General features: G+C 50.2%; 1 protein-coding gene across 4 annotated transcripts; it reads right to left on the reverse strand.

Annotated features, from left to right (window-relative positions):
- Positions 1-18,805: 18,805 nt before the first annotated feature.
- LOC143841984 (protein hinderin-like) lies at positions 18,806-243,565 on the reverse strand. Of its 4 annotated transcripts, XR_013232958.1 has the most exons (12): positions 243,484-243,565; positions 238,724-238,759; positions 234,083-234,222; positions 228,579-228,673; positions 217,278-217,393; positions 131,708-131,835; positions 90,022-90,671; positions 86,456-86,560; positions 58,167-58,330; positions 49,655-49,763; positions 42,662-43,061; positions 22,235-22,360 (listed from the first exon to the last, which is right to left on the reverse strand). XR_013232958.1 is itself a non-coding variant. In XM_077346539.1 (11 exons), exons 1-11 carry the CDS (start codon positions 243,539-243,541, stop codon positions 22,153-22,155), a joined length of 1,809 nt encoding a protein of 602 aa, XP_077202654.1. In that variant the 5' UTR covers positions 243,542-243,565; the 3' UTR covers positions 18,806-22,152. The 4 variants fall into 4 exon arrangements, 3 of the variants coding, with proteins under 3 accessions (XP_077202654.1, XP_077202656.1, XP_077202655.1); XM_077346539.1 differs by lacking the exon at positions 42,662-43,061 and having other exon boundaries at positions 18,806-22,360; XM_077346541.1 differs by lacking the exons at positions 42,662-43,061; positions 238,724-238,759 and adding an exon at positions 242,801-242,872 and having other exon boundaries at positions 18,806-22,360; positions 243,484-243,509.
- Positions 243,566-265,076: the final 21,511 nt, after the last annotated feature.

The following is a 265,076-nucleotide window of genomic DNA, read 5'->3' on the forward strand; positions in this document are numbered from 1 at the left end:
AACCCAGCCAGCCTTGGGGCCACTCCTCCATACACCCTAAAAAGTTGGGAGGGGGCACAGGAGAATCTTTCTTTCTTTCTTTCTTTCTTTCTTTCTTTCTTTCTTTCTTTCTTTCTTTCTTTCTTTCTTTTTGTCTCCCTCTCCATGTCATCCCCTTCCTTCCTTCCTTCCTCCCTCCCTCCCTCCCTGTCCCCCTTCCTTCCTTCCTTCCTTCCTTCCTTCCTTCCTTCCTTCCTTCCTTCCTCCCTCCCTCCCTCCCTCCCTCTTTCCCTTCCTTCCTTCCTTCCTTCCTTCCTTCCTCTCTCCCTGAGAGGTAGAAAAAGTTTTCTTTGTCTATGCTCTCCACCCCACACATTACCTTCTACCATGCTCCCTCTCCCCACCTGGCCCTCTCTTTTCTGAACTAAAATGTCCCAGCCTCTTCTGCTTTTCCTCGTGGGGAAGTTGCTCCAGCCCCATATCTCAGTCCTGCAGCCCACGCATACGGACCTCTTCCTGTCAGCCCTGAGTTTACTGCCCATCCATTTCCTCGTACTTCCCTGCAACATTTCAATTAATGGGAAAGAACGGTCCGGGTTTGGGATTCTCATTTCCACTCTGGATAAAAGACACCTGTCTTTTCGCTTTCACCCCCATTGACCCTGGCCAATTCCTTGGTGGGGGGGGGGAGTTCTCGTTACGAAAGCTTTTCAGAGTTGGGGTCTGTTTACACGTCCTCCTCCATCGCCTCATTTGAATATGCTGTAAACTTGATTAATGTTGACTCTTAATCTCTTTTTTCTCTAGAAAGAACACCTGGAGCCACTTTAATCTGCTTCAGAATTGGGGAAAAAAATTAAATTAAAAAAAAAACACCGCAATATTTCGGGGTTTCCTTGCCTCAGGCCCTCCAGCACGACCCCCGTCTCTTCCAGGCCCCTGCTTAAGTGCTCCGTGGCGTGGGCAAATGGGATGAGCAAGCTCTTCTCTGTGCCCCCGAAGGCCCCGCTGCCCGTTCGGACCAGTTGCGGAGATTTATGGGCCTGTTTGGTTGGCACCGTTTGGAAGAACACCTGTCCAGGATCCTGCGCTCTGCCTCACCGATAGCGCTGCCAACATGCATTACTGACTTGATTGCCATCCTGTGGTTCCACTTTCCATCCATTTCCTCCCCTCCTTTGCCACGCGTCGAGCCCATTTCCTCGCTCGCCGAGGGAGCTGGCGGGAGATAAATCACAGCCACGGCCGGCTTCCTTGGAACGGCTTCCCACGAAGCATCAATCATCTTTGTTGAACCAGAAGACTTTCCTCATTGTAATTACACTAATGCCTCTGTAATTTCATCCTCGTTAGCGGCAGCCGCGTTCGGGACTCCGCCGATGCCAGGAACGGGTCTTTCCGGAACGCGCATTCCCCTCTTGGATGGGGGGGCTTCGTCCGAGCACAGCCAGGAAGTTGGCATAATGTTGACGTGGGTTTTCAGCATGGCCTTTGGCGGGGGTCGTCAACTCTGAGTTCGGAAATTCCCGATTCGGGGGGCGGAGCCTGTGGAGGGCGGGTTTAGGGAGGGGAGGGGCCTAGGCAGGATGCCATCGCATAGAGCCCTCCCTCCGAGGCAGCCATTTTCTCCCGGGGAACTGAACAGCTAAAACTTTGGTGGTAAACACAGTTTCAGAGGGTAGAAGAAGAGGAGCTGTTTCTTGGACTAGGCAAGTATAATTCAAAAGTATATGAAGGCTTTCCTACAGGGAGCATCCGAGGAGATGTGTATTTGTGGGAGTTGGACCTGCAATAATCCATTAGGTGTTTAGTGTATTGTTGATGGCTTTCACGGTCAGAATCAACTGGCTTTTGTCATTTTGTTGGGTTTTGGGGCCTTCCGGGGGTGGCCAAACTGTGGCTCTCCAGATGTCTATGGACTACAATTCCCATGAGCCCTTGCCAGCTGGCAAGGACTCATGGGAATTGTAGTCCATGGACATTTGGAGAACCACAGTTTGGCCACCCCTCCTCCTAACGTTTTGCCTGCATCTGCGGCTGGCATCTTCAGAGGTCTGTCCCACCAAGATTGCTGGGACAGACCTCTGAATATGCCAGGCACAGATGCAGGAGAAACATTAGGAGCAAAAAACAGCCAAAACAGAGCCCTGCAACATGAGAAAACTACAAATGCCATTTGATGGTTCGTTTCCCTTCTTTGCTGGGCACCAACGACTTCAATCTAAGATCCAGAAAACAGCTGAAACTTTCCCAATTTCCCCGAAGCTGTGACGGAGGGCTGCACCTCATGGAGTTGAGGATCTGTTAGAGGAGCCCCTTGTGGCGCAGAGTGCTAAGGCAGCAGACATGCAGTCTGAAAGCTCTGCCCATGAGGCTGGGAGTTTGATCCTAGCAGCCGGCTCAAGGTTGACTCAGCCTTCCATCCTTCCGAGGTCGGTAAAATGAGTACCCAGCTTGCTGGGGGGTGAACGGTAATGACTGGGGAAGGCACTGGCAAACCTCCCCGTATTGAGTCTGCCATGAAAACGCTGGAGGGCGTCACCCCAAGGGTCAGACATGACCTGGTGCTTGTACAGGGGATACCTTTACCTTTACGTTTAACTTTTTTAAAACAACGGCAAAATAAATAAATAAATGTGGGACCTAGCGATTTCCCTCAAAAACGACTCAGCCATGCGCACCTAACCAGACGCGAAAAGTTTGAACGAACAGGAATCTAAATATAAATTCTGCTAGCCGCCGGTTATGACAACGGGTCTGCGTGAAACGACAACAAAAAATCCATTGGCGACCAGTTCCTAAAACAGAATAGACAGGCAGCTTGAAAATGGCCACACTCTCACCTCCCTCCTGCCACGGCCCTCGCAAGTTGGCCAATCCACGCCCGCTGCTTCGCGTTCCCCACCCTTCCTGCTGCCCTCCCCACGGAGCCATTGCCGAGGGTAAGGTTGTGCTCAGTTGGCAGCGGGGGGAGAGCTTCCCACGATTTACGCCCGGGACCCCCAAGACAATTTCCCCACCCCACGTAAAGACATCACTGCTGCATCCCTGAGCCGTGTGTCATTGTGAGCCAGCCTGTGGTGCCACAGGAGGGTTAAGATGCCTCCCCCACATACACACTCCATGGCTGACACTTCCTAAATAATGCTCTTAACTACAGCCGCGTGGCCGTAAAATATAATGAAGTCCCGTGGAAGGATGCCAGCTTGAGGGAGAAAGAGAGCGCCTCTTGGAAGTCTGCCTCACAGGTCTATAATTCTTCACTCCCTTCTTTAATTGTCAGGAGGAAAAGGGTGTGGGGGGGAAGGAGAATGGGCAGGAGAACTCTGGGGGATTTCACTTGGTATACCTGGGGGCAGGGATGCTCTGTCTTCTTGGTGCTTGGGGGACGTCACTGGGAGGGCTTTTGGAGTCATAGCCGTGATGGTGGGCCTCCTGAGGGTCCCTGGGTTGTGGCCGCTGTGTGACACAGAGTGTTGGATGGGATTGGCCATTGGCCTGATCCAACATGGATTCCGTTATGCTCTGAAGGGCAATTATCTCTTTAAGTATTTGAAAGGTTGTCACTTGGAGGAGGGCAGGATGCTGTTTCTGTTGGCTGCAGAGGAGAGGACACACAGTAATGGGTTTAAACTTCAAGTACAACGATATAGGCTAGATATCAGGAAAAAATGTTTCACAGTCAGAGTAGTTCAGCAGTGAAATAGGCTGCCTAAGGAGGTGGGGAGCTCCCCCTCACTGGCAGTCTTCAAGCAAAGGTTGGATACACACTTTTCTTGGATGCTTTAGGATGCTTAGGGCTGATCCTGCGTTGAGCAGGGGGTTGGACTAGATGGCCTGTATGGCCCCTTCCAACTCTATGATTCTATGATTCTATCTGTGAGTGGCGATTAGCCAAAAGGGATAGATGTCCGAGGCACTGATTCTCTGGGTCATTCCGCACCCGATTTAAAAAGTGAAAATCTTACCATTTGCAAACGCCGTATTTTTGACGTTTCGCATGACGCCGTGAACATCCTGCATTACCGCAGCAAACCGGCAGCTACATCCTCCATTTTAAAGCGCTTGGCAGGGGAATCCACAAAGCTGGATTCATCCACAATGGATTCATTGTGCGGAAAACCCCACGTGGCAGAGCAGCGAAGGGGGCAAAGGATTCAAGAGATAATGGATGCAGGATTTGAAAGCACGGAGGCCTCAAAGACATCGACAGCGGCTTTTCAGGGTCCTTAACCTTGATGAATAAATGAATAAATCCTCCCCCCCCCCTTTATAAAGGGCACTGTTACTTTTCAAACTCTTTTCAGCATATTAATGATCAAAAGGATATGGAAAGCAATGCTTCTCTGAGGCACCGGCTCTAACCTTGCTGCCTAGAGAGCAAAACCAATGAGGAGCACGCCGAGGGGAGAGCAGATGTGGTCCATTCATTGTCACCAGAAGTGACCCATCTTCCAGCCCTTTCAGCATTGCCCATTGTACTGCCTCTCACTTAGGGAGAGGCAATCTCAACCTCTTCCCCAGCAAAATTATGCCCAATACTCAGAAGAGGCATAGGGTAGTCTAGGAATGTCCAGAAACTCCATGGTATTTCCGCTGATTCCTGGAGCGACTGTCAGTCACTTCCAATTTTCACTGGAAGGGACATTATAGGATATGCAGCAATGTGGGGTTGGTAAAATCAAGCAAAGGGACCTAGGGGCATAGAATCATAGAATCCTAGAGTTGGAAGGGACCTCCTGGGTCATCTAGTCCAACCCCCTGCATTATGCAGGACACTCACAACCCTCTCGCTCATCCACTGTCACCTGACACCCCCTTGAGCCTTCACAGAATCAGCCTCTCTGTCAGATGGCTATCCAGACTCTGGTCTCCAAGGATGGAGAACACACCACCTCCCGAGGAAGCCTGTTCCACTGAGAAACTGCACTAACTGTCAGGAACTTCTTCTGGAGGTTTAGATGGAATTTAGAAGATAAAGACTGACATTCTGTCCTAGGGCAAGATATTGATTTCCTTCTTAGGAAGCATCCACATATCAACTCTTGTGTACAAGACAACAGCATGGGTGTCCATAAGTTCTGGCATAAGGTGAAGTAGCGACTTTCTTCTTTCCCCGATGCAGACACGTCGCTAGGAAGCCACCGTCCCTCCCTTGAATTTTGTAGGGTCCCCCCTCCCACAGTGACAGAAGATTGAGAACTGTCCCCTCCCTGCTTAATTAGGTGAACAGCACTCAGGATAGGTGGAGCAAGGACCAAAAGAGAAAGTGGCCCTGAAGAGGTGAGAGAACCAAACAATAGGGGAAAGATCAGAAACTGCCTGGCAGAACATTGATCTTAAGTGCTCCTTAAGCAGCGGAACATCAGAAGAGCCCTGCTCTTCACTGAATTTCTGTAACAAGCACAACATCTAGGACTCTCCAAATGACACATGCCATGGTTCCTAGCAGGGACACTGTCATTAAAAATGCATGCCATAACAACCTAAGAGAAGCCATATTGGATCAGGCCAATGGCCCAGCCAGTCCAGCACTTGGTTGTCACACAGTGGCCAAACCCCAGGGGCCATCAGGAGGTCCACCAGTGGAGCCAGAACTCCAGAAGCCCTCCCACCATGGCCCCCCAGGCAGCAAGAATACAGAGCGTCACCTCCCCTTGTAGCTAAGAGCCACTGATGGACCTCTGCTCCATTGTTATTGTTAGGTGCGAAGTCGTGTCCGACCCATCGCGACCCCAAGGACAATGATCCTCCAGGCCTTCCTGTCCTCTATCATTCCCCGGAGTCCATTTAAATTTGTACCTACTGCTTCAGTGACTCCATCCATCCACCTCATTCTCTGTCGCCCCCTTCTTCTTTTGCCCTCGATCGCTCCCAGCATTAGGCTCTTCTCCAGGGAATCCTTCCTTCTCATGAAGTGGCCAAAGTATTTGAGTTTCATCTTCAGGATCTGGCCTTCTAAGGAGCAGTCAGGGCTGATCTCCTCTAGGACTGACCGGCTTGTTCGCCTTGCAGTCCAAGGGACTCGCAAGAGTCTTCTCCAGCACCAGAGTTCAAAAGCCTCAATTCTTTGACGCTCGGCCTTCCTTATGGTCCAACTTTCGCAGCCATACATTGCAACTGGGAAGACCATAGCCTTGACTAAACGCACTTTTGTTGGCAGGGTGATGTCTCTGCTTTTTAGGATGCTGTCTAGATTTGCCATAGCTTTCCTCCCCAGGAGCAAGCGTCTTTTAATTTCATTGCTGCAGTCCCCATCTGCAGTGATCTTGGAGCCCAGGAAAATAAAATCTGTCACTATCTCCATTTCTTCCCCATCTGCTCCATACATTTATCCAATCCCCTCTTGAAGCTGTCTATGCTACCACCACTTCCTGCAGCAGAGAATTCCACAGGTTAACAAGATTTGTGGATTAGCCCTCCTGGCGGAGGAGAACGTTCTCACCAAAGGTGAGAAATGGACTCCTTGCCTTCTTTTTTCCACTTCATCCCCCCCCCCCCCCCGTTGCAGCCTGCCACTGTTCCTCCCCTCCCTCTTTCTTTCCAGATCTTAAAATAATCCCAGCAACAGTCAATATTTATTTTCCAATCTCCGTCTCCTCCATCATCTGTCTCGGAACCCAACGCCTTCGAAAGGTGAATGATTGACGACCGAGTTTTAAAAAGTATAAATAATTCTGTGATTTGCCGGCTGTATTAAACAGGGCATATGAAGGGGGAAAAAAGCCCCAAAGACCCAGGTTGCCTTTTATTATTAACAAGGAGAAAAAAAATTAAATTTAAATAAATGTAATATTTATTAAAATTTCTTTTCACGCCGTTACCTGAGGTTCATAAAACTTTTTGAGCTGTGTCAGCGTTCAGCTCCCTGGTACATCGAACTCCAGGGAAAACTATAAGCAAAATGCTTCAGATCAATGCAAACTACATTGCCATTACTCAAAAAAAAGTGAATTTTAACTATTTTTGAAGGCCCCAGGACTCCAATAATCCCGATATAAAGACTCCTTTCACCTTCAGACTTCATGATTCCGGCTCCCCTTTCACCTCCTCTCCCTTCCCCGTCCGCCCCCACGTAAATGTGGACCTCCACTCTGGGGAATGCGAAAAAAGGGGAGAAATGAATATACATCATGCTTAAACATCCATCCACTCACCTTCTTTGCATTTTTCCGTAATTTCCCCAGCTGGCTTCTCTCTGTTAATTACACCACAATCCCATTCTCTTCCCCTCTTGCCTTGCCACATTTTCTTCCCGCTTGGCAAGGGAAACGAATTAAGAAGCCGTGGGGAGTTGCCTCAACCCCCTCACCCCCAAATGGTTGGGTGAGTGCCAGGGGACCTCTCCAAGGGCCTCTCCGCTCCATCATGACTGGCAGGGGAGGGAGAAGAGGCTTCGGCACTGGGAGTATACCTGGGAGGCCCAAATGCATGCGCAAACACACTGGCACGCATGCACCTCTCGGGAGGGATGAAACCAGATCCGGGCCAGGCAAACTGTCCGAGCTGCCGTCGCTTGGTTTTGTGTTGTTTTGAAGGACGGCCTGCGACACATTGTCCTAGAACAGGGGTAGTCAAACTGCGGCCCTCCAGATGTCCATGGACTACAATTCCCAGGAGCCCCTGCCAGCGAATGCTGGCAGGGGGCTCCTGGGAATTGTAGTCCATGGACATCTGGAGGGCCGCAGTTTGACTACCCCTGTCCTAGAAGCTAAAATGGTTGAACTGAGGCCGTTGTACTTTGGTCACCTCGTGAGGAGACGAGACTCCCTGGAAAGGCCAAGCAAATTCTTGATGGAGTTCATCCCTCTTGGGTTGGACCTTCTTCTTTTCCTAGCATGATTGGCTTGAAAAGTGTCACCCCAGCATCCTTGATGGGATGATGTCACTTCCGGGTCATGCGGGCAGCGACGTAGACAGGTTGGATGAATTTCCCTTTTACAAGAGGGAAAGGCAGGGGTTGTATTTTTTTTAAGTTTAAAACAAAAATTATATCCACCGGCTCCTGATGACCCTTATAAGTTCACATGCTTTCCTCAAGCTACTGTCCAGTCCCTCACATTTTATTACAAAGTTCCTTCGATGGAAATTCCTTGGCGGTCATTTGGAAAGGTGGGAAGCGGAGGAGGTGGGTTTCTTTTTCATCCCAACATTAAGTACCCCTAGGAAATACTCGGTCAAAGGTACAGTGGAGATCACCACTCTCCTGTGTGGATCTCCCCCAGTTTTTGATAAAAACAGATTAAACAAAATGATACTTTCCTTCCACTGTCAAGGACAACTAAGCTAGAGCATTGGTTGTGGACACATTTCCAATTCTGCCATGATGTGGTGGGCATAGCCACAACATGGCTGCTGAAGGAGGAGGAGCCAGCTGCTGAAGGAGGAGGAGCCAGCCACAACATGGCTGCTGAAGGAGGAGGAGCCAGCTGCTGAAGGAGGAGGAGCCAGCCACAACATGGCTGCTGAAGGAGGAGGAGCCAGCCACAACACGGGTGCTGCAGAAGGAGGAGTCTGCCACAACATGGCTGCTGCAGGAGGAGATTCCAGCCACAACATGGCTGCTGAAGGAGGAGGAGCCAGCCACAACATGGCTGCTGCAGAAGGAGGAGTCAGCCACAACATGGCTGCTGCAGGAGGAGGTTCCAGCCACAACACGGCTGCTGCAGAAGGAGGAGTCAGCCACAACATGGCTGCTGCAGGAGGAGATTCCAGCCACAACATGGCTGCTGAAGGAGGAGAAGCCAGCCACAACACGGCTGCTGCAGAAGGAGGAGTCAGCCACAACATGGCTGCTGCAGGAGGAGATTCCAGCCACAACATAGCTGCTGAAGGAGGAGGAGCCAGCCACAACATGGCTGCTGCAGAAGGAGGAGTCAGCCACAACATGGCTGCTGCAGGAGGAGATTCCAGCCACAACATGGCTGCTGAAGGAGGAGGAGCCAGCCACAACATGGCTGCTGCAGAAGGAGGAGTCAGCCACAACATGGCTGCTGCAGGAGGAGGTTCCAGCCACAACATGGCTTCTGAAGGAGGAGGAGCCAGCCACAACATGGCTGCTGCAGAAGGAGGAGTCAGCCACAACATGGCTGCTGCAGGAGGAGGTTCCAGCCACAACACGGCTGCTGCAGAAGGAGGAGTCAGCCACAACATGGCTGCTGCAGGAGGAGATTCCAGCCACAACATGGCTGCTGAAGGAGGAGGAGCCAGCCACAACATGGCTGCTGCAGAAGGAGGAGTCAGCCACAACATGGCTGCTGCAGGAGGAGGTTCCAGCCACAACATGGCTTCTGAAGGAGGAGGAGCCAGCCACAACATGGCTGCTGCAGAAGGAGGAGTCAGCCACAACATGGCTGCTGCAGGAGGAGGTTCCAGCCACAACACGGCTGCTGCAGAAGGAGGAGTCAGCCACAACATGGCTGCTGCAGGAGGAGATTCCAGCCACAACATGGCTGCTGAAGGAGGAGGAGTCAGCCACAAAATGTATTTATCTCTTGCCATGAATTTCCATGAGAGGCAGACCACGAGCCAGTTTCAACTTGAAGGATGTAATTATTTATCTCTGACTAGGATGGCCCCGATGAGCCCCATCTTGTCAGACCTCAGAAGATAAAGAGGGTCAGTCCTGGTTAGTGTTTAGATGGGAGACCTCCAAGGAATCCCAGGGTTGCTATGCGGATGCTGGCCACGGCCAACCATCTCTGCTCGTCTCTTGCCCCTAAGGCCCAATGGGGTCGCCAGCAGTCAGCTGAGCCTTGACAGCATTTTCCGCCACTACATATCCAAGGTCTTCTCTCTGACCAGGACCAATGGGATGAAATCAATGCAAAATAAATTCCATCTAAACCTCCGGAAGAAGTTCCTGACAGTCAGAGCGGTTTCTCAGTGGAACAGGCTTCCTCAGGAGATGGTGGGTTCCCCATCTTTGGAGATTTTTAAGCAGAGGCTGGAGAGCCATCTGACGGAGAGGCTGATTCTGGGAAGGCTCAAGGGGGTGGCAGGTGACAGTGGAGGAGCAAGAGGGTTGTGAGTGTCCTGCATAATGCAGGGGGTTGGTCTAGATGGCCCATTAGGTCCCTTCCAACTCCATGATGCTATGATTCTACTATTCTATGATTCTAGGATCCTGCCAGATCTCAAAAGCGAAGAAGGGTCTGCTCTGGTTTGTCCTTGGATGGGAGACAGCCACCTACGACCAGGGTGGCCACGCGGAGGCAGGCAGAAGCTGGATGGCCCAGTTTTCTCAGATCTTGGAAGCTAAGCAAAGTCCTAGAATCCTAGAGTTGGAAGGGACCTCCAGGGTCATCTAGTCCAACCCCTTACAGAACGCAGGAAACTCACAACAACCTGCCCACCCACAGTGACGCCCATTCCAGACCCAGATGATGCCCCTGGTTAGGACTTGGAGGAGAGACCACCAAGGAAGTCCCATATTGCTACGCAGAGACCCGCAATGGCAAACTGAAGCCGTTTGTCCCTGGTCTCAAACTCCCAGCACGGTTGGCGTTAAGTCAGTTGTGACCTCAGGGCCCTTCCCAGCATGCTTCAGGCTGCGCCGTCTGGAGGCAGAGCAGCCAGTTCACTTGTGCCTCTCCTTCTCCTCCTCCTCCTCCTCCTCCTCCGCTCTAGGCCAACGTGATGCAGCAGGGCGTTCTTGATTGCACCATAAAGTGCCGTTCTCATGCGGCACCGTTTGAGTTTTATTGTCGCGGCGTTTGCCAAACTCCCTTCCGCGCCTCATTCTAACCGGGGAGTTAAAGCATCAGTGCTGTTATACTGATGAAAAATGTACACCCGCCTTCCATTCCGGAGGCCGCTCTGGCGAAGTTCAGACCATTTCGTTTAATATTCTCCCAACCCCCCCTTTTTTTTTCTTTCTTTTTTTTTGCCTCTTGCAGTTTTATATTATTCAAAGTGGATTTGGCAGGCTTTGAAGCGATGCTCAGAGATTCTCTCTCTTTCTTTTAAAGCCTCCACATTTCTCCTCTCTCTTTTTCCTTCTGAGACCCAACAAGGTCTGATTGGATCGCTCAAAGTATTTGCAAAAGATTAAAAAGCTAAACCTGCCCTCCCCTACTAGGTGACTCTGACCCAAATTGACTACCCGGGAGCTGTTTGTTATCCTTAGAAATTGCTACAGGAGGGGTGATTTTCAACAGTGTGTTTAGATCCGGAACTTCCTGGATTTTTTTTCATATTATCTCCTCTGGGATCCTGATTGGCTCCATTGGAGACTTCCTGCTCCTTTGAGCACACTTCCTGCTCCTTTGTCTGCAGATGAAGAAGAGCAGTTAGGCTGTTAGGCTGCCAGGACTCTCTCTCTCTCTTTGCAAAGTTGTTTCAATTCTCAATAAAGCTATTTACTCTTTAACCAGCCGGTGTTGTACAATTGCATATTTGTACTCTCTGCCAGCAATATCAACCAAGTATCCAAAGATGGAGCCTGGGGAGGGAGGGGTTTGATGATGGGGCGGAGCCTCCATGGGATATGTCGCCTTCCAAGCCGCCATTTTCTCCAGTGGCAGGGATCTTTGACATCTGGAGTTCTGGGTCCCCCTTGGAGGCTGGCAAACCTGTCTCTCTGTTTCCTCAGGCACCTCTGCGTCAGAGCCCACAGCCAGTTCAGCGGGTGGCCATGAGACGCAGCCCAAAGGAAGAGAAGGGAAGGGGGCGAAGAGTCAGAAAAAGGCGTTACCTTGGGAAACAGACCCGCCACACACGTCTGACCACCGATGTGGCTTAAGATGAGCATGGGCAACCCTTCACGTCGCCATTTGACTTTCCACTGCCACACCGGTCCAGGATCTTTTCCCGTGTCACTCAGGGAGCTTGCGGCCGAGCAGAGGCTGTGGCCTCTGAGAGCTTAGAGTTCACGTTGTTTAGCCCCAATCCCATCTGCTCAGCACAGCCGACACCGGCCGGCCTGCCCTGACGGCCCGGGGGAGTCTGCCAACAGCACAGCCGTTGCTAAGGGGATCCAGCGACGGGAAGGGTCTTGGGCTGGCTGATAGGCGACCGGCCAGGCCCGTCTTCAGGCAGGAATTGCGCCAGGCCCCCAGGGCGTTTGTGTGAATCTCTTTGCTGGCAGCGTCCCCCGCCCGATTAATACCTCTCTTTAAATCCTACACAACCCGCGTATTCCAATTTTCCAGCTCAGTAACCCACTCTGGCCAAAGCTTGGACGATTCCCCGAAACTTTCTGCCAATGGGCGACGGGACAAACTTCAGCGGACACTGCTCGGGAACGGTGTCTCCGTAAGAAACAGCATCCTTGGCAGGCAGAGTTGGGGAGAAGCACAGGGGGCAGAGCAGAGAGGGGCTCCCTTTCCAAGTCTCCGGGACGTAGAACCCGAATGCAGCCTTGCGTGTTGCCCATTCAGCCAAGGGGGCATCTTACTCTGGAGCCTCAAAAGGGAATTGTGCTCCGCTTTCCGAAGAAGCCGTGATCGATACTGGGCTACGTTGGCAGAGTTTAAAAATGCAAGAGAGGAGAGCACCAGGGGGCTTAAAAAACCATAGAAGAAAGAAGAAAGAAGAAGAAAGAAGAAGAAAGAAGAAGAAGAAAGGAGGTGGAGGAGGACGGAGGAGGAGGAGAGGAGGAGAGGATGAGGAGAGGAGAAGGAGAAGGAGAAGAAAAAAGAAGAAAGAAGAAGAAAGAAGATGGAGGAGGAGAGGAGAGGGGGAGGGGAAGGGGAAGGGGAAGGGGAAGGGGAAGGAGAAGGAGAAGGAGAAGGAGAAGGAGAAGGAGAAGGAGAAGGAGAAGAGGAGGAGGAGGAGGAGGAGGAGGAGGAGGAAGAGGAGAGGTGAGTAGAAGAGAAGAGAAGAAGAAGGAGGAGGAGGAGGAGAATATGCTTTGGACTAGCAAGTTTGGAGTAAGGTCTTGGCTTTCATCAAAGATGGCTCAGCTTTCCTCCTGTTTTGCACAAACCTAAACTTTCTTTCTTACTGAAGTCTGTGAAATTTATTTGGCCTAACACTGAGCATGTGCTGTAGAAGGTTTTCAGAGCCCTGCCCTAAAACAGTCCTCCAAGCAATGGGAGAGCAAGGCTCCCTGTTTCTGGTAGTGAAAGGTTAATTCCCATAAAACCTGACAAGTTTTCACAGTATGTTGCACAGGAGATAGGCCTCGTATATAATAAATCTTCCGGGACTATTTAGCGATGCAGCATTATTTATTTAGGACATTTCGATGCTTCCTCTTCAAAGAGGTGGCTTTCGATCAAAATTAATATACCAAGTGGGGCTAGTTTGGCCTTCCTCTCTCCGCCTTTTCCAGTAAGCAGAAGAGCCAGGCCATTGCGGGCTGGATTTTTGTACTTAAATTTTTAAACGTATTGAATTTAGTAATTTTATATTTTTACCTGTAGTTTATCCTAGATGTGATTTTATTGGGATGGAACCAGCCCTGAGTGTCAGGAGATAGGGCGGGAAAGAAATATAATGATAAATAAATGTATAAATAAAACCGCATTGCAATTCTGAAGACAACTCAATAAAATCCAGCCATTGGGCACAAAAAGAATTTTTTAAATGAAAAAATCCCTCTCCATAGCCTGGAAAGAAGGCGATTAAGAGGTGATATGATCTCCATCTTCAAATACAGGGTTGGACCAGAACCAATGGGCTGAAATTAATTCAAAAGGATTTCCGACTAACCCAGGGGCCAAGCCCAGGGGCCATCAGGATGTCCAGCAGTAGGACCAGAACTCTAGAAACCCGACCCGTGCCCCCACAAGCACCACGAACAGGGGTAGTCAAACTGCGGCCCTCCAGATGTCCATGGACTACAATTCCCAGGAGCCCCTGCCAGCATTCGCCAGCGAATGCTGGCAAGGGCTCCTGGGAATTGTAGTCCATGGACATCTGGAGGGCCGCAGTTTGACTACCCCTGACCCAGAAGACGAGCATCACTGCCCAAGCCATATGAACATAAGAGAGGCCATGTTGAATCAGGCCAGTCGTCCATCCAATCCAAGACTCTGTGTCACACATTGGCCCAAACCCAGGGGCCATCAGGAGGGCTACCAGTAGGGCCAGATCTCCAGAATCACGCTTAGTATTGCCTCCTAAGTACCAAGAAGACAGAGCATCACTGGCCCATAAGAAAAGCTATGTTGGATCAGGCCAATGGCCAATCTAGTACTCTTGTGTCACACAGTGGCCAAAACCCACATGCCAACAGGAGGTCCACCAGTGGGGCCAGAACTCCAGAAGCCCTCCCACTGTCCCCCTCCCCCCAAGCACATAGAGCATCACCGCCCCAGATACGGTGTCCGCTATATACCTTGTGGCTAACTGAACTTACATTTGCTCTCAAAGATTGGTTCCCCCCGGGGGAAAGGGCTGCTTTGAAAGATGGGAAATACGGCATTATGCCCCACTGAGGTCCCTCTCCAAATGTTCCCCCAGATCTCCAGGTATTTCCAGACCCAGAGCTGGCAACCTTACGATGGAGACGAGCCAGAACTTAGGAGGAAACGGTTGTCAGACCTCTGGGCAGGCGATCAGAGACCGCGGAATCGGCAGGTGTTTGGGATGGACCTCCAGAAACAGACTTAGGGCTACCATCTTTGGGTTGAGAAATACCTGGAGATTTGGGGAGGGGAGTATAAGGACGCTGGAATTTGGAGAGGGGAGGATCTTCAATGGGCTGTCTTGCCAAAGTGGCTATTTTCGCCAGGGGCACTGATGAGTTGTAATCCCTGGAGACCTCCAGCCCTCACCTGGAAGTTGTTGACCTTAGCCAGATGGCTGCCAAGGCCTTCACCAGCCTGGAGAGGAGGAGGAGGAGGAGGAGGAGTTGTTGGTGGCTTGCAATCACCTTCTCTTCCTTTCCGCTCAACAGGCACCCTGGGAGGTAGGTGGGCTGAGAGAGTCCGGATATTACTGCTCTGTGAGAAAAGCACTATCGGGGCTGCGATGAGCCCCAGATCTCCCAGCTGGCTGCATGTGGAGGAACGGGGAATCGAACCCCGCTTGCACAATCAGAAGACCCTGCTCTTAGCCGCGAAGCCATGGACAAGAACGCCCAGTGTTAACCTGTTCCCCAAGGCCTGCGACAGCGAGGGATTCCTTTGCGGTTTTGCCAGAGACCCCTTTGTGCGCCTTCATTGGCTCCAGCCTTCTCCTGTCATCCCACAGATAAATATATTCCGTTTAAGCATGAGAGGTTTATGACTTAAAGGTCAAGCAACTGTTTCCAGCTGTCAGATTGTCATCATGGCAGTTTAGCGGATGGCAGGTGAATCGTGGCTCCGAGGAGGGGGGGGATCACTGTCTGCCTGTCAAGGAGGGGGGGGAATCTATTTGAGATCCGGACATGCCCGACGTGTTCTGAGTTAACGGAAAGCCTCACAAATGTGTGCGGAGGGTGCGTGTGCGAGCGTGCGTGCTCACGCTACCTTTGGGAGGGAGGGACACATTTGCACAGGTCCTGGGGTCCTTGCAGGCAGCGGACACTCAGCTATGTGCAGAAGTAAAATTCAGATCTGCCTGGATTCTCTCTGAGGGATATTTATTTAGAAGAAGAGTTGGTTTTTATACCCCGTTTTCCTCTATGCAAAGGAGTCTCAAAGAGGCTTATAACGGCCTTCCCTTCCTCTCCATTTAACAGAGGCCCTGTGAGGTGGGGGTGGTGGCGGCAGGGCGAACTCCTGACATTACTGCTGGGTTTTGGCCACTGTGAAACACAGGGTGGCCCATTGGCCTGATCTGACTTGGCGTCTCTTATGTTCTTGTGTTAGATTTTAAAAGACTAGGGTTAAGTGAAAATCAGTGGTCAAGGAAGGTTTGGGAGGGAGGAGATGATGCCCTAAAGGTGCCTTAGACCAGGGGCCAGTTGGCAAGGGCTTCTGGGAATTGTAGTCCATGGACATCTGGAGAGCCACAGTTTGGCCACCCCTGAAGGCCCCTGGAGAGGAATTTGAGTAAGCAGGCGAGCACCCAAGGGGCGCTATCTCCATGGGTGGCTGTGTCCTATGCCAGGAGTAGTCAACCTGTGGTCCTCCAGATGCCCATGGACTACAATTCCCATGAGCCCATGGGAATTGTAGTCCATGGACATCTGGAGGACCACAGGTTGACTGCCCCTGCCTTAGACCCTTCCAGGTGGCCAAATGGGAGGAGCGTTGGACAGGATCTGGCAGGAGACGTAAAACCCATCCTACATCTGCTCCAACCGGATCAGAGTTCGAATGCCGAGCGCACGAGCCCTCAGCAAGTCCCGCCGAGCCCCCGATCCAGCCGCCCCCCCTTTTACTCCGTCTTTGGAGTTGGTGAGCACATCACACTCGTGAGCAAAAGTTATTTTTAAGTACTGTAAATCTCCCGCTATTATTCTCCGGCTTGATGTAGTGAGCGGTGTCATTTTGAAAGGAAATACATAACAGTATATTAAAGAAATCATGGATCTTCTCATTCATGTTTAAAACAAATTTATTACAATGCAAGAAAGCCTGAATAGCGCAAATTTATTACGATGATTTAGGGCTCCGAGCACTCGAGCTAAAAATGCCTCCCAATAAATAATTTCCCCTTGGAAAAAAAACACACACACACACACCCCAAATTAATATAGTTTACCATTTCCAAAGTTATATATAAAAGTGAAGAGCCTTAAATCAACGACGACGCAAGGGTTGCTGGTTGCATCTCCAATCTGAAGCACAGGCACAGGATGGTGACCGAGGGGCTGGGAGGGGGAATCAGGGGAATCCCTGTTCTCTCTCTCTCTCTCTCTCTCTCTCCTTCCCTCCCCACACACCCTCGCTGGTCTAGTCTGCCCGTGGGGGACTCTTGCTGCAAGAAAAATCAGAACCACGTGGAAGAGGCAAGCAGCAGGATTGTGCCTGCAGTCCTTTTGCCAGCTGTCCTGTCCCCTCAGACGGAATTCATGCGGAAGGACTGTGACTCAGTGACAAATCACGTCCTCAGCATGTAGGAGGTGGTCTCTGGCTCAATCCAGTTGAAAGGACCAGGCAGGAGGGGATGGGAAAGACCTTGATCTGGGACCCTGGCTCAGGGGCAGAGCATCTCCTTGGAACGCAGAAGGTCCCAGGTTCAATCTCTGGCATCTCCAGTTTAAAGAGATCTGGCAGTAGGTGATTTGAGGAACATCACCCTGAGATTCACAAGAGCCTCTTGTGGCGCAGAGTGGTAAGGCAGCGACATGCTGTCTGAAGCTGTCTGCCCATGAGGTTGGGAGTTCGATCCCAGCAGCCGGCTCAAGGTTGACTCAGCCTTCCCTCCTTCTGAGGTCGGTAAATGAGTACCCAGCTTGCTGCTGGGGGGTAAATGGTAATGACTGGGGAAGGCATTGGCAAACCACCCCGTATTGAGTCTGCCATGAAAACGCTAAAGGACGTCACCCCAAGGGTCAGATATGACTTGGTGCTTGCACAGGTGATACCTTTACCTTTACCCTGAGATTCTGGAGAGCCGCTTGCAGTCTGAGTAGACGATACCAACCCTGATGAACCAAAGGTCCAGTTCAGAAGAAGGCAGCTTCATGTTTGTACATTGCAGAGGGATTGTGGCTCGGTGGTAGAACTTCTGCTGGGCATGCAGAAGGACCCAGGTTCAATCCCTGGCATCTCCAGCCAAAAGGACTAAGCAGGAGGGGATGGGGAAGACCTCTGCCTGAGACCCTGGAGAGATGCTGTCAGTCTGATCCAACGTCAGCCAAGGCACAGAACTCTGGATTATACTGGAGGTTATTTTTTAAAATCTGCAGCTGAAGAAGGGCTCTGCATAATTCAAATGTTTGCTTCCATTCTTCGGTCCAGTCAGCGAGGTGAGGTGGATGAGAGCATCTGGAGAACCGGGTTTGATTCCCCAAGTCCTCCTCCCCACGAAGCCTGCTGGGTGACCCTGGGCCAGTCTGTTCCCTCAGAGCTCTCTCAGCCCTACCTGCCTCGCAGGGTGTCTGTTGTGGGGAGAGGAAGGGAAGGCATGATAAGCCACTTTGAGACTCCTTCATCTAGAGAAGAGTGGGGTATAAAAGCCAGCCCTTCTTCTTCATCAGTGTTATGGGCTTTGGGTGGGTGGGGCTACGGGTTATGGCAGGGTAAGCTAAGACTGCAGGCTTTGAACGGTCTTACCAGGTTTTCCGCCATGCATTGGCAAGTTCCGCAGGGCCAGCAAAATGGAGCTCTTCCGCCAGGTCTATGGTTGAGGACAGGGCGGGAGGAAGATCTGATCAGGGCCCCCCTGGGGTTAAGCAGCGTTGGGCCATGTTCCATCGATGGCCACCCCTCCCTACTCCTTTATTTAGGTATACGTCTGGGGGATCGGAGAATCTGGATACTACAGCCATGTTTTTTGCTTTGATTTGGTTTATTGTATTTTATGTCCCGTATGGTTTTAATGGGGCTTTAGTGGGGACAATTTGTAACCCATCACGAGCCATTCTTGGGATTGGTGGGAAATAAAATTAAACAAATTATTATTATTATTGTTATTATTAACAACAACAACAACAATAATAATGTTAAGAGTGACAGCTTCTAATCTGGCAAGCCGGGTTTGATTCCCCGCTCCTCCTCCACATGCAGCCAGCTGGATGACCTTGGCCTTGTCACAGTCCTGATAGTGCTGTTCTGACTGAGCCGTCCTGTCAGGGCTCTCTCAGCCTCGCCCACCTCACAGGGTGCCTGTTGTGGAAAGGGAAGGCGAGCGGAAGCCGCTTTGAGACTCCTTCGGGCAGTGAAAAGCGGGGTATAAAAATCAACTCTTCTAATTCTTCATAAAAACCTGAACGCTCCTCGGTGAAGCATTAGCTGCCAAGAAGAACACACATATAATGAAATAAAGGCCAGTGAGAAGAGGAAAGAGAAAAAAATCCACCTTGATAATTTATTAAATTAAGACATCACACATGTTCGTAGACGAAGATCCGGCTGAGCTGAAGGTAGTAATGACCCAGCGGAACCCAGGAAGCTGGTGGGGTGGGGGCCGAGTGGGGCGGTTCCACAGACTCGCCCCCCCCCCACACCTCCCACCCTGCCCAATTTTCAAAGTGCACTTTCATGGGAGGGGTAGGCTGCAGGAGCACGGAGGGCCCCCGACAGCCACGTGGCGGACATGGGGGTGGGGAGCAAGAGATGCACAATGCCGGGGGTCTCCCGTCACAACCTGGGATGTACGCTGGATCGATATGAGGATAGAGGCGGGCCCCCCCCTCCACTCCCTAATCGGAGCGGTCAGTAGTGGTTACAGCACTTGTCACATTTTTAGTCTCTTCTGCGTTTTCAGCAGATGGGAAACAACACACTTCTCATCTCTACCCCAGTTTTGCCCTCGTTTCCTTTGGAATGCCGTTGATATACTGTGCCCCCCCCCCACACACACACACTCCAAATCCACACATTTCTTTCAATATCTTCAACTTTATAATGCTTCCTAACCATTCCCCCCCCCCCCTTTTCATTGGTCAGGAAGCCCTGATAACACCACTCCAGCGAGATGCGCAATGGGAAGGGGTACAAAGGAGGGGTTACTGATTTAGTTTCTGGAGGATATACCTGCTGGGCATGTGTGTATGTGTGTGTGTGTGTGAAAATAAGAGCAGCATGGAGAATGCATGCTCCACGTACTGCATGGAGCGTGTGCACGCATCGTAAGAGTGTACGTGGGGGATTTGGCGCATTACCCGGCTGATGGGCAGTCTCCGAACGAGGCAGGGAACGCACTACTTCGCACACTGCACAGACCCCGTGCGCCTTCTCCGCTTGCACTCCCTGCACGTCCGCTCCGAGCTAAAATGTGAAATGAATCTTGGGAGTTTTTTTGATTGCCCGAACAAAATCTCAGATTCCCGGCTGGCGGCCTCCAAATGCACACCGTCCCTGTCCGACTCCCGTTAGCAGCATCTCAAAACGACAACCAGCTTCCCCTGCCTGTGACCTTTGCGCTATTAAACGGACAAGTTGTGCCTTGGCCTTCTGCAGTGCCATCTTTTGGGGTAAAGTGGCTCTTGGGCAGATCTTTCCTGTGCAGGAATCCCACCGCTGCGGAGAGTGTTTTGCGTAAAGCTCCTGACAATGACCGTTTGCCGAAGACATTGACGACCGAGGTACGATTTGACACCAAAATCGACAGCGCTAAGCCGTCCTCGAAAATCCGAGGCTCAATATTAATGGAGGTCAAGTATCGGCACCTGGTAAGGACTGGGGGGTGGGGAAAAAACCACGCTCTGGGAGGGGGCTCTGGGATGCAAAAGCCAAAGGCACCTTTGGGGGAAGAGGGATCAGGTCTTCAGAAGGCCAAGAAGTGGCCAATGAAGAGGAGATGCTGGGACTCGTTCCCCAACAGGGACCCTCTCCTGGGAAAGGAACCTCCTTGCCTGCTTTGCTTTTTCTCCCTCGCTATCGTCTGCTTCCTATTTCCGGAGGAATTCCTATGCTCGAATGGAAGAAAGAGAGTCATGCTGATTGGAAAGCAGAGGTCTGCAGCCCTTGAAAGCAGCACTAGCCCCCAAGATCTGGAGGACGCAGGAAGACAGAACATAAGAGATGGCGGCCGGAGGAAGACCAGGCCGGAGCCTCGATCCACCCCCTGCGGCAAAGCCCTGGCTGAGCATGAAGAATGGCGCCCGTCTGTTACATGGGGATCTAATCTATTCCAGAATGGCTGCTCCTGATTTGACTGGAGATTTAATCATATTACAGAGTGTGATAAACACCTTGTTGAACCTGGCGGCGGGGGGGGGGGGGGAAACAAACCCCAGTGTGTTTGTGTATGTGTCTAGAACCCCAAGAGAAATCACATGGAAACCCTGAAGAATACTCCTTGCTTTACGAAGCACTGAAAAAATCAGGACATCAGCTGGCCTTTCAAGCAGCTCTGTTTTTGGGAGGGGTTGGTGCATCCGGACGCAGAAAAAGGCTAAAATCAGAAATGCCCGGCCAAAGCAGAGAGCTGGCCCTGACCCCTGATGACCTGCAAAGAAGGGGTGATGGACAGCTGTCTCCTGGTACCGCCTTTCTGCTGCACAGTGACCGATGCGTCTGCTAAAATACAACCCCCTGCCTGGTGCAGGAAGCGGGGCTGATCCTGCGATCCGCGGTCATTTTTACCAATTCTGCAAGATTCTTGTAAACGGCAGGGACTGTGTGATGGTGGGAGGGGTGGGGGGACGGGAAGAACCTCTCCAACAAACTGAAATAGAAAAGGCATGAATAATTAAAGCCAGAGGTACGGACATGGGCTGCGAGAGGACCGGGGGACATAATTCCTGATTTGCCTCTCTTTGTAATATTGTAGTCGGCGGGGAGACGGTGGCATCAGAAGAGCACAAATTGGGAACAAAATCTTTGGAAAGCCCGTGAACTGCAAGGCCTCTTTGAGCGATGGGGTGGGGGGGGGGAAGAGGAATGCAATTCGGATTTGATTAGCGGGCGAGCACTGGAGGGGTGCTATCTCCATGGGTTGCTGTGTCCTATGCCAGGGGTCGTCAACCGGCGGTCCTCCAGATGTCCATGGACTACAATTCCCCTGAGCCCCTGCCAGCAAATGCTGGCAGGGGCTCAAGGGAATTGTAGTCCATGGACATCTGGAGGACAACAGGTTGACTACCCCTGTCCTATGTGATTTCTGTCTTTCTTTTTAAAAAAGAGGCCTTGTTTGGAACAGGGTCGCAAACCAAGAAAATCCACCTTCAAGGGGGAAGGGGGTTTAAGAGACCCTCCTCTCTGCATTAAGTATGTGCAGGACGTTTAGCAGGGATCTTCTTGGGAGGTGGTCCCTACAAAGGGGTGAATGACGTGGGACATTCTCTGCCTCTGATCCTGCGGATCAAGAGGGGAGGGCTCAAATCAGTGGCGCATTGCTTTGCCACTTGCGAGTGGAAAAACAAGGCATACTTGAGCATTTCCTTTTCCTTTAAATGCTTACAGCTCGTTAAGGGTTGCTCAGAAACATTTCCCTAGCCCCCTGATCAAACTTTAAAAAATAGCAACAAACCGACCCCCCCCCAAAATGCTTTTATGTCATGATTTGGAAGCTGGACAGGAAGGGGGGTATGAATTTGCTAAGGGGGAGTTAGGAGACCATTACCTGTCAATCGGATAATTTAAAACCAATATTCTGCCATGTAAACACACCCATATTAGAAAAGAGGGGGAGGGGAAAGGTCCTCTGATCCATCCGGAAAGGCTGCCTGGGCTGGGCGGCCCGTCAGATGAAAAAGATCTCCTCCAGAATGCGGCTCTCCTCCAGCTCTGCAGCTCCGTTTCTGGCCCCGGAAGGGCTCTGATGCCAGCCGGGGTTCCTCCGGGTCCCGCTTCGTGGCGTGAGCCCCCCGTGGAGGGTGCAGCGTTCAGTGCAGCGATGCTGGACCTCGGGACTCATGGCTTCCACCAGGTCAAAGAGGGAGGCCTCGTATCTGAAAAGAGAAAGAAACCCCGTCTCAAAACGCTGCCTCAGACGTGTCGAAGACAATGACTAGCGAGACTGGAAAGAAACTCCGTCATAAACTTTTCCAGAGAGGCATCCCTGAGATTCATCAGCGCTAGCAGTCTTGAAAACGGGTGCTGCCGGTCCCTTCCCCCGCCATTTAAAACAAAAAATTGTCACTCAAAGGCGGAGCAAAAGAGTACGTCAAACCTGGCGTGCGGCATAATTTGCTACAAGAGGCCTAGTGTAAAATCCCAACTCCGGGGAAGTGCGCTTGGCTTGTTTTATACTCTTCCTATCAGGGGTCCCCAACCTGTTCGAACCTGTGGGCTCCTTTAGAATTCTGACACAGCATGTGGGTGTGGAGACAAAATGGCTTCCCTAGGAGGTGGAGCCAGCCACGAAATGGCTGCCGCAGGAGGTGGAGCCAGCCGCAGAATGGCGATCACAGCTTTCCTTCAGTCACTCACTGAACGTCTTTCTTCTGTGGGAGCAGCTGGAGCCAAGTCAATCTGCACAGCCAATTGATTCTCCAAAGGCCAATGGCCCTAGAAACACTTGGCCGGCCTGTGGAGAAGTGTCAGTGGGAGCCATGGTGCCCATGGGCATGACGTCGGGGAACCCTGCTTTACACTGTAGAGGGGAGGAATCATAGAATCCTAGAGTGGGAGGGGGCCATGCAGGCCATCTAGTCCAACCCCCTGCTCAACGCAGGATCAGGCCAAAGCATCCTAAAGCAGGTGGTGCCTGTCTTCCAAATGCACCTGGCCAATTCTGAATCCATTCAGCCACTCCTCCTGCGTACCTGGATTTTAAAAAATGCTGCCCTTTCACAGAAGATGCCAAAGCTCCAAAAGAAATATTTATTCTGCCCGTCCTGCAGGGCCAGCGTTAGCCAATCCTGCAGTGGGACAGCTGCCAGGGCCTACCGCTGTTAACTCCCCCCTCGCTTTGAGGGAAGGGGGGCTGTGGCAATCTCTGCCCATAGCGGGAACCAGGCCCTGCTGGACAGCCACAATGAGGGCTAGAATCTTGCTGCTTAAACCACAACATAAATATTCCAGGATAGCCAACCTCATATGGCGGCAACGTAATCGTTACTGCCCACTCTAATAAGGCTGCCGGACCCCCAGGTGGTGTAGACAGAAGAAAGTAGTTTTCGAGCTGGCGTTGGCAAAAAACTTTATTCCAACAATATGAGCAAATCTAAGCAGAACGAGTTCCTCGGTACAACAGCCTCGTTTTCGTTTTAACTTCATCAGTGAACTTTTTCAATATAATGTGGCATTTCTTTAGTGGATTTCTACAAGGATACTAACAAGATTAACCTTCAGCAAGCAACCTTATAGTATAAGACATGGGTCTACTAATATCAGTGGTCCAACAAGATAACCTTCCTCTAGGAGAAATATAAGATTGTACCTAGGAACTCGTTCTGCTGTGAAATATTAAATTGAATATAAAATTATATGTCTTATAGTATAACGTTGCTTGCTGAAGACTAATTTTGTTAGTATCCTTGTAGAAATCCAATTCCCCTGGAGAAAATGTCCTCTTGGGAGGGCGGGCCCTATGGCATTAAACTCTGTTGAAGCCCCTCCCCAAACCACGCCCTTTTGGGCTCCACCCCCCCCCAACTCTCCAGGTATTTCGATTCCAGAACTGGAGATTCTATGCTCCAACTTCCCCAGGTAAACAAGCGTCCTGCTCCACAAGAGCTGAAGGTTAGACTAACAAGAAACAACATTCCCGTTTATACTGTCAGGCCTGCGTTATTCCGATATCTTGTCTCTGTCCATGTTAGACCAAGATTTGGGCAGCTATGGGGTGCTGCTCTTTGCCGGCCTCTCCACGTTTGACATTCCCTTCCGATTTGGTTGCCCTAAATACCTCCCTGCCTTGTCCAATCTTGCCTAAATTTGTTTTGGAATAGACTAGCCCGTCTGACTCGGTGGGGAAATCCTTCCTGGTCCAGAGGAACACACTTTTCTTGGATGCTTTAGGATCCTTAGGGCTGATCCTGCGTAGAGCAGGGGGTTGGACTAGATGGCCTGTATGGCCCCTTCCAACTCTATGGTTCTATGATTCTATGATTCTATGATTCTATGAATAGGCTGCCTAAGGAGGTGGTGAGCTCCCCCTCACTGGCAGTCTTCAAGCAAAGGTTGGATACACACTTTTCTTGGATGCTTTAGGATGCTTTGGGCTGATCCTGCGTTGAGTAGGGGGTTGGACTAGATGGCCTATATGGACCCTTCCAAATCTATGATTCTATGATTCTATGATTCTATGATTCTATGAATAGGCTGCCTAAGGAGGTGGTGAGCTCCCCCTCACTGGCAGTCTTCAAGCAAAGGTTGGATACACACTTTTCTTGGATGCTTTAGGATGCTTTGGGCTGATCCTGCATTGAGCAGGGGGTTGGACTAGATGGCCTGTATGGCCCCTTCCAACTCTATGATTCTATGATTCTATGAATAGGCTGCCTAAGGAGGTGGTGAGCTCCCCCTCACTGGCAGTCTTCAAGCAAAGGTTGGATACACACTTTTCTTGGATGCTTTAGGATGCTTAGGGCTGATCCTGCGTTGAGCAGGGGGTTGGACTAGACGGCCTGTATGGCCCCTTCAAACTCTAGGATTCTATGATTCTATGATTCTATGAATAGGCTGCCTAAGGAGGTGGTGAGCTCCCCCTCACTGGCAGTCTTCAAGCAAAGGATGGATACACACTTTTCTTGGATGCTTTAGGATGCTTAGGGCTGATCCTGCGTAGAGCAGGGGGTTGGACTAGATGGCCTGTATGGCCCCTTCCAACTCTATGATTCTATGATTCTATGAATAGGCTGCCTAAGGAGGTGGTGAGCTCCCCCTCACTGGCAGTCTTCAAGCAAAGGTTGGATACACACTTTTCTTGGATGCTTTAGGATGCTTAGGGCTGATCCTGCGTAGAGCAGGGGGTTGGACTAGATGGCCTGTATGGCCCCTTCCAACTCTATGATTCTATGATTCTATGATTCTATGAATAGGCTGCCTAAGGAGGTGGTGAGCTCCCCCTCACTGGCAGTCTTCAAGCAAAGGTTGGATACACACTTTTCTTGGATGCTTTAGGATGCTTAGGGCTGATCCTGCGTAGAGCAGGGGGTTGGACTAGATGGCCTTCATGGCCCCTTCCAACTCTATGATTCTATGATGCTATGAATAGGCTGCCTAAGGAGGTGGTGAGCTCCCCCTCACTGGCAGTCTTCAAGCAAAGGTTGGATACACACTTTTCTTGGATGCTTTAGGATGCTTTGGGCTGATCCTGCGTTGAGCAGGGGGTTGGACTAGATGGCCCGTATGGCCCCTTCCCACTCTAGGATTCTATGATTCTATGATTCTAGAGCACAGCAACAGTTTTGCGGAGAACTGGCAGCCAGAAAGGCCAACAAAAGTTCAGGGACGTACAATTTACGACGGCATCAAACCAATCCCCTCGATACTCACCAAGGCAGCCTTCTGTTCTGCTTTAGACAAAGGAGAAAAAATAAACTCAGAGAGAGAGAGAGAGAGAGAGAGAGCATAGGGGAGTGTGGGGGGAACGTGACACAGGATACAGGTTTATAAAATTAAGCACGGGCGGAACGAGGTGACGACGAGAACTTTTGCTTGCTCTCTACAAAAGCTAGACCTCGAGGGCATCCGGCCAAGCTGATGGGCAGCAGATTCTGGACGGACAAAGGGAAATACTTCTTTGCACAGAGGGTGACTGAATTGTAGAATTCACTACCAGAGGATGTAGCGATGGCCACAGGAATGCACGGCTTTAAAAAAGGATGAGATCAATTCATGGAGGATCGGAGGGACTAAGCCTCTGAATCCCAAAGCCAGGAGGCAACATCAGGGAAGGCGTCGGCCTCTCTGCCCTGTGGCTGGCCCTGCAGAGGAACTGGCTGGCCCCTGGGTGAGAGGGGAGGCTGGGGTAGATGGACCTTAACTGGCCTGATCCAGCAGGGCTCTTCTGAGGGTCTTATGAAGGCCTCGGCCTCTCTGCCCTGTGGCTGGCCCTGCAGAGGAACTGGCTGGCCCCTGGGTGAGAGGGGAGGCTGGGGTAGATGGACCTTAACTGGCCTGATCCAGCAGGGCTCTTCTGAGGGTCTTATGAAGGCCTCGGCCTCTCTGCCCTGTGGCTGGCCCTGCAGAGGAACTGGCTGGCCCCTGGGTGAGAGGGGAGGCTGGGGTAGATGGACCTTAACTGGCCTGATCCAGCAGGGCTCTTCTGAGGGTCTTATGAAGGCCTCGGCCTCTCTGCCCTGTGGCTGGCCCTGCAGAGGAACTGGCTGGCCCCTGGGTGAGAGGGGAGGCTGGGGTAGATGGACCTTAACTGGCCTGATCCAGCAGGGCTCTTCTGAGGGTCTTATGAAGGCCTCGGCCTCTCTGCCCTGTGGCTGGCCCTGCAGAGGAACTGGCCGGCCACCATGTTAAGGAAAGCTCTCTTCTGTCAAGAGCTGAGTCTACATTTCCCAGGCACCCCCCGAGTTTGGAGAGAAAACAGGCACCTACTGCTGTCAAGGAGGCGGAGCTCTAGCCGGAAGTATATAAGGCCCTGTCTAGGGAGGGAGGCCTTCTCTCCACGGAAGCACCAATGCGGAAGCTACTTTTGGAGTGAGCGAAACCTGCACAGGCTCAATGCCACACTGTATGTGAAGGGCAAGAGTGGCCGAACTGTGGCTCTCTGGATGTCCGTGGACTACAATTCCCATGAGCCCCTGCCAGCTCGCGCTGGCAGGGGCTCATGGGAATTGTAGTCCACGGACATCCGGAGAGACCTAATTTGGCCACCCCTGGCTAAGCCATTCTCCTAGCCTTTATCGGCATTACAAAAACAATACAGTCAGCAGGATCGCCTAGGCATTGTCTTTCAGTCACTTCTGAAGCGTCGACTGTTCTCCCTCTCAAACCTGGCAGCTTGGGTTTTTATTTCGCACCCCCAACCCCCCCCCTGGTAACTTCCAAAATACTGACGTCCCAATTGCACCGGCGCACTCACAAGCAAAAGGGAGTGATCCCCGAAGTGGAACGGTAAAGAAACTGGGTTTTATTTCCTGTAAATGGGTGACAGATGGGTGACAACTGGTAAATCTGCAAATGGCTGACTTTTTTTAATGCTTCGATGGAGGAGGAGGAGGGAGGGAGGGAGGGAGAGCAGGGAAACAGCTCCACGACACCCACAACAAACAACATCCCGTCCTCGGGTCGGCTTCAAAAATCTAGGGGCCGGACTGTACCACCTCCTCGTGCTGCTTAAAAGCTGCCCAGGTGGATGTTCCTTCCAGCCAAGGAGGGGGAAGGACTCGAGGGGAGGGGAGGCCCAGGGGCCAGCAATGCCTCGGTTCTGGCAGCGAACCACCTTGGAGCTAATTTCTCCCGCAAGTTTATCTAAGTTTTACAGCATTTCCGCTATCGGGGAAAATTAAACGATTTGGGCAGATTACAAGAGCAGCAAATATAGCAAAGATTATTCAAAGAGACCAGGCATCGGAAATCAGTCTATTTGACGGCGGGGGTTGCACATGCCGGAAAGCAAAGGCGCTCTGCTCAGCCCGCCTTATCTGATGGCGAGAAGCCTCCTTTCGGCTGTTTAGTGGTTAATCCCCTGATAATACGCTTGTCCTGCCTTGTCTAGGCGCCGTCAGACAGCTTCTCGGCTGCAGGCGACCCAGCTCAGCTAGCAGGCCTTGAACTTCGCAAAGCCAATTTCCTCCGTGCCGGAGTTTGCTGAGGATATTTAAAGGGCCTGCTCGGCGCTGCCGTCTCCACCTGGAACCGTCTTCGTTCCAAAGATGGCCGGCCAGGTGGCCGGATGGAGGGCTCCTTCTGAGGCGGAACCGGAGCTTCCAAGGGGCTGAAGCCATGCGGAGTTCCATCTTAGGGGGTGGCCAAAAACACCCAGATGGTAATTCGTGGTGCCAACATGCAGCTCCATCCCGGAGGCCAGGGTGGCACACGGCCCTCACTTCCCTCTGTACGACGCGAACTAGCCAGCGGGGAGGGAGGAGGGGGAGAAAGAGGGGCAATCTATCCAGGAAGGAGATCGCTCCGCTTTCTGAGGCCAAGGGCGGAATTCCAGGGCGCTCAGATCCAATGAAAAGAAATTCAGAGTCTGAAAGAGGCCAGAATGCAGCACAAGTGGAGCGAGCCTTCCCGGAGGCCTCTAACCTCCAGAGTAGGCCCAGCGTCATCCGTCTCCTGGGCCCATCCTCATGCTGTGGGGGTGCAGAATGCTCAGGCCACCCAGGGAGGAGACCCCCACAGCTCCTCTGGGGTCTAACCACGATAGGTGAACAAAGAACTCACCGGACGCGGTTTTGCTGCGGCCGAGTTTCAAGCCAATCCGATATCGGGTGGAGTTGGTGAGGATCCTACCCCAATGCGAAAGTAATGAGATTTATTGGCGTTATAAACGCTCCGGCAGTAAGATATATGTACAATTCCTTAAACAAGCGGTGTCAGATATTATTTGATCATCATGTTCGGCGATATCTTTTCATTTACAGTCTCCGAAAATTTATTCTCCAGCCGTAAATGTCTCAAAAACACACAGCCCCGGTCCTTTGAAAAGGTGATGGCATTTTGACAAAGGCTTCGCGCAATATGGCATCGGAGATTAGTAACTGTGGAGGTTTGCTTTTATTTAAGCCCACGTTCTCGGCGAAATAAAAGGGTCCGTGTCAGGAGCTGGAGCCGAAAACATAAAAATAAAACCTCGGAGTGATTTATTAGCAGTACACAAATTGCCTTTGGATTCCGGCAAGCGTCTCTTGCTGATCCAGGGCTTCTTTTTACGTCGACCGCAACTTGAGTGCCGGCGCGCTTGAAGCTGCCTTCTACAGGAAGGGACCTTGGCTCCATCCAGACCAGTAGCGGCCTGGAAGCACCTTTCCAGGGTCTCAGACAGATCCTTTCACCTGGAGGTGGCAGGAACTAAACCTGGGACCCTTTGCGTACCAAGCCGATGCTCTGCCACCAAGCTATGCGGAAAAGGGAACCAACTATTTTTAAAAAGTAGCTTAACTCTCACTGGACAGGGGAATCTCCACCTTTGCACCTCTATGTACACCTCCCACTTTGGCACTTCTCTGCCGCATCTCTACCCTGCCTGTTCTTCGGCAGGGTGTCATGGTGATGGGATGCTCCACAGAAGGGGTGGCCACAAACTGTGGCTCTCAAGATGTCTGTGGACTACAGAGCTGGCAGGGGCTCATGGGAATTGTAATCCTGGAGAGCCCCTGTTTAGCCACCCCTGCTCTAGACAAACAAGTGTCCTCGGGCTCGCCACAGCACTGAGACAGCTGTTCTGACCAAGCAGGAATCTCGGGGCTCTCTCAGCCCCACCTCCCTCACAGGGGGTCTGTTGTGGGGACAGGAAAGGGAAGGCGATTGGAAGCCTCTTTGAGACTCCTTCGGGTAGAGAAAAGTGGCATAGAAGAACCAACTCTTCTTCTTCTTCACTAATATCAGGGCTCTCTCAGCCTTCCCTCCCTCACAGGGTGTCTGTTGTGGGGAGAGGAAAGGAAGGTGAATGGAAGCCTCTTTGAGACTCCTTCGGGTAGAGAAAAGTGGCATAGAAGAACCAACTCTTCTTCTTCTTCACTAATATCAGGGCTCTCTAAGCCTTCCCTCCCTCACAGGGTGTCTGTTGTGGGGAGAGGAATGGGAAGGCGAATGTAAGCCCCTTTGAGACTCCTTCGGGTAGAGAAAAGTGGCATATAAGAATTAACTCTTCTTCTTCTTCAGTAATATCAGGGCTCTCTCAGCCTCACCCACCTCACAGGGTGTCTGTTGTGGGGAGAGAAAGGGAAGGCAATTGGAAGCCGCTTTGAGCCTCCTTTGGGTAGAGAAAAGCGGCATCTAAGAACCAACTCTTCTTCTTCTTCAGTAATATCAGGGCTCTCTCAGCCTCACCCACCTCACAGGGTGTCTGTTGTGGGGAGAGGAAAGGGAAGGCGACTATAAGCCGCTTTGAGCCTCCTTCAGGTAGAGAAAAGCGGCATATAAAAGCCAACTCTTCTTCTTCCTCTTCCTCTTCTTCTTTCTTCTTCCCCGATGAACTGTGGCTCATGTTAAGCCTCACTTGTCCTCCCAGCCTCAATGGCTCTCCACTTTGGAAGGGGGTTACTGCGGCTTCCCTAGTCCCAGGTTGGCAAGCTACACATATTTCCAGCTTCTATACATCCCTGTTTTGTAGCTCAGCAACCTCTCCTTCGAACGGATTCCCGCAAGCCTTTAAGATCTACCCAGACACGAGTAGGGTGCTCCGCAGGGGTCCCGGAACCATCACAGCCGTGCATGCCCTCGCCAGCTGACTCTCCACCTTTCCAGGCCAAAGCAGTGGCAGCCTCTCTCATTGCTGGGCGGCACCGCAAAATTGGGCGGTTTTAAGCTGCGGCACCACTGGAGTGTAACAATCACAGCCCAGTGCAAAACCAACCTAGAACTCTGCTGGGCTCCAGAACCCTGGCCGGTGGGGTCACCAGTGATAAAACAGATTCTGGTAACAATACCATGGGAGACGGCAGTCATTCGTGGGCACAGGGGGGAAGAGGGGACTGTGATAATGATGTTGGGCTCTCACGAATCTGCCAAGCATGGCGCAGTTATGGGGCAACCCCTGCAGGGTGATAAATAGAGTGGATTTCAAGGCGGCCTCGGCTGGAATACCAGCTCGGTAGGAGTCAACCTAAGGCGGGGAAGGGAATTGCCGAAAGAGAGGAAGGGAGGCGGGACTAGACGGCCAAGCATCCTGCTGCTCCGGAAGTTACAGCTACCACATTTACTCAGCAAGGAACCTCCCCTGAATGTTAGATCCCCCCCGCTCCGAATTCCGAGGTACCAAAATTATATTACTGGACATAACTGTCATGTGGCTGCAAATGTACGATGATCCCGAGGGATTTGATTTCTTTCATTCATTCATTCATTCATTCATTCATTCATTCATTCATTCATTCATTCATTCATTCATTCATTCCATTTATATCCCACCTCTCCCCGGTGGCTCGTGGCGGTCACAAATACATAAAATTCCCCAATAAAATCACCCTTAAAACTAAGAACTAAAATCCCATTAACCACAACTTAAGACATATTGCGATGAAAAAATCATTAAAATCCCTATTATCCCCCCTCTAGGGGGTGGACATGGGGAAACAATTGTAAGCTGCCAACAGAATGGTCCAAAAGAAGGGGGGGTCAGGTCTACCTTAGTGCGCCGGCCTCAACCATAAACTTGGCGGAAGAGCTCCGTCTTACAGGCCCTGCGAAATGCCAGAAGGTCCCGCAGGGCCTGTAGGTCTTCTGGGAGCTTATTCCACCAGGCAGGGGCCGGGACTGAAAAGGCTCTGGCCCTGATCAAGGCCAAGTGCGCTTCCCTGGGGCCGGGTATGACCAATCAATTAGCACCCACCTTGAGGAACCATTGCAGCCTAAACCCGCTCCATGCTGGATGCAAATGTCAAACAGTGCAAACGCCGGACACCGATGCAGCCTTCAGATTCTGAAATTCTATGGGACATGAAGTTGCCCATGCTCTATGGGCTGGCTGGCCTGAAATGCAGACGGGATATGTGCATTCCCAATTATTCCTCAGCCCTACGGTTCTCCCAGCTTCTGTTTGCATCTTTTTTTGTCCCTGCTAGCAGGGGAAAAAAAGGCCAATCCAAAAGGACTGTGACCCAGCAACTGGCCCTTCTGTGCACCTTAGCAGAGAGCAGGGGGGACAGTGAAGCCTGTGGGGCATGAAATTAAAATTTTCACGGTTGCAGTGACGTAGCAATACAATGTCACGGCCTTGGCAAAGAGAATTTGTGTAACTTTATGTCCACGGCAGACAGCAAAAAAGAACGCTGATAACAAACGAAAGGAATTCCAAGTCCAGAAGCTCCTACAGGTGGGTCTATTGGGACCGCGTCCCTGGATAGGCCATTTGGCCCAGCCCTTCTGTGTGTGTGTGTGTGTGTGTGTGGGGGGGATTAGAAGGACCACTTAGGATATCAGCTTGAACAGAAGCCAGTGTCCTGTATCAGGCGATGCTAAGCCCTGGCCATCTGTCCTTGGTCCCAGTTGGCCACCAGGCTAGCCTTCCTCAACTTTTTTTTACTATTGAGAAACCCCTGAAATGTCCTTCAGGCTTCAAGAAACCCAAGAAGTGGTGCGATCATACAGAATATGGTTGGGAAGCTGAGCTGAGGACACGCCCACCTGAAGCCCCTCCCCTTCCCACCCCTCCAGGCCCAACATTGGCCCTTGGGGGGGGGGCAGGTTGACACGACCATATATGGTCATATCACTCGATAAATGTTTTAACAAATTTTAAAATAAATTTTAAAAATTAATTCACTCCTACCTATTTGGGAAACCCTTCCAGGGTTTCACAAAATCCTGGTTGAGAAAACCTGGGGAGACGGAGCCGGCAGAACTGTTCTGATTTTCTTATGGAGGCCTCTAGACTCTGCTGTTGGCCCACCACAGCAGCCTTTTCCAACATTTTTACTGTTGAGAACCCCCTGAAACATTATTCAGGCTTCAAGAAACCCAAGAAGAAGAAGAAGAAGAAGAAGAGTTGGTTCTTATATGCCACTTTTCCCTACCCGAAGGAGGCTCAAAGCGGCTTACAGTCGCCTTCCTATTCCTCTCCGCACAACAGACACCCTGTAGGGTGGGTGAGGCTGAGAGAGCCCTGATATCACTGCCCGGTCAGAACACTTTTATCAGTGCTGTGGTGAGCCCAAGGTCACCCAGCTGGTTGCATGTGGGGGAGCGCAGAATCGAACCCGGCATGCCAGATTAGAAGTCCACACTCCTAACCACTACACCAAACTGGCTCTTCACAAGAAGCTTCACAATTGTGCAGAATATGGTTGGGAAGCAGAGCTGGGACATGCCCACCTGGGTCCCCTTCCCTTCCTGCCCCCTCCAGGCCCGTCATTGGCCATTTTGGGAAGGGTTGGTGGGTTGAGACAACCAGATATGGTCGTATCACCTGATAAATGTTTGACAAACTTAAAAAATAGATTAAAAATTAATTAACCCCCTCCCATTCAGGAAACAGGGCCTTTAAGAAACCCTGTTCCTGGCACTATTGACGAAACATCCCTTGTCTCATCTTATTTATTTATTTATTTATTTATTTATTTATTTATTTATTTATTTATTTATTTATTTATTTATTTACTGCCCTTCCCGAAGGCTCAGGGCGGTTTACAGGAAACAGGAAAAAGATACAGATACAGATCTTCCTTGCCTTTCCCAAATATTTTTTCACTCTTTACCTATGGCTGTTGGCTTCTCTGCTACGAAAATGTATTTTTTTTTATGTAAAATATTTTGAGGCCACTTTTAACACCTGATCAGGATCCATGAGGCGGCAAACATAAATAAACTACATTGAACTGTTTCGACCATTAAAAAATACAGTTAAAAATAATAAATGAATGCAATTAAAACTCACAAACAAACAATACTAGGAGGGAGAATAACCAATACTCAGAGTACGCCGGATGAAATTAATTTAAAGTCTCCAACGGCCTGCAAAAGAGATCAGCAGAGAGAGTGAGAGACAGATTAATCTCTCTAGGGAGAGAGCTCCAAAGTATTGGTGCCACAAACAGAAAGGCCCTTCCTTAGATGACTGGCATAAACAGGGAGGTTCATATCAGGAGGTAGTCCTTACGTCCCAGGCCATACAGGGCTTAAAGGGTCACTGCCAGGATTTTGAATTAAGACCAGAAGTAAATTGCAAACTGGTGTAGATCGAACAAGACTGGAGTGAAAAGAGTCCCTACGTGTTTTCTGGCCCAAAGCTAAAGGTGGGTAGTCTCTTTGAAACAAACAAATTGAAAACAGAACTTGTGGGCAAGGAGAACGAGATGCTGGGTTTCTCCCAAACTTCGTTCTAAGGATTTTTCTCCGGGGCTACAATAAAAACTAGCAACATTAAGGGTACACAGAGAGCTATGGGGTGGAGGAGGTCAAGCACTCCCAGTCTGTGCATCCAGTTTTAGTAAATTAACGTTTCCTGTGCCTTCCTTCCAACGTGAATTGGCTCCCCTGACCCTTGGACTGTAAGATCTTGGGAAGCAGGCGAGGAGCTGTAGCTCATGAGAGGAGCCTCTGCTTGGCATGCAGATTCGCCCAGGTCCAATCCCTGGCCAGGAGTGGCCAAAAATGTGGGTCTCCGGATGCCCATGGACTACAATTCCCATTAGCCCTTGCCACCATCATTACCAGCAAGAGCTCTTGGGAATCGTAGTCCATGGACTGCCAGAGAGCCACAGTTTGGCCACCCCGGCTAAAGAATCAAGGAGCTGGTGATGTGATATGCCTCTGTTGGAGATTACGGAGAGCGTCTGCCATTCTGAGCTGGCAATACTGACCTTGCAGGGAAGGGAAGGGTGGTCGGCCTCCCCAACATCCTGGCAACATTTCCCCTGCACTCTTTGAGTCTTTCCGAGCACCGCAGGCGAAATCAGACATGCTGATGAAAGGGGGATCGGGGAACCAGCTGTGGGATGCACTAGCCACGAATTCGGTAACCTTCGGAGTCTTCTGTTTCCATGACTTCATGTCAGAACCGCTGACAGGCCCCGTCGTGCGGCAGGCAAGCCTTTATTTCCTCAAGTGAGAGAGTCCCCGGCCTAATAAATGGCAATGCCGCTCATAAGTTATAACGCTTGCCAAGACAAGATTGACAGACAGACACAAGCTCGCAAGCTGAAAAATGCATTTACCATTTGAAGCTGCTGGGGAACAAGATTAGAATGGAGGCCTGGCGCTTCACCCAGGCAGGGGCATGCAGACAGAAAGTTACACGCAGACACACACACACAAAGACACACACACACACACACACCAATGCAAACTCTGGGCAATGTGAGGTGTGTGCAGAACTCATCCTGCTGGAAAATCGCCCAAAAGAGAGTCTGTCTGACGGTGCAAAGGTCACTTCTGACAAGCCATGTTGTTCACACTCTATTGATCCAAGACAGCACAGAAGAGGGAAGAAAACATACCGCTTCCAAAGTGCCCGCGTTCGGTCTGCCACACACTTAATAAAATCCGCAGGGCTCCCAGCTTATTACATTCTTCAAACTTTTACTCATTTCATCCCAGTGATTTCATTAAGTGGGACGGCGACATCTTTATTAAAAAAACAATCAAAATTGAAATGTTTCAATAAACCCAATTTTGGTTTTAAGCAGCAAAAGATGATTCGATGCAGACGAAGCAAAAATGAAAGTTAAAAAGTACAATAGCATTAGAGGGTTTGAAAGCTTTGTTCTTTTTTTTCTTTAAAAAACCCACTTTTAAGAATGTCCCCACAGGAAATAAGAGGGGCTTTCTTGGGGAAGGTTGGAGTTTTTATTCATTAACCCCGCAGAAAAAGGAATTTTTAAAAGGGTACACACATCTTAAGGAGCTACTCTTCCTAACTATTTCAGGCATTTGTACATTAAAATCCGGTAGATTTACGAAGAGAAAGTAATTGAGACATGGAACATGGGCAGAAACGAACAATGGTTAGAGCCTAATCTGTGCAAAGAATCAAATTGCTCAATTCCAAATGTATTCAACTAACCGAAATTTCAATCTCTTTCCTTTCTGACTCTTGATTAAAAAAAAAAACCAGATTAACTGATCAAAACATTTTGTATCAAGTTGCAAAAATACCCCTCCATAAGTGGTGGGAACTTGGCTGAACACTACGCAAAAGTTTTGGCTGCCCGCACACAAGGCAGTGTAGATACAACTGGAAGTGCCCCATCTCCCGCTAAACCATCGGCCCCCAACCTGTTGGAGCCTGCGGGTGCCTTTGGAATTCTGACACCGTGCCATGGGTGCAAGCATGGCTACCTCAGAATGGCTGACACAGGAGGCGGAGCCTGACACACAGCAACACTTTTCAATCAAATCACTGAGGGCCAATCACAGGCCCCTCCCACTTGGTGGCACCAAGAAAGACCTCAGCGGCAGCTAGTTTGGGATGCCTGTGCTAAGCCAAGGTTTTTCCACGATAAAATCCAACACACTGCAAGACTGTTTCCTTTCTGCTTGTAATAAGAAACGTTCTGATGAGTACTGAGATATTAGCAACATAGCACCGATAAAAAAGCCATGTTACTCTTGTCATGTATTATAACACATCCAACTGCTAAAAGTAATGACAATTGGAAATCTCCAGAAATCATCAGAGATGTGCATCTTAACTTGTGCCTATACGGTTTGCTTTTCAAGCAACACGTGAAGCTTTTCACCAATGCAAGAAGAATGTGAGCCTGATAGGTGCTTTATCCAACCAGCAGAGGTAACACATGTTCCCACCAGACTGGATAGTACAACCCCAGACTGTGCACAGCATTCCCTCAGTCTTTCCACTGGTACGTATCCTAGAGCAGGGGTAGTCAACCTGTGGTCCTCCAGATGTTCATGGACTACAAGCCCCATGAACCCCTGCCAGCAAACACTGGCAGGGGCTCATGGGAATTGTAGTCCATGGACATCTGGAGGACCACAGGTTGACTACCCCTGTCCTAGAGGACACTGCTCAAGCGTAAGGAGCCTTCCTCCAGATTAAGTAGCTCTTCCCTAGGAGTAAGGCTGCTTTGACTGGAAGGCAGCGTCAAATTTTGTTCAGAGGAAGGTCATGGCAGAGTCTCAGCGGTGTAGAGAAGGCTGATGGATTCAGTACAAGTTTAAAGAGAGCCACCGTTTTTCTGCCATTAGGGTACTTCTCTCAGAGATCGTGTGTTTCCAGGTGCTCATCTCGTGGCCCACTGTGCTACCAGAAATTCTTTGCTGCTATATCGAGATGTAGAACGAGAGACGCTTTCCCGCCATTCCCTTCACTTTCCTGCAGAGTTTTGCAGACTGTCTCCCATCGGTGAGCTACTGTGGAGGCTCGCAGAGTGCAGAAATAGTGAGCTGTTCCATTACTCTATACGGTCCGTCGTGTCCGCTCTTCTGCCTCTCCCTTGCCTTGTCTAGAGTTGCGGAAGACTTCATAGAATCATAGAAGCATAGAGTTGGAAGGGGCCATACAGGCCACCTAGTCCAACCCCCTGCTCAACGCAGGATCAGCCCTAAGCATCCTAAAGCATCCAAGAATAGTCTGTATCCAACCTTTGCTTGAAGACTGCCAGTGAGGGGGAGCTCACCACCTCCTTAGGCAGCCTATTCCACTGCTGAACTATTCTGACTGTGAAAAACTTTTTCCTGATATCTAGCCTATATCGTTATACTTGAAGTTTAAACCCATTACTCCGTGTCCTTTCCTCTGCAGCCAGCAGAAACAGCATCCTGCCCTCCTCCAAGTGACAACCTTTCAAATACTTAAAGAGGACTATCATGTCCCCTCTCAACCTCCTTTTCTCCAGGCTGAACATTCCCAAGTCCCTCAACCTATCTTCATAGGGCTTGGTCCCTTGGCCCCAGATCATCCTCGTCGCTCTCCTCTGTACCCTTTCAATTTTATCGATGTCCTTCTTGAAGTGAGGCCTCCAGAACTGCACACAGTACTCCAGGTGTGGTCTGACCAGTGCCGTATACAGTGGGACTATGACATCTTGTGATTTTGATGTGATGCCTCTGTTGATACAGCCCAAAATGGCATTTGCCTTTTTTATCGCTGCATCACACTGCCTGCTCATGTGAATTCCAAAGGCACCCGCAGGCTCCAAAAGGTTGGGGACCGATGGTTTAGCGGGAGATGGGGCACTTCCAGGGTTGAACTAGATGGCCTGTATGGCCCCTTCCAACTCTATGATTCTATGATTCTGTTAACTTGCTGCAGCTTCAAGCCCAGGAAAAAGAGAGAGGAGGAGGAGGAGGAGGAGGAGGAGGAGGAGGAGGAGGAGAAGAAGAAGAAGAAGAAGAAGAAGAAGAAGAAGAAGAAGAAGAAGAAGAAGAAGAAGAAGAAGGAAGGTCCTATATGAGACAAAAGAAGAAGAAGAAGAAGAAGAAGAGTTGGTTCTTATATGCCGCTTTTCCCTACCCGAAGGAGGCTCAAAGCGGCTTATAGTCGCCTTCCCATTCCTCTCCCCACAACAGACACCCTGTGAGGTGGGTGAGGCTGAGAGAGCCCTGATATCACTGCTTGGTCAGAACAGTTTTATCAGTGCTGTGGCGAGCCCAAGTCACCCAGCTGGTTGCATGTGGGGGAGTGCAGAATCGAACCTGGCATGCCAGATTAGAAGTCCGCACTCCTAACCACTACACCAAACTGGCAAGCAACATCGAACCCATGAGAGGGTGAGGTCACCACCTGCGAAATGCACCTGAGCAGGAGAATTCTCTTAACCGTTTCCCTCCCAGCTCCTCCTGCGACACAGAGTTACAATACCCAACGAGAACATGGCTCTGTCAAAAAGCGGCAGCAAACGAGGGGTTAAGCCGCCTCCCTAATACGATTTGCACTTTATTTTTTTTCCTGGGCTTATTCTTCCTTTGCAAGCCGTAATCAACTTATTGTCACACTCCTGACTGACAGAAACCTTGCCAAACTACTTCAAAAACTGACAGGGTTTCAGCCGCACGCCAAAATCCCAGAAGACGCTTCCACTCATTTTAATATGAAATCCTATCAGAGTCGCGTCGCTAAATTAAAACACACGCGTGCGCACGCACACACACGCACACACAGCTTTAAAGGACAAGGAGCTAAGAAGGAGCCCCTCCACCCCCACCCCCAAATCCTCCCCCACCCGCACAATGATATCATCCAAGTTAGGAAAAAGAGATGATCAAAAAGACTCCGAGATCCAAAGCTCGATTAATGCAAAGCCTGCCTGAAAGCAAGTGCACTATTTGATTAAACTGGCATACATCAAGTACAATTAGAAAGGTTATTTATAACGAAGAAATACATAATTCTGTGTTTTAATGAGGGTGACAATTACAGCCGACAGTTGCTAATGAACACGAATCCATTTGCACCGGGAGTCGGGGGGCTCCTCCTGGAAGGGGTCCGTGTTCCCGGCAGTGGACACTGTCCAACCCGCTGGAGTCAAGGCAGTCATGGCGGCCCTTGAGCTGAGCCAACGGCTCCCGGGGAGGCAGGCGGAGGCCCCTTCCCTGCGCTCTCGACATCCTCGCCCTGCTCGCTCTTGGCCGTTAACTCATAGACGGGAAGCGGCTTCTCCTAGGAGCTGCCCACTCAAGGTTTTGTGGTTGCAGATCTGGCTGTTAGGCGGAAGAAGAAGAGTGGGTTTTTATACCCCGCTTTCCACTGCCCGAAGGACTCTCCCGGCGGATGACAATCCCACAACAGACACCCTGTGAGGGTGGTGGGGCAAAGAGAGCTCTGAGAGGACCGCTCGGTGAGAACAACTCCAAAAGGACAGTGACTAGCCCTAGATGGCTGCGTGTGGAGGAGCGGCAGGGTATCGAACCCGGCTCGCCAGATTAGAAGCCGCCGCTCTTAACCAGGACACCACGCTGGCTCTCTTTGGCTATTTTTTCCAAAGCTGAAAGCCCTGCTTGAAGACCGCCAGTGAGGAGGAGGTCCCCACCTCCTTAGGCAGCCCATCCCACTGCTGAACTAGACTCCTAGAATCCTAGGGTGGGAAGGGTCCAATAAGGCCATCTAGTCCCACCCCCTGCTCAGTGCAGGACCAGCCTCCAGCATCCAGGAGAAGGATCTGTCCAGCCGCTGCTTGAAGACGGCCAGTGAGGGGGAGCTCCCCACCTCCTTAGGCAGCCCCTTCCACTGCTGAACTAGACTCCTAGAATCCTAGAATGGGAAGGAGCCATGCAGGCCATCTAGTCCCACCCCTGCTCAGTGCAGGATCAGCCTCCAGCATCCAGGATGAGGATCTGTCCAGCCGCAGCTTGAAGACCCCCAGTGAGGGGGAGCTCCCCACCTCCTCAGGCAGCCCATTCCACTGCTGAACTAGACTCCTAGAATCCTAGAGTGGGAAGGGGCCATGCAGGCCATCCAGTCCCACCCCCTGCTCAGTGCAGAATCATCGTCTGTCTCTCAGTTAGATCTTACTGACCTGACTCCCTTTCTACCTGGAAGCCAGGGGGAGGGAGAGAGTGTCCCCCCTGCCAACTAGGCCTTGCATACCACCGCAGACCACATGCATTAAAAGCTTCCGCTGCTTCAAGTTGCGGTTGTTCCATTTTGACCACTGAGATGGACACACACCGGATCAGCGACCTTCGACTCCACACTTTGACCATTCTTTCAGCCTCAGGAGACGGAAAGAGAGAGGTTAACGATCCAAGTTATAACATGAATTTTTTTTGTAAAATAAATAACTTAGACATGCTTGATCTTGGCCCAAGGTGTTTATTGTTGGAACAAGAGTATCCAAACGGAAGGGCCCTCCATTCCGCCAGGGAGGCGGAAGCAGATGCAGTCCCGATAATCGGGCTTCTTTCTGGGCTGGGCACTCACGTCTGATGCATGGCCGCATCAGAAGGACCATGCATGACACCGCTCCGCTGTTCTTGCAGGTGGACTGGTCTAGTGTTAGCTTCCAGGGCCTGTTCTAAATTTCAATGGTTAGAGCTTCTCCCTTCTGCCTGGTCACTCTGTCCAGCACCAGGCACAGCAGAGACCGCACACGAGAATAAAGAACGCTCCAGTTGAGAGAGGCCTTTTCTTTGAGGGCAGCAAGATCAGCCTGCTCTTTGTTCTACCCAATTTTATTTTAAAATATATATATTTGCACCCGCTGCATCCGCATTTCGTATCGGGATTTTTGCGGTTTTACGTTTATTGGGTGTATTTATGTGGGACTGTTAATCGCTTTGAGGTATAGGACGAAACAGCACATAAATATGGTAAATAAATAATGTGACTCTTTTTTTTTTTTACACAGCTGTACGGAGATAATAAAAAATGGAGCCGGGGCAGGGGGAGGGGGGAAATTGTCAAAGGAAAAAAAGCAGTGGAAAAATCAAATATTTAAGATGATCTTGGAAAGGGGGGGGAGAGAAGAGAATATCAATCTTCACGCTAAAAACAGGACAGGCGGTGATGGTTTGGAGCAGCTGAGAGGGATTTCGGTTAAGCCTTCAAAGAGAAGGTTGGCACGGAAGGGAAGGAACTGTCAGAGGGGGCTGTCTGCGGAATCTCCTTCCTTGGAGAGCGGAGAGAAATGGTTCACGGTGGACATTTTCAAGAGGAGAACCTTTCAGCCTTACCTTGTCTGCTAAGGAACCTTCAGTGTTAGGAGAGGACCAGAGGGCACACTCTAGAGAAGGGGGTCCCCAACACAATGCCCACTGGCGCTACAGAAAATGGATGAGGCTAGTCAGGGCTTTTGCCCAAATAGGGTTTCTGGGTTGGCCGTTGGAGATTAGACTGGCTGTGAAGAGTTTGCTTTGGAATCAGCTGCTATGACTGCAGAAAGATCTCGGCTGTGTGACTGAAGGTGAGCTACAGCAGCCATTTTGTGGCTGGCTCCGCCTCGTGCGGCAGCCATTTTGCAGATGCACCACCCTTGTCAAAATTGGCTGGAGGGTTCTCAGCCTCCAGGTGGGGGCTTGTAGTTCTCCCAGAATTAAAACTGCTTTTCTGACTAGAGATAAGTTCTCTGGAAGAAAATGGCAGCTTTGAAGGATGGCTTCAATGCCACCATATCCCTTCTGAGCTTACATCCTTCCCCCAAACTCCATCCTCTCCAGTTCCCCCCCCCCCCATAGCTTTCTCTTGATGACCACCAATGTTCCCCAGAAGGGTATAGGTAAGAAGGCCACTCCCATGAACAAAAGAGCTGGCATGCAAAGAGGAACAAAAAGTGTGATCACGCTCTTGGATGACCCAAATGGGAGCTGGGGCCTTTTTTGTTGTTGCTGCAGTGAACACACACACACACACACAGAGAGAGAGAGAGAGAGAGAGAGAGAGGTAATGAGGAAGCATCGAGTTGGAAGGGACCATGAGGGTCATCCAGCCCAACCCCTGGGACAATGAAGGAAATAGAAGCCCCCAGTGATTCCCCTGTTCTATGCCCAGAAGAAGACAAAAAAACCCTCCCAGATCCCTGGGCCAATCTGGCCTGGAGGAAAATTCCTTTCTGACCCCAAAGTGGCGATTGGCATTACCCTGGGCAGATACGAAAGGGCCACGAGAGCCTGGCTCTTCCCCTTACCAACCTCCCTCTCACCACCTGCCTGAATTCACTGACTCTCTGCTGCCCAGTGGCCATCTAGCTTCTGCTTCAAAACGTCCAAAGGAGGAGAGAGAGCCCACCACTTCCTGAGGAAGCCTGTTCCACTAAGGAACTGCCCTGACTGTCAGGAAGTTCTACCTGACGTTCAGCAGGAAAATCCTTGAGTTTAATTCAAATCCGTCGTTTCCGGTCTGACCTCCGGGGAAACAGAGCTGAGAAACCCAAGTCTAAAAACTGTAAGCAAACAGGTATTAGTACGAGCCCTGCCTGTGATGCTTTACACTTTACATTTGCCAATGCTGGCAGGGGCTCATGGGAATTGTAGTCCATGGACATCTGGAGGGCCACAGTTTGACCACCCCTGCCCAAAAGCTTGGATTTCCTCACTAAAGGAACGCTGGTCGCAGGCACTGCAGGAAGTCACGGCAGAGAAGGAATCTGACATCTTTCCGGCTAGCACAAGTCCCGCCATGTCCCCTTTGCAAAGTGCCGTAAATTTTTCCACTTGTTCCGCAAGTGTGCGATGGACGGCTCAGCCCTGCCCGCAGAGGTTGTCGGCAAACAAACAAGAAAAAGAGAAAAAAATCTAGGATAAGCGGTATTAATGTCCAATGGTCAGTATTATTGAACCTCCAAAGCAATAAACTACGAGTCGATAAATATTACATTTGCAACATAGTTAACATTCTCTGACTGTCTCTGGCACTTATTACACATTGTAACCGCAAGTCTACAATACATTATTCATATTTGGGGTGTCACGGAGTGATGGATTGCTGTAAGAGAGGCTGTCCTTTAAATAAATCAACAAATAAAAATGCAAATGTTAACATTTTCAGCCACAACTTTTCCCCATCTTGAATGGGGGGAATGAAAATTTCACATTATATCGACAGCAAGCAGAGAGAACAATTAACAACCTACACAGTGAATAAGAGAGATTAATTTGCCAGTGTCTGCTTTTATCACTCGTGTGCGGAACTATATTGGACTTTCCACGATGCTGGTTCTCCTCGGGGGAAAGAAAAAAGGGGGGGGGACCACTGGCCCTTCCGTATTCGGTACCTTATTCCCTCATCTCCCCCCAACCGGCCCCCTGGAAATCTTTTCTTCTTAAAATGTTTAGAAATAAGATCATCTTTTTTTTTTCTTTTCAAGTTCCATCCAGCTGGTGTAAAGAAAGGGTTTCCTTCAGAAGTTTTCCCTGAACAGAAACCAGGGATATGTGTTTTTGAAAAGCAGGAGAATCCTGTTCGGTTATCTGAGATGCTGTAATCTTAAAAGCAGTTGCCGTTCTCCGCGGAGCTAATTCATATTTTTATTTACTACAAAGCATTTAGTTCAAAGGATCCAGCAGGATAATATGGCACCACGGACTCTTCAATACACAGCTCTGGGCATTGCATTTTACATCAAATATTAATTTGTTTAAAAGTCCCCAAATGCACATCTACCTGATCGGAGATGCGCTGGGCAAATCAGGCAATTTTTCTTAACAGCCCCAAAACACAAATTTGCACAATGTAATTTGTTTTTCTAAAAACTCCAAAGGATACTGCCGTCGTGGCTGTTTGCAATGATGGCGTGTCTGAGTTATGACTTAATATGTGCGCTACAGGAATGTGAAGCTGCTTTCGTTCCAATGCGCGCAAGTTAACCGCATAAAGGAAAACTTTCTGGCATGGAAAAAGGGAGAAGTGGCAGAATAACCATGCCGAACCCATCCCTCGTTCGGTCGGGTGTCCCGTTCATCTGGTGGGAGGGGAATGTAAAAGAGGGAGAAGGGTGTCTTGTCTCTTCTTCCCCCAAATCAGGGCGAACGGGAAACACCGCTGTACATTCCCGATTTAAAAAGCTCTGGAGACCGGGGCCCTGATTTCCTCTCTTTCTTCCTCCAATTTTATCTTCACAACAGCCCTGAGATGTAGGCTAGGACAGAGTTCACAGAACCACAGAATCATAGAGTTGAAAGGGGCCATACAGGCCATCTAGTCCAACCCCCTGCTCAACGCAGGATCAGCCTCAAGCATCCTAAAGCCATCCACAGGATCATAGAATCATAGAATCATAGAGTTGGAAGGGGCCATACAGGCCATCTAGTCCAACCCCCTGCTCAACGCAGGATCAGCCCAAAGCATCCTAAAGCATCCTAAAGTTTCCCAAACCACCTTTGGGTCTAAACCAGAGGTCGTCAAACTGCGGCCCTCCAGATGTCCATGGACTACAAATGCTGGCAGGGGCTCATGGGATGCTGAAACCCAAGTCTCCTTAGTCCGGCATTCAAACCACCCACCCCATTAGGATTAGGGTATGCCATTTTCAGTTTATTCCCATAGCCCTGCAACAGGGGTGGCCAAATGGTGGCTCTCCAGAGGTCCATGGCCTACCATTCCCATGGACTACAATGGGCCCCTGGCTGGCAGCGGCTCCTGGGAATTGTAGTCCTTTGACCTCTGAAGAGCCGCTGTTTGGCCACCCTGAACTAGAGCATATATCTCTGGGTCCCGTTCAACGTGCTGGGGTAAACCCATCTATCTCCCCCTCTCTTTCAATCAGGCATCTCCATTGTGGTCCCTGTAGGAGTCAAGGTGTCCACTGACCCCTTTCCTGGCGTCTACCAAGTGTTTTCAGAAAATGGGTGAGGTCTGGTGGGACTCTTAGTTTTACTCTTTCACTCATTTCTCCTTCCCGGTATGTAACTATGAATGACCCCTCTTCTTCCCTGCACGAGGGCTCTCTGTGTGTGTCTACTTCCTGGTTTATGGTTCCACTTCCTGTGGTAGCCATTTTGTGGGGGCTTTGCCTCTTTGCAGCAGCCATTTTGTGATCAACACCACTGCCCTGGTTCATCATCCCAAAAACTCAGCGCTGCGTGGTGGTTAAGAGCAGCAGCTTCCTATCCAGAGATCCAGGTTCGATTCTGTTCTCACCTTCCACATGAAGCCTGCTGGGTGACCTTGGGACAGTCCCAGTCCTCTCTGAATTCTCGCTGTTCCACCTGCCTCACAAGGTGTCTTGTTGTGGGGAGAGCCAGTGTGCTGCGGTGGTTAAGAGTGGCGAGCTCTAATCTGGAGAGCCGGGTTCAATTCCCCACTCCTCCTCTAAGTGAAGCCTGCTGGGTGAGTTTGGGCCGGTCACAGTTCTCTCAGACCTCTCTCAGCCCCACGTGCCCCTCAAGGAGAGCGGAAGGGAAGGCGATTGTCAGTCACTTTGGGTAGAGAGAAAAGTGGCTACTCAAAAAGAACTTCTTCTTCTTCTTCTTCTTTGTCCTCTTCCTCCTCCTCTTCTTCTTCCTCTTCCTCCTCCTCCTCCTCCTCCTCTTCTTCTTCTTCCTCCTCCTTCTCTTCTTCTTCTTCTCCTCCTCCTTCTTCTTCTTCCTCCTCCTCTTCTTTTTCTTCTTCTTCTTCCTCCTCCTCCTCCTCTTCTTCTTCTTCCTCCTCCTCCTCCTCCTCCTCTTCTTCTTCTTCTTCTTCTTCCTCTTCTTCGATGCCCACAATGCTGTTGGGAATGGCTCACAGGATCGGTTCCTCCTCTGAGCACTGCTGCAGGGAGGGCCCTGCCTTTTGGGGGGACCTCTAAATTGGGCCACTGGCTGCTCTGGCCCAGGGCTGGGTTGTTTAGAAGCTGCTGCCACCACCTGCCCAATTGTCAGTTGCTGAATTGCTGGGGTGTGTAACTGAGACTAGGTTTTTACCATGGGTCAAAGCCTCCTCTTGGCCATGTATATTTTCACTAATATGCTGGTGGGTTTTGAGAATGTGGACCGTCTTACACAAACTGCGGGGAGCTCCCTTGAGGCGCAAACTGGTATGGAAATCACGACATGGAATAAACCAGCCACACGTGGCACCACCACCACATCCCGGACTGTGAGGATGTCCCCGGTCAGCGCTTGGCTTGCTTAGTGCTAGACGCTGTCAAGAAACGGCCGTCTCTGTTGCCCTCCTCTGGACACGCTCCAGTTTGCCTACATCCCTCTTCAACTGGGGTGCCCAAAACTGAACACAGTACTCCAAGTGAGGCCGAACCAGAGCAGAGTAAAGCGGTACCATCACCTCCCGTGATTCTGTAGAAAGCACCTTCATATGTCTTTTTGGTCCTGGCCCCCACCTGGTGGAAGGAGCTCCCTGAGGAGATCAGAGCCCTGCCTGAACTTCCATAGTCCTGCAGAGCCTGCAAAAAGGAGCTCCTCCACCAGACATTTGCTTGAGGCCGACTGACTGAGAACATCTGCTGTCCCCCCCCCCAGATGCCCTTCCCCAGCGTTGCTGTTATTTATGTTGTGTTATAAATTGTTACTTGGCTGCTGTGATGTTGTATTGAAACTTGTATGTTATAGATTATTATCGTGTTCCATGTGAGATTACATAATGTTCCATGTAAACCGGCCAGAGCGGTAAAAAATGGGCGGTATAAAAATCCAAACAAACAAATAAACAAACAAATAAAATAAAATGTCCCTATTGCTGGACTGCACAGGGCCATTAACTTTGCTTTGCCCCTCCTGAAAAATACCCTCTCCCAGGACAAACATGGAGCCCCGCAAAATAATCTTTCCCACTATAGCCGCTTCCGCTAGCGAACGGAGCTCCCCTCGGCTCCGAGTTTAAATAGCCAGAAGTAATTACACATCCTGCAAACTCAATCGGTTTCTTCTCCCCCCCCCCCCGTCTTTTTTCTCTCTGTTAAGGCTCAGATTTTGTTCAGCAACTTTCCCTCCCAAGCCAAGCAAACCATTAGGGTTCAACCGTTAACGGTGGGTTATAACAAACATGCTGACGGATCTTTAACTTTAGTGGCACCACCAGCAGCTATAATTCTCCATATTGATTAATTTAGTTAGTTAAACCTGCAATCTAAGCTTATAACCCGTTCGGTGATAAATTGAGAGTGACCTGCTGCCCAAGCAGGTTTCCCTGATGAAGGATAGGGCTGGGTTTAGGGCTCCCACAGAAATACTTGTCCATTTACCATTTTCAATTAGAGAAGCCCATGAGTAAGGGAAAGCCAAGCGTGGCTGTTTAACCTGGTCAATTACCCTCACCCACTGCACCAAAGGGGGGGGGGAGGAGAGAAAAGGAAGGAAGGAAGGAAGGAAGGAAGGAAGGAAGGAGGAAAGAAAGAAAGAAAGAAAGAAGAAAGAAAGAAAGAAAGAAAGAAAGAAAGAAAGAAAGAAAGAAAGAAAGAAAGAAAGAAAGAGGGAGGAAAGGAAAGGAAAGGAAGGAAGGAAGGAAGGAAGGAAGGAAGGAAGGAAGGAAGAAAGAAAGAAAGAAAGAAAGAAAGAAAGAAAGAAAGAAAGAAAGAAAGAAAGAAAGAAAGAAAGAAAGGAAAGGAAAGGAAAGAAAGAAAGAAAGAAAGAAAGAAAGAAAGAAAGAAAGAAAAAAAAAGGAAGAAAGAAAGAAAGAAAGAAAGAAAGAAAGAAAGAAAGAAAGAAAGAAAGAAAGAAAGAAAGAAAGAAAGAAGGAAGGAAGGAAGGAAGGAAGGAAGGAAGGAAGGAGGTTTCATAGCAGTGTCTCCCCCTCTCCCTCCCTCTTTCCAAGGGGGACACAGTGCCTGTGTCAGCAGTGCTGTACTCCCTTGTGGGTGAGGCTGGGCAGAAGTTAACCCAAGCAAATCCAATGTGCACGAAATCACATGAAGCTGCCTTCTACTGAGTCCATCCAAATCAGCAAGTGGCCCTCCAGGGTCTCGGGCAGAAGATAACCCTTCACATCACCTACTCCTGGTCCTTTAACTGGAGTTGCCGGCGACTGAACCTGGGACCTTCTGCATGCTGAGCAGATGCTCTGCCGCTGTGTCATGGCCCCTCACATGAAGCTGCCTTCTACTGACTCTGGCCCTCAGTTCATCAGGGTCAATATTGTCTTCACAGACCGGCAGCCGCTCTGCAGGGTCTCGGGCGGGGGCCTTCCACACCCCCTGCTGCCCGGTCCTTTTAACTGGAGATGTCAGGGATTGAACCGCTGGCCTTCTGCATGCCAAGCAGATGCCCCGTGATTGAGCCACAGCCCCTCGGTCCCCAGGAAGGGACATTATACCGATGAAGAAAGACCCAGACTCCCCTCTTGTCTGTGTCCGTAAACTGGGCCTTGAAGCTGGTTTGCCACTGCAGCTGGTGCTTGTGCAGACTCAAGGGTGAGTTGTGATTCAGACCGGCCAGAAGAAAAAGGACGGAGCCCCAGAGCGGAGGAAGGAGGAGCGTATGCTCCTCGGACTGGCTATAGATGTGCAAAAACACACTTTACAAGGGAAGGGGGGCAGCATCTGTGTTGGAGCGAGGGGTCCGGGCCCCCGTTCTGGGCTTGAGACGCCCCCTCTCCTGCTCTCCGTGCCCCCCCCGCTTTAAGCCGCTCATTTGATGTGTAAAGCTACACTTTGTCTTCGAGCCAAGCGGGGATTTGTCTGTAATAAATTCTCAGCACCGAGAAGACCAAAGCAAAGGCACTGGCGGTTATTAACCTTATTAGCCCAGAAGAAAAACAACCTTGTTTTATTCTTCTCTGCCTCTTTACAAGAGTAATACCGCCGTTGTTTGAGGTTTCCGAAGGTGACATGTCAGAACTGCTGACTTAATGTGATTTTGAGTCTTCCCCCCCCCCTTTATTTTTTGCTATTAAACAGCAAAACAAACATTCATGGGGGGGGAGAAAGTTTTTGTTGTTTTTTAAAGGAGAACGGACTGGATGAAACGCGGCACGGTTAGCTCGGGAAGAGGATGGCGATACGGACAGGGTTTGAAAGCTTCAAGTGGATTTCGGAGGCCGGGAATGAAAAAGAAGAAAAAGGGGGGGAAGTAAGGAGGATGAACGCCGTCCCTTTAAATTATTTACAGAAGTATTAAATGTGTCAAGGCTTATAACTTAAAAATACTTCCCCCGCTCAGAATCTAAGTAAAAATTAGAGTGTTACAACTTGGCGTATTCCCACATTTCTTTGTCTAACAAGCAATTTAAGGCTTACTCTAAATGTCAGGAGATACGGCAGGTCTAAATTTATATTAGCCAGCCTGAGCACAGCATGAACTACCAGAGAAATTCAGTCGCTTCAGTCCCCCCCCTCCCCTCCCCGGTCTGGGCGCCTTTGACGGCTGCGTCTGTGGAATCTTCCACCGGAGACCGCCAGCCATCTTACCCTGAGGTGTCACGCCGGATTGGGGACGTGGCCGCGGTTACAAGCTCTTTTCTGCCGCCTGTCAGTCCAGGAGACGTCGCCGCGTCTTTCCGGGAGCCCGAAGTTGTCCCTGCGGAAAGAGAAGAAAAGCAATCGAGATGGGTAGGAGATGCTGGGAAAGTTTTGGACAGCCTCTCTCTCCTTTCCTGGCATTATTTCAGAATGCGAAGGCCCAAATGGCACGGCGCTCTTCGGGGAACCTTATATATGGTGAATCAGCAGCCGAAGGAGTCGTTCCCGTTGACAGCTACGGAGCGTAATATATTTTTGCGTGGCTGCCTGGAGTCATAATTGCATAATACACCACCCACAATAGGCCAGGCGTCGCTAGCCTGGTTTCGGGACTTGACAAGCTTCCGTTCCCCGGTGACCTCGTGGCCAATCCTCGCAAACGTTGCCCCCGAATTTCCAACGCTCTCGGGGAACCGACACAGAACCCCCCCGCACTACATCAAACATTTGAGGATTTGAAATTCTCAGAAGCGCATGCATGAACTGCCGACGTCTTGTTTCCGTCCTGCTGGAAACTCACTTCTTTTTGCGATGGGGCCGTTTCAGAGAAAGGGGGATTTCCGATATTGAAAGCGGGGGCTGGAACCGACCCGCTGGAAAACAACCGGGGGAGAGCAGGCTGGGGAATCCAATCCGCCTCTTGTGATGGCCGTAATCCATTCTAATCAAGGCTGGACTCTTCCTGGGAGCTTAATGATTAAGTGGAGGCTACTGTGGTCACCTTCTGAGACAACGGGGGGTCCCTGGAAAAGACTATCATGCTAGGGCAGTTGAAGGGGGAGACCCAACTTAACCAAGAGGGTGACCCAACTTGAGGTCATGGAAGCCACATCCCTCAGGTTGCAAGACCCGAGCAAGGCTGTTAAGAATAGGCCGCTTGGGAGGTCATTAATTCATAGAGTCATTATAAGTTGGAAGCATCTTGGTGGCACATAACCCGTAAACACATCGCTGTTGAATTATTGTATGGCGTGTGTCGTGTAGGCTGGAGACACCCAGAGGTGGTCTGCCATTCTCTGCTTCCACGTCATGATGACCCCTGGTGTTCCCTGGAAGAACTACAACCCAAATGCTTGGAGGTCTGCCATCCAAATACTAGCCGAGGTCAGCTGCTGAGATCTGACGGGATTGGGCTGGCCGGAGTCATCTCGGTTCGGGAACTCTCAGGAACTCTACGCAATATTGCATCCAATTGTAACTTGTAGCTGCAGATGTTTAAAGTGAGAAATTCAAGCGAGGGTTATTTATTTAGCGCATGGCGTGTCTAGTGCAGACAGGATGTCTCAGGATTGGCTGGCAGTCAGGCAAGGGATGGATGGGGTTGGCCATTGCCTGCCTCCGTGTCATGACCCCTGGTGTTCCTTGGAGGAGCTGCCACCCCAATCCCTGGAGGTCTCTCATCCGAATACTGGCCAGAGTTGGCCCTGCTTAATTTTCTGAGTTCTGTTGAGATCAGGTTTGCCTGGGTTATCCAGGTCAAGATGCCTACCTACACAACAAACACTTATCCAAGCTCTCTTTGCACAAAAGCTGAAGAAAACCCATGAAGTAGTGTGTGTCAGAAAAAGCTTTGTCACACACGTGGGCATGTACAATGTGGGTTGGTTCTTATATGCCGCTTTTCCCTACCCGAAGTAGGCTCAAAGGGGCTTACAGTCGCCTTCCCTTTCCTCTCTGAAGGAAGCTGAGGTTTATCTAAGCGGCTTCCAGGCGGAAAACGACAGCGCCTCTCATTTCCCTTCCGCTGATTATATTTTATAGATCACGAAAACAATCCCACCGCACACCGCAATGCTGGAAATGAGCACTCGCATGTGCCAGCGTATTGGACCGCAGCTTTGTCATTTGGAATTGATTGCCCATTAAGAGGGGGGAAGGAAAACATGGCATGACAGCGGGCTTTGGGTTGATTCGACCCAAATGGGCTCCCTTTCTGAATCAGCCCCTTTTCCTCACGTGCCCAGAGAGACTGGGATGTGTCCGGTTTTTATTTTAAAATAAAATAAAATTTTAAAATAAAATCCCACTCAGGATGCTGTGGGCAGTCGTGCTGAGAACCACCTGTGCTCGTGCCTTCTCAGGTGTGGCCCCCACCTTACAGAACGGCCTCCTGGAGGACCCCAGGAAGACTTCCTCTCCTGACTCTCTGCAAACAGTGCAAAACTAAAGTCATTCAAGAGGGTTTCTTGCAAAGGTAAATCAGGTTGCGCTGTAAGGGAGTGGTCAGACCTGGCTTTCTCAACTAGAGCTTTGTGAGACCCTGGGGTTTCCTGATGGCCCTGGAAGGGTTTCCCGAATGGGTGGGAATTAATATTTTATATATTTCTAAAATACTGTTACACATAACGAGTGATGTTAATTTAATAAAGATAAGTGTAAAGTTCTGCATCTGGGTCAGAAAAATGAAAAGCATGCCCACTGGATGGGGGATACGCTTCTAGGTAGCACTGTGTGTGAACGAGACCTTGGGGTACTTGTGGATTGTAAACTAAACATGAGCAGGCAGTGTGATGCGGCGGTAAAAAGGGCGAATGCCATTTTGGGCTGTATCAACAGGGGCATCACATCAAAATCACAAGATGTCATAGTCCCATTGTATACGGCACTGGTCAGACAACACCTGGAGTACTGTGTGCAGTTCTGGAGGCCTCACTTCAAGAAGGATGTAGATAAAATTGAAAGGGTACAGAGGAGAGCGACGAGGATGATCTGGGGCCAAGGGACCAAGCCCTATGAAGATAGGTTGAGGGACTTGGGAATGTTCAGCCTGGAGAAAAGGAGGTTGAGAGGGGACATGATAGCCCTCTTTAAGTATTTGAAAGGTTGTCATTTGGAGGAAGGCAGATGGGTGGGAAGGGTCCCAGGTGGACGTGTACACTGCTATGCTTCGCAATCATGTTCCGCACAACTGTGCCATTTTTGGGGTATCTCAAAGCATTAAGAACATTTCCGGGGTTTCTCAACGGTAAAAAGATTGAGAAAGGCTCGGTCAGACAGTGGCATTGCAAAAGGACAGGTACTGTGGATTATGCTACTGTATCGCTGCTTATCGCTAAAGGTATACCCCGTACTAGGCTGTTTCCATTGAGAGCCAGCTTGGTGTCGTGGTTAGGAGTGCAGACTTCTAATTTGGCAAGCCGGGTGTCATTCCGCACTCCTTCACTTGCAGCCAGCTGGGTGACCTTGGGCTCGCCATGGCACTGCTAAAGTTGTTCTGATCGAGCAGGAATATCAGGGGTCTCTCAGCCTCACCCACCTCACAGGGTATCTATTGTGGGGAGAGGAAGGGAAGGCGATTGGAAGCCGCTTTGAGACTCGGTAGAGAAAAGCGGCATATAAGAATCAACTACTACTACTACTACTACTACTACTACTACTACTACTACTACTACTTCTTCTCCTCCTCCTTCTCCTCCTTCTTCATCAGGGCTCTTCCCCTGCCACAAATTTTGTTAGTCTTAAAGGTGCTCCTGGACTCTGGCTCTTTTCTACTGAAGAAGGAAGCAGTGATTCACAAAAGCTTATCCCCTGCCATGAATCTTGTTAGTTTTGAAGGTGCTCCTGGACTTCGGCTCTTTCCTACTGTCAAAAACACCTGGCCAGCCACTGCAGACAACAGGATGCTTAACTAGCTGGGTCCCAAGGTCACTGTTGGCCTAGGGTGCAAAAACCAGTGGGTTCATGACAATCCGGGGACAAATCCCACAAACTGCAAAATGAATGGGGTTCGTGTAGCTGCCGTATCTTCCGGATCCCGGCCGGCATCTCTTAGTGGCCAGCCCCCTCCCCATGGAAGGAGGGAAGGCAGCCCACAAATTACTACAAATCACTTTTTCGGCTGCCAAGTCAGCGTTTATCAGCCCGTAATCTCCCCTCTCCCTAAACTGCTACGAAATGGATGAAGGGAAAGGAGGCGGGGAGATTCCCAGGACCAAGGGGAGGGTCGACCCTTTTCTTCCAGGGCATTTGATTCTTGGGGAATCCCACAGAGAAATCCTGAAAACAATTCACTGGGATAGGGAAGAAGAGGGATATCGATTGCATTATTTGGCATTTATAGAAAGGGAGGCCGAGGAATGGGGCGGGAGAGGAAATAAAGGTGTTTTTTTTTTATAAATAAAAAAAGAGGAGGGGGGAAAGAGAGGAGGAGGCGGGGGAAAGAAAACCATCAGTGAAAATTGCCCCTGAAAACTTCGCAGAATTGTAACGGCTTTCTCTCGCTTAAATTGATTGGGGTAGCGACGTTATGAGATGGCGATTAGAATTCAACGGGCGCCACCAAAAGAGCTGAAATGTCAGCAGACTCTACAGCAAAAAGTAATGGCTCCTGAACCCCTGTTAGTCAAAAATGATTTTGTTTCAAATTAGAAATTGATTTCTTTTGGACACGAGCCCTTTTGCCGGCTTCCAACTTTTGTAGCTGGGCCTTGGAAGAGATTAACCTCACCCTCCGCTCGGGTCTCCCCCCTCTGATGAGACCCTTTCAAAAGTTTCTGGGCCGCAGAACCTTTTTTTCTTTCCTTCTTTCTTTTTTTAATGTGGCCACGGTCTTAACCAATAAAGCAGGTTGTTTGTTCCTTGGAGAGCTTGCCTTTCTTTTTCTCTGGTTTTTTTTTTTTCTTTTCCTGCTGACACAAATCACAAAACTCGTTGACAAGTTTAAAAGGAAAGAAAAGGAAAGAGAACAGGGGCGGGGGGGGGGGCGGAGGTGGGAAGCACAGAACCACGCTGTGGCCTCTTCCGAGAAAGACCACGTTGCTCTGCTGGAGGGAGGGCAGAAAAGACGTCAGCGATCGAGGCGTTTTCGGGGCTGGAGAAAATGAAAATTTGGGGGGGGGGAGGAAAAAGGGGGGGGCTTGCATCAGAAAATCCCCACTTTTATGCTCCAGTCTCCTTTGGCTGGAATACTGGAATAACAGGTGGCAGTGAACCAATTAGCTTCATTCTGCCGAGTCAGGGAATCAGAGTCAATATTGTCTGCCTTTATAACTAGGGATGCCAGGACTTGAACCCAGGACTCTTTGCATGCTAAGCAGATGCTCTACCACTGAGCCACACATGGACATACATGAGCCTGCCTGATACTGAATAAGACCCTTGGTCCATCCAGGTCAGCTACTGAGCTACCATCAGTAGCTCTCCTGGGTCTCAGGGTCTTTCCCATCCCCTCCTGCCTGGTCCTTTTAACTGGAGATGTTGGGGATTGAACCTGGGACCTTCTGCCTGCCAAGCAGAAACTCTGCCACTGAGCCAGGGTCTCAGGCCAAGGTCTTTCCCATCCCCTCCTGCCTGGTCCTATTAACGGGAGATGTTGGGGATTCAACCTGGGACCTTCTGCATGTCAAGCAGAGGCGCATCCATGGAGCCATGCCACCTCTTCATGGGTCTCCAGGGTCCATCCTTTTAACTGGAGATGCCGAGGATTGAACCTGGGACCTTCTGCACTCCAAGCAGATGCTCTACATCTAAACCACAACTTTCCCCAATGGTCTCTGCCAAAGGTAGAGCAATATGGCTTCCCATTCCAAGCTACTGAACCATCCCTGTCAGGATTCCACATCCGGGCTCATTCCTAGGGTTCCCCTCCCCTCCCCTCTTCTCCCATTCCCCTACTTCCCTCCCCCTCAACTGCCTGCATAATCTTCCCCTTCTCACTGGTGAGCTCTCCTGCTGCTCACGTTCAACCCTCCTGGCAGCCCTTTTCTCAGGGTCACAGGGCTGAGTGTAGACGGGAGCACTGGGGATTCCTAGCAAATGGGGGTCAGGAGTTCACCAGCTGAGGGCCTCGGCAGCCTGGACCTGAGGGTATCTTGAAGGCAGCCCCCGGTCCCTACTTATTGGAGGAGATGGCATGAGAAATAAAAAGGCCGAGGATACCATGCAATCTGGTAGTAAAAGGATGGGGTACCTTCTTAAGATTATTCGTGGATGTGCGATGGAATCTGGCAAACGTTTTCAGAGAATGCAGGCCAGGTTGTGGAAGAAGAAAAGTATGCCGGCTGTTGGGTTTTCTGGGCTGTGTGGCTGTGGTCCGGTCATTTCAGTCCCTGACATTTTGCCAGTAACTGTGGCTGGCACCTTCAAAGGTGGGCCATGGCAAGATGGGAATCTCTTTGGGCTAAAGTGTGAACGCAGATGTGTGTGCCTGTGTTTTCCAGGGGATGGACTAGAACTAGGAAGTGCTTTTCCTGTGCCTCAGTGGAGTTCATTAGCAAGTCCATTAGGAAGTATTTCCCCTGTACCTGGGTGGTGTTCATTAGAAAATCCATTGATTTTCCAAGGTCTTGCCTGTCTTACCTTATGAACTAGGGTCAAATCCTGCTGCTTTCAGCCTTCAGGCGTCCCTGCTATTTGTTGACATGGCAACCCACAGGCTGTAAGCCTCCTCAGCAAGATTACAAGTCTCCCAGTTAGCATCCCAGTGATGCTTTGGGTGTCGGCATGAAACCTGGATCAGGATCATTGTAGCGGTGTGGGAAGGGAGGGTAGGGTTTAAGTGTTGTTGTTTTGCCCTTTGCCAGTTCTCCAACCTGAAATATCATTTATTATTCCTCCAAAATATTTATTAACTACCTTTCTACCTGGTGGAACTCAAGGCTGCTTCGAATTTAAATTAAACAATGATTATTTTTTAAAAGACCTCAAGTTAAAAAGTCCAATTAGGATGGCCTATAAATACACACTCAATCCATCAAAGACACTTAATGACACTGTCTCCAGTTGCCTCCTGAAAGCCAAGAGAGAGAGGGCAAGGTGCTCCTCCTTGCAAAAGGCTGTTCCATAATCATGGGGCTGCCATCAAAAAGGACCTGTGGAGCTGGTTTCTTTGCTCCAGTAGGTTGTCTTGGGGCTGCATTGGGTCAGCTCAACCTTTTGGCAAACTCTTTCTAATTATTCTATGCATGTTATCCAGCCCTTTCTGCAAGGAGATCAAGGCAGTATGCTTGTCTCTCCCCTCTTCTACGTCATCCTCACCCCAAATCTAAGAAGCAGTTAAGATGAGAGAGAATGAGTGCCCAAAGGCCGCCCAGTTAGTTTCAGGGCAAGGGCATGTCTGAACCGGGGTTTACCCCATCCTGGACTCAGAAAGCTCTCTAACCCAGGGATCTCCGACCTTTTTGGAGCTGGCAGGTACTTGTGGAATTCTGATGCAGGATGAGGGAGCACAAAGACTCAAACTGGCTAACTCGGGAGGAGGAGCTATCTGCAAAATGGCTGCCATGGCTTACCTTCAGTCACACAATGAAGATCCATGTTCAACAGAATCCTAGAATCATAGAGTTGGAAGGGACCCTATGGGTCATCTAGTCCAACCCCCTGCATTATGTAGGACACTCACAACAGGTGGCAGCTACTGCCAAAGCAACAGTTTAAAAGGTCTGAGCAGCCCATCAAATCTCCCGAGGCCAATCAGAAGCCTTGCTGGACTATGGCCACACCCACTTTTTCAAAACACCAAGAAAGAGGTCAGCAGGCACCATCAAGACTGTGCAGTCCAGGAGTGGCCCAACTGACCCTCTAGATGTCCACGGACTACCGTTCCCATGAGCCCCTATCAGCAGGTGCAGGCAGGGGATCATGGGAATTGTAGTCCATGGATATCTGAAGGGCCACGGTTGGCAACCTCTGCTATAAACGCTACATCGCCCGTGCTGCCTAAATGCACTCCCAATTCAAACGGCAGTCCCAAAGCATTACTCTTTGCAAGAACAGAAGAAAGGGCTCCCAGGAGCTCCTGGCACCCTGCGGCTCACAGAATTTGCTGGTGTCTCAGTCTAAGCAGAGACGACCTGTCAGCTGACGATGAATAAACAGAAAGAAATTTCCAAGTTTTATTCAGAACGAGTTCCTAGGTATAAAACCTCATTTTCGTATTTTACTTCCTCAATAAACTTATTTCTAAATTGTTTTTTTTTTCAGAGATACAAACAAAGTCTTCAACCCACTGCCTAATTCTTATATTTTATATACCTTACATTTTATATTTTAAGTCATATAATTTGGGTCTATTAGTATCAAAGGTCCGTAAAGGTAACTACCTTATAAATGACCCACTTCAATGCCTCTATTCAATCTCAAAATGTGAAGAATATATCCAGGCTTTTGGCTCTGTACTGTAGGGATGCTAGTTGGACTGAAGTACCAATTTTCTCACAAGTGAGAGGAACAACCACTGAGGAAAATCCCCTTTGAAAAGGGGAGATATCTGGAACCTGCTCTGGTTGGATGCTACAATAAACCAACGTAATAAGAAGAGACTTTTTACTTTTTCTTTATCCTGTATTAATTTTGTTAATATTGTTTGTAGCCTTGGGACAGGTGTCTCAGTCTCTATACCAAACTGTGCACTGGGAATTGGGGTTCTTGGGGGAACGTGATGCCACCAGCCCCAGCGAGCAACCAGGAGAGCCAGAGGGCTGGCAGACAAAATGGAGAGACGGGATGCGGCTCGCCTTCTTACCTCTTCTCGGTCTGCCCCCGTCCTTCTCGGCCTGCCCCCAAGGGGCTTCCCCATCCGTGCCGAAGCCGACCGTCTTCTTCCCAGAGCTGCTTGCTGGTGCCCCGGTCCTTCTCCGTGCGGCTGGGGTTCTAGAGAGGCAACCTTCGCAGTCGGACCTGGGGGGGCTGGAAGAGGCAACAGGGATTCAGGTGTTGCATTTTCCGCATCCCTCCCCCCCTTTCGGTATATCCCCATGGCTTCGGACACGCAAGAGACGAATGCAACTGAAAACCCCTTTACGGCAGCGTTGAAAGGGCTCTTTTTCCTGGGCGATGAAACCAGGACCTGGCAAGGAGATGCAGAAAACCCACTGGCCCTCTTGGGAGGGGAGCGTTTCTCCCCTTCGTACATGCCTAGGAGGTGGAGAACGAGAGCCATTCCAAACCACAAAAGCAGGTAGCTGGGATAACTGAGGGCTCTTCCTCCTTGACAGATGAAAGGCTAACTTTTAATCAGGGGACAACGCTTGATCCACAGACGGCGATCGCTCTGGAGAGTGGCCCTGTTGGTCCACCGTAGAACAGCTAGATTTGCGTTTTGGTGGAAAGTGTGGCCAAAGCAGGGCCAACCGATTGATTGATTCCTTCCCTTCTTCAATTTATTAACTGCTGCTCTCTGGCTAGCCGGCTCACGGCAGTTTAACACGGGCTAAAAACCATGCAACACAGTAAAATAGTAATACATCCCTGTTTCGCCTTAGTCTAACCCCCATAAAATTCCCGGCCTGACCCCAAGCCTCAGGGTAGATGTTTAGATCAGTGGTCCCCAACCTTTTTTTGGCTGGGGACCGGCAGGGCGACGGCCACGCCCGCGCAGCTCGCAGGTGTGGCCGCACCCGCGCAGCGCGCACGCACGCGCGGCCAGATTGCACATGCTTGCTGCGCAGCCGAAATTGCGCATGCGCGGCACTTTTGCGCATGTGCGGCACTTTTGCGCATGCACAATTTCGGCCGCGCAGCACGCTTGTGCACATGCGTGGCCGGGCCGCACATGCGCGATGCGCGGCACGGCCCTTATTCCCTCTCCCCCCTCCCGCAGTAAGAAGCTTCCCGGGCCGCAGGCTTGCGGCCTGGGAAGTTTTTTACTGCGGGGGGGGGGGGCGTGGGGAGAGGGAACCGCGGCCCGGCGCCCTGGCCTTTGTGGCCCGGCACTAGGCCGCGGACCGCAGGTTGGGGACCACTGGTTTAGATGGGTTGCAGTGGTTGGATGAGTGGAGGAGGGACCCAAAAGATCTCCCTTGCCCTGGCCTTGACCAAACGCCTGGTGGAAGAGCTTCGTCTTGCAGGTCCTGTGGAATTGTGATAGCTCTGACAGGGCCCTTAACTCTTCAGGGAGCTCATTCCACCAGGTAGGGGCCAGGACCGAAAAAGCCCAGGCCCTGGTCAAGACCAGGCATGCCTCACACAGGCCAGGGATCTCCAACCTATTCAAACTCGCGGAGTGGAAACCCTGCAGGGTTGTCGGGGCAAGAGATGTTCAAAGGTAGTCTGCCATTGCCTGCCTCTGCACAAGAACGCTGGACTTCCTCCGCGAATTCCCATCCGACCTGACTGGGACCGACCCAGCGTGGCTACTGAGGTCTGATGAGGTCGGGCTAGTTTAGGCCAACACAGTTTTGGGGAATCGATCCCAACTAAGCGGTTACAAATACGAACCGCGGGGTGGGAAGTCCATAGGATCACGGGAGAGTAAAGGACACGATGGCCTACAGCCATTTTGACGGTATGGATGATCGATGCCTTAGCGATTACTTCAAGTGATAAGGCTTAATCGGTATCACAACCCTGACCCCAGGGGGGATTTATCCAGCTCCCGTTTCCTGGGGGAAAGAGGACATTTCTACCTCCATGAAAATATTGGCGGTACTTTCTTTCACCGGGGAGTTTCAGCACAATTAGCCTCGTTTAAAAGATATTTAAGAAGCCGGTCGTTACTCTGACCACTTTCCAGGGGCCCCGGACTGAAGCTTTAATGAGAATTGATGGCCCTGTTATCCAAAGAGGGTGACCTTTGACTCGGAAAATTAGGGGGAGGAAGCAAACGTGGCTGGAACACTCCCATGGCTCCTCTCGAGGAGGCAAGGTTACCCCGAGGATGGAACGGCGGCTTTTCAGGGTTGAGAGCCAGAGAGAGAGGGGGAGAAGGGACAAAAAACCCCTAAATTGCTAATTTTAAAGGACAGGGTTGGAAACAGAATAAGGAAACGTACCGCATAGTCAGCTCTACTATCAAGGCCTTGGGGCCTGACCCTTCGGTTCTTGAGTGAACGAAAGCCCGAAAGGATGTGAAGGAGGTCCAGGGGAATGGATTCATATCGGGGAAGGATTTCAAGGGCACAAACAGGCATTTGCTTGAGGCTGGCCGACCTAGACCCAGCAAGAAGAAGAAGAAGAAGAAGAAGAAGAAGAAGAAGAAGAAGAAGAAGAAGAGGAAGAGGAAGAGGAAGAGGAAGAGGAAGAAGAAGAAGAAGAAGAAGAGGAAGAGGAAGAAGAAGAAGAAGAAGAAGAAGAAGAAGAAGAGGAGGAGGAGAGTTGGTTCTTCTATGCCGCTTTTCTCTCCCCGAAGGAGTCTCAAAGCGGCTTCCAGTCACCTTCCCTTTCCTCTCCCCACAACAGACACCCTGTGAGGGAGGGGAGGCTGAGAGAGCCCTGAGATTACTGAAGAAGAAGAAGAAGAAGAAGAGTTGGTTCTTATATGCCGCTTTTCCCTACCCGAAGGAGGCTCAAAGTGGCTTACAGTCGCCTTCCCTTTCCTCTCCCCACAACAGACACCCTGTGAGGTGGGTGAGGCTGAGAGAGCCCTGATATTCCTGCTCAATCAGAGCAGTTTTATCAGTGCCGTGACTAGCCCAAGGTCCCCCAGCTGGCTGCATGTGGAGGAGTGCAGAATCGAACCCGGCTCGCCAGATTAGAAGTCCGCACTCCTAACCACTACGCCAAGCTGGCATCCGCTGGTCCCCGTCCCTCCTCAAGACACCCCCTTCTATGACTGAAATAATCTGACCTACTTAAGGCTTCAGTCAAAGTTACCATTCCTGTTGAAATAGTATTCTAGTTGATATGTTATGTTTGTTAGATGGGTTATGATATATTCTATGGCATCATATGTAAACCAGCCAGAGCCATACAGAAGGGTGGTATAAAAATCTAAAAATATAAACGGGCAAGAAGGTTTTGCCGTTTCACACAGTCCAATCTAGTTGTAAAGTACAGTGGGATTTAAAGTGCATCACTCAGCATATGCGTGAAAGTGCATTATTCAGGGTATGTGGGAAAGTTTAAAAGTGAGTTATTCATGGTATGTGTGAAAGTGCCACTAGACAGCTGTCGGCTCGGATGGACTGAAGGCAGCACCTATTTTTCCTACGCTGGCAACATGGCCACCCTTCCACAGATCTCCCTGTGGTCAACATCATGAAAGATGACTGTCTCATCTATCAAAGAAACTCATCCGACAGGTCCACGAGGAAGGGCCTTTTCAGTGGCAGCCCCGCAATTATGAAACAAGCTCCCCAGGACGGTTCGCCTGGCTCCTTTTACGCATGAGTTTCAAGAGGCAGCGGAAGATGACTTAGAACCAAATTCTGTCTTTGTTTTTTTTAATGCATTTTATTCTATGTTTGCAAGCCACCTTAACTCCACCAGGAAGGAAAGGTGGCAAGTAAAATGTTTTAAGTAACCAAATAAATAAAATAAGTCGGTTGAGACTCCACAGCACCTCCGACTGCTAAATGACACGGCACCGCTGAGCATATCACAAAGATAAAAACGCATGACTGTCATTTGAGGGAAAGCCCGGGGGGGGGGGGGACTCAAGGGCCAGAGCCCTCCCTGGTTTATCTAAACTCCTCCCAGAAAACACAGATCACCCATTAGTTTGCTTTAGCTGGAAGAGCAAATCTTAAAAAAATGACATTCAGGATCCCATTCCACGCTGAAGAGGATTTGCATTCCTTAAGAAGTAGTTGGGGAAGGGGGGGGGAATGAGAAGGGAGGGTGGGGGGGGAGAGAAGCGTTAACCTTTTGTTTTATTGAATTAAAATGCCACGGAAATGCTGATGCAGTCTTCAGAGACTAAAATACTTTTGCCGAAAAGAATAGCTGTCATTTATTAGACGCAAAGAACAATGACTTGATCGGATGTCTTCTGACAAAAGGCAGATTGGTATTCTCATCATAGGAAAAGGCATGGCCGCGGGAGGGGGGGGAAGGAAAAGGAGGGGGGGGGAGGAAGAGAGAGAAAGAAAAACCCAGCAACAGACCTCTGAGACTTGAATAATTTAAAGCCGCATTTGGTGCAATTTGAATTTTTCTTTAGGGAGGCAAAGTTAAATACCTTTAATTTGTTCTAATTATTTCAAATTTGCAAGTTAATTATGGCTGATCATTAAATAACAAAAAGGACTATCATCTCCATAGAGTTTTACCTCCTACCCTCTGCATTACTTAAGCGCGATTTTAGTATGCATGAATTAACTTTCTAAATAATCGCCCGGTTTGACTAAATGGCTCAGCAAAATGAGCTCTGATCCTCGGAATAAGCATTAATGGACATTAGGCGGGCTACGGGGACCCATGATGCTTGCATTATAAGTATTTTTAATGGGGCCTTATTTACTAATCTTTATATACTGCTCAAGTTAGGGCAGGAACGGAGCTTCATTAGGCGCCTGGGCTCGAGAGGGGAGGACACGTTGCCCCGACAGAAACAGTAAAACCCAGGTCAGCTCGGAAGAAGAGCAAATCCTTTCGAAATCTACGTGAACACAGGACAACGGGGGCCTGGCTTGTCCATGCCGTGTGTGCCGATTAATCTAGCTAGGCATGAGGGTGGCTGGGATCCAAGCGAGGCGTTTTACGGGACTGGCGATGTACTAAGTCAACCAAGCGGAGAGAGGGAGAGAGAGACTCTTTCGTTCCTCCATGACGCAAAAGTAGCAATCGGCACAGAGCCTTCCCAGCTGCGGATTCTGAATCTGCAGGCTCCTCCGAGTGAGGTCCATGTTTTGCAGGCCAATCGGAGGTATCCAGAGAACGGGGAAGCCAACAGGCCGCTCAAGCCTTGCACTGCTGACCTCTGGCAGATGGCCTTTTCTGTCTTCCCCGCATCCCAGCAGACACCGCCAGGCTTGTGAATCGAGCCACAGAGGTGCTCCCCTCCCGGTCTTAATCGGCTATGCTGCTATTTCTGTGGCCGGCGCCCACCGACACCTTTCCTGGCGCCCACCAAGTATTGTAGGAAATGGGCAGGGCCGAGAGCCTTCTCGGTCCTGGCCCCCACCTGGTGGAACAAGCTCCCTAAAGGGAACAGGGCCCTATACGAACCCTCACAATTTCGCAGGGGCTGCAAAAGGGAGCTTGAGGCTTGGAGGGGTCCCCTACAGAATGTTTAAGGGTGCTCAGTGGCGGGGGAGGAATTGACCCGTAGGACAGATTTCGTCATACGATGCGCCAACGTTGCGGAACAAACCTGTTCAGTCACTTGTTGAAGGGGGCTGGCCCTTCCTGCCGACGGGCCGCTCCAACAATAAGAACGGCCTTGTGGCACCGGATTGAGTAAATGAAAGGAACTCCATGGCCTCGATGGCACATGCTGCTCGCTGAGAGCCAGTTTGGTGTAGTGGTTAGGAGTGCGGACTTCTAATCTGGCATGCCAGGTTCGATTCTGCGCTCCCCCACAGGCAGCCAGCTGGGTGACCTTGGGCTGGCCTCAGCACTAACCCTAACCGTAAGTGGTGAGACTTCCCAACATGGCTGAAACTCCTCCACCAAGAACCCCAGGAAGCCTCCCAGACAGCATCGACCAAGTTCATTTTTGAAACAGTCACATGTAAACACAACCTCCACTTATGGATTACCATGCTCGCGCCCCCCACCCGCTCCCATGCTTACACACCGAGCCAGTCCTGGGGATCTCTGTGCAGAAAGCATGTTGGTGGTTGTGTGGGCTGTGTGGCCGTGTCCTCGTAGTTTTAGGCCAGGGGTGGCCAGACTGTGGCTCTCCAGATGTCCGTGGACTGCAATTCCCATGAGCCCCTGCCAGCTGGTAGGGTAGCGATACATAGAATCATAGAATCCTAGAATTGGAAGGGGCCATAGAGGCCATCTAGTCCAACCCCCTGCTCAACGCAGGATCAGCCCAAAGTATCGGATACGGAGGACTCTTCTGAGGCAGCCGGCCAACCTGACCCAAAACCACAGCCAGCGACCAACACTGCAGGAGGAGCCAGACATAACTCCAAACCGGGGAGTGGGCAACAGAGAGCCCTCTGCCAGCCAGTCCCCCTCTGTTGTCACCAGAGGCTTGGGAGCAGCATAGGTGGAGGAAGGTAACGAGGGAACTGCAAGGCAGAAGCCACAGTGCTCGCCTGGCAGCACAACACGGGCTCTGCAACAAAGATGAGAAGGAGTGCAGGGTTGAGAGGACGGGTAGTGCTTAGCAGGAAAACAGGGAGTGACAGTGTGGAAGGAACTTGTCTGATAGCCACGGCCTTGCATCCGGCACTGTGGGCTAATTTCCATGCATCGGACCCGAGCCCGTATCTGGATTATCCTTAGGACTTGAAGCTGTGAGCTACGTCTAACTGGTAGCTGATCCTTGCAACTGCGTTCTGCTAAATTCTCACATTGAAAAATTGCCCCTGACTGTCTGCCGTGTGTCTGGAACCGGGATACCCACCCAGTTCAGGGCTGATATAGCAGCATACAATACTAAAGAAGAAAATTAAAGGCTTGAGAACAGAACTGTCCCTTCTGCTGCTTTCAGGACTTGCAAACACAACAAGTGCCTATGATTGCCAGCTCTGGCCAGAGGAAGGCTAGAAAACTCAGCATGGTCCCTGGACATAGAGCAGGGGTGGTCGAACTGTGGCTCTCCAGAAATCCCTGGACTACAATCCCCATGAGCCCCTGCCAGCAGCAAAGGAATTGTCGTCCATGCACATGGGGAAAGCCACAGTTTGGCCGCCGCTGTCATAGGGTCTGCCATCCAGAAAAGCCATTTTCTCCTGGGAAATTGATCTGAGGAGGATTAAAATGTGGAATTCACTGCCAGAGGAGGTAGCGATAAAAAGCTTTAAGAGCCACAGGAATAAACAGCTTTAAAAGGGCTGTGAAGAAATGCAATTTTCCTTTGGAGGTTTGAATTGAGCAAAACCTCCCCTCTGACTTTCAAAACTCCCCCCCCACCTCTGCGCAGAGAACATGGCAGACCGTCAGCTGCCCCCTGCCCTGTGAAAACCACCCCAGAAAGGAGTCTATTTCCAGGACACCTACACCTAGATACTCCCATATTGTTCAATTGTTGATAGTGTCTTCTTACTGGTTTTAATTTGCATGTTCCTTTTAATTTAAAAGTGAACTCGTTTTTAAATGTAATGTTTTTTTCAATTGCATTGCTGTATTTTATATGATGCACACACACCCCTGAGCCAACTTGCTGGTATAAAAATTAAAAAAACAAAACAAAATAGTGACAGTCTGACTCTCACCAGTATGTGGAATACATACTTGCTCCGGGGCTCCTTGCTCCCTCTCCCTCCTTCCGTCTATCAGACAGACAGACAGACAGACAGACAGACAGACAGACAGGGGCATCTGTTGCCAGTTGTCCCCCTGCCTCTTTTTATTATTTTTTATCATCATCATCATCATCATCATCATCGTCATCTAATTTATTACCCGTCACTTCCGATAGGCTTGTGGCGGGTTACAGAAGTCCAGCTAAAATCCCAATACAATGGACAGTCACAAACACGATAACAGCATAGCAGCAACAACACGGCGGAACCTCGAACCCCTCCCCTATCCAGCTTCAAGAGGGAGGAGGAAGGAGAGACGAGAATCACAGGTGGCATTTAACATCAGCAGGACCCCACTGATCTTCCCCCACTGCCCCAGCTCCAACCGTAGGCCTGGCAGGAGAGCTCCGTTTTGCAGGCCCTGCAGAATGCTGGAAGGTTCCGCAGGGCCCGAAGCTCACCCAGGAGTTCGTTCCACCAGGTCGGGGCCAGGACCGAAAAGGTCCTGGCCCCGATTGAGGCTAGGCGTGCTTTTTGGGGGGCATGCTTCTTTGGTGTGCTCCCTAGGGCGAGACTACAGACGTCATATCCGGAGTCACATCCGTTTCAGGGGGCACGCTGGAAGATGTGTTCCGCATCATCAATAAATAATAAATCATAATAAGCAGAGGGAAGTGTGTTCAGTTGTTTTCCAGACTTACCTCAGCACACCTTCACCTAAATTTAATAGGGCTAGACAATGGGATAGTCAATCTCTCCCCTGCTCCCCAAGAAGGGAACAGAGATTAGAAGGAAATTTCTAGAGACATCAGGAAAAGCTTCTCTGACCAGCCTAACCTAGACAGTGGGTGGGAAAATAGGTTTGATAAAAACTCCGGGCAGTCTTGAAAAGGGTTCTTTGATTCTGAGTCCATCAGAAATCTTAACTGGGGGAGGCAGACACTGGACGTGTGCTCACCTGAAGAGCTGGAGAAAACTCCAAGGTAATGGAGACTCTGTGGAGATCCATAATTTCCTACACTAAAGGACCCTCTCTTATTGTTTAACATCTGATAGGCCATGTATAGAGAGAGGAACAGAGGAACTGTGTTTTACCTATTTCTTTTGGATTCCCTGATGAATCTGGTGCTGTGCCAAAACTATGCTTTTGGACATTTTCTTTTTGTATTAATACTTTAGAATTTTGGACGCTGATAGTGGTTCTAAATACCACATAGACAACCCCCACCCCCCATCTCAGACACACTAAATTAATGAAGGATCTATTAAAGGCTACTAGCCACGGTGGCTGAGGGGAACCTCCCCAGAGGCACTGATCCGCTGAATCTCAGGGCCAGGAGAAGGCCTCAACCTCTATGCAATCCAAAAGAACAATTTTAGCCACTGTTTGAGACAAGATTCTGGACTAGATGGACTCTTGGTCTGATCCAGCAGGGCATTTCTGATGTTCATATGTCTGCAGATCAGTTCTAATTCCAGGAGATCTGCAGGACCTGCCTGGGAGCTTGCAACCCTCCCTCCTACTAAGCACAGACGAGTTAAATGGGTTTTTGGACTGGGGGATCGCGCGTTCCCCATCTTATTCTGCTGCAAAAGTCAACCACGTTCTGATCCCGTCCCTCTTGGCAGCCTGACGGGCTGTCCTCTGGACCGGCAACACGGTTAGAAGTTCTTCTCTCCCCTCCTCCCTGACCCTGCAGCAGAAACCACCCCCAGCCCCAAGTTCCGGAGAAATTCCTGTCGAAGGCAGACCTGGCGGCTTTGAGCGGGACAATATGCCAGGAATTCGCACGCGTGGCCTTTCTCGCCGCGCGGAGTAGGGCAGCTGTCGCTCCAACGAGCCGGCCTGACAGCCTTCACAAAAGAAAGCCGTGTAAATGTCAAGGCGCAGGTAGGAAAACAATCCTTCCAAAGCCGGGCCCACGTTATCGGGAAAGCCTGCCGGGCTTTTAGTAGCAAGAGCAAACTATGCGGCTTGAGGGGGCCGCCTCTTCCAAACCGAAGTTGCTGACCTAGATCCCAACTTTGGCAACAGTTCGAAGAGCCCGGAGCTCAGGCCACGGAGGAGGCGACAGGAGACAGACGTAGCTGGTGGGGAAAGGGGCGGCTTCCAGATATCCTGCTAGACACTCGTGGTTCCCGAGATACAACTGTAGGGTTGCACGCTTTGGACGTTTCGGTGAGCACTGAAGCCTGAGGCGGCCAGTGTCGCAGTGTGGAGGGACGGCGGTGGCATGCCAGTGGGTGCCTACACACAGGGGCTGCAGTGGTGCACCAGCCGGCACCCGCATGCAGGCGCAGAGATCTGTACTTGCATGCGGGTGCTGGCTTATGCGCCGGAGCCCCCCCTCGCCTCGGAGCTGGAGCACGCAACCCTATACAACTGTGCATGTCAAGAGTCTTTGGTGCCGCAAGACTAGTTTGCATATAAAGCCTTGCAATACCAGGATACCTGACCACCGAATCACAGAATGAGTTGGAATTTACGTCCTGCTTTTCACTACCGGAAGGAGTCACAACGCGGCTTCCGATTGCCTTCCCTTCCTCTCCCTGCGGCAGATGCCCTAAGAGGTAGATGAAGGTGAAAGAGCTCTGAGAGAACTGCTCTGTGAGAACAGATCTAGCAGGACTGTGAGTAACCCAAGGTCACCCAGCTGGTGGCATGTGACGGAGGAGCGGGGAATCAAAGCCGGCTCGCCAGATTAGCTGCCGCCGCTCTTAACCACGACACCAAACTGGCCCTCGGAAGGGTCCATAAAGGTCATCTACTCCAGCCCCCTCCTCCAGTCCAGGATCAGAATAAAGCCGGCCTGGCAAGTGTTTGATTAGCCAGTAAGCAGGAGGAAACCCCCTACTCAGGCAGCCAATTGCAGGGCTGAACTGGTCTTGAGAGCAAGTGTGGTATTGTGGTTAAGAGTTTCTACTCTGGAGAACCAGGTGTGATTCCCCACTCCTCCATGTGCAGCCAGCTGGGTGACCTTGGGCCGGACACAGTTCTCTCAGAGCTCTTCTCATACATTATTATTGTTGTTGTTGTTGAATTTATTACTTCACAGGCTATCTGTGGAGAGCTGAGGAAGGGAAAGGTCAGCTGCCTTGGGAGTCTTTTGGGTCATGAAAAGTGGGTATAAAACCCCCCAGCTCTTCTTCTTCTTTCTGTAAAATCCCCCTCCCCCTAATATTGCACCAGTCCCTTTCTGCCCGTAATTTAAACACGCTATTGAAAATAGCAAAAAGAGTTAGTGCGGACATCCCCAACGTGGTTCCCTTGGTAGTTCGCTGGGTGATTTTAGGAGGTGGGCGGGGCCAGCTGGAGCTTTCCCCCAATATGCCTTCTGAATGACCATTGGAGACTTTTTTTTTAATTCCCTTTGGCTACCGCCAGAGCAAATGGATTGTAACATTAACATTTATTGTGTCTATAGGCTGATCACTGGAATCACAAAGTATGCACAATACAGTAGTAACCTAATGCATTTCGCCTCCAAAATGGGTCTAAATCAGAGGTCTGATCCTGAACACACAAGTGGTACAGTAGACAGGGATAGTCAACCTGTGGTCCTCCAGATGTCCATGGACTACAATTCCCATGAGCCCCTGCCAGCATTTGCTGTCAGGGGCTCATGGGAATTGTAGTCCATGGACATCTGGAGGACCACAGGTTGACTACCCCGGCAGTAGAGAATGCAGCCAGAGAGATAGGGGGGGGGGAATCAATCTGTAAAATATGAAAAATAAATAAATAAGTGATATGCATAAATTAATTAAAACTGTTAAAATACATAGCCAAAAAGATGAGGAGTTATAAGACTGACTTATTCCCTATTCCCTGACTTATTCCCTGTGAATAATATTGGAAATGATAGAAGATGTCCATTTATCAAGTGTAAGTCCTCTATCTATTAAATAATGCAAAAACATAATGTTGGAAACTGTGAGAAATTATTCCTGGAATAGAAAATAAGAAAAGGGTTGGGGGGGAGAGAGAGAGAAGGGGGGGGGAAAGAAAATTTAAATATTTTCTTTTCTTTTCTTATTTTCTATTCCAGGAATAATTTCTCACAGTTTAGGTTTAGCACTGTAAGGTCCAGCATGGTATGGGGGCATAGTTTGTGATTTCAGTGATATAGGCTGTGTCTATGTATTTAACCATAAGGAAGGCCGAGCGTCAAAGTATTGAGGCTTTTGAACTCTGGTGCTGGAGAAGACTCTTGCGAGTCCCTTGGACTGCAAGGCGAACAAACCGGTCAGTCCTAGAGGAGATCAGCCCTGACTGCTCCTTAGAAGGCCAGATCCTGAAGATGAAACTCAAATACTTTGGCCACCTCTTGAGAAGAAAGGACTCCCCTAACCATTTTGGGTCTCTAATCCCCCCTTTGTCATAGAAATTGCCTCCATCAGAAAGATTTCCTTAATGGGTGGAGTTCATTAATTGTTTATATATATTTTTTAAAAAAATTGTTAAACATTTATTGGGTGATATATGGTCATGTCAACCCACCCACCTCTCCCAAAATGGCCATTGATGGGCCTGGAGGGGGTGGGAAGGGGAGGGGCACCAGGTGGGCGTGTCCACAACTCTGCTTCCCAACCATATTCTGCACAATTGCTCCAGTTTGGGGGTTTCTCAAAGCCTGAAGGATGTTTCGGGGTTTCTTAAGTTTGTCTGTCTGTAGCTTGCTCTCTCTCTCTCTCTCTCTCTCTCTCACCTTAACCTACCTTACAGGGTTGTTGTGATAAAATGGAGGAGGGAAATACTATGTAAACCACCCACCCTGAGCTTCTTGGAGTTTCTGCAAAGGCTCTCCGGCAAGCCTGCTTTCCCCGCAGCATTTTCTCACTGGCTGAGAAAGGTCCTGGAGTTTTCTCATCTTCTCCCTTCTCTCAAAGGATTTATTTCTGCTCCAATTTTCTCCCCCAACCCCTCCTTTTTCTTTTTACCCCTTGCCTTCAGAAGGGCCAGGCCGTAAATCACTGAGCCTACTCAAATCTTAAAAAATTCAGCTCTGCTAATTAACATGAAGAGGAGCCATATATCACCGGGTCTTTGTTTGCAATTGCTCGGAGGGCCTCCTCTTCTGCTTGAAGGGAGAGAGCGGGCAGGAGCTTCAAAAAGTTTCCTTGCAGCCTCTTGAACAATAATTAATGACCTAGATCAGGGGTAGCCAACCTGTGGTCCTCCAGATGTTCATGGACTACAATTCCCATGAGACCCTGCCAGCAACGCTCCTCTGCCTAGGGGTCGTTCAGTGCTCCGTGCGGTACGAAGCCCCCAACTGACTGTGGCAGCTAGTTTTTCTGACAAGAATCATAGAGTGGGAAGGGACGCACTCTTGGCAGATGACACCAAATTGGGAGGACTGGCAAATGCTCCGGAAGATAGAGACAGAGTTCAACGAGATCTGAACACAATGGAAAAATGGGCAAATGAGAACAAGATGCAATTTAATAAAGATAAGTGTAAAGTTCTGCATCTGGGTCAGAAAAATGAAAAGCATGCCTACTGGATGGGGGATACGCTTCTAGGTAGCACTGGGTGTGAACGAGACCTTGGGGTACTTGTGGATTGTAAACTAAACATGAGCAGGCAGTGTGATGCAGCGGTAAAGAAGGCGAATGCCATTTTGGGCTGTATCAACAGGGGCATCATATAAAAATCACAAGATGTCATAGTCCCATTGTATACGGCACTGGTCAGGAGCGGCAGACATCCCATCTCAGCTTCTGCAGTTAATCTCTGTAGACCCTTGCCACTGGGGCCCGGCAGCAGTCCAGGACATCCAATTCCAGGCCCCTGCACTTCTTGTGGCTGCAAGAACGGCACCATTGCCACGGATCTTCCTGAGCACTTTAGCAGCCCTCTACCCGATGGTCACTTGCTTCCTCCTTGGCCCCGGGGCAGCAGAGAGTAGCAGAGTGCCATCAGAGGGGAGATTGGAAAAGCCTTCTCTGCTGATGCTGGCAGCGGCTGTCATAAAAGCAAGCTGCTCTGGTCACCCGGAGGCTTCTCTGTTTTGTGGACATTCCTGCCGTTGTGAGCTTAAATACACAACAGAAACACGACCGAGCTACCTGGGAGAAGCCAAACAGAGCCAAGAGGAGTGAAATGTGCGGTGCAGGAGCGGCTGTTTCAGAAAGTTCCAGCTAACTTGCAGAAGGTGATGTGTGACAGAGAAGAGAAGCTGCAAAACCAATCTCTCTGGAGACGGGAGCGGATCCTGCAGGACAAAGGCCTGGGGGGCCCTTGCATTGACACGGAGGCAAGAAAAATACAGAGCTCCTTTTTTTTTTTTTAAGCAAGATTAAGGCTGAGCTGCCAGCGAGACGACAGGGATCATATTGCAGAGAGGCAGGTGTGAGAGGAAGAGGAGCCGTGGATTTAAAAGCCATCTGATGGCCGATTCGGGGGAGGTGAACGTGGCCACCCGGGGGGATAAAGAGGGAGAAGACCTTTGAGCAAATCAAGTTGGGCTGAAATCCCTTCCCTGAAAGGGATGAAATTGCCTCGGAAAGCCCCTTCCGGGAGCAGGAGATACCGTGCAAACACACACACACACACACACACGGACACACAAACGGACACGCAAGTCAGTCCCCTCTCTCTCCATAAAATCTAAAGATCAGCCGGCTTCTCAAATGAGGACGGCCGCTAAATGAGAGTTAACCCGAACAATAACTTTAGCTAGACTCCGGGTCGCGAGGAGTGAGCGTAATGAGATGAGGAATATGAAAAGGCCATTCATAAAGAAATCCATCACGACCGCAAATGCTGCGCTTAGCCGCCTTATAAAAACCGGGTCCGTGGAGCCGTTCGGGACGGTGGGCGGCAGCGAAAGCGCGGCTCTGGCCACAAATGCCACCCTCCAGGAAACTCCGGTGGCTCTCTTCCCTTGCTGAGCTTTGGGCGGTCCAGATCCGAAAGTCAAGTTTTGTTGTTGTTAGGTGCGAAGTCGTGTCCGACCCATCGTGACCCCATCAGACAAATCGGTATGTGTTAGAAGTGGCATGCTTGATAGATGAAGCCCTGAGCCAAATGAATCACAGAATCATAGAGTTGGAAGGGACCTCCAGGGTCATCTAGTCCAACCCCCTGCACAATATACAAACTCACAGTGCCTACCCACAGTGGCCCCAATTTCATGGCCCCGCCAGAAATCTCCAGAATCCAGCTCGGCCTGGAGGAAATACCAGCTTATTTAGTACAGATTTCTAATCTGCTGAGCCAGGTTCGATTCCGTGCTCCCATACGTGCAGCCAGCTGGGTGACCTTAGGCTAGTTACAGCCCTGATAAAGCTCTTCTGAACAAGCAGGAAACTCAGGGCTCTCTCAGCACCACCCATCTCACAGGGTGTCTGTTGTGGGGAGAGGAAAGGGAAGGCGAATGTAAGCCACTCTGAGACTCCTTCGGGTAGAGAAAAGCGGCATCTAAGAACCAACCTTCTTCTAACATCTGACCTCTGATCAAGATGGGTGGCTGGGTTTGTCTGTCTGTAGCAGCAGTAAAGAGTCCAGGAGCACCAAAACCTGCTTAGGATCCCCGGTCCAAAGGAAGTGAGATTGGCCCCAAACAAGGCCCTGCCTGGTGGAAGACTATGCCAAGAGGGATCAGGGCCCCATGGGGCCTTAACCCACAGAGCCTGCAAAACAGGGCTGTCCTGCCAGGCCTATGATCGAAATGCTGGCCTCACTGCCAGAAATTGAGGGAAAAGCTGCCCTCTAAGGACCTGAAACACAAATGAACTTTTATGTATGTTTTTTGTACATTATTGATTGTCATTTTATGTTGTTACCCACTGTGAGCATCCAGGAAAGGTGGAGTATGATTTTTCTTTTTAAAAGATTTAGTTATTTAATTTAATTAAACAAATAAACACTCTGGGCGGCCGCTGCCACTGAAACAATGTCATTTCAAGCCCTACAAATTCAGTGATCAACTAGGAACCCTCCTGAATAAGAGCCCCCCCCCCCCCATTTCCAAATATACTTCTTGGGCACCAAGAAAGGTGCCAGTGGGCACCATCTTGGAGAGCCCTGCACAACAGCTTACGAAATCTCCACCCTAATTCCAAGACCCTCAGTGATGACTGAAATCGTCTGAAGAGCCCTCTCCTCTTTACATTCCTGCTCCCAGCTGATCGCTCCTGAGACAAGGGAAATTTTGTTGCTGCGTCAAAAAGGAACCAGCTCCTTCACAAAGCCGGAGCGCTCAGCTTCAAGGTTAAAGGATTAAGGCCCAAAGCGTTGCGTTCCGAAGGAAAGCAAGCCAAACATCAAAAGAAACACAAAAATCAATCCTCTTCACTGCAGGAGCAACACGGAGAACAAATCAGCCAAGCCGAATCTAATATTTTCTCTGTGTGGCTCTGCGGCAAGAAAGGAAAAAAACACACACACACACATTGGCTCTGTAGAAACCATAATGGACGGTTTGGGAAAGGCCAGCCCCGGTGGAAAACGCCCCAGAAACATTCTGGCAGGAGTAAGGCACGCCAAAAAATAGGGTATACTCTTGAGCAAATTCAATCTTTGTGTGTGTCGAGCTTAAAGTTGTGTAATTCTTCTGTTGTCGTTACTTTTGTCTTCTTGATTCTCTGGCTGCTAAGAAACAGAAGTGGACAGTGGAAGTCTCTGCCAGCCACAAGGTACAGACGGAACACTCCCACTGCGGAAGTGATGCTCTGTATTCCTGGGGCTTGTGGGGCTTCTGGGGTTCTGGCCTCACTGGTGGACCTCCTGGGTTTTGTCCACAGCGGGACACAAAGTGCTGGACCGGATGGGCCATTAACCTGATCCAACATGGCTTCTCTTGCGTTCTTTTGTCTGGGGTAGTGATGTAGTGCTGTCCTGCATTCTTGGTGACTGGGGGGAGCCACAATGGGAGGGCTTCTGGAGTTCTGGCCTCACTGATGGGCCTGCTGCTGCCCCCCCCCCCCCAGTGTGACACAGCGTGTTGGACTGGATGGGCCACTGGCCTGATCCAACACGGCTACTATTGTCTTCTTATGTGTGGTGCAGTGATGCTCTGTACTCGCAGTGATTGATGGGGGCACAGTGGGAGGGCTTCTGGAGTTCTGGCCCCACTGGTAGAGCTCCTGTTGGCCCCTGGGTTTTGGCCACTGTATGACAGAGCTTTGGAGGGGACAGGCCATTGACCTGAACCAACATGGCTTCCCTTGCATCTTATGTCTGGGGCAGTGATGCTCTGTATTCTAGGTGCTTGGTGGAGCCACAGTGGGAGGGCTCCTGGGCTTCTGGCCCCACGGATGGACCTCTTTGCTGGCCGATGGGTTTTGGTTACAGTGGAACACAGAGAGTTGTTCCAGATGGGCCACTGCCCTGATCCAACATAGCTTCTCATATGTTCTTGTGATACTTAAAGGTAAAGGTAAAGGTAAAGGTATCCCCTGTGCAAGCACCGAGTCATGTCTGACCCTTGGGGTGACGCCCTCTAGCGTTTTCATGGCAGACTCAATACGGGGTGGTTTGCCAGTGCCTTCCCCAGTCATGACCGTTTACCCCCCAGCAAGCTGGGTACTCATTTTACCGACCTCGGAAGGATGGAAGGCTGAGTCAACCTTGAGCCGGCTGCTGGGATTGAACTCCCAGCCTTATGGGCAAAGCTTTCAGACGGCTGCCTTACCACTCTGCGCCACAAGAGGCTCTTCTTGTGATACTTAGGGATGTGAAATATTCCGCCTCTGCAGTTAAGCACTATCAGAAGACAGCAAAACAGCTTCCACCAAAGGCTCTGAAGAGCTCCACACCAACGGCGGCCAGTTATTGAGCCTCATTGTGGTGGTAATGAGATCATTCACAAGACAGCCGTCTGTTATGCAAGAATGGGTGACGGCATCCGTCTGCAGCAGGACGACGCTGTGCTTATTGACAAGCCAGATTTGCATCTACCAATAAAGTCAGCATTTCCACTGTTGTGCGGATCCGTTGAGGGGCATTTCATTGACCTAACAAGCAGAGCTCGCTCTGTCTTTCGCCTCTCAAAGAGACACACATTTCAACATGCGTCCTTATGGGGCTGGCAGACGAGGCCAGTGGGGAGAGCAAAATGTTTAGTTAGAGGGAAGGAGGGAGGGAGGGAGGGAGGGAGGGAAGGAAGGAAGGAAGGAAGGAAGGAAGGAAGGAAGGAAGGAAGGAAGGAAGGAAGGAAGGAAGGAAGGAAGGAAGGAAGGAAGGAAGGAAGGGAAAGAGAGAAGGAAGGGAGGGAGGGAGGGAGGGAGGGAGAAGAAGAAGTTGGTTCTTATATGCCGCTTTTCCCTACCCGAAGGAGGCTCAAAGCGGCTTACAGTCGCCTTCCCATTCCTCTCCCCACAACAGACACCCTGTGTGGTGGGTGAGGCTGAGAGAGCCCTGATTCCTGCTCGGTCAGAACAGTTTTATCAGTGCCGTGGCGAGCCCAAGGTCACCCAGCTGGTTGCATGTGGGGGAGCGCAGAATCGAACCCGGCATGCCAGATTAGAAGTCCGCACTCCTAACCACTACACCAAACTGGAGGAAGGAAGAGAGGGAGGGAGGGAGGGAGGGAGGGAGGGAGGGAGGAAGGAAGGAAGGAAGGAAGGAAGGAAGGGGAGAGAGAGAGAGAAAGGAAGGAAGGAAAGAGGGAGGGAGGGAGGGAGGGAGGGAGAGGGAAAGAGGGTGGCAAATTGGAAAGCCGAACTTCCCGGTGGATTGTCAAAATGTTGAGAACCAAGGAAGGGAAAGGAGACTGGGAATGCAAGCAACGTTTAAGTGAATTCATGAAGCCAGTGAGGTGGTGGAAGGTGTGATTAGATGCACCTCCAGAGACCGGGGAGGAGCTCACAAGGCAGCCAAAGTCTGGCGGCCCGAGCTGAGCGCTGGCACAACTGGCAGCCGCTCCTCAAGAGACCTGGTGCTGAAATAGCTGGGCCTGATGTGTGTCACGACTGAAAAGAATTGACAGACGGCCCCAAGGGTGGAAGGGCAGAGCTGTGGGGCGGCTGCTATGAAAAGAAGGAAGGAAGGTGAGAAGCATGGGCCACACCGTACTGCTTTCATTACGTTAAGATGCAAAAAGAAGAATAACAACACCCTGAGCTGTGTGCACACATAGAGCAATTCTTTTTCTTTTTAAGGGAGAAATTCTGCCAATAATGTGTTTCTAACAAGCAACAGAAATAATTCCCTTTTCTCCTCCCAGCTTTCTTCCCATGCTAAGGATTCGGAACAGTTGTGCTAGAGAACTAAATCTTCTGAAGATCCAACAGCACCCGGATCTTGGAACGATCACCATAACAACGCACGTTCAAAGGGCGGGAAAGCGCTCTGGAATTCTGCGCTGACATTTCCAGCTCACTCCAACTATGGAGAGGGGAATCGCCGGAGCTAAATGGAACTTGAATGCAGGGGAATAAAGAGGATGGCTCCAGCTACAGGGGGTGGGTGTGCAAACTGCAGGGAGAGGGAGCCAAGCCCCCAGCCGCCCCCCCCCCCACGCAACAGGAACCGTGTGGTCTAATGCCAAACCAGTGCAACAAAATCAGAGTCCAGTCAGGCACCTTTAAGACCAACAAAGATTTATTCAAGGGGTGAGCTTTTGAGTGCAAGCACTCTTCCTCAAACTATGCACTGACCATCATGACAGCCAAACCAGTGGCAACCCAATAAGGGCCTTAAGAACACAATAAGAACGTAAGAGAAGCCATGTTGGATCAGGTCAATGGCCCACCTACTCCAGCACTCTGTGTCACACAGTGGCCGAAACCCAGGGGCCAACGGGAGGTCCAGCAGCAGGGACAGGACTCCAAAAGCCCTCCTGACTCTCTATCAGTGGGGCCTTCTTGACTGGGGCACCAAAACTTTGAGACTCACTCCTTCATGGAGAATTGTCTGTCTCCTGCTTTGACTACCAGGTGAAGTCTGTTTTGCTTCATCTAGCATACCTACAAAAACCGTTACAGGCCTTCCTTTTTTGTGTTGTTCACACGTATTTAATTGAATCGTTCTATAACTTGAACTGCAGTTTTTAATTGCAGAAATGTGTTCATGTTTCTTTCCCTTTTTTCCAAGGCTGGCTGCCTTATGGAAGACAGCATAGAGCCTGGCACAACACAGTGCAGGAAAACCAGGTTGTATCGAGACTCACTGACCACGGCAGAGGACAATTCTGTTATGGAGGTCTCTTCCTAGGGCTGTTTGTTCTACTGTGGCTCTAACTCCAGTCTTAGAATGCCCTCTTTGACTCTGACAGCTTTGCATGTCCAGGACAATGGAAGAAGCAGGGAAGGACTTGACTTTCGGAACAGACTGAGAGCCGGGCAGCAAAGGGAACCCAACCATGGCAAGAACTACTAGGTTTTGAGGGGCTTGGAGCAGTGAAAGCACCAGCAAGCGTAGGAGTTTTCCTCTGCGGTCCGCGTCTTTCTCAAAAACCCCGCAGTTTGTTTTCATTTCAGCAAGGGGATTTCTTATGGCCATTCTTCCCAGAGTTCAGAGGTGCTGGGGAGATCAGGCAAGGTCTACTGAGCTTCATGTTCTCTACAGTTATTGGAGCATGAGAGCAAGAGTCCTGTGCATTTCTCGGACTCGGTAAGAACGGCGCAGCAGAATTGGCACATGGATTTCCTCTTCGCTGTCTTCTTGTAGCCAGGCACGAGAGACAGAAACGGAGCAATACGGAGGTGAGGCGGTTGAAGGGTGAGACGTAATTATATGCTGCAATTATCAGCAGAGCATCTTGCCTGAAAGGCACTTAAGTCTTAAGACAATTCTCCTCTGCTTTCAGCCACCCCCACCGCCCGCCAGGCCTGTGAAAGGCATTCCTAGTCGACAATCACGCTGAAATACAAGAGTGGATCTTTTTTTGAAAAACCCACCTCTCCCAGATGTCAGGAGCGTGCACAAAAGCAGGTGCAGGGCGCGATGATCTCACCGAACACTCGCCAAGTGGGTCCTTGAGCACGCCGCAGCCCATCTGCATCGGAGAGACGGGTTCCTTTCTCCCTGAAAGACGTCCAACTGGAGGGGGGGGATGCTTTGAGAAGGAGCTGGAGTGTCTTTTGCGCCAGGGCGAGGTCTCAAAGCAGGGAATGCGGGAAAGAAAATGGCCGCGGACCGTTCGTCTCGCTGCTCGTGGGGGAACGGCCCCGGAAAGCCGCACTGGCATCAGCGAGGCTGTTGTGAATTCCATGCGCCACGCAAGAGCGGTACCAGTGGGAGACCTGCAACGTGAAGCCCCACGCTTCCCATGAAGGAGGTCTTAGATGACGGTGCTTGGGGTGTTGCGATGGCCCCAGAGTATCGTAGTCCAGGATGAGCAAGATCTTTGGTTTGAACGTTGCTTTTATGGGTCGTGTGTGTGTGTGTGTGTTTGTGTGAGGTCTTGTTACAAGACTTAAAACCAGTTGGGGATCTCCCCCCCCCCACGACTCCTGCAGAGAGCCCTTTGCTTCAGGCAGAATTTTACGCAGAAGTCACCGAGTTCAGTCGCTGCATCTCCATTGGAAAAAGATGCTGAGTTTCTGCCAATAGGAGCACCCCCAGGTGGGCTACTGTCATGGACCAGTGTGCAGATCCCTCTCTGGATGAGCAGGCTGAAGACTCCCCGAGGAGGAGGGAGCTGGGCACCTGTCCCCACCCAAGAGGGAGGCCACAGGGACAGGCAGATGGACTCACAATTTCGCTGTCGCTGAAGACGTGAAAAGCAACTCACAAAAGCTCCTCCCCTTCCGCAAAGGCTGTTCGATTGGACTATTGCTCTTTTCTGAAGCCTGAACCAGCCTCGATTTATGTGCCCAGGCCAGATTTCTCCTTCACCTGGCTGGAGGCCCGTGCTGCCGATCTGCTCCTTAAAATCAAGCGGCAAATTCACATATCTTCCTTGCTATTCGCGTGCCGCTCCTGCCTCCGTGATCCCCTTGTCCCTCACTGCAAGGCTTTCTTCATGGTAACTCTTTATTGGTCATCCCCAGCCCCAGGGAAGCGTGCCTGGCCTCAAAGACCTGGTAGAATGAGCTGTGGGCCTTGCAGGAGCTTTTGGCGTTCTGCAGGGCCTGCAAAATGGAGCTCTTCCAGCAGGTCTGTGGTTGAGGCTGGCACTCCGAGAAAGATCTGTTTTCCCCACTCCAGGATAGTGTGTGTATGGCGGCTTGGTTTCATCTGCCCCCTTTTCCCACCTCCCGTTTGAGTTACTGGGAGAAGGGATAAGTTTTTTTTTTTTTTAATGTCCACTGTTCTTCTCTTTTACATTGTTCATTTGGATTGTGATGTTTTTACGTCTGGGATTTTATTGGGGTTTTTAATGAGGTTTTAATGTAACCCGCCATGAGCCGCTGGGAATGGCGGGCAATAAATCTAAGTATGACAACAACAACAACAATAATAATGTGGCAGCAAAACCAAAACCTTTACGCTTGAAGCTATGAGAACTTCTTGCCGATGAGGGGAAGGTTTGCAGTTCAAAACAAACCTTGGTTCCCCAACTGTGTGGGCCTCCCCCCCCCCACTCCGCAGTTGGTAGAAAACTCTTCTCATGCCCATCTTTCTTCCCACCCGAGAATCACCAAGGCGGACAGCAAATTATAACGTACACAGGAAAATTTACATTTCAAACCCAGCATTCCCCCGCCCAGATATAAACAGAACGCAGATGCCATCCCAGAGATGTACACCTCCTTTTGAGACGCAAAACTCATGGTTGCCGACACTCCCCTGCCGGCCGCCGAACGCTGCCACGCACCCCGCGCCGCCTCTGCCCGCCCCCTTCCGTGGCCCGTCTGCAGCCAGGACCTTTCCTCCTGCCCTTGGGCAGGGCAGCCAGGAGCGCACGTTCCCTCGCCTGCTATTCTTCCCCAACAGATAATCGAGAATAAATTGAAATTACATTTGGTAATTGCGGATAATTAACTCAAAATGAGGAGTTAATTATAAAAAATATGTTTTCTGGGTGGTGATTGTATCATTTATTTTCGCTCAAAAAATCTAATGTCTCGCCTGAGCAAGTTCAATACTTGTAAATACTTTTTAACTTTGAGGAGGAGAGAGGGAGGGGGGGGGGACCTGAATATCAGGGCTGCATGAAAAAAGGTATCACATTGTAATCGCAAGATGCCATCGTCCCGCTGTCTACCGCATGGGTCAGACCCCACCTGGAGCCCTGCGTGCAGTTCTGGAAGCCTCACTTCCGAAAAGCTGTGGACAAAAGAGAGGGGGCAGAGGATGCGACGAGGATGACCCGGGGTCTGGGAAACAAGCCCTGTGAGGAAAGGCTGAGGGACGCGGGGATGTCCAGCCTGGAGAAGAGGAGGCTGAGAGAGGACAGGAAGGCTCTCTTGAAGTATCTGAAAGGTTGTCTTTTGGAGGAGGGCAGGGAGACATTCATGCAGACAGCAGAGAGGAACAGACCAATACAGAATGGACCAAACACATTCCGACCCCGAGGGGTCTTCCGCAGTGGTCAAATTATTGAAAGGAATATACACATGTATAAAATCAAAGGGCTGCCTGGATGGCAGGTGCTGCTGCTCCAACTAGTCTTTCCAATGTAAACATATCTGATTTGAAGCCCAGCCCCTAAAATATGCCACCTCTCTCTGCTTTGGCCCAGCCCTCAATCACCAGGGCATTCCCACGTGGGTCAGATAAAGCCTTGGCAGTAATGGCTTTCAACTATATGTAGAACGGTACCAGCTAGATATCAAGGAAAAAAATGTTAGTCAGAGTAGTTCAGCCGTGGAAGGGGCTGCCTAAGGAGGTGGGGAGCTCCCCCTCACTGGCCGTCTTCAAGCAGCGGCTGGACAGATCCTTCTCCTGGATGCTGGAGGCTGATCCTGCATTGAGCAGGGGGTGGGACTAGATGGCCTGCATGGCCCCTTCCCTCTCTAGGATTCTAGGAGTCTAGTTCAGCAGTGGAAGGGGCTGCCTAAGGAGGTGGGGAGCTCCCCCTCACTGGCCGTCTTCAAGCAGCGGCTGGACAGATCCTTCTCCTGGGTGCTTGAGGCTGATCCTGCATTGGGAAGGGGGTGGGACTAGATGGCCTCCATGGCCCCTTCCCACTCTAGGATTCTAGGAGTCTAGTTCAGCCGTGGAAGGGGCTGCCTAAGGAGGTGGGGAGCTCCCCCTCACTGGCCGTCTTCAAGCAGCGGCTGGACAGATCCTTCTCCTGGGTGCTTGAGGCTGATCCTGCATTGGGAAGGGGGTGGGACTAGATGGCCTGCATGGCCCCTTCCCACTCTAGGATTCTAGGAGTCTAGTTCAGCCGTGGAAGGGGCTGCCTAAGGAGGTGGGGAGCTCCCCCTCACTGGCCGTCTTCAAGCAGCGGCTGGACAGATCCTTCTCCTGGGTGCTTGAGGCTGATCCTGCATTGGGAAGGGGGTGGGACTAGATGGCCTGCATGGCCCCTTCCCACTCTAGGATTCTAGGAGTCTAGTTCAGCCGTGGAAGGGGCTGCCTAAGGAGGTGGGGAGCTCCCCCTCACTGGCCGTCTTCAAGCAGCGGCTGGACAGATCCTTCTCCTGGGTGCTTGAGGCTGATCCTGCATTGGGAAGGGGGTGGGACTAGATGGCCTGCATGGCCCCTTCCCACTCTGGGATTCTATGAGTCTAGTTCAGCAGTGGAATGGGCTGCCTAAGGAGGTGGGGAGCTCCCCCTCACTGGCCGTCTTCAAGCAGCAGCTGGACAGATCCTTCTCCTGGGTGCTTGAGGCTGATCCTGCATTGGGAAGGGGGTGGGACTAGATGGCCTGCATGGCCCCTTCCCACTCTAGGATTCTAGGAGTCTAGTTCAGCCGTGGAAGGGGCTGCCTAAGGAGGTGGGGAGCTCCCCCTCACTGGCCGTCTTCAAGCAGCGGCTGGACAGGTCCTTCTCCTGGGTGCTGGAGGCTGATCCTGCACTGAGCAGGGGGTGGGACTAGATGGCCTGTGTGGCCCCTTCCCACTCTAGGATTCTAGGAGTCTAGTTCAGCCGTGGAAGGGGCTGCCTAAGGAGGTGGGGAGCTCCCCCTCACTGGTGGTCTTCAAGCAGCGGCTGGACAGATCCTTCTCCTAGATGCTTGAGGCTCATCCTGCACCGCGCAGGGGGTGGGACTAGATGGCCTCCATGGCCCCTTCCCACTCTAGGATTCTAGGAGTCCAGTTCAGCAGTGGAATGGGCTGCCTAAGGAGGTGGGGATCTCCCTCTCACTGGCCGTCTTCAAGCAGCGACTGGACAGATCCTTATCCAGGGTACTTTAGGCTATTCCTCAATTGAGCAGGGGGCTGGACCAGATGGCCTTCATCGAGCCTTCCAACTCTATGGTTCTACGATTCCAAGGTTGTTTGTATGTGTGTGTTTCAATGGAGTTTTGCTTAGCTGGGGATTAAAATTAAGATCTTACTCCCAGAGAAGTTAATGTCAACCAAGAGGCAGAGAGAGCCTCTTTCCTTGATCATTTAATTTTTTTAAAAAAAAGAAACCGAAAAGTCCCTAGCATGTTAATGACACAGTCAAACAGCTCGGCCCCGTTCTCCAGACCCTGTAACGACACGCACCCTTTTCAGCGTCCGGAGCCGACTCCACTTCCATATTCAAATGCATAAAAGAGAGAGAAATGGGCTTGTCGTCTTCGCCTCCTCTGGCTTTACATTAGATTAAATTATTTAAGGAGCATTCATCGGATAACCTTTGCAGAACTGATGAATGAATACGTGGGACAAACTTTCCGACGTCTCACTGCCAGACCCCGCAACCAGCTGGCATCGAGACCGGGGAGCTCAAAAGCGCATTTTAACGTTGAAAAATGACTACAGGCTCCATCAGGGGAGCCAAGAAATGGACAAGCTCATGGAATCTGCAATTCTCATTTCACAGATGCCGCATTATTTGCCGGCCTCTGCCACACTCCAGGCAGGCCGTGAGGGCCCGATCCACCTTTTATCAAAGGGCAGGCTGGAGGGGAGACTTCTTAAATGGAATCAAATCTCCATTTTCAATGGTTCTTCCCACCCACAGTGGTTAAGCAGTGAAAAAGGCAATAAAAATGAGTCATAGAATCATAGAGTTGGAAGGGGCCAAACAGGCCATCTAGTCCAACCCCCTGCTCAACGCAGGATCAGCCCTAAGCATCCTAAAGCATTCAAGAAAAGTGTGCATCCAACCTTTGCTTGAAGACTGCCAGTGAGGGGGAGCTCACCACCTCCTTAGGCAGCCTATTCCACTGCTGAACTAGACTCCCAGAATCCTAGAGTGGGAAGGGGCCAAACAGGCCATCTAGTCCAACCCCCTGCTCAACGCAGGATCAGCCCTAAGCATCCTAAAGCATTCAAGAAAAGTGTGTCTTCAAGCTTTGCTTGAAGACTGCCAGTGAGTCAGTTTACTGCACCTTGATAAAGTCTTCCTTACACCAAGAAGATGCTGGGGGGGGGGGGGAGGGCGCACACAACACATCCAGATTCGAAAGATCAGGTCAAGGTAACTCGCAGCTTTGCTATCTCTAGTTGTTTACATCCAGCATATTTATCTGCAGATTATAATGCTGGGTGGACGTAAGCTGGTGCAATATTGATTCGAACGCAAGAGGGTGAAGACATGTGAAGAATAGGAAACTACGCCCCCAAGAAACGGGAACTTAAAAATTATTCAAACAAGGATGGAAAACAGCACTCTGCAGATGAATTCCAGGAACTCTGGAGCTATTATATCTAGGTAGTTAGTTAAAGAATGTTAGGTAAAGACGGGGAAGGAGCTAACTATCTAGGTAGTTAGTTAAGGAATGTATGAGAAGGTGGCAAAGCATAATGGAATATATTCTATGTATTTTTTCTTATTCTCTCCTTTCCCTGTTCTATGTAAGCGTCAATAAAAGCTGGTTTTACCAGCACCGTATAAAAATGGAGAAAAGACCTTAGTCATGGAACTGCTCTGCGACCTCGAAGGAAACCACGAAATCTGACATGCGGATTGATACCGCCTGCGGCCAGGGTGCCCAAACTCCAGAGGAAGAGGCCTTGTGCTGCAATAGCTGGGCAAAGATACTGTGGCATCCTGGAAGCCTGTCCTCTGCCTCCCATGCCTTTTCATTACAAAGACATGGATGGTGCACAAATCCTTACAGGCATGGGTAGTCAACCTGTGGCCCTCCAGATGTCCATGGACTACAATTCCCAGGAGCCCCTGCCAGCATTTGCTGGCAGGGGCTCCTGGGAATTGTAGTCCATGGACATCTGGAGGACCACAGGTTGACTACCCCTGCTTACAGGGGCACTGACTCCAGAATCAGAGTCAAGGTCTTGGTTATGACCTTTGAGGCCCTAAATAGCCTGGGACCGTCGTACCTCCAGGACCAGCCGCCTCTCCTTGTATGTCCCCCGAAGGCCAGTAAGATCGAGCCAGCAACATCTGCTTCGGGCTTCTGGCCCCAAGGAGATGGATCCCTGATCCAAATTCTTGCTGCCACTCCCTTGCACCTGCTCCTGTTGCGGCTCAAGCCCTGCCTACCACTCGAGGAGACCTGACTGCTACTGCTGGCAGAACGCAGGACATGTGCAGGCTGGGGGGGAGGGCGGTCTGCCTCTGGGTTTTTTCTGCTGACAGGAGTATACTTGTATTAGGAGACGTTCCGGCAAGAGTTAAAAGTGAGCGGACGGTAGGAGCTGTTAGGGTGACCCGGGGAAACAGCATCTCCCATTCCCGTCAGTTCTTCATTTGTTTTGCGAACAGGGCCCTGTGCGGGTGCGTGAGCATCTCAAGGATTTATTATTATTGTTATTATTTCTATTAGTATTTTAATGCACGGAGCTGGAGTAGCTTTCACCGGCGGCTCGCCGCTTTCCCGGCCTCCTGCCGTTCTGTTTCAAAGGTTTGATCGCTTTTATTGCAAAGTGCCTTGAATACATTTGTAAAAAGGCAGAAGCATCAACTAGCAGGGTGAGAACACCCAGTGCTGGTGGAAAAGGCTGTCAGGTCGCAGCCGGCCGATGGCAACCCCCAGCGATCTCAAGGCAAGAGACCTTGGGTAGGAACCTCAGCAGAGTCCCTGCTGGGTCAGACCAGGGAGGGTTGCTCTAGTCCAGCCTCCTGCCTCACATCAGAAGAGAACCTGCTGGATCTGGCCAGGGGTCCGTCTAGTCCAGCCTCCCATTTCACCCAGGGGCCAGCCACTTCCTCTGCAGGGCCAGCCACAGGGTACAGAGAGGCCGAGGCCTTCATAAGGACATCAGGAGAGCCCTGCTGGGTCATACCAGGGAGGGTCCCCCACTGACCTCCCAAATTCCTCACTCCCCCCCCCCCCCCCCAGATTCTTCCACCACTTTCGGAATCCCTGCTCTAAAGCCTCTTGCGTTGGCATGTAAAGTGCCAACAAGCCGACTTACAGGGACCCCGCAGGGCTTCCAATGGAAGAGACACTTAAGAGGTGATTTTGCCCCGGCCTGGAGACCTTCGGTGGTCTCCCACCCAAATAGTCACCCTGGCCGACTTGGCTTGGCTCCTGAGACCAAATGAGATTGGCCTAGCCTGGGTTAGGCACATTGGGCCTGGATAGACCCGGCTAGTCCAATTTCATCCGATCTTGGAAGCTAAACCAGGTGGGCTTGGTTAGTCCTTGGACGGGTGACCACCGAGGAAGACCAGGGTCTCTATGAGGGGCAGGCAAAGGCCGAAGCACTCCTGAGAGCCTTTCGCCCTGAACGCTCCCAGGGGTTGACTGGGCGACAAAAGCCCTTTAGACTAACCATAAAAGATCCCGAGACGTGAAACTCTCGGGGGGGAAGGCAAAGGAATTACCTGAGGATCCCACCAGGGCCGTTCGTCGCAGGGGCCAGCCCTCCCTGTCTCGTCAGCATGGCGTCAAGGAGACGGTCTTCTGAGCCAAGAGGATGCCCTTTACACCTGCAGGAAAGAAGGATGCAGCAAGGCAAACATGAATAGCCCTGACCCAGCAGGCGGGCTTTCACTCCACCCTTCTGCTGCCCTTCTTTGCTTAGTTGGTATCCACTGATTACTTGGCCTCCAAATCTAGCTGTAAAATTACATCTGCCCCCCCCCCCCCCCAATTCATACTCTGGTTGCGTGTGTGCCATGGTTGTCTAGTTCTGTCTTTAGACACGTGTGTGTGTGTGTGTGTGTGTGTGTGTAAAGTTCATCCTTTGTAGATCACAGCTTTAAAACGGTGCTCAAGGGATGGAAAACAGGGTGCAAAGACAGTTCTGCTGTGAGCACGGATCTACCCAGGGCCTCACCCTGTTTCTGCCATGGGCGGTTTATCCTAGTAGCACACGGGGCACAAGCTACGAGCCCTGCATTGCCAGGGCCCCTCAGTGCTGCGGAGTCGGGGGACATCACACTGTGATGGAAGGGGCCATACAGGCCATCTAGTCCAACCCCCTGCTCAACGCAGGATCAGCCCTAAGCATCCTAAAGCATCCAAGAAAAGTGTGTATCCAACCTTTGCTTGAAGACTGCCAGTGAGGGGGAGCTCACCACCTCCTTAGGCAGCCTATTCCATTGCTGAAGTACTCTGAATGGGAAAAAATGTTTTCTGATATCTAGCCTATATCATTGTAGTCTAAACCCATTACTGCGTGTCCTCTCCTCTGCAGCCAGCAGAAACAGCATCCTGCCCTCCTCCAAGTGACAACCTTTCAAATACTTAAAGAGGGCTATCATGTCCCCTCTCAACCTCCTTTTCTCCAGGCTGAACATTCCCAAGTCCCTCAACCTATCTTCATAGGGCTTGGTCCCTTGGCCCCAGATCATCTTCGTCGCTCTCCTCTGTACCCTTTCAATTTTATCGACGTCCTTGTGGACAGCAAGAACGAAAAAGAGCAGCTGTCACTTGTTTCCAAAGTTCCAGCTATCCCTGGTAAGGATGCCCCACCGTTAGCAGCCCAAGTGGGAGTGCCGGCTTTGCTCTGCTAAAGCCCCACACATCCTTAAACTGGGTCTGATGCTGCGGGCCCTGCGACCCCTTAAACTGAGCCCGGCTTTCTGTCGGCTGGGTGGTTCGAGGAAGCTCCGAGACCAGGGCCTGAAGCGCAAATTCCCCCCTCCCCCTGTTGGATGCCCCTTCCAGGATCATCTGGTATTCCGAGGTAGACTGCCCACTGGCGTGGATGTTCTACTTCCCTGTCCCAGAAGGTCTCGCTCCTGTGAACCGAATGCATTGATTCGGGGGCAGAAACCGAGCAGAGGTGGTAAAGGAGGTTTACTGCTGATGCTTTCCTGCAAAGGAATGCTCCACAGCAGGGACAGTCAACCTGTGGTCCTCCAGATGTCCATGGACTACAATTCCCATGAGCCCCTGCCAGCAATGCTGGCAGGGGCTCATGGGAATTGTATTCCATGGACATCTGGAGGACCACAGGTTGTCTACCCCTGCTCCACAGTACATGCCACCTTCCCCTCAGGATCCTGGGGGTAAGGGAGGTGAGGAGGCACCATGCAGACGGTGTTTGATTCCAGGGTCCCTTGGACGGGCAGCTGACGCCTCTCTGAGTGCTCCAAGAGGGCTTTCCGTACCGTGAGGCTGCCTCATCCTCGCCTCGCCTGCAGCCTCTCGCCTGTTCTCCTCCCCCATTAGCTGAAACATATGCAGGGATTTAACATCCTGGATCATTAAAAATCCATCTGCTCCTACTTAGTGCCTCACCTTTGTTTGTGACCCCAGCAGTCTTCTAAAGTACACAGCTCTGATTGCCGCTGAGCAAACAGGCATTTGGAAAAGAAAAGCAACACCGTGTGCTGCAGAAGCAGGATCCCTGCAGGCGGCCGGGGCGGAGGGGCAGAGCTCTGAGAAGCCGGGGACTTTGGGGGACTACGTATCCCCCCCCCCCCCATTACCTGCAGGCTTGACACGGCAGTTAGGGAATCAATGACAAATCACCACTGCTAGGACGTGACAATGGCTGGAACCTTCCCTATGGCTGTCCTCCCACTTTGTAAGCACGGGAAAGGGGTAGGGGGCCAAAGTGGATTCACCCCAAAATGACCTAAGGGCAGAGGCTGGGGCTCACTGCAGGAGGTCGTCTTTTGAATCCCCAGCATCACCAGCTACAAGATCAGGTTGGTGTCGTGCTTAAGAGCGGCGGCCTCTAATCTGGAGAACCCGGTTGATTCCCCGCTCCTCCACACGCAGCCGGCCGGGTGACCTTGGGCTAGTCGAGTCCTGATAGAGCTGTTGTCATGGAGCAGTTCTGTCAGAGCTCTCTCACGCCCACCCACCTCAAAGGGTGTCTGTCGTGAGGAGAGGAAGGGAAAGCGATTGCAAGCTGCCTGGAAACTGCTTCAGGTAGTGAAAACCAACTCTTCTTCTTCTTCTTCCTGGAGATGTGACAATGCAGCTCCCAAGGGTCAGCACCTGCACCCCATAGGTGGGTGCCGTGGTCACCAGTCCTGGATCATGCCTGGGTTGGCCCATGTGGGCAAGAGCAGCTACACCAGGATGAGTCCCAGGACACCGGGAGGCCAAGCATGGGAAGAGACAAAACCAGGCAGAAGCTGTTCCCTTCTCTTCTGGGTTTTTCCTTAAAGGGCCCGACTCCCTGTTGGGACTAAGCAGTGGCTCAGGTGATGTTGTAGGGGGAAGATGATGGAAGGGGGAGGAGCCTGGAAAGGGAGGGAGGATAAATAGGGGAGGTTGGGGGGGGGGGAGGCTGAGGAGGAAAAGAGGCTGATCTCCCTGCGGCTTGCAAGCAGGTAGACAGCGGGGGAAAGCCCGGGTGTTGAAGCCTGAGCCCCCTCCTTGACCCATTCTGCGACCTCTTGGCAGCCAGCAGACGGTAGGAGGCCCCAGGGGAACAGGGGAGACACTTGCAGGGGTGGCTGCGGGTGGGAGGTCCTACGCCAGTCATGACCAAACTGTGGCTCTCCGGATGCCTGTGGAGTATAAATACCACGGGCATCTGGAGAGCCACAGTTTGGCCACCCTTGCCCTAGAGCAGGGGTAGTCAAACTGCGGCCCTCCAGATGTCCATGGACTACAATCCCCATGAGCCCCTGCCAGCAAACGCTGGCAGGGGCTCATGGGAACTGTAGTCCATGGACATCTGGAGGGCCGCAGTTTGACTACCCGTGTTCTAGAGCATCAGAAGTTCATAGTTGAAAACCGTTTTCAGTCCAGGCCGAAAACACATCTGCAAGCCCCAAATCTCCCTCCCTGCCTAAAGGGCGATCCTGTCCCAGCCCTCTCAGCAGGGAGGCCTTGCAGGGATTCCTGAAGGTCCCCAAGACCAACTGCAGGTCCCAGAAGACAGGAGTTCACAATGAAAGGCCCCTTTCTTTCAGTCCCACAACACCCCAGCCCCTGGAAACCCCAGCCGCCCCCCTTCCCACGGCCCTCCCAGGACACCCACCTGCTGTAGGCCAGCCTGGACTGGTGGAGCTGCTGCTGCTGGAGCAAGAGCCTGGCCTCCTTCTCGGCCAGGAGGTTCTGCAGGCGTTCCTTCTCGATCTCCAGCTCCATCTTCTGCAGCAAGAGCTGCTTCCGCCTCCCTTCGGACAACCTCTTCACCCGCCCCTTCTTTTTCGACCCGGAGCCCGTGCTGCCAGTCAGTCCCGAGGACCGCGAGGGGCCGGAGTGGTCAGGAGACGATCCGCAGCGCGGTCCGGAGGGCCTCCCCGGAGTGTGGTGGCCCTCCTGGCAACAGCTGTGATCCGGCCCACAAGCCTTCCGGTGGAAGGTGCAAGTCGGAAGAGGGCACGCGTTGTTCCGCTGGCCGGCGTCAGGAGCTCCTTTCATACGGGGAAGCCCTTCTGACTTGCCCGGGGACATCAGGTTGTTGCATTTCCCATGTAGCCTGTGTTCCAGTGGGCCCTGGCTCCAGTCTTCTGGCGTGCTGTCAGGGATCGGGGCCACGGGAACATGGCTGTTCAGGCACTGATGAGCTGCGGGCGCAAAAGGACCGCTCCTGTTGTTCTTGTATAGAGTCTGCGGTCGGGCTATATTGAGATACGAGCCATCCAGCTCAAAATGAGGCTGACCAAGGCTTCTCTGCTGGGACATCTGTAAGGAAGGAGAAAGGGAACTCGAGTTTACCTTCTTGAACTCTTCTTCTTCTAGGAGAATCACAGAGGCCGACAAGGTTTTAAGGGTATGACGCTTCCAGAGTCAAAGCTCCCTTCATCCCATGACGCACAATGTTTCTTTACACAAAGAGGGATTAAAATGTGGAATTCATTGACAATGTAGCGATGGCCACAGGAATAGACAGCTTTAAAAGAGGGTTAGATGGATTCATGGAGGAGAGGTCTATCTGGGGCAAATAACCGTGGTGACTCAAGGGAACCTCCACATTCAGAGGTAGCCAACCTCTGAATACCAACAGCAGGAGGCAACATCAGGGATAGGCCTCGGCCTCTGTGCCCTGTTGTGGGCCCTCCAGAGGAACTGGCTGGGTACTAGGTGAGTTTGGACTAGATAGACCACTGATCTGACCCAACAGCCCTCTTCTGATGTTCTTATGAAGGCCTCTAGAGCAGGGATAGTCAACCTGTGGTCCTCCAGATGTCCATGGACATCTGCTGGCAGGAGTTCGTGGGAATTGTAGTCCATGAACATCTGGAGGACCACAGGCTGACTACCCCTGCTCTAGAGAAACTGCTTGGCCACTCTATGAGGCAGGGTGCTGGACTAGATGGGCCACTTGCCTGATCTAGCCACTTCTCAGGGAAAGGCCTCAGCCTCTGTGCCCTGTGGCTGGCCTTCCAGAAGAACTGGCTGGCCCCTGTGTGAGACGGGAGGCTGGACTGGATGGGCCCTTCCTGGCCTGACCCAGCAGGGCTCTTCTGAGGGTCTTCTCAGGGGAAGGCCTCAGCCTCTCTGCCCTGTGGCTGGCCCTGCAGAGGAACTGGCTGGCCCCTGGGTGAGACGGGAGGCTGGACTGGAGGGACCCTCCCTGGCCTGACCCAGCAGGGCTCTTCTGAGGGTCTTCTCAGGGGAAGGCCTCGGCCTCTCTGCCCTGTGGCTGTCCCTGCAGAGGAACGGGCTGGCCCCTGGGTGAGACAGGAGGCTGGACTGGAGGGACCCTCCCTGGCCTGACTCAGCAGGGCTCTTCTGAGGGTCTTCTCAGGGGAAGGCCTCAGCCTCTCTGCCCTGTGGCTGGCCCTGCAGAGGAACTGGCTGGCCCCTGGGTGAGACGGGAGGCTGGACTGAAGGGACCCTCCCTGGCCTGACTCAGCAGGGCTCTTCTGAGGGTCTTCTCAGGGGAAGGCCTCGGCCTCTCTGCCCTGTGGCTGGCCCTGCAGAGGAACTGGCTGGCCCCTGGGTGAGACGGGAGGCTGGACTGGATGGGCCCTTCCTGGCCTGACCCAGCAGGGCTCTTCTGAGGGACTTCTCAGGGGAAGGCCTCGGCCTCTCTGCCCTGTGGCTGGCCCTGCAGAGGAACTGGCTGGTCCCTATTTGAGTTGGAAGGCTGGACTGGAGGGACCCTCCTTGGCCTGACCCAGCAGGGCTCTTCTGAGATCCTTATCAGCGGAAGGCCTCGGCCTCTCTGCCCTGTGGCTGGCCCTGCAGAGGAACTGGCTGCCCCCTGGGTGAGTCAGGATGCTCGACTAGAAGGACCCTCCCTGGCCTGATCCAGCAGGTCTCTTCTGATGTTCTGACGAAAGTTCATACTCCGAAAATCTTGTCAGTTTGACATGTTCAGTGGACTCAAGCCCAGCTGTTCCTTTTCTAGTTTTCATCCCTGGCTCAAAGAACAAAACAACTTCTGCGGGAACCGTTCAGCTCGGAGCCGTGTGCCGATCAACACCTCCCGCAACTCACCGGAAAAATGGCTTTTGAATGGAAGGGAGGAACGCGCTATCAGATCTGCAATTTAATTCTGCCTGCACAGGTACGATAAATATAAAACCACAGCCTGCGGGATCGAGGGCATAAACAAGGCACTCCAGCCTATCAAGGAGCTGCGAGTTTCTAGGGTTACATAAAATCAACTTGAAGTGTGGCAGAAAAGGGGGGGGGGGAAGCATTAAATGTTAATGTCTGAAAATGTTTAATTTTGAATACGAAGCCAAGAAATCCATTCAGCCACTATAAATACCGTCTGATTGGCCATTACGCAGCGGGGGATTTGATGTAAAACATTTCACCTTGCGCTGAATGGGATATTACTTACTGTTGGAAATTTGATGAGAGTTTTTGAAATATCCTTACAGAAACACTGATAAAGAACTAGACCACTTCCTGTCAAATGCGCTCCGGCATCAAAAGCTGCCATTCAACTACAAAACGTGCTTAAATCCCGCCGTAAAAGTGATATTTTTTTTCCCAATTAAGTTGGGCTGGAGATGAGACTCTGATAAAAAAAACTCCAAAGACACTGAAAGACACTGCAATTTGCATTTCCCCGCTTAATCCGAAAGATTCCAGGACGGGGGAGGCGCATGCTGGAGTTGAACCAAACGAACAGTTTGCGGATCTCGTGTTTGACAGGTGTTCAGAGAGTACAGTGCGCACCGTGGCCTACTTCTGCCCTCGGGTTAATCATGCCTCAACAAATTCTTTCTCTAGCTCATCCCAGCATTTTCACGGAAGTACGCTTTCTACACTGTGTGCCTTCGCTTTGGTGACTCTGTTTCCGTTCTCGGAGGAGCCCCACATTGGGTGAGCAAGGCGAAGGCAGCGGCAACTTCTGATTATATTTTGAGGCAGAGAAGTTCCGTTCATGAAACTGAGCCCAGATGTTCTCGTAGAAAAATCCAGTCAGAACACTTCTGACCAATGATAGGGGAGAAATTGCATATTTGATAGGGCTTTACCATCCATCCATCCATCCACCCACCCACCCACCCACCCACCCATCCATCCATCCATCCATCCATCCATCCATCCATCCATCCATCCATCCATCCATCCATCCATCCAACCAACAACAGCTATCTAGCATCTATCAGTCATCTGTCCACCCACCCACCTGTCCGTCTGTCCGTCCGTCCATCCATCCATCTACCCACCCACCTGGGTTCTCCATCATCTATCAGGCCAAAAATAGGGAGAAGGGGTGGCTATCCCCTCAGGGCTCTCCCAGCCCCGATGATCCCGGGGGGTGGACTGTGTCAGCCAGGCGTGAGGAACGGTCATGCTATTCGATCTGTTGGCAGTGCCTGATGTGGTTGACCATGAGTTGTTAGCCCACTCCCTCTCCGGTACGGGGATACGAGGGATAGCCTTGCAGTGGCTGGTCTCTTTTCTCCGGAACCGGACACAGGAGGTTGCCATGGGGAAGGAACAGTCACACAGCTATCAACTTCCCCCTGCCGCTTTCGGCTGTGAAGAAGCACATGCTCAAGGGCTGGTTGTGAAAAGTATGTTTGAGATGAGGCCGTCAAGCTAACTTTACATGCAGCTGCAGCATAACGTGGAATTGGACACAACCCCCCACTAGAATCCCATATTTCATATCTGGAAGAAGCTACTGCTAATTTCCAAATGTTGGTGGAGCAGCCACAAACCTGGCCCACCTGTCCCTCCTCGAGATACAGCTTCATTGCCCTACAGCAGGGGTAGTCAAACTGCGGCCCTCCAGCGAATGCTGGCAGGGGCTTCTGGGAATTGTAGTCCATGGACATCTGGAGGGCCGCAGTTTGACTACCCCTGCCCTACAGCAAGGGGTCCAGTTTTAACTCTCGGCTGTTGCCATTACACCCTCTCGTCCCTTGGCTCTTCCACCAGAGTCAATTCTTCACTATAAGAAATGTGCAAAATTAAAACTGCAAGTAAAAGATATCCGACGCTTGGGCTCATTCCTTTTATAGCCCAATCTTTTACTCAAATCTCTGCTTCCTCCAAAAGAAGGAGAAGAAGAAGAAGTCTAAGATGAATCATTACAAAGCACCTAAGATGGGACTGCGATTGTCTATATTAATACTCCGAGATAAATAAGGTTGATAAGGATGTAAAAAAGGTTAGTTGCCTATTTTCTTAGCGGGAGATAAAGTGCCACGGCGGCTCATGAATGATGTATGACAGTGATGATGGCCGTAACTCAAGTACGCCAACCCCCCCTCGCCCCCCCAAACCCACACACAATGGGGGAGGGAATGGCGACCAAGTTTCCATTGTTCTCTTCCCGTGCAGCGCCGTCGAGGGGAACAAAAGGATGTGACTTCCAAAGAGACGGCCCAATAGAATCATAGAATCATAGAGCTGGAAGGGGCCATACAGGCCATCTAGTCCAACCCCCAGCTCAACGCAGGATTAGCCCTAAGCATCCTAAAGCACTAGAATGTGGTGGATGATGGGGTCGTGCTCCATGGACCGGAGGTTCCTGCTTTCTTGGTTCGCTGAGCTGATTTCCATGCCGCCTTTTGATGCTTCCAATTTGAAAATAAACATTCCAGCGATCTGCTGATCCCTGGCCCCAAAGCACTTTGCCAGGCATCGACGAGAGCCGGAGCTTTGTCGTCCGTGGCCCCAACTTGGTGAAACCAACTCCCTAGTGAAATCAAGGCTCTCCTGGAACGAACAATTCTATAAGTCCTGCAAAAGGGAGCTCTTCCGCCGTGGTTTTAGGTGAAAGCCAGCAACGAGGACCTGCCTACAACCTAGTTCCTTCCCAGGCAACTCCTGACATCCAACAGTGTCCCTAACAGAAATGGTTTGTTCCTTAACTGTTGTTTGTAACCAATCGTTACTACTGTTATAACTGTTATGTCATTTGCAGTTCCAATGTACTTTTGTACAATGTACTTTTCTGCTCCCTGTTGGTTCTATGTACACAAACCCAACACATCACAGTATGGGGGGTGGTACATAAATCGAATGAATGAATGAATGAATGAATGAATGAATGAATGAATGAATGAATGAATGAATGAATGAATGAATGAATGAATGAATGAATAGGTGTGATCAAACAGTAAAATACCTTCAGTCGTTACTTCCACTACCTTGTGGACGAATATTATTTAACAGAGACCTGAAGTGCCCTACCCCGATTTCTAAAATGGCAAAAAGCTAGCTCCAAATTGTGCACCAAAGCAACTCAAAGTACGTCTCACAAGAGATGTGGCATTGCACTGATGTTGCATAATCGAAGGTTTGCATGGCTCCCTGATTGCCCAGTGGGCTTTCTAGCCTACTGTACCCAACTCACAAGCATGTTTTCAATTGTTGGTTGACCTCAGCAGGCGGCATGCTCAATGGCCCCCTAGAGCCAGCAACCTAGCAAGGGAAGAGTGCTTGCTTGATGTGGATTCTCACATGGTTCCCCGCCCCCATGGCAAAAAGTCTGAAAATGGTTGGTCCTACGTACTACTCAGACCAGTGATCCTCATCAAAGAGCCCAGCAGCCCAGAGGAGGTACTGATGGTCACATACTAGGGATGCCAGCCTCCAGGTGGGAACTGGGGATCCCTTGGAATGGCAGCTGCTCTCCAGACTAGAGAGTTCAGTTCCCCTGGATAATGTGGAGGAGGGGGGCTCTATGTACCCCACACCCTCCTGAGGCTCCATTCCCAACGTGGAGCTGGCAACGCTACCACCCTTCCCTGCTGGGCAGGATGGGACACGGCGAGCCTATCACAGATGTAGACAGCTTTCAAAGGGGATCAGACAGATTCATGAAGAAGAGGTCCATCAATGGGTACTAGCCATGGTGACTAAAGGAAGCCGTCATATTTGAATCCCAGAGCCAGGAGGCAACAACAGGGGAAGGTCTCAACTTCAGTGCCTTGTTGTTGCACCTCCAGATGAGCCAGTTGGTCAGTTTGTGGGACAGGATGCTGGAATAAGATGAGCATTAGTCTGATCCAGGTTATTCTTAATGTTCTTCTGAATGCCTCAGCCTGTATGCCCTGTTGGTGGCTCTCCAGAGGAACTGGTTGGCCACTGTGTGAGAGAGGACACTGGACTAGATGGAGCGTAAGTCTGATCCAACAGGGTTCTTCTGCTCTTCTTATGAAGTCCTTGGCCTTTAGGCCCCATTGTTGGCCCTCCAGAGGAAGTGGTTGGCCACTGTGTGGGACAGGAGGCTGGACTAGGTGGACCCCTGGTCTGATCCAGCAGGGATCTTCTGAGGTTGTTAGGAAGGCCTTGGCCTCTCTGCCCTGTTGTTGGTCCTCCACTGAGAGGAACTTGCTGGCCTCTGGTTGAGATGGGAGGCTGGACTGGATGAACTCTCAGTGGTCTGATCCAACAGGGCTCTTCTGAGGGTCTTATGAAGGCCTCAGCCTCTAGGCCTTGTTGTTGGCCCTCCAGAAGAACTGCTTAGACCACTGTGTGAGAGAGGATACTGGACTAGATGGAGCAGAAGTCTGAACCAGCTGGGCTATTCTGATGTTTTTATGAAGTCCTTGGCCTCTAGGCCCCGTTGTTGGCCCTCCAGAGGAACTGAGTGACTGTTGTATGTGACAGGCTACACCAACTACTACTCTAATCCAGCAGAGCTTATCAAGGGAAGGCCTCGGCCTCTCTGCCCTGTTCTTGGCCCTTCATTGCAACTGGCTGGCCACTGTATGAGACAGGAGGCTGGGCTAGATGGACCACTGCTCTGGTCCAGCAGGGCTCTTCTGATGTTCTTACATTGTATTTCTGCCCACTGCTTTTCTCTCCAGACAGGCATAAGGTAAAGCCAGCCTCCCCTGTTTGGAACTGACCACTACCTGAAACACAGCATCTTCATTTAGGAGAGATGCAATAGGTTTAGCACTCCCCAAGGCTAAAGAGATGCAACACAGGTGTGCCACAGGTGGCACAGCAATGGCAGGCCAGAATGCCAACATTCTGCCAACTTGAGTGTGGGACAGACCCTTTTCCCCACAACAGGAAACATCCACCTCCTGGCGCACGGTCAAGAAATTTGCATTCAGCGCATTGCCGATATTATCAACATAACGAAGCAAAACAGAAAGCTCTCTGGCTTCAGGGTAGCGGAGATGGTGGATTTGTATTAATTTCTACTTCCACCGCCCGCCCCCGCATTTTATTTGACCGCGGGCTCAGCGGCACAAGACCTAAATAAATATTTCAGAAACGAGACCATTTGCGAGCAGATCAGGTTGCTGCCATCTCCCGGCGCATTTGGAGCTCCCGGGGAAGGAGGGCGGGCGGGCGGGCGGCCTGCCTCGCTACGTCGGGGGCTGATCGGGAATGCGTGCAGCAACAGCTGCATGGTAATCTCTGCCAAAGCCCCGTCCCGGATAAATGGAGCGCGTTCTCCCAAGTGCAATTAACTCGCACGCTCTGGCAGGCTCCTTTTCTTTCCTTCCCACCCCCCTCTTTTTTCCTTCTCGCGCCGAGATCATCAAGGCAGATTACCTTGCAGCGCATGAACTAAATACTTACAGGTGTTACATCATCCGTTATTACTTACAAACTTCTGCATTTAACGAGACATACCCGGCAAATGAATGATATCGTCCTATGAATTATTTATCGGGGCCCGCGCGGCAGGCTCCCCTTTTCCAGGTCACGTGGCACCAATTAGAGCTGAATTTTAAATCATTCAATAACGCGAACTCTCTTGTCATTTAACATATAGATATCAACGCCGTAAACAAGTTAAGGCTAATGGACCCCGGGGGGGTTCTATTCCACCCCCCACCCAACCCCCCCGAAGACCCTTCTCACCCGTCAGCCGCCGGGGCTGCGCTCCATGTCCGGAATAAGAATAAAATATCGCACATCCACAAACCCGCAGGCAAGGTTTCAATGTGTGTTACTTTGGCCCGCCTTAGGGATTTCGAATCATCTCTTACAACGGCTGAATTTAAAGCATATTAAAAGTAATCACTTGCAAGGGTGCCCCCCCTCCCATTTTTTAAAAATTAGTTCATAGCAAAAAGGAATGTTTAGAAAAAATGGGGGGGGGGTGCATCTAGGATAAACCACATAGAAAGGTTTCACATGAAGTAAGCCAGAGGTAGGAAGTCTTCAAGCACAGATTGGATACACACTTTTCTTGGATGCTTTAGGATGCTTAGGGCTGATCCTGTGTTGAGCAGGGGGTTGGACTAGATGGCCTGTATGGCCCCTTCCAATTCTATGATTCTAGGAATCACAGAGAGCATCTTAAATGCGGCTAGATTTGAGTCTGGTGGTACCTTATAGACCAGAGGTGGCTACACTGTGGCTTTCCAGAGGTCCCCAGACTACAATTCCCATGAGCCGCTGCCAGTGGGGAATTGTAGTCCGTAGGCATCTGGAGAGCCAAAGTTTGGCCACTCCTATTATAGATCAACTAGGTTTAAGGCCCGCTGTAGCCCGAATACAGCGGGCGCTAGCGGGCAGGCGGCTGGGCGCGGGAGGATTCGCGGCTCCTGATTGGCCCCTGCGAGTTTTTATCCTGGACTTGCCCCACCCCTTTCTCCTCCCACATTGCCCTTAGTGTTTTATTACTACCGCTCCCATGGAGCGGTTTACAGATGAGATTGGAGAGGAAAGGGAAGGTGACTCTAAGCTGCTTTGAGACTCCTTCGAGTAGAGAAAAGCAGCATATAAGAACCAACTCTTCTTCTTCTTCAGTAATATCAGGGCTCTCTCAGCCTCACCTCCCTCACAGGGAGCCTGTTGTGGGGAGAGGAAAGCGATTGTAAGCCACTTTGAGACTCCTTTGGGGAGAGAAAAGCGGCATATAAGAACCAACTCTTCTTCTTCTTCAGTAATCTCAGGGCTCTCTCAGCCTCCCCTCCCTCACAGGGTGTCTGTTGTGGGGAGAGGAAAGGGAAGGTGACTGTAAGCTGCTTTGAGACTCCTCCAGGTAGAGAAAAGTGGGGTATAAAAAGCAGCTCTTCTTACTCAAGCTGTCTGGGTCAGGGTTGTGGGACATGAAGAGGACAAGCCCAAGAATTCCGTTTTCATCACCGCTTTAAAAAGGCAGGAAGGCGGCCTTGATCAGGGTCCGTCTCCAGACTGTGCTCTCGAGGCAGATGGCTTTCTCTCCAAAAGGTAGCACAAGCTGCGCAAATGTTAGGAGCCCCTGCAGGCCCTTTTGGCTGGAGATCTGAGATGTGTGGGAAAGAATCGCCCGCTCAGAAGCGGTGCCAGAAAATGGCTAAAAGGCCCTTTTAAAAAAACAAACAAACGACAACACAGGCAAGACGGACTGCTCTAAAGAGACCGGCCAGGAGGGCCAACTGTTTCCACAACGGAGGCATCCCCAAATGCTAGGGAATTGCCGGGAGCGGCGGTATAAAAGTTCGATAAATAAATAATAAATAATTATCTGGCTTCAGGGGAAACGTGGCCTCTGGGCCGCCAACGGGGAGAAGGGCAACATCCTTGCAGAAGAACACTCCGATTCTGCTAATGATTCAGGTCTCCAGGTGGTGACGCACAAGAAAAACAAAAGAGCAAACCTCCGCTTTCACCTGGCTGCCCTTCTGATCCTCCCTTTGGAGGGGGGCATTCCGGAGGCTAGCTAGCAGCGCCCCTGCGGCTCCTCCGGATTGACCTCCGGTATGCCCCTCAAGTGACAATCATACCAAGCGACAAGGCGGAGACAAAGGGAAAGCGGAGACGCCGGGATAGCAGGACGGTGCACGAGAGGCAGCTTGCCTCGTGATCACAGGCAGACACAACCGTTCTCGGGAGAGCATGTGTGTGCGCACCTTTCTGATGTGATGCAGCAAATGGACAACGCTCTTGGCTGGGCCCAAGGAAGACCGGAGACAAAGGACAGCGCAGTCACCGAGCTGAAGAGTGAGATATCTGTGCGTCACTGAAGAAGCTAGGCCTTACAGCTGGAAGGGCTGGCTCAGGGTCCCTCCATCCCCCCCAGGATGTCCCTCTCTTTGTAGCAGGTTCAAAAGACAGAGAGGCCCAGATGGGACAGGGAGAGAGCGAGATTTCTCCTTGCACTTCTCCCCCGCCCCAATGCTCTCTGTCTGGTTCCCCAAATTTTACTGCCAAACAGCAGTTGTGTTCTTTTTTCTTTACGTCAGGCCACCGACGATACTAGTGTATCTCAGGTCAGCACCGTTCTTCCCCAACTGGTTTGCTGTCAGGCCCCAATACAGTTTGTTGTAGTAGAGATTAAGGAAGGCAGGTCTCTTACTGTTCGGTGCTCTCTCTCTCTTTCTCCGCCTGGGAGGTGGATCTCCACTGGGGACAGAAGCAGACACCCAGCCTAGGGTGGGGGGGGGGGTACTCCCAGTCACAAAGTGCTTGCAAAACAGAAACAGGAAGTGTGCCTCTGCACGAAAGCGTCTACCTTGAATAAACCTGTGTGGCTCTTAAAGGTGCCCCTGGACTCAAATTGTTCTGCTGCTCCAGACCAGCACGATGACCCAACTCAATCAATCTTAACAATGGGCTTCAGGTCAGGTTCCATATTTCTCACAAAGAATGGGGGGGAATGAAATCATTTATGGCAGGGGTAGTCAACCTGTGGTCCTCCAGATGTCCATGGACTACAAATCCCATGAGCCCCTGCCAGCAAACGCTGGCAGGGGCTCATGGGAATTGTAGTCCGTGGACATCTGAAGGACCACAGGTTGACTACCCCTGATTTACGGGATGGTCCCTGCATGCTCAAGCACCGGATTAGGATCTGGGAGAACCAGGTTCAAATCTGCACTCTGCTATGGAAGCTTGCTAGGTGGCCTTGAGGGCCAGTCACACGCTCTTAGCTCAGCCTACCTCAGAGGGTTGTTGTGCGGATAAAACAGAAGAGACGAAAATGACGCAAGCCACTCTGGGTCCCTCACGGGGAGAAAGCTGGGATATAAAATAATTCAGAAATATCTAAAGCCCGTCAGAACTTTTGATTTCTTTTTAAATTTCATATGCACAAAAGGACCTATCAATGAGCAAAGATTCATTCATCCATCCATCCATCCATCCATCCATCCATCCATCCATCCATCCATCTACTATCCATCCATCCATCCATCCATCCATCCATCCATCCATCCATCCATCCATCCATTCATATTTATATACTGCCCTCCCCGAAGGTTCAGGGCTTGGCTTGAAAAGGATGTCCTCAAAATAAGCCGCAGCATCCTTAAAATGAAGAGCAGGAGGTCTCTAGTGCGAAACCGTTCTCTAGACATCTCATCACAACATGTGGCCCCCATCGGCAGAGACCTAAATTCACCCAGAGGCTAAACAGATTTTGCTGAAAACTTGGAAGACTCCCCTCCCACATTTGCAGGAAAACCTGAAATCACCCAAACCAGGTAGAAAGTGGGAGCCCAGCTGTCACGGCACAAGAGGCCAGAAGCTGTTCCAGGCCCCCAGCAGCCTTCAGTCTCCACCATGGCTGAGCTCGACGGAGGATAAAGGGGCCCGGAGCCACGCCAGGCTTGGCACTGCGGGGAGTGGAGGGGATTCCCAACCCATGAGTCTCATAGGGATCCTGCTCGTTTCAGCACGCTGCGCACCCGAACGCAGTGGCTCCCTTCCTTCACGTCTTGGGCCCATTTCCTTCCCATGAAGAAGCGCCGGTGACGGCAGGACACTCACCCCTTGGGCTGCGGCCGGGCTGGAGCGTCTCGGACCCAGCAAAGACATCCAGTCTTTTCAATCAGCTTTGGCTCTAGATGTTCAGGAAGATTAATAGTTTCCTGCCGCTTTGGCATTTCTGGAGTAACGTGAACTTGCAAATTTATAAGAAGGGTGGGCGCAACGTGAAGCGTTCTTGGAAAAGGGCAAACCTTGAGTGACGCTCCCCCGGGAGAATTCCTCGCCACCGCCACGGACATCGGTAAACTCGAGCAAGCCGATGTCAAAATATATCGGGGTGCCAGGTCATTCCACGATTGGGCGACGCCATGGCAGAAGAGGCCGGGAGCCGCTCCCAAGATCCCAGCCACCCCCTTCTAGAAACGCCTAGAGTCGGGGGGGGGGGGGGGGGGGAGAAAGATACAACCTAGTCCAGTATTTGCTGGCAGGGGCTCATGAGAATTGTAGTCCATGGACATCTATGTCCATGGACATTCATATACTGCAGTGGTAGTCAACCTGTGGTCCTCCAGATGTCCATGGACTACAATTCCCATGAGCCCCTGCCAGCATTTGCTGGCAGGGGCTCATGGGAATTGTAGTCCACGGACATCTGGAGGGCCACAGGTTGACTACCTCGGATATACTGGATTTAAAAGAACACCTCCCTGCAAAGAAGACCCGTCTCCTTTCCCTGGTTTGGCAGCTCCTGCTGCTGCTTTCTCACCTGAAGTCATAATCCTGCACTGACGTTATAATCATGTTGCGAGCCACCGACAGAGATGTCACAAACTGGAGGACTGCGGCCACGTGGGAGAAGAAGCGGCAGGAGGAGAGGAGCTCTTTGGGAGGGGAGAAATTGTTTTCACGTAAATGCCACCCTGGATAAGTGGAGAATAGGAACGGGGTGGGGGGGGGGGAATGGCAGGCTCGCGGTTTTGAAGAGAGCACTGGCTTCTCCCAAATGAACGTGCAGGTTGGAGGCCTCACTACTACGAGGATGGGGATGGCAGGGAACGGAGGACGGAGGGACCGATGGGGGGACCAAGCCCTGCGAGGAAAGGCTGAGGGACCTTGGAAGGTTCAGTCTGGGGCAGAGGAAGGGGAGAGGGGACAGGATGGCTCTCTTGGTCTTTGAAAGGCCGCCACTTAGAGGAGAACAGGGAAAGGTTCCTGTGGGCAGCAGAGGAGAGGACTGGCAATAATGGCTTTAAATTACAGGTGGAAAGGTACTGGCTAGTCATATCAGGGCTCTCTCAGCCTGCCCTCCCTCACAGGGTGTCTGTTGCAGGGAAACGGAAGGGAAGGTGACGGGAAGCCACTTGGAGACTCCTTCGGGTAGAGAAAAGCGGCGTCTAAGAACCAACTCTTCTTCTTCTTCAGTAATCTCAGGGCTCTCTCAGCCTCGCTTCCCTCACAGGGTGTCTGTTGTGGGGAGAGGAAAGGGAAGGAGATTGGAAGCTGCTTTGAGACTCCTTCAGGTAGAGAAAAGCGGCATATGAGAACCAACTCTTCTTCTTCTTCAGTAATCTCAGGGCTCTTTCAGCCTCATCCACCTCACAGGGTGTCTGTTGTGGGGAGAGGAAAGGGAAGGAGATTGGAAGCTGCTTTGAGACTCCTTCAGGTAGAGAAAAGCGGCATATGAGAACCAACTCTTCTTCTTCTTCAGTAATCTCAGGGCTCTCTCAGCCTCCCCTCCCTCACAGGGTGTCTGTTGTGGGGAGAGGAAAGGGAAGGAGATTGGAAGCTGCTTTGAGACTCCTTCAGGTAGAGAAAAGCGGCATATGAGAACCAACTCTTCTTCTTCTTCAGTAATCTCAGGGCTCTCTCAGCCTCACCCACCTCACAGGGTGTCTGTTGTGGGGAGAAGAAAGGGAAGGCAATTGGAAGCCACTTTGAGACTCCTTCAGGTAGAGAAAAGCAGCATATAAGAACTTTCTTCTTCTTCAGTAAATATCAGGGCTCTCTCAGCCTCACCTCCCTCACAGGGTGTCTGTTGTGGGGAGAGGAAAGGGAAGGCGATAGTAAGCCAGTTTGAGATTCCTTCAGGTAGAGAAAAGTGGCATCTAAGAACCAACTCTTCTTCTTCAGCAATCTCAGGGCTCTCTCAGCCTCACCCACAGCACAGGGGGTCTGTTGTGGGGAGAGGAAAGGAAGGCGATTGGAAGCTGCTTTGAGACTCCTTCGGCTTGAGAAAAGCAGCATATAAGAACCAATACTTCTTCTTCAATTCTGCTTTATCAGAAATGCGATCGTTCAGGGACACCTTAGATATGACTGTTTCCTCCCCTAACAAGGTTTCTCTGTACAAAATCCTATGCTTAACACCGGCCATGGGCAGGATTCTCCAGATCAGGGGTCTGCCATGTCGTGCTCGTGGGCCGGCCCCATGGCGCTCACCAGCACCTTCCCTGGAGCCACCAACTCTTTTTCGACAGAGGGTGGGGCTGGGTGGGCCTCTTCGGATTGGCTGTGTGGATTCAGAGAGCGCCCCTTTCAGCTGGAGCTACCCATAGTGTTGACATTATTCTTTTTCGCTCCTCTCACCCAATCTACTTTTAAATTCTCTCTCTTCTCCAAGCCTCCGCTTGGGATTCCAAAGGTGACCACAGGTCCAAAAGCCAAGGGGGCTCCTGCTCCAGATGGTTCCCGCCCAACCTCAATTGGGTATCACTGCGTTGTATGATCCTGCGTTGAGCAGGGGGTTGGACTAGATGGCCTGTGTGGCCCCTTCCAACTCTATGATTCTATGATCCTGCGTTGAGCAGGGGGTTGGACTAGATGGCCTGTATGGCCCCTTCCAACTCTATGATTCTATGATCCTGCATTGAGCAGGGGGTTGGACTAGATGGCCTGTATGGCCCCTTCTAACTCTATGGTTCTATGATTCTATGATTCTATTATTCTATGATTGGGATTTGAGTGTCCTGCACAGTGCAGGGGGTTGGACTAGATGACCCAGGAGGTCCCTTCCAACTCTATGATTCTATGATTCTACCGTTTTTATTTGACCATGCTATGGGCCCCCACGACAAGCCCAAGGTGTCAGAGGGAGCCAGAGTGGCAGAAGAGACCCTTCCAGAACAGTCCTGCCGTACCCTTTATCACCTGCCCCATTTCCCGTTTCGCTGCCTGCCTTTCCGAGGTGCCGAGCGGCCTTGCTCTTTCATCAAAGTGGGCCGGAGCAGTGGGTGATCAACAACCCTGGCAAAGAACCCACCGATGCCAATTATCCGCGGCTTTACATCAGAAAAGGCATTTCTAAATTGATCATTAAAAATGCAGCCCGGCTGGTGAATTAAATGTCAGGTTCTGGCCAGATATGAATTAAAATTGCTGTTGAAATTCAAAGCACCGAGGGATCCTTTGCATAAAAGTCAAATGCAACTTCGGCGAGATGGGCCATCCCTCGTGCGCCTCTAGGAAGCATGGAAAAGCATCTTTGCAAGCTTCTGGCCCAGGGTTACATGAAGCCTGGGAGGTTTCTTGATGACCCTGGAAGGGCTTCCCAAAGAGGTGGGAGTTTATTAAGGGCACATATATTTTTATATTTGTCGAACATTTATCGGGTGATATGACCATATATGGCCATGTCAATCCACCCAGCCCTCCCAAAATGGCCAATGACGGGCCTGGAGGGGGTGGGAAGGGGAGGGGCCCCAGGTGGGCATGTCCACCGCTATGCTCCCCGACCGTATTCTGCAAGATCACGCCACTTCTGGGGTTTTGTGAATCATGAAGAATGTTTCAGGGGTTTATCAAGGCTAAAAAAAAGTGGAGGAAAGCTGACCCACACCTTGGGGCTGTGCTGGGCATTGTTTTCAGAGTCTGTAACCTTCAGACTTAAAGAAATCCCAAGGCGAGGAGAAAGCCCATCAAAACTCCCCATAAAAAAAGAAGACTGCCTGAGGAATAACTGAAAGATATTAATACGGATGATGATCTCAAGTTTATTGTAGACAAAGTCTAGATAAACAAGAAATGGGAGGGGGGCTCATATGAATTGTAATTGAAAACACTGTTGATAATGTTCTATCAATTTGCTACCTAAATTACCGTCCCAAACGGTAAGTTTAAGAAAATAATAATTATTATTATATACATTTGTGGGGGGGGGGGGGGTGGCCGGCCGGCTGGCCAGACAAACAGAGGCAGAGAGACAGATAGATAAAGAAATCCCAGAACTGGTCTGATCGTACAGAATATAATTGGGAAGCATGATTGTGTATACATCCACCCTTCCTACCCCCTCCAGGCCCTTCATTAGCCATTTTGGGAGTGGGGGGGAACCAGGCCGACAAAGAACATGGTGGCTAGAAACGATCAAAATGGACACTGGCCAGAGCATTATAAGTGGTACAAGATCATAAGACGTGTAGACAGCTGAGCCCCAGGACCCCCAAGAGTCGGTCACTGAATGAGCTTTAACCATCCCTACTACTAGTGCAACTGAACAGTTTTATCCCGCGTTTTGAAGTTTTGGCATTTTTAAGGCAATTGGGAGGCCACTCCTCTCCCCCGGGACAGGCATCCCCAGCCTCTGTGAGCCTGCAGGCCCCTTTGGAATTCCGACACAGTGCAGCAGGCGCTGCCACAAAATGGCTGCTGCTGAAGGCGGAGCCAGTCCCAAGATGTCTACCACAGCGCACCCTCTGTCATGCAGTGAGGATCCTCGTGCCGTGATACCAGTCACTGCCGAGGCAACGTCTTTTAAAATCTGCACAGCCAATCAAAATCTTCAGAGGTCAATCAAAAGACTTGGCCGGACAAAATGCCTCATCTGGCCCCTTCCATGTTCTAAAGCCTTTTGGTGGGCACCAGCAAAGTTGCCCATGGGTGCCATGCTGGAGACTCATGCCTTAGGCTTGGAGACACATGGGTGAGGAAAGAGAAGTCTGCTCTGTCGCTCCACTCCCCCCCCCCCCCGCTGCCGATTCCAAACCCCTCCTCCCTCTTGCGAAAACCGACTGCTAAGCAGAGATTTGAGTAAAGTTTGGAAGCAAAGAGCTCTCAGGTGTTTGCTTGTGCTTTCTGAAATGAGAGGTCAACTCTATTACCCCTTGGATGTTGGACTCCTGAAATTCCTGAAAATACAGCACTCACTTCCTATTTCCGCACACGCACCTCATGTCGCGACGCACGCGGAGTCAATGAGGGTGCCTCCTCTGTATTTTCTCATTTTGTAAGTTATGACCGGCTTCCACGGCGGCGATCTCCACCCGCCTCCTCCAAATGAGCTCCCGTTTGCCATGCCTCCAAAGCTCTGCTGCATTCGTAAACAGAGGCTGCTGAGGGGATAACCGCAGCCCTTCCCACGGGGAATTGGACGCTACTGGAAGATAATGCCTCCCTCCCTCCTTCCCTCCCTCCCTCCTCCACAGTCCGGAGTTATCCATTAAAGCAAGCCTCCACTCATCTTCCAGTCCTTTGTCCCAACATGCAAAGACAGTATGTATTTATTTCAGTTCATCAGGAACGCTGATGCGCGGGGCCAAGAGCCCCGCGTTGCATATGGAAATGCATGTGCCCTGCCAGATCAGTATCGCTCCCTGCATTCTCCTCCCAGTACAGACAAAGAATTGCCGTCAGCAGGATAACAGAGCAATTTGAGGCGGAGCGGCACGTTTGCAGAACCGCACGCAAATCCATGCAACCTATTAAGCGCTCGGTATGCGCCGTTGGCGTGCGCCAAGGCTGGGCCGAATAATAGAGAGATGGCTCCGGGTCTGGGTAAACAGGGGTCAAGTTGCACTTGACTCTGGTGTTTTATTTACTTGACTTTTCTTGTTTTATTGTGGGAATGCCCCACTGCTCTGAGATCTGCAGCTGCTGTTGTTGAAAGCCTGCTGGGGGAGCCCGCTGGGTAACCCACAGAATCCCAGAGTTGGAAGGGGCCATAGAGGCCATCTAGTCCATCCCCCTGCTCTACGCAGGATTAGCCCAAAGCATCCTAAAGCACCCAAGAAAAGTGTGCATCCAACCTTTGCTTGAAGATGGCCAGTGAGGGGGAGCTCACCACCTCCTTAGGCAGCCTATTCCACTGCTGAACTAGACTCCTAGAATCCTAGAGTGGGAAGGGGCCATGAAGGCCATCTAGTCCAACCCCCTGCTCAACGCAGGATCAGCCCAAAGCATCCTAAAGCATCCAAGAAAAGTGTGTATCCAGCCTTTGCTTGAAGACTGCCAGTGAGGGGGAGCTCACCACCTCCTTAGAAAGCCTATTCCACTGCTGAACTACTCTGACTGTGAAAATTTTTTTCCTGATATCTAGCCTATATTGTTGTACTTGTGGTTTAAACCCATTACTGTGCGTCCTTGGTTCTTATATGCCGCTTTTATCTACCCGAAGGAGGCTCAAAGTGGTTTACAGTCGCCTTCCCTTTCCTCTCCCCACAACAGACACCCTGTGGGGTGGGTGAGGCTGAGAGAGCCCTGATATCAATGCTCGGTCAGAACAGTTTTATCAGTACCGTGGCGAGCCCAAGGTCACCCAGCTAGCTGCATGTGAGGGAGCGCAGAATCGAACCTGGCATGCTAGATTAAAAATCCGCACTCCTAACCACGACATCAAACTGGTGTATTAGGCTATAATAATGTGCGGTGTTGGCAGCCCACAAAAAACATCACAGAAAGGTCTTGTACAAAGCAGAACTTTGCGACGTTCTTTCCAAACAGACGGCTCTGTCGGCCTGTGGTGAGAATCCAGTGTCACATTGAAATCTAACACCCGTTATTCCAATATGAGTTTTTGTGAGTCACAGCTAGGGTTGGCTGGCTACGGCAGGGAGGGTAGGGAAATCGGGGAGCATGCCACTCTGCATACACCATGACTGTAGGGACTCTGGGTAATCTCTGGTAAAGCCGCTGTTTCTGGCAATTCCTAGAGCTACCCGATGCCACTTCTGGGTTATTCCAGGAAGTGACATCATGGTACTCACAAATTCTCAAACAAACAACTGTTGTTAGTCTTCAGTGCCCCACTGGATTTTTTGTTTTCTTTGACGTTTCATTAGGAGGGTTACTCAAGTTGTTTATTACTTGTCTCAGTCTAAAGAGTAAACGAAAAAAACCCTCACATTAGTCATTCAATTTAGACTATGTTGGAATCCGGAAGCAAAGAGTAGCGATCCCCAACCTGTGGGCTGCAGACCACATGTGGTCCATCGACTACTTGGAGGTGGGCCGCAAAGGACGCCTTCTCCCCTCCCCCCCCCCGGCCCTTTACTTCATCCTCCCCTGGCCCTTTACAACACACTTTGGGTGTCATTGTCTCCCATCACTCCCAGATGGGACTATCTCGTTGCAGAGAAACAAGCTCAGGGTTCCCATTGATTTCTAATTGTCATGAGTTAAAATTTCCATGAAAATAAAACGTTCCTTATGTTCCTTGTTGTGGCGTGTCTGTATCTTATTTTGAAGGGAGGTTTAAACATTGCCATAGCGATCAGAGAGCGTTAGGGCAGTGGTTGAGAGTGGAGGAGTAATCTTGAGGGGTCCCCGGTGATAAAAAGGTTGGGGACCACTGGCAAAGAGGACCAGAAACTTGCTGGAACAAGGCTGGTGAGAAAGTGGAGCAGGTTCATTGGCTGCTTTGCCCAGCAGGAAGGTGTGACTGAGGGCAAGAGAACCGAGCACCTGGTTGGCATATCCAGAAGGTCCCAGGTTCAATCCCCGGCATCTCCATGTAAAAGATCTGGCAGGAGAGGATGTGAAAAACCTCAGCCCGAGACCCTGGATCAGCTTTCTTGCCAGTTTTACTATTGAGAAACAGTGAGAGGTGGTTAGCTGTTGCCCACCTCTGTACAATGACCCTGGATTCCCTTGGTGGTCTCCCATCCATGTACTATACGGGGAGTGGGGTAAATAAACCTATTGTAAAATGCTCTGTGATTCGGCTGCCGGAGGGTCTGCTAGATAAGACCTCCTGAACACCAAGGGAAAGCATCGGTCTCAATTGCTACCAACAATGTTATCCTCCAGCCGTCTCCAAAAACCTTCCCCTGACCACGGCACTGTGAGCTTCTGTCCCCAAAGAAGCTGGGTTGAGAGAGAGAGAGAGAGAGAGAGAGATCTGTTTTCAATTAGCCGAATTGAAACAACAAATGGAAGAGTTGGAGAATAATAAAGGATGTGTCATATCCTTGGGATGCCTTCTTGAAGAGATAATGCTGTGGGTCATTGGGCCCGCACAGATATGATGTCACGTGGCTCTGAGGAGGAGAATCAGACAAGATCTCCTCTCCTCCCATTTGCATCAGAGAGAATCATAGAATCATAGAGTTGGAAGGGGCCAATCAGGCCATCTAGTCCAACCCCCTGCTCTACGCAGGATCAGCCCTGAGCATCCTAAAGCATCCAAGAAAAGTGTGTATCCAACCTTTGCTTGAAGACTACCAGTGAAGGGTGGGACCTGTGGTATTATACATCTGTGGGATATGCGGAAGGTCCGAGACGGGACCAGCAGATCTCCTGGAATCACAACTGATGTCCAGCCACCAGAGATCAGATCCCTTGGAGAAGATGGTTGTTTTGGAGAGTAGAGTCTATGGCAGGGGTGGCCAAACTGTGACTTTCCAAGGGTCCCCGGACTACAATTCCCATGAGCTCCTGAATGGCAGCCGTTCATGGGAATTGTAGTCCACAGGCTTCTGGAGAGCTACAATTTGGCTACCCCTGGTCTTTGGCGTTATGCTGGCTGAGATCCTTCCCCTCCAGAAGCCCCACTCTCCCTATCTCCAGGAAATTCCTTGCCCAGAGCTTGCAACTGTGCTCAGCAGAGTATAATACCACAGGTCCCACCCTACGAGGTAGCCTGGAGGTTGGCAAGCCTGCCAATATTGGCAATAGATGGCAGAGATGGGATGGCATGGTATGTGGTACATGACCCAGGAACATTGTTATTAATTGGGGCTGCATAGCGCGCATAACTTATAGTTGGAGCACAAAGCTCAGAGATAGACACACACACACACACTTTATATCAGTAAGCTTCAGAGAACAGGACTCTTTCCCAGGTAACAATAAAACACAATGAGAGAAAAGCGCATGCCGAAAAGACAGTTGGCTTCTCTGCAAACCAGGCACGCGCTCCTCCCCGTCTGACTCCAGACAGCCCACAGTTGGTAGGAAAGCAACCAGCATGTGTTAACACATCTCACAATTACATTTTCATTGGCATCTCGATGCAAGAATCACTTATGGGAACAATTCCCTGGCTGGAAAAAACAAAGCGTGCATCTTTACGCAGCCCCCGTAATGAAAGATGACTGGGCTGAAGAAAGAAGAAGAAGAAGAAGAGAATGAGGACAAGGAAGAAGAAGAAGAAGAAAACGACAAAGATGAAAAAGAGGATGAGGAATCCACCGAGCATTCGGTTGAGGTCCGGGGCAACCTCTACTGGTCTCTCAGAGCCCCCTCCCAGTCTGATACGCATTCTAGTGTTATCGTGGGCAATCCCCATCAGATTACTCTGCGGGGTCAGGATCAAAAAGTTAACGTTTCAGTGAAACATTGGTCAATCAAACACCCAATGTTGTGGCAAAGTTGTTGAGGTCATTATTATGGTTGATGCTAATGATGTAGTTTCTGAACTCATATTGCATTCGTTGCAGAGTTAGGGAGGGAGGGAGGAAGGAAGGAGTAGTGTCAGGAAGGAAGGAAGCAAGGAAGCAAGGAAGGAAGGAAAGTTCCCATGAGGTAGGACGCACAAGGGGGACTGGAATGATAATGGACATGCACAGGTGAAAAAGAGAAAAATAGAATCCACATTCAGTGTGGAAGTCATGCAGGGGAATTGTAGTAATTAAGACTTTGGGTCATTTGGAGATCAGGATGTGGGTGCTCAAACATCATCTAACTCCCACTCCGCTGTGCATGCAGAGGTCACATGCAGGAAGAAGAGGCAAAGGACTGGAGGGAAACCACATGTGCCAGACCCCAAACACATTCTGCAATCCTTTATCCCCGTCAAGTTCGCCCTCTTTGAATCCAAAGAGTCCCAGCCATGCTCCAGGGCATCAAGCACAACGTAAAAGGCAAAAGACAGCATCAGGAAGAATACTTGCCAGATTTGTAAAGCTTTGTGGTAAGGGGCGTGGGGGGGGGCAGCTGCCGCCAGACGAGGCTCCTCTCCCTTCTGGGAAGGGGCGTGACAGGGAGGTGTGGCCAGCTAGCATCACTTCCTGGCACCTCAAAGTCTAAAAAATCCTTCAGCGGTCCCACCGTGGTCAAAAGGTTGAGAAAAGGCTGCCCAACAGGGTTGCTGGAATTCTTACTTTCGCTCTTAACCCGGCGACCGTGTCAGATCTTGGAAGCTAAGCCCAGCCAGCTCTGGTTAGGACTTGGATGGGAGACCACAGCTGCTATGCAGAAGAGGGTGAGGGCAAACCAACTCTGAAAGACTCACCCCGAAAAGCCCTCTGGGGCCACCTTAAGCTGGTTGAGCCCTGACAGCACTTTCCGCCGGCCCTGCATCAAAGCAACCAAGGGGGTCTCGAGAGCTTGTCAACATTCAGGGGGCTCCTAACCACTTTTAACACGGAGATGCTTCTAAGTTCCTATTTAAAGGCCTTCATCATAACCTGCAGCTTTGGGTTTGTTTTTAAAATCTGAATGGAAGAATAAAGAGATAATGATTGCGCAACATGAAGGCAGCCAATCAGCTGGGAGCCTCCCCCTACCCCTCGCCCCTAGTCGGCTAACCATCAGCCCCAGCTGCGGGCCAATTAAACCCTCAACAGTTCACAGGTGTTCGCAGAGACGGCGAACACAAAAGAAATCCTTCCTTCGGAAATGTTAGATTTAAAAGCTCCGAGGTGGAGCCGAGAAAAGATAAAAGCCGGAATTAGGTTTATTGCCACCTAGCACTCTCAAGCAGGGTTTCGGAGCCGGGCCTCTCCCCCGCCCCCCTCCCCGGTTTTAAAAGTTTGATGAACATCTGCATTTTAGAAAAACACAGGGAACGGGAAGACGCGGAGGGCTCCAAAACAGAAATGCCGTTTGCCACACCGGAGCTATCTGGCGTTCGCTCCCCTAAAACAATGGTTGCGGGGAGATGTGCGGAGATATACTTGCCAAGTGGAAACGGCTGGTGGGATCTAAGTCAACGCAATGTGCCCAATGGCTGCGACTTTCGTAAATATTGTCGGGTGCTCGGTTCCCCCCCGCCCTTAGCCATAACTCTCCTTTCTCAAAATAACCGTTTCTTTAAATTTTAATGAGAGCAAAACCATGCAAAGATCACATGGCGCACTCTTCAAGTCTTATTAAAAAGCACAAGACGGGAGGGCAGGGAACGAACGGGACTCCCAGGACGGCTCTCCTGGCCCTCTTAAGCTGCTGGTTGACAGGACACTCCGGCAAATGAATCCCCGCCTCCCTCTCTGCAGGCCGGCAAACAACGGCAGCTCCGGAAAAAGATCTCTCTTTGCAGTCCTAGAGCTGAATGTGTGTACAAATTAACATCCAAATACCTTTAATTCCCTCGATGTGTCTATTAAGCGGCAATTCTCCGGAAGGCTGTTTAACTATCCAAACTGCGGCCTAAACTTGCCGTCTTTATAAGCTCCCCATAACTTATTGCTCAGCTCCCTATAAAAAGTCATTAATATTGGTCTCTCTCTCTCTCTTTCTGTCTCACAGGAGATATTCTGCAAAGGGAGGCAATAAAATCACGATTTCTGCCATCATTTCATTAAAAAAGTCCTTGTTAAATTCCTAGCTGAACAGTGTACATTATATATATATGTGTGTGTATGTGTGTGTGTGTGTATATATATATATTTCCACCCCCCACAAAAAATCAGGGTGATTATTAACTACGCTGCTCCTCATGAGATGAACTTTTAAAAGAATAATGAAGACTATTTCTAACCTCTAAGAACACTGTTCATTTTCACTGCAATGAAATTTTAATCAAGGCATTGTTTAAAAATGTTTTAAGATTCACTGCATTACAACGTTCCCCGGGGAGAGCAGAAATCCACAGGGCACAACGCTTGTCTCCCCTGCCGGCATCTTAATAAGGTGGGGCCAGACGTGTTCGAGGGGCCCCCGTTCCTGTCCGGGTTCCTTCCTTCATTTTGAGTGATATGACCATATATGGTCATGTCGACTCGCCCCCCACCCCGCCCCGCCCCGCCCAATGGCCAATGATGGGCCTGGAGGGGTGGGAAGGGGAGGGGCCTTGGGTGGGCGTGTCCACAGCTCTGCTTCCCACCATATTCTGCATGATCACACTATTTCTGGGGTTCCTCGAAGCCTGAAGAACATTTCAGGGGTTTCTCAAGGGTAAAAAAGTGTTAAAAGGCTAATTTAGACCATCATCCTGTCTCACACAGTGGCTGACCAGTTCCTATGGAGAGCCAACAATAGGGCACAGGCACAGCTGTCATAAGAATGTAAGAGATGATCTGCTCAGTGAGACCAACCATCATCTAGTCCAGAGGTAGTCAACCTGTGGTCCTCCAGATGTTCATGGACTACAATTCCCATGAGCCCCTGCAAGCAAACGCTGGCAGGGGCTCATGGGAATTGTAGTCCATGAACATCTGGAGGACCACAGGTTGACTACCCCTGATCTAGTCCAACATCCTGTCCCATCAGGTCCTCCGGAGGTGCAACAACAGAGAATAGAGGCCAAGGCCTTCCCAAGATGTCCCTTCTTGGCTCTGTTGAGTCAGAGGATTTGCGCCCGAGGGTTTTTTGAACCGTCAATGCCTGGGCCCGTCACGACATCCGCTGGCAACGAATTCTACCTTTTAAAGACTCTCTGTGTAAAGTAGCATTTCCTTTCGCTCTTCCTGAACCTACTGCCCATCAGCTTCTGCTCGAAGTCGGCCCGTTCTTTTAATTCTCTCTTTTTAAATTCCCTCAGCCTTTTTATTCGTGACTGGCTTTCTGCTTCACTAAGCAGCTTCAATTTCACTACGGCAAAATTAAATGAAGTGTCATCTGTCTACACGGCCATTGTCTATTCATTTATTTTATTAGATTTTTTTTAAAAATCCTGCCCCTCTTCCGAAATGGGGCTCCTGGCAGCTAACGATGAAGCCATACAATAATAAAAATAATAAACCACCGTTTCAATAAAACCCAATCAAAAACCCAGCATACAGCAAACAAATTTGTTTGCCATAGAAACCAACAGGGTGAGGCTACCAAAAATCACAGGAACGGAATGCTTGGAGGTATCACTTTTTGTCTTGTGAGCCCCACAGAATACAGACAAGCACCTCTGGACGTGGGGGCCGGGCACCGCCCAGAGCTCACGCACGGCAGAACAAAGGTGTCGGGGAGGATCTGTTTATGAGGCCACCATTTAAGTGGGTTTTCATGGTGGGGAAAGAGCTGGTGAGCACACTCAACTGCACTCTTTCACTTATGCAAAACATTTATTAGCTGCCTTTCTTCCTTACAGCTTGCGACATTGATAAAACGCGTACCATAAAAGATGCCGAAAACATAAAACCCCAAATCTGAAAAATCACGACTCAAGACTGCAAATAAACTTAACCAAAGGCAATCCAAAATAAAACTGTCTTCAGCGGTTTCCTGCTGATCAAAAATGAGGGGCCACATGCATCATCCCAGGGAAGTTATTCTATAACTGTGGGGCTGCCACCAAAAAGGCCCTCTCTTGTGGACCCACAGAACAAGCTTCTTTGACTGATGGACCAGATATCTTAATTTGGAGGGGGAAATATCCTGGTCCCAAGTTATGTGGGGACTCTTACAACACCTCACAATGGTTTATCATATTAGACAGGCAAGGCCTTGACTAAAACTTTCTAATGAACTCCATGTAGATGCAGGAAAATACTTCCTAATGGATTTGCTAATGAACTCCACCCAGTACAGGAAAAGAAGAAGAGTTGGCTTTTATATCCCGCTTTTAACTACTGAAAGGAGTCCTCCAAGCGGCTTAAAATCAGCTTCCCTTCCCCTCCCCACTACAGAAACCCTGGGAAGTAGGTGGCTCTGAGAGAGCTCTGACAGAACTGCTCTAACAGGACTGTGACTAGACAAAGTCGCCCAGTTGGCTGGGTGTGGAGTGTTGTGTCTGCACTTTTGCCGATGACCAAGCTTGAGGTCCAGAGCAGGATCATAACTCTGCACTGTAATTCACCAGTGCACAGCTAGATCCAATCTGCCGGATCCAGTCAGTTTAAATAGTGCCCACTGGCAAGAAGATCTATTGTGGGGGGGTTGTATATAAGTTGGGATTGGTTGTGGGTTTCTTTGGTTCAGTTTTGGTTCTTGTTTCTGCCATGCTGGGATCACAATAAAAAGCTGAAATGAACTCCCAGCATCCTGGTCTCCCCGAATCCACCAATCTAACACAGAAGAGTAGGGAATAAAACCCGGCTTGCCAGATTTGAGGCCGACATTTTTAACCACTACACCAAGCTGGCTCTCCTCTTCCTAGTTCCCATGTATCCCCTGCAAGGCAGGAACGTAATGTATCACACACACACACAGTAAATAAACTACTCTTCACATATTCCACACTTTGGCCCAGAGAGATTCCCATGTCGCCGTGTCCCAGCTCTGAACATGCCAGCCACAGTGACTGCCAAAATGTAGGGACTGAACCTACCACGGTCACACAGCCCTGAAAAACCACAACTACTAGATTACTCCAACTGCGAAAGCCTTTGACAGTCCATCTTGACGAGGGCTTGGGAGTAGATCAGGAGCCAATGCGATTGCTGTAATATTAGGGTCACGTGCTCCCGACAGCGGTCCACCTACAACACACCTAAGGAGGTCTTTGTTTCTTGAGGATAGATTCAAATGAGTAGCCGTGTTGGTCTGAAGTAGCACAATAAAATCAGAGTCCGGTAGCACCTTTAAGACCGACAAAGATTTAATCAAGGCATGAGCTTTCGAGTGCAAGCACCCTTCGTCAGAAGGGTGCTTGCACTCGAAAGCTCACGCCTTGATTAAATCTTTGTCAGTCTTAAAGGTGCTCCTGGACTCTGATTTTTTTGTTTCTTAAGTTCACCTAAAATGAATATAACAATAGTCTCAGCCTGAACGCCAATGATTTCACTTGGAGGGTCTCTCCATCTTGTCGGGCTATAAATACCCCTCCTACAATAGGCCCAGTTCAATCCCCCCCCCAACTATGCAAAAAGGTTTCATACCAGGGACACATTGATTTAAGCCGGTCTCATTATTACTAATGCTCTGCTTAATTTTAAAGACAACACGATATTGAACAGAATAATGCCCCCGCATTAATAAACTTTCCCTTCAAATGGCTAGCAGATTTATTGCATTTGGTGGCTCAAATAAACACCGAGATCACTTTCCATAAATCATCATCTGCCTAAAAGGACGGCCAGCGAGGAACTTGATAAAGAAAGGGAGGAAAGTTATTAAAAAGTACGCGCAATCTCATTGCAAGTCTTAGCCAATGCATTTTAATCAGGGAAGGACACAAGACGAACAATGGAGGAAACCAGGAAGGATCCATATAGTCAAGCCTCTCGTCTCACACAGGGTCTGACCAGTTGCTCTGGAAGGCCAAGGACAGGGCAGAGAGGCTGAGGCCTTCATAAGACCCTCAGAAGAGCCCTGCTGGGTCAGACCAGGGAGGGTCCCTCCAGTCCAGCCTCCCGTCTCACCCAGGAGCCAGCCAGTTCCTCTGCAGGGCCAGCCACAGGGCAGAGAGGCCGAGGCCTTCCCCTGAGAAGACCCTCAGAAGAGCCCTGCTGGGTCAGGCCAGGGAGGGTCCCTCCAGTCCAGCCTCCCGTCTCACCCAGGGGCCAGCCAGTTCCTCTGCAGGGCCAGCCACAGGGCAGAGAGGCCGAGGCCTTCCCCTGAGAAGACCCTCAGAAGCGCCCTGCTGGGTCAGGCCAGGGAGGGTCCCTCCAGTCCAGCCTCCCTTCTCACCCAGGGGCCAGCCAGTTCCTCTGCAGGGCCAGCCACAGGGCAGAAGGCCGAGGTCTCCCCCTGAGAAGACGCTCAGAAGAGCCCTGCTGGGTCAGGCCAGGGAGGGTCCCTCCAGTCCAGCCTCCCGTCTCACCCAGGGGCCAGCCAGTTCCTCTGCAGGGCCAGCCATAGGGCAGAGAGGCCGAGGCCTTCCCCTGAGAAGACCCTCAGAAGAGCCCTGCTGGGTCAGGCCAGGGAGGGTCCCTCCAGTCCAACCTCCCGTCTCACCCAGGGGCCAGCCAGTTCCTCTGCAGGGCCAGCCACAGGGCAGGGAGGCCAAGGCCTTTCCCTGAGAAGACCCTCAGAAGAGCCCTGCTGGGTCAGGCCAGGGAGGGTCCTTCCAGTCCAGCCTCCCATCTCACCCAGGGGCCAGCCAGTTCCTCTGCAGGGCCAGCCATAGGGCAGAGAGGCCGAGGCCTTCCCCTGAGAAGACCCTCAGAAGAGCCCTGCTGGGTCAGGCCAGGGAGGGTCCCTCCAGTCCAGCCTCCCGTCTCACCCAGGGGCCAGCCAGTTCCTCTGCAGGGCCAGCCATAGGGCAGAGAGGCCGAGGCCTTCCCCTGAGAAGACCCTCAGAAGAGCCCTGCTGGGTCAGGCCAGGGAGGGTCCCTCCAGTCCAGCCTCCCGTCTCACCCAGGGGCCAGCCAGTTCCTCTGCAGGGCCAGCCACAGGGCAGGGAGGCCAAGGCCTTTCCCTGAGAAGACCCTCAGAAGAGCCCTGCTGGGTCAGGCCAGGGGAGGGTCCCTCCAATCCAGCCTCCCGTCTCACACAGGGGCCAACCAGTTCCTCTGCTGGACCAGCCACAGGGCAGAGAGGCCGAGGCCTTCCCCTGAGAAGACCCTCAGGAGAGCCCTGCTGGGTCAGGCCAGGGAGGGTCCCTCCAGTCCAGCCTCCCGTCTCACCCAGGGGCCAGCCAGTTCCTCTGCAGGGCCAGCCACAGGGCAGAGAGGCCGAGGCCTTCCCCTGAGAAGACCCTCAGAAGAGCCCTGCTGGGTCAGGCCAGGGAGGGTCCCTCCAGTCCAGCCTCCCGTCTCACCCAGGGGCCAGCCAGTTCCTCTGCAGGGCCAGCCACAGGGCAGGGAGGCCAAGGCCTTTCCCTGAGAAGACCCTCAGAAGAGCCCTGCTGGGTCAGGCCAGGGGAGGGTCCCTCCAATCCAGCCTCCCGTCTCACACAGGGGCCAACCAGTTCCTCTGCTGGACCAGCCACAGGGCAGAGAGGCCGAGGCCTTCCCCTGAGAAGACCCTCAGAAGAGCCCTGCTGGGTCAGGCCAGGGAGGGTCCCTCCAGTCCAGCCTCCCGTCTCACCCAGGGGCCAGCCAGTTCCTCTGCAGGGCCAGCCACAGGGCAGAGAGGCCGAGGCCTCCCCCTGAGAAGACCCTCAGAAGAGCCCTGCTGGGTCAGGCCAGGGAGGGTCCCTCCAGTCCAGCCTCCCGTCTCACACAGTTTCCAACCAGTTCCCATGGCCACCTCTGTATTTTGTGGACTTGAATTTGGACAAAGAGCCCACCCAGTTGCCAAGAGATGCTCCTTCTCATTATGGGAGAGGTGAAAATGGAAGTTGCCCCCCCCCCCGCACCGCAAACCTGCATGCAGTGCAAGCTAGGACCAGTCCCTGTCTGAAGAGACCCCAGTTCTGCCAGCCTGAGCCCACTGCAGGGCAATTACCCCATCCAGCCTCCCGAACATAGGGCCAGTGAGGAGTCAGCCTCACCCCACATGCTCCCTTTGGGTGCCCTGATCTGTTTTTATTGGGTCAGTGCCACTTTAGAAATTTAAAGAATTTAAAGGGAATTTAAAGAACCCCAGAAGCAAACTGACAACAGACAGAATTCAAGGGAAGAAGAGACAGAGATAAAAGGGAGGGACAATGGATTGCCCCAAAGATTCTCTCTTCCTAGTCTTGCTGCAGACTCCGCCGGGAACAGCGTCTGCACCAAGTGCATGTTGAGACGCATTTAGAAGACGCGCTGGCTGGGTTGTGCTGACAGGACGCCTGCCTTGTCACCACGGCCCCTCCTGTCAAAGGCAGACTGACGCTGCGGCAATGACGATGGGGGCCCAGAATACTTTAGATTTTCACTCTCAGATCTGCAGAGGCCTAAATTTTCCAAGCTGAAGGTCTCCGTCAAAAAAATGCAGCAAGATTCAAGCCCAACAGCACCTGATAGACCCGATTTCCGGGTCGTAGGCTTTCCAGGTCATAGGCTCCCTTCGTCAGGTAGTAGTAGTAGTAGTAGTAGTAGTAGCAGTAGCAGAAGCAGGAGAAGGAGAAGGAGAAAGAGGAGAAGGAGAAGGAGAAGGAGAAGGAGAAGAAGAAAGAGGAGAAGGAGAAGGAGAAGGAGAAGGAGAAGGAGAAGGAGAAGGAGAAGGAGAAGAAGAAAGAGGAGAAGGAGAAGGAGAAGGAGAAGGAGAAGGAGAAAGAGGAGAAGAAAGAGGAGAAGGAGAAGGAGAAGGAGAAGAAGAAAGAGGAGAAGGAGAAGGAGAAGGAGAAGAAGAAAGAGGAGAAGGAGAAGGAGAGTTGAAACTGAAACTCTTCTTGGCCTCAACTCAAATCTTATTCTACTGTAAACCAGGGATGTGCAAGGGGGTGTACCATTTCAGATTTGGCCTGAAGTGATTTGGACCAAATCTGATCCATCCAGATCACCCCTAGGTTTTTGGGATTTGGTCGGATTGATTTGGCACCACTGACAGCAATGGTGCCACTGACATCTCTTGGAAATTTCCCCTTTTTGTCTCTTCTGGGATCCGGCGGGGTAGTAACTTGAGGAAGAAACACAAAACCTGCAGCGTGACTGAAGGAGCCTCTCCTCGAAAGAGCGGCCAAGATGGAAAAAGATTGGACAAGAGGGGCCAATTCATCCAACTTCCATTATGTCCCACGATGAGGAAAGGACCAGAGAATCCGTTTTATTTTTCTCATCACAGGAACCATTGGGGGTTAAATTTGGCACCCTCTTTGGGTGCCCCTAGAATTGGACCCCATATTTCAAGCTTTTGGCAATTTTGGGGGGTTGGACTAGATGACCCATGAGATCCCTTCCAACTCTATTATTCTATGATTCTATGAATTTGGAGGAGAGGCTCCTGCAGATACACTTTCCTACTGAGAAGCTCCTGCAGACAGGTTGCCAGTTAGGGGCCTCTACCTCAAGCACCTCAGAGCCTCTTGTGGCGCAGAGTGGTAAGGCAGCAGGCATGCAGTCTGGAAGCTCTGCCCATGAGGCTGGGAGTTCAATCCCAGCAGCCGGCTCAAGGTTGACCCAGCCTTCCATCCTTCCCAGGTCGGTAAAATGAGTACCCAGCTTGCTGGGGGGTAAACGGTAATGACTGGGGAAGGGAATGGCAATCCACCCCGTATTGAGTCTGCCATGAAAACGCTAGAGGGCGTCACCCCAAGGGTCAGACATGACTCGGTGTTTGCACAGGGGATACCTTCACCTTTACCTTTTACCTCAAGCACCACCACCACAACCACCCTAAGCCCAGGAAAGGTTCAGGGTTAATCAACCCTCCAGAGTAGCAATCCCCAACCTGTGGGCTGCGGACCACATGTGGTCCTTCGACTAATTGGAGGTGGGCCGTGAAGGACGTCTTCTCCCCCTCCCCCCGGCCCTTTATTCATCCCCCCCCCCCAGCCCTTTACAACACACTTTGGTTGTCATTGTCTCCCATCACTCCCAGATGGGACTATCTCATTGCAGAGAAACAAGCTCAGGGTTCCCATTGATTTGTCCTTGTCATGAGTTAAAACTACCCCCCCCCCATCGGGCCTCAGTAAAAGGCGTTGAGTGGTCCCCGGTGAGTGGTCCCCAGCGTTGAGTGGTCCCCGGTGATAAAAAGGTTGGGGACCACTGCTCCAGAGGAACTAAATGCCAGCAGGATGGTTATTCATTCAAGACATTTGGACAAGTTACCCACACACCCACACCCATACCCATCTCTCAGTAGGCATTCTCCCTCCAACAAAAATGCCAAAATATCTCTCTGAACTAACTCTTTGAAACTTACTGAGTCACCCAAGGCAGGGCAGAATAGAAACGGAAGGAAGGAAGGAAGGAAGGAAGGAAGGAAGGAAGGAAGGAAGGAAGGAAGGAAGGAAGGAAGGAAGGAAGGAAGGAAGGAAGGAAGGAAGGAAGGAAGGAAGGAAGGAAGGAAGGAAGGAAGGAAGGAAGGAAGGAAGGAAGGAAGGAAGGAGGGACCGACCAACCAACCAACCAGCAGTAGCGAAAGGAGGACTCAATGAAATTCCATACACAGATACTGTAATTGTGGCAACAACAAAATTGATTTGATGGATCATGTGGGTTTGTTTGTTTGTTTTTTGACTGTCCCAAATTTTCAGACCTCAGACCTGAACTAATTTCTCCATCATTTAATTTGGACTTTATCTCTTCAGAAGTGAAATCATCCCGGTTACTCAGACACAAAGTTAAACAAACTACTTTGCCTGACATTTCTGGAAGCGCTTGTTCAGTGAAGCCATAACTTTCGCAGTACGTTTTCAGCGCTCCGTTTGTGGGATTGAGGTTTTGCTGTTTATGACTCTGGTTGTGAAAAGAGTAAGTAAGAAGTAAGTACTATTTAAGGCTGTGCACGCCCTCAGAGGATGAATCCCAGCCGCAGAAACCCGTTTTCTGTTTACGGGTCAGAAAGGCGGTAAATAATTGCAGCAGAAAGCAGTAAAAGGACGGTGCAGGCCGCTGCGATTTTAAATGGGCCATTGCGGAAAGCGCAAGGACATGGGGGGAACCTCCAGGTTTCTGCCTTTGTAGCCTCCACTGGCAGCCGCTTGCATAAGGAGGTTGTCGTCGAAACATCTAAAAGTCAAACTGTCTGGAGAAGAGATTCCTATAAAATTGATTTCCGGAAACTGATATTTTGCCTGCTGCTATTGGTGCCGATTGCTCTGCTATGTAAGGCAAATCTTGACAGTTTTGGAAACAGAAAGATGGATGTTCTGGGATCCGGGATTCAAGTGTGTTGTTGGCAAAAGATTGCAATGGCCGTGGCTTTCCACGGAAGACTCAACAGGTGGTCAGGGTGGCTGGCCAGCTTGCCTTCAACTGCTTAACAAAGGCACAGACCAAGGCGAGGGCCGGGAGAGGAAGAGAAGGCGACTGTAAGCCACTTTGGGCAGTCTAAAGCAGAGTATAAAAACCAACTCTTCTTCTTCTTCCTTCTAAACAATAGTGCCTATGCTTCAGGTGCTGGAGAGGGTAACAGAGATAGTGAAGGGTCTGGAGACCAAGTCTTGTAAGGAAAGTTTGAAGGAGACAGGGAAGGTCAGCCTGGAGAGGTAATATCATACCCATCTGCCATGTATTTGAAGGGTTCTCATATTGAGGATGGAGCAGAGATGTTTTCTGCTGCCCCAGAAGGTTCAACCAAAACCAACAGATTGTAATTAAATTAAGAGGTTTTTTTTTTTTTTTGGCTAAGTGGGAAGGAAGAACCTCCTGACAGGACAGATCCTCAGTGGAAGAGGTCCACAAGAGATGGTGAGCTCTCCTTCTTTGGAGATTGTAAAGCAAAGGCTGAATGACCATTTCAGCCATGGGATGACTTGTTAGGAATTTACACAGGTCACAGCAGGGAAGGCCAGTGCTCAACTCTCAAAGAACCTTCTTATATACCCAGAGGGCTTCTGGTTGCCAATTTGGGGTCAAAAACGAATTTTACTTCTGGCCAGATTGGCCCAAGGATCTGAGCATACAGGAGTCTGAAGGTGGCTTACAACCGCCTTCCCTTTCCTCTCCCCACAACAGACACCCTGTGAGGGAGGTGAGGCTGAGAGAGCCCTGAGATTCCTGCTCTGTCAGAGCAGTTGTATCAGTGCCGTGGTGAGCCCAAGGTCTCCCAGCTGGCTGCATGTGGGGGAGTGCAGAATCAAACTCAGCTCGCCAGATTAGAAGTCCACACTCTTAACCACTACACCAAGCTGGGAGGGGTAGCTGTGAGTTTCATGCATTGTACTGGGGGTTAGACTAGATGACCCTTGAGGGATCCTCCAACTCTTATGTTTCTATGTATCTTCTGGGAGAAGATGTGATTTAAAGGACAGGATTTTCCGCACAGCTCTCGGAACCTTGCCATCCACGGGAAGACCTGTGATGGGACATGATGCCTTGCTGTTCTTCACCTTCCCTTCTGCCTTTGCGTGCCAGAGAGTGATGGTGCAGGTGGCTAATGGTAAAGAATAACCAGTCTGCCTTCTCCTATTTACGTCAAGAATATGTTTGTCATGCTGCGGACAGCAAGACAAATCAAGCCCTAATTAGCTCAGTCAATTCCTTCAGCATTATCCTTTCCGTCTACACTGAGTTATTAAAGCCACGGAAATGCAAGGCTACCGAGACAGCTGTGATGGAAGCAAGATGTCAGAAGCTTATTAGCCAGACTTGGAGGATGCGGCTGCAAAACAGGCAAACTAGGATAAATACAAATCAGCTAAGTGGCAATCCATACCGTCGCCTCGCCTTGGCGGGGCAAACTTTCTCCTCCAGAGGGCCCTGCGGCATTTCAGCGCTTGGATGACATACCGTCGGCCGAGAGCGTAATGGCAGCAATTTAAATAGCGAGCGCTGTTGCTCTCATGGGGTCCGAGAACCAACGGCAGGGAAGGAAATGGAAGTGCAGAGTCCTCGGAGTGGCAAAGACTTCTTGGCTTGACCCCTTTCTCCTCAACCTTAAGGGCTGCCGGACCTTGAACATCTGTAAGGCAGAGTCGTTCTGCCGGGCCTATGGAAGAGACCTAGACATGAGTTTATACATTGCTGGCCTCCCTGCCTACAACTCATCCAGCTAAATTCACCTGGATGGATTTTATCATACCCACCCCTCGTTTTTCATGTGGGGAAGCAGCAGCTTGAATTAACTGGTTTTAACTACTGGCTTTTTTTCAGCCCCAGCCCCTGCCTGGTGGAACGAGCCCCCGGAAGAGCAGAGGGCACCGACGGAACGAACCCGGTTCCACAGGGCCTGTAAGACGGAGCTCTTCCGCCAGGCGTTTGGTTGAGGCCAGGCCGAGGCAGACCTTGCCCCTCCTCCATTGGTAGTTTCATTTATATATTATACACGTGGCTTTGTAACCTTTGGATGCCTTATTTGAAAGTTGCTGATGTTACAGTCGGTATATCGTTCCATGGAAGTTATATAATGTTCAATGTAAACCGCCCGGAGCTGCAAAGAAATGGGCGGTATACAAATCTGAATGAATGAATGAATGAATGAATGAATGATCGATTGATCCTTGGATGTATATAGCAGATTGCCAGAGGCTTCAGGTGGGTTTCTTTGGGGCAGGGGTAGTCAACCTGTGGTCCTCCAGATGTTCATGGACTATAATTCCCATGAGCCCCTGCCAGCAAACGCTGGCAGGGGCTTGTGGGAATAGTAGTCCATGAACATCTGGAGGACCACAGGTTGACTACCCCTGCTTTGGGGGAAAGGATGGATGGGAGAGTGGTTTTAATAGAATGTTTTGCATTGTTATGATGAATTGTTATGATGATGTTAGCCATCCAGTCGACTCTTGGGGATCCCAGGGCGCAACTGCCGCCATGATTTCTGATCTTGCACCGCTTCTTTTAGTTGTATAATGTTCCGACTGGCATCCATTTGGATCGTGTCTAACCACCGCACACTTAATCCTATGGTACAGATCTCTAATATATTGCTATATTGTGTTCTAAATGAATGTCGTTAGCCGACATGGGCTAGCTGGCTAGAAGCAGGGCCCTAGAAATTGAATAAATAGATAAATAAATAATAATTTTAATCGTTCTGTATTTTTAATTCTCTGGTAAGCCACTCTGAGCCACCAGGGAAGGGCAGACCATAAATTCAGAAAGAAAGAAACCAAAAGAACATCAGGATCAGTTTGGTAACAAAGTAGTAAACGGGAGGGAGCCTGTAGGGAGAGGCGAAAAATAAATCGAAGTATAATAATAATAATAATAATAATAATAATAATAATAATAATAATAATAATAATAATAATAATAATATAAAAAGTAGGATCTTGTGGAATTCTTTCACTAGCCAAGTAGCCTTCATCCAACAGAAGATGCCATATTCTGCTGCAAAATACTCAGAAGAACATCTTGCATGAGGAAAAGGTTCCTTCCACACGAAGAAAGAACCCCTGCTGGCAGAAAAGATCTGAAGGATCAAATCTGGTAACTGGATCCAGGTGTTGGATTGAGGAACTCTGTTTAATCAGCTGGCAGAGTCCAAAAGGCCTGCACAGAATGGTTGGGAGACCCTAAAGCCAAAAACAGCACATTATCATGGAAAGGTTCAATGGTAGAACATCTGCTTTGTATCCAGAAGAGCTCAGGTTCAATGCTTGGCATCTCCACTTGTAGATGACGTGAAGGACCTCTCTCTGAGATTCTGGAGAGCTTCTGCCAGTCTGAGCAGATAATACTGACCTTGATGGATCAAGGGTCGGGTTCGTTATAAAGGCAGCTTCTCTACTGGGGAGGGGCTCTGGTTCACTGGTAGAACATCTGCTTGGAATGCGGACATTCCTAGGTTCAATCCATCATGTCCAGTTGAAAAACAAAATCCAGAGGACTAGGCAGAAGGTGACGTGGAAGACCTCAACCTAAGACCACGCTGAGTAGACCTTGATGGACCCAAGGTCTGATTCAGTAAGAGGCAACTTCTCGTGTTCAGGTTTGAGCTCCCTTCCTGAGGAACACGCAGTTCCTCAAAAGCCATTCTGTCCCTTTTTGCTCCTAGCATGGGACTTGGAGGCCGACGGTTTCCTCCGCCAAGGTGCACATGCAAGGAAGTGCGTGATTTATGGAAGTTATTATTCACGATGATAAAGAGCTTGGAGGTTAATCTATATTTAATGGTTTTAAACCAACCTAGGAGGAAAAGAGCATGGCTTTTGCTTCCCGAGGGCCTGGACACACAGCGTACCTCCAGATGGCAGACTGGCAGTAAGCACAGCTGTGGATGCCATCTCCACACACCCCGGGCAATCTATTTCTGCAGGAAAAACCCCAGGCACACCACGCCCACACCCTCTACGGCAGTGGTCCCCAACCTTTTTATCACCGGGGACCACTCAACGCTTGACAATTTTACTGAGGCCCAGTGGGGGGGGTAGTTTACTCCTCTACTCTCAACCACTGCCCTAACGCTCTCTGATCGCTATGGTCATGTTTAAACATCCCTTCAAAATAAGAGACAGACACACCACAACAATGAACATAAGGAACATCTTATTTTCATGGAAATTTTAACTCATGACAATGACAAATCAATGGGAACCCTGAGCTTGTTTCTCTGCAACGAGATAGTCCCATGTGCGCCTGTCAGATCGTGGATGAAGTAAAGGGCCGGGGGGGGGGGGGAGAAGGCGTCCTTCGCAGCCCACCTCCAGTTAGTTGACGGACCACATGTGGTCCGCAGCCCACAGGTTGGGGATCACTACTCTACGGGACAGGACCACTCCAATTTTTTTCCCCCTCCTACCAGTTTTAGCCACAAGACACAAGAGAATGCAGGCAGTCCGGAATCTTTGAGCCAAGGGATCAGCAGATGTAGGGAGGATTTTATACAAATAAGAAACAAAAGCCAGGCAGCTGTGCTCACAAACAAACAGATTAATGTGAGAAAGAGCCAGACTGGGTGAGGATTTCTTTCTTTCTTTCTTTCTTTCTTTCTTTCTTTCTTTCTTTCTTTCTTTCTTCCTTTCTTCCTTTCTTCCTTTCTTCCTTCCTTCCTTCCTTCCTTCCTTCCCTTTCCTTTCCTTTCTCCTTCCCTTTCCTTTCCTTTCCCCTTTCCTTCCCCTTTCCTTCCCCCTTCCCTTCCCTTCCCTTCCCTTCCCTTCCCTTCCCTTCCTTTCCTTTCCTTTCCTTTCCTTCCCTTCCCTTCCCTTTCTCCTTCCCTTCCCTTCCTTCGAGAGACCCATCCCCATGTCCCAGTTCAACCCTCAAGACCGAGGCTCCTTCAAGTAGCAAAGCGTTTCCACAATTTCTCGCCAAAAGAAATTGGATTCTTTCCACTGTTTGAGACGGCAGCGGAGCAAAGGCCTGTATAATTAGGTCAGAGCTGATTACCTGGAACAAGGGCCATTTCCTTTACATCCGAGTAAAGCTGGGTGGGAAGCGGCAAGAAGAAGAAAAAGAAAGGACGCTTGGGAGTGGCCGAGGGACTGTCGGAAATCCTTCTTGATGGGAGTGATTTAACTACATTTTAATATAGATGGTATTTTCTATTAATGTCGGGCCGGAAACTTATTGCTCCTGCACATCTCGTCGCCGTGGCTATCTCTGCATCTGTCTGAGTCAACTTTGGTGACCGCTTTAATATTCACTTTACAATTAATGCTGCTTTTTTATGGCTCGTGAGAAAGTAAACCAATTTCAGCCCAGCTCCTCAGTATTGAATTTATTATAAAAAGTTATGTACTTAAAACTCCTATAATGAAACCGGAGGCATCATGAGATATTAACCCAGAGTTAATGCTGAGAAAGCCAGTTTGAATAATTCAATTCGTGTCACCCTTAAGTATCTTTTCAAATGGAATTAACTTTCTCTCGCCAAAAAAGGGGGAAGCGGCACGTTCCACTGAGTGATTATTGACTCCGCGAGGGCTCCCATCTCAAAACATCACAGTGCCCTCTCTCCCCTCCCACAAACGCACTACGACTGAGGACATGTGTCAAGGCTTGACCTATCAAGTAAGAGTTCCTGGCCCCGCCCCTGTAGGCAAGCATCCCTGACTCAGAGATTTAACACCCATGTTAGTTTCACATTTGGGCCTGAAATCTGGAGCTTGAGAGACAGAGAGGGACTTTCTCTTCCTGGGTTTTTGGGTTTTGTTTTTCTTTGTCAAAATCCCAACCTAATTTCATCAATGGTAGCCGCTCCAGCAAAACATGACAGTCTCTGTTTCCCCTAAATGGATTTCAAAAACAGATTAGTCCAGGGGTAGTCAAACTGCGGCCCTCCAGATGTCCATGGACTACAATTCTTCAGGAGCCCCCTGCCAGCAAACACTGGCAGGGGACTCCTGGGAATTGTAGTCCATGGACATCTGGAGGGCCGCAATTTGACTACCCCTGGATTAGTCCCTTTCACAGAGGACAGGGGAGGAAAAATACTAAACTTGTTAGGCGTAGAAGAAGAAGAAGAAGAAGAAGAAGAAGAAGAAGAAGAGTTGGTTCTTATATGCTGCTTTTCCCTACCCGAAGGAGGCTCAAAGCGGCTTACAGTCGCCTTCCCATTCCTCTATAGAAAGCTATTGCTGTAGTGCAGGATTTCTCAACCAGGGTTTCATGAAACTTTGGGGTTTCCTGATGACCCGAAGGGTTTCCCAAGTGGGTGGGAGCTAATTTTTTATATATTTAAAAAAAATTCTCAAGCATTTATGGAGAGATATGACCATATATGGTCATATCTACCCACCCGTCACAAATTGGCCAATGATAGGGCCGCCAGTTGGCGCACCGCCACGGCTGCCCCTGCTCTCCGTGCCATAATGCTGGCCTCCTGCTTTGGGCTTCGGCGATCACCGAGGTGGCCAAACTGAGCCGAAGCGCACATCCATACTACTGAGTGATTTGCATAGGGATGAATGCAGTGTCATCCCCCTGAATGGGAGTGGACTGAGTTTATTAATTAATTATTAAATTTCTATACAGCCAACTCCCAGACCAGCCAGCTCGAGGCAGTTCACAAAATAAAAACATAACAACATAGGATGGCAAGATGACAATTGCACTGATAAATACAATACAATCGCCACGGTTCCTACTAGACCCATGGTCCTCGTTCACCCATGCCCGGCGGTGTAACAGATGTAAAGAAGAAGTAGAAGAGTTGGTTCTTATATGCCGCTTTTCTCTTCCCGGAGGAGTCTCAAAGCGGCTTTCCAATCGCCTTCCCTTTTCTCTCTGCGAGAGAGGTGAGAGCTCCATCTTGAAGGCCCTGCAGAACCCAGATAGTTCTGACAGGGCCCTCAGTTTAAAAATTGATCGTGGGGAATGGAAAAAGACCTGGATTTAATCAGTTTCAGAAGGCAGCAGCAGAACCACTAGATTTGAGTCCAGAGAGGCTAACAATGTTTTCAGGGCTTGAGCACTTGAGAGTCAAAACTTCTCTTTGTCAGATTGGATGAAGGGAGCTCTGATTATCGAAAGTTCATACCCTGCATATCTCGTTAGTCTTCCAGGCGCTAGTGGGCTCGAATCTGGCTCAGTTTAATCAAAGATGGAAGAAGATCTGAGCAAGCAGGATAAATCCCCATTATGTTCCAAGGCCTACTGCATGACCCAGTTATCCCAGGAGGTCACAGCCATAAGCTTCATGCAGCTGAACCTCCCGGAGCCTCAGCCTGCAGCTAGGTGCTTAATGAAGCCGATATTACCTACAAAACATGCGCACCATGATCACCCAATTAGACTCCAAGGTTCCACCCCTCCACCCCTTTGATTATTTATAGACCAAGGGCCAAACCACAGAAAACCTTGCAATGCCTCATCGCAGTAAGCCTGACTCAGAGATCCACAAAAGGCTTAACAAACCAAGACCTGGTGAAGGTAAGGTCAGATATAAGTAACGTGAACCAGGTTTCCGCTAAAGTCCGTTGCTGGCTTTTTCAAAAAACCCAAACAAACCCCCCCAAAAAACCCCTGTAAAAACAAATTGTTATTATAATACTGTGCAAGCACTCCCAGTAACGTGTAATAATTTCTGAATGTCCCGGTAACAAATAGTTTCCAGTAAAGTGTAACAGTTTCTAAATGTCCCGATAACAAATGAATTAAGTGCTGAGGCTCTGCAGTAAGAGACGTTGTTTATGTGCCACATTATTCCAGCTCTGAGTAAGCCCTTTCTCCAGTTTCTCGACGTCCCTCGTTACAACCCGCTCAAATGTTAAAATATTGAAATTCTGATTGGAGGGAACATGTTGGAATCTGGACATCACGCCATGATCAGCAGCTTTCTTCACGAAGTTGGCTTTGAGCAGTAAGTTGCTTGCCTCTGCAGCTGTGGGCATTGCATTCCATGCGCCTAAGCGAGATCAAGATGGGCAGCCATCTTAATGTGACAGTGGCAGTAGAAGAGAGCCAGAGACCAGGAGCGCCTTAAAGATGAACAAAGTCTGTAGCAGGGGAGGAGCTTGCGTGAGTCACGGCTCACTTCTTCAGATACCTTCAGTTCTCTCAACAGCTGAGCGGTAACTCATGAAAGCTCATTCCCTGACGCAAAATTTGTTCGACTTTAAGGTGCTCTTTTCTTTCCTCTTGCTCTTTTCTACTTCCATGAAATCATTATCAGTTGCGATTCAGCAGTGAATTCATGAGCGGTGAAGCTCAGGACAATGCATCCTCCTGGACCGAACCGAGACCTAGGTTTCCTGTCTCATTCCCAGTGCTGATTCCACCACACCTGCTACCACTCGGCATATCACACCTCAACCGATCCTGCCTGCAACTGTCATTCATCTGCTATGGTCGCTTAGCACCTGAAGTCCCTCCTTTCTAAGACAGGACAGATGGGGCTGTATCTGAAGAAGTGAGCAGGGACTCACAAAAGCTCTTTCCCTGGCCCCCAAAATTTGCTGGCCTTTAAGGGACTACTGGACTCTTGCTGTTTTCTACGTCCATGAAGATAGTTTCCAAGAGAAGCCATATTGATCTGCAGTAAAACAGCTAAGATTCTGGGTACAAGCGTCTGAGATTCAAGACACTCACCTGATGCTCCTTCTGCTTGGCGGCCTCGAGTGCTGAGAGAGAGTGAGTGAGCTTCTCTTGCTGCTCAGAGAGATACTTCTGATAGAGGCTCAGCAGCTCCTGGCATTCCCTGTACTGCTGCTGCAGGGGTGAAACAGCGAGTTAAGGACAAAAATGGTTCTTGTGGAAGGGCGGTGGTAAACCAACCTCACAGCAATTCAGTCTGTGGAAATCAGGTTTAGCTGTCTGGGCAAGGAACAAAGTCACCAGAAAGAAAAATCCCAGGCACGCTAGCCCATATACTAACAGAATACCAAACATTTGCCCATTTTGGACTCTCGCTAGCCCACCGTTTGAAGACATGAAGTATCCTTGGGTAGACAGGAAACACGGGATAAAGATTATATTAACCGAGACAGATCCTGCATCGATTCTGACAGTGGCCTCGATCCTGTCAGCCATTCTAAGAGTCAAGGACCCGCTAATGGCATAAAAAATGTTAATGTTATTGTTCTGTCAATTCTTTATGTCAATAAGGCTATTCTATTCCATTCTTGAAAAAGAGCTTGGTCTGTTTAGCCTGGAGAGACGGCAACTAGGAGGGGACATGATCACCGTCTTCAAATACTTGAGGAGCTGTCGTATAGAGGATGGAGCAGAGTTGTTCTCTCTTGCCCCAGAGGGTCGGACCAGAACCTATGAGCTGAAATTACAGTATTTGCTGGCGTATAAGACTACTTTTTTCCCCTGAAAAACATGCCTCCAAGTGGGGGGGTCGTCTTATACGCCGGGTGCACTTCAGTTGGGATAGACATAGCTGCCCATAGTGGCCCATAGTACTGTATTTTGAGTGGAAATGTTGGGGGGTCGTCTTATACGCCCAGTCGTCTTATATGCCAGCAAATACGGTAATTCAAAAGAACTTTTGGCTAAACCTCCGGAAGAAGTTCCTGACAGTCAGAGCGGTTCCTCACTGGAACAGGCTTCCTCGGGAGGTGGTGGGTTCTCCATCTTTGGAGATTTTTAAACAGAGGCTGGAGAGCCATCTGACGGAGAGGCTGATTCTATGAACTGAGGCAGACTGTGATTGGGTGAGCAGGAAAGGATGTGCCAGTGTTCATCTCTTGTGGCACACCCAGGGACATTCCATGATGTCAGGAATCCTGCTCCCTCCCCCTCCCCACCCCTAGAACAGATGTCCCCCATCTTCTTGTGGTCACTGTTCACACAACGTGGTGGATGCAGCCACAAAATGGCTACTTTCACACAGTGAAGGTCTGTGAAGTCACACAGTGAAGGTCTTTTTTCACTGGTGGCCAGTGAAAATCTTTTTTCTTTTATTTATCAAGCTCAAGCTCTCCGCCGACTAACTCATGGCGCTGTACAGCAGGAGCCACCATTAATGGCCAATTAGAAGCCCTGCTGGGCAAGAGCCCCGCCCACCGGGACCTGCGTCCTAAAAGCACTTGGTGGACGTCAGTGTCAGACGTTACCATAGTGCCCATGGGCACCATGTTGGAGAGCCCTGACACAGAGGCCTGTGCCTCTGGCTCCAGAGTCCTCTTGCGCACTGAAACATGTAATTGTTTCACCGCTGCTGGCGTCTCCACCAAGGGTCGTGTTCCTCACCCACGGCGCTCGTTCCGCCAAGCCTCAAGTGCCGAGCATCCCGCCGCGCCTTCCGCGGAAAAGCGCGGAAGAAACCACAGAACTCGATTCAACCACGGGGGAGACAAAACGAGAAGCAGTGCGAAAAGAACTGGGCGGGCCCAGCACCGAGATGCAAACACGACTGAGTGCAAATGATTTATTCATCGGTGGTCCCTGTGGCCATCAATTTGCCTGCCTGCGTTCCCACATGCAAAGTCTTCTCCACGCTCCCGGCAGCTCAGACGCAGGCTCAGCTTGGCAGGACTTTCGGAGTCCGAACGACAAATTTTGGACAGTGATCTAGAGGCGCAGCTAACAGTGACATTTGCGGGGATATTAGCAAAAGCGCCCGGCTTTCGCTCGCAGCATTGAAATTCCGGGAGGAGATAAATCGGCTCGTCACCTGTCACTGCGTAATTCCCTCCCTTGCTCATTTAACATGGCAAACTATTTCCTCACGGTCCCCCCCCTCCCCCAGCCCACGCCAGTCCCTCTCCCCCTTCCTGAGCTTTTAATTATACATGCAGACAAGACGAGGGCTTGCTGTCCAAAGAGATTCCTCCCCAGGAAAGCTTCCGACAACAAGTTGTCACAATCAAAGAAGGGAAGGCGAGCGGACCCCTTCTTCCGACCGTAAGGAAGCGGAGATGTGCTGTGAGCTAATCGCTAAGGCCGGGTAAATTCATGTCGAAGCGCATTTCTCTCTCTCTCTTTTTTTTTTCCTTCCCAATCACAGTTCTAGGAAGTGAGGCTGCGGCTTTATTGTTCCCTATTATCAGCCCTAGTCATAAAAAAAACCAAAGACATGAAAGATACGCTTCTGTATTCCCATAAAATCCAGCAGCCCACTGGCCCTGATCCAAATTCACAAATGATTTCCTGTCTTGGCCCTCACTTCGTGGATTGAGCTCCCGGAGGAGACCAGGGCCCTGCTGGGGCTGGCCCAGTTCCACAGGGCCTGCAAGACGGAGCTCTTCATCCAAGCATTTGGTTGAGGCCAGAGATCCCAATAACATCAATTGGTCCTCCCCCAGATAACCCCCCACAGAGAACGCCCTCTGACCAGTACACTTGACAATTCCTGAGATGTCGAGATTTTAAGATGTTTTTGAGATTTTAATATTTTGAGTTATTTATAGGTCTAATGTTTTTAATGCTCATCTTTTATTGATTAACTAGGGGCCGTTGCATCCCGGAACGGGCTCTAGATTGGGGGAGTGGGGTGGAAGAACTGTCTGGACGGCCTCCCCCTCCCCCCAGGACCTGGAAAGGCTGCAAAAGCTGGAGGTTCCCAGGCAGGGAACTCACTGGCAGGGACAGCTCTCATGCAGCACGGATTTGCAGCCTCCGAGCCTCAGAGGGAAGGAGGAGGGAGTGGTCAGGGGTGGAGAACGAAAGGCGATTGGCTGGCCACTAGACAGACAGGCAAGCCGGTTGGAGGAGGAGGCACTCAGGGACAGCCGCTCTCAGTGGGTGTTAAGGGCTGAGTGGCACTTAAGCCATGTAACACGCTCCTCCTCCTGGGCCTTACCAGAAATACATTATGTGGAACAGATGTGGAACAGACTATATGCTGTACACCGCCCTGAGCCATATGGGAGGGTGACATTTAAATTAATTAATTAATTAATTAATAATCTAAGCTTGACAGAGCCAAGGCTCCTTCCTGAGCTTGAGTCAAGCTGTTCTACTGCAGGCTAACACGGTCGCCTTCTGAATCGGATTCCCACGTGCTCAATGGAAGGGATGGGGTGCAGCCAGCCTGGAAAAGAGACATGATAGTCCAGGGGAGACGTGAGAGTCCTCCTCAACATATCCAAAGGACACTTATGGGGAAGGGAGTGAAGTTTTGTTCTCTGCAGTCCCAATTTCAGGTGGCAACTAGGAGAACCTTCTTGCTGATGAGGACAGTGGTCCAGTGATGGAACCCATTGGCACTGTAGCAAGGGGAAGATGGGCTCTACCCATCTACCTCACTAGAGAATTACAGAGACTATCCATGGATGTTCTAGCTTTGGACTGCCTGCATTTAGCAAGGGGCAGACTAGATGGGCCTTGACCTGGACAGCCTGGGAAAGCCCAATCTCACAAGCTATGCAGGGTTAGCCCTGGTTAATATTCAATTGGAAGAGGCAGGCAATAGCAAACCGCCTCTGAACATCTCTTGCCTTGGAAACCCTACAGGGTTACAATAAGTTGGCTGTGACCTTAAGGGAACGAAGAAGCAAAAGAAGAAAAAGACAAAGACTTAGATCTGTGCTATTTGGAGGGCCTGTGGTTCAGTGGCAGAGTATCTGTTTGGGCTGCAGAAGGTCCTAGGTTCAATTCCTGGCATCTCCAGCTAAAAGGACCAGGCAGGAGTTGACATGAAAGACTTCAGCCCGAGATTCTGGAGAACTACTGCCAGTCTGAATAGACAATATTGACCTTGATGGATCAATGGTCTCATTCAGTGTAACACAACTTAATGTGTGGGTTGGGGAAGGGCTATGGCTCAGTGGTAGAGCATCTGCTTGGCACACAGAAGGTCCCCAGTTCAATTCCTGGCATCTTCTGTTAAAGTGCTTGGTTTTTTGTATCCCACTTTTCACTACTCAAAGGAGTAGTAAATGGTCTTCCTACACTCTTAATGGTTTTCTTTCACTAGTAGTAGTAGTAAATGGTCTTCCTTCACTCGCTCGATAATTGACACCCTGTGAAGTAGTTGAGGCTGAGAGCACTCTGAAAGGAACTGGGACTGCACGTGGGGAAGGAGTAGGGAATCAGGCCCGGTTTTCCAGACCATTGTTGGCCGCTATACCACAACTGGCCCAAGGACAAGGCAGGAGGTGATGGGAAAGACCTCCGCTCAAGACCCCGGAGAGTTGCTGCCCGTCTGAGTAGGCAAAACCGACCTTGATGGACCAATGCTCTGATTCAGTATAAGGCAGCTTCATGCGTGCTCATGTGCCCGACCCTAAGTGCAGATCGCCTGTGCTGGCAGGAACCCTGTGGTTTTATATGCACACAACTACCTCATTCCAGTAATTCACAACACTGCTGATTCCCGATTTGTGGCCAGGCACTCTGCTTTCCGCAAACGCCATCAGAATACTCCCAGAGCAGAACATCTTGCTGTTAAGAGGTGACAGCTTGGTTCCACCATCCTGGACTAGTGAGAAGCCCCCCCCCCCACCCCCAGAGTTTCCTCCTTGATCTGGGGATGTCCAAGCAGACAGCGAAACTGGGTGCCTCCTGACACCAAGGCCAATGACTTGTTGGAAATGCGTTCACTTGGGGCCTCTAAACCAGGCACAAAGCCCACGCAAGGGTTTAAAATAAGCTAATTGCGTTTCCGGAGCCAACAGATGCCGGGGTTCGGGCTGGTTTATAGCCTGCCGTGTTTTGTCACTGCACAAACTGACAAAAAAAATAACAAAACCTGAAATGATTTGTGGTGGTCTCCAGAGTCTTTGCCAGTGACGATGTATATAAAAGGAATTTTTTATGCCCCGCTGTAACCGCCGGCAATAATGTTTATAGTAGGTGAACATATTAGCCTGGACGCAGGGCATGAATTTTACTCTTGAAAAAGCCCGTCCATTTATACAGCCCAAGAGTTAAATGTCAGCATTTGAAGACAGATTACAGGGAAATTCATTTAAATCCCCCATTATATGGCAGAATATAAATTATGGCCAGTTCCATTGTTATCCGACATGGAGACTCCTGTGCTCTCCTCCCACATGGACATCCCGGAATGGAACTCATCCAGCTTACATAGTTAAGGGATTCTTTCTCATAGAATCATAGAGTCGGAAGGGGCCACACAGGCCATCTAGTCCAACCCCCTGCTCAACGCAGGATCAGCCCAAAACATCCTAAAGCATCCAAGAAAAGTGTGTATCCAACCTTTGCTTGAAGACAGCCAGTTAGGGGGAGCTCACCACCTCCTGAGGCAGCCCATTCCACTGCTGAACTACTCGTGACTGTTAAAAATTTTTTCCTGATATCTAGCCTACATCGTTGTACTTGTAGTTTAAACCCATTACTGCGTGTCCTCTCCTCTGCAGCCAACAGAAACAGCATCCTGCCCTCCTCCAAGTGACAACCTTTCAAATACTTAAAGAGGGATATCATGTCCCCTCTCAACCTCCTTTTCTCCAGGCTGAACATTCTCGCTATGGCCAGGGCAGTCAAAGGGACCTGAATTCATGTTTTCAGGAGTAACTAACACTAACTAACAGAGGCAAAATTGCACAGAACCTGGTATAACAAAACGATCTGGAGCGTGGTTGGGACTTATGGGTTGATTGTAGAGGCCTGATCTCAGAAGCTATGCAAGTCCTGGTTAGTAGTTGGATGGGGGACAACCAAAGAAGACTGGGGTCATTATGCAGAGGCAGGCAATGGCAATCCACCCCTGAACGTCTCTCACCTTGAAAGCCCTATGTCCATCGTCACCATAAGTCTATAGCAGGGGTAGTCAAACTGCGGCCCTCCAGATGTCCATAGACTACAATTCCCAGAAGCCCCTGCCAGCATTAGCTGGCAGGGGCTCCCGGGAATTGTAGTCCATGGACATCTGGAGGGCCGCAGTTTGACTACCCCTGGTCTATAGCGACCTGACGGCCCTTTCCACCACCGGGAACATCTGCCAGTTCAACTCTGTACCTTTCTTCCGTTGGTCTTTCACAGAGATTTATTGCAAACGAAGGGGTTTTCTTAAGCAGAAACAGACCCATTTATATACACGTCGGCTGCCGTAACACACACAGTAGATGGATATGAGCACTTCCCTAGTTCAGCTCTATTAATAAATGAGGCTTTTTAGGATCACAAAAGCACGAGAACCTGCCTTATATGGGAGAAGGAAATTGGTCCATGTGACCCAGTGCCGGGTACTCGGATTGGTGTTCGCAAAACTGGCAGTCTTCAAGCAAAGGTTGGATGCACACTTTTTTGGGATGCTTTAGGATGCTTAGGGCTGATCCTGCATTGAGCAGGGGGTTGGACTAGATGGCCTGCGTGGCCCCTTCCAACTCTATGATTCTATGATTCTATGAATAGGCTGCCTAAGGAGGTGGTGAGCTCCCCCTCACTGGCAGTCTTCAAGCAAAGGTTGGATGCACACTTTTTTGGGATGCTTTAGGATGCTTAGGGCTGATCCTGCATTGAGCAGGGGGTTGGACTAGATGGCCTCTATGGCCCCTTCCAACTCTATGATTCTGTGATTCTATGAATAGGCTGCCTAAGGAGGTGGTGAGCTCCCCCTCACTGGCAGTCTTCAAGCAAAGGTTGGATACACACTTTTCTTGGATGCTTTAGGATGCTTTGGGCTGATCCTGCGTTGAGCAGGGGGTTGGACTAGATGGCCTCTATGGCCCCTTCCAACTCTATGATTCTATGGTTCTATGATTCTAAAACAAGGAATATAGCGTCCAACGTGTACTTGTAGGCCTGTACAAAAATGGATGAAAAGACACTATAAAAGCTAATCGTTTTCTGCGTTTAGCTTGATATTCAAATGTATAAGCGTATGATCCTGTTTCTGTCTAAGCAATGCTTTTTGTGTTGTTTAGTTTACTACAAAATTTGCGTTCTCTGCTTCCAGCCGCACAGACAAAAAAAAGAACACAAGTTGTGTGAGTCAAGGCAGAGTGACGCTTTCCCTCTAATCCTGGGCAGAGTTGTCATTTTGCGCGTAGAGGCCACCTTTCTCTTTTTTAAATCCCATAAATATTCCAAGTACAATTTTATATGCTGAGTTATAAATTATGTATTTTGTAGTGTTACAACAAGAATAGTTGGCTCCAAATGGAATTTCCATTTCCCCTATAAAACCTGGTTTCCTCTCCCCTGCACCCACCCACCACCACCACCAAGGCTTCAAAACAGCATAGGAATGGGAAACCCCAGGTTCAAATCTGTTTACTACCTAAAAATGTAGTGGGCTAAGCCCTGATTAGCTTCTGAGATCTAGCAACATCAGGCTTGCTTGGGCTATCCAAGTCAGGGCCATGGTGAGCGTTCAAGATAAGATCCAGGGCCTGAAAGGTTGAGGTAGCACCAACCTGAGCTCCTTTGAAAAATGAAAAATCCAGTAATTATCCGTACACAGTCTTCAACAGAAGTTTCCTCCAGCTCTGTGAGATCTTGACAGGCCAAAGAATGAACCCGGGACCTTCTGGATGGAGAGCAAGAGTTCCATTGATGAATTGGCTCTCCCACCACTCAGGGTGGCCTTTCTGGCATTGACCAGAGACCAGGCCTTTTCCGCCCTAGCTCTGGCGCTGTGGAATGGGCTGAGTGTCATATCCCGTCTCCTGGTCTGGCTGGAAAGGTAGCTTCATGGCATAAATCCTTCAGCTCGACTCTTAACCCACCCTCTCCTCCCAGATTCCTGGTTTTCCTTTCATCCTGATGCTTATTGCTGGCTTGTTTGCAGATCCATCCCCCCAAATGGGAGCTTCATCTTATCTTTTAGTGTCCCTGGTCGGTAGGAGAGCTGGCTGGAGGCAACTGTGGGCAATTCAGGGCCTGGGAACAGATAATAGGTTTGCGCCTTCTGGATCAAAGGCCTCTTCGTGTGAACCAGTTTTCTCGCCAAAATCTCTGCCCCTGTATAAAGTTGGAGAGATCACTGCTCTTTGTCTCTATCAACATTTCTGTGCCTGAACCTGTGAATTCTGATTTGCACTGCTGTTCTTCTCAGTAAAGTTCCATGGAGTTGTCCTGGATTTCGTCTACAAGAGACGGCTCCTGCACTACAATCCAGGTTTCTGACACTGAGAAGGTGAGAGGGACCCTCCCCCCCCCCTTGGAGATCTTCATGAGGCGCTACCAGACCTGCCTATTTGCCAGGGCTTTCTGGAGGGGGGAGAGATTTGGAGCCTACTATTTTATTTTTGGTTTGAGCTGAGGATGTAAGCTGCCTGGAACCACAAGGAAAGGCAGCATAGAAATGTCTTAGTAAACAAATAAGTTGGAGCCCCTGAATTAAACCTTCAAAGGGACAGTCCTTTTGTCCCCAAGGTGGTTTTCCTGGCATTTCAGCCCAGGAGCTCGGTGTAAACATCCAAGGCCTCTTGTCCTGTTCTTCACGGATACTCTTCCAAGGACTTCCAGATAAAAAGAGATCTCTGCTTTACTGAACAATATTGCTTTCCTTGATTTCACACAGAGTGAGAAATTTACTGTATAAAAATCCCAACTGGTGGGAGAGAGAGTAACTAATTCAAAAATAGGCTCACAAAACCAGGGGCTGGGGAATCTTTGAAACTTCCCCAGCCATTCTCTGAACTGCTGTGATGTCACAGAAGGTGTGTTAACACCCCAGCTGTGGTCAACAGCCAACAGAAAGAGAGAAGAATGGCACCATGACTTGTGCATAACCCCATCAGCATTGGATTGTGTACAGGTTGAGGGGGATGTACCAGAAGTGGGAATAAAGGTGTGCAAAGAAAGAATACACACCAGGAAGTGAGTTTCAGACGGTAGCTGTGCTGGTCTGCAGCATAACAGCATGCTTTAAGTCCAGGAGCACCTTAAAGACCAGTGAGATTTTAAGGTTAAGAGTTTTCCAGAGCCCAAGCTCACTTAGATATACTCAGGTGGGCAGCTGTGATGGTCTGAAGCAAAAGAATAAAGTTTCAGTCCAGGAGCACTTTGAAGACCAGCAAAGTTATATGCATGAAAACGCAAGTTTAAACCCAGAATCGAACTTTGGTGGTCTTCAAGATGCCCCTGGATTTAAACTTTGTTCTGAAGAAGCATGCACGCACATGAAAGCCCATGCCCAGATCTAAACTCTGCTTGTTTTAAAGGTGCCGCTGAACTCAAAGTGTTTTCTGAAGAAGTGTGCATGCACATGAAAGCTCATGGCCGGAATTGAAGTTTGCTGGTCTTAATGGTGCTCCTGGACCCCAACTTTCTCAGATAGAAGGAGGACTAGAAACTTCAGAATCTGTCTGCCCCAGTCAGAAGGTGGGAGGAGTAGAAGAAGAAGAAGAAGAAGAAGAAGAAGAAGAAGAAGAAGAAGAAGAAGAAGAAGAAGAAGAAGAAGAAGAAGAAGAAGAAGAAGAAGAAGAAGAAGAAGAAGAAGAAGAAGAAGAAGAAGAAGAAGAAGAAGAACCTGAAGGAGTCTTACAGTCGCTTTCCCTTTCCTCTCCCCACCACAGACACCCTGTGAGGTGGGTGAGGCTGAGAGAGCCCTGATATTCCTGCTGGTTCAGAACAGCTCTATCAGTGCTGCCAGCCCAAGGTCACCCAGCTGGCTGCATGTGGGGGAACGGGGAAACATACCCGGCTCTCCAGATTAGAAGTCTGCACGCCTAACCACTACACCAAGAGACACTAGGCACACTGCAATCAACGACATTAAAGCAGGGGAGAAAAGCTTAGGGGCAGAAAATTGGCATCTGCAGTGACAGAAGAAACCAGCCTCCTGATTCAGCCCTGGGGCTGAAGGCACCGCTCAAAACACACCTGAAAACCTCCTCTGCTGTTCTCTTTGGTCCGTAGAACAATGTCATCTGCTCGCCAGCGTAAAAATCATGGTGGCTTTCCTAATTCCGAGTAAACTCAAAACATGCACGCCACACTGTCAAACTTCTGGGAGGGCTTGAGTCTTTTTTTAAATACACCAAGCCAAGGACGAGAACTCAAATCCAGTAATCTGGATGTGGACCATTCTGGTGTGGACCATTCTGTGACGCACAAACTCCATGTGCACGGGGCGCTTGCCGAGTCTAACAGAGAGACGTGTTTCGCCTGTCCGCATTATTGCCGGCGACTTCCCAGCAGGTTTTATTACCGAAAATTTGAAGGTGCAGCAGAAAGACAGAAGGTAATAAAATGTTTTATGAACAACTTTTACTTCTCTGGTTCCAATATAAGTGAGCTTAGTTGGACTATTCAAGCTCAAGCCAGCTCGGGGCCTGCTGGGGAACGCCTCGCATGGCCCGCCTTTAATGAAAGAGCCGATTCTGCTGAAGCCGTGAACACGAGGAACAGCGAGGTCCTCGGGAGACTCGCGAAGTTGGGGAGATCAGCAAGTGGAGAGGCACAAACAGGGGAGGGGAGGGAACCACAAACAAACGCAGAGCGAAATTTCAGCACGACGGGTGCAAGGCGTTTTCGGGTCTTTTATTGATGGCGAGCCACCAGGAATGCAAGCCCCGGGGAAGGAAGGAAGGAAGTACGCCACGCCTACAAAAGTTAAGCCGCTCACTTCGATTCCAAAAGCCGTCGCTCCGCTTGTGAACGGCGTGGCCTGCCCATCAAGGAACGGCTCATACGGTTCCCATTGTGTGCAAAAGGAAATTAAATTTACATTCTTTGGGAATTATGGTATCATAATTAGTTCACAGCTTGATTACACTTTGAAGTGAGCCGTGCACCATGCATACAAATGAGGGAAGGAGAGGTTACTTGCCTTAAAGGGGGGGGGGAAATGCCCGCATGCCAAAAATAAAGGGGGGGTGAAGGTTGCCAGGTCTCAGCTGGCACAGCCCAGAGATCAAATTCAAATCTCCTTCAGCTTGCATCTGGCACCAATAAGGCCGGAGTAACTTAAAAGATGCAGCTCTCTAATCAGTTGAATGAGTTGTTTGGGGAAATACGCCTTTCCTCTCCACCCCTGCCACCTGCACCGGAGGCTCCTAGCCTTGATTTTTAAATCAGCGAAAAAGCACGGAGCTCCTCGCGCCGGTCAAAAATTGCCGACATAATTTATTCCGGAAAACAAGACGGAGATTTCACGAGCTACTGAAGGGAGGTTTATAGGCCCTTGTTCCTTCAGGTACTTGAATTATTTTGGAGGCGCGCAGGACGGCGGCAAACCACGAAAGTGCTGTGGAGGCTGCCAAAGACGCTAATCAAAAAACAATTCCCGGCAATCGCTGCGCTGCGTTCGGTTCCAGATCCGACGGAATTCGTTCTGCAGATTTCTTTGTTAATGTGGTCGGGGACCCCAGAGAGGCCCAGAGATTGTTATGAATGATTGGTAAGGAAACCACACCCATTCGGGGCCCCTTTTTACGCTCTGCTGCAAGAGCGCTTGCAAAACCGCAATTTCCCTCAACGGCGTGAGCCAAATCGGAATGGCTGCAAAAGCCATCAAGGGAGGGCTGCTGACCTCACGATGCCCACTGATGACGCGGTGTCCTGTTCTGAGCGGTCCGCTGGAGGAAAGGTTCGCATTCCCATTTAGGGAAGTTTCCACTCTACTGTGCTCAATAATTCTGAACACAGGAAGCTGCCTTCCGCCGAATCAGATCCTTGGTCCCTCAAGGTCGGTATTGTCTCCTCAGGCTGGTAGCGCCTCTCCAGCGTCTCTGGAAGAGGTCTTTCACATCACCCATAACCTGGTCCTTACTGGGATGTCGGGGGCTGAACCTGGGACCTTCTGCCTGCCAAGCGGATGCTGTACAAACGAGCCACAGCGTCATCTCACTGAGTAACATGTGATGCATAAATATAACATCGGGGGGTTACCTGGCTAGATAAGCAGCGCATGTGAAAGGGACTTGGGAATTCTGGTGGGCAATAAGTTGAATATCTGCCAACAACTCAGAAGGCTAATGGGATATGATGCTGCATTGCTAGGAGCACAGAATCTAGAGCAGGGGTAGTCAAACTGCGGCCCTCCAGATGTCCATGGACTACAATTCCCAGGAGCCCCCTGCCAGCGAATGCATTCGCTGGCAGGGGGCTCCTGGGAATTGTAGTCCATGGACATCTGGAGGGCCGCAGTTTGACTACCCCTGATCTAGAGCAAGGGAAGTTCTGATACCACTCTATTCTGCATTGGTTAGACCAGGGGTGGGCAAACTGTGGCCCTCCAGATGTCCATGGACTGCTATTCCCATGAGAATTGTCGTCCATGGACATCTGGAGGGCCACAGTTTGCCCATCCCTGTGTTGGACTTTATTTGGGATACTGTGTCCAGTTCTGAGTGCTGCAGTTCAAGAAGGATCTTGACAATCTGGAACGTGTTCAGAGGACTAGGAGGGTTGAGGGGTCAGAATCCATGCCTAACAAGGAGAGGTTGAGAGAGGAGTCTGTGTAGCTTGGAGAAGAAGAGGGCAAGGGATGATACAACAGCTGTGTTGAACTACCTAAGACGTAGACATGGAGGGGGCCAACTTGTTTACAGCCACTTTAGAGGCAAGAACTAGGAGCGATAGGTTCAAATTACAGGAAAGGAGTTCCTGTTGAAAGGATATTCTGAGGATGAGGGTTGTCTGTAGATGGAACAAGCTGCCTCGGAGGGTGGTGGAGTCTTCTTTGCTGGAAGATTTTAGGAGGAGATTGAGTCCCCAGGAGATGAGTCCCTGTCAGGAGGCTGTGATTTTTAAGTCCCTGAGAAAGTGGGGATCTGGACAGATGGCCCTTTGTGGTCTAGAATCATAGAATCACAGAATCATAGAGTTGGAAGGGGCCATACAGGCCATCTAGTCCAACCCCCTGCTCAACGCAGGATCAGCCCTAAGCATCCTAAAGCATCCAAGAAAAGTGTGTATCCAACCTTTGCTTGAAGACTGCCAGTGAGCTCTTCCAGCTCTGAGCGATTCTGAGTTTACCCTTGGAGCTTAGCCTCAGAAGTGGTGGTGGAAAATATTTGGCACAGTCCAGTTTTGCATCATTTATAACCAGACCCTTATCGGGGATTCCAGGGACCAAACCCGAGATCTTCTGTATGCCAAGCTGATGCTCTACCGCTGAGCCATGGCCCCTTCCCGCAGAGCATTGCCTGGGAGCTGGATGTGGGAAATATCTGGCAGGGTCCTGTTTCTGATCACTTTGGACTGTAGCTTTTTGAACATTGCCTGCTTCATCAACCTACACCTAGCAAAGCACAGAATACTAAGTAGACTTGGCTAAAATACAACTGGGAAAAGTGACTGCCAAGATGGGGGAGATCTTCTCTTGAAAAAACCCTTAGCTCCCCTGGCACCTGTAGCACACTATCCATTCTACACACTAATGCACTGAGAAATTGTCTTTTCCCCCTGGGGAAGGAGGGTGGAGCTCCCACAATTAAAGGGTTCGCACAGTCTCTCTCATTCACCTGGAAACAAACCGAAAGACACGTCAAATGCCCGGTTCCCCTCGATCAGCCATGCCGGCAAGGAATCTAATTCTGTTTGTTTAAAAAGTCGTTTTTAGAGCATTGGCTCTTTCAGAGTTTCTAGCTACAACTACCCTGTTTTATTCCAAAACTTCATCCGCAATACTTTGAAGGGAAACGCAGTCACGTATATTGGTGATGGTGCGGAAATTTCGGGCTCCAGACATTCACTTCAGGAGGGCCAATTAAATACCGCGCTTAAAAGTTCTGTGACCCAAAATTTCATTTATCTTATAGCGATCTTTTTATCATTTCCAATTTAAATCAAGCGCCAGCTTTCCATTATTTCAGCTTAACCTTTGCCCGGAGGTTAATGAATCTTCCGGAAACGAAGATTAAGACCCCCCCCCCAAATCCTTCCCAAAATGCCAAGTTTCGTTTATCAGAGGAGCACGCGGCCAATCAAAGCGGAAACCAGCTCCAACGTGGCAACACATTGCGTTCCACATCTGAAAAGAACACTTTTTGGGGACAGCGTTGAAAAGGCAGATGGTCAGCTGGCGAGGCCTGGATGCAGAAAAAGGAAGTCACACAGATGGCGGAGTTCAAAACAAGTTCTCGGTCTCAAAGCTGAAAGGCGCTTTCTTCTCTCCCCTTTCGATCCCTGGGAACGCCATGCATCCATCCCTTTGGTTCAAAACTCTACCTCGACCACAGGTGAAAAAGGCCCAGTCTAAACACCACCCACTAACTGGGACAATGACCAAGCATGCTACAGCCGTCAGGTTAAACCCTGGAAGCATCTGCCGCTCAAAGGACCACGGGGAGCTGAATGGGCACAGTGCCCCACCTACTGCTCAACGCAGGCTGACCGGAGCTAGATGACTGACCAGAGTACACTGACGGTGGAAACTGTCTTCAAGTCGCAATCAGTTTATGTCCACCCTGTACAGCAGTGGTCCTGAACCTTTTTATCACCGGGGACCAGTCGATGCTTGACAATTTTACTGAGGCCCGGGGGGGGGGGGGGGTAGTGTTTTTTGCCGAGGGACGTTGCCACCGCCTGAGCCCCTGCTCCGCTTGCTTTCCTGTGGGCGCCCCTGACTTCCTGCCGCTCACTGGGGGGCGCTGCCAGCAGCAGGGGGGGCTCCAGGCCCTAGCCATGGCGGCAACTGGAGCGCACCAAAAGTGAGCCGGTGGCAGAGTGGCAGGGTAGCCCCCGAGGCAGTAGCCAGGGAGGAGGACAAGGAGGAGCCGTGGCCCAGTACCAACTGATCCACGGACCGGTACCACTGCTGTAGAGCAGTCGTTCTCAACCAAGGTTACTGGCTCCCCCTGGGTTGCTCCAGATCCTCAGCGGGGTTATGCCAGTTAGATGGGATTTTAACTATCCGAGGGAGGTGTCAAGAAGACAGAGTGGCTTTTTGCACCATCTATGTGGTCTGCAGTGGCTTTGTTGAATTCACAAGCAATGGACGAGGAATGGGAGGGAAGAGCAGAATCTGCTGCACTCCCCCCATTGGCTCCTCCCATCCCCCCCCCCTCTCAGCATTTCTTCTCAGAGCCCCTCTGGCAGAAAATGGCTGGAGGAAGGCTGTTGGAAGCAAAGGGATTCAGATTTTCTGCCTGGAGATCTCCCAAAGTACAAGTGATCTGCAAATCACACAGATCATTTCCCCTGAGCAGAACTGCTGCTTTGCACGGTGGGCTTTAGAACACCTGAGATGAACGTTTCCTTGTTTTGCTCAGGCAAGGATCTGCACACTCAAAAATGAAACTAACTTCTTAATTAAAAAGCATTTTATTTTATGAGAGATGCCATGCACACCATACACATGTGGCTACTGAGGGCTATAGTAGAGAAGTGTGGCCAGCTGGCATCATTTCCCAAGTTACTTAAAGCCTGAGGAATATTTCAGGGGTTACTCCATGGTCAAAAGGCTGAAAAAGGCTGTTAGAGGCTTTTCAAGAGAACAGAGGAATGGACGTGGTTTCCTCTGCTTAGCAACTATTGTCTCCCTGGTTGGTCTCCCATCCAAGTGCCAAGTGCCCATCCAAGTGCCAACCCTGCTTAGCTTCCAAGCACCAACTTAGCATTGGCCATCCAGGCCACCTGAGTACTGGCAGATGCATTCAGAGAAATACCACAGATAACTTGCTCACATTCAGCATGGGAACAACATTAGTGATTTTGGACGCTACCCAAGATTTGTCATCCATGCACTCAGACATAAAACAGGGTGTAGAGCGAGGCCCATAGGCAATTCAGCCTGCAGCATAATAGTCTGCAGGTGACTGGTAATCCAAATGGCACCATGATCGCGAATCTCCTTTGCTGGTTAAAATCACACGAAATCAAAGTTTGAATTCAGTGGCACCTTTAAGATCACCTAAGTTTCATTAGAAGGCCAGATCCTGAAGATGAAACTCATGAGAAGGAAGGACTCCAGGAGAGCGATTACTGGGAGCGATTGAGGACAAAAGAAGAAGGGGACGACAGAGAATGAGGTGGCTGGATGGAGTCCCTGAAGCAGTTGGTGCAAACTTAAAAAAAAAATTCACAGTTAGAGTAGTTCAGTGGAATAGGCTGCCTAAGGAGGTGGTGAGCTCCCCCTCACTGGCAGTCTTCAAGCAAAGGTTGGATACACACTTTTCTTGGATGCTTTAGGATGCTTAGGGCTGATCCTGCGTTGAGCAGGGGGTTGGACTAGATGGCCTGTATGGCCCCTTCCAACTCTATGATTCTATGATTCTATGAAATGGACTCCGGGGAATGGTAGAGGACAGGAAGGCCTGGAGGATCACTGTCCATGGGGTCACGATGGGTCGGACACGACTTCGCAACTAACAACAACAAGCAGCCGAAGCACCCCACCTCCCTCACAGGGTGTCCGTTGTGGGAAGAGGAAAGGGAAGGCAAATGGAAGCCACCTTGAGTCCTTTGGGTAGAGAAAAGTGGCATATAAGAACCAACTCTTCTTCTTCTGCAGTAATCTCAGGGCTCTCTCAGCCTCCCCTCCCTCACAGGGTGTCTGTTGTGGGGAGAGGAAAGGGAAGGCGATAGGAAGCCTCTTTGAGATTCCTTCGGGCAGTGAAAAGCAGGTTATAAAGGCTAACTCTTCCTCGTCTATATGTGTGGATGGGTAAATTCCCACTTCACTGTATTTGAGGAAACGTGCATGCACATTAAATCTTTATACCTTGAATATAATTTAAGTTGTTCTGAAAGGTGCTCCTGGATTCAATCTTTGTCCTGCTGCTTCAGACCAACCCAGTGACCCTCCTGAATCTAACACATGAAATTTGCTATTCCTATTTAAATATGGAAACGGTTAAGATCCGTTCGACACCATCCAAGACGCTGGGCGTATGAATGGCGCCTGGGCCCGTTCAGGATGCTTGAGCCAAAATCCATATCCGAATATACACATTTCCCTTGGCGGGCTCTCAGGTGATCAAAGTTCCTGCAACAGGATGCTGCCAGGAAGGACGGTCGTTGATACATGCGTCCGCCGCTAAACCAGGGAGCAAAGCGCCAAGGCAATGGAGCAAGGCACCATTTCCCCTAAAAAGACATGGTAGGAAATATGTTCCATTTTGCAATGGGGACTAAACCCAACTTCAGCTACAAAGTACAGTGGGGAGAGGAGGGGGGGATGAAAGGAAGGAAGGACTAAGCCCCCGAGACAAAGAAAACGGGCGGATATTCTTCGGCTTTTCACATATTTAAAGAGCAAGATTAAAACAAATAGAGAACGCGGCTTAATTTAGCTGTCATTCCCTATCAAATTGCTCATAATTGTAACCATAAAATGATAATATTCTGCCATATGTGCATCGCCAGAGCTGACAAAGGCAGTGGTCAGTGCCATGGAAATGAAAAATGGACCAAAGGCTCCCCTTAGTGGCCAGGACACGAGATCTCACGGCAGCCTGGCAATTCAAAAGCCCTCTTGCAGCCTTCCCCTGGAATATAGGCAGGGACATATTTTTGGGTAGGGTAGCAAGCCCAAGCCAAAGCTTATGGCTGCAAAGAGAGTCTGCACGAGGCACTTCACATCTGCATTGCTCTACACTTCACATCTGCACCGAACATCTGCACTGCAAGACAGAATTTTTTGGGAGGAAGGCTGAGCTTTTGCTCCCCCACCCCCGCCACGACCTGGAAAAGGCTCCCCACTTCCCCTGCTCACTGCTTCTACTTACATTAAAGCACTCCAGCCATCATGACTAATCAATGATGTGGGATTTGTTGTCATTTAAGGACTAGCCAGGGATTCTGGGTTTTTTTTTGGGGGGGGAGGGAGGGGGGAGGCATCATCTGGACATGGAATTGGGGTTACTGTGGGTGGGCAGGTACCTGTGAATTTCCTGCATTCTGCAGGGGTTAGACTAGATGACCCTGGAGGTCCCTTCCAACTCTATGATCCTAGGAATACCCCAATGGTCCTCTAAGGCTGGCAGCAAAGGCCAAGAGCTTACTGACCAGCAAAGTCACGGGAACCCCCCTTTCCCAGGTCTCAGGGACCCAGGAAGGCACTGGAGTCCTTTACAGAACTTCATTATTATTATCATTATTATTATTTATAATAATAACTAGTAATCAAGCCCGCTGTAATAAAAATACAGCGGGCGCTAGGCAAGGGAGCCCCTGGCAGTTGCGCGCAGCGGCATGATGCGGCGAGAGGTGCTTCGCGCGGCTCACAGTTGCTCCCTTGTTGGCAGGGCAGGAGGGCCGCTGGAGGGCCAGCAGCAGGGCACGGGGTCAAGGCCTTCCCCTAATGTCGCCTCCTGGCACTGGGATTCAGAGGCTGACTGCCTCTGGAGGTTCCCTTGAGTCACCAGAATAGCCAATGATAGATTTCTCCTTTGTGGATCTATCTAATCCCCTTTTAAATCTGTCGCTACAGATTTAACAAACTGGATTTGACAAACTGGAACGTGTCCAGAGGAGGGCAACCAAGAGGGTGAAGGGTTTGGAGACCAAGACATAAGAAGAAAGGTTGGGGGAGCTTGGTCTGTTTAGCCTGGAGAGGAGACGACTGAGAGGGGATCTGATAACCAAGTATTTAAAAGGGTGCCATATGGAGAATGGAGCAGAATTGTTCTCTCTTGTCCCAGAGCAGAACAAATTGGATGAAATTAATAAAAGAAATTCCGTCTAAACATCCAGAAGACGTTCCTGATAGTTAGAGTGGTTCCTCAATGGAACAGGCTTCCTCGGGAGGTGGTGAGTTCTCCATCTTTCGAGATTTTTAAACAGAGGCTGGATAGCCATCTGACGGAGAGGCTGATTCTGTGAAGGCTCAAGGGGGTGGGATGTGAGTGTCCTGCATAGTGCAGGGGGTTGGACTAGATGACCCATGAGGTCCCTACAAACTCTATGATTCTATGACAGATCTGGCCATCACCATGTTCTACACTCGCTCCCTCTTGGAAACAGTCCCCTCACCCTGAGCATGGGGCAGAGATGCATCCAGCACCCCTCCACCGCTTTTAGATTCCTGCCCAGTTAGGTAGGAAACACAGCTCCAGTTCTTGTGGCTTCCGACTTAAAAGCAGCAGTGGATTTATGTACATAAATCTTTCTGTGTGGGCCACAGAGAGAAATAAGACTGAAAGGCAAGCGGATTCCCTCTCACTTCAGTGGGCAGCTGTTTTTATTCCCTAACACAGAATCAATTTCTTTGCGGGGACTTTTAAGGAGAGCCTTGATAGACGTTTGCAAAGGATGAGTTAGATGCAATTTATGACCGAGGCCCCTTCTAAGCTATGATAATCAGAAGCTCCTCCTGAGAAATAAGAACGAAATCCTTTCTCCCGAGCTGTGTTTGCCCACCTCCTCATTCTCGGTGGGGTCATCTTCAGGGATGGCCTACCTTCGAGCCGCAGCAGCTGACAGAATCCAATAAATAAACTAGAAGTAGAGAAGTAGGGGGAAAAGGGAAGAGACCAGCGATAAATCGGTGTCACTTGAGAAGCTCAAGCGGAAGACTGGCCGGCTTGTTCCGATTAATACAGAATTATTTATTTCATTTGTGTCCACGGAGCTCAAGGCAGCAGGGGGTAAGAGTCCCTGGTAGCCCCTCAACCAGTCACGGACCGGACCCAGGTCCAGGGGTTTGCAAAAGAACAACACGATGAGGAAAGGGCAGATTCGCCTCCGTTCGCCACCCCAAGACAGCTAGTCCGATGGGGGCAGTATGTAAACAGAATTATTAATAATTAATCAATAAAGTGTCAGACTGGCATGTCATAAAATCACAGAATCATAGAGTTGGAAGGGGCCATGCAGGTCATCTAGTCCAACCCCCTGCTCAACGCAGGATCAGCCCTAAGCATCCTAAAGCATCCAAGAAAAGTGTGTATCCAACCTTTGCTTGAAGACTGCCAGTGAGGGGAAGCTCACCACCTCCTTAGGCAGCCTATTCCATTGCTGAACTAGACTCCTAAAATCCTAGAGTTGAAAGGGGCCACACAGGCCATCTAGTCCAACCCCCTGCTCAACGCAGGATCAGCCCAGAGCATCCTAAAGCATCCAAGAAAAGTGTGTATCCAACCTTTGCTTGAAGACTGCCAGTGAGGGGGAGCTCACCACCTCCTTAGGCAGCTGATTTCACTGCTGAACTAATTCACAGGCACAGGGTTGAATTCTTGCGCTGGGATGGAGGTTTGCTGGGTGATCTTGGGCCAGTCACCCCCCCACCCGCAGGGTTGTTGTGAGGATACAACAGGGAAGAGGAGAACGGCATAAGCCGCTTGGAGTCCACACTGAAGACTAAGCTTGGTATAAACCAAGAAAACATTGGCATTAAGGTTAGTTTTTTTTTATGAGTTGATTGGAATGTCTTTCCCATCATTTTAATGGCCAAGATTTACCTGTGTAACCCTACCCTCTTCCCATACACACACACACACACATACAAACACACACACAAAACAAATTGGAATTAAATAGCCTATATCAGGGGTGGGCAAACTGCGGCCCTCCAGATGCAAATGCTGGCAGGGGCTCATGGGAACTGTAGTCCATGGACATCTGGAAGGCCACAGTTTGCCCACCCTTGGCCTATATGAATGATTTTCTGGAGTTTGTCTAATTCCTCCCAGATTTCAGGCACATGGGAAAGGATACTCATTATCTGAGTACTGAAGTTTCTTCCTGCTAGAGTGGGCACCAGAGTTGGTTTGTACAAACACAACAAAGTGCGGAGCTGGAACACAACAAATGCTCTGACCCAGGTAGCCTAGGGCAGACTAACCTTGTCAGATCTTGGAAGCTAAGCGGGGTCAGTCCTTGGGTGCCTAGTCTGCACACAATAGATAATGCGCTTTCAATGCACTTTAGAAGTAGATTTTCCTGTTCTGCACAGGAAAATCCAGCTGCCAAAGCACATTGAAAGTGCATTATCCCTTGTGTGCAGACTAGGCCCTGGTTAATACTTGGATGGGGAAGCGCCAAGGAAGACCAGGGTAGGCAGAGGGAGACAATTATTATAATTATTTATTAGGTTTATAAACTGCCCCTCCCTAATAGGCTTGAGGTGGTGTGCAAGATTTTAAAATTCTCCGTAAATACATACTCTGACAAAACAATAAAAACAGTAAAAACCATAATACATCCGGAAGAAGTCCCTGACAATTAGAGCGGTTCCTCAGTGGAACAGGCTTCTTCAGGAGGTGGTGGGTTCTCCTTCCTGGCAAAGTTTTTAAGCAGGGGCTAGAGAGCCATCTGACGGAGAGGCTGATTACGCAAATTTAGGCAGATGGTGAGTAGGTGAGCAGAAGGGACTGTGTCCAAGCTCGGCTCTTCTGGCCCTTTCTTGCATGCCCAGGGAAATTCTGGTCACCACTTTGGGGTCGGGACATAAATTTCCTCCAGGCCAAACTTGTCAGGGATTTTGGTGTTGTTGTTGTTGTTGTTTTGGGGGGGGGCATTAACTGGGCATGGAATTGGAGTCACTGTGGGTGGGCAGGTAGGTCTGAGTTTCCTGCATCCTGCTGGGGGTTGGACTAGAACAGCGGTCCCCAACCTTTTTGTGGTTGAGGACCGCCCCCGGGGGTGGGGGAGAGCCGGCGGCCCGGGCGCCACGCACGCGTGGCTGCTGCGTGCAAACGTGCATGCGCAGAGTTGCTGCGCATGCACGCTTGCGCCAGCAGGGGGCAAATTTGATCTTGATCACTCATGACCAGCATACAACAATTCACAGTCTTGTAAATGACAAATCCCCATGCCGTTCTGGAGTGCCTTGCAAACTCAATGTGCAGCAGGTGCTGTTTTAAAAAACTGGGTTGATGTACATTTTACATTGCCTTATTTCGTCTCTCCAACCCGACACCCCGAGAATCGTCCAGACAGAAGCAGCCCAACCGTTGCTGCGGAACAGAAAATGCCTTTTGCCAAACAGGGATGGCCAACAGCCAGGACGTCCTGACCTTTCGGAGGGGACTCAGAGCCAACTGCCCCTGGACGGCTCTCATTGTAGCCACCCGACATGAGATTTGCTTGAACATGCCGCAATTCTCCCCTTCCAAGACAGCGGCAATAAGGTCCTTCTGTTTGGAAACCCTTCCATGGGTTTTCTGACCTCATTAGAACACATTGTGTTTGTAACACTCGCGATGGGGGTCTGGGAATGGAATGGGAAATGCAGGCGGGATATGAAAGCACTTTGAGCTGAGTCAGACAACTGGCCCCTCAAGATGAGTATCGTCTGTTCAGACCAGCAGCAGACTGCCAGGGTCCTGGGTAAAGGTCTTTCCCATCCACTTCCACCTGATCCTATCAACTGGAGATGCCAGGGATTGAACCGGGGACATTCTGGGTGCCAAACAGATGCTGTGCTGCTGTTGTGCCATGGCCCCTACCAATTCAAGCCATTGATTCACTAATATCGTCTGCTCAGATTGGCAGCCGCTCCCCAAGGTCTCAGGTCATTCACATCACCTACGGCCTGTTTCTCTTAAGTGGAGATGCTGGGGATTGAACCTGGGACCTTCTGCGTGCAAAGCGGAGGCTGTTCTACTTAGCCACAGCCCTTCCCCAAGGCAGGAGGGGTGGGGAGGGGGAACCACAGAGTCCAAATAAGAGTGGAGGTAACCAAAGGGCATTGGACCAAAACCTGCTCAGGGTCCCCAGCCCCAGAAAGGTGAAACTGGCCTCAACCAGGGCCAGAGCTTTTTCAGCCCTAGCCCCGGTTTGCTGGAATCCGCTGTAAGATTGGGACCCTGCGGGATCTTGCACGCAGGGCCTGCAAGACAGAGCTGCTCTCGCGGGGCTATGGTTGAAACTAGGAAGGGAACACCCATAACATCCAACCAGCTGGCCTCCCCTGAAGAACTCGGAAGAATCTTAAGACTCCATCGGAACATCAGGGGAAGATGCAGCATCCCCAAAAGGATACCCCCCTCAGCATCGAATGCTTAATATCTGAGACTTAATATGTAATATTTATCTAGGGGTGGGTGGGTTAGGTGAACTCTTTTGATGTAAATTATTATTCTACATTTCAATAATAATATATTAATGAACTGATGTTACCCACCTGGAGCCTTGTGGGAAGGGTGGGTTAGAAAAAGATTGGTTGATTGGCTGATTGATTGGCTGATTGATTGGCTGATTGATTGATTGATTGATTGATTGATTGATTGATTGATTGATTGATTCATTCATTCATTCATTCATTCATTCATTCATTCATTCATTCTTATTAGAAGAGTTGTTTTTTATACCCCGCTTTTCACTGCCGGAAGCAGCTTATAATCACTTTCCCTTCCTCTCCCTGTGAGGGAGGTGGGGCTGAAAGAGCCCTGATATTCCTGCTCAGTCAGAACAGCTTTCTCAGTGCCGTGGTGAGCCCAAGGGCACCCAGCTGTCTCCGTGTGGAGGAGCGGGGAATCAAACCCGGCTGTCCAGATTACAAGCCGCCGTCCTTAACCCCTACGCCAAGCTTCTGGTGGGGTTCTTCTTCTACTTCTATCATCCTTATTCTTATTCAAGTTTCCAAATGGAATAAAATGCACACGCGCACACAGAGAAAGAGACTGGAATGCCCCTGGCGTGTCCCACGTGCCGGCCATCTCCCGACTCTGCTTTCTGGAAACTTGCCTCCGATGTGCCAAACGGAGGCGCGCTCGTTGTCCTGAGCCGGCACCAGCAAAGAAAAGATTTAATGGCAGCCTCATTATAAGGTTCATTGTTGTAGGACTATTTAATATACAAGATTAACACATCTTATCGGCCGGTTCCGCTGAAGCCTATTATACCCCTCATTAATACATGCACGCTGCTGCTTCATTTACTGTGCTGACTTCTCCAGCAACGCCACAAGGAGAACAAGAGAGCTTGGAGGCTGCCGCGGCTTCTGCTCAGCCCTCCAAAGGAGACGCCGAAATGCTCTCTGTAGCCCAAGCTGTCAGCTCGAGAGGGAAACTTGAAGACGGACACGACGACTTCCCCCAAATCTCACCAAAGTTCCCGCCTCTTTGGTTCTAGCAGGGGGAGGAAGAGGAAGGCAGAGCTGTGAGCATCCCAAGACATTCTTACTGTCCCAATTTCCACTGTTTTTAAACATTCACAAGCTAGTAAATTAAACAGACGGGGGGAAAGAGCCAAGCTGCTTTCAGTCTCCCTTCCAAGATTAGAATCTTCAGGTTCCTGATGCTGCCGTCACAGAAGGTGAATAGAAATCCACCTGGTCACACACATGAACACACGTGAAGCTGCTTGAGACTGAGTCTGCTCAGACCAGTGGCAGCTCTCCCGGGTCTCATGCTCAGATCTCTCTCATCTCCAGATCCTTTCACCGGAGATGCCGGGGATTGAACCTGGGACCTTCTGCATGCCAAGCAGGTACTTCACCACTGAGCCATCACAGGAAGCTGCCCTGAACGGCTTAGAATTCCATTCCCACTCATGTCCGATGAACAGAGCTGTGACCCTTGATGGCTTATACCCCGAAAATCTTGTTGGCCTCCAAGGTTCTACTGGACTCAAATCCAACTGATTGCCAGACTAACGTGGCCAACTTCTGAAGCTGCCCTTGTAGTGAATTCTGAAGCTGTCCTTGTAGTGGTCCATCAATCTCATTATTGACTGGCATTAATTAATTAATTAATTCATTAATTAATTCATTCATTCATCATTGTATTTCTATACCACCGCTCTCAGAAACTGGCTCGCAGCAGTTCACGAAACAAAAACAGTATCAATTAAAAGTACTCCCAGTAAAACAATGTAAAAATATAAATACAAATACAAGATGGCGGTATCAGTTAGAGATGCCAGGGATCGAACCAGGGATCTCTCCTTTGCCACTGAGTCATGCCCGCTCTCAGCAAGACCGTCCACTAAAAGAGTCTTGCGACATTAGATCAAAGGTCTACCTAGTCTGGCTTCGGACTACATGGTCCTTATGGGAGCTGCCAGGGTTTGAACCTGGGTTCTTCAGTATGTTACATTCCATCACTGAGCCAAAGTCCCTCTGGCCTGACATGGATGGCCCCAGGAATGCCTGGTCTTGTCAGATCTCAAAAGCTAAGCAGGGTCAGCCTTGGTTAGGATTTGGATGGGAGACCTCTAAGGAAAACCAGGGTCATGATGCAGACAATCCTACAAACCCAGGATCACGTGGCTACACTACACGTGTGCCATATGATAAATAACACACCCTCTCAGCAAGACTGTCCACTAGTAGAGTCCTGCTGCATCAGACCAAAGGTCTACCTAGTCTTGCATCTTGTCATCACAGTGGCCTCCAGGGAGACCATGGGGAGCCAATGAATTCTCCGCCGCCGTTTGCTGCAACCTCTCACAGCAAGTGGTCTCAAACAATACACAGGGCCATCTCCCCATGGAAGCTCCCTTCTGACTGCCATGCCTAATATCGATTCGTAGACCCCTCTTGCAAAAATCCGCCTGAAGCTCTTGAAAACACTAGATGCCAGTGGCCATGTCCTGATTGGCAAGCCGCGTCTGGCATGAAAGGGTGCCGCCCTAGGCCCTTTCTTGACATGCTGCCAATCTATTTCCAAGTTCTACTCTGATCAAGGGACAAAGGTTTTTATCTGCTCTCCATAGACACGTCATATGCAACCCCTTCCCTGAGGCTCAGCTTTGACTCTCAAAAGCTCACACCTTGCCAATTGTGCCGTTGGACTCAAATCTAGGCTTTACTGTAAGGCATTAGGTGCAGAGGGCGAGGAATCTCAAATCGGGACCCCTTGCACTTTTATACCCACAAACGGTCAGCCATCTTAGGGACGTTTATGCAGCTTTTTGGGTAATCCGTTTTGTTCTCAGAGGAAAAAAGGGACTCTCAACGCAGATGCAGAATTCAGGCAAAGGTGGTGCCAGAGCAAGAAAAAAGACTCTGACTGAAAATGCTCTTATCTTCATGCCAAGCAGATCCTTTACCACTGAGCCATGCCCCTTTCTCAGCAAGGCTGTTCTCTAAAGGAGTTCTGCTTCATTACATCAAAGGTCTACCTAGTCCAGCATCTGACCACATGATCCTTATGGGAGATGCCGGGGACTAAACCTAGGATCTTCTGTATGCCAAGCAGATGTTCTCCCACTGAGCCACAGTCCCTCTTGCCCTGATCTGGACAGCCCAGGCACGTCTGATCTCATCAGGTCTTGAATGTTGAGCACTAAGAACACCACCACTGCGGTCAAAGACTGAATGATGTCACGCTGCACGACACCTACAGAAATGGTGGTTCATAGGAACTTTATGCTGAATCAATACGGCATCTCTGATGACAGCCCAGGAGCAATGAAAGAAGGGAGGCTCATGACTACACACCAGGGAGCATCAACCAATGGGGGAAAACAGCCTTTATCCCCCGGTCTGATGTTCACAGCATAGAAAACTTGCAGGATATAACTGAACAAAGCAGCAGGGAAGCTACTGAATTCCAAGCAGATGAACCTGCATTCAGAATACAGAGATCTTAGTGGTAGTTGCTATCCCACTGAAGCTACTCATGGAGACCCTGCCATCCCCTGGAGAGCAACCCTGGACTTCTTGGTGGTCTCCCATTCAAGTAATACCCACAGCCAACCCTGCTTAGCTTACAAAGGCTGGTGAAATCAGGTTGGTCTGCACCATTCACAAAGAACCCATAGTTGGTGGTATTAATTTTAGAATCATTAGAGTTGGAAGGGGACATCCCAGGCTTCTAGTCCCAACCCCTTCAAGGGCAAGATCCCAGCTTCTATTTTTTTCTGTCTAGCTGTGCCTTGGTCAAATATGGGAGGGAGGGAGGGAGGGAGGGAGGGAGGGAGGGAGGGAGGGAGGGAGGAAGGGAGGGAGGGAGGAAGGAAGGAAGGAAGGAAGGAAGGAAGGAAGGAAGGAAGGAAGGAAGGAAGGAAGGAAGGAAGGAAGGAAGGAAGGAAGGAAGGAAGGAAGGAAGGAAGGAAGGAAGGAAGGAAGGAAGGAAGGAAGGAAGGGCAGATAACTGCATCTGCCAAAGCAAACCGTGACGCTACTGGAATTCCACCTTATTTTGCTGGTACGGACAATGTAGCTTCCCCTCTGGAATTAGAAATGACTTGGTAGCACAGGAGACGTGCATCATGGTTGGAGGGTTAAGGGAAAGAGAACAAGTCACCCACCACGATGTCACTTGAGCATGAATAATGTCTGGCGACACTAATGGAACGTCTAGGCAGGCCGGGGAATCTGCTCTCAAGGAACGTCAGCAGGGAAAGGTCGGACAGTCGTGTGTGCCGAATGCCTTGATAAAAGGGTACCCCGCCCTGAGAGAACGGCCGTCTTCCCACACCGTGACCAGTCGCACTAGCTTTGCTCGTTTCCCCGATGGACAGAAACGGCACTCTTTTACCAAGTGCACGGATAGCACTCAAGGAAGATTACGGGGGGAAAGAAAATCCGTTCTCTCCTGTGAGTCCTGAGGTGAACAGAACACGCTCCTTACAGGCGGTGATGGTACACGTCCTTCATCCCAAAAGGATAAGAATCCTGCTAAATTTCTGCAGTGTGTCACGACGGAGACCCTCCTGGAACTGCCGTTTCTGGGGGAACCTGCAGGAAGAACTCGGAAGGGGAAGGTGTACTGTCCGCACCACACCCATTAGATAAGTAGGTGAGGCTAGGTGGGCTTTTTGTGCAGAAAGACTTTGAACTGGCTGGGCAGATTTCTTTTTTTTTTAACATTGCTTTGGCAGCAGTTACCACCACAGTACAAGGAGCCTCACTGCATGACCCCAGCCAACCTGCAGCAGCCATTTTGCGACAGGCTCCTCCTTCTGTAGCAACCATTTTGTGACAGCCACGTGGTGGCGGCATGCATCCAAAGGGGCCCACAGAATCTACGCTGGTCTGTCCTTGACCTGGAAACTCCAGCTGGTATAAAATACGGCTGCTAGGGTCCTCACGGACACACCTTGGAAGGCTCATATCCAGCCAGCGCTGGGACAGCTGCGTTGGATGCCAGTTTTGGCCCATATCAAGTTCCAGATTTTAGTTTTGACCTTCAAGGCCATCCAGGACTTGGGCCCTGCCTATCTCTGTATGCCTGATTATGCCCCCGACAGAACAAATTTGCTCGGCGGGCCTGAATCTTTTGGAGGTCCCTGGCCCTAAGGAAGCGTGCCTGGCCTCAACCAGGGCTAGGGCCTTTTTGGTCCTGGCCCCAGCCTGGTGGAATGAGCTCCCGGGAGAGCTGAGGGCCCTGATGGAGCGATCCCACTTCCGTAGGGCTGTGCTAGTGCTAGTGCTGGGGATATCATGGCCCCTCCTCAGGCTCAGTTGTCTTATATCTACGCCCCCCACCTCTAAGGAGGTCTGTTCGGGGGAGAGATTTCTAGGCCGCCAATCTTTGGGATAGAATGGTTTTATGTGGGGAGTTTATGGGGGTTGTATGTTGTAAGTGGCTGTGAGTCTCTAGAAAATGGCGGTATATGTCATAACAACAACAACAGCAACAACAATAACAATAACAACAACAATAATAATAATAATTTGCTTGACCAACTCCTACTCCTCAGAAAACGAGCCTAACTTCCATATTTCAGAGGGAATCAGAAACAACTCAAAGCAAAACTTCAGCCATGCCTAGACAAAATGCAAATTCAAAGATGTCCATTGAGAAAGGAAAACTGAAATTATTCCCCCTGAAAGGCATTGGAAAAACCAAAAAGAGAGGGATTTTTCTATCTACGCCAGGCTAGGCAATTAGCACCCTACCTGGCTCCACAGTCAACCATGCGACAGTCACCTCCAGACTGGACTTCTGTGACACGCTCTACACAGGTCTAACCTTGTCCCATCTCCAGAAACTACAGCTGGTCCAAAGCACGGCTGCCAGAGTCCTCACTAGAACCCTACTGAGGGCTCACATACGCCCTGTGCTTCGGCAGCTGCGTTGGCTTCCAGTAATGCGCCAGATTAGGTTCAAGATGCAGGTTTTGACCTTTAAGGCCATTCACAGTGAAGCCCCAGTGTAACTGAGGGACCGCCTCTCAGAATATATGTCCCCCCAAGTAGCGTTACGCTCAGGTGGTTCCAGCAGGCTGGTGGTCCCCGTCCTGTGAGAGTTGCACCTGGTCTCAACCAAGTCCAGGGCCTTTTCAGTCCTGGCCACTACCTGGTGGGAGGAGCTACTGGAGGAGACATGAGCCCTGTTGGAACTTACCAAGTTTAGCAAGGATCTTCCACCAGGCATTTGATTGAGGCTGGGTCGCTAGTAACATCTAAGAACACCTCCCACAATTACTTGGACATGAAATTGGGGTCACTGTGGGTGGGCAGGTAGTTGTGAGTTCCTGACCCTGGAGGTCCCTTCCAACTCTACGATTCTATGGAACCCTCTCCCTGTAACACCTTCTTCTAGCTATTATTATTGGAGGGCACTGTGGGAGAAGCTTATATGGACACAGATGCTTCTCAGAATTTATGGTTTTAACCTAGATGAGTGATAGGGTTGTGAGTGTCCTGCATAGTGCAGGGGGTTGGACTAGATGACCCATGAGGTACCTTCCAACTCTATGATTCTATGATTCTATGTTTTGATGTGATGTGCACCGCCCTGAGATGGCTGGGCCAATAGGGACGGTCTTCTAAATCAAATTATAAATAATAAAGAAATAATAAATACGTTTTAACTCTCGGATGCCGCCTTCCTCTGGGTGTTCAATTGTCATGTCACTTCGCCAGGTTCTGGGCTACTGCAGCCTCGGGATGCTCTTCTCTACAAAAAATTACTTCTGACAAGAATACAACCATTCTGTGTGAGAAGAGAATTAAATGCGAGTCCCCAGCCTTGGCTCAGTTCACAAGCTACGCCTTTGTAGACATCAGCTGAATGGCTGCATAAGCAGAGGTTCAAGAAAGCTGGACGGCAAGTCACACCCTCGTACACGAAAGATACAGCCACAAATGTCACAAAGCATGAACTGTGGAGCTTCAAGGACAGTGTCTAAAGGTAGCCTAGACTCATGAAAAGCTCAGGAGAGCTCCATGCAGAGAAATGTGTGCAATTTTGTACCATAAAAAAGAACAGAGGGCAACACTCCTAACCGCTCTGAGCCTTCAGGGAGGGCGGCATATAAATATGAATGAATGAATGAATGAATGAATGAATGAATGAATGAATGAATGAATGAATGAATGAATGAATGAATGAATGAATGAATGAATGAATGAATGAATCTTCCACCAAGTGTTCTTCCAAGGGACCAAGAGAGCAGTGATTAAAATGGGGAATTTGCTGCCAGAGGATACAGTGATGGCCAACAGGTAGCTTTATAGGGGGTTAGACAGATTCATGGAGGGGTGGTCTATCTGGGGCTACTAGCCATGGTGATTAAACTGCTGACCTCTGTTTTTTGGATACAGTAAACCTCTCAATCCCAGTGCCAAGAGGCAACATCAGTGGAAGGCCTCAACCTCTCTGCCCTGTTGTTTGTTTATTTATTGAATTTATTTCCTGCCATTCACAGCTTTCATGGCAGGTTACATGATAAAAACCCCACATAAAAACAGACAATCCCCATTAAAATCTATCGCCCCTCCCCAGAGCCAATACGGCTGCCTCTTGGTGCGCCAAGGGGACTGCGACTGCCAACAACCAACAACAATGATCTGGCATTATGGTGGCAATATCTTTCAGGGGGGCCATCCAACCTTCCATGCCCTGGCCTCAACCATAGACCTAAGGAACTGGTTGGCCACTGGGTGAGGTAGGAGGCTGGACTAGATGGACCACAGGTCTAATCCAGCAGGGTTCTTCTTATGAAGGTCTCAGTCTCTCTGCCCTGTTGCTGACCTTCCAGAAGAACTGATCAGCCACTGTGAGAGACAGAATGCTGGACTGGATGGACCACTGGTATGATCCTGGACGGCTCTTCTCAGGTTCTTAACTCAGGTCTTTCTAGTTGTAGTCCTACTCTGTAATCACTCTGTGACTCTAACTTTCACTTCTGTACCAAATTCCTCAAGCATCTTCCATGGAAAAGAACGCACTGCCACTTAAATATACTTTTATTTAATTCAATTCTGTACCCAAACTGGAAGACAAGCTCCAAGAAACGCCATCATAAGAGCCATCGAAAACATGACATAATCATCTACCATCCCATCAAGCACTGATTAAGTCATTTAAAGGCCTTCCAACACAATCAAGTTTTCAGCACTCTACTAAAACTACACTCATTCCACAAGCTTGAAGGAGCAGCTCTGGCCTTGCTATGAATGTCTACCAGCCTCCAAGTCATTGCTCTCAGGCAGGTGGGTGGCAAAAAGGAGGCCCTTCAGGAACACCAGGCGCAGTCTGAACATGGCCTTTCAACAACCCCATAATCTTGAATTGGACATGAAAGAAGACCAAAAACCAACATGATTGATGCTGTTCCAGTCATCTATGCCCAATTCCCATCAGGATCCAAGCTGCTGCATTCTACTCCAGCTGAAGGTTTGGGACAGCCTTCAAAAGCACACCTGCACTGAATGTCACAGCAGATGCCAGGTCCAGCTACGTGACACATGAAGCTGCCTTCCATGGAACTAGACCATTGGCCCATCAAGGTCTAACCAGACTGCCGGGCGTTCTTCAGGATCTCGTGTCTACATCAGCTCTCATCGGATCCTTTTAGCTGGAGACGCTGGAGATTGAACCTGGGACCTCCTGCACGCTGATCAGATCTTCTACCACCAACGTTCCTGAGATGTTATGTGACAGAGGCAAGGTCAGCTTTTTGCAGAACAGCCTCTGATGGATGCATTCCAATCCTGTGACCTTTGGCTTAGGCTTCCGGGTTTGAGTGTTCTTGCCTCGTGAAGAAAAGGCTGACCTTTTGAGCTATCTTATGTCTCTCTGCTTTAAATCCAACATTCCATCATGCCCCACTTGTTGTCTTCTACAAAGTGTATTTTCTCCCTCTCACCCTAAAGATATGAAGAATGCCTCAGCTTTTGCTTTCTCTTTTCTATAGAAATATATATACAATGAAGCTATAGGACCTGCAGAATAGAGACTTATGAAGTATTCCATAGACACACATATTTCAATGCCATTGGAGAAGGAGGCACAACACTTTTTGACTGATGCTCTGGCAGAAGGGTATAGGGGAAGAGGAGAAGCATTCACACATCTACACTTTCAATCTGAAAACAGTACAAGGCAATATCAGGTATGTAATTTACTGCTTCTGCCCATCTTTCTCAGCTCCAGCTGGAAGGAGACAAAGCAGAAGCCCTCCTCTGTTCGAAGCACAGCTTGACCATGAATTGCCAACAGGGCTTTCAGGCCTTCAGAAGTTAGCTTTTCCCTTCCAAAATGCTCACAATGCTACTAATAACACCCAAAAGGCCCTGTGCAAACATCATCTCATGGTTTCCTACCGACCTTCCACCCAACAGGAAAAGGATTAATTTGCAAAGCATCTGACGAAGGCAGCTTTGATTCTCAAAAGCTCACATCCCCCCCAAATCTTATTGGCTTCTAAGGTGCTAGCAAGCTCAGATCTAGCTCTTCTACTGCAGACCAATAGGGCTACCTTTGTAAACTCATGTGCAGTAAGTTCCTTGGCTATCTCAAGCCACCAATAGCGTGGGAAGCTCTGTGGCCCATATCTTTCGCGTCCTGGCCTTGCCCTGTTTGCATGTCTCGCTTTCAAAGGACAGCATGCTTGTGCTGTAAGACCCTCCTCCTCCTCCTTCTTCTTCTAAAGTGAAGAATCATAGAATCATAGAATCATAGAGTTGGAAGGGGCCATAGAGGCCATCTAGTCCAACCCCCTGCTCAACGCAGGATTAGCCCTAAGCATCCTAAAGCATCCAAGAAAAGTGTGTATCCAACCTTTGCTTGAAGACTTGCAGATATTTTGCATGTTCCTGCACTGTGGTCTGGGAAATGGCTACAAGTCGTGGTGGAGATCTATTCCCTCCAATAGCAGAGGAAGAATGCCTTTCCATCAGTTGCTGTGGAACGTGGGCAGGATGCTCTTGCAGCTATCTTGCTGAGGGGACTTCCTAGAGGCAGCTGGTCAACCACTGTGTAAGGCAGGGTGATGGCCTAGATGGAGCGTTGGTCTGACCTTGTAGGGCTCTTATTAGGCTCTAATCAGGGCCTTGGCCTCTATGCCTTGTTATTGGCCCTCCACAAGAACAGGCTGGCCACTGTGTGAGGCAGGATGCTGGACTAGAGGGACCACTGGCCTGATCCCCACCAGAGCTCTTCTGAAGTTCTTCACCCTACTGACGTTCTTTATCATCCTAAGTCCTTGAAGGCAGCCTATAAATCTAATAAATAATAATAATAGGAAAAGGAGTTGGTTCTTAGATGCCGCTTTTCTCTACTCAAAGGAGTCTCAAAGCGGCTTCCAGTCGCCTTCCCTTTCCCCCTGTGAGGGAGGTGAGGATAAGAGAGCCCTGAGATTACTGCTCCATCAGAACAGCTTTATCAGTGCTGTGGCGAGCCCAAGGTCGCCCAACTGGTTGCATGTGGGGGGAGCAGGAAATCAAACCCGGCTCGCCAGATGAGAGGTCCACACTCCTAACATTTCAACCTAAAAATTTATGTGTACCAACACGACGAATGCCTTCAAATGTTCTGGCGCAAATCAAAGAGCGTACATTGGAGAAGAAGCAGCTTTCACATTGTGTATAAACGGCTCACATGATTCTGCTTTAGGATGCTTTGGGCTGATCCTGCGTTGAGCAGGGGGTTGGACTAGATGGCCTGTATGGCCCCTTCCAACTCTATGATTCTATGATTCTATGATTCTATGAATAGGCTGCCTAAGGAGGATGTGAGCTCCCCCTCACTGGCAGTCTTCAAGCAAAGGTTGGATACACACTTTTCTTGGATGCTTTAGGATGCTTAGGGCTGATCCTGCGTTGAGCAGGGGGTTGGACTAGATGGCCTGTATGGCCCCTTCCAACTCTATGATTCTATGATTCTATGGCCTGTATGGCCCCTTCCAACTCTATGATTCTATGATTCTATGATTCCTGAGCTAGTCATGGTTCTCAACTTCAAGGCAGAGCATAGAATTCTCCTAGAATCACAAGGGAGACTACCGAAATCAGGCTACCTCGTGGAAACGGCATTTCATGGCAGCAGATTCAAAGGAATTACCTTCCCCATTACACTCCTTCCCCGGGAACTGAACAGGAGTCTCCAGCAATTTCCTACACCGGAGTTGGCACCCATAGAGGCAACACACAGTGGCCACGTTCCAGCGGCAGGCACCCAGCGGCGGCGTGGATTGCCAGCTCTGTGCACACAAAAGGGACAGAAAAAATACTGCTAGATTTAAATTGTGCAACTCATGAGAATGCGGCTGCTGAGAAGAAGCTAAGTGTGAATGGCAAATGCCTCATTTGTGAAAATATCCTTGGATGGATGGATGGATGGATGGAAGGAGCGGCTGTGGGGATCTGAGATGAGCAGCAGCTCTGGGCTTCATTTAGCACGGCTGACCCAAAAAGCATGCAAAAAAGAACAACACAAGAATAAAACGGATCAACGCATTCCGGCAACGGGGCACAGCTGCTTCGCACACACAGCTCCTCTACGCAGTTTAACGGAGATGCTCTGCAGCTGTAAAGTCCCTCTTTGTGCCTCACCAGGGTCACATATGACACCTTTGCACAGAGAGCAATTCAAACGTGCATTTCGCTGACACAGGGTGCAGGGACGGCCATGAGAAGAGACAGATTAACAAGGGAGGCAGAAGTGGGCAGAGAAGAGGCATCATTCAGTCAGAACTGGGATCCCCCATCATAGAACCAAAGAAGAGGCCAAAGAGGCCATCTAGTCCCACCCCCTGCTCAGTGCAGGATCAGCCTCAAGCATCCAGGAGAAGGATCTGTCCAGCCACTGCCTGAAGACCACCAGTGAGGGGGAGCTCCCCACCTCCTCAGGCAGCCCCTTCCACTGCTGAACTAGACTCCTAGAATCCTAGAGTGGGAAGGGGCCCTGCAGGCCATCTAGTCCCACCCCCTGCTCAATGCAGGATCAGCCTCAAGCATCCAGGAGAAGGATCTGTCCAGCCGCTGCCTGAAGACCGCCAGTGAGGGGGAGCTCCCCACCTCCTGAGGCAGCCCATCCCACTACTCTGGACTACTCTGACTGGGAAAAAATTTTTTGCAGATACCTAAAAGGTAAAGGTATCCCCCGTGCAAGCACCGGGTCAGCAAGTGCCGGCAGGGGCTCATTGGAATCATAGTCCATGGACATCTGGAGGACCACAGGTTGACTACCCCTGGTCTAGCACACAACTCTCACCTTACAGTTATGCACCAGCTGCTGCAGTTTAACTCCCCCTCCCCATTTCCTTGGCATATCTAAACTGCACAAAGGAGTGTTTTAATGCTCTGTCCTTGGCAAGAGAGTCAGAGGTAGCCTTGTCACTGATGGGATACGCACTGCGGGGAGGAAGGGGGCCTTAGCCAATCAGCATGAGTAAATTTCCCAGGCTAAGAAAGCCCCTTTGCAAATATTTACAGGTTGAAGTCTAACCTTCAATTGGATTTTGCTTCTCCCCAAGGGAGACGTGGAAGCAGAGCGGGTGCTCCGGTCGGAGTCGAGGCCAGCCGTCACCTTTCCGGCGGCCCTCAAACCATACCTTGGAGCAGGTCTGATTGGCCAACCCAGTGCAACAGGTGCTGGGCAGGGACTGTCCACATCCATGGAGGACAGTGAGCTTGAGGCAGTGTTTCCACTGCCATTGAGGAACGTTGAAATCTGAGATCCAACTTGGTGATCAGCATTACCTGCCCTGTTCTGAGGCTTCAATATGGCTGGAAAATTTAAGACATTTCTCCAGCATTAGCAACCACTGGAGGTTTTCTTTCTCCTTCACTTGGAATTTTGCTTCTGTGTTCAGAGGCCGCCAACTTCTGGGTCCTAGCACCAGAAAGCACCATCGGAGGAAGGCCTCAGCCTCTCTGCCCAGTTGTTGGATCTCCAGAGGAACTGGTTGGCTACTAGATGCTAAATTAGACAGACCATTGGTCGGATCCAGCAGGGCTCTTCTGATGTTCTTATCAGGACAAAGTCTCAACCTCTCTGCTCTGCTACTGAACCGCCAGAGAAACTGGTTGGCCACTGTGTGAAACAGGATGCTAGATGAGATAGGCCACTGGCCTGATCCTGCAGGGCTCTTCTTGTGTCCTTATGGTTCCAGAAACAGCGCTGGACCAGGAGAACGCCAGAGTTTTAAAATGTGTACCTCAAAACATGAAGGCGGAGCTTGTAAAAGGTCGGGGGGGGCACATGACTTCAGTTTACAAGCATGGTGCCATTCTCCTGAACGGCCGCCATACACCAGCCTCTGTCCCAACCTGTCTCAGAGATCCGTGCTGCCTTTGAACCAACCCTTCCTGCCCCCCAGGACCATTCCTACCTCCCCCACAAGGGCCTTGGGGCAGAGACCTTCCTTTATGCACTTCCGAGCTCTAAACAGGGCACCGGTTTGAGGCGTGTAGCCATGTGGGGCTGCAAAAGAAGCACCTTGGAGACTAACAAGATTTCCAGGACTCTCACCTTTGGGGTGTCAAAGCTCCTTTTGCCAGCACCTGTCTCTCGAAAGCTCCAACCAGGAAACCGTTCTGGCCTGTAAGGTGCTACCAGACCCCAGCCTTGCTCTTGCACAACGCATGCAACCACACGAGCCACTCATTCCGGAACGCGTCCTTTTGTTCCATCTCTGCGTTCAGAATGGGAGCCGACGGGGCTGGAGACAGCGAGAAAGGCTTAGCCTTGACGTCGTGTTCCTCCTCCACCTTTCTCTCTCTCCCTCTCCCTCTCTCTCTCTCTCTAATGCAACTGCAAACATTCCTTTTGACATCCTGTCCCCAGCTCTTAGAATGCAGAGCGCTTTATTACAACTCTTGCTCTGGGAGAAGAGAAAATGAAGCATGAAATAAGAAATACACTTGCAGAACAATATTCATTGGACGCTGATAAGGCCGCGGAAGAGAAAGGTGGGGAAGGGATTCTACCAGCCCTCCACCGACTGACAAACTCTGCCCCGCTTTGGTCTGGCAGGAGTCACTGGCCCCTTTCCCCCCTTCCTTTTCTTGTGCAGGTGGGGTGCAGGGGAGTGTGGCAGTGCAAGAGAGGCAGAGCAAACACCGCAGCAGCAGAAGAGCTGGTTTTATACCTCACTTTTCACTCTCAGAAGGAGACTCAAAGCAGCTTCCAATCGCCTTCCCTTCCTCTCCCCTGTGAACCACTACACCAAGCTGGCTGCACCAAGCAGCCCCCCAGGGTTACATTCCGGTGTCTCCTGCAAAAGAATCTCAGATAGGAGGTGCTGGAGAAGACCCTTCTCTGCTTGCAACCCCAGAAAGCCCCTGGGAATCAGAGGAGACAATGCAGAGCATTGAGTTGATTTCAGTACTAGATAGCTTCAAGCATCTCTCCTGTGTAGACGCCAAGGGTGCAGAGAACTGGTAAATCTGCAAAGCACTGCTTGATTAATATAAAAGCCCTAGATCTGCACAGGTCCCACAGATATTGGTCCCCCTGGTCACACTGTCTCTCCAAGAGCAGGATTCTAATCAAAGGTGCAGCGAGAGAGAGATCATGCAGAACAGTCACATAAGTGGCCTTTGGATATGAAAGAATTTGGCCACACCCAGCCTGGGAATGAGAAATACAGCCAAGCACTCAGCTCGCTGAGAAATACAAGAAGAGGAGTTGGTTGTTATACCCTGCTTTACCCGAAGGAGTCTCAAAGGGGCTTCTAATCGCCTTCCCTTCCTTTCTCCACAACAAAAACCCTCTGACGTAGGTGGGGCTGAGAGAGCTCTGAAAGGACTGCTCTGTGAGAACAGCTCTCACGGGACTGCGACTGGCCCAAGGACACCCAGCTGGGTGCAGGTGGAGGAGGAGCGGGGGATCAAACCCGGCTAGCCAGACCAGAAGCCCCCGCTCTTTACCCCTATACCAAGCTGGCTGTAGAGGACTAATAAGAAAACAGGACAAAAAGACGCTATAAAGTCAGGCTAAGCCAGGGGTAGTGAAACTGCGGCCCTCCAGATGTCCATGGACTACAATTCCCAGGAGCCCCTGCCAGCATTGGCTCCTGGGAATTGTAGTCCATGGACATCTGGAGGGCCGCAGTTTCACTACCCCTGGGCTAAGCCATCGAGCGATTTTGTTTTAAAGAGGAAATGCGTTGCGGAGAAAGAATTACACACCCGCCTTCGTCTGGATTTAAATTAAGGGCCTGCGTGACGGCCGTGGGAGGGGGCAATTGAGCCAAATCTCAACAGATTCCTCCAGATCCGTTCCTTGCGTCCAATAAGGACCCCCGGGGGGCTCTGCAGCGGTGTTTGTGAAGCCTCACGGGGTCACGCCCGCCTCCCTAGGTGGAACTCCAACCGTGGAGCTGTCTGTCCTCCAGAAGCCGTCCGTTCAAGGGCCCGTGCCTTTGGCAGAGCTGGCCGGTCGACCGTCTCGTGGCCTCTCAAACCTGGAGGAGCCGCTAATCCCCGCCATGCGATGCTCCTGCACATCTCCTGCTCCCCCTTCTTGAGACACCCGCTGCCCCTCCCACCCCTTCCAGATCTGGTTTTCCCTGGCATAAATGTACAACAGAAGGACAAGGAGATACTGTTTGCGTTAGGAGTTAACAGTCTAGTAAGAGGCCACTATGCCTGTGTGTTGTTTTATAAAAAGAGAGAGAGAGAGAGAGAGAGAGAGAGAGAGAAAGGAGAGAGAAAGGTTTAAATCTTTTATTAGTGATTTGCTTGAATAATACATCAGACTTACTCTAATGCAATAGGCCATGTGAGATACCCAGGGATTTACCAAGAACTCGCTAGTTGGGAACAGTTTCATGTAAAAAAACCCACATAAAAAAAAAAGAAGTTACAGAGCAGCCTGGGAGATAATCTCCGTAATTTCAGGACATTTATTACCTACCGATCCAGCACATCTCTGGCAGTGGTGATGGAAGAAGCACTGGGAATATACAGTACAAACAAAGAAATGCCTCGAAATTGCTGAGCTTATCTCAAATTATTCTCTCTTTTATTTGTCAGAGGGGGGAGGGGGGGCGACGGCCCGTGCCTTCCACCCGCCTTCGATTCCGCTTCAGCCTTGCTCTGAAAAGCCCAGAGCCGGATTCGTATTTTGAATCCCGAAGGAGCTCGAAATCGAAGATGCTGCCCAAGGATGCTGGAGCCTTAAATGTCAAGAGGGCGACCTGGGCCTCTTCTGCACACAATAGATAATGCACTTTCAATGCACTTTAGAAGGGGACTTTCCTGTTCCGCACAGGAAAATCCAGCTGCCAAAGCACATTGAAAGTGCATTATCTTACGTGTGCAGAATGGCCCTGGTCAGCAGAGGAGCACGCAAGGACACGTGAATAGGGTTGAGCACTTGGGCTCGGTCCGACCACCTTGGCGATCACCAAAGCCCAAGGCAGCCAGCGCCGAGGTGCGGAGAGGAGGGGTGGAGGTGGCGCACCAGCCAGCGGCCACATGCAGGCACAGATTTGCACCAGAGTGCAGCCACCAGCTGGAGCACTGCCAGTGCCGCCCTCCGCCTCCTACGTGCCACCTCGGGCTTCGGTGATTGCTGAGGCAGCCAAACTGAGCTGAAGCACTCAACCGTACACGTGAAGCTGCCTTCTAAAGAATCAGACCGTTGGACCAACTTCTCAGACTGGCCATGGCTCTCCAGGGCCTCAGGCGGAGTCCTTTCCCATCCCCTACTGCTTGGGCCTTTCAATTGGAGATGCCGGGGATTGAACCTGGGGACTCCTGCAGGCCAGGCGGATGTTCTGCCCCACTGAGCCTCAACAACTTCAAAAAAACCTCAGGAAGCCAACTTCTACTGAATCAAATGCTCAGTCCATCCAGGTCAGTATTGCCCACTCAGACTGGCAGCATCTCTCCAGGGTCTCGGGCAAAGGACTTTCTCACCATCATCTTGTCCAGAGGATGGTAAGCTTTTTATGTATAAAGAAGATGCTTTGGGCTGATCCTGCGTTGAGCAGGGGGTTGGACCAGATGGCCAGTATGGCCCCTTCCAGCTGTATGATTCTATGATCTACCCAGTGTAATATCAATTCGACAACTAGAAGATGCAAAACACATGCAAAGCAAGAATAAATACAAAGAAACAGGAAATTATGAGAGGAAAATGAGTACCCAGAAAAACTCTTAATGGATGAAATACCTCAAGACGGAGTCAGCCCTTCATCTTTCACCCCCAAATGCAAAAGGATAAGCATTCTGCAGTGAGGTCTTTTGCTTACGCCTCTCCGTTCCCATAGCAGCTGTTCCAGCTTGCCCACTAGGTAATCAGAACTTGGAAACTAAGCTGGGTCAACCCTAGTTATTACTTGAATAGGAAACCAACAAGAAAAACAATGGCAGACCACCAGGAAGACAATGGCAAGCCACCACTGCTCATCTCTTGCCTGGAATGCCCCTTGCATGGGGTCTTCACATCCAACCTTCCCTTTCCTTTCCAACCCCCATTTTGTAAACCAACATCAAAGTGCTCTGCTTCCAAGTCTGTCATGTCCTACTGGAAGGGGTCAAAGTTTCTACCTTCAGATAATAAAAATGTGGCTTGTAGCCCAGTAACAATTCACCCTGCAAGGACTGGGGAAGAAGGTATTGGTCCATAGTTTATGAGTGTTAGATCCACCAGATTTTGTAATGGCCCTTGGGGATTTTTTTTCAGTTTGGTCAGACAACGCTGCTGTTGAAGGGCTGGCAACTTGTTGGAGAAGAGAGCTAATCCAAGCAGCTGACAAGAATTGGTCCTACGTGTCCTCTTTCACTGAAAAGAATCCAAGCAGCTCTGTGCTGGTCCAACAGGGAATCAAGAACGATGACACAGCTGGGACGATGATGGTTAATGCAAGCAGAAGCAAGCGTGCAATGAATCCAAGCCATTACATGCCCAAAAACTCATTTAAGAGCCTATTCTTGGGCAACAGCAGCAGTAACACATTCATTTTTCTTGACTGTGGAATGGATCACAATCTTGCTGCCTCCAGGGCAGAAAATACTGGAGAGGGGCCGTGGTTCAGGTGTAGATCATCTGTTTGGTAGACAGGAGGTCCCAGGTACTGTCCCCAGCATCTCCAGTTAAAAAGACCAGGTTATGGGTGATGTGCAAGACCACTGTTGAGACCTTGAAGAGCTGCTTCCAGTCTGAGTAGACAATACTGACGCTTGATGGACCAAAGATCTGATTCTGTAACTCTGCTCTTTGACGTTCTCTTTGCTTTGACACCCCTGAATGAACTTCTGGCGTAATCTTTGGCATTATCTTTGAGACCAACCTGGTTTCCTTTTTTGACCAAGTAACAGGTCTGCTGGATCGTGGAAATTCGGTTGATGTCGTCTACTTGGATTTTAGTAAAGCTTTTGATAAGGTTCCCCATGATGTTCTGATGGATAACTTGAAGGACTGCAATCTGGATTTTCAGATAGTCAGGTGGATAGGGAATTGGTTAGAGAACCGCACTCAAAGAGTGGTTGTCAATGGTGTTTCATCAGACTGGAGAGAGGTGAGTAGCGGGGTACCTCAGGGCTCGGCCCGGTACTTTTTAGCATATCTTGGCGCCGCAGACTAAATAAAGCCGTAAGGGCTTGGGGGGAGGAGTTAGGGCAGGCTCTGTCAGGGATGAGGAAGGGTGCCGATTGGCCCCTTCCTCCGGACAGACCATCAGCTTTGCGCCTGCCGATTGGCCTCTCCAATTGCTGCCCTGCCGCCAAGGGAGCACCCTCCAGCCCCGCACAGCGCGGCTGGCGGGTGCTCACTGGCCGGCGGCCTGACGCGTCGAGAGGCGCAAAGCGCCTCCGACGCGTCAGGGCGCTATGTCCCGCATGATGAGGGGGTGGAAGGACTACTCATCAAGTTTGCAGATGACACCAAATTGGGAGGACTGGCAAATACTCCGGAAGATAGAGACAGAGTTCAACGAGATCTGAACACAATGGAAAAATGGGCAAATGAGAACAAGATGCAATTTAATAAAGATAAGTGTAAAGTTCTGCATCTGGGTCAGAAAAATGAAAAGCATGCCTACTGGATGGGGGATACGCTTCTAGGTAGCACTGTGTGTGAACGAGACCTTGGGGTACTTGTGGATTGTAAACTAAACAGGAGCAGGCAGTGTCATGCAGCGGTAAAAAAGGCAAATGCCATTTTGGGCTGTATCAACAGGGCATCACATCAAAATCACAAGATGTCATAGTCCCATTGTATACGGCACTGGTCAGACCACACCTGGAGTACTGTGTGCAGTTCTGGAGGCCTCACTTCAAGAAGGATGTAGATAAAATTGAAAAGGTACACAGGAGAGCGACGAAAATGATCTGGGGCCAAGGGACCAAGCCCTATGAAGATAGGTTGAGGGACTTGGGAATGTTCAGCCTGGAGAAAAGGAGGTTGAGAGGGGACATGATAGCCCTCTTTAAGTATTTGAAAGGTTGTCACTTGGAGGAGGGCAGGATGCTGTTTTTGTTGGCTGCAGAGGAGAGGACATGCAGTAATGGGTTTAAACTACAAGTACAACGATATAGGCTAGATATCAGGAAAAAAAATTTCACAGTCAGAGTAGTTCAGCAGTGGAATAGGCTGCCTAAGGAGGTGGTGAACTCCCCCTCACTGGCAGTCTTCAAGCAAAGGTTGGATACCCACTTTTCTTGGATGCTTTAGGATGCTTAGGGCTGATCCTGCGTTGAGCAGGGGGTTGGACTAGATGGCCTGTATGGCCCCTTCCAACTCTATGATTCTATGATTCTAACTCAGGAGGTAAGTTAAAACTTTCATTTTCCAGAAAGCTTTTGTGCTCTCTCTAGCCAGACGGAAATATTTTTCTACGTTTAACTGCTGGTTATTTGTGTTTTACTGCTTCTGTCTATTTGCTGTGCTTTTTAAATTCCATATGCTGCTAAACAAACGAGGTGGGCACGCGAGTTTAAAACATTAGCTTCTAAGGTCACTGACTGTCACAACTGGTTAAAAGCTACCTGGACTGTTTTACTCAACTGCTCCTCCCTTCAGCCACCATGGATGATACAAAGAGCTCCGCAGCATGAAGGGGAGTCATCTTTTTAATGAGGAAAAATTTCTTCAAGCAGGAGCCAAATAAGTAAAACGTTAGGAAAACAAATCTGGGCTGCCACGTGACCTGGAGTCATTTCCTTGAATCACCTTGTGCCATCTCTGGACAACTTAGAGGTGCCCCGAGGTTTTTCATCCTTCTTCTTGGCCTGGTGGAACGCTCTTCCGAATGAATTAAGAGTCCTGTGGGACCCTGACAGGCTTGTAAAGCAGAGTTGTTCCACCAGGCTTATGCCTGGGGCCCAAAACAGTATCAGAATTACACTGGCCTCCCTGACAGTACCCCAACAGAGGTGCCAACTGGGGCCCTCCCACCTCCTCTCTCCTCCTTTTATAGCAAATAAAAGATCTAGGCCGCTGGTGTGTTTTAGGTTTCAGCGGTATTTAACAGCATCTAAATTAGGACTTTCTATATTTTTATTCATATATCGTTTTATGTATGTAATTTTATTGTGATGTGATTTGCCCCGAGCCTCAGCAGATGGGGAAGAAAATAAGCAGAATTACAAATAAATAAATAAAATAAATTTAGAACACAGGGAGCAAAGCCGAGAGGCTGATTCTCTGTATTCCAACTATATTTCACTGCAATTCTATCATACCTTTCTCCCCAAGGGGGACCCCAAAGTGTCTTACACCAGGGGTAGTCAACCTGTGGTCCTCCAGATGTCCATGGACTACAATTCCCATGATCCCCTGCCAGTATGACAGGGGCTCACGGGAATTGTAGTCCAGGGACATCTGGAGCGTCACGGTCTGGCCACCCAGCAGTTTGAACAACACCACGCCCGCCCCAACCAGTCCAAAGATCCAGCACCCGGCCAAACCTGGGAGGGACCCAGCAGCTGAACCCCATCCGGCTTCCTCCCCAAACAAAGGGTTTGCATACGTTACAGAACAAAGTCTACTTTTCTGTTTTTTATTTTTTTCCCCCCCTCTTTGTCTCTTGATTGCGCCTACTTGTTCTTTCAAGGGCATTCCCATTAGGAGACAAGGCAGTGCCAGTCACTCCCCCCCCCCTTTAAAGCACAGGGAAAAAAAGATAATCATATCAAGAGAAACTTATTACTGTTTTCAAATTGTCTCTGCCTCTCAGCAGGCACACTACGTTATGACTAATTTTTCTCCCCCTCCGATGACATTTTGTAGTGTAGGTACAGGAGAGGCAGAGGGAGAGAGGGGGGTTGGGGGGGGGCCGTCTAGAGCAGGGGTAGTCAAACTGCGGCCCTCCAGATGTCCATGGACTATAATACCCATGAGCCCCTGCTCTAGAGACAATCAGGCTGCCAAGCCCTCACAAACAATTAAACGGCTCGGCCGCTCTCTGGGCAAAACAAATTGCAGAGGGAGGGGGGGGGGACACCTTGGAAAATAAAAATAAAAATCACCAAAGAGGCCTGTGTGTCTTGCACGTGCTCAAAGGCAGAAGTCCACTTCCTGAAGTAGAGTGGGAGAGCATCCCCTCCCAATCTCAACCTCGGATTCCTCTTTCCTGTTTTTCCCGAAAAAGGCGTCCGAAAGAGAGAGAAAAACTGTCTCTTGTTTCCACTGGGACAGGCAAGGCAAGCCACTGTCTGATGCTGCCATCTCGTGCCCAAACTTGCTCATCGCAGCCCTCCCAATCTCAACCGTGTTTTTCATTGTCTTCTCAAAACAGCTGCCTAGCTTTATTTTATTTTTTCTGCATAGTATCGGTAGGCCTGGGGATCTTCCGGGGAGCACGGTTCCCTTCTGCTCCTAGCTGGGTTGTCTTCCCAGCAAATTAAAGTTTTGCATTTTTGCATTCCAATCCCAGCAAGGAAAACAAAGAAATCAGAGCCAAGAGGATGAAAACCAAGCCCACGTCTGCGAGGGGGTCTTCCATAGCAGGTTTGTGATTACATACAGTTAGAAAACCCTACAGCATAACGAAATCCGGTTGCGGGCAAACTGGTTTCCGACTAACTTGCATACAATCCACTCCCCATTGGATGAGCAAGAGGGTTGGGAGTGTCCTGCATAGTGCAGGGGGTTGGACTAGATGACCCAGGAGATCCCCTCCAACCCTATGATTCTATGATTCGATGGTCAATGGGATGAAATGAATTCAAAAGAAATTCCGTCTAAACCTCCAGAAGAAGTTCCTGACAGTCAGAGCGGTTACTCAGTGGAACAGACTTCCTTGGGAGGTGGTGGGTTCTCCATCTTTGGAGATTTTTAAACAGAGGCTGGATAGCCATCTGACGGAGAGGCTGATTCTGTGAAAGCTCAAGGGGGTGGCAGGTGACAGTGGATGAGCGAGAGGGTTGTGAGTGTCCTGCATAGTGCAGGGGGTTGGACTAGATGACCCAGGAGGTCCCTTCCAACTCTATGATTCTAAGGCAATTGTAAGCTGCTTTGAAACTCCTTCGGGTAGAGAAAAGTAGCATATAAGAACAACTTCTTCTTCCTGTGACCAACCCTGCTGAACTTCCAAGATGTGACAAGATCAAGGTCTTGAGAAAATTATCAGTTGAAAATGGCACCTACTCGAAGACTGCCGTCCATTTCATTCTGATGAATTTTGCACGGATTCTGCTCGTACAAAACTGTACTTTTTCATCTGAATGTAACAAACACAATGATTTGCTGGGAGAGGGAGAGAGCTAGCTTGGCACGAACTGAAAAACACCCGCATCTCACTTTCCAGCATAACAAACCCGAACAGCAGGAAAAAAGTCAAGTCTGGTGGTGTTTTTAAGATCAACAAAGTTGTATACTGTCTGAAGAGACCTTTCTGCACAGAAAGCTCATGCCTTGAATAAAACTTGGTGGGTCTTAACCTTTTTTCTGCTGCTTCAAATCAACCCGGCAACCACCTGAAGCCAGAACAACATGGGCCAAAAATCTGAGAACTACCGTAAAGCAAATGGAGAAGGAACACAGCCAGGAAAACTGCACGGCAGCTGCAAAATAAACAAAGCAAACAGAGACATCAAGGCAAGACGATGCTAATGAATGGTGTATGCAACGCACTTCTTGTGTACAACCAAAGTCCACCTTCCTTGCTTTTAGGAACAGGATGCAAAATCTTCTGAGTTCTACAAAGGCACTGCCCAATGAGGACCCTCACAAGTCCTCCCTTACACACACAGAGCACAAAAGATCCTATCAGGAGAATTCTCTGCGATCTGCAGAGAACTTTAAAAAGGGAGAGGTCTTTCAGAAGGAGCCTTTAGCGTAGAGGTGGCCAAGCGGTGGCTCTCCAGATGTCCTTGGACTACAATTACCATGAGCCCCTGCCAGCATCTCAGCCGGAGACTCGCACGAGCAACTGCTGCAGGTTTAGAGCAGACAATGTTAATGTTGATAGACCAATGGTCAGACTCAGTGCAAGGCAGCTCCAAGTCTTCAAGGCATTTTTGCTCCTACCCAAATTCCACATCCCCTTCTCAGGAGCTCCCAGGGAATGATGGGACGGTCCCTTCGACTGGGATGTTTCCCGTGGCAGAGACATAAACGTTCTTCCTACATCCCCTACCACTGGCACAGACTTTGGGGGAGAGGAGCAAGCTATGGCAACTGTAAACAACTGCTACTCAGCCAAGCCAAGAATTGGGAAACCCTGACCAGCTCTCTAACCCAGGGGTAGTCAAACTGCGGCCCTCCAGATGTCCATGGACTACAATTCCCAGGAGCCCCTGCCAGCATTCGCACAGCTCTTTATAGAAATGAGGACTTCCAGCAAATTCTTACCCCGCATTTCTGCTAGGGAGAATGCACCGTCCCCTAAAGCACGGGTAGTCAACCTGTGCTCCTCCAGATGTTCATGGACTACAATTCCCATGAGCCCCTGCCCTAAAGCATGCTCCAGCTTCCTCCACATTAATGCAGCTGCTTAAACAAACATCGCAATGCATTTCCCAGACATGGACCTGTGACAATTCTTGGCCCAATTTCTTCTGAACGAGTCTCCCCCCCCCCTCCAAAGCCCCTCTCTGTCAAAGTTTTCCCGCTTACATCTCACCACCCATTTAGAAAGAAATCTGTCTAAATTCAGCTTAACACATCTCCGCTAGGCAATAACCCGCGAGGACGTTATGCCTTGTCGGAATGAAAGATTTCTCTAAAACATCATGGCCAATAGATGCAAACAGATGTTTAAACTGAAGTGGAATAAGATCCTGCTTTTCCAACGCCAAGATTTGATTTTCTGGATTCCCTTCGGTTATGCAAAAAATCAGCGTCCGGTACGTAAACCTACTTACAGAAAATATCTAACTGCTCCAGAGAGAGATTAAAGCCGGTGCCGGGTGGAGGAGGAGGGGGAAGAAAGTCTGGAAAATCAAAGAGACAAAAGCTAGGGAGAACATCTGCACCAATATTCATAAAATCATGTTAGACGGGTTAATACAACAGAGGCATCTGGAGAATTTATGGACCCAAACACGATTAAGAAAAGGAGAGGAAAGAACTCAGAATACCTGCTGGGCCTATGAGAAGGAAAAGAGAATTGTCTTTGTATTTATTGAGGTGTAGGACTAAAGCAAAGTAGAGCGGCAGGAAGAAAAATACGAGAGTCTAACGTGATTTCCAACAGAAATGTCAATGGAGAAAAGCAGAAGTTTAAGGGAAAGCACTCTTGGCACCTGAAGGTCCCTCCTTCAGAGCCAGGGGGCAGGGCGGGGGGCAACCCTCCACTCCCACTCAAGACCAAAGCTCTGGCCAGTGATTTGGGCCCCAACCAGAAGGTCCAAGCAGCCGACAGAGAGCCACATAAAGCTCCCATCATGCCTCCTCCTTGTTCTTTGTTGAGCACTGAAGTGGTCTGTGGTCCCTCGAGGTCAGTATGTTCTACATACAGTGTCAGTGGTTCTCCAGGATCCTTCCCATCACCGGATCCTTTTAACTATTGATGCTGTGGATAAGAACATTGAAAGAGCCCTGCTGAATCACACCACTAGCCCATCTAGTCTAGCCTCCTCTCTCACACAGTGGCCAGCCAGTACCTCTGGAGGACCAACAACAAACGATAGAGGCTGAGGCCTTCATAAGAAGACCAGAAGAGCCCTGCTGGAGCAGACCAGGGAGGGTCCATCTACTCCAGCCTCCCTCACACAGTGGCCAACCAGTACATTTCTAGAATTCCTAGAAACCATATCAACAGGCAATTTAGAATGTAAGAGGAAGCCCCAAACCCATTGCTGAGGAGTGAACTCTGATTTCATAAAGATGCTATTAAACTTACTCCTTGGATGGGAGGCCACCAAGAAAGTCCAAGATTATTGTTGTTGCTGTTGTTGTTGTTGTTATATTTGTTTCCCGCCACTCCCTTACGGCTCGTGGCAGGCTACAGTGTCTTAAAATCCCCATTAAAACCCCATTAAAAGACATAAAACATTACCGACATGGCGGAAATCAGTAAACTCAACTCCCCCCCCCCCCCACTACTAGCAGGTGAAGAAGGAGGTCCCGATGATGTTCACTTCACGTCCCAGATTCGGGGGGGGGGGGGGTAGATCTATCTTACCAGCCCCGGCCTCAACCATAAACCTGGCGGAAGAGCTCCGTTTTGCAGGCCCTGCGGAACGTTGAAAGATCCCGCAGGGCCCGCTGCTCTCCCGGGAGCTCATTCCACCAGGTCCGGGCCAGGACCGAGAAGGCCCTGGCCCTGGTCGAGGCCAGGTGTGCTTCCCTAGATGACTGTGCACAGATGGGCAATGGCAAACCAGCTCATCTGTTGCCTTGGAAACCCTATGAGGTCATCCTAAAGTCAGCAGCCACTTGCTGGCACTCTGTCCATGCACAGAGATCTCAGTGTCAGCCTCCTTGGCGATCCTAAACAGGATGGAAATTCAGAGAAACGAACAATCTGCTTGGCTGTAACAAGTTTTGAATCTTAAGCCTGAGTTAGCCAAGCACATTAAACTAGGACCCCGGAGTCCAGTAAGAAGTATTCATCATAGAATCACAGAATCACAGAGTTGGAAGGGGCCACACAGGCCATCTAGTCCAACCCCCTGCTCAATGCAGGATTAGCCATAAGCATCCTAAAGCATCCAAGAAAAGTGTGTATCCAGCCTTTGCTTGAAGACTGCCAGTGAAAGAACCTGGAAAATAATTACTGGAAGAACCTGGAAAATAATTAGGGAAGTTGGGGACATATACAGGTGTTTAAAAATTCTGAATTTCTGTTGAGCTTTTTTCCTTTTAAAAAAGCAAGGTTCAGATTAGGGATGGAGCAGATTGCCAGGATCACAAATACAGAGGAAGCAAGACATGAGCTAGGAACTGAACAGACAGCTTCCCTCCTGCCTTCCAACAGAAAACTACCACTTTCTCAATCCTGTCCATAATCAATCCTCTTCCAACCATTTTAAAACTTTAAAACAGGAACAGACTTCACACTTTCTTGCTTTTCCTCCCCAATCAGGGCAGCCACAAATCTATTCTGCTCTGTATGTGTGTGTGTGTCCATGTGTGTGTGTTTAAAGTTTGTCTCTACGAAACTTTCCAGAAGATCGCAAGAACAGTTGAGAGGTTGCTGAAAGGAGGTTATAAACAAAATCCAAACTGAGCTAAATTTCAACTGACAGTGTCCTTCTAGGTTCATGCCTGGCAGTCGCTGATTGGTCAATGGCGCCACTACCAAATGCCAAAACATCAAGTTCCATAATGTTCGGTTGTGAATGAGTTCTGGCACATTATGGGGTGGGATGCCTGCAAGGGACAGCATTGACTGGGGGTCAAACAAGCTTCAGCGTTATCCGTTCGCAAATTCATTCCATTCTGCTCTCGCTGCATCCAAAATGAGGTGCCGGCTCTTCCGAGGAAGCCTCGTGGGCAAACCAAAGAGACACCCGTCCTGTATCAAAAGGTAACGTTTGAGTCCAGTGGCACCTTTGAGACCAACAAAATTTATATTCTCTGATGATGCGTGCATGCATACAAAAGCTTACTCCCAGAATTATACTCAGATTTAAACTTTGTTGGTCTTAACGGTGCCGATGGACTCAAACAACATCGATTTTGAAGGGTGGTTACTAAGACGTTTTTGAAAGATTAGAACCTATTTCTTCCTTGGCTGACTGGACACTTTCTCAATGGAGTGAGGTTTTGCAATCTCAGTGAATTTCCCAGGACAAAACCCTGCCATCTCCAATGCACCATTAAGAAAGAAAGAAGAAGAAAGAAGAAGAAAGAAGAAGAAAGAAGAAGAAAGAAGAAGAAGAGTTGGTTCTTATATGCCGCTTGTCTCTACCCGAAGGAGGCTCAAAGTGGCTTACAATGCCTTCCCTTTCCTCTCCCCACAACAGACACCCTGTGGGGTGGGTGAGGCTGAGAGAGCCCTGATATCACTGCCCGGTCAGAACAGCCTTATCAGTGCCGTGGCGAGCCCAAGGTCACCCAGCTGGCTGCATGTGGGGGAGCGCAGAATCGAACCCAGCATGCCAGATTAGAAGTCCACACTCCTAACCACGACACCAAACTGGAAGAGAGGCAACAGAAGGAAGGAAAGGAGTGAACTCTGACCCCCTCCCTCAACGCACCCAACGTCTAAATCTGAGCGTGATAGGGCTACTTCTGAGACCCTTGAGAGGAACCTTATGGCAGGTTGATGATACCAATTCTTGAGGGTGATGAAAAACAAGAGCCACAAGAAAGATTCCTCTACGCCATTCTTCTTCCACTGACAAAATGGAGGAAAGCCAAAGTTGCAGATTTTCAACTAAGGCTTATTTCTTAAATGGGGAGCTCTTAGTGTGAGGAACAGTGCTTGCACTTGAAAGCTCATGGTCTTAAAGGTGCCAATGGACTGTGATTTTATTGTGCTACTTCAGACTAACATGGCGAACCATTTGAATCTATCCTTAGGTAACACAACAGAACCTCTTGAGTAAACTCTATACAGCACACACAACTGTCTCAAGCCCCGGCTGCATTTCACGCAGAGAGCAAAATATTGTGTGATTCTGAACAATGTCCAGCAAGTTTTATGGCATGCTAGGTTCGTTTTCTGGGACACAAACTCCTCAAGTTACGTCACACAAAAACGCGATAAAATTCAAATATCTGTAATTCCATGTTTATGTATGCTTGTCCAGATCGGAGAAAAGCTGATAGCATAACATAAATCAATCTAGCCTGTATAATCAGGATATTACCCAGGAAAGGTCTACTTTTCAGAGTGGTCCCCAGGAAATTATTAGAACTACTTACAGAAATTAAAGATGTGTGAAGGTGCCTTTTGATCAACCCAGAATTGCAGATATATTTGCAGAATATAAAAATCTTGTATATTCACGAGCGTTCTAATGAAATATTCCAGCGGCCTCTTTCAAAACGTTTAATACCTAATCCGTCGCTTTTTGAGGCGATAATGTAAGAGTTGTCAGCTTTTATTGACAGACATCAAAAAGCTAAGAATTAAACAAATGAGACTTAATCCTGCATCACCCCTCTAATGGAAGAAGAAGAAGAGTTGGTTCTTATATGCCGCTTTTCTCTACCCGAAGGAGGCTCAAAGCGACTTACAGACCTTCCCATTCCTCTCCCCACAACAGACACCCTGTGGGGTGGGTGAGGCTGAGAGAGCCCTGATATCACTGCCCGGTCAGAACAGTTTTATGAGTGCTATAACTAGCCCAAGGTCACCCAGCTGGTTGCATGTGGGGGAACGCAGATTCGAACCTGGCATGCCAGATTACAAGTCCGCACTCCTAACCACTACACCAAGCTGGAAGAGCAACAAGAACGTATGTTTGAAAAGCCACAGTGTACATGGCCTTATGTTTTGTGCCGTTTATTTCTCAAAGAGGAATGCACAAAGCAAGTGGTGTTCGGAGGTGGACCAGATGTTCTCCAACAACCATTGCCCTGTAAAGAAAAGAGTTTTCCAAGCACCCAAATGCCCACAACTGAACTCGCCTTGAGTGTATGTCTTCACTGACAGCTTCTCTACCATCTGATTGACTGGATCAGATCACCAGCACCGTGAAGAAGGAGACCCACTTTCTCAGGATAAGATGGCACCTCAGGAGACAAATGCAAGGCGATTCTGATAAACAATCAGCTCCAATGACAGCAACAAGCTAGGAGTATCCTATTTGTGAGGCGGAAAAGAAGGAACGGAGGGTAAAGGCACTGTTATCTCTGAGTATGTGGCGAGTTAGGCAGGAAATAGCATAATGTTCGCGCACCCTCAAGTCCATCTAGCTATCCGCTGTCTGTTCTGATGACCGTCCAAAAGAAATCCGTTGGTCCCCCCCGATGCCCTCCTTACACGACTAAGCATGACCTACCTAAGGGTTCCGTTAAAGTTGCTATCTTTGTTGAACAACGTTTTGTTGAAATATCTTAGTTGATATGTTATGTTATGACTGTTATATTTGTTGTGACGTTCTATGTAATTGCCTCGATGTTTTATGGAAACCGTCCAGAGCCGTGGAAGGACGGTAAAGGTATCCCCTGTGCAAGCACCGAGTCATGTCTGACCCTTGGGGTGACGCCCTCTAGCGTTTTCATGGCAGACTCAATACGGGGTGGTTTGCCAGTGCCTTCCCCAGTCATGACCGTTTACCCCCCAGCAAGCTGGGTACTCAGCTGGGAAGGACGGTATAAAGATCTAAATAAATAAAATAATAAATAAATGAATCAGCCCTCTGTGGCTGCAGGAGCAGATCTCTTCCTGCCTACCTGAAGGGCTGGACATTTTAAACTGCACACGCCATGTCCCATTTCACATTCTTTTCCCCAGATTGTGAGCCAAACAGAGAATCTCAAACTGGTCCTTAACACTTCCAATTGTTTTCTTTTAATGGATACATTTATCAGGATTCAAGCATTAGCTCAACTCAGGGACCCCCAACCTATTCGGACCCTGAAGGCAACTCTGGAATTTGCATGGTGGTCTCGGCCAGAAAATGGTGGCCACAGGAGGCAGATCCAGCGGCAAAATGGCCGCTGTAGTTGACCTTCCGTCCCACATTGAAGATCCTTCTGCTGTGGTGGCAAAACAGTTTAAGTATTTGAAAGGTTGTTACTTAGAGGAGGGCAGATTGCTGCTCCCATTGGCTGCAGAGGAAAGGACGCGCAGTAATGGGTTTAAACTAAAAGTAAACCGATATAGGCTAGATATCAGGGGGAAAAATTTCACTGTCAGAGTAGTTCAGCAGTGGATTAGGCTGCCTAAGGAGGTGGTGAGCTCCCCCTCACTGGCAGTCTTCAAGCAAAGGTTGGATACACACTTTTCTTGGATGCTTTAGGATCCTCTGGGCTGATCCTGCGTTGAGCAGGGGGTTGGACTAGATGGCCTGTGTGGCCCCTTCCAACTCTATGATTCTATGATTCTATGATCAAAACTCCCATGGGGGACTGGAAGTCCTGAGGAACAAAAAGCCCAAATGGCCCCCTCCCCCCCCCCCCCGCCACACACACACACTTTCTACAAACCCTTGCTGAGCACAACATGGCCCTCAGCTTCAAAACTGTAATGAAACGCAGTAAGGCCTACCATCAGGCTACAACCGGTGGCTGAGAAAATCAAGCACATGGTTTGCCATATTTTCTTCAGGCTTTCTCAACCAGGCTTCATGAAACCCTGGGGTTTCTTGACAACTCCAGAAGGGTTTCCCAAATGGATGGGAGTTAAATTTTTATATATTGTAAAAATCTGTTAAACATTCATCAGATGATATGAGCATTGGCCCTCCTCCCCCCTCCCAAAATGGTCAGTGATGGGCCTGAAGGGGGTAGGAACGGGAGGGTCCCCGGATGGGAATTTCCATAGCTCTGCTTCCCCACCATATTGTGCATGACTGCGCCAATTTTGGGGTCCTCAAAGCCTGAAGAATGTTTCAGGAGTTTCTCAGCAGTAAAAAAGTTGAGAAAGGATGTACTATTTAATGACGTGGAATGGGAGACATAAGTGAAGCTCTGAGTTATGTTTCTCTTCTACGACCAAAGGCCAGTTCCCTCTGGTGCCATGCATTAGTAAAAAATGCTCAGAGGGGGATTAAGGTTGTGGCTTGCCCTAATCCATCTGTGGCTCTTGGCCAAAGCCAGATCTCAACTCCACACTTTCTGGCTCACGGCTGGTTCCGTAGCCGCTGTCCTGCACCCACTGTGGGCCTCATGAACCTAACCAATTCTAAGCTAAAATAACACAACAGCCCCTTTGAGAATAACATTTATAGTTTGCAGGCTCCGGTCTGTGAGAGTTTATACGGCCATAAATGTATTAAGTCTTTCACGTGCCCCAAGACACCCCGACCTCTCCAAAAATTAACAGAAGCTAAAACTGAGGGAAACGGGCCAAGATACCCCTGTCGTCTCTTTGGTCTCTGTGCCCCACTCCACAGAGCAAAAACATCTTAACTTTTAACGCCGTCCCTTGGCTGGAGTCACAAGTCACAACCCTTCTGAACTTTTGTTTCCCCTTAATATGATTTTGAGGGAGCCCTCCGATGCCATTTTAACATAAATTTGGATAAGTATGCCTGTTTATTGGATTCCTTTTACGATCGGGCCATAAAGCCTGGTTCATACAGTAACTTCATCTCTAATGATATTTGTCTAATTAGGAGATCATTAAAGAAACTGTGCTCAGTTAGATAAGACTTGCCATATGGATGCATTTAAGCAATGCGGGGATGGAGAATGCGAGAGAGAAACCTGAGATAGGGCAGCCACAACGGCGTCTGGATAAATCTTGAACGAAGAGTCCCTTTGATTAGTTCGAGTCCCTTTGATTGGGAAGGCTGTCAAGGCCACCTGCAATCTGCACTTGATTTAATTAAGACAAGGGTGCGAAGCACAACCACCTCCAAAGCTTCTACAGCAGGGCTAGTCAACCTGTGGTCCTCCAAATGTCCATGGACTACAAGTCCCATGAGCCCCTGCCAGCAACTGCTGGCAGGGGCTCATGGGAATTGTAGTCCATGGACATCTGGAGGACCACAGGTTGACCAAGCCTGTTCTACAGTGTAGAACTTTTGCAAATATCCTGAGTGATGTTATCCTTCTCATTCCTTTCCAGCACCCTCCTCAAAACCCAACTCCACTGGGAAGCCATTGGCGCAGCCCCTACATCCCTCGGCCTAAGCCTAAGTGGAGCAGATTATTGTTATTTTTTCTCCATCTTCCTCCCCTCTCAATGTCACCTCGCAGAGGACGACAGCTGAGCCCTACAGGACGGAGATTTCTTTTCCCTTGGTGGTGGAAAGTGCTGTCGAGTTGCAGCCAACTTAACTCTGTAGGGTTTCCAAGGCAAGATACATTCATGGCACATTCAAAGGTAGTTTTGCCCCTGCCTGCCTCTGCGTAGACATCCTTGACGTTCTTGGTGGTCTCCCATCCAGATACCTACCAGAGGTGACCCTTCTTACTTTCTGGGATCTAACCAGATCAGGTTAGCCTGGCCCATCCAGGTCAGGGTAGACAAAAAGAGACAATTTGCTACTCTCTGCCTCTGTGTCGTGATCCTGGCCTTCCGTGGTGGACTCCCACTCAAGTAATAATCAAGGCCAACCTGGCTTAGCTTCTGGGATCTAAGGAGATGAGGTTCGCCTGGACCAGGGGTAGTCAAACTGCGGCCCTCCAGATGTCCATGGACTACCATTCCCAGAAGCCCCTGCCAGCGAATGCTGGCAGGGGCTTCTGGGAATGGTAGTCCATGGACATCTGGAGGGCCGCAGTTTGACTACCCCTAGCCTGGACCATCCAGCTTGACAACATGCCCCACATATTCATGGTGTTATCGATGGAGTGAGAGGTGACGAATTCCTTTAGCCTTTGCTCAGTTAGTAGAAACTGAATAAGACTTTGTCTTCCAGATTTTTTTTTTTAATCAGAAGGCCTACTTTGCAAGAGAGTATATACTTGGCTGTCTTTTGGAAGGCTGTATTAGATAATCTTGCAAGAAGGAGGATCCATCCCTATAGCCAACGTTGATGTTATTGGTTGTGTCGAACTGAAGGAAGAAGTTGCAATTGTTCATGTAAACCATCAGAGGCTGGGCAGGAGGGGGAGATAATGGAAGTAGCTTTTCAGACCCTGTCACCATCTTTTTTGGGGGGGGGGAATGGATAGCTGCTGGGTGGTCCTGTGAGATGTCCAAGGGGGGGGGATGGAGACCCCAGATTATTGGCTTGACCCGTAAGGGCATCACCTTTCCCCGCCTCCAATAGGAAGTTAATCATAGAATCCTAGAGTTGGAAGGGGCCATACAGGCCATCTAGTCCAACCCCCTGCTCAACGCAGGATCAGCCCTAAGCATCCTAAAGCATGTAATCTCATGTAATTGTCTTGTTCTTGGCACAGGTACTTTTGGAATCCACCCCACCTGTGTCATTTTTATTCTTCTGCAGTTGAATGAAAATCATAACATGTTTTCCAGCCTAGTGGTCATTCTAGTTGGGTATTGCACACCAGGCAAGCAACCCTAAAAATTCCAGGCGAGGACCTGGGCCATCCTTATCACTCACAGAACAACAAGAGGCAAATCTTCTCTTTTTTCACAGTAGAATGAAAAGGTACAGGGTAGCGGCGGAATATAACACTGCAGACTAGGGTTGGTGCGCCTCGGCCACTTCAGCAATTGCGGAAGCCCGTGGCAGCCACCACGGTGGCCGCCTCGGGCTTCCGCAATCGCCGAAGTAGCAGAGGCACGCCAAAGCGACCCAACCCTAGTGCAGACCAAAGAATTGCTGAGGCTTCCAGTACCCCATTTCCGTGACCCCAAAGAGCACTGGCATTCCTTGCGGGCCCTGTGGTTTCCCGCTCGCCATCTCCCACAAGGAAAATAAAACCTGCCTTCTACTTTCCAAAAGTCAAATCAACCCCCAGAATACACCCCCTTATGCTTGTGGCTTAGAATCATAGAATCAATTCATAATTAAAACCAGCCCCCCCCCCCAACCCAAGTTTCATCACATGTGAGAACAGGCAATGAGAATTTCAACCGAGGAGCACTTTTAGGAGCTGGCTTTTTATGGTGCCGGAGGATTTAAGGGAGCACAGTGGGAAACTCAGCAGACGACGCGTCGAAATCCAGCGCGCCAGCGATCCAGGCCTATTACTGCCAAATTAGCTGCATTTCGAACATCTGTTTAAAACTTTGGGACGACACCAAGTGAAATAAAGCCGTTCACGCACGGCAGCAAGTGCTTTGGAAATTCAGGGGGAGCTGGGACGATTAGCCGTAAAGTTTGCCGAAATGCACAGTTCAACGGCACTAACTCCTGCGCGTTACCGCATTCGGTGGCGAGCAATGAGGCACCAACTCCTCCAATGGGAAAGTAAAGAGCAGCGGCTGGAACTGCCTTGCACAAACCTTTGTGATGCAATGGTGGGCGGGCTCAGAATAGAATCATAGAGTCATAGAGTTGGGAGGGACCTCCAGGGTCATCTAGTCCAACCCCCTGCACTATGCAGGACACTCACATCCCAATCGCTCATCCACTGTCACCTGCCACCCCCTTGAGCCTTCCCAGAATCAGCCTCTCCGTCAGATGGCTCTCCAGCCTCTGATTAAAAATCTCCAAAGATGGAGAACCCACCACCTCCCGAGGAGGCCTGTTCCATTGAGAAACCGCTCTGAATGTAAGGAACTTCTTCCTGATGTTTAGACGGAATTTCTTTTGAATTAATTTCATCCCATTGGTTCTTGTCCGTCCCTCTGGGGCAAGAGAGAACAACTCTGCTCCATCCTCTACATCAGTGGTCCCCAACCCCCGGTCCAGGGACTGGTACCGGTCTGTGAGTCAGTCGGCACTGGGCCGTGGCTACTCCTCCCCGGCACTGCTGCCTCGAGAGCACCCTGCCACTCTGCTGCTGGCTCACCTATGGTGCTCTCCAGCAGCCGCCATGGCTAGAGCTCCCCCTCGGCGTGGCACTGCACAGTGGGCGACGGGAAGTCAGGGGCACCGATGGGAAAGCAAGTGAAGCAGGGCCTTAGGCGGCGATGTTCCTCGGCAAAAAACTACCCCCCCCCCCCAGGCCTCAGTAAAATTGTCAAGCGTTGACCAGTCCCCGGTGATAAAAAGGTTGGGGACCACTGCTCTACATGGCAGCCTTTCAAATACTTGAATAAAACTGGCATAGCCCTTAACTGGTTAAAGCCATCCCATGTGGACACATGGTGAAATCCTATAGATACGCACACAGAAATGTAGAAAAGGGTTAAATCCTACAGGTCCATTTCACTTCTAGGGGTACATACTCCCAATCCGGCACAGGTAGCTTCATTAGCCTCTATTCATTTTTGTGTTAAGAGTCGTTTAGTGAATGAGCAGCGGAATCAGTCTCCTAAGGGAGGTGGTGCGCTCCCCTCCCTCTTGCTAGGGACACTTTAGGCTGATCTTGCATTAGGCAGGAGGTTGGATAAGATGGCCTGTATTGCAGTAGCAAAACACAATTCAAGTCCGGTAACACTTCAAAGACCAAATATCTCACCTTTCCTTGTAGTTCAAGGTGGCTTACAATAATAGTTAAAAACATTAGGGCAGTCTGAAAATTGAATGAATGAATGAATGAATGAATGAATGAATGAATGAATGAATGAATGAATGAATGAATGAATGAATGAATGAATGAATGAATGAATGAATGAATGAATATTTTCAGTTAACACCAAAAATGAAATAGCAAACCCCAAATTCCCACCTCCTTAAAAGATGCCTGGCAATCCAATCTCCCTCAAAACTCCTACTTTTGGGATTTGCTAGCAGTGCCTCCTGAGATCCCCAGGGAGGAGGCCTGCTTGCATCTTCAGCGATCTCCTTTCACAGAGCTGGGGCCACAATGGAAAAAGCCCAGGCACCGCTAGATGCCAGATGGCATCTAGATGCCGTGTGTGTGTGTGTGTGTGTGTGTGTGTGTGTGTGTGTATGTGGTGGAGGATTGCCAACAGATGGCTGCCTGACAACAAAAGTGAGTTTTGACTCACAAAAGCTTATACTTTGTTGGTCTCCAAGGTGCTACTGGCCTCAAATTTTGTTCAACCCCCCACCACCACCCCCTACAAGAGGCCTTCCCTTCTTAATGCGAGGGACTCTTTGTGGAATTCAGCCCAATAAACTGGCTATTCAAGACATTCCATCTGGACAAACCCACCAAGCTCATGCCAAGAGGCCCTTCAGCCCATTCAGAATCTGCAGCAAAGGGACGCCAACCCCTCCCATCCCACAACCGACACACAAGGTCTCTGAACCGCTAGCAGATTCGCACAGTTAAGAGAAATAAAGATCACTCACAGCAGAACAAGTGGAGCACAGATAATGTACGTACACAAGGAGAAAGGTTTTAGATTCATCCTTAAAACCGTAAATACCTCTCCCCACCAAGCCGTACATTCTGTTTAGATAAACAACCAATTTTCGCAGTGGTATTTAACTTTTATGGGGCTTTCAAATGCTCTGAATAGGAAATATATTCCAGTCAGGAGCCGGCTGTCGCCTTTACACCTTTGCAAAACGTTTTACCCGCGCACGACGACGCACACAGTTCCAACAACCCCGCAAACTGGCCCTTTCTCTCTCGTATTTCCATTTCAGATTTGTCAAAGGGCATCCAGAGTCCCACCAGGAGAATAAACAAGTGCTTCTAAAGACGCACCCACTGCAAAAAAAAATGCGATGAAGCTCATTTGATGGCCAATGGAGACTCAGATACACACTGAGGATAATACAAAGGTAGCTTCCTCATCAATTTTTGCAAAGGCGTAAACCAGAGGTAGTCAAACAGCGGCCCTCCAGATGTCCATGGACTACAAATCCCATGAGCTCATGGGAATTGTAGTCCATGGACATCTGGAGGGCCGCAGTTTGACTACCCCTGGCGTAAACAGCAAAAGCCAAGAGAACCCAGCCTGTTCTCAGCCATCTCTCTGTACTCTTCACGGCTGTAGCACACCAGGGAATTGCTGCTCTTTACATCCAACAAGAGGTCTTTAGATGCCACCTCAATAGACTCATCCATCTGAGAGGACACACACAGAAAACTGAATGATACTGAATCAGACCGCCGGTCCTTGAAGTTTAGGAGAGAGGCTGTGGCTCAGAGAACATCTGCCTGGCATGCAGAAGGTCCCTGGTTTATATCCCTGGTTTCTCCAATTAATAGGATCTAGCAGTAGGCTGATCTGAACAACCTCCTGAGACCCTGGAGAGCCACTGCCAGTCGGAGCAGACAATACTAGCTGAGTCGGACTGATAGGCAGCTTCAGGTGTGCAGTATTGTCTACTCAGACTGGAAGCAGCTCTTCAGGGTCACAGGGTCTTTCCCAACACCTCCTGCTAGATCCTTTAACTGGAGATGCCGGGGATGGAACCTGGGACCTTCTGCGTGCCAAGCAGAAGTTCATCCAACGGGCAATTTTCAAGTGAAGTTTCCCAACCTGCTTAACATGCACGAAGTGGTGGGAGAAATGAACCATGGAACTAGTCTTTTGCATTTGAGGAGTCAGGTGAGATTCAGTTTCCCAATTTCCATCCCATATTTTTTCCCATCCCTGTTAACCATTCACAGGCAGAGTTTCTATTGCGGCCTTCCAGCTTCTGGTTTGCTTGTAGAACAAATTAAATGCAGTTTATTGTCTAGCCAGGAGCCTACAACAACACTTTTACAAAGTCGTCTCCTTAATATAGCGGTAGACGTCATCCAGAAAACAGGAGCCATCGAAACCTGCAAATGAAAAAGCAGCCGGCTTCTTTTAAGAAATACACTTGAGCCAATCTTCTACCTTGATGTATTTGGGGGGGGGGATGACATTAAATGCAGGGGAAGATCTCACAGAAGTACAGCACAACCTTCCCTCGAAAACAAGGTTTGCGTGAATCAGGTCAGGAATAAAACACACTCTTTGAACAGATGAAATCGCCGTATACGGAATCTGACCCTTGGCCCATCTGTATTGCCTGCTCAGACTGGCAGCCGCTCTCCAGGGTCTCACCTGAGGCCTTTCCTATCCCCTCCTGCCTGGTCCCTTTAACTGGCGATACCGGGGATTGAACCTAGGACCTTCTGCAGGCCAAGCAGATGCTCTAGTGCAGGGGTAGTCAGACTGTGGTCCTCCAGATGTCCATGGACTAGAATTCCCATGAGCAAATGCTGGCAGGGGCTCATGGGAATTCTTGTCCATGGACATCTGGAGGACCACAGGTTGACTACCCCTGCTCTACTGAGCCACAGCCCCTCCCCTGCTGCAGGGTTAAAAAACCTAAGCCCGTTTTAGTATCATTACTTGTATCTCTGCCTTTCCCACAAGCATGGAAGAGGTACCACTGCTAAAAATGTTCTCTTTGAAGGCTCTGGATCTCAGCCTAAATTTGGCTGTTGCTCACAATTCAGCAGCATCTATAGCCACAGCGACAATGACTAACCCTCCCTTGGCACTCTTGAAAGACCTTGGACCAGGCAAGCAGGTCAACAGAGGGTGCTGAAACGGTCTGCTTCTCCTGACCAAGGGCCCGACTGCTTACCTTGGAAGGCAGGCAGGACAGATGGCCACGGACTTGCTTTCCCCTACAGCAATGCCCCTCCCAGAGACCTACGCAGGTAAACTCCCAAGTTCTCACCCACCCTGGTCACTAGGATAAAATATCTGCTTTGCGCCAGGATAACCTGAGACCTGTGCTCAGCAGGCAGATAATCACACATGCACCAAGACTATTATTATTATTATTATTATTATTATTATTATTATTATTATTATTATTATTATTATTATTAGATTTATTTCCCGCCTCTCCCGATAGGCTCGAGGCGGGTCACAACAACTAATCCCATTAAAATTCCCATTAAAACATCACTCTACTAACATGGCGGCTAAAAATCCCATCCCTCCCCCAATTATTAAGAGGTGAAGAGGAAAGGATAGGGGAGTAGCGTACACTCCAACTCCTAGGGGGGGAGCGATGTCCCTGATTTGCTGACCCCAGCCTCAACCATAGACCTGGTGGAAGAGCTCTGTTTTACAGGCCCTGCGGAAAGCTGACAAATCCTGCAGGGCCCGCAGATCACCCGGGAGCTCATTCCACCAGGTAGGGGCCAGGACTGAAAAGGCCCTGGCCCTGGTTGAGGCCAGGCGCGCTTCCTTCGGGCCGGGGACGACCAACAGGTTCTCACCCGCAGAGCGTAAGGCCCTGCGGGGGGCATAGAGCGGTAGGCGGTCCCTCAGGTATGTGGGTCCCAACCTGCGTATGGCCTTGAAGGTTAAAACCAAAACCTTGAACCGGATCCGGGCAGCAATTGGCAGCCAATGCAGCTGCCTCAGCACCGGCTGGATGTGGGCCCTCCAAGATGTTCCAGTGAGGACCCTGGCAGCTGCATTTTGTACCAGCTGTAGTTTCTGGATCAGGGACAAGGGTAGGCCTGCATAGAGCGAGTTACAGAAATCTATTCTGGAGGTGACTGTCGCATGGATCACTGTGGCCAAGTGGTCAGGGGACAGGTAGGGCGCTAGTAGCCGGGCCTGGCGAAGGTAGAAAAATGCCTGGCCCGCTACTCTCTTGACCTGAGCCTCCATAGTCAGGGAGGCATCAATGGTCACACCCAAATTCCTAGTTTGGGGCACGATGGTAAGTTGCACCCCTGCTAGGGTGGGTAAACGCGCTATCTGACTAGCAAAACCTAAGCACTTCCGGAGTTCTACAACCAATATTTCATTGACTTTAACGTTTATTTTTTAAAAATGCATTGAATTCTATTTGGAAAGATCTCTGTTTAATAAGCTGGATTCTGGTTTCAACTCCTACAAGCTTGCATCAGCATTCTACGCAGCACACAACCAGAATCTGGATTTGGACAGTCAGGCCAGAGATGAGAAGGCCTGGCTGGGGGAAGGGGGAGTGCAGAAAAACACAGGATATTCCCTTCCCTCCACAATAAGGACTTGCTTTTTCTTTTTTTTCAATTAAAAGAGCAAAAGGTTAGAATAGCACTGAAACATTTTCTGTTGTGGGATGGCTGAGACGCCTTTTACAGCTATCTAAAACGGCCATTCTCAACCTTTTTTGGGCCCTGGACCTTTTAGGAGCTCCTTTCAGATTCTGGGGCCCCTGCAGTAAAAGGCCTCAGCTAAGAGTGAACTATACTTGATGTCTCATGTCAGATTTCCAGAACATTCACCTAGGAGAAGCATGTGCAATTTTTTTTTCTTAAATGCATTCATTCAAACACACACAAAGGGACAGATTATATGATTTCTTTTACTCTCCCTTGACTATCGAACTTTCTAGCAACTAATGAGACTGTACATGACCAAAAAAAATATGTTATTGGTTCAGTTACCAGGGCCCCACATAAACCCTTGGAGCTCCCTTTCTCACACTTTTCAGTCTGTGGCCCCCTTCATGTGTGCCAGGGCTTCCCAGAGGGACATGTGGCCCCAGCTGAGAAAGGCTGATCTAAAGGCACTGGCCTAATGATGCAGTTCCTAGCTTCACTTATAGTGTGCTTTTCTCACCGAGACTCAAGGCTGATGAACATTTTAATGGGTGTGAGGAAATGAGCTCTAACTCACAAACGTTTCTGCTGGGATAAATTGCGTTAGTTTTTAAGAGGCTGGATGACTCCCATTTTATTTTCAAAACAAGGTATGACTCACTAAACATGTGAACCTATGAAGATTTTTATAGAAAACCATCTATGACTACCGATAATGGTCATTCTGTTGTATTTTGTGGACGTAAGACATTTTCAAGGGCACAGTTATTGTCTAAATGTGAATAATTTTGTCCTAGAAGAAGAATTGGTTCTTATATGCAACTTTTCTCTACCCAAAGGAGTCTCAAAGCGGCCTCCAATCCCCTTCCCTCTCTTCTCCCCACAACACTGTGAGGGAGATGGGGCTGAGAGAGCCCTGAGATTACAGGAGAAGGAGAAGGAGAAGGAGAAGGAGAAGGAGAAGGAGAAGGAGAAGGAGAAGGAGAAGGAGAAGGAGAAGGAGAGTTGGTTCTTATATGCCACTTTTCTTTACCCGAAGGAGCCTCGAAGAGGCTTACAATCCCCTTCCCTTTAGTCGCCCCACAACAGACACCCTGTGAGGTGGGTGAAGCTGAGAGAGCCCTGATTTCACTGTTCCGTCAGAACAGTCCTAGAATTATGGCTTCCCTGACCAGGATGGTTAGCCCAATCTTGTCTAAGCTCGGAACCCAGATTCCTATTTGGATGGGAGACCGCGAATTAAGTTCAGGGTTGCTACGAAGAGGCAGGCAATGGCCAACCACCTCTATGTATCTCTTCCCTGAAAACCCTATAGGCGCTCCAAAAGTCAGTTGTGACAATGCAAAAAGGGATGCTATGTGTAGTATGATAATTAACAAAGGAAAGTGTATTATTCTCAATGCTGGTTCCATCCTACACAACTAGCCTTTTGAACCTTTTGATGTTGGAGGAACCCCTGAAATAAATTTTCAAGCTTCAAGGACCCCCCAGAAGTGAGGTCAGGTGGCCACACCTCAATGTCACACCCTCAGGAAGTGACATGTCACCCTCAGGCAGTCTCTCTTCAGTTTCAGATTTTTTTTTTTAATTCTTACTTCATATAAGTCCCAACGTGTTTCGCCTGCTGGCTTTATCAAGGGACAAATTATTAGTGTTTCAGACAAACTTCATATAAAGAAATACTTGTCTCTTGGACAGAGTATAAGGTCATATTAACCGCAGCTACTCCTAGCCGTTAGCTAGGGACTTATATGAAGTAAGAATGAAAAAACATCTGAAACTGAAGACAGACGACTCTATTTGGATTTATTGTTGCCATCTTGGTGTCCCCGTGCATCTGTACTATTTCATATTTGTTTTTTCACTGGAACCTGCCCCTCCCAGTTCATTCATTTTTACCCTCAGGCAGTGACAGCCACACCCTTGGCTGTCCTTCTGCTCCCTCTCACACAATTTTACTACTACTACTACTACTACTACTACTACTACTACTACTACTACTACTACTACTACTACTACTACTACTACTACTACGGCAGCTCTGCCTCACGTTGGCTTGAAATAATGGCGGAAGCCAAGAAGACATTCCTAGCCAACCATACCATAATGCTAACAACTTTCCCCACTTTGATTTTGACTCCCATGGCCTCCCCACCGAGCCCTTTGCGCAGGGGCAGCCAGGTGCCTAGCTTGTGGCCAAGTCCCTTAAGGTAGAAGGGGAAAAGCCACGGACCCCGTCTGGAGCTTCCACAGACCCCTGGTTGGGAATCCCTGCAACAGAATCCTAGAGCTGGGAAGGGGCCTCCACAGTCATCTAGTCTAACCCCCTGCACAATGCAGGAGACTCACAACTACCTGCCCATCCACACTGACCTCAATTCCTTGCCCATATGACAGTATGACATTGTTTCGATCCAGATGCTCTTGTTCACGACAGCTAGTTTCATGTCCAGGAGCCTCTTGGAGACCAACAAAATTTGGGGGTTATAAGCATTAAAGAAGCAAAGCCCTCTGGGATCTGGGCCATGACAGATGTCAAGTGTTGGCGCAAACAGGAACTCACAAAGCTGCCTTATACTGCATCAAACTGTCTATCCATTAAGGTCAGTATTGTCTACTCAGACTGGCGGGAGCTCTCCAGGGTCTCAAGAGAAGGTCCTTCATATCACCTCCTTGATCCTGTTCAGGTGGAGGTGCCGGGGATTGAACCTGGGACCCTCGGCATGTCAAGCAGATGCTCTACCACTGAGCTACAGGCCTTTCGCTCCATTAGCTAATTACATCGTCCCTGGATTCATGTAGCAGATAGTCAGAGGTCTGAGAGGGGGCAGGCTTCGAGGATGGGAGGGTTTTTGTAACAGAACGTTTTACTGAGTTATTGTATTGCGCTTTAAATGGATGTTGTTAGCTGCCGCTAGGTAGCTGGCTAGGGGCTAGAAATCAAATTAATAAATTTTAAAAATACAAAAGAAGCCTAATCCATACTGCTAAAGAAAATCTCCACTCACAGAAAAGGGTTGTGCAGAAATTATCTTCCAGACATGCTAGCTTTCTACGTACAGGCATTACTTCCTTCCTTCCTTCCTTCCTTCCTTCCTTCCTTCCTTCCTTCCTTCCTTCCTTCCTTCCTTCCTTCCTTCCTTCCTTCCTTCCTTCCTTCCTTCCTTCCTTCCTTCCTTCGCCCTGAGTCCTATTCTCCTTCCTTCCTTCCTTCCTTCCTTCCTTCCTTCCTTCCTTCCTTCCTTCCTTCCTTCCTTCCTTCCTTCCTTCCTTCCTTCCCTCCCTCCCTCCCTCCCTCCCTCCCTCCCTTCCCTCCCTCCCTCCCTCGCATCCGCCAGTGTTATTGTGTTTGGAGCACTCCACTCTGAAAATCCTTGCCTGAAGTGGTACAGTCCAAACATAGACGTCCTGCTTCGTTTGCAGTCAGGGGTTCAGGTCACTGCACATTACAAGAAAGGTAGAAATTAGTCAGGGCTCAGAAAATGGAGCCATCGATTCAGAGGTCAGGAGAAAGGGTTAGAAAAGGGAAGTTTCGAGCCATCAGACCAGGTCTTTATAAGGGAAAATGGTAAATTACCACTACTGAAGACAAATGCCAGTCTCCGACACAATCCACGTGCCAAAAAAGCGATGCAAAATTTGCAACCTGTGATATTGCTGAGGTTAGATGGGGAAAGTTAACCTGCCCTCTAAAAGAGCCATTTCCCTCTCCGAGCTGAAGCTATCTGCAGAGAGCTGGAACTACCGTCTCGCAGTTAACAGTCTTGATCAAAACTAGCCTTACTTTTAAAGCCGTGGAATTCTCTGAGCTTTATGGAAACAGAAATTAGAAGCCATTTAATTTAAAACTATTCCTGCCAGACCAGAAATGATGGCCCCCAGAATCTGTACATGATGAAGCTGCAGAAAATCCGACGCCGCAGCAGGACAGCCGATGTTTCTATTAAAGTCTGAGAACAAAGAGCTCTCCAAGACAGAAATTGTGTGTGTGTGTGTGTGTGTGTGAGCATGGCACTAGTTGGAAAGACCGCCCCTGCCTGATGCGGGTTCCCACAAAGTTTTCAAGAGGTATGCTCATGATTTAATCCAGGGGTAGTCAAACTGCGGCCCTCCAGATGTCCATGGACTACAATTCCCATGAGCCCCCTGCCAGCATTCGCTGGCAGGGGGCTCATGGGAATTGTAGTCCATGGACATCTGGAGGGCCGCAGTTTGACTACCCCTGAAATTTTAATCTATCAAGATTGAGAACAGAAAGGCAGCAAGAGAAGGATCCAATTAGGCAACACCCATGTCCATGTGCTACTGCATAGGAAACACAGTAGGGAGCCATGAGAGTAGCAGGGGCCTTTCTCAACTGTGGGGGGCCAACAAACGGAACGTCTTTCTGCCAGGTGGGGAAACAGATCTTGGAAACGCTCATTCCTGCCCACGTGGGAGTGAGAAAATGGAGCAGCTATTTGGACTTGCCTGCCCAGCAGGGCTTCTCTGCCTGCCCTCCCTTAGAATCATAGAATCATAGAGTTGGAAGGGGCCACGCAGGCCATCTAGTCCAACCCCCTGCTCAACACAGGATCAGCCCTAAGCATCCTAAAGCATCCAAGAAAAGTGTGTATCCAACCTTTGCTTGAAGGCTGCCAGTGAGGGGGAGCTCACCACCTCCTTAGGCAGCCTATTCCACTGCTGAACTACTCTGACTGTGAACATTTTTTTCCTGATATCTAGCCTATATCTAGCCTATATCGTTGTACTTGAAGTTTAAACCCATTACTGTGTGTCCTCTCCTCTGCAGCCAATGGGAACAGCATCCTGCCCTCCTCCAAGTGACAACCTTTCAAATACTTAAAGGGGGCTATCATGTCCCCTCTCAACCTCCTTTTCTCCAGGCTGAACATTCCCAAGTCCCTCAACCTATCTTCATAGGGCTTGGTCCCTTGGCTCCAGATCATCCTCGTCACTCTCCTCTGTACCCTTTCAATTTTATCTACGTCCTTCTTGAAGTGAGGCCTCCAGAACTGCACCCAGGACTCCAGGTGTGGTCTGACCACTGCCGTATACAAAGGGACTATGACATCTTGTGATTTTGATGTGATGTCCCTGTAGATACAGCCCAAAATGGCATTCACCCTTATACTATTGTTCTTCAGATCGCTAATTATTAGGACACGTTTCAAAATGGGGGTCCTTGAGCTCAGGCACCCTCTTTGGTCCATGTTTTCGCTCTCTCCCTCTTTCACAGTCACTATCGAGGGGCTCAAAGCAATTGGTTGATCGCTGCCCCCTCCTGCTTCTGCTCTTGCTGCACATGGGATGAACAGGGGCTTAAATGTGGGCCAAAGAGATCAGACTACCCGAAGGAGGTTAATATGAAAATTAAGAGCCCGCACGGAATACGTAAACACAACGGACTAAGTAAAGACAAGAAGAAAGGTGAATAAGTCACAATCCTCTAACATTACGGATGGTAATTTGTGGTAAGGGGTATAATTCTTGGGATATCAAGCCATTAGAAACCATCCATTATCTTGACATCAGCATTCAGAGGCCATCCTTTGAGTTCAGTGTCAAGCACTCAGGTTACTTCTTGGAGTTAAGACAGAGTCTAGGTGCAAGAATGCCCAAGAGCTAAAGGCACTTCCTTGGTATGGTCGAGGGTTTTCTTATCTCAGCCTTGGTTCCTACTACAGCAGACCCTCTTAAGAGCCAGTTTGGTGTAGTGGTTAGGAGTGCAGACTTCTAATCTGGCATGCCGGGTTCAATTCTGCGCTCCCCCACATGCAACCAGCTGGGTGACCTTGGGCTCACCACGGCACTGATAAAACTGTTCTGACCGAGCAGTGATATCAAAGCTCTCTCAGTCTCACCCACCCAACAGGATGTCTGTTGTGGGGAGAGGAATGGGAAGGCGAATGTAAGCCGCTTTGAGCCTCCTTCGGGTAGGGAAAAGCGGCATATAAGAACCAACTCCTCTTCTTCTTAACTTTCAATCTGTGCCCACTCCATCCTATGTCTCTCTTGGGGTCATGGTTCTAATTTGGCGAGCCGGGTTCGATTCCCTGCAGCCAGCTGGGTGACCTTGGGCTCGCCACGGCACTGATGAAGCTGTTTTGACTGAGCAGGACTATCAGGGCTTTCTCAGCCTCACCTCCCTCACAGGGTGTCTGCTGTGGGGAGAGGAAGGGAAGGCAACTGTAAGCCACTTTGAGCCTCCTTTGGGTAGAGAAAAGTGGCATCTAAGAACCAACTCTCCTCCTTCTTCTTCTCTGAAGTTCTATCGCTTAGGTGTGACCATCACTTTAGGTGGAACTGCCTACTGCCCTCCAAATTGGAGTCCTCTACATTTCTATAGCATGGAACGGCTCTGTACTTGGGAGCAGATCCATCCTCATTCCCCCTTCTTTCCCACCAACGGCCAGCCAGCTTTGAGCAAAATGCAGACTCAGGTATTGGGACTGTGAAACCCTGTGGTTTCTTGAAAGCCATGGAAAGGTTTCCCAAGCCAGTGGGAGTTAATTCATTTCTAATATTTTTTAAAATTTGTTAAACATTTATTGGGTGATACGACCATATATAGTCATGCCGACCCACCCCCGTCAAAAAATGGCCAGTGATAGGCGTGGAAGGGATGGGCATGGGAGGGGCCCCAGGTGGGCATGTCCACAGCAATGCTTCTTAGCCATATTCTGCATGATCGCACAATTTCTGGGGTTTCTCGAAGCCTGAAGAATGTTTCTCAGTGGTAAAAAAAAGTTGAGAAAGGCTGCTTTAATCCCTAACAGACGTTTCGGCAAGCTCCTCTGTCCTTGAAGGACAAGCTACACCAGCCAAGACACGGCTAAAACTGCAGGGCCTCACCCAGTTCTCCTCTGCATCTGGTCACGCTAGAGAAGCAAAAAAGGACACATGCAGGAAGAAATTCTCACTGGGATTAAGGTTACTGGGAGACACCTGGGAACTAATTACTCTTCCTCCTCCTCCTCCTCCTCTTCCGGCTTCCAATGCATCTCAGTCACTGGGCTCTGCATTTTCTTGGGAGAGGCCATCCTCAGATGGCCTGTATGGCCCCTTCCAACTCTATGATTCTATGATTCTTTGATCCTGCATTGAGCAGGGGGTTGGACTAGATGGCCTGTATGGCCCCTTCCAACTCTATGATTCTAAAGAATGTCTCGTGGCAACTTCTCTCTGGCCCTCTCTCCATCGAAGGGACCTTGATTTGTTTCCCCACTTCCAAGAGATGCTCGGCCTGCTGACCTCTGTTCACGGCACCTTGCTTTATACCCTCCATCCCCAAATAACCATAAAGGCAAAATAATTCTCCCTGGGCTCTTCCCGGCATAAGGACTGAGCTTTGCGTCTGGCTCTCCTTCAAGGGAGCGTGAGGTGTTAGAACACTTCAGAGAGCCCACAGCCGAGGTCGGGACCCATATTTTTGCTTCTCCCGGTTATCTGGAGTGACACAAACTAGCTCTGAAAAGTGCCAAGAGCCGAATTTTTTTTTTTAATTTCCTTTGCCGTTTGGGGAGGGGGCTGGAGGGGGGTGGGGGAGGCAAAGCATCTCTGATTTGTATATTAAAGCGCAAACATCTGCCCCACTGATGATATTCAAGGGAAGCACATTAGCATAAAATTTAACGATGTCAAATAAGTGGATGTGAAATAGGGACTGCGCAAAGCCACTATTTCGAAGCTTGACAGAAACATCACTGTTTAGAAATGCAAATGAAACCATTATGTTCAATAATTATATGAAAATATGAACAGTTCAGCATGTTTTCCAGCCCTGATGGCGGTTAATGGGATGTACGCTTATGTAAATAACTACTATTAAAGCTAATGCTGAAAAAAACTAATAAATTCACACTAAAGCAACTGATTTAGGAGGCTTTTAAAACCCCAGCAGTGCTCACTTATTAGGAAGAAGTGCATTCTTATGTTTAGAACTCATCACTGTTCCAAGTCGCCACAACTCCATCAATTACCCGGCATTAATGAAAATGGGACACATACAAAAAAAAAATTATTGCCTCTCAGCAGTTTTCCTTAAAGACAAAATATAGAGGTATTACTGCCAGGGGGCCCGGGGGGGAACTGATCGGCAGCATAATCTTTATGGCTACAACCGCGCTTCCTGCATTGCAACCCGGGAGTATTCCGCCCGTCCCCCAAAAGGAAAGGTTAACCTTTCTGCAGAACTTGCCATGCGCCTGCAACGCGAGCGGCCGCTACGAGCCCCCCCCTCCCATCCCCGGTGTGGCTCATGTTGTTCTGATGTTAAATTGGAAAGGTATAAAGTGCCAGTGCAGTGAGGTAGCCGGAGGGGACTCGGCCCAGGTTGCTGAAGTTGACCTACGCCAGCCTTTCTCAACTCTTCTACCGCCGAGAAACCCCTGAAATATTCTTCAGAAAACCCCAGAAGTGGCAGGATCGTGCAGAATATGGTGGGGAAGCTTAGCTGTGGACACGCCCACCCGGGGCTCCTCCCCTTCCCACCCAGGGTAGGCCCGTCATTGGCCATATGAGTTGGGGGGTGGGTTTGATATTACTATATTTGGTCATGTCACATGATAAATGCTTTTTACAAAACAAATTTTAAAAATATATATTAAAAATTAATTCTGCCCATTCAAGAAACCCTTCCAGGGACATCGTGATGACTGGATCCCCTTTCTTCGTGAATCTTTCGTCTTCCTGTTTTGGGAGAGAGAACAAAAACGCAACATCGGCTGAGCCCACAAACAGCCCACACAAGTGGAAGACTCCGCCATGTTTTCAAATTCTTCCTGAATGAGTTGCCAAGAGACTCTCTTTTACTACTTACTTACTACTACTACTACTACTACTACTACTACTACTACTACTTGAATTTATTACCTGCCATTCTCGGCAAAGCCGGCTTGTAGCGGGTTACAAGATAAAATAAGTAGAATACAAATCCCCTTAAAAAAACCACCAAAACACAACAATTAACACAATACAAAATCATCAAGAGCACGATGGCGGACCCCCCCCCCACCTACCCCCACTGGGAACCAGGGAGAACTGCTGGCCCCCACTGTTAGAATATGGTGCAATACCTTCCCTCCATTGGGGGTGGGGGGTGGGCACAGATCCCCAACTTGAAAACAAGAGGAACTGGAGCACTGTCAGAATTTCTCTCTTTTGACAAGAGCCGTTCTAAATATGTGTCTATTTAAGAGATCAGCCACCTTTCAACTTTGTGAAGTCTGTTAGAAAAGGAAATACTTCTTTACATAAAGGTAAAGGTATCCCCTGTGCAAGCACTGGATCATGACTGACCCTTGGGGTGACGCCCTCCAGCGTTTTCATGGCAGACTCAATACGGGGTGGTTTGCCATTCCCTCCCCCAGTCATTACCGTTTACCCCCCAGCAAGCTGGGTACTCATTTTACCGACCTCAGAAGGATGGAAGGCTGAGTCAACCTTGAGCTGGCTGCTGGGATCGAACTCCCAGCCTCATGGGCAGAGCTTTCAGACTGCATGTCTGCTGCTTTACCACTCTGCGCCACAAGAGGCTCTTACTTCTTTACATTAAAATGTGGAAATTACTGCCAGAAAGCATCACGATAGCCACAGGTACAAATAGCTTTAAAAGGGGACGGGACAGATTAATGGAGGATAAGCGTATCAGTGGCTACCAGCCTTGGTGAATAAAAGGGAACCTCCATGTTCAAAGGCAGTCACTGCCAGGAATCAACATCAGAAGGCCTCAGCATCTCTGCCCTGTTGTTGGCCCTCCAGGGGAACTGGGTGATTATTATGTAAGAAAGGATGCTGGACTGGATGGACCCTTGGTCTGATCCAGCAGGGCTCTTCTGATGTTCTTATGAAGGCCTCAGCCTCTGCCATGTTGTTGGCCCTCCAGAGGAATTGGCTGTCCCCTTTGTGAGACGGGAGGCTGGACTAGATGGACCCCTGGTCTGACCCTGCAGGGCTCTTCTGAGGTTCTTAGGAAGGCCTCGGCCTCTCTGCCCTGTTGCTAGACCTCCAGAGGAACTGGCTGGCCCCTGTGTGAGACAGGAAGCTGGACTAGATGGACCCCTGGTCTGACCCAGCAGGGCTCTTCTGAGGTTCTTAGGAAGGCCTCGGCCTCTCTGCCCTGTTGCTGGACCTCCAGAGGAATTGGCTGTCCCCTTTGTGAGACGGGAGGCTGGACTAGATGGACCCCTGGTATGACCCTGCAGGGCTCTTCTGAGGTTCTTAGGAAGGCCTCGGCCTCTCTGCCCTGTTGCTGGACCTCCAGAGGAATTGGCTGTCCCCTTTGTGAGACGGGAGGCTGGACCAGATGGACCCCTGGTCTGACCCAGCAGAGCTCTTCTGAGGTTCTTATCAGCTGTTCTCACAAAGCAGTCCTATCAGAGCTCTCTCAGCCCCACCTACTTCACAGGCTGTCTGTTGTGGGAAGAAGGGAAGGCGATTGTAAGCTGCTTTGAGATGCCTTCAGGTACTTAAAAGCAGGATACAAAAAAAAAAAACGCCCTTCTTCTTCTCTTCTGACTTCTGACTTACGAACTGACGTTCTGCAAAACGTCCTCTCCTTGGACGCCATTCTTGCGCCCTGCAAACTGAAGCCTGCAGCTTCTTTTATTGAGTCAATGCATTGCAAGGCACCTTAACTATGTACGTTTTTAATTAATTATAAAACAGCACTGAGTACAATGCATATATATTTTTAAAGGCACTCCGATCTGGTTAAAATTAATAGGATGTGTGCTTGTAGAACAGTGCAGTTCCCTTCAAACCGGCCTTTGGCTTTCTGAGCCGTTCCCTCTGGGCTAAGAAGACAGAGATCTGGTCATGATGCCCGCACAACCTGGGGCACGCGGACAAAGCCATGCCCGAATTCGTTCAGACACCAAGACGGCGACAGGAGATCATTTGTTTCCCCATGGCGTGGCTGCAATCACGGTGAGGAATGGCTGGGCGAAGAAAGATACCAATCGCCTTCACCAAATAATTCATTTTACCTAGAAGAGGGGGGTGGGGGGGAGAGAGAAAGAGTAGGGGGGGGGGGAAACGCTCTATAATCACCGAACCTGTTTTACACGTGAAGGCCACTCTAAGGTTAAAAACAGTAAGACAAATTTGCGGCTGATTAATAATAAAGCCATTCGTTTTATTCTTCAAATCTAAAGTAATTACAAGCCAGACTATGGCAAATGGATTTTGCTGAAGCTATTATTACGTCAGGAAAACCCTTTAAAGAAGAACAGTCATTTAAAAGACTAAACTGAATAATGAGGTCTCCGGAACAACAATTATTATGAGATTGATTTATTGAAAGCGCATTTAATCATGCAAGAAAATGTTGAAAACTTTTGCAAAAACAGTTTCGGGGAAGCGGCCCCCCCCTCCCCCGCCAATGGCGGAGCGGGCCCGACGCACTCGTGACGGCCGCCGAGCCCCAAAAGGACAGGGGGGTTCATTTCGGAGGGAGCAAGAAAATAGATCCGTTCCTCTGAATCCGCATGGCTCGTCAATTTGCCACAGTGCGGGCGCAAGTCGCTAATGAGCTCATTAAGCGCTGGGGCCTCCATTTAGAAGACCTCCATCTTGGCTTCCCCCGGGGGGGGGGCGAGTGTCAAGAAGCAGGCCGTGACTCACAGCCTCCCCCCACCAACCCGCAGTGGGTGTGGATCGGCTCAGCCACACTACATGAGCCCCTTGAGCATTTCTCACAGGAGGGGTTCAGCCTGGCTCACCATAAGAATTTGCTTCATGCACCCTCTGAGTCACAGCTGGTGTGGTGTGGTGTGGTGGTGAAGAGTGGAACTCTCTGACCTGGAGAACCTGGTTAGTTTTTCCACTGGGGCGTGTCTAGAGGAGGGCAACAAAGAGGGTGAGGGGTTTGAAGACCAAGACGTAGGAGGAAAGGTTGGGGGAGCTTGGTCTGTGTAGCCTGGAGAGGAGACGACTGCGAGGGGATCTGATGACCATCTTAAGGGTGCCATATAGAGGACAGAGCAGAATTGTTCTCTCTTGACCCAGAGGGACAGACCAGAACGAATGGGATGAAATTAATTCAACAGAAATTCCACCTAAACATCCGGAAGAAGTTCCTGACAGTGAGAGCGGTTCCTCAGTGGAACAGGCTTCCTCAGGAGGTGGTGGATTCTCCATATTTGGACACTTTTAAGCAGAGGCTGGAGAGCCATCTGATGGAGAGGCTGATTCTGTGAAGGTTCAAGGGGGTGGCAGGTGACAGTGGATGAGCGATAGGGTAGTGAGTGTCCTGCACAGAGCAGGGGGTTGGACTAGATGACCCATGAGGTCCCTTTCCAACTGTATGATTCTGTGATTCCTCCTCCCCATGAATCCTGCTCAGGAGCCTTGGGTCAGTCACGGTTCTCTTCAAACTCTTGCAGCCCCACCTAGAAGAAAAGTTGGGCTTTATATCCCACTTTTCACCACCCACAGGAGCCTCAAAGCAGTTTACAATTGCCTGCCCTTCCTCTTTCACAACGCATACCCTGTTAGGTAGGTGAGGCTGAGAGAGCTCTGACAGACCTGCTTTGTGAGGACAGCTCTAAGCAGACTGTAACTGGCCCGACATCACCCAGCTGGCTACATGTGGAGAAGGAGCAGGGAATCAAACCTGGTTCTCCAGATGAGAGACTGCCACTCTTAACCATTACATCAAGATGGTTCTCAAAGGGTACCTGTTGTGAGGAGAGGAAGGGAAGGCGAATGTCAACTGCTTTGAAACTCCTTAGGGTTGAGAAAAGAAGAAAGTTGGGTTTTATATCCCACTTTCTACTACCCAAAGGAGTCTCAAAGCAGCTTACAACTGCCTTTCCTTCTTCTCCCCACAACGGACCGAAGCCTGGAAAGATAATACAGGGACCAAAACTTCCTCCTGCTCAAAGCAAAGGCATAAATTTTGCCATCTTGTCTCCTGAGGTTACAAGGGATGACAATGTGGCATGACATGAATCCCCGGTGAGATGCCTCTTTGGTCCAATCCATGCACACAAGAAACACTGGACAGGAGAGGCCGGGGCAGAAAGATGGTCACGCACAAAGCTGACTTACACCGAAGTAGAATCTTGGTCCATCTATGGCCTACCCAAACTGGCAGCAGCTGAAGCAGAAGTCTTGAACATCCCCTCCTGCCTGATCTTTTCAACTGGAGATGCCGGGGATTGAACCGGGGACCTTCTGCGTGCCAAGCAGAGGCTCTTACACTGACCTACAGCCCCTCCCCAAGAACAGCGCTGCAATTCCCCAAGCCGCAACCCCCTTGTAACCAGTCAAGGTGTTTAAATAAGCAACAGAGGTGCGGTGGGAAGGAGGGAGTGCATCAAGTTTAGCAAGGGGGCCCAAGTTCAAAGACTTTGCCAAGCATCCAACGGACCTATCAGCAGTCACCAGAAAACCGTCCTTTCTGGCATGTACATGGATGCAGGGGCTGCCTGAAAGCCGTCTTAACAGAACGAGGAATGACTGGAAGTTATGGGAATTTTAAAACCCCATCAGCAGCCGGCTGGCCAAAGGAGCTCCAAGGCAGGTGAGCGTGAGCCCTGCGGATGGACGGCGGAGCTCACAGGGGCCACGGCCTCGCCTGGGAATGGAAGTTGTGCAGCGTTACAATTCAGCGGCTCCCGGCGATCGCCCAACCCTTCTGTGCCGACAGCCGCTTTGAGGTTTAATCCCACTGAGCCGGCATTAGGGCAAAATGTCAGGCTTGGCGCAGGCCCGGCTAATCCCGGTTTCTGCCACCGATCCGCCTTTGTTCTCTGAGGCATCCAATTTCTCCAGGGCGGCTCGAGCCGGAGAATTAAGACCCCAAAAAGTCTTGCTTCAAAAGCGTTTCTCGCCTTTGATAAATTTAAACACTTAAGCATTATTTTAATGCGGGTCTCTCCTTGATGTTAGTTTAGGAGTTCATAAAATTTTCAAGACGTGTGTTATTTACCCCGTAGCCCTTGACTGTGTCGTCCACGTTTAACAAGTTCCTAAATACATATATTATTTAACTGATGCCGCCATTACGCTCGAGCGCATAAATATTCAGAGACTTTTTAATAAGCTCCGCTTTTATCCATTGGGCTGCTGGGAAACTTTGGCTAGTGGGAAGCCAAGATGCTCACCACGGGGACTGAACCTTCAAAGACCAGAGCAGAGCCGAACGGACCAGCCTCCCTTTCTGCTTCGCCTACACCGACTAAGTTTTTTTAAAGTTAAAGTTAGACTCTTCCAGCAAAGGAAACTGGGATGGCGAAGGGGCCAGAGGGAGAATCGCTCCGAACTTTGCAATAAGAACATGATGGTTAGACAAGGTCAAAATGGACACTGGCCAGAGTACTATGCCACTAGAAGGGGTGCAAGGTCGAAAGATGTGGCCACAGCTATGACACGGGATTCGGACAAGACTGAATGGCTCACATCGCCATCGTTTCATTACGATTTTCCAATTGCCGATATTTATTAATTACATTTCTGTGGCGCCCACCCTTGCGGCTCAGGGCAGTTCACAGATAATTCGGTTATATGTCTAATTTATTTATTTATTAGATTTATTCCTCGCCTCTCCCCAGAGGCCCGAGGTGAGTTACAGACATAAAACCCCAATAAAAATATACAATAAAACATATAAAATGTATCACATAAATCCCCAGACAAGAGAACAAGATGTGGTAAAAACTCAGGTCATATCTACTCTACACCCCTTGGTAACCCACTCGAGGAGGAGGGAGGACAGAGGGTGCCAGATGGAGTACGCTACTGCCGCTGAAATGGGGCATTTACTCCTTCACTTGTGGAATAATGCAGCCTACGTGGTGATTGCGTTATTGTTTTGATGGGGTTTGGCGTGTGTTTCGGATCTGGTTTTAATCGTTCTAATGATTTGGGGATGGCTTTAATGGGAGCTGGGGGGTAAATGGTAATGACTGGGGAAGGCACTGGCAAACCACCCCGTATTGAGTCTGCCATGAAAACGCTGGAGGGCATCACCCCAAAGGTCAGACATGACTCGGTGCTTGCACAGGGGAGACCTTTACCTTTTAAAATGGTTTTTAAGATCTGGATACACAAAGCTGCCTTTGGTCCCTCAAAGTCAGGATTGTCTATTCAGACTAGCAGTGGCTCTCCAGGCACAGATCTTTCACATCGCCTACTATCCACCTACTATGAGCCAGCTTGCTAGGAGGGGCAGTATACAAATTTAACTCATAATTTAAAAAAAATCCATGGAGATGCCGGGGATTGAACCCGAGACCCGCTGCATGCCGACCACATGCTCTGCCAGTGAGCTGCAGCCCCTCTGATTTTATTCTGTGCGTTTTTAATCTGTTCAAGAAACCACAGGGTCTCATAAAACCCTGGTTGAGAAAGCCTGTTATAAACCTTTCAAGGATCACGTAATCGCAGTAGAAGTGCTAAAAAATAAGAAGAAGCAGTAGCAGCAGCAGTAATTGTTATGGAAGAAAAAGTAGAAGAGCTAATTTTTTTGCACCCTGCTTTTTACTATGTGAAGAGATAGGTGAGGGCGAGAGAACCGTGACCAGTCCCAGGTCACCCAGCTGGCTGCATGTGGAGGAGTGGGGAATCAAAACCGGTTCTCCAGATCAGAGGCTGCCGCTCTTAACCACGACACCAAACTGGCTAAGAAGACACCATCATGCAACTAAAGATTAAGGAGAGACCAACCATGCCACTGAGGTAAAGCCCAGCCCAAGCACACCTGTAGTAAATATTAAGTAGAGTTCTGAATTCAATAGCAAATATCACATTCTGCACCTGGCTCCAGTGTTTTGCAGCTGCACTGAGGACAACGTCCATTCCAGGGTGGACAATGACGAAGGTGGGCACATGGAGCTGCCCTCTAGTGCAGGGGTAGTCAACCTGTGGTCCTCCAGATGTTCATGGACTACAATTCCCATGAGCCCCTGCCAGCGAATGCTGGAAGGGGCTCATGGGAATTGTAGTCCATGACCATCTGGAGAACCACAGGTTGACTACCCCTGCTCTAGTGAATCAGACCCATGCTCCTTCCAGGTCAGTGTTGTCTATGCAGACTGGGAATTGGGTGGAAGTCTTTCACATCCCCCACTACCTGGTCATTTAAGCAGAGATCCCACAGATTGACCTGAGGCCTTCTGCCTGCCAAGGAGATGCTCTACCACTGATCTGTGGCCCCTCCATAGTGGCGCATTAGAGTTTCGGGTTTTGTATTACACCGTTTTGCTTTTAATGACTTGCTGTGCCTAACTCTGAGCGCATTCCGCACAAATGCAACACAACACAACGTCCAATGTACAGACTGCCCCCACCAAACACCATTTGGGCATCTCGTGAGATCCGTCTCCCCGTCCCAGCCACTGAAAGAACGCCAGGTTTCCTACAAAGATCGGCAAAGAGCTTTGGCAGCCTAGAGACAGATGGTGAGTTGAGAGGTGTTCGCTTGTTCCATTACCTCTAGCAGACAGGTTCAACACCATCCCTGCAAAGGCAAACATGACAGCAATTACCGAGCGGGACGGACAAAAGAGCCCAACCACGGTGGGGCACGAACTCCGCTGTGGATTGTTTGCAGTCTTGATTAAAACACGGCCGGCTTCAATTACCCTCCCGTCTGTCATTGAGTCCACAAAAACCATTGCCCAAGTCCACGGAGAAAAACTGGAAGCTGCCGGCTTGGTGCGATGGTTAAGAGCGGCAGCCTCTATTCTGGAGAGCCGGGTTCGATTCCTCGCTCCCCTTCCACATGCCATCAGCTGGGCCCGTCACAGTTCTCTCCGAGCTCTCTCAGCCTCATCTCCCTCACAGGTGACTGATGTACAGAGAGGGCAATCATAAGGCACTTTGGGACTCCTTTGGTTCGTAAAAAGGAGGGCACCATAAAAAAAAAACAGCTCCTCTTCTTCCAAGACAGAACTTGGCTTCCGAACTTGGCTTGCCACTCATCTCCTTGCTGTGGCCAAGAAAAAACAGCCTCTTTCTTCAGACCCACGCAAGCCATCGTCTCTTTTGCTACGCAGGCTCTCACCCCGGAATACCAGAATACCAGAAAACAGTTAAGCGGCACAGTATGCCCCCAGGGGGTTCAACAAGCTGAGCCCACGGGACTCTCTTGGGGGACCAAATTTCAAACAGCCGCACCGCGAGACTGGCCAATCCATGCCGATGGGCCCGGCTCGATTTACGTCCAGACCATTCCCTCCTCCTGCAGGGCAACCGTCTGCTTCTCAGAGTTCACCCAGCTGATGTCTCAAGGCAGATGCTGCGTTTTTACAAAAGGAAAAGTCACAGCCTGCTTGTCCTGGTGACCGACCCCGAAATCACTGGATGTGCATATCCTGCAATTCATGGATACCGGTGAAGTGGGTCCAATGAGGATCCGGGAGACCCAGGTTCGAGCCCTCGCTCTGCCATGGAAATGTCTGGGTGACCTTGGGCCAGCCACACACTCTTAGCCTAGCCCACCTCACAGGATTGGTGTGCGGATAAGAGAGAAGAAGCCACTATGGGTCCCCATTGGGGAGAGTCTCTGGGTATAAGCAAACTAAATGCCATCAAGAAGATGACAACCCCCCCCTCCCCCCGTTACCACTGTTTCTTTCCTGACATTTATCAGCTGCTGTTCTTCTTTACAGAGCAGCTCACGGTATAAATCAGATGAATAAAAGTACATGAAATCAAACTTCTAACGCCACGCTTTAAGACGGCTTGAATCAAACACAGCCGTGAACGGAACTGTCTCCGCTACAGCTCAGCGTCTATACTTTGCCGAAGCAACAGAGTTGGAGGCTCCTTCTGGGATTGGAGATCCAGGCCTGGGTAGATGCAGAAGAAGACAGGAAGCTGCCTTCAGCTGAATCAGATCATCGGTCCAGCGATGCCAGCATTGTCTGCTCAGACTGGAAGCTGCTCTCCAGGGGGTCAGGCTGAGGTCCCCCTATCTCAGGGGTGGGCAAACTGCAGCCCTCCAGATGTCCCTGGACTGCAATTCCCATGAGCCCCTGCCAGCGAATGCTGGCAGGGGCTCATGGGAATTGTAGTCCAGGGACTTCTGGAGGGCCGCAGTTTGCCCAACCCTGCCCTATCTGATATTTTTAACTGGAGGTGCCAGGGATTGAAATACGAAGAAAACTAATATCCCGTACGCTACCATTTCGGACACAAATGCAGGTTTTGCAAAATTATCACGGGGAACAGAGGGCGGGGACCCTCACGTGTCTCTCCAGTGCTCATTTGTAGCACGCGGCAGTCTGATACAGAGTCAGACCTCCGTCTCTAGAGGGCTGCATTGTGCATTCAAGCTGGTGGCTGGCAGGGAAAGGTTCCTGACTTTTGTGACTTGACCCCCTCCCTGGAGCGGCGGAGGGACTGACCCCGAGACCAGCATTCCGGGCACGCTCCCCCTTTCTGGCGCGGCGGACCCTCCCCACAGCTCCGCCTCCCCACCGAACACTCTTGAAGTTTTTATCCCTTCCTCTGCAGAACGGGAAGCATTTGTATTCCGGCTTGATAAGTCATTTATGCAGTTCCTCGGCCACGGAGCTGACTTGCGAGAGATCTGAAATTAACTGATCGGAGGTACATGAAGGATTCCGAATCACTCGTGGAGGACAGGTAAGTATTCCCGTAGTTAAAATTATATTGTTTTAAATTATGTCCTTGTTTTACGTTCCTAGTTTTTATAGGGTTTTATGTAGTGTAAAATCGCATGTATTAACCTTCTGCCATCTTTGCCCGGCTTCTCCCGGAAGAAATATTTATGCTTGAAGAATCTCTTGCCGATAAAGGTAAAAAACAAAAGCCCAGAGGGATACAGTTCCCTTCACTACAGCTCGGCGGTGCTCATTAGCAATCATGGGAGCTACGCGTGCAGAAAGGCGCCGAAGGAAAAGAACACCCCCACAAGCCTACGTTCCACCTCAAACACCTAAGCAGATGCAGCCTCAAAACTCAGAACGTCACCAAGCTAGACAGAAGAACCAGGCACCAAATCCAATAAGTCTGTGCAAAATTCTTAACTCTGTCAAAGGAAGCATCAAAGCCAGGACCCCTGTTCTTATGCGGCAACCCATGTGCCATGTTCTATGCCAGTGGTCCCCAACCCCCGGTCCGGGGACTGGGACCGGTACCGGGCCGCGGTTCCTCCTCGTCCTCCTCACCTTTGGTGCTCTCCAGCGGCCACCATGGCTGGGGCTCCCCCTAGGTGTGGCACTGCACAGCTGCTGCTGGCAGTGCCTTCCAGTGGGCAGTGGGAAGTCAGGGGCACCGGTGGGAAAGCAAGTGGAACCAGCGGGAAAGCAAGGGGCTCAGGCAGCGATGTCCCTCAGCAAAAAACTACCCCCCTGGGCCTCAGTAAAATTGTCAAGCGTTGACCGGTCCCCGGTGATAAAAAGGTTGGAGACCACTGTTCTATGCTCATCATGTGCCCCAGCCTCTTCCCAATGCACGTTTGTGGATGGGTCTTTAATGCAACATATAACTGAGTAGACAGACACCTAAAATTCCAGTGAAGAAAATCTAGAAGACAGAAGAGGGACAAGTCTTGTCTAGGCATCTCTTGCTCCCTGAAGGAAATGTGGCATTCCACTGGAGGGGGTGGAAAGTGTTGTCAGGCGGCAACAGACCCTGGGCTTATGGGCTTTCCGGCCTACAGACGTTCAAAGGCGGCTTGATGTTGCCTTACTCTGAAAGCCGGGCAGGGCCTGTAAGACGGAGCTGCCGGGCTTTTGGTTGAGGCTGGGGAGGAAAAGCTGTCCTGGGGAATAAATAACCTACAATCTGGAGGTCCCGCCTAGTAGAAGATCTATTTGGTTGTACCAGAGCACGGAGGCAGCTAGGATAGGCGATCCACGGACTGGCGTGGGGGAGGAATGGGGCTCCGCCATCTGATGGAAATTTTAGATTGTTTTTGTATTTTACTGGGGATTAACTTAAAGGGTTTTTTATGGCAACTGTGTTTTATTTTTTTTTTAATCTGATATAAGCAGCCCTGGGTTGACTATGTCGGGAGGGGCAGGTTGTGAATTAAAATATAAATAAATAATCAAGGTACGCTGAACTTCCTTGGTGGCCTCCTGTCCAAGTGTTAATCAGGGGAGACCCTGCTGAGTTTCCAAGATTAGATGAGGTCCAACCATCCACGTCAAGGCAAGGGACCGTCATAGGTGATTAGCCACTGCCTGCATCTGCGGAGCCACCCTGGCCAACCGCACAACTTGCAAGATCTAACAAGATGGGGCTAGCTTGGGCCATCCAGCACAAGGTGAACAAGCACAGAGGGTTGGCCATTGCCTGCCTCTGTGTAGCCACCCCCTGGGCTTTCTTTTTGGAGTCCCCTCCAAGCACTAAGCAGGGACGACCCTGCTAAGCTTCTAAGGGCTAACGAGAATGGACTTACCTGGTTGATCCAGGCCACAACAGTGTTCCCCTACGCAACGGGAAATATTGTGGATGTGGCTTTTTCAGAAAGTATAAACATTACCATTTAAATGTATCCTGATGCAACAGAGCCGAGAAAGCCATTTCTGACTTTCTGGCTCCCATAGACCAGAGACGGACCCTGTTCTACCACCTCTCTCTGGCCTCATAATATGCCCAAAGAAAACTTCGCAAAAACTTCGGTACCTTCGCAAAACTTAACTAATGACACTTCAGAAGCCCAGGGCATTTCCCCTGCTCCCCAGCCCCCAACCCATGTTCTTACCAAGGACACAAGTGGCAGCACGGTACAGTGAAATGCTACAAGCCCTAGACAGCCACTGCATCACTTGTGGGAAAGGAAGCACTGCACACTGGCAATCACAAGATCACAGAGGCATGGCGATACGCAATCCCGCCTTCTGTTGCTCAACCGGGCTTATCAAGGAGTGTCCTCGGCTCTCAAATGACCCACGTCCCTGTTTTGGGTCTTGCACCTGCGGCTGAGGGGTGAGCCTCGAGCCTGCACCCATTCTAACAACCGCGTTCCATTTCCTTCCGGAACCACCTGTTCAAAGCCACGTAGAACTCTTACTTTTATTTCAAATCCTGCGGCCGAATCCTCCCAAATTTGAAACAAGAGAATTTGCTAGAGACAATTCAAACATCTTAATGGGTGTGAGTCAGGGGTCCCCAACATGGTTCCTGTGGGCACCATAGCACTCGGCCAATACCCATTGGATGCTTTAGGATGCTTTGGGCTGATCCTGCGTTGAGCAGGGGGTTGGACTAGATGGCCTGTATGGCCCCTTCCCACTCTATGATTCCATGATTAACCTGGAACCTGCCGAGTGTTTTCAGGAAGTGGGCGGGGCCAGGTGGGGATCCTTCCCAGCACAGCTTTCGATTGGCCACTGGCTGTGGACATGAAAGCAACAGCGCTTCTGCAGCAGCTGCGCTCACAGTGCTGGCGGCAATCTCTCTCACGCTCTTCTTTCCCAAGGTTATTGGGTTTTTTTGTACATTCCCCCGCTTCTCCCCTGCGTCTGGATTTGCCCTGTGTGTGTGGCCCCGCCTCCCATGGCAGCCATTTTGAGCTGAAATGCCAAAGGTGTCCACAGGCTCAAAAAAGATTGGGGACCCCTAGTAGATTTAACATCCCACCCATTTCGCTGTAGCCTGAGCTCAGCAAATTCCTGGTGGGCTGAATCAGAATCACACAGAGCTGGGAGAGACCACTGAAGGCCATCCAGTTCAGCCCTCCCCACCTTGTTGGGGACTTAAAAATCACACACTCCTGGTAGGGGCTCATCCAATCTCCTCCCAAAAACGTCCCACGAAGGCGACTCCACCACCCTCCGAGGCAGCATAATCCATTTGCGAACAGCCCACACCGCCAGAAAATGCCTCTTAATATTTAAGTGGAGCCTCCTTTCTTGTAATCTGAACCCTTTGCTCCTAGTCCTTGTCTCTACAGCGGCAGTAAACAAGTCGGCCCCCTCCTCAACCAGCATTCAAACCCCTTCACGATTCCACAATCACCTAAAAAGTCCCCCAAACCCACAGGACGTTATCCCAGGACTTCCCCGCCCGCACGGGACAGGTATGCGGCCAAGTTCCGAGCCTCCAGGTGCAAACCAAGAGGAGGACGTGGGTCTGCCACGGCATTATTGAAACAAGATGAGGAGAGTAAGGTGGGAGGGGGGCCGTCTATATTTTACAAACGCACTGATTCCACGCCGTTGTATTTAAGTTGACAAATATCTACTTCGCGGTGAAGCAACATTCTGGGAACAGCTGGGTGGCAGTTTCCAGCTCAAATGAGCCAGAAGCACACGCTGGCAAGTCACCTCCGATCGCTTCTGAATGGCAGCGCATGGAGATTTATGCCCGGCCATAAATTAGGATAATTATTTCTCTCTGGTTTGCTTTTCACTCCAGACAAGACAATTCGGGGCTCGACTCTCCCCCTTTCGAAGAGAAAAACGGGGGGAGGAAAAAAAGGATATCTTCCCTTTCTTTGACGATGAGCTCGTTCTGCTCCTCCAGTTGTCGGATCTTCTTCTCGAAGGACTCCTGCTCGGCTCTGAGACGCTCCTCCGTCACTTCTTTCTCTTCGCTCACCCTGAAAGCGGGGAAAGAACAGGCTGGAGTCAGGCCAAGGGCAGAATGAGCTTCCTCGCCCTCCCCTTGCTCCTCTACAACTCTAACTTGTGGGCTAAGGCAAGGGTAGTCAACCTGTGGTCCTCCAGATGTCCATGGCCTACAATTCCCTTGAGCCCCTGCCAGCGAACGCTGACAGGGGCTCATGGGAATTGTAGGCCATGGACATCTGGAGGACCACAGGTTGACTACTCCTGGGCTAAGGGATGGGGTTGCTTTCTAGCATGGGGTGTGAAGGTAAAGGTAAAGGTAAAGGTATCCCCTGTGCAAGCACCGGGTCATGTCTGACCCTTGGGGTGACACCCTCCAGCGTTTTCATGGCAGACTCAATACGGGGTGGGTTGCCAGTGCCTTCCCCAGTCATTACCGTTTACCCCCCAGCAAGCTGGGTACTCATTTGACCGACCTCGGAAGGATGGAAGGCTGAGTCAACCTTGAGCCGGCTGCTGGGATTGAACTCCCAGCCTCATGGGCAGAGCTTTCAGACGGCTGCCTTACCACTCTGCGCCACAAGAGGCTCTTATTGGGTGTGAAAGGGGGCCCCAAAACACAAACATTCAGTAGCGGTTTAAGTCTCTGCCGTCCAGTCTGATTGGGCTTCCCAGCGCCTGAGCCCCTCCCCCTCCACTCCAGCCTGGTGTGATAAATACTATTGTGTTTATATGTGTTATCGTACACCACCCGGTGCCAGGTTGGAATAAGCATCAAATCAGTCAATAATCGTCAATCAGCAAGTATCTGTAACCATTAGTGCCTTTAATATTTCTGAAAAGGCACTAAGGGCGGAGCACTGTCCAAGTCGGTATCCGGACACCGCTTCTGCCAGCATGGGCCAATCCGGGTGCGCCCACAGTGCCTGTCCCTACGAGCTGGCAACAAGACACAATGGCTGCTATCCGCGAGACCCTCCCTAGCGGTGGGGCGATGTGGACCACGCTGCCTGGCTCAGCCTCTCAGTCCACTAGGCCAATGGCGGCAGCACCAAGCCAGAGGGGACATTCAAGCACCAGCATGTGCCCACTACCAGTGGCAGTGCCCAGGTGGCAGCCAAGGGGAGGACCGCCTGCCACAAGGTCAACACGTGCTCGCTGCCACGCCTTGCCCGCCAGTCCATTATGCTGCAGGCGGTGCCCAGCCAGCCATGCAGCTGCAGATGAGCCCCGGCAGTGGCAGCAGAATGTGGGCATCAGCAGCAACAACATGGCGGCGGGGCCCAGGCTGACCGGCCACAGCACCAAGGCCGCTGCGCTCTTGCCCCGCCCCCTTCGCTGGGCTACAGTTAAGGAGGACACTCCGTACCTCCTGGAGCTGGCAGCCCCAGGTGCCCACCACCGCCCACCTCCAGCCCATTCCCCTGCTAGCGCCTGCTGCATTTGCAGTGTAACAATACATTTTAAAAGTCTTCCACTGTGCCCAGCCACAGTCTCTGCCGTGCACATCGACGCTGATGCTTCTCTTGCCCGTTAGGCAACAGAGAGACTTGAAGGCCCGATGTGTCCCAGAGGCGGGGGGGGGGGGGGAGACGGGGGACGGACAGCGGCCCTTGTGAAGAAGATAAGCTGCCACAGATACAATTACCCACAGGTGACCAAAACGACGGCCAAGAAAATGGATACACACGCTTTGTCAGATTATGTCGGATTTATGTCAAGGCCTGCTCAAGACCGGGTGGAGATTACCGTGTGCTTGCGTGCTTTGTGGCTCCTGGCGGAAATGCCAGAAATGATTTCTGAGTCTGTCGGGAAAGAAATCTCACAGAGCTGAACTAAAACTCTGGCTCAGTCGTGGCGTCCCTTCTCGGACTTCTTGGAGCCCCTCCTCTCCCCGCGGCCCCCGCCCGGCCTTCTTGCTGGGTTTAGCACTCATAATTCGGCAGCACCAAGAGCTCTTTTTGTGGCAGGAACAGGATACGGATAACTCTTCTTCATGAAAACACAAGAGCCCTGCTGGATCAGGCCAGCTGCTCAGCTTCCAGCCTCACATGGCAGTCAACAGGCTCCTCTGGACGGCCAACAACAGGGCATTGATGCCAAAGCCTTCAGAAGAAGTCTGCTGGATCAGACCAGACCAGCATTCCATCTAGCCCAGCCTCCTATCTCACAGAGGGGCCAACTCTGGAGAGACAACAACAGGGCAGAGAGGCCTCGGCCTCCATAAGAACACCAGAAGAGCCCTGCAGGATCAGACCAGGGGTCCATCTAGCCCAGCTTCCTGTCTCACACAGAGGCCAACCAGTTCCACTGGAGAGACAACAACAGGGCAGAGAGGCCTCGGCCTCCATAAGAACATCAGGAGAGCCCTGCTGGATCAGACCAGGGGTCCATCCAGTCCAGCCTCCTGTCTCACAGAGGGACCAACCAGTTCCTCTGCAGGGCCAACAACAGGGCAGAGAGGCTGAGACCTTCATAAGAACATCAGAGGAGCCCTGCTGGGTCAGACCAGTGGTCCATCTAGTCCAGCATCCTGTCTCACACAGTTGCCAACCAGTTCCTACAGAGGGCCAACAACAGGGCATGGGGGCTGAGAGGGTCCTCCTACGTTGTCTCCTGGCACTGGGATACTGAGGCTGATTGCATCTGAACATGGAGGTTCGCTTCAGTCACCACAGCCCCAGATAGACCTCTCTTCCCTTTTAAAGCGGTCTATGCCTGCGGCCATCACTACATCCTCTGGCAGAAAACACCACGTTCCAAACAAAACTGTGTAAAGATCCATCTCCTTTTGTCTGTTCTGAGCCTACTGCCCGTCAGATTCATTGGATGCCCTTGAGGTCTGGCATTTGGGAAGGAGGAGAAAAAAGGTCGTTGTCACCAGTCTCTATCCAGTGCATAATTTATGACCCCCTATGGCTTTCCCCCTTAGGAGCCTCGGTTTTAAACTGAAAAGTCCCCAACTCTTCAGCCCTTCCCCCCTAGGGACGGTGCTCCAACCCCCTAATCCTCTTGGTCGCCTGAAGGCACGCCAACCGGTTAAGGGCAAAAAATTGCCACGTTGTACATCAGAAGAGCCCTGCCGGACCTGACTGGTTGTCCATCGAGTCCAGCATCCTGTCTCGCCCACCAGTTACTCTGGAAGAACCGCAAACAGGCAGTAGAAGCCACAGACGGACCTCTCCGCAATGTATAGCCCTCCTTTAAAGCTGTCGATGCCAGCCCATAAAACAAATTTATTTATTTATAATTCCACTTCTATGACCGCCCCTCTCGGCATAGCCGTCTCGGGGCGGTTTACCACAATTTGATGCAACAGTTACATTTAATAAACGATAAAAACAATCTAAGTTTCAAACTCAAAGCAACTTGTTCCAAGCCTCTCTAGTCCGAAACCTTTAACTGGAGAGGAGATGCTGGGGATTGAACCTGGGACCCTCTGCATGCCAAGCAGATGCTCTCCCCCTGAGCCATGACCCACATCCCTTGGCAGCAATAGGCACCGGGGGCAAAACCAGCCAGCAAGCAACTAATAACTTCATGGCAGAAAGGGTGGGAAGGCTCGGGGCTCAGCTAAAGCAGTTCAGTGCGCCGTGGGGGGAAACCAGAGGAGAAGGAGCTTGCACACGGACGGACTCTGCCTTGCTGCAGCTTCAGCAGCTCAGACTTTTGCTCAAAGCCTAGAATGGAACCTCCATGCAAATCCGAATACTTCAGGATGCCCCTTTTGGAGCAGGCCACAACTCTTTGTGTGGTGCTTGATGGTGTTTCAAAAGCATCTTTTAGGCTACCTTAGAGCAGGGGCAGTCAACCTGTGGTCCTCCAGATGTTCATGGACTACAATTCCCATGGGAATTGTAATCCACGAACATCTGGAGGACCACAGGTTGACTACCCCTGGTTGTGAGGCTCATGAGAATTGTAGTCCACTAACATCTGGAGGACCACAGGTTGACTACCCCTGGTTGTGAGGCTCGTGGGAATTGTAGTCCACTAACATCTGGAGGACCACAGGTTGACTACCCCTGGTTGTGAGGCTCGTGGGAATTGTAGTCCACTAACATCTGGAGGACCACAGGTTGACTACCCCTGGTTGTGAGGCTCGTGGGAATTGTAGTCCACTAACATCTGGAGGACCACAGGTTGACTACCCCTGGTTGTGAGGCTCATGGGAATTGCAGTCCACTAACATCTGGAGGACCACAGGTTGACTACCCCTGGTTGTGAGGCTCATGGGAATTGTAGTCCACTAACATCTGGAGGAACACAGGTTGACTACCCCTGCCTTAGAGGACGGCATGGGGGAACTAGAGGGGCGCCAAGTTCACAGGCTGCCACCTGGCAAGTAAAACCGCCTAGGGCCTGCCCTGAATGGATCCCCAGATCCAATAAATTTGGACTTGTGGGACACCCAACCGAGATGAGACTCGTTCCGGCTCGTTAACAGTGGCAGCTTTCCCATGTACAAAATCACACACTTCCCATCCCCTCGGCAAGTGGATTTTCACTGGGGGAAAGATGGCGAAAACCATTTGCGAGCGGTTGCTGAACTGGATGGAAAACGGCGTTTATTTAGCACACGTCAAACTCTCTTAGTGGCGTTAACTGGCTGGAAGGGAGATGCGCGGGGCGTTTCCCCAGCTTGGTGCCTGACCGCTTCCTTGGCGGGGGAATCTCAGAAGCAGGCGGAGTGCAGATGCAAGCAGGGCGCAAGGACCACTGAATGCTGCCGCTTCTGTAGATTGCTGCTGATTTACAAAACGGACTGATTGCCCCCCTAAGGGAACGGCCTGTTTTGAGCATTTACAGAAGCTCTCTGGCTGCCTGCGGAGCAGGTCCTCCCACCTCCTGCAGAAGTGATAGCTACAGTTAGGGGAGGGGGAGGCAAGGGAAGAGTACAATTAACTCATTCCAGCTCCTAAGAAGAGCCTGACCGAAACAGAACAAGGGCCATCTCTTGTGGCTGTTCTGTTCCGACAGCTAGATTCCAGTCCGGTGTCAATGCTCTCCTGGTCAGACATCTACTATGGTAGCGATCCCCAACCTGTGGGCTGCGGACCACATGTGGTCTGTTGACTAATTGGAGGTGGGCCGCGAAGGACGCCTTCTCTCCCCCCCCCCCCAGCCCTTTACAACACACTTTGGGTGTCCTTGTCTCCCATCACTCCCAGATGGGACTCTCGTTGCAGAGAAACAAGCTCAGGGTTCCCATTGATTTGTCATTGTCATGAGTTAAAATTTCCACGAAAATAAAATGTTCCTTATGTTCACTGTTGTGGCGTGTCTGTATCTTATTTTGAAGGGATGTTTAAACATTACCATAGCGATCAGAGAGCGTCAGGGCAGTGGCTGAGAGTAGAGGAGTAAACTACCCCCCCCACACACACACACACACTGGGCATCAGTAAAATTGTCAAGCGTTGAGTGGTCCCCGGTGATAAAAAGGTTGGGGACCACTGTACTATGGCATATTTTAAAGGGGAGGTAGACAAGGAAGGGCCTTTTCTTGCCCTCTGGAAGTGCTAGAAATACAGGGAGGCAGCCTGCAACGAGCAAAAACAAGTGGGAATTACACGGCTCGATCCCTTCATCCCTTCCTGCGCAACCCCAACTGGAAGCGTAGCTTCCTTTAGCAGGTTTGCAATCTCTGTGTTACAGCCATGAGCTTCACAGGGGTAGGCACTTAGACACAGGAACCCATGCGCCTGTGAACAGACTCATCAAGGACACCCTCATGCGACTTACTCCAACTGACCTTCTAATTTTGACCTTGCTCTCTCGGCCAAGGCGCTCAGGGCAACATACACGGGCTTCTCATCCTTATTGGGTTTTCACAATGATCCTGCAAGGAGGACCAGAACCAATGGGATGAAATTAATTGAAAAGAAATTCCATCTAAACATCCGGAAGAAGTTCCTGACAGTGAGAGCGGTTCCTCATTGGAACAGGCTTCCTCGGGAGGTGGTGGGCTCTCCATCTTTAGAGATTTTTAAACAGTGGCTAGAGAGCCATCTGACGGAGTAGCTGATTCTGTGAAGGTTCAAGGGGGTGACAGGTGACAGTAGAAGAGCGATAGGAATGTGAGTATCCTGCATAGTGCAGGGGGTTGGACTAGATGACCCAGGAGATCCCTTCAAACTCTATGATTCTATATAAACCACCATGAATCAGGATGGTCTGGGAGTGGTGGTTAAGAAATATAAGTAAGAAACCTAAAAGCAGCCCCCGTTATGAAATGCACCCCCCCCCCCCAAAATCAGGAAGGAACCTGCCCGCCAGCCCGTTTTAAACAGCCCAAACCTTTCCACCTTTTCCAAATGGAGAGGAAAATTACGGCAAGTTTTAAAAGAGGGAATGAGGTGAGAGGAAGTAAAGCTTAACTTCCCCTATTAGGCTGTAGAGAGCTTTTTAATTATGCCCATTAAAAATATGATGAGGTTTAAAAAATAAAAAAAGAGAACTAAGTATCAGAGAGCGTTACGCTGATTTTACCTTTCGGAATTAATGTTGCTGCAACGCTCTTTTTCTTCCCTGAAAAAAGTTCGAGGGAAATATCAAGCCAGGGGCTGCGGTGGCCGGGCAGGGAGGCGAGGAAATCACAGCATCGAAGTCTGAAAGAGAGGTGAACCCCAGGCCCCGATGCCTTGTGCTGGATTCAAAACATTTCAGCCTTTAATGGACCCACACAGCTCCCATTTTATTTCTGTCGCCCAGAGAGGCGGGCTCCTAAATAGCTGGGAGAAATTAGCTTTTAAAGAAACACAACACAGGAGGGGGATCTCCACCGCTGCTTAGGGGATTGTTGCCTTCGAGGACACTGGCAATAAAGAAGTCGGATGCTTGGCCAGAAAGGTTCTTATTCATAGAATCATAGAGTTGGGGGGGACCTCCTGGGTCATCTAGTCCAACCCCCCGCACTGTGTAGGACACTCACAACCCTCTAACTCACCCACTGTCACCTGCCACCCCTTTGCCTTCACAGAATCAGCCTCTCCGTCAGATGGCTACCCAGTCTGCTTAAAAATCTCCAAAGATGGAGAACCCACCACCTCCCGAGGAAGCCTGTTCCACTGAGAAACCGCTCTCACTGTCAGGAACTTCCTCTGGTTGTTGAGACGAAATTTCTTTTGAATTATTTTCATCCTATTGGTTCTGGTCCGTCCCTCTGAGGCAAGAGAGAACCACTCTGCTCCATCCTCCATATGGCACCCTTTTAAATACTTGGTTATCAGATCCCCTCTCAGTCGTCTCCTCTCCAGGCTAAACACACCAAGCTCCCCCAACCTTTCCTCATGCGTCTTGGTCTCTGCCCTAACCCTTCACAAAATATTTTGGTGGGTAGCCGTCTTGGTCTGAAGCGACAGAACAAACTATGCATTCAGGGCCTCCTGTAAGGCCTATGGAGCTTTATTCAGATGCACACACATGAAAGCTCATACCTTGAATGGCCTTCAAGATGCCCCTGGACTCAAACGTTGTTCTCTTTCAAACAAGACTTCGCCTTGCTTAGGTTATTTGCACATCCGCCAACAGCACCAACCGAAAGTTTCTCAAAAGAAATAATTTTGCACGCGGTGGACCTGCATTGCTGGCAATTTGGATTTAGAACAAAGCTGGGCACTTTTAAGACCAACAAAGTTGAATTTGGGATATAAGCTTTCACGTCCAGGCACACAAAAGCTTATAAGCCAGAATTAAAATTTGTTGGTGCCACTGGACTTTGTGAAGGGCTGACCAGACTGTGGTTCTCCAAATGGCCGGGGACTACAATTCCCATGAGCCCCTCATGCTCATAGCAACTGTAGTCCATGGACATCTCGAGAGCCACAGCTTGACCATTCCTGTTCTGGCTGCATAAGACCTGAATCTGGCTTCATAGTTTTGGATTTAAGCACCTAAATTGTTGCTTTGGTTCTATTTAGCTGTTTGGGTTATTTTAACCGTTACACAGAATTGTTCAAGAAGATACGGATTTCAAAATGGGAAATCTGATTCCATTTAGTCTCTTGCAACGGAGGTCGCCATGATTTAAAATCAACCCACTCCAGTCGGCTTTTCGGCCGTGCCCAGAATCTAATGCGCAGCCGGGGAACAGGGTCCCTTCGGATTACCTAAGGACAAAGCAATGCCATTCTTAAAGGGTACCTCTCAAGCCCTTTAAGTACCTGCTTTTAAACACACAGCAAAACCCAAACCCACAACTCTGGTTTCCCCTTCACCCAGGCACGAAACCTAAAATATAACCCAGGAAAGAACATTGTTCTTTCTGCTAATAAAACACAGAATGAAAAATCACAGGAGGGAGGGAAAACGCCTTGGCCGCCCTCTAGTGGCACAAATGCCAGACCGGCTATGCCGGCCGGAGAGCAGGTCCAGCTAAGAATTCTCTGCCAGATGCCACAGGAAATCCGGAGAGGAGGCTCTGCTTAAGTGACGTAATGGACAATGAATAGAAGAACGTGGCACCGAATTGCAGCAGACTCATGGCGCTCCTATCCACAGGGTGCTCTGGCCAAGAGGGGAGGGGGACGTGCGTCAGCGGAAGAACATCTGCTCAGCACGCAGAAGGTCCCAGGTTCAGTCCCTGGCCTCTCCAGTTGGTCTCCATCCCCTTCCTTCCCAAGACCTTCTGAGAACATGCAAATTCTGAGCAGAGATTAAAGTGCTGAAAAATGGGGCCAGGCAAAGTCCGGCTGGATGGCAGGGAGCTGGAGAAGGGTGGCTTCCTCCAGACCAGCCTTTCTTAGCTGTTTGACCCCAAAATGTTCTTCATCAGGCTTCGAGAACCCCCAGAAGTGGTGCGATCGTGCAGAAAATTGGCCGGGGGAGGGGGCAGGGTTGGCATATACGTTCACAGCATCTGATAAATGTTTAGCAAACTTTTAAAATGTATAAAAAAATTAAATAATTCCCACCCCATTTGGGACACCCTTCCAGGGCTGTCGAGAAACCCCAGGGTTTCACGAAACTCTGGGTGAGAAAAGCCTGCTCCAGATGCTGGACTTACGACATGGTTCCCGTCTTCCTTAGTCCTTCTACAGATTCTGGCTCATTTATTCTCAGCAGCAGGACTCAGGGCAGATTAATCGGAACAAAACTACATGAACACGTGAGGCTGCCCTTATAGTCAATCACACACCCTGATCCACCACAGTCAGGACGGCCGACTCTGACAGTGACTCTCCAGGGTTTCAGGCAAGGGAAGGTCTTTCACATCCCCTGCTTTCAACTAGAGACCCCAGGGATTGGATCTGGGACTTCCCGCATGCCCAGCAGATGCTCTTCCACTGGGCCGCGCAGTCAAATAGCGGGAGACATGCAACGAGCAGTAAGAACCTCTTGTGGCGCAGAGTGGTAAGGCAGCTACATGCTCTCTCAAGCTCTGCCCATGAGGCTGGGAGTTCGATCCCAGCAGCCGGCTCAAGGTTGACTCAGCTTCCAAGGGCGGTAAAATGAGGACCCAGCTTGCTGGGGGGTAAACGGTAATGACTGGGGAAGGCACTGGCAAACCACCCCGTATTGAGTCTGCCATGAAAACGCTGGAGGGCGTCACCCCAAGGGTCAGACATGACCCGGTGCTTGCACAGCTTTACCTTTACCTATGCAACAAGCAATGCCATGGGGCTAGGATAGCAAAAATCAGGAACAACACACAGAAGCATATCATGTGATCAAGCTTCATATGTCAACGTTTTTTTTTGCCAAACCCATGAGAACTAAGGTGTGTTTTCAGCACCAAAAGCTGAGATTCTCTGGTGTTGTGGTTAAGAGCGTCAACTTCTAATTGGGCGAGCAGGGCTCAATTCCCCCCTCCTCCTCCACATGCAGCCCGCTGGGTGACCTTAGGTGAATCACAGTCCTGTCAGCGCTGTTCTCACAGAGCAGTTCTGTCAGAGCTCTCCCAGCCCCACCTATCAGATAGGGCGCTTTGTTGTGGGGAGAGGAAAGGAAGGCGATTGTGAGCTGCTTTGAGACTCCTTCAGGTAGAGAAAAGTGGGGCAGAAAAACCAGCTGCTCTTCTCCCTCCTCTGCATGTACCCAAGACAGCTGTACTTAGAGCCAGTCTTACATAATGGAAAAAGTGGGGACGAGGCCCCTGAGCAAGGCAGGTTCGAATCCACACTTCTACCATGAAAGCTCCCCCGTAGCCTTCGGCCTGTCAAGCCCTCTCTGCCTAGCCCAGCACACAGGACTGTTGTAAGAGACAGGGAGACCGACGTGAAGACAGGCTTGCAGTTCCACATGGAAAGAAAAGCGAGGTAAGCAGTCTATGCACGACTGCTAGCCATGGAGTATGCAGGAAACTTCTACATTGGGAGGCACTAAGCCTGTGAATCCCGGAGCCAGGAGCCAACATCAGGGGAAGGCCTCTCTGCCCTACAGAGGAACTGGCTGGCCCCTGGGTGAGATGGGAGGCTGGACTGGATGGAGCCCTGGTCTGACCCAGCAGGGCTCTTCTGAGGGTCTTATGAAGGTCTTGGCCTCTCTGCCCTGTGGCTGGCCCTCCAGAGCAACTGGTTGGCCACTATATGAGAGAGGCTGGGGGGCTACAGAAGGATCACTGGTCTGATCCAGCAAGGCACTTATGAGGTTCTTATGCAGGCCTCGGCCTTTCTGCCCTGTTGTTGGCCCTGCAGAGGAACTGGCTGGCCCCTATGTGAGACAGGAGGCTGGACTAGATGGACCCTCCCTGGCCTGACCCAGCAGGGCTCTTCTGAGGTTCCTATCAGGGGAAGGCCTCGGCCTCTCTGCCTTGTGGCTGGCCCCTGAGTGAGTCGGGAGAATGGACTAGATGGACCACTGGTCTGATTCAGCAGGGCTCTTCTGAGGTTCCTATCAGGGGAAGGCCTCAGCATCTCTGGCCTCTGTGTGTCCAGAGGATCTAGCTGGCCGCTGGGTGAGACAGGCGGCTGCATTAGGTAGGCCGCTGGTCTGATCCAGCAGGGCACTTCTGATGTTCTTCAGGTACTGGCACGGGAACCACGCAACAGGCCCTAAGGAACCCCATGTGGACAAGTGTCCCAAGAAGCCACTGGCAGTACGTGGTGAAGAGCCGGCAATCTCCCGCTTCCGCCCCGCCCTGGCAATACTGGCGCCAGCCAAGAAGAGCAATCACAGACTTTTAATAAACAGGAACGCTTCAACTTCATAACGCACTAATTGGATGGAGGCTCTTGCCCTAAGCCTGATGCATTATCCAGCGGAGTTTATCCTCACCTTGCGAGCTCCTTAATTAAGTTTGCGATGCGCCTCTTGTCTTCGGGACATAAATCCTTTAGAGAGGCACTCTTCCTTCCTCCTTTGTCGGAGACCTGAAAAATTAAAACCGGCATTTTAAAAAGCCGCATTAACATGGAACGAGCGTTCCTGAATTGACAATAAAAGTATTTCAAGCACCAAAGCCTGCATGTTCAGCCTCAGGTGACTCAAGAATGGGAGAAAATGCAAGATTCTGAACAATGAAGAATCAGCCAGCAAGGCAATTTCTCAGGTTGCATGCCCCGGGATTCTGCATTAACTTGTCTTTCTGAAGATTATAGCTCTCGCTCTCTTTTATCACACCTCCAAGTAGCTCTGGTGGCTACACTTTTGGGCTCCGCACAACAACCCTTTGAGGTAGGTGAGGCCGGATGGAGAATTGAATCCAGGCCTCCCCAGTTATTCCCCTGCCCCATACTCCCTTCTCTGCCCTAGGTCCAGGGAAACAAGAGATATGGGATGTGACATACCAAGGTCCTTCAGTCTCTGGATTTAAGGTGAGCATAGCCCTGATCTCAGAAGCTAAGCAGTATTAGCCCTGCTGAGGACTTGGATGTGAGGCAACCTCTCCCCCAGCAGGAAGACCAGGGCTGCTAGGCAGAGGCAGGCAAAGGTAAAAACAGCGGGCTTTCCTCCAAAGCCCAGCTCAGTTGGATGCAACCTGCCTGTGCTTTCCACCACTACAGGTGTGACACAAGTGCCAAAATCTTCACAGCAGCCGCTGGTCACATGGGCCACCCACTCCACCCCACCCCACCCCACCCCCCTTCATAATTATGCTGATACTTTGAATCAAACTCTAGAGCAGCCATTCTCAATGGGGGTGGGGGTGGGGGTGGGGGGCTGGCCCATCTGAAGGGGGCCACAGATGGAAAAATGCAAGAAGGGAGCCCAAAGGGTTCACGGGGGTGGGGGCTGGTCACTAAACCAATGAAATACCCTTTTGGTCATGTAAGACATCATCAGTTTCTAGAAAGCTCGACCTTGGTCAAGGGAAAGAAAGAGACTCAGGCCCTGACCGAATCACCAAACTGCTACAGGCCTCAGCCTCTCTGCCCTGCTGTTGGACCTCCAGAGGAACTGGTTGGCTACTGACCCAGCAGGGCTCTTCTGAGGTCTTTAATACTCGCCACCTAAGGCCCTTTGATCTGGAGAAGCAACTGATAAATTAGAAGCTGACAGTCCACAGGTATCGATAAAGGCGAATTGCACAAAGTATTCAAATATTGTGGAGGCAACTGAGATATTCAGACGTCGCTGGGAGGGCAACCAAAATTAATGGCCAGGTTGGAAGGCAGGTAGCCAACTGACGGTGTTTTGTGGCGAATTCCCTTGGGGTACAATGAGCAGATTTGTCTGGATCTGCCCGAAAGAATCCCAAATACAGATCTTCCCTCAAATCAGGGCAATCCCCAACCCTCCGACTCTAAAAAGCGGGCTAAATAAAAAGTGAGATGCAGCCAAAGTGTCAAAACAGTGTGAAGGCATTCAATTAGGGGGGGGGAGAGAACACACTCCAAGTCTTTCCAGATTTATCGACTCCGTGAAATCACGTTTCAACATGAATATTAACTTATGCAGATAATTTCCACTGGAATGAGCTGTCAGTAGCGATAAAAGCAGGGGGAAGACAGCTCTTTACGAGGCGCTACCACCTCACCAACGCCAAACTTTGTGCCGCTGCTGCACTTTTCCAATTAAAAGAACCCGAAATTGTCTCTGTGCAAACCGTGGGCTGTGCGAACCACGGAACCCAGCAGTGTCTGTCATTCCACGGGGCAGATGGGGGGGGGGGGCACTCAGGCCGAGTTACGCAAAACTCAGACGTGTGTGCATGTCCCCGCCATGGCAGTCCAAAGATGAATTTTATTTCAGCCGCAGTTTATGCCCTGTACATCTTCACGGACAACGATACGGTCAACACCGCTGTGAAATTACTCTGGGTTGAAAATGCATTCCCCTCGAGAGCTGGCTGCTTCTACCCAATCGGGAAACGGCACGATGCGGAACAGTTTGCGAAGAAAGCAAAGGAAGGGTCTGTCCCGCTTGCACGAACCACGAGTGTGTCTTCACAAAGACAGTTTCAGAGAGTAGCCCTGCTGGCCTGCAGGAGAAACACTCAATTGGAGTCCAGGAGCACCTTAGGGACCACGGAGATTTTCAGAGTATAATTGGGAATTATCTCAGGGTCATTCCACCGCTGACCAACAAGTGGCAGAATAGGAGTTGGGTTTTATACCCCGCTTTTCACTACACAAAGGAGTCTCAAAGCAGCTTCCCTTCCTCTGCCCTCAACAGACACCCTGGGAGGGAGGTGGGACTGAGAGAGCTCTGACAGTGTCCTGCCTGCTCCAGCTGCAACTCCAGCCGAGCGCCCAAGAGGGCACTCCGGAGGCCGTAGCTGACCCAGGTATGCTGGCCAGTCCAAGCACTCTCCTGGCACAGCCTGGAGATCCTGCTGGTCCACCCGATCCTCTCCGTGAAACCCCAGGACGAGTCCCCATCCAGCCCAGAGGACTCACCGGAGCAGCAGTGAAGGTGCGGCACACGAATCTGACAGCTGTCAGAAGATCAGCAGGGCTGTCAGTCTAGATGGGGCCCACCTGCAGCAATTCCTCAGATGAGGATCAGGCTCAGCTGCAAGTCCCCTGGCTGAAGGCTAACCCACCCAACCTTCGTGTGCTGAAGACAAGGCTCGAGGGAAGCCCTTTGTGGGTGCAACACATGCGTTTCCCTGCCTGTCTTTCCCAGACACCTCCGTGTTTCAGTTCGCTACAACTCGGCTCTACTGTCATCTGGCTCCTGACTTCAGCTTAGCTTCTGACTTTGTCCGGCTCCTGACCCTTGGCTTCAGACTCTGCTCTGGTTTGGCTTTTGACTCTTTCTCTCTCTGGCTCGCGACTCTGGCCCAGCTTTGACTTCGCTCCCTGACCCAGCCGCTATGTGAACTGTGTCCCCTGGCTCCTGGACTGGACTCTGGACTTTGTGTTGCCACCTGACTTGGTCTCAGCCCTCCAGCTGAGTAGGTACGGCCCAGCTGGGCAGCACAGACAGGTCCACTTGGTCAGAACAGCACTATCAGGGCTGTGCCTGCCCCAAGGCCACCCAGCAGGCTGCATGTGGAGGAGGACCAGGGGATCAAACCCAGTTCTCCATATTAGAGGCTGCCGCTCATAACCAGGACATTAAGCTGGCTCTCAGAAGAGAAGCTTCAAAGGGCAATTACAAGGGGAGATTGCTGGGCCTGAGTTCATTTACAAGTTCAGAACAATGGATCCCCCCGCCCAAAGTCTAAATAGGGACATACCAATCCTCTCTCCCTAAAAGTAAAGGTATCCCCTGTGCCAGCACCAGGTCATGTCTGACCCTTGGGGTGATGCCCTCTAGCGTTTTCTTGGCAGACTCAATACGGGGTGGTTTGCCAGTGCCTTCCCCAGTCATGACCGTTTACCCCCCAGCAAGCTGGGTGCTCATTTTACCGGCCTCGGAAGGATGGAAGGCTGAGTCAACCTTGAGCCAGCAGCTGGGATCAAACTCCCAGCCTCATGGTGAGACAGCAGGTGGGCTGCTTTACCACCCTGAGCCACAAGAGGCTCCTCCTCTCTCCCTACAGATGCTAATTTTCTGCCCCCCCTGCTAATTTTCTGCGTTTGCTGGCAGGGGCTCATGGGAATTGTAGTCCATGAACATCTGGAGGACCACAGGTTGTCTACCCCAGCTGGAAGGAACATCAAACCAACCTGACTTTCATGTTCCTACCAGCAGCCAAGGTGCAGATGCGACAGTGGAGTTCTCACAAACCGCAGCAGCAGCCATTGGCCCAAAATCAAACACCGTCCCAGATTGCTCCCCTCGCAGGGCAGAAGAAAGATCACCAGGCTTGGTCTGGTGTTGGTCTCTACAGTGCTACTGGGTTTGAATCTAGCTACTCTACTGCAGACCGACATGGCTGCCCTCTGAAACTGGGGGTCCCCAACACGACAACCATGACACCATAGCCCCCTCTAACACCTTTCTTGGGGGTCACCAAGCTGACTGCAGTCCTTCCCATGGATCACGGGGATGTGAGGCCCAGCCCTGCCGGGGAAACATGCCCCTTTTGCAGATATTCCTTTCAAAGAAATCTTCAAAAGCCAACCGAATTATTATTTTATGCCGCCTTTGAAATGGAGAGTGGCCGTCACTCTGCGATGAGTGATATCCTTCCCGACCCAAGGCGTAGGAGCCCAGCCCCCGTTCAAACCTTTTGATTTGTGTTTAATTCAGACTTCAGTCAAAGCACTTTGGGTTTCCAGCAGGAGGTCGCATCTGTTCAACTTTCCCTTCGCTTTTCAAAGGCCATGCCAAGGGAACTGCTCTCTTTGTGCATTCTCACCCGTCACATGCGCTCTCCTGCCGCATGTCACAAAAAGACAGAGTGAGCCACATCAGTCCAGGATTTGGGGACAGGGAAGTTCACGGACATGAACCCTGCTGTCATTTCAGCTGGTGTCCGAGGGCCTCTTTCAGGTGGGTACCCTGTATGCAGCCAAAAGAAATGCTTCTTGGACAGCCAGAAAGCAAGCACTCCCCATCAGAAAAGCCCCTTGATTGTATCTGTCCAACAACGGCCTTTTTGTAGGATCGACAATCCCAGGATGTGAAAGTCCTGGAAATCTGGAAGGAGCAGTGCCTTTGCAGGGGAGAATCCAGCAAGAGATTTCACCTAGAACCGATGGCATACCAATAGTGTTTCACAAGTATGGGAGAAGCTTGATCTCATCTCAGAAGCTAAGCAGGGTCAACACATAAGACCCCTGCTGGAACAGATAAGTAGCTCATCTAGTCTAGCATCCCAACTCACACAGTGGCCAACTAGTTCCTCCGGAGGGCCAACCACAGGGCAGAGAGACTGAGACCTTCATAAGAACATGAGAAGAGCCCTGCTGGATCAGACCAGTGAGGGTCCATCTAGTACAACCTCCTGTCCCACACAGTGGCCAACCAGTTCCATTGGACAGCCAACAACAGGGCAGAGAGGTCAAGGCCTTCCCTTGAAGTTGCCTCCTAGATCTGGGATTGAGAGACTTAGTGCATCTGTATGTGGACGTTCTGCTCAGCCACCGTGACTAGTAGCCATCACTACAGCCTCTGGCAGCGAATTCCAAATTTTATTCCTGTTTCTTTCTTTTTGAGAGCCAGCGTGGTGTAGGGGTTAAAGAGCGGCAGGGCTCTAATCTCAAGAATCAGGTTTGTCCCCTACACCTCCTTAACCAGCCAGCTGGGTGTCCCTTGGGCCAGACACATTTCTCTTAGGGTTGTTCTTGTGGGGCAGTTCCCTTACAGCTCTCTCAGCCTCACAGGGTATCAGTGGTGGGGAGAGGAAGGGAAAGGGGGCGGTAATCGGCTTTGGGACTCCTTCAGGACGTAAAAAGCAAGTTATTAAAAAACAGCTTTTCTTTTACTCTTCCACAAGCACTAACCTGCTCTCCGGCGGCTTCTCCAGCGTTTTTCGAGGCATCCATCGGGATGGAGTCAGATGCTGCGGGTTTCTTGGCCTTCACTTCTGCTTTCTGACTCTTCGGCCGGTGTCTTGCACTAAAATTCCTCTCTGCAGAAACTCCTAAGGATGGAACAACCCAAATCAGGCCATCTCAAATTCATTCCAAGGAGGCTGTTCTCCCACCACCACAATGTGGGAACCGAAAGGAAAACCAAAATAACTTAAGCAGCACAGCACCAGCCTTGGAATGTTCCTTCCTACCCCTACAGAATTCGGGTCCAGTGGCACCTTTAAGATCAACAAAGATTTAATCAAGGCGTGAGCTTTTGTGGGCAGGCACACTTCCTCAAATACAGTGTCTGTATGCATTCCTCAGACATTGTATCTGTGGAAGTGTGCATGCACATGAAAGCTCATGCTTTCACTGACAAGTTCCAGTGGGTGAGCGATAGGGTTGAGAGTGTCCTGGATAGTGCAGGGGGTTGGACTAGATGACCCAGGAGGTCCCTCCCAACTCTATGAGCCTATGATTCTCTCAAAGGAGCTTACATTTATCTTCCCTTCCTCTCCCCACAACAGACATCCTGAGAGAGTTTTGGGAGAACTGTAGCTGGCCCAACTACATCATGCTGGTTCACGCTTCTGACAGTCTGCAAATTATGAAAAACCTAATCATTGGGTTTTTTAAAATTATTTACTCCCCCCCCCCAGGGACTCAAGTCCACTTAAACACAGAGTCAAGACAATCAAGAATGAACAATGAAACAAGATTTGGGGTGCAGAAAGCCAGGAGTGTGGGAGCCTTCCTGGCCCCACAGCCAGGGTGTCCCACAAGGTGGGGGCTGCAGCCGAGATATTGCCCATTTTGCTCAGATGAGTGAAACGTGGGAGAGCCCGGGGGAGAGAGGGCCTCAGGAACAAGGGCCTTTGGCTATATTAACACAGAATGGATCAGGAAGATGCTTTAATAAAAAAAGAAGAAGAAGAAGAAGAAGAAGAGTTGGTTCTTATATGCCACTTTTCCCTACCCGAAGGAGGCTCAAAGCGGCTTACAGTCACCTTCCCATTCCAAGAAATGGGAACGTGGCTTGTACTGCTGCTTACAGTATGTATTTATCTTGCTCTCAAGGCATCACTTTCCACTTTATAATACCAGTTTTGTCATGGCTAACATGGCAGAATATTTAGGCTGGGTTTTTAGAGGTCTGCAGCCCCCCCCCCCCCCCAAGTTGTATTACGTGGCACGTCTGAGGTCTTGTCCCGTTGACGGCATGAACTTTCCCCTGGTAACCCGCCTTGAGTCTTGATTAAGAAAAGCTGACTGTGAATAACGCCAGTCTCCAACAAGGGAAAGATGAGTGATCGTGGATGGCAAAACTCATGAAGCTAGGAGTCTCAAAACTTGGGCACTCGTTCCCAGATGACGATGGGACTAGTGCTAAAGCCGAAGAAGATCGGAGCGTCCTGAGCTTAGACCCAAGAATGTCCTTCTGCAATTCGCAATAGAAGCAAAGGTTTCGACAGAAGGAGCCAGGAAAGGGCAGGCAGGCAGGGGAAATGGCAAATATCCCCTCCATTATAAGAGAGCCAGCTTGGCATAGCAGTTAGGAGCGTGGACGTCTAATCAGGCGAGCAAGATTTGATTCCGTACTCCTCCACATGCAGCCGCTGGGTGACCTTGGGCTAGGCACAGCCCTGACAGTGCTGTTTTGACGGAGCAGGAATATCAGAGCTCTCTCAGCCTCCCCTCCCTCACAGGGTGTCTGTTGTGGGGAGAGGAAAGGGAAGGTGACTGTAAGCCGCTCTGAGCCTCCTTCGGGTTGAGAAAAGCGGCATAGAAGAACCAACTCTTCTTCTTCAGTAATCTCAGGGCTCTCTCAGCCCCACCTCCCTCACAGGGTGTCTTGTGGGGAGAGGAAGGGAAGGCGACTGTAAGCCACTTTGAGCCTCCTTCGGGTTGAGAAAAGTGGCATATAAGAACCAACTCTTCCTTCTTCTAAAACAAAGGGGGGTTAACAACTTCCCTGTCTTGTCAGAGTTTGTGTGGTGCAGCTGATAGAAAGGTCACCAAAATGGCACCCACCAATACTTCACCTGGTGTCTGCCAAGTGGTTTCAAAAAATGGGTGGGGCCTGGAAGGGCTGGTTTGGACTCAGCAGATGTCTCTCCCTAGTCAAAGAAAAGGAACCGACGGAATGATGCACTAGAGATGCTTCTAAAAACGAACACGGAAGATGACGAGAACACGTTTCAACAGCCAGAGAAGAGAGGTTCTCATCTCCTTCTCCTGCACAGCTGGAACATTCTTACAAGTGTCAACCCGGCCATTCACCCAGCCCTGTGCCAACGCGTACCGCTGCTCCGGCCTGCACCCACGCTTCTTTCGGCTCCCAAGGGACCCTGATCACCAGGAAGGAGGAACTGGTCGACGTGTGAGCTAAAAGGCTTATCGGCTGATTAAACGAGGTGGACCTCTTGGACTTGGGGCCACAAGAGCATTTTGCAACATGGGCCCTGAGGTCATAAATCATGCCCATGCAGCTCTCACTGCAGGGGAAAAAAATACATTTCAGAGCAGTAAGGATGGGATCTAAGGGCAAACTCAGGGGCGCTGTTTTATACAGAAATGGATACGCAGGCAAAGGTACCACGTGAAGGTGCCTGAGGTTGAAGATTGCTTGTCCCCCTGTTTCGAGACGGACGACTGTGACTGGCAGCTGCTGCCAAGAATATTGGGCAAAAATCTTTCCCCTGCAGCAGACTTTGGGTGAATGTTGGCACCTACCTGACACTCAATGGATGCAGAAAGTGCTTCCCTTGACCAGTGCCTGCCTTTGAAACAGTAGAGGCCTCATATAGTTTTATCTGGCTGGCTGATCCACAGAATTGACTATGGTCCAGACCAGGGGTAGTCAAACTGCGGCCCTCCAGATGTCCATGGACAAATGCTGGCAGGGGCTCGTGGGAATTGTAGTCCATGGACATCTGGAGGGCCGCAGTTTGACTACCCCTGGTCCAGACTGTCCAGAGTACAGAATATCGTTTTATTAACAGGAGTTAACTTGATATATCACTTTTGTAATTCTTTTAATTTATGTATGCTGTTTTTATTTCATGCCTGACCATTGATAAAGGTGGTAACGCCAAGCAGAAGAAGAAGAGTTGGTTCTTATAAGCTGCTTTTCTCTACCCGAAAGAGTCTCAAAGCGGCTTACAGTCGCCTTCCCTTCCTCTCCCCACAACAGACAGCCTGTGAGGTGGGTGAGGCTGAGAGAGCCCTGAGATTACTGAAGAAGAATACTTGGTTCATAGAGGCCACTTTTCTCTCCCCGAAGGAGTCTCAAAGCGGCTTCCAATAACCTTCCCTTCCTCTCCCCACAACAGACGTGAAGTGGGTGAGGCTGAGAGAGCTCTAGAAGAACTGCTCTATGAGAACAGCTCTAACAGGACTCTGACTGGCCCAAGGTCACCCAGTTGGCTGCATGCAGGGGAGGAGTGGGAGATCATACCCGGCTCACCAGATTAGAAGCCCACACTGCTAACCGCAACACCAAAATGCATCTGGTCAGTGGAGACAATGGTATGCATTATGCACTAATTTCCTTTAGGCTATGCAATAAGCTTTGGGTTTCTAATTTTATAAATATTAGTACTTTAGAGAGCCAGTTTGGTGTAGTGGTTAGGAGTGTGGACTTCTAATCTGGCATGCCAGGTTCGATTCTGTGCTCCCCCACATGCAACCAGCTGGGTGACCTTGGGCTCGCCACGGCACTGATAAAACTGTTCTGACCAAGCAGGAATATCAGGGCTCTCTCAGCCTCCTCTCCCTCACAGGGTGTCTGTTGTGTGTAGAGGAATGGGAAGGCGACTGTAAGCCGCTTTGAGCCTCCTTCGGGTAGAGAAAAGCAGCATATAAGAACCAACTCTTCTTCTTCTTCTTCTACTTAATTTTATAAACTGTATTCTAGCCTACACAGGCTTAAATTCATTCCCCTTATTTTGACCTTTTGGGGTTCTTGACAAAAATCTTTTACTTCACTTCCCAGCTGGTCTTTTCCTTTTCTTTTTAAAGGGAGATTATTATTCCTCTTATCATTAGACTTAAAGACTGCCTCTCTCCCAAGCAGTGGGAACTGAACCTGGGACCTTCTGCATGCCAAGCAGATGTTCTACGGCTCAGCCACAGCCACAGTCGTCACAAATCTGGACCAGTCAGACAGAAAAGTAAGAACATAAGGGAAGCCCTGCTGGATCTGGCCAACGTCCCATCCGGTCCAACACTCTGCATCACACAGTGGCCAACACCCAGGGGCCCTCAGGAGGGCCACCAGTGGGGCCAGAACTCTAGAAGCCCTCCTGCTGTTCACCCCCAAGCACCAAGGATACAGAGCATCCCTGCCCCAGACATAAGAGAAGCCATGCTGGATCAAGCCAGTGGTCCATCTTCTCTGTATCACACAGCAGCCAAAACCCAGGTGTCATCAGGAAATCCACCAGCAAGGCCTTTCCTCATGGTTCAAGGAAGCTTACAATAATGAGCTATTCAAAGCTGTTCAGCACATTCACATAACACTGGCTGAATAGGACAGCTGCCTATTTTGAGTCTTTTCAGCAATCGTACCTGGGATATACACCAGAGTCTGGTCTTCGTCAGAAACTGAGCAGGATCTCGTTCAAGGAAAGCAACGGAAACATATTTCTAAGGTCCCAAGTTAGAAAACATGATAATATGCCATGAAAGCAATACACGCCTGTGAACACTCTCCTCCACCACAAAAAGAAATGGCTTGCAGGAAACAGAATGCGTGGGAACCATTGTCTGCTTCTCATCGGAGAGATCTCAGCCCAAAGCCTGCCCTTTACGAAAGACCCCAGAAGTAGCTTTAATCGGAAAGATAATGAACCGCTGCATTTACATGTACTAGGTGTGAGCATTCAAAGAACTCCTGCAAGCTGTGCATACAGCTCATGCTGCAGTCACTGAAGTACAGACGTGGATTCCACACTTTATGCTTAAATCCCAGAAAGCCATTTGAGGTGCCGAAACACAGAAGTTAGGAGCAGGACATCCAGAAGAGGGGCTTATCAATCATGGCTGCATTCACAGAATCGTGGAGTTGGAAGGGACCTCCAGGGTCACCTAGACCAACCCCCTGCAGAATGTAGGAAATTCCCAACTCCCTGCTCACCCACAGTGACCACAATTCCATGCCCAGGTGATGCCCCCCCCAAAAAAAAACCAAGAATCCCTGGCCAGTCTGGCCTGTAAACAAGTGACCTCCTGACCCGAAAGTGGCGATCGGCATTTCCCCGGGTATGCAAAAAAGGGCCACAAGAGCCAAGCACCGACACGATCCCTTCTGGCCACCCACTTACCACCTGCTTGAGTTCACAGAATCATTCCGAAGTCACATTAAGCCTGCAGGCTGCCAGGTTCACACCTTTCTCCTCTCCTTTTTCAAACACAGCCCCGAAGAAACCCGGGCTTTGAGCAAATCCCAGCTACCCGCGATATACGAACAGGCAAGCAGGCAGCTCAAGCAGAACTAGTTTTCTGCCCCCAAGAGGGATTCCAGGCCAGCCTGATCTCCTCAGCTCTCGGAAGCAAAGCAGGATCAGCCCTGGCTGGGATTGGGAACGGGAGACTGCCAAAGCCAGGGTTGCAATGCAGAGGAAGGCAATGGTTCTTTGGTCCATTTAACGCACATGAAGCACGACCCTGCCTTTTTCCAAATCAGATCACAGGTCCATCAAAGTCAGCAGCTCTCTGCGGTTTCAGGGGAAGGTCTTCCATGTCACCTCCTGCCTGGTCCTTTCAACTGAAGATGCTGGGGATTGAACCTGGGAACTTCAGCATGCCAAGCAGAGGCTCTGCCACTGGGCCAGGTTTCAGGTCAAGGTCTTTCCCATCACCACCTGCCTGGACTTTTCAACTGGAGATGCTGGGGATTAAACCTGGGAACTTCATCATGCTAAGCAGAGGCTCTGCCCCTGAGCTGCAGCCCCACACATGACACTGCCTTCTACTGACTCAGACTGCAACAACCAGGCAACCAATCACAGCCCCTCTGTCGAGGGATGTGCGACAGGCCTACCAAGCCAAGTGATCCCTTCCCAGCTGAGTTGGCCCCAACTAAGACTCGGCGTCAGGAACAAGAGCAGTCTCCTTCGCCCAGAGCCAAGAAACTCCTACCCCAAGAAATGAAAAACACATGAAGGCACGCACAGCAGAAATCAACAACACCCCCCAGGGAAGAGAGTCCAAAAATAAATGCACAGAGCCTTCAACGGCAAGTCACAACCCGTGGTGCGTGCTAGCCGTTCCGCTAAATACCGTGACGGGAGCGACAAGACCAAAATGACACCAAGCCGTCCTGGAGAAATCCAAGCAATTCTCAAGACAAAGGGAAGCCCAGTCCTCTCCTTCTCCTGGTGAATGTATGTTTCCCAGCAACTATTCAGACAGAAGAAGAAAAGTGCAAGAGTCCCATAGTAGGCTAACTAGATTTGTGGCAGGGAAGGAGCTTTCATGAGTCACTTCCTCAGATAGATCCAGATGTTAGAAGGAGAAAAGAGCAAGATTCCAGGGGCACCTTTAAGACAAGCAAAATCTGTAGCAGAGGAGGATCTTTCATGAGTCACTGCTCACTTCTTCAAAGGCCTTCCTGTATCTGAAGAAGTGAGCAGGACTGCCTAAAGGTCCTCCTTTGCCACAAATTTGGTTAGTCTTGAAGGTGCTCCTGGACGCTTTTCTCTCGCTGTACGGCAAAGTAATATGGCTACCATCGTGATCCAACAACCTGCCACGCTAGCAACATCTCGCTCCTCATCTAGAAAAGAAACAGCTTCCCTCTGAAATATAATTATTCAAAAACAGTTAGGGCACCTCTCCTGCCTGGGGCGGCTTCAGAAATACAAAAGGATAAACGAAAACAGTTAAAAAGAAAACATGAAAAGATCAAATCCAAAATTAAAAGCACAGAGCATACAAAGACAACCCACGAAATGCCAGAATATCAGGGAACCAGAAAAAGGAAGGGTTAAATTCCTCGCTGTGGGAGCCAGCTGGAGTGACCGGCTGCTCCAAGTGCTCTGATTGGCCGGCACTTTGAAGGACTGTCCACTTACCCACTCCACTTTAGGAAGTGCAGGCACCCAGACCCAATTCTCACTTCTGCTGAGTTGCTCAGGATGGGTTTCCTTCCCGGAACCTCGGCTCTGTCCGGCCTTCCCCTTTTCACTTCTGACTAAAGAATCTGGCACCACCCTGCCCTCTCCAGAGTACAGGCTCCACACAAGGCCCACAAGGCCAGGGTGACACAGTGCCACACCCAGTGGGGAGACTTTTTTTTTAAATTTATTTTATATTTCTAGCCTGCTCCTCTTGATCCAGTCATCTCAGGGCAGTCTACATCATATAAACAATTACAATGTGCAATTACAATGTCCAATAAAAGCATACAACAAAAAATACATTAAGGGGGGGGGGGCTAGCCATAATTTCCCAGCCTGTACTCTGTGCTACTGGGAAGATTTAACATGAGGTCCCAGAAGAAGGGAAGGATAAAAAAAGAAGAGTTGGTTTTTATACCCCACTTTTCACTGCCCAAAGGAGTCTAAAAGCAGCTTACACAGCCTGTGAGGGAGGTGGGACTGAGAGAGCCCTGATATTACTGCTTGGTGAGAACAGCTCTGTCAGGGCTGTGACTAGCTCAAGGTCACCCAGGTGGCTGCTCACCAGATTAGAAGCAGCTGCTCTAAACCACCTTCACTCTTTTTGAATCATCACCTCATTTGGGAAACACCAATCTTCCATGGAACGCAAGGAGAAGGCAAGAGTTTGGATCAACAGAGGAAGAAGAGGAATTCCACCATGCCTCATTATGCCCACCACAGAAGTGTCTGGAAATGGCTCATCAGAAGTATATATAGTGTCTTAATGGCCAGACTGGGTCTGAGAGGCCCAAGTTCAAATCCCTACTCTGGTATGGAAGCTGGCTGTGTGACCTTGGGCTGGTTGCAGCCTCTCAGCCTAACTTACCTCACAGGGCTGCTGTGAGGCCCCCACCTGGTGGAACGAGCTCCCAGAGAAGCTAAAACAGTTCCGCAGGGCCTGCAAAAGGGAGCTCCACCAGGCATATGGTTGAGGTCTATCTCAATCACCGCTTCCCATTGGCCCCCAAGCCTCCCTCCAATGGCAACCACTACAAATTCGCCCATCCCACTGGGACTCAGTATGAGTTTAATTCAAGGCTCTTCGCAGTATTCCACCGTTCTATAATGTTATTATTATGTCAATGTTATTGTTTTCACTATGGAACTACCTGTATTGTTCTTGTTTCATGTAAACCACCCTGAGCCTTCAGGGAGGACGGTATATAATATAAATATACAATTCTAACTTTCTTATTTTGTCTTCATAACAAGCCGGTAAGGTGCATGGGACTCAGAGAGACTATTCCAAAGTCATAGCAGAATTCAGATTTGAAAACTGGTGTCCCAGACCTCAGTGCAAAACACAAGCTGCTCCTTTCAACCAATTCTGCAGAAAAACCTCTGGCAAGACAGGCTCTTTCTCTGCATATTCAGCAATTCAACATGGAAGGCAGACTTCCAACAAGTGGGACTCACCACCATCAAGAATTAAACCTGAGTTGCTCAACAGAAAGAGGTTCAACAAGGATGAAAATCTACTTACGCTGTTATGGGAAAGGGTAGATGTTCAAAGCGGGGAAGCCCCTGGTTCAAATTTCACCAGAATCTATTAAGGCTGGGACTAAGCGTTAAGTCCTATAATACCCGCATAAACCAACAAAACTTTCAGGCCATAGGTTTTTGTGAGTCAGAGACCAAGAGGAATGAAGAATGAAGTCTTCGTATCCCAGTCGGAGGACGGGAGAGCTGTTAAAGAGAGTCCCCACATCTGCCAAGGGAAGCCTCAACTCTTGAAAACTTATGCCTGGGAAATCTTTTGGGGACGTGCACCGCAGACCAGCATGACACACTTTCTAAAGTTCGGGACAACAATGAAAGACACTCGCATTCTTGCCTGGGAAGGCCAGTCCACAGCCACAAGCCTGAACTACCTCGCAGGACTGTTGTGAAGGGAGAGGCTCATCCGCCGCCCTGCGGGGAAAGGCGAGAGAAGGATTAAAGAAGGCAGGAAAGCGAAGAGCCAGCCGTGAAAACGACCCACCAGGAGCCCTCTCCCGCGCTCAAGGCGTTCCAGCCGCGCAGTCCCTCACAACAACCCTGCAAGGTAGGCTCGCGCCCACTAAGAAGCCGAACCGCCGGCCCTGCTGCCGCTCCTGGGCCCGAGTTATCTCCGCTGGCGACACTCCCACGCCCCGCCGCCCCTCGCCGCCCGCAAGGGAAGGATACGGCCCCGACTCCAGTACGCGGCTCCTTCCGGTCTCGGCCCCGCGGCCACATCCGCCATCTTGAAACAACCGCCACTCCCAGCGTCCCTCCGCCCAGCCACGCCCACCGCCCGCCAAGCCCGCTCCCCATTGGCTACCACGCCCCGGCTTTGCCCAGATACGGCGCCGGCGAGGAGGCAGCCTATCGTCGCCGTTCCCGGAAGGCTCCAAGCGAGGGCTGGGCGGGGTTGAAGCCTCGCCCGCTGCTTCACGGGAGTTGGAGTCCGGCGATCCACGGCTTCCTCCGCAGCGGGTTCAAAGCGGACTACGACTCCCGTGAGACAGCGCGCCTCCGTAGGCGGAAGCGAGAGGACTACGGGCCCCACAATCCCCGGCGGCGGTCGAGGACGGGTCGTGCGCGGGGCCAAGTGGGCTGTCTTTCCGTGGCCCGGCGCCTGCGGGAGGATGGAGGAGAGGGCGGCGCGCGGCGGCATCCAGCCCCACCTGGACAGGCTCACCTTGGGCGTCACCCGCATCCTACTCAGGCTCCGGGGTTGGCATGGCAACCGCCGCTCGCAGGCCACGAGGGGATGCCAGCCTCCCGGTGGGGCCGGGATATCTCCCGGAATTGAAGCACGCCTCCCGGGAAGCACCATGGCCCAACCCCCCTGGGATCCCTCTCCACGTTGCATCCCCCTAAAGGCTCCAGACATCCCCAACAAAGGCTCCTGGTGGCAGCAGAGGACGGGACCCACAGGGATGGGCTTAGTCACGGGGAGAACTGAGCCGGCCAGATATCAGGGCTCACATGTCACAGTCAGGGTAGTTCAGTAGTGGAAGGGACCGATCCTGCATTGAGCTGGGGGGGGGGGGTTTGAATGGGATTCATGCTAACCTTGCTCAACTCGTGTCTCCATATTCCTCACAGTTCTGTTTTTCCTTTTGTTTTTGGAAACCACAACGGAATTCCTGGGGATTGATTGGCTGTTTGGACAAAGAATTATCATTGGCTGTATTTGGTTGTGTGACACAGTCTACTGATGTAACAGAATTGATTTTTGCTGTGTATTCCCTGTCATGTAAGGAGTTCTTAGTCTGACGAAGAGTGCTTGCACTCGAAAGCTCACGGCCTGAATAAATCTTTGTTGGTCTTAAAGATGTCTGACTGTACTCTGATTTTATTGTGCTCCTTCATAGGGAGTCTGTTGTGGGGAGAGGAAAGGGAAGGCAAACGGAAGCCGCTTTGAGCCTCCTTCGGGTAGAGGAAAGCGGCATATAAGAACCAACTCTTCTTCTTCTGCAGTAATCTCAGGGTTCTCTCAGTCTCCCCTCCCTCACAGGGTGTCTGTTGTGGGGAGAGGAAAGGGAAGGCGACTGGAAGCCACTCTGAGACTCTTCTTGGTAGAGAAAAGTGGCATATAAGTACCAACTCTTCTTCTCCTTCTGGAATGGGATATTCCCAGAGAGGGACCTCTGCTGCTTTGGAGGGTGGAGTTTATGGCATTATACCCTGCTAATGCCATAAAGCCAGCCATGTTCTCCAAGGCAACCGACCTCTGGCACCTGGTGCAGAGCCAGGCTCCATGTTATGTTTTCCCCACAGATATTTTTAATTGAACATCTCAAGTCTTCAGGCAGAGTTTCTGTTTGATCTAGGATCCGGCTCAGACTCTTAGAAAACCTGCTGATTCTTCCGCCCTCAACCGTTTTCCCATGACCGATGCCTCCATCCCGCCCTGGCCCTTTCCTTTGATCTTGGAAGGACCAAATTTATTCTGTTCATAATCTGTGGGTGTGTTATCGCCTCTCTTCTGGAAGTCGGGGTTTGCTGATTGGCCCGCCTGTCAAACAGAGATAGATTTCTATGTCAGGCCAGAACGAAATGATTTCAGCGTGAATTTGGGGAAAGAGAGAGAGACATTTCTTCCACAAAGAGCCAAAGGGGACGAACTGAATGACCTAAAAGGATTTTTTAAAGCCATCTTAGCCTTTGATGCTTCAAAGACTTACATCTGCTGGCTTTCTTCTTTCGCTTGCGATGCGGCCCTGGGGTCTAGGCCTCTGCTGCCAGAGTAAGTCAGACCGTACTGCTAGAAAATCTCAGAAACCTTTACTGAACAGACATATCAAAAAGGGGAGCGATTGTTTCTCCCCATCTCCTCCATCTAGGTCAGGGTTGTATGAAGCCCTGGGATTTCTTGACGACCCTGGAAGGGTTTCCCAAATGGGTGGGAGTTGTGTATATTTGTATATTTCAATTTGTTAAACATTTATCGGGTGATATGACCATATGTGATAATGTCACCCTGCCCCTCCCCTCCCAAAATAGTCAATGATGGTCCTGGGGGGGGGGGGTGGGAAGGGGAGGGGCCCCGGGTGGGCGTGTCCTCAGCTCTGCTTCCCTATTCTGCCCAAACACAATACTTCTGGAGTTTCTCAAGGCCTCAAGAATGTTTCAGGGGTCAATGGTCAAAAAGTTGAGAAAGGCTGATCTAAGTCTATACATTTCTGCACTCTTGGATTTATACCTCATCAGAATGGCAGCTTAGGCATCCTTGAGGGACTCAAATCGTGTTCCTGTTGAGTGTTCTTTGAGTTTTGGGAACAAAAGATGTCTGGAGTGGGCTGCCCTGTTTCCCTTTGCGTGCCTGTAAAGGACCTTCAGGTCTCAGCCAAGTCATGGTGACCCTGTTGGGTTCCCAAGGGAAGAGACGAGCAGAGAGGGTTTGCCATTGCGTGTCTCAGGGCAGTGAGTGACCCTGGGCTGCCCCTGCTTAGCTTGTAAGACCTGGCCAGGTCAAGCTCACCTGAGCCATCCGGGTGAGGCAAGAGACGAATGGGGGGGGGGGGTTGCTGTTGCCTGCCTCTGCATGTCATCCCTGGACTTCCGGGGGGGGGGTTGTCTCTCATCCATATTCTAACCTAGTCCAACCCCGGAGCAGGGGGCAACTTTAATTTTCGTTCTTCAGCCTCCTTCCCCCCTTCCATACCACTTCTTCACCACCACCAATAGCTGTTTTAAAGGCCCAACTGATGCTTGGGTCCCCACCTGTGCAGCCCTAGTCTCAGGGGCCTTTTAGAGAAGGTCTCCTGAGGCTTCCGTTGCCAGTCCCAGGGCAAGACCAGCCGTTCTGGTTGCAGACACACGCTGTGCATTCCCTGGGGAAGCTTCCACCATTTCACGCTTTTCCTTCTTTCTAGAAGCAGCTCTGGGAGTGGCCAGCCGAGCGGCACGCCATCATTTCGTGGGAGCAGGTGGGCGGGCCTTTCTTAGGGGGCAGTTGGGGAGAGGGGAGAAGAGTCACATCGCGGCCTTTGCCGTGCCGCCCACGTTTCTGGCCTGGTCCGGATCGCCCCGGCTGACAGTTTTGTCCAATCTTGGAAGCTGAGCAGGGCTGGCCTTGTGAGAATTCAAAGAGGCAGGCAATAGCAGACCACCTCTGAACATCTCCTGAATGGCCTAGACTGGCCTCCTCTCACCATATCTCAGAAGCTAAGCAGGGTCGGCCCTGGTTAGGACTTGGAGGGGAGACCATCAAGGAGGTCCTGTGCAATTAATCTCCTGGAGAAAATGGCTGCTTTGGGGGGGGGGGGCTGTACAGCATTATGCCCTGGTGGGATGAGATCCCTTGCCTCTCCACATCCTGCCTCCCCAGGCTCCACCCCCAAGTTCTCTTGTTTATTTCCAACCCGGAGTTGGCAACCCCATTTGGTCTTCCCCTGTTTTCCATCTCTGGCACTCTGGGATTCAGAGAGATCCCTCCTCTGGCCAGAGAGGGGAGCCCTTGAGCTACCAGAGAGTTCAGTGCCAGGAAGACGGTCCTCCTTCCTCAATCTGCCTCATCCTTTCCCCTTTAACTGGCAGTCTCAGGACGGGCCAGTGCTCCGTCTTTTCAGAGCCCAGTTTCTTGAGGCCCACACACGTTGCAACCTCCAGCTGCAGCCAGAGCGGCCAAGTTCCCTGCCCCTTAAAGACCAGCAAAGTGGCTACGGAATTTCATCACAAATCTTAGATTGGCTGGGTAGGACGACCCTTTGGGGCACCTCTAAAGTCTAACCATCCGTCTTTCAAGAGGACACGGGACTATCTAAGCAAACTTGAACACTTGTTCATAAATTCATCCGCATTACAAGACTCTATAATTTTTTCATCCAGTTTGTATCCATCTAGTCCCCTCTGCTTATTGTGAATCCTCTTCTTGTACCTAGGCTTGCCAACTCCAGGTGGTGGCTGGAGATTTCCTGGGATTACCGCTGATCCCAGAGGGCAGTTCCTTCCCAGAGCCCTGCTCTCCTCAGGCTGCACCCTCCGAAGCTCCAGGTCCTTCCCAATCCGGAGCAGGCAATCTCTTCTCGGGCCAGTGGAAGGGTCCAGATCAGCCTCAGGTCCCCCAGCCTGTCCTTGCAGGAGGAGTGACCCAGTCATGTCTGCCTGCCCAGTTCTATGCTGCTCCTGCCTCTGCCGTAAGGACAAGGGTTCCTCCCCATCATGCACAGAGCAGAGGCCAAACTCTGGCTCACTGGCCTGGATGCTGCTCTCTGCTATTGGATGCTGCTCTCTGCTATTCAGCACTTAAGGGCAGGAAGGCATGATGGCTGGATCCAGACACTGGATATGGTTGCTGCTCTCCAGGTGGGGCCAGGAATTCTCTTGGAATTATAAGTGATCGCCATGAAGGTAGCTTCAGGTGGGTGGGTGGGTTGGCCTGAAGCAACAGAACAAAATTTGAGTCCAGTGGCACCTTGGAGACCAGCAAAGTTTAATTCCGGGTAGAACAGCCAGCTTGGTGTAGTGGTTAGGACTGCGGACTTCTAATCTGATGAGCCTGGTTTGATTCCCCGCTCCTTCATATGCAGCCAACTGCGTGGCCTTGGGCTCACCACGGAACTGATAAAGCTGCTCAGACTTTCTTCAGGCAACCTCCAGCCTGCAGTGACCGATCGGAAGAACAAGTAGGGTGGCGTACCACAGAGCTCAGGGGAAGTGGAAGTCCTAAAGCGATGCCCGATCCCTGCTGCCCTCCCCATCCCTAACCCTCCCCCTCCCACAGCACTGCCCCCTCCTAAATAGCTCCAGGAATTCTCCAAATTCTCCACAGCAAAGTTGGCCACTCCGCTAGCAGAGCGATTTCAACATGCACTAAAATTTGTTGCTGGCCGTGTCCCTTCATAGTAAACATAAGAACCCGTTTTTAAAAAGATGTGAGCTTCTTATCCCTCTGCGTCACGTCGTGTTCCCAACCTCCAGGTTGTCCCTGGAGATTCTCAGCTCTTATGATGGACCGCCAGGTGACCCAGACCAGTTCCCTTGGAGAAAAGGGCTGCTCTGAAGACTGCGTGGAGGTCCCACCCTGCCTAGGCTCCGCCCCCAAATAGCTAGGGATTTCCCCACCCGCGCTGGCCACCCTCCTTCCCCACCAGCTTCCTTGTTTGTTCCCCTTTTGCCCCTCCCAGCCAGGTGGTTTTTCCTGCAGGTGGAATATTAAAAGTAAGTAAAGGATTTTAAGTGCCTGTTGACACCCAGGAAAGCTGGAACTGCCCCCTTCTCCCTGCTCTTTCTGGGGGTTCCTGGGCCTGTAATAGAGTTGAAACCAAAGGAATACCAAAGTCTGACCTGCGTTTCCCTTTTGCTTTGCCTGGAGCCACTTGGGGCATCTCCCTCCTCCTCTGGACGCTGCGCTGGAGTGTCTCTGCTGCTGGACTTTCTTGCAGAGGGCTGGCGTTTAGGGCTGCATCTTCCCGCAAGGTAGGGAATCCACAGGCAGCTGGACGGGCAGACGGACAGACAGACAGGCCGGGGATGTTGAAGAGGTCCCGCCCGCTCAGGGCAGAGGTCCAGTGGCAACAGTCCAGGAGGTCAGACGTGACGCAGGCCGACAAGAATGCCTGGACGGAAGCGCCTGGGCTGGTGGATGGACGCTTCGGGCAGGCGGCATGATCCATCCAGGCAGAAAAGCGAAGGACAAGCTGCCTTGTGGGCCGTGCTGGAGGCAGGGGCTCGATTCTGCAGGAACAGAGAGTGCAGGGGGATGGGGTCAGCCGTGTCCGTGATGAACTTAAGCCTTTACTTACCCCACTGTTTTCTCTAGCAGGGGCCATGGCTCAGGGGAGAATAGGTGGCAGGAGTTGTCACGGAGGGGGCTCTTAACAGCAGTGGAATTAGTTCAGCAGTGGAACAGGCTGCCTGAGGAGGTGGGGAGCTCCCCGTCACTAGTGGTCTCCAAGCAAAGGTTGGATACACACTTTTCTTGGATGCTTTAGGATGCTCTGGGCTGATCCTGCATTGAGCAGGGGGTTGGACTAGATGGCCTGTGTGGCCCCTTCCAACTCTATGATTCTATGATTCTATGATTTTATAACTGCAGGGGAAAGTGGGGCAGCCCCCTGTTTTCCTGGCTGGGGCTTTTGTGTCTTTAACAGCTGCCCTTCAGGCAGAAACGGGACAGGTCATACTTTCCCCATAAGCTGTGTCAGAGAAGCTGTACCTGTGCAACTTCAGCCTGTTGTGCCAGAAGAGGAGGGGGCCTCATCCACCCACCAGGCATGTCCAAAAGGCAGGATTCAACCAATCTCTGTGCTGAGGCCGGATATGCCCATCCAATGGCTAAAAACTGGCCCAAGGGAAGGGGCCTTGTTCCCTCTCCAAGGAGGAATGTTCTCTGTTTGCTCGTGTACCTTGAAGGAGGCACCGCCTGGTGCTGGCCTTGGTCCCCCCTTCCTTGGAGGTCACGACTTCTCAAGCCCTCCGCTCAGGGGGCCTTTGCTGCAGAATCCCTGGAATGCTTCCAAAATAGCTCACAGGCCACTGCTGGCCTCTGGGAGTGTTTCAAATGGGTCCGAAATCCCTCCCTTAGGATGTGGCCCAGCCCTATGGCACTGATTTATTGAGCCCCACATTTCTGTCCTTTTGGGGGCGTATCCTCCTGTATGCCTTTCTACTTTTTTCTCTGCATTTAAGAGCTGCCTGGCGGGCAGAAACCAAGCCGGTGAGCCTTTGCCCAGGATCCTAGCCACATTCTGGGAAACCAGAGTCCCCGCTGACCGTGTGTGTCCTCAGAACACGAAAACCCAGTTTCTTTCCCCAGTGCTGACGGGTGCGGACACACTAGCCCTGCCCGTAAGAGCAGACAGGCCCATCTGGCTCTGCTCCGAATGGGCAAGTGGAGCCAGCAAGGGACTCTTCAGATGGGAGAAATCAGGCGCAAGGGAGAGAAATCCCCACTAGGGGGCAGCAAGGTATCAAAATGCCTTCGCCTTTCGGACACTGGCCAGGGAGCCCTTGACTCCTGAAAGGCTATAGCCCCCCCTCACCCCCCCCCCCGCTCTTGTGGGTCTCTGTGAAGGGGCTACTGGGCTGAAGTCCAATGCTACTGCTCACCAGCACAACTCCCCCTTGACGCTTCCTCTCCCCAGCCCCACTGAGGACCCTCGCAAGAGGAAAAAGCCCTGGCCGTGTATGTGGCATTGGGTGTCCCCCCTGCAATGACCGTCTGCAGGGGAGGGGTGGGCTGCCAGCTCCAGGTGGGGAAATCCAGGTGGGGAAGCTGAACAGCTGGATTCCAAGCCATCACCTCAGAGACCAGCAATATTGGAGTTATACAGCACCCTCCCTGGAGACTAGCTTGGGGCGGTGAACAGCATCAAAAAAACAATAACTTTCTTAAAATGATACCAATCGAAACCATTTTAAACCACCTTTGACCAATGGCAACATCAATTGCAGCTAGGATTTCTTTGAATAGGTCTCTTGCCAGATTGAGATGGAGACGGGAGTGCTTTTTAAAAGGGCCCCGTTAGATGTTATTGGATCACTGGCCCCCGACCAAAAGCTTAGAGGAGAACTCCATTTTGCAAGCCTTGCGGAACTGACTCCCAGAAGCTCAACCCCTGAAAAACTCCTTCTTGGCAGAGTTTAAATATGAAGAAGAAGAAGAGTTGGTTCTTATCCCCACTTATCACTGCCTGAAGCAGTCTCAAAGAAGCTTACATTCACCTTCCCTTCCTCTCCCCACAACAGACACACTGGGAGGGAGGTGAGGCTGAGAGACCTCAGACAGGACTGCTTGGTGAGAACAGCACTATCAGAGCTGTGACTAGCCAAAAGTTACAAACTTGACTGCATGTGGTGGAGTGGGGAATTGAATCAGATCAGAAGCTGCTGGTCTTAATCATTGCACCAAGCTGCAAAGGAGGATTGGAACAACAGTTGTTCAAAGCATAAAATAGTTTCATTGAGAAGAGAAACAACTATGTGAATAAGAGGGGAGTGAGATAGTCCTAACAGTTTAACTGACCAACTGGCAGGGAAGCAGGGAGGAAGTGTACTCAAAGGAGCAGGAAGTCTCCGGCTGAGCCAATCAGGACACAGGAGGAGAGGATTTGAAAACATTGAATCTAACCGTGCTACTTGCACATCTCCTCTGATGCTCCCTGTTGGATATTCTGGTTGTGCTTTTGAGTCATGCACTCTACAGGCCTTGCATATTCCAACTGTTGGCCTCGAACCAAGCTCTTCTGCTGCAGACCCAAATGGGCTGAGACCTCGGAAAGCCGTGGACAGTCAGAGCTGACCCTTCCGGGCTGGGGCGAGCTGCTAGCAGACAACCTGCCAGTTCCTGGTAACTCAGAGTAGACCAAACAAGCTTTCCGCAGACCCTCCTTGCTGGATCGCAACAGCCCGGCCAAGGGGTCTGGTTCAAATCAAGAGATAAGCAGAAAGCCAGAGACGTGACTTGGATCGTATAAGGGCCTCACCGGGGCTGGCGGTATCTAATCTCATGGCTTTCTGCATGACGGATGCTTGGGCTGGACAGAGAAAAATGGCCAGCTGCTGAAATGGGAAAGGTCTCTGACCATACCGGGCCCAGCCCAGCTGAGGGGAAACTCTTGCAAGCACGTTCCCACTCAGTGAGAGACACACCTGGGACGGGATGGGGAACAACTGGAGATTCCTGAGATGGAGCCAGAGGAAGACCCTAACCCTAGGCGTGACTCCAAAGCAGCCATTTCCCCCACAGAACTGTCCTCTGGCCCTTGTGGTAATCCTGGGCGATCTCCAGCTGGTACCCAAAGCCTAGAAATGCTAGAACCAACTCAAAAGCTGAAGAGATCCCCGTGCAGAATCCCCTTCTCACCTTTCCATGCAGAAATCCTGTGCAATGCACACCATGATGATTCTGAGTGCAAATCCACCCCCAGAACTGTGCTTATACATGATTTATTTCTTTATGATATTAATATACCACCCTCCCCTGAGGCTCAGGGCAGCTTCATAGAATCACATAATCATAGAGTTGGAAGGGGCCATGCAGGCCATCTAGTCCAACCTCTGCTCAATGCAGGATCAGCCCAAAGCATCCTAAAGCATCCAAGAAAAGTGTGTATCCAACCTTTGCTTGAAGACTGCCAGTGAGGGGGAGCTCACCACCTCCTTAGGCAGCCTATTCCACTGCTGAACTATGGTTTCCTTTTTTGACCAAGTAACAGGTTTGCTGGATCGGGGAAATTTGGTTGATGTCGTTTACTTGGATTTTAGTAAAGCTTTTGACAAGGTTCCCCATGATGTTCTGATGGATAAGTTGAAGGACTGCAATCTGGATTTTCAGATAGTTAAGTGGATAGGGAATGGGTTAGAGAACCGCACTCAAAGAGTTTTTGTCAATGGTGTTTCATCAGACTGGAGAGAGGTGAGTAGCGGGGTACCTCAGGGCTCGGTGCTCAGCCCGGTACTTTTTAACATATTTATTAATGATCTAGATGAGGGGGTGGAGGGACTACTCATCAAGTTTGCAGATGACACCAAATTGGGAGGACTGGCAAATACTCCAGAAGATAGAGACAGAGTTCAACGAGATCTGAACACAATGGAAAAATGGGCAAATGAGAACAAGATGCAATTTAATTTTACTTTGGCCACCTCATGAGAAGGAAGGACTCCCTGGAGAAGAGCCTGATGCTGGGAGCGATCGAGGGCAAAAGAAGAAGGGGAAGACAGAGAATGAGGTGGATGGATGGAGTCACTGAAGCAGTCGGTGCAAACTTAAATCGACTCTGGGGAATGGTAGAGGACAGGGAGGCCTGGAGGATCATTGTCCATGGGGTCGCGATGGGTCGGACACGACTTCGCACATAACAACAAAGTGTAAAGTTCTGCATCTGGGTCAGAAAAATGAAAAGCATGTATACTGGATGGGGGATACGCTTCTAGGTAACACTGTGTGTCAACGAGACCATGGGGTAAACATGAGCAGGCAGTGTGATGCAGCGGTAAAAAAGGCAAATGCTATTTTGGGCTGTATCAACAGGGGCATCACATCAAAATCACAAGATGTCATAGTCCCATTGTATACGGCACTGGTCAGACCACACCTGGAGTACTGTGTGCAGTTCTGGAGGCTTCACTTCAAGAAGGACGTAGATAAAATTGAAAGGGTACAGAGGAGAGCGATGAGGATGATCTGGGGCCAAGGGACCAAGCCCTATGAAGATAGGTTGAGGGACTTGGGAATGTTCAGCCTGGAGAAAAGGAGGTTGAGAGGGGACATGATAGCCCTCTTTAAGTATTTGAAAGGTTGTCACTTGGAGGAGGGCAGGATGCTGTTTCTGTTGGCTGCAGAGGAGAGGACACGCAGTAATGGGTTTAAACTTCAAGTACAACGATATAGTCTAGATATCAGGGAAAAATTTTTCACTGTCAGAGTAGTTCAGCAATGGAATAGGCTGCCTAAGGAGGTGGTGAGCTCCCCCTCACTGGCAGTCTTCAAGCAAAGGTTGGAGACACACTTTTCTTGGATGCTTTAGGATGCTTAGGGCTGATCCTGTGTTGAGCAGGGGGTTGGACTAGATGGCCTGTATGGCCCCTTCCAACTCCATGATTCTATCATTCTATGATCCTAGCCCCATTCTGGGAAACCAGAGTCCCTGCTGACAGTCTGTGTCTTTAGGACACGAAAACCCAGTTTCTTTCCCCAGTGCTGACGGATGCGGACACAGTACTCCTGCCCGTAAGCGCAGACAGGCCCATCTGGCTCTGCTCCGAATGGGCAAGTGGAGCCAGCAGGGACTCTTCAGATGGGAGAAATCAGGCGCAAGGGAGAGAAATCCCCACTAGGGGGCAGCACAGCATCAAGATGCCTTCGCCTTTCGGACACTGGCCAGGGAGCCCTTGACTCCTGAAAGGCTATAGCCCCCCCCTCCACCCCTCCACCCCTCTCTTGTGGGTCTCTGTGAAGGGGCTACTGGGCTGAAGTCCAATGCTACTGCTCACTAGCACAAGTCCCCCTTGACGCTTCCTCTCCCCAGCCCCCGGGGGGACCCTCGCAAGAAGAAACGGCCCTGGCCGGGCATGTGGCATTGGTTGTCCCCCCTGCAATGGCCATCTGCAGGGGAGGGGGTGGGCTGCCAGCTCCAGGTGGGGAAATCCCTGGAGATTTGGGGACGCACATAGAGGTAGGATTGCCATCTCGGGATCGGGAAACACCAGGAAATTTGAGGGCAGAATTGGCAGCACAAAATTAGAGAACAAGTTTTGCTAGATTCGCCGACTTCTGGAGTTCACGACCTCTAGGTGGGGCCTGGAAATTTGGAATTACAACTGATCTCCAGTGTCCAGATACATCAATCTAATGGGTGTCTAGATTTTGTCTCCTTGAGTGGGATGCCTCTTTTTCTTTTAACCAGAGTTGCCTTCTGATCCCCTCCTCTCGCTTGGTCCTCTCCCTCTATACATGTGGCCTTCCATGGAGACCCTTCTCCGTCACTGCACATGGCCTTCCATGGAGATACGCGTCTCTGCAGGTCTCTCCTGGAGCCACAATGCCCTCACCCTCCCACAGATGTGACGCTGGACAAGCTGGCTATTCGGGATAGGGAAAGAACGCTTGTTCGCACAAAGCAGTTCTGTCAGAGCTCTCTCAATCCTACCATCCTCATAGAGTGCATGTTCTGGGGAGAAGAAGGGAAGGCGATCGTAAGCTGCTTTGAGGCATCCATCGGGCAGTGGAAAGCAGGCTACAAAAGCCTTCTTCACTGAGGTCCCTTCCTCCAGGGCACTTTTCTGCCATCTATGGATTGTTATTCCAGGTTATAGAATCCTAGAGCTGGAAGGGACCCAGTCCAACCCCCTGCAGAATGCAGGAAACTCACAACTACCTGCCTGCAGCAACCCCAATTCCATGCCTAGATGATGCCCCCCAACCCCCCCCCCCAAATCCTTTCCCTGATGCTCCGGCCTCCCCCTGGTTTTTGCAGTCAGAGGTGAGGTGAGAAAATGGATCTACTCTAACTGCTCTCAGGCTTGGAGAGTCCTGCGTTCCCAAGCCCCTATTCAAGGAGGAGGCAGAGGCAAACTTGGCAGAGAGAAACGTGATCCGCTCGAGGCTCCCTGCCGGAGGGAAGATCTCCCACGCCCAAACTCTTTATGACAGAGGAGCATTTGCTCTCTCCCCAGCCCCCCCCCCCCGCACATCTTACCCTGCTGCCTGCAATTAAACCCCTGCCTTGAAAGACATCCCAGCAAGGCAACTAAGCCAACACAGTGGAATTATAGGTGTGCCTTTATAAATTATAGCATCGTGCATGAAATATTCTTCTGGAATCAGAATAATGGCAGCCTGGTGCATCTTCTCCGGGGCAGGAGGCCTTGACTCGGGGCCCTCACTGACAGCTGAGATCAAAGGTGGGTTGTCTACAGAGGTTGCCAACCTCCAGGTGGCCCCGAGAGGTCTTCTGCTCTTAGGGACATTCTCCAGATGACCCAGAGCTACTTTGGAGACTGGGATGGGTGGGATTATTGTTGAAACGAGCAACTCCGCATTCCTGGATGTTGCAGGGTGATCCGTCACTCTACGGGTCTGAGCCTCCTGACCCCTTTTCTCTCTGTCTGTCTCTCTGCTTTGTCCTCTCCCTCCCTTCACATGACCTTCCATGGAGACACAGGTCTCTGCAGGTCTCTCCTATAGAAACGACACCCTCATACAGCCACGCACATGACCCCTGACCAGCTGGCCATTTGGGGCAGGGAAAATACTTTTTAGATTAGGCATCTTTCTCTTCTTTTGACTGCAACTTGGGTGTGAACTAGATCGACTTCAATCAACACAAGTTGGCCTTTTTCTCTCTTTTTCCTCCTCCAGTATACTTCTTGGGAGCCTTCTTTCCTCCACTTGGTATCACACAACTTTCCCTTATCCCAAATGGTCAGCTTGTCTGACATCATGTGTGTGGGAATATGAAGGAGAGACCTGCAGAGACATGGAAGGCCATGTAGGGAGAGGACAAAGGGAGGAGAGAGGGAGGGTCAGAGGGCCATTCCCAGCTTAAGCCATTCAACACCTGGACACTCTTATATACAGCACCTCCAAATGTCCAAGGATGCAGAGTCATTTATTCTAACAAAAAACACCTCTGTTAGTCTCCATCCTGTCCAGAATGGCCAGATTCCATTGGATCTCGGAAGCTAAGCAGGAGAGTGAATGGGAGACCAGAACAACGAGGAATCCTGGGGTCATGATGCAAAGGGACGTAGATGAAGGCAGCAATACACAGGTCTGGACCGGTTGTCTGGAGCCTACAGAATCTTGAAAGCTAAGCAGGGCTGTTCCTGGTTGGCCCTCAGATGGGGGACCTCCAGGGCTGCTACACGGAGGCAGGTGGAACTTTTCTTTTGCATTTCGCTCACGGGTGCAGGCACCGATTGGGCCATCGTGCCCCTTAAGTTCTCCGTTCCACCAACTTCTCTTCTTCTCCTCTCCTCCAAGCTTGGTGGGCCTTCAAAACAAAACGGAGTCGCCACAAATCAGCTGTGACAGCAGCAAAGCAACCAAAACGCATCGTTTGGCTCTGCCTGTGCAGGCAGGTGGGCCTCAGACCGAGTGGCCTGACTGCCCCAGGCAGCCACAGGTCATGGGACTCCCCTAAAAGGGAGCGATGCTCAAAGGGGAATTGTCGTCAGCGCACGACTGGAGTAAAAGGTCTCCAAGGTGGAGAATCGCTTTGCCCTCTGTTGCCAGCCCAACTCTGCTCTGCATCTTGGCTTGGCTATCTTCCGAGGGATGGGCGTTCCTCTGCTGGGGCACAACCACCAGGAATACCTCTCTCTCCACGCCTTTGGCATTCAGACTTGGCACCGCGCACAGGGCAATTTAAAGGGTGCCCGCGGCAAAAACATTAAAAATACGCAGGATTCGTAGAAGGGTGTGCAGAGGACTGTCAGGAAAGATGAGTCCCTCCAGATGAATCATCATCGTAATTGTGTGTTGTTGAATTCCACCCGTTAGGGTTGCCAACCGCCAGGTGGGGCCTGGAGTTCTCATGGCATTACAATTGATAAGAGTTTTCATCTTAGATAGGACACTATTATTATTATTATTATTATTATTATTAATCTCTCTTACCAGAACATGCAGCTGTAGCAAGTTAACCTTTCTGAAGTTAATGTCTGCAGAAAGTTTAACGAACCTTCATGGCTAAGTCATGTCCGATGCACTTCTTTTTTTGTAAAATTTCCTTCTTGTGTTGCACTTTGTGAGACAGGAAGCTGGACTAGAGGGGTCCTCAGTGGTCTGATCCTGCAGTGCTCTTCTTATGTTCTTATGTAGGACTTGGCCTCTCTGCCCTGTTGTTGGCTGTCCAGAGCAACTGGTTGGCCACGGCACGAGACCGGAGGCTGGACTAAATATTCTTGTGAAGGCCTTGGCATTTATGCCCTGTTGCTGGCCCTCCAGAGGAACTGGCTGGCCCCCATGTGAGACAGGATGCTGGACTAGATGGACCTTCACTGGTCTGACCATGCAGGGCTCTTCTAATGTCCTGAAAGCCAGTTTGGTGTAGTGGTTAGGAGTGCGGACTTCTAATCTGGCATGCTGGGTTCGATTCTCCGCTCCCCCACATGCAGCCAGCTGGGTGACCTTGGGCTCAACACAGCACTGATGAAGCTGTTCTGACCGAGCAGTGATATCAGGGCTCTCTCAGCCTCACCCACCCCACAGGGTGTCTGTTGTGGGGAGAGGAATGGAAAAGGTGACTGTAAGCCGCTTTGCGCCTCCTTCGGGTAGGGAAAAGCGGCATATAAGAACCAACTCTTCTTCTTATGAGGGCCTTGGCCTCTCTGCCCTGTTGTCCCTCCAGAGGAATTGGTCAGTCACTGTGAAACAAGATGTTGGACTGGATGGACCACTGGGCTGATACAACAGGGCTCCTCTGGTGTTTTTATTAAGGCCACCTCAGCCTCTGTGCCCTCTGGAGGAACTGTCTGGCCACTGTGAGAGCTAGGATGCTGGACTAGATGGACCAGTGTTCTGATCTGGCAGGGCTCTTCTTACATTTTTGTGAAGGCCTCGGACTCTCTGCCCTGTGGCTGGCTCTCCAGAGGGACTGGTTGGCCACGGTGTGAGACAGGAGGTTGGACTAGATGGACCCTCAGTGGCCTGATCCAGCAGGGCCTTCTGATATTCTTGTGTTCGTATTGGAGCTTGGCAGCCCTTGTAGCACCCAGAGAGGCAGTGCTAGTCTTGAAGGCAGCTTCCATCTCGGAAAGCAATTGCACCCTCCTTCGGTGCCCTGAGGCTGCCCATCGGTGTCCCAAAGAACTCTGCCTTCTTTCTCAAGCTGCGACACTCCCAGCCCCACCTAGTCCTAGAAAGCATGACACGGATCCCAGCAGGTTTGACCTGCAGCCATAGATGACTATATTTCAAGAGGTCATTGAGCGATCCTTCATTTGAGCCACGCAGCAGTCAGGAGAGCCGTTCACGGTGCAAAGTTTAATTAGGCTTAGCACCCTCCCGGAGGATAATCAAAAGAAGAGGCAGCAACCATCTAGCTTTGGTGATGTCTGCAGGTTTGGGTAGATGCTGGTCATGGGAGTTGTGGCCCATGGACATCTGGAGAGCCACAGTTTGGCCAGCCCTGGCATAGCAGCTCATGAGAAATATATTGGATTAAATGTAAAAAGAAATTATAGAATCATAGAGTTGGAAGGGCCATCTAGTCCAACCCCCTGCTCAACACAGGATCAGCCCTAAGCATCCTAAAGCATCCAAGAAAAGTGTGTATCCAATAGCCCGGAAGCTATTCACGAGAAAAAACCTATCCCAAGGCTACTATAGATGTAGTAAAATTATACAGAATACATGAAATAAAAGGTTCTTCGTTCTTGTTTACTCTTGTGTAGGATCCAACCACAACGGTATCTAGATATATCCCGTTTTCAAATAATAATCTTCCTCAATGGTTGTCCTCACTTTTGAATGTGAATGTTATGAATGTCCAAATTGTGAAATTCAACCTCTATTGAATAATATATATATATATCGGTCTTTGGCTCTTCAATATGGGGATGCTAGTAATACCAACTACAAACCGTCCCACTTGTCTGTACTTGCAAAAGCTATACACAGCAGCCCCAATCCTCCACATTTCCTGGTTAAAGGGGAGAAATGCTGTATAAACAAATGACAAAGACAATCTGACTCCAAAGGTAACAAGAGAAAGAAATTTTACTCACAAAAATAGAAGCGCTTCTTACATTGAACCTATTGGGAACAGATTACATTCCAAAAAGTTTAAATTGCTACAGCTTCTAGCCAAGGTAAAAGAGAGAAGATGAAGAAGAACAAGAAGAGAGAAAACAGATAAATAAGATGGAAACAGAGAATACAAGCCAGGGCCAAAGAGGGTGGGGTCACCTGCCAAGTGTTCCCCAGTGAGAAAATTCTCTTAGCGCTTTCCCTACCAGATCCTCTTGCATGCAGTTACCATATCCAGTCCGAATGTCAGTGGCAAAGCATACACAAGAAAAAGGGTGGGCAGGTGACCGGCACGGGGCTGTCCTAATACCAAAAAAGCTCCACCCAGAGCAATTGATTTTCCTGCACAACAGAAGAAGAGCTGGTTTTTTCTACTCCGCTTTTCACTACCCAAAGGAGACCCAAAGCAGCTTACAAACCCCTTTCCCTCCCTCCCCCCACAGCAGACACTCTGTGAGGTAGGGGGGACTGAGTGAGCTCTGGGAGAACTGCTCTGCAAGAACTACTCTGAGAGAACTGTGACTGTCTGCTTGGGGAGGAGTGGGGAATCAAACCCATCTCTCCAGATCAAAGCCCATTGCTCGTAATTACTCTGCCACACTGGCCCTCCCTGTAAGCCAGGAGGGCTAGTGTGGTGCTGGCAGTGTGCATTTGCTGGCTGGGGCTCATGGGAATTGTAGTCCATAGACATCTGGAGGACCACAGGTTGACTACCAATGCCTTACAGGGAGGGCTAGTGTGGTGCTGGCAGTGTGCATTTGCTGGCTGGGGCTCATGGGAATTGTAGTCCATGGACATCTGGAGGACCACAGGTTGACTACCAATCCCTTACAGGGAGGGCTAGTGTGGCGCTGGCAGTGTGCATTTGCTGGCAGGGGCTCATGGGAATTGTAGTCCATGGACATCTGGAGGACCACAGGTTGTCTACCCCTGCTGGAAGGAACATCAAACCAACCTGACTTTCATGTTCCTACCAGCAGCCAAGGTTCAGACGCGACAGTGGAGTTCTCACAAACCGCAGCAGCAGCCATTGGCCCAAAATCAAACACCGTCCCGGACTGCTCCCCTCGCAGGGCAGAAGAAAGATCACCAGGCTTGGAATAAATTAGTGTTTTGAGCGTCGGAGCCACTAATGAGCGCACGATGTAAGTGCCTGGGAAATTCCATTTCACTGATTCGGCAAAAGTGTACGACCCACCAAGCTGGGCTCCCGTTGAATGGGGGAACCGTCCGGCACCACCTCTGTGCAGACAGAGATGCAGAATGACAGCTGCTCTGTTTGGTCCATCTTGGTGGAAGGAGATTACATCTGAGCCTATTCTGCACACAATAGATAATGCACTTTCAATGCACTTTAGACGTAGATTTTCTTGTTCCGCACAGGAAAATCCAGCTGCCAAAGCACATTGAAAGTACATTATCCTATGTGTGCAGAATGGGCCCTAATCTGTAGAACAGGGGTAGTCAACCTGTGGTCCTCCAGATTTCCATGGACTACAATTCCCATGAGCCCCTGCCGGCGTTTGCTTGTTCTCCTTGGCCTACTTTTCCAGAGTGTTCAGATCTCGCTGAACTCCATCTCTGTCTTCTGGGATGTTTGCTACTCCTCCCAAATTGCTGCACTTTCAGGCCAAACATGAACGTACTCCACACCGATACCTGGCCACCTGCAGCTATGCCCCCCCTCCTCACTCAGGGCGTGGGCGCTTCCCCAAGTCCAACAAACTCCCCCAAATGAGAGCAGGTTTTGCCCAGGATCCATGCAGGCTCCAACGGGCCCACTGCTTCTGGCGGGAAAGGAAAGATGAATCACTGGTAGGCCGCTTCATGTATGTGACCGGATTAAACCAGCTCTCCTTTCCCCAGGCTTCCCTTCTCTGCTTGCAGCCCCCCACCCCACCCCCAAATCTTACATCCTGCCTGGTGGGAACGGCTGCCCCAACCTGCTGAGATCCTCTCCCTACACACCCTGCTGCTGTCTCTTCCTCGGGTGCTGCCCTCCCACCAGTCTGCCAGTCGGTGCCTAGCTGGGAGACGGCATAATGATGCCATTGTCTGAGTTCCTGGAATCACAACAATCTAGAATGCCTCCCAGGAAGCTCTTCCGACACGCAGCCCCTCCCCGGTTGGCACACCAGCGCACCCGGGTTGCGCAGAAGCGGTTCATCACCTCGGGTCGTGGCTCCCCAAACGGCAGGAAATTTGGGGACAGTTTGAGAACTTTAGTTGCACAGGGTAGCTGTGCTGGACTGCAGCCGACAGCACCTTAGGGACCAGTGGGAATTCTGCTGGAGTGTAAGCTCTCCAGACTCAAAGCCCTCAACTTTGCTACGATGGCAAAGCTTGTTCTCTCCGGCTGGAATTCTTGCTTTTATTCCTAATTGGGCTTGACTGATACTGCTCAAGACCCAAGGAAGGAAGGAAGGAAGGAAGGAAGGAAGGAAGGAAGGAAGGAAGGAAGGAAGGAAGGAAGGAAGGAAGGAAGGAAGGAAGGAAGCTTTAGGATACTTAGGGCTGATCCTGCATTGAGCAGGGGGTTGGACTAGATGGACTTCCAACTCTATGATTGGCCCCTTCCAACTCTATGATTCTATGAAGGAAGGAAGGAAGATTTTGAGGCCAGTGGTGCCTTTAAGACCAACAAAGTTTTATGCAAAGTGTTGTTGTTGTTATTGTTGTTGTTATTATTATCATCATCATCATCATCACTTATTAGATTTATTCGTCCCACTCTCCCTGGAGGCTCCGGGTAAGTTTCTGTAAGTTTCTGTTGCATGCTTGAAATTGAAGTTTCCACTCTATACAGATAGGGAGCGGGTGAGCTGCAAATTAGCATGCAACATATTAAAGTTGTTTGATGTAAGAACGAAACTAGAATAGCAAGCTTAGTTTGCACGGTAACCGTTTCTTCGGGCTTAATTCCTGGGGGAAACATAGTGACAGACGTGCAGGGCTTGAACTCTCGAAATCTTGTACGTGAACATTTTGTTTGCGTCAAATCCGTTTTACAACTTTCCGTGAAAAGAGATTCAGGTGGGAAGTGAAGCAACAGAACAAAGTCTGAGTCTGGGGATTTTCAAAGTTTAATTCGGAATATATCCTTTGCTCACGTACACAAAAGCATATCTCAGGATTAGATGTTCGGTTGGTCTTCAAGGCGCCCCTGGAGTCAAACGTTGTCTGAGCACCCTTTGAGTCATGGTAGGGAGGGGTCCTTGCCGCTGTTTTCCCAAGTTTCATGACAACATCAGGCAGCTCTTGCAATGCAAAACAGCATCAGGGTTTCCCAAAGTCAGCTGCAAAAAAGCTGGCATCTCTATTGTATTCCACACAAGGCCACATTCCAAGCCCCAGACCGGCTCCTCCCTGCGAGCGGCATAATGGCAAAACCCGGACCGCCATCCTCACCCTGGCTGGCTGGCTGGCTGGGGCGTAGCCACCATCCCTCCAAGAACACCGCCTGTCCCAGTGCCAGGTCACACTGCCAGCTCCAGGTGGGGAAATTCTTGGAGCTTGGGACCTCAGCCAGCTGCGATGCCACAGAAAGGGAGCAGAGTAGTTCTTTTGCTAACCTCCACAGGGGCCATGTTAAGAACGTAAGAGAAGCCATGTTGGATCAGGCCAGTGGCCCCTCCAGTCCAACACTCTGCGTCACACAGTGGCCAAAGCCCAGGGGCCGCCAGGAGGTCCACCAGCATGGCCAGAACTCCAGAAGCCCTCCCACTGTTGCCCCCCAAGTCCCAAGGAGACAGAGCATCCCTGCCCCACTGATGGACTTCTGCCCATATCTTTATCATTACATCCTTCAAACTGTTCTAAAGCTACCGGTCTTTAATTTCATGGACGGCCTGTGAGTTCTTGTATTGTGAGAAGGAAAGAAAGAAAGAAGAGAGAGGAGAGAGAGAGAGAAAGAAAGAAAAAGAAAGAAAGAAAGAAAGAAAGAAAGAAAGAAAGAAAGAAAGAAAGAAGAGAGAGAGAGAGAGAGAGAGAGAGAGAGAGAGAGAGAGAGAGAGAGAAAGAGAGAAAGAGAGAAAGAGAGAAAGAAAGAAAGAAAGAAAGAAAGAAAGAAAGAAAGAAAGAAAGAAAGAAAGAAAGAAAGAAAGAAAGAAAGAAAGAAAGAAAGAAAGAAAGAAAGAAAGAAAACCCACAAGGCCATGCAATTTTCTGCATGAACCACCTCTTGGAAACCACAATGGGCACACCCACCGGGCAGGAAAAAAAACCCAGAAATTTTGCTGCAATAAAATGCTGCCATTTGACCACAGGGGAAATGACATCACCTCTGTGAGGCTTAAAGCTGCGGTTCTTGGTGAAAAAAAGAGAGTGTGGGACTTTCCCTTCCTCCAAAAGTGAGCAAGAATACTTTATCCCCATCAAGCAAAAATGAACCTCTTGGAGAAGTTTGATGTTTAACAGCTGAAGACAGGGCTGTGGCAGCCTCTAATCAGGCCAGCCAGGTGTGATTCACAACTCCTCCTCCACATGCAGCCAGCTGGGTGACCATGGCCTCGTCACAGTCCTGTTAGAGCTGTTTCTAATAGAGCAGTTCTGTTAGAGCTCTCTCAGCCCATCCTACCTCACAGGGGAGAAGAAGGGAAGGCAATTGTCACTTTGAGACTCCATCAGGTAGTGAAAAGCCAGGTATAAAAAACAATTCTTCTTCTTTCTTCTTCTTCTTCTTTTCTTCTTCTTTTCTTCTTCTTTTCCTTCTCCTTCTCCTTCTCCTTCTTCTTCTGCTTTGGAGGGTGGACTCTGCAGGATTATGCTTCAACAAGGTCTCTCTTCCATCCCAAACCCTGCCCTCCCTCCCCTCCCCTCCCCAGGGTGCCAACCTCCAGGAAGTGGCTGGAGATCTCCCAGGTTTACAATCCATCTCTAGGCAGCAGAGATCAGTGCCCTAGGAGGAAACGGCACCTCAGGAAGGTGGAATCGATGGCCTTCTACCTCACTGCAGTCCTCTCCTGTTGGAATCACGCCCCCCCCCTGCCAAATCTCCAGGAATTTCCGAGCAGGAGCTGGTTTAGGCCCGGCCTGTTGAAGTCATGAGGCATGGAGTCCTCTCTGCAGAGCCCCCCACATTTCAAACACA

Source organism: Paroedura picta, chromosome 7 (genome assembly GCF_049243985.1).
Source record: "Paroedura picta isolate Pp20150507F chromosome 7, Ppicta_v3.0, whole genome shotgun sequence".
NCBI classification, from domain to species: domain Eukaryota; kingdom Metazoa; phylum Chordata; class Lepidosauria; order Squamata; family Gekkonidae; genus Paroedura; species Paroedura picta.

Excerpts from the sequence above, each read along its gene's own strand:
- LOC143841984 (XM_077346539.1), bottom strand. The coding sequence starts at position 243,541 with ATGGCGGATGTGGCCGCGGGGCCGAGACCGGAAGGAGCCGCGTACTGG. Across the intron at positions 234,223-238,723 it reads GACTCTGGTGTATATCCCAG|GAGTTTCTGCAGAGAGGAAT; the intron begins GTACGATTGCTG and ends TTCCATCCTTAG. Across the intron at positions 49,764-58,166 it reads CGGGGGCAGACCGAGAAGAG|GGACAACTTCGGGCTCCCGG; the intron begins GTAAGAAGGCGA and ends CTCTTTCCGCAG.